Genomic DNA, 230123 nt, shown 5'->3' with positions numbered 1-230123 from the left:
AACTCAGCCCTTCAGCTGTTACGGAACTACAAGTCCCACAATGCCTTTATGAGTCATGACTGTGGCTGTCAGACTCCTGCAACGCATTGTGGGACTTGTAGTTCTTTAACAGCTAGAGGGCCAAGTTTGCCCATGCCTGAGATAGCAGATGCAGAGAGGAGTTAGTTTTGGAATAGGAGACAGTGAAAGAGCGTCCAGACAGGTAAGAGCGAATCCAAATATGTGGTAGGTCAGGGGTTCTCAAACTGGGTGGCGCAGCACCCTGGTGTGCCTTGAGCACCTCTCAGGGGTGCCTCAGCATGCATCCCCATCCTTTGTATAATGCCATCAGGTAATGCAACCGGACATTGATATACAATGCAGCTGCATTACCTGCCAGTTAACCTTTTGTCTCGTTACTAACTGCAGTCCCCATGTGGGGAAATGTCTATGTGCTCTACAAGGATGACTCTTTATCCCTATGTGCATTCAGGAGGACTGCATAATTGGGGGGGAGGGGGTGTCACTGACTATTAGGAGGGGGGGGGGGTTGCTGCCGAGGGGGGGGGGGGGGCAGTCATTGACTACCTGGAGGGAGGATGCTGCCTAATAATCATCACTAGATACATGGAAGGGGTGCTACTTAAGAGTCATAACGGTATTGGTAGTTGCTTTTGCTGAGTGGTGCTTTAAAAAAATATCAAACCCATCAAGGACGCCCTCACCCAAAAAAGTTTGAGAACCACTGCGCTAGGCCCTTGACACCCAGTTACGAGAGTGTCTGGAGAAGCAGAGAGTGATCAACAGTGGCATGGCATGGAAGTGGCATGGAACGCATGGAGGTATGTCTGTGTTCTTGCTTTCCGCTGCTGCCACCTATTAATACTGGAGGGAAGTGCTGAGGGGAGAGCCCAAGGTGAGTGAGGGGGGGAAGTGGCCACCTCCCTGCCAATGTAGATGGCCAATGCTCTCCCCTCATGCTGCGACCCCTCCTGCCCCCCAAAACGGCCCTGGGTGGGCCCCAAAGGGACCTGGGCCCCCACACGGCTGCATGGCTTGCAGCCCCTAATGTTACGCCACTGCCTGCAACTTAGACTGTGTTTTAGATTTTGGCCCCTTACATGAATAAGTTTGACAGCAATGGTCTACTCTAAACCATATGCTGTAATGGCAGCCTCAACTTTAGAGGTAAATCCCACACTGACCATCCAAGTATCCACTATTACCAGCAAACAATCTCGCTGCATAGTGACTTGTTTCCAGGCAATGGGATATTCCTCCAAGTTGGCGAATCTCTTATGCAAGTCACAAGATGACAGGCTCCCCATTCACAAAGAAAAGGAGCAGAATGACACCTGTGGCTACGTTGTAGTGTATTGTAGCTACTAAGGTTAGGTTATAGATAGATGTCGGTAAATCCTGCAGTTGAACCCCAGGCTCACAAGGTAAAATGAGAGACCAGGGCCATATACAATTACATTTTTCACCTGATAATTTTCATCTTCTCTTTAAAACTTTACACATTTTAAAATTGACAAAGTACCCAAAGGTTGGTGAAAAGGTACTATCAAATTTATTTTGAGTATTTTCTTGCTTGCTGGTGGCTTAAAAGGCATTTTATGACAAGTTGTGAAAATATCACCTTGGAGAAAACTAAGGGGAAAAAGTGAATTGCATATGGGCCCAGGAGCCTGATGGTGCAGTATTGTTTAGTGTAGAACTGGTGAATAAGTATTGTAGAAATTATGTTCACAAAGGTGGGTTGCAGAACCCTGCGGAAAATAAGCTGTCCTCACTCAGTTTTCTAAGCAAAGCCGGATCCTTGGTGGTCGCTCTCTCGGGGGTCTTTCAAGTTTTAAGCCTCATCTACACGGGTAGATGAGGCTGCGATCCGGCGGCTCGATTAGCCGCCGGATTGCCTCTTCTGCATCCCCGCGCGTGCCCGCCACGTCCCCGCTCGCCGCGCGTGCGCCGGATTTAATTCCCCGCTCGTCCCCGCCGGCGCCGCTTATCTTCCGCTCGATTCCCTGCCATTGTCCCCTCGCGGGGAACGAGCAGGGAATCGGCGGTGGGGAGATTCGTCCTGTCGGATCTTATCATTCGAGCCGAATCAGCGGCTCGATTGATAAGGAACATCACCGCCGCATCTACGCGTGTAGATGCGGCTTAAAACTAGAAAGCTATTCCTCCTATAGAGGTCTATGGTAACTAATACTGGGGTGGAGGCACCCAGTATCTCAATAGTCCTTACTAGGATAATCTATTATTGGTGACTGAAAACAAAAATATAGAGAGGTACGGACTTCCCTGGAAGATTTCATACCAGATTAGCTGGAAATTTACAATGGGCAATCATTAACTAAACCTTTTCTAAATGAATATTGTAAAAAATGAGCAAATGTGTTTATTAACTTATATTTAGTAACGTTCCTCTTCAAATGATACTATAGCGCTCCTAAATTTTAAAAACGAGGGCAGGCATGTGTAGCAGGCAGTCCTCATACATACCGACTGCTCCCCCCGGTCTTCTCCACCCCCCTCAGTTACCATGTAAAGGTCGCCTGAAGCTACTTCCGGGTCGGCCAGGGTCGGTGAGCAATGCACAGGGGCTGCCTGGTGATGCGCGTCCTTGATTGCGCTCCCGTGGTCGGGAGTGCTCTGCGCATGCTCACTACGTAGTCATGACCAGAGTGCTGAGGTATCCATTTAAGAACAAGTTTCTCATAAAATGTTAAATGGACGCATATAATATGTATATTTATTCCACAGTAAAATGCACTGTAAATTACTTTGTTACTTACAGTAGTAAAAATCTGACGGAGCTGCTTGTACATGAGTGTCTCCGTCTTATTGCCAATGCATGGGCAGCCACACTGCAGGAAGAGGAGCTGTGCGGCCCCAATATGATTAGCCACAATGCTTTGGTGCTAATCTTCCCGGGGTCCATGCTTAGCATGGATGGCATCAGAATACAGAGGGAAGCCTCAACAGAATCCTGAGGCTTCACTCTCTTTAGATAAATATCTTACACTGATACATCTGGTGTGGGAGTGTCCAGTAATATCAAGTTTTTGGGATGGAGTGTTGGAATGTATTGGAAGATTGGGTGAGGAATGTGGCGATTGGGATCCAGCGAAAGTGTTGTTGCATGAGATGCCAGTTTCCATTAGTAGATATAAGAAATCGCTTGCTATTCAGCTATTCGTAGCTGCTAAAAGTTTAATTCCTGTTAAGTGGAGATGCCAGGATTTTCCTACTTGCAAAGATTGGATTGGTAGAGGTAATATGGTTAAGAGTATGGAGAATCAGATTGCTCTACAGCAGGATAGAATGGAGGTCTTTAATAATAAATGGGAAAAGTGGAATTTTGTTTCAAGACACGGTGGCATATGGGGACATGGTAGAGATGTAGGGGAGGAGCCTCTTATTGAAAGCAGTAAGGATTATCTGAAGTAATTTGTAGAATACTTTTTTTTGCATGCTATGTTATGGGTTGGACATGGTGAGGATTACATTGTTTGGATTGGGAGGAGCAGGAGGGAGAGGATTGTTTTCATTTGGTTGAAGTTGTTTTGCATTATGTTTTCTGGGGTTAATATGTGAATACTAAAGAAATGGGGGAAGAGAGTATTGTTCTTTGTTGGATCTTGATGTTGTTCATAGAAGTGGTCTCTTTTCCTCAATAAATTATATTACAAAAAAAAAATAAAAAATAAAAATGAATAAATATCTCATTTTGTACCCAAGCTTCGGCTCGGGTACACTTTAAGGCTGCTTTCACAGTGGGACGTTAAAGTCCCACGTTACAGCAGCCAGTAACGCAGCCCAACTCACAGCAATTAAAAATCATTGAGCGGTTCAGTGCCCACATTGCGTTCGAGTAGAACGCAGCATGTTAAATGAAAGTGCAGCATGCTGTGCGTTATACTCGTATGTTGCTGCGTTAGACTGTTTGCACATGCTCAGTAATGTCTTTTTTTTTTTTTACCACATGGCTAAGTAATATTCACTGCACTGTGGTGTTAACTTCCTGGAGCGGCCGCTTTGTGCTACGATTGGCTGGCGGGACCACGTGATGCGGAGTGTTCCGATCAGGTGGTCTCCAGTCTTTTGATGCATGCGCCTTTTTCGTTCTATCAGTATATAATGAAAACGGCGCACCAAGAGCCGCATAACGTGGCTCAATCTGACGTCCAACTTCAAGACCACCATGCGTTGCGTTAGAGGCATGTTATGCGACCTTAACGTCCCCTAAAACGCAACGTCTTGGTGGGAAAGAGCCCTTAAGAACAATGGAAGTGAGAGGTATACGGAGGCTGCCATCTTTATCTTCTAATATACAATGCCAGTTGCCTGACTTTTGTGCTGATGCTCTGCCTCTAATACTTTAAATCACTGGCCCAGAATGAGCAATGCTGACCTGATGCTCTGACACCACTGGCTGCATGCTTGTTGTGTGTGCCTCAACAATGAGCCCTTCTTTTCCACGGACTGCTGATAGGCAGTGAAATGCCTCTCAAACGCTCACAACTGCCTGGTAACTGCTCACTGCTGCCTGGTATCTGCTCACTGCTGCCTAGTAACTGCTTGCTGAGCACACAGTTCAACTGTCCGTGGAAAAGAGGCTTAACTAAAGCCACAGCATGACAGCCAGAAATCTGGCATTGTTTATAGGGGAATGAAGATGGCAGCCTCCATATCCCTCTCACTTCAGGCTTCCTTCAGTTTTCTTTGGATACACCATGTCCTGGATTCATGATTTCCTGGTTGAATCTATTGTGCATATGTGTGCAGTGTATAGGAAGATGAATTCCTTCTCTGATCAGATTCAGATCTGTTTATACATTGGGTGGCAATGTGAACTAGTGATGGGAATTCCGGCTCTTCTCAGAGAATCTGCTCTTCTGAATCGGCTCCCATTAAAGAGCCAGCTCTTACGGCTCTCAATCGGCTCTTCATTAAATATCACTAGACACCACTCCGAATCGGAGTAAAAGCCCCGCCCTGTCTCCATGACTGCTTATCTGACTGGGGCAATCCCTCCCGGCTACTGCTCTGCTCCCTCCATACATCCGCCCCATACACTCCTACAAGCTGAAAGAGGAGGACTACATCTCCCAGCATGCCTCAACGCCCTTTATCACAGAGCAAAGCATAGCTGTGTGGGGCGGCTGAGGCATCGGCTCTTTTTCAACTGAGAACCGGCTCTTGTCGTTCGCAGCAAAGAGCCGGCTCGTTCGCGAACGACCCATCACTAATGTGAACCTGTATGGCCACTTAAACAGTAGGAGCTGATCGGAACATATGTAATATATCACATTGGTTTATATAGCAGTCCAGCTTGTGAACACTGCTTCTTCATTTTAATATTAGTACACAATAGTCATGTTCCATTTTAGATTGCAGTAAATTTGACAAAGCCACCAGTAAATTTGACAGAGCCACCATCAGAAATTTTGGGGCACCTCATACATCATCAGGCCTGGGCCCTCCTTCCCAGGGCCACCCACAGGCTGCTGTGCCCACCCACCAGCCACCAATGTGCCCATGCACGAAGCGCTGAAAAATGTGCATGGCTCCAACACCGAAGAAAACAGGTAGGCATTGATAGGTGGTGCCAGCCCAGTATAGGTAGCCAGGTACAGGTGGTGCATAGGAAGTCAGGCATAGGTGCCATCAGTATAGGAAGTCAGCTGTAGCGTATGGCGTCTCACTCACCAGTTCCCCGCATTCCAGCACTAACGTCACTCTTCTCTCTCCGCTGTTCCCTGCCTCTGCTCCATCTGAAGTTAGAGCAGGACTACAAAAAATGGTTGCTGATGTCTGCATTTGTGGACATTGGCAGCCATTTTCTTGTAGCCCTGCTCTAACTACATACAGAGCTGAGGCGGGGAGAGAGGAGTGACATCAGTGCTGGAACGCAGTGTGCTGGTGAGTGAGCCGCGGCCAGCATGGGGCCCAGCAGAGTGTGAGGCTCCAAGCAGCCATGTGCTTTGCTTAGCTGGCGGTGGCCCTCACACTAGTGTCAGTTGTCCCCCCTGATGGCAGACCTGAAATTTGACATGCATATACTGTATATAGAGCACCTGTCATGATATATGTTGTTCTGTCAGTTGTTTTTCTGTGAAGCTCCAATAATCAAGAGAATTCAGCCAATCAATTCACTAAGAATCAGTGACTTCACTGATCCCATCAGATGCATTTTAATAAACCATTTTCTCATCAGGTTACAATTCATAAATAGTTCACTGATACAGTTTATTCCACATCGTTTGACCATTAAAGTCTACTTCTCCCAAGGAAAATGTTTGTAGTAACATCTTGCAAAACAACTCTGTTGGACTTTCCAAGCTCCGGATGCTTGCATTATGAAGAATCACCAATAGAGGGAGCTGCTCTGCTGTATAGCGGAAAATACTTTTCAAAGAACAATTGCATAAGTCTTTATGGCAAATGAAGTAACAGTAAGTTGAATAGGAAAAAGTGAAATGTTGAATTAGTATATAAAGCAAAAAGGAGGCAACAATGGATTCCAGATTGTCTGAGTAAATTGAAAGCATAGATTAAAAACATGTACATTTCACCCATTGAAAACCAGTACATTGCAGATGAGACAACAGACACAAATCAGTCAATCCCAAAGCAAATGTCGAGAGCAGCCTAGAAAATGATACACGTCCTAAATCAAATGACTTCTTAGCTGCAAGCAACAGTGCTAGGTACAGTAAATAGGTCCTGTAGGATGCATGATTTGAGTCACATATTTTAAATACAGCAGATCACACAGGCAGGAAGCCAGCTGCTACAATTTATAGAAATCAGTGCATTATGGCAGAATATGCTGGTGTACAAGTGAATTCACTGTATTCGGTATTGCCAATAGCCAGAGACAAGCTAACCTTGTACGTAACTGTACGATAAGCATTTGAAACCAGTAAGGGATCAAAAGCATTTAAAGCATATCTGTATTGAAAGTGTCAGATATTTACCTATGGAGAGGGAAGGCTCTGCATCTTATTGAGCCGTCCCCTCTCTGTCCCCCCATTCCAGTGCTGTCCCCCGATAAAAGTTACACTGCCTCCGTAAGCCCTCAGAAGGGTTTGTGAGCACTAGTGTCCCCAACGATGGGTGGCTCCGTACTGCGCATGCGTGAGCGCACTTGCACAGTATAGAGCTGCCTGTCCTAGGGAGCACTCAGGGACACGAGTACTTCCGAAAGCTCAATAGCCCCCAGATCTTTTACTCTCCATAGGTAAGTGTCTGACTTTTTTTTCTTCTCACTTTCCTTTCACATTGAAGGACTGATCACCTGGACATTCTTAGTGCCGTTTCTTCAGTGCTTTGAACCTCCCAACTTGTTTTTTCACTATAGCAGATACACGCCCTTCCTATTTCTGTTTAATAATGTTAACATTTGTATAGCGTCTGTCTGTTGTCGGTCTCAAAGCATTTGAGAGCCGCACTAAAGCTGGCCACTAACGGTCCAATTTCTAGTGAAAAAACGTTTGAGCGATCAGAAATTCTGATCGGATTGGTTGTAAATAATCTCCATTGGTGGACACAATCGATTATGAACGAGTGAAAAAAATGTCGCCCGAATGAATTTTCGTCGAACGAAAATTTGGATTTTCTTGGTGGTCGTGATAGATAGGAAGCAATGATTGGTTAGTTGATGGTGTAGTGAACGATTTTTCGTCCGATCAGAATTTATGATCGCTCGAACGATTTTTCGCTAGAAATTGGACTGTTAGTGGCCACCTTAAGGGTGCGCTCAGCAGGCCACACTGAAGAGTTATAGTCTTGTCCAAGGTCTCCTGTGTCAAAGTGGTGTTTTTTTTACCAGTACCCTATCTTTCAATCCTTGAGGTTTTCAGATTTATACTGCCATACCTACTTTGACCACATACAGGTCTAGTGTGGGCAGTCCAAAACTCAAAAAGAAAGACTATAACAACCAGGAAATGCAGAGATCTGGTCTGACAGGTGAGTATCTGTCACTGCTGACAACTTATGGCAGTGCTGCTGTGTACTGGGGTGTACTTTGCAATTTTGAACTCAGATCTATTTAAAGCCTGAATACCTTTTCTTTTAGCTTTATTTACAGTAGGAAAGGCAAAGAACCGTTGTGACTACGACCTGTATCCACAATGGAGTATATTTCTATCACTACTTGTCTCAAGCGCACCCAGGAATGTCTCTACTTGGCAAATCACTGACAAGTACTCAAGAAACATTATCTTCAAAGAGGAAGTAGGAAGCAATACAAAACTGCACACGGTGCAAACGCTTTCTAGATTTGTCAAAAACCTTAACAAAATTCTCAGAAAAGTTTGTCTTTAAACAATACAGACAACATAGGAAATTGATTTTCTAACCTGTAGGATCAGTCAGACTTGTATACAGTATGTGTCTGTAGCTTTCTGGTCTATTGGTAGAACAGGTGATTTGGTAATAATTAGCAATACTAGACAATAGCAAGAACTTGTCTTTGGTAGCCAATCTGTAGACCTGCTGGCAGAATGTAGTTTGGAGTGTAGGAAATACATATCTGCAATCCCATGCACATGTTGTGCAGATGGTGCGGCACACTTCTTTAGTATTTTACATATCTGCAATTGGACAAAGAGAACAGTGAAAACTGACTGTATAAGGCTCAGTTCCCACTTGCTGCTAAAACATACGCATATGGTAAACATACTCTTATGGTGCTAATGTAGCCATCTGGACTCAAACCCAACGAGTGCTCTCCTGAACTAGGAGTATGGAAGGAGCCATTACTGACTTAACTTTGAAAAATACTACTACCCTAGCTTTTGTGGCCATTCCTGCCTCTAATACTTCTGAATCAACGACCGAGAGTCAGTATGCAGATCAGTTGTTTTGACTCCACTGGCTTCCTGCTTGTTCCAGATGTGGGACTGTGATCCAACTATAGTTAAAGGAACACTATTGATTAACCAGTCTTTTATCCTGGGTTTGAGAGGGTTCCTGAAGTGCTGGTAAATAATGATGTATACATTTCACTTGCTTATCTCTTGTTTACTGTATCAAATTCCAACTAGTGAACATCAGGGGAGGAGGGATTGCCTCACACTACATCTGTTAACCCTGTGTGTGAGAATACTCTCACTAGCTGAACTGCAGCTGCTTGTGTCTGCAGGAAAGCAGAGGAAATGTATCTTGTTATAAACATTTGTAATTGTGTGTGAAACCTGACACAGCAGCTTTTCATACTTGTTTTTTTTGCTTTCATAGAAAAATACTCTGTAGTCTGATATGCAAAGAACAACACTGGCTGTCGAAGCAGACACTCCTTTTGTAAATGTTTCACTCCAATCCTACACACAATGAAATAAAGCTTTTGCTTCTAATATTTAACATGAAACCAGGGCCGGATTTGTACTTTCCAGCGCCCTAGGCCGGCTGTCACCAACCCCCCCCCCCCCCCCCATTCTGTCCAACTCTGACTAGTTTGAACGGCCCCCCTCTGTTTTGCTGCTTTGCCCCGTTCAACAAAGAAGCAGTGCATGCTCTGTTCACTCCATGTCAGTTTGCACTCCTGTCTGTATGCACAGCAGGCGAGTGTTCTGGGCTTGCATACTTCAGAAATGATGCTCATGTATGAGCAGCACTTGACAAGTATGCATACCCATAACACTCCCTTGGCTCCTGTGCACATGCATACAGGAGGGCAAAATCACAAGGAGCCCCAGTGGACAGCGCTGCTTCTTTGTCCTCTGTGCTACTTGCTGCCATCAGAGCCACAAATAGGGGACAGTGTAGCACAATGCAGAGAAGCCCATCCAAACCAGAGAACAGGTAAGTAGAAGGATTCGACACTACACACACTGGCATACATGTAGTGTAATGCTAGGTACACATGATGCAATTTACTGTCAAGTCGATTGATTCCATCATGTCTGATCTAATTTCAATTTTTCGATCAATTTGCTTTTCACTTCTATGAAAAATCATTCAGAAAATTGATTGGAAAGCAGATCGGACATGTTGGAAATAGTCGATCTGACAGTAAAGCTGTCAGAAAATTGCATTGTGTGTACCCAGCATAAGCTCAGGTGTACTTTACACAGTGACAATTTAGCACTTAAGACAGATTTTAAAATCAGTCAGCAGGAAGTTTTGTAACAGAATAACACTTTTTATTGGCTAACCAAAAGAAAAACAGTGAGCCTTTGGTTAATGAGCCGTCTTCAGACTGTGTTACTGTATACAAGATGTTAGGCACACAGCTATATAAACAGTCAGCAGGAGATGCATTGATTGTTTTGTAAATATATATAAATGTAACAGTTGTCATTCTGTTTCAAAACATCCTGCTTTCACTGATGGTCAACACAGTACTTTGCTGGCAAAAAAAGCCAGGAAAGAGTTAAACTGTAGAAAGAATGTTGTTGGCATTCTCTAGGAGGAAAAAAAAAGCCATAAATTCAACAGATCTGAGGTCTTTAACAGCACTGACCTACTAGTAATAAACTAACATCAGTCAGGGAGGGGGAGAGCTGCTAATTTCTGCCCGTGTATGCGTGCTGCATGAGAAAAACTAATCGGAACTCAAGAGTTCTGCTACTTGAGACCATATATTTTTCTTCTCACAGCAGATTGTTTGTCCCCTCTCATCATACAGGTAACAGCAGATGCTGACTGCCATAACACACACTTTGCACAAGTAAGAGAGATGCAGGGATCTCTGGAATTTAGGCAGACCAGAGCAAAGCAGGAGTGGTGATTTACTTTGACATGTGACCTTTTATCTCTCCAAGTCCTGCACCCTGCTAATTTTTATCGCCCTAGGCCATGGCCTCTGTGACCTTGCCAGAAATCCGGGCCTGCATGAAACGTAGGAAAATGTTTACAGAGCTACTTAGACATTTTTTTGTACATTGTCATTTTAGAACACTTGGGCATTGATAGAGTTCCGCAACTGGCATATTTTAAAACACATTTTAAAACTAATTTTTTCAATTCAGTTTTCCTTTAAGGGACACCTGAAGTGAGTGGGATATGGAGGCTTCCAAAGATATTTACTATTAAACAATACCAGTTTCCTGGCCGTCTTGCTGAGCCTCTGCCTCTAATACTTTTAGCCACAGACCCTGAACAAGCATACACATTAGATGTTTCTGACAAAAATCTGACAAGATCGGCTGCAAGCTTGTTTCAGGTGTGCGATTCGGACCCCACTGATGCCAGAAGTGCATCAACAGGACTGCCAGGCAACTAGTACTGTTCAAAAGTAAATAAATATGGCACCCTCCATAAACTTTTAGTTGTCCTTTAAAGGAACCTTGTGAGAACCTCAAAGGAAGGCGTCTTCTATGGCATCTGTGGTCTATCAGCATTATAAGGTCATCTTTATTACAATGTAACTAGCATACAGCTAAGCAATTTGAGGTAGGCTACTTCTCAGCATCTTGAAAGATACTCTATTTTAAGACTCATTCCCCTCAGGACTGTATGCAAATATATATTCTAAACATTTCAACAGGCAGAGGGGATATCAGTGCTAACCTTGTAACAGATGCTTGTATCTTGGATGAAATGCTCAACCTTGGACTATGGTGTTCTCCCCATGGGTGGTGGTACCAGATGTTCCACCCAGCTGATTTCAGAGAGCAGGTGGCTGTCACATGGCCAAGAAATTCTGCTGCCTTCCTTCTTCCAGGAATTGGGTCAGCTAAGGACAAGGAACCTAATTTGCTAAGGTTGTTCAGATCTTCAGATCATAAATAATACAGTACAGCTGGTCAGGATTTTTTAAAATGTATCTGTTGGGTAGTGAGGTTTGCAAAGTTCCCATGAATTATAATGCTCAGCCACCATCCGGTGGCAGTCACCCATCCAATGATTCACCTTTGACCAACTCTAACTGTGTTCTGATATGACTGAGGTGAGCAATGAAAACGTTAGTCATCCAACAATTTACAGTAAGTGCAGGCCAGGTTTTCAAGAAATGATCACTGATGATCCTAGGCCTGGGAAAACCTTACTGAACCAGGCCCAAAGTACGAGTCCAGTTTCTGGTTATCTGACTGCCACTACTGGAGTGCAGACGGAACCTTAAAAGGGACACAAGCAGATAATGCTATGACCCATTGAACAAGAAATACAGAAACACCAGTGATTCATAAACTAGTTCCAACACTTTACCTATATGCAGGTAAAATGGTCTAAGCCAACCAATGGTAGGTAAGAGGTGATTATTTTAAAGGGCACAGGGAGTCAAGAGAGACCCAAAGGCTCACAGGGCTGTGGAGTCGGAGTTGGAGTCAGGGCAATTTTGGGCACCCGGAGTCGGAGTCGTGGTTTCATAAACTGAGGAGTCGGAGTCGGATGATTTTTGTACAAAATCCACAGCCCTGTTAAATATTAGACTAAGGAGTCGGAGTCGAGGTCATTTTGGTTACCCGGAGTCGGAGTCGTGGTTTCATAAAGTGAGGAGTCGGAGTTGGAGTCGGAAGATCTCTGTACCGACTCCACAGCCCTGAAGGCTCATGTAGGATTTGACTTTGAAAGTGTTAGGTTGGATCACACTGGATTTAAGTAGGTAATTGATAAATGGACATGTAAGGTTACCTCATCTGGCCTTGAAGTCTCTATCTCTCATTCTTGGGTGACAATCTTCAAGCACAACATTACTGCCCATGGGCTCCTTCAAGTATAGCCCAACACCTAATATACTGTACACAGCCTTGTCCATCTATTTCTGATGTGATCCTCCTTCTCTACCTCCCTTCAGTGTAAACTCCCTTTCTATTCAAATGCGGATATCCTTTGCACCTTGTGCCATAAATGGCATTCAACCCTGTGATGTTCTTAAACTTTTTTCCAAGTTGTCAAGCCATCCAGGAGCCCTCCTTTTCAGTAGAAGACTCATACTTTCCTCTTTTACCTCTGATCCATCCATCCCTGACTACTGCACCTACCTTGGAAAGGCAAGAAGGGCAGTGGGGACTACCGCTGGAAAGTCTAAAACCTGATGTATGTGCAGCTATTGTTGTCTCAGGCTGGACAGCACTGGAGAACATAAATAAGGCCCAAGGAGTCCTAACATGCCTGATCTGAGCTCTTCATTAAAGGCAGATCAAATAAGACAATGGATTAAGTTCAAAAGAGGTGGCATCACTTTAAGGTTCCATAGAGTAAATGCATGGTAATATTTAATTAATAATGTAGGCAAAATGTAGAGGTCACCAATTTACAGCAAAAACGGAAAAAGTTCCGCACAAAATCTTGTGTTCAATCGAGTCCCAACTTAAATTTTATTACTTGAATTCCCTTCCTGTTTTCTGTTTTTGTTTAGCTTTTAGGTTTTGATCGACCGGTGTCTTTTCTAATCAATTAATTTCTGCTATTGCTGTATCAAGTGTTGTTTGTATCCTTTTCATATGCGTTAATTTGGTTTTAATTAAGGGGAATACTATTGATTCCTTCCTTCCGTAGCCACACCTACCGCCACTCTTGAGTGTGAACCAGAAAAAAGAGTGTGATTGGATTCACCTGTGTTGGGGGTGGGTTTTAGACTTTATATTCACTGTGTCTTTTTAACATGAACTTGTGCTATGATTAAGGACCTGTGAGTCCAAAACATGTCAGCTCCATGACTGTATGGCTTTTTACCTGTATCAAAGTTGGGACTCGATTGAACACAAGATTTTGTGCTGAACTTTTTCCGTTTTTGCTGCATGTTTGGGTCAAGTCACCTGGTTCCAGCACCATCTTGATGTCCGGGGTGTAGCAGAATTCACCCACTTGCCACCAATTTACAGCAGTCTGGAAAATAAATGATAACTGCACTGACAGCAGAACTAATGTCTGGCATACATGCAATTTAAAATGTGCCTCCTATTTATTGACAGTATTCAAACTACCCTTCACTAAAAGAAAAGTAATCTATGTAAAAAAAAAATCCTCCCCCTGTTTACATTCAGTTAGTACTTGAAGCAGCCATCTTACACAATAATGTAGTATCCAGTTCAATCAGTAAGCACCACACTGCTATTTTTAGACTGCACAGCTCCTGCTCAACTTTCTATCTTTGTCTTTGCACAGAAGTGCACTCAAGCCTTATCTCATGCATTCAGAGATAAAAGACCAAATTGTGCAGCTGAACGGCATAGCTCTGTGACCGATATGTCTGCAGGAAAAAGATTAAGTAGACCTAGTAACCATTTCATGTACTTTTCTTTTTAAAATAATTAACTTAATATAGTGTGCCTAATCTATTGGAGCAGAGGGGACATTTTGAATGTAATTTTGCTTTGAGGAGCGTTCCGGTACACATGATGGTAAAAAAGGATTTGCCAGAGACAATAGACCTTGTGTCATGGATGATGAAAATGTATCCTTACAACAATCACAGTCTTTTTTTACATTCAAGTCTGAACTAAAAAAGTGTAAACTTAGATCTGATTGGGTGTTATAGGTCTAGATACTTATTATATTTGACAGCTTTCTACTGTAGCATTATCTCTCCAGACTGAACCAATTCTCTCCATACAGCAGTTACGGTTTGCATTTTCTGATTACATTATAAAAAAACCTGCTATTCAGCAAAAACTCCCTACATTTTAATGGACAGAGAACTATATGGCCTTGTCAAACCATGTTTAACAAGAACATGTTTCTATGTCTGACTTAGTGCGCTGCACACAGCAAGTAAACTGCTAAATAAATTAATAAGAACATGATACATTCATTTATGTACTTTTCACATGAGCCAAATATTTTTGCTTTTGTTTATTTATGACTGTAGTGAAACGCCACAATGTCTTCACAGATATCCAGGATCCTATCAGAGAGAATTTCCCCCATCCAGCATTACATGTGTGCACCAGAATTCATGGAGAAGCATGTAATCACGTGACTTCTTTTTAAGGCTCTGGATTTGCTGGTCATGATCATGTGGTGAAGCAGGAAGTGATCACAGCAAATCAGAGTCGTACAAATACCTTGCACAAACCTATCAGGTTTTCTACTTGAGTTATGAAACACAAGAACAATACTACTGCTCGGAGCAGTTAATTGAAGCGCAAGTTGAAATGGGCGCCGCTATTCCGCCAATGTATTTATCGGCTACATCGCTCTCTCATGGCGCAGACTGCATGATATGGGCGCAGTAAACGGCTATGCTGTGCGTATGCCGCTCAAACTCAAAGGAACTTCTCTCCTGCAGCAGGGCATTTAGCGGCTATATTCTCCGCTGTCATCAGACTAAAAAAAACAGCTATATAAAGAAAGCGGCTATAAGTAGTGACTATTATGCGGCTGATGCTATTCTCCACTATCATAAGGATGTATAGCTATTATGCAAGCGGCTATATAATAATCGTAAAATAACAATGCTATGCACCAGCCCACTCCAATTAGCTGCCTGGGGAACACAAAAGCTCAGCCCTGCACTTCAGGTTAAACAACAGTTCAAAGGCTGGCTGGTTCAAGCTGAGCCTCGGAGGGCTGCTGATAGCGGAGCCGTAGTGTCCGCTATCACTCCTGCTTGCAGCTCGTTAAGCACATTATGTAGTGTGTATATCACTTATGTGTTTACTATTAGCTACAACTTCAAGCAGGAGTGATAGCTAGACCCTGACGGGCTCGGCTATCAGCAGCCCACCGAACTCACTCCGCTTGAACCAGCCAGCCTTTTGGTGCCTGCTGTAACCGCTATTATTCTCCTCTAATTTTAAAAGCACACTAAATTGACTGTCTGGCTAACTTTTCCCTTACAACATTGTGATAACCATTATTAATCTTCTCTATTACCAAAAGCACAGTAATAACAGATATTATTGTCCTAACCGCTAGTATCCACCTCTATTTCTAATGCCCACTGTTACAACACACAAGTATATATCACTTACTATTCCTGCCATTCCTATAATACTATTCCTGCCATTATTATAATACTATTCCAGCCATTCCTATAATACTATTCCAGCCATTCCTATAATACTATTCCAGTCATTCGTATAACCGCTATTAATTATTGGAAATATTGGAAATAATTTCTGAACAATATACACTGCGCACTATTTATAGTTACTGCTTTAAGCATATACGGCATACCCATAGTTCACATTTCACAATCCTTAATTAGTGCCAAGAATAGTCACTGAACACACAGCACAAGTATTTCATTAGCGACTAGAACCCTGAAATCCTTAATTACCGGCAATTGTTACTGATCATCATCCACATTACAAGATCCTTAAATAGCCATAAATTCCCACTATTGCGGCAAATATATGGGATGGAACTACAGCATCCTATTTATTGTGCATACATTATGCATTCCATACTGCTGCTTGCTCGTAAGTTACACTGTTACACTGCTTTGGACAAAGTATGCCAAGTGACACCTGCAGCAAACATATTACATTTAATTACAGGTGATTGTACACAACTGGTAACATTGTAAAAATATAGCACACTATTTATGGTGGCCACTTATTGCTTCCCCATGTGGTACACTACAAAATCCTTAGTGGCAAATCCTTAATTATTAACTTTAATTCTAAATCATTCATTACCGGCAATTATAAAGCACACTATATACAGTATATAATTAATGTACAGGACACTATTCAACGTTCTTCCTCCAGCACTATCCACATTCCTTTTTGCAGTATTCTGCCTCTCCTCTGCCGCTATATAATCCCGACTCTGTAGGTAGAAGCCCTGATTATCCCCTGGCTGGAAAACACACACAGTGTACAGAGGGGTGAGAGCAGAGTACCCTCACCTTATTGCAGCATGTCACTTTTACATCACAAGATAAAAGCTGTCTTCAGGATCATCACAAAGCTTATGCAAACAAGCCTTAATGGGCTATTTGTTTTTGTTTTTTTAATGTAAACTACCATAAGATAACCAGCATATACAACTACAAAGCAACTGTGTGGCTTTTGAAAACAGGTTTGTATTGAAATCAACATAAAATGTAGCGAGTTAATGTGCTCACGGAGGCTCTCAGCAGCTAAGCTCAGCTCTCAGCTCTCCACAAGGCCAGGCAAACCCCTGCACTTTATATGGTGGGATTCATGGAGTGGAAGATTGTTATGTAGAGGGGGCCTGTGACAGAATTTACAACCCCTATTAGAGGCCTGTTAATTAGTTAGCCTGTAAAGACTAAAGGGGGGGGGGGGGGCTAAATAAATAAACATCAGTGTATACAATTGCATTTTATGGCTGAGAATCCGAGTTTAATAACATGCAGTAGTTCTTAGAATGAATGTCTGATACCGTCCAATAGTCAGACACCGGTGGAATACAGCAACATACAGGATCCAGAACTTATATAGGGGTTTGTAAAAGTGTGATCTTTTAATCATCTCTGATCTTCCTGCATGATTCACATTGATATATATTTACATTTAACCCTACACGAATATCCCGTGTATAATTATGTTCTCATCACTCAGATATACAACGTGAACACAGACCTGTATACATTACTTTTCCATATAATATATACAGATCTACTGTATATGCAGGCTTGTAGACACTGCTGTCCTGTACATTATCATCAAAGCCTGCGGGACAGATGTAGGGATTGTCTCCTGATATTGCCCGTTTCCTCAGCAGAGTCGGCATGTGAGGTATATAGATAGGTAGGTGCACCATCGTAATAGAGGGGGAGGGGCCGCAGGGAGGGCAGCCGACCTCTCCCTTCCTATATTGCGGCTATATGTGTATATTTAGCGTCGGAAACATTAATAGGTTATCTCGCTGTAATGGAGGGGGTGAGCCACAGAGAGGGCAGCCCGATCTCTCCCTCCCCTTCTCTCCCCGCGCCGCCCTCTCTGCTCCGTTCTAGGACTCCCAGTAATGCGCACCGACACAGGGAAGCGAAGTAAATACCTACCTCACCTCCAATTGCCGCTCACTCGCCGCCGGTCTGCTCCTCTCTGCATAGCCGCTGCTGTGTACAGCGGCTATGCAGAGAGGAGCAGACCGGCGGCGAGTGAGCGGCAATTGGAGGTGAGGTAGGTATTTACTTCGCTTCCCTGTGTCGGTGCGCATTACTGGGAGTCCTAGAACGGAGCAGGGAGGGCGGCGCGGGGAGAGAAGGGGAGGGAGAGATCGGGCTGCCCTCTCTGTGGCTCACCCCCTCCATTACAGCGAGATAACCTATTAATGTTTCCGACGCTAAATATACACATATAGCCGCAATATAGGAAGGGAGAGGTCGGCTGCCCTCCCTGCGGCTGCTGCTCAGGCTCCTTTCTCCATTACAGCACATAACCGATACATATAGCGGCTATAGCCGCTACATAACAAGCACGATAATCGCGCCCAATTCAACAAGCGGCTAATTCAAATGTACGCACTACTGCTTCCTCTAGTATGCTTGTAAACAATCCAAGCTTGACATATCACCTGAGCTTTTGGTGTAATTTTCACTTCATGGACTAGCTGAAAGTTTATTCAGAAAAAAACGAGCAGCATCATCAACACCTTGTATGTTCTCCATATTAATATATTGTGATTACATATGAGCAGGTCCAGAATCGTGGCCCTTCGGTGGAGATCAGAGCCAATGTCGTAAAGACCCAGCATACCTTCATACCTTTTTTGGGAAGTGTTCTGCCTTAAATGCGTGAAGTCTCCAAAGCTTAGATAAGTGAATGATTTTGCATCAAATAATCTTGTAGTCCACACTTAGACTGGTGGACAACACAACCTATCAGTAGCCATTCTTTTCAAGTACTTAGAATGTACAGTATTAAGAAGAATACTGAAGTAAAGGTATGGAAAGCAAAGAGTTAAAACAAATATATAATAAAGATAAAAAAGAAACAACCTAAGGTTGAGATGAAGGATCCGTCCTCACGCTTGCTGGTGCTGGTAAACTTGTTCCATGACAATTTACTGTTTGTCTCTTGCATTGAATAATGATTTATATAAGAGCTTAAGATATTTTAATACCAGGCACAACACGGCAGGACAAGATTGTTCATCTCCATAAATAAGGCACCTCAATTTCTAAGGATTCAAACACAAACCAGACTAAACACAAATTCAGACAGAGAAGGAAAAAAAAAACGAAATCAAAGGTTATTAATGCATTAATCCATTCAGGCCACCAGTGATAGTTTAAGGGAAAGTGTGTGGGCAGATGCTGTGTGTCCTGACCGTAGCACCCATCTAAATGTGGAAGCTACCATTCTATGGGGCCGATTCATGAAGCTACGCTGCTCCATGACTAGCAGTGCAACCTAAATTCAAGGCTGCACACTACACTCGCTCTTGCAGCGTAGTGTGCCTACCTTAGTTATGCGCGTTGCTAGGTAAGAATCGCGAGTCTTTAAATGCCGGCCGCTGCTTTGAAATATTGCGACCGTGATACTTCACTAGAGCAGCCATTACTATGTTAATTAACATAATTAATTACATAGTAACTTAAATTAACATAGGCTGCTCTAGTGAATTATAGTGGTCGTGATACTTCAAAGCAGCGGCCGGCATTTAAAGAAACGCACGTTACTAAGGATGGCTCGCTATGCTGCAAGTGCGAGCGTAGTGTGCATCCCTGGAATTAGGTCGTGATGCTGATCATGGAGCTCGCGCAGCTGTAACAGCACAACTTCATGAATAAACCCCCAAGACTTCTAGATGCGCACACTCACCATGAATGGTGACATGCAAGTGCCATATCTAGCACTGCTTCCACAATGTAGGAAATAACCACCTCCAAAGCTGGAAGAAAGCTGTAACTGTACCAAGTAGCATCCACCCAAACAGGTTCACTTTCATTCTTATAGGAAGAAAGATCGACACCTACAGATAGCGTCTAGCATGAGGCAGATAGAGACGGGATTCATAAGCACTTGCTTATCACCAGGTGGCACATTGGTTGCATGTCCAGATGCTTTCCCACTCAACATTTGAATGTTGCCTCCATGAACTTTATTGAATACCAAATTGGTAAACCTATATTTTGATGACTGCACCCTAGTAATGTTTGATTCTATATATGAAATTAGTCAAATCTGTACAGCAAGTAACAAAGAAGGGATTAATGCATTAACAGGAAGTGCATTGCAAGCGCAGGGGCAGTTCTAACAAGCAAAGCATAAACTATATTGATCATATTCTATGGATATTGTTTTCCAGCTTTGGCAGGAAATGGTGCCGAGCCAAATGGATCTGCATTTGAGATGTCTGAAGTTCTGTAAGTCACTGGGTTGATGGGAACTGATCCAGCTACAGTGGCTTTTGCAACATGAGATACCACTTTATAAGCAGCGATAGGCTGCGCCTCTATAGGCTGCAGATCTTGAGGGTTGTAGTGACGGGAATACTTGGACAAAGATTGAGGGCGGAATGGCTTTGTAACCACAGTTCCGAAAACAGTCTCCTGGACCCCATCCTGGCTGGGGATACTGTGATTCTCTGAATTGTGTGGGTCCTTGGAAGCATTTATATAAAGAGAGGCTTCGGTTGCCTCAGTGCTTCTGCTGGAATGTGCATAGAGGTTTCCAGTAGTGTATGAGGTCTTCATGGAAGTTCCTCCAATTATTGAGTCTGTGTTTCGGAATGTGGAATTACTCGCTGATGCCACATCGAGCCCTATGAGAGATGTGTGAGTTTGAGATGAGGCTATTGGAGCTGTCTCTTCAACGCTTATTTTCCTTGTGAAAGGTGCTCTGAGGAACACATCAGGTTCTTCTACCTGGTTCATAGCGGTGGGCTTGGCCACAAATGGTGCCTTGGTGAATATATCAGAATCATCCTGAAATACCTTGGAGCTCCTGAACGGAGCTGTGGCAAATACATCTACTTCTTCATTAAGGTTAATTCTGTCTGTAACTGTATATACATGGGTCACTTCACTGGGCTGAGTAGCTTCTGCCTCTTTCACCTTTTTAGAATTTTCTTCTTCATCTGATTCCATTAGAAGGGGCCTTGATCCACTGCAATCTAATAGGTCTGGCTCATGATCAGTGCCTTCTCCTTCACTGCTATGAAAGGAGCTGCAGCTAGAAGGACCTTTTGATGGGCAGTCAGCCTTCAGCTCTAAAATACTAGCGTTATCGGTAGACAGAGTAGTTACTTCTGCACCAGGAGGTTTGAGGTTTCCATCATTGCCCACTGGAAAAGAATGAGGACCAAGAAGTAAATCTAGAAAAAAACAAGATAGAGTTCTTTTAATTTTTACAATATTTATAGTGTCAAAAGAAATGCATACATACTTTTATAAAAAGCATAAAAATAAAGGCATAATCTGCCATTGTAAACCTAATTGTGTTATTTTTGAGGAGCTTTCTAAACCTGTCAAAGTCTTTCCTGACCAGCATTGTAATCTTGTTGTAAGTCAAGCCTAGGCAATGCAAACATCCATTCTGAAGATCCAGTTTGCCGAAACCACATAAAAATTAAAGTGAGATAGGAAATGGGTAAGAGTTTAGGTCAGTTTTTATGTTAATAATCCTAGTTCCAGCATCAGAAATACTTCCTACATCTGTATATAGCTGTATATTAGTATGTAATCCCACTAACCCAGGTGATGTTTAGCCTAGGCTAATTCGCTATGCTGAATTCTCCTCCCAGATAATTCTGGGAGACAAGTTGTTATTTCTACGGACTTCAGAACACATAGTAAAAAAACATTCTGCAGTGATGTACCTACCAGCAGTAAAGCTGACGCCACATGTGATACATTTAAGAATGTAAATCGAGGAGAGGTAAGATTTTACAATAGGCACACATTGACTAAATCATTTATACAATTTTAAAAAATAAGCATTTTGTTCATTAAACAATATTTGGAAACGTTCCTCTTTAACTGTCCCTTAGAGGGGCTCACAGTCTAATCTTTACAGTGGTCATATATTCAGAAAAGTGAGTCTAAGGCCTGTTTTATGGGGTGAGACAGTTTACTTATCTGTAAGCTTTTCGTATGTGGGAGGAAACCCAAATGTCCAGAGTAAACCCATGCAAACACAGGAGGAACATACATGCGGGGTCCTGGCCCAAATCTGAAATAGGGACCCAGTGCTGCAAGATGAGAGTGCTATTCACTATGCCACCTAACCAGCACTGAATAGTTACTAAAATAGTATCTTTCCAGGCATCTGCATTGTGTAAGTGCATTGCTATATAAATGTTTACATTTCATACATAGTTCTGTGTTGTGCCATATAAATGTCAGATAGCTTTTGGGACAGGTTTGGAGGCTGTCCAAAGATGATCATCCCTGAACCTCCCTTCGCTGCTGCCCAGGAGAAAGTGATACTAGGATTTTTAAAGTACATGAAGTACATACAAAAAAAGTAAATTTTTTCCCAGAGTAAAATTAGCTATAAATTACTTTTCTCTTGTGTGGGGTTTTGGTTATTTTCAAAAGAACTTGGTGAATGGCAGTTGCTCTCTCTAAATGCCAGACTAGTGTGCAAACAGGTGGTGGTAAGGGCAGAATGCATCTTTGTATAGATCCTTTCCAGTGAGTGCTTTTGTAAAGAATACATAAAACAATGAGAATCCCCCATGAAGAGATGGACTAGTCAAAAACCTGTCAGTTCCATAAGATTTCTAGATTCCTACTAACTACTGTAAGTGACAGCAACATAGGAGAAAAGTAATTTATAGTTCATTTTGCTCTGGAAGAAACATTCTTCTATCTGTATTTGTTTATATGTATTTTAAATATTAATTTTTTTTTGCAATAGTGGTCCTTTAATAATATACTCTGAGCTTAGTACAATGTACAGATACAGTATATAGATGTATTGGTAGGTAGAGTAGAATTTAACAGACATGGAATACATTTCCACCGTTGGTTAGCTTATGTGGTTACTGCAGTAAACATAACTAAAATCAGTTTTTAGACTTTTAGAGGGTTTTTTTTTTAGCCAATACCACTTTATATCAACCTATGTACCATGTTTTTATGCATAGGCAGTGGTTGGCTAAAACATGATGGAGTTTTCTTCCTGGATGAAGAAAACTCGTCCACCATCCAGGATATTAACCACTTCACCACTGAGGGGTTTTACCCCTTGAACACCAGAGCAATTTTCACCTTTCAGCGCTCCATCCATTCATTAGTCTATAACTTTATTATTACCTATCGCAATTAAATGAACTATATCTTGTTTTTTCGCCACCAATTAGGCTTTCTTTAGGTTGGACATTATGCCAAGAATTATTTTATTCTAAATGTGTTTTAATGGGAAAATAGGAAAAAATGTGGGAAAAAAATATTATTTTTCAGTTTTCGGCCATTATAGTTTTTACATAATGCATGCTACTGTAGTTAAAACCCATGAAATGTATTTGCCCATTTGTCCCGGTTATAAAACCGTTTAAATTATGTCCCTATCACAATGTTTGGCGCCAATATTTTATTTGGAAATAAATGTGCATTTTTTTCAGTTTTGCGTTCATCCCTAATTACAAGCCCATAGTTTATAAAGTAACAGTGTTATACCCTCTTGACATAAATATTTAAAAAGTTCAGTCCCTAAGGTAACTACTTATGTTTTTTTTATTGTATTTTTGTTTTGTTTTTTAAATTACAAAAAAAATAAAAATAAAATAAAATTGGGGAGTGTGGGAGGTAATGAGTTAATTTATTGTGTAATCCAATGTAATTGTATGTGTAAAAGGCTTTAGGGTGTAGTTTACTATTTGGCCACATGATGGCCACAGTGAGTCTGTTTACATGCGACCTGTAAGCGTCCGGAAGGACGCTTACAGGAAGCAGTAGGAGGCTGGGAGAATCACAATGATCGCGCTGTTTCTAATAGAAGCAGCAGATCATTGCGGAGGCTTAGCGGAAGGTACGGATTTCTCCGTCCCTGGGGGTGAAAGGATGGAAAAAGGGACGGAGAAATTCGTACAGCCGGGGGTAAAGTGGTTAATGATCTATAAGCGCTTGTTGTGTGTTATCCCACAGATGGTTTTTAAAGTGATTTGGGTCATGTTACACTTACCAAAACATATGTCAGGCTGTTTGTATAATAATTTGTGTGAAGAGATTATTATAGTTTACTTAAAGCGGATCCGAGATGAAAAACAAGTAACTTGTCAATATATCTTATCTAAAGTTTAGATAGTTTACTCAGCAAATCTAGATGAAAACATCTTCAACAGTTTATGATTATTTAGTCCTGTAATACGAGGGCAGCCATGTTCTGTTTGTCACATTACACACAGGCAAGCTGATAGCATCTCCAGCCCTCAGCCTGTGAAAACTCCACTCCCCCCTTCTCTCTCCTCCCCTATGCTTCTGAAATCTTTGGCTTCGCCTCCACCTGCCCAGACTGAGCTCCCATAAGCCCTTGCTACTAAGGCTGAGAGTGCCAAGGCTTTCTGGAGAAGCTGTGGGGAGGCTCGTTTAGTTTATAGGGAATTAGAGTATTAAAACAAAACAAAAGTATTTGGCTTGAGGAATGCCCTATAAACTATGTGAAAGGAACACAATTAAGCAATGAGTAAAAGTTTATCTTGGATCCACTTTAAATGAAATTGCATTCAAACTCCTTATCAGGTGCCCTTTAAAAAAATCTGGTGCCGGGCTGTCATATGGTCTTTAGTCTGAGCAGTATGTGGCTCAAAGGGGTATGAATTAGTATGCCACCAAGGAGCTGAGCATGGGTGAGCCGAATAATGGTGCATTCCTCTGCTGCATTCCTCTGGCTCCAAATGCATGTCATGTGATTGGCAGGAAATGTGGAAGCATCTGCTGCGCTCCTCTGCTATGTGGGGAAAGGGTGTGTCTGTGTGCGAGAGTTGTGTATCTGTGTTTTACCACAAGAGGGGGGTTGGATCCCAGGAGGGAACCCCATGATAATTTCTCTGGCGGGTCAAGAGGGTTGTTGCCCATCTCACCTTCCCCCCCCCCTTTTCAAACTGTCAATAGTTCAACCAGAAACACTGTCACCAGTGTGCTCCTATGGATAGGAAGACCGGGTGCTGACATTCTTTTTTGGCTTACAGTGTTGCGCATTTGAAGCTCTGAAGGGCCACATAAAATGGCGAGGACCATATTCGGCCCACGGCCTTGAGTTTGACACCTGTGCTCTAGGGGGCTCAAAAACACAATGCAATTACGAATCAATGGGAAACAAGACCAAACGCTTTTTTGCTCAGTAGCAGAAAAAAACGGTTGGCCATTGTGAAACGAGCCGCCAGCAGCAGGCCGTGTGAAACTGCACCAAAGTTTGCAACAACTAAGATGTAGGGTTAGTGGTTTTTTCAATTTGTTTCAATAGCATAAGTTATTATACAGCGCCTTCTTCCACAGCGCTCTACGTGGTGTACTGTATAGGTTATGTCACTAATTGTCCCTTAAAGCCCAATCTACACGATACGATTCTTTGTACGATTCGATTACGATTCTATTTACGATTCGATTAAATCCGACTTGTCTGATCGGGATTCGATTCGATTCAGTTCGATTTGCAATTCAAAACAATGGCAAATCGAATTGCATCGAATCAAATCCCGATCGGACATGTCGGATTTAATCGAATCGTGTAGATTGGACTTTAGTCACCCTTGTGTTAAGGTAACATGAAGCTTGAAGATCTACATATATACACCAAGCAGTGTGGCACTCTCACGGTTAAGGGGCCCATACACCCCTTAACCGTGCAGGACGCCAGATCAGCGTTTAAATACGGTATCCCTCTCCTCTCCTTCCAAAGCGGGGTGACGCCCGCGGAGCTTGCATACTGTCTTGAAGGGACCTCTTCTCATTTACAGCTGCACTGTCTCAGCCTCCTTGGTCTTCCAGGGCTAAGTATCCTTTTATGGCACTTTCTTTCACTCTATGCACTTTAACTATAGGCTGCTCCCAGGGTTATTGATATAGCAGCCCTTGCTGGTTTGCACAAACTTCAGGTATTGCTTTATAATTTTTTGCACTTGTTATTTACACTATTGTATGTGGATATATATGTGTATTTATATGTTTTCTTGCTGAACCCGGGTTCAACCTTGCGTGTGCTCTGGTTAGATGCACACTTAGGCGATCATATAGGCAACATTTGTGCCATATCTGTGACTATATTCATATGGTGGATTGCACCCTTGATTGATTTAAAGACATGATTGTATGCAGCTGTTACCATTTTGGACCATATGGTCGGTTTTAATTGTTTTTATCTTTTTTGAAACTCAAAGATGTCATATTTTGTATCAATGCTATATATTTTTTGAATAAATGTTACTATTTCATTAGAGTGGTGCTATTTTTATGGGTTTTCTGTCCTTGAACTTTGTGTATGTTTTCTGAGCCCTTGCACACTCCTATCAACATAGTCTAGTGTTGCGGACACACTGTTACTCTATATTAAAAGATCTCCTGGTTAAACTCCTCAGGTTTCACAGTTTCATATTCTCATTAACCCACAATTTTGATCACAAACATATGGAAATGCTTTGGTGCTAAAGATAAACAAAATACACCTCTTGCGGTTTGCCTCTTTGGTCAAAAGTCTATTCACAGGAAGAAATAAAATGTATTGCATCCCTTTTCATGGATCAGCTCATTTGGGTTGTGGGACCAGCACCCACAACATCAATGTAAATGATGTGGACTATTAGCTATTACATAGGGTTCATAGGGCTATTACATATGGTTCACTTACTCTTGCCAATCGGTTATTTGTGGATGTTTGGCTAATGCAGCACTCACTGCAGTTGTTCAGGTTTGCTTTTTTTTTTTTGGGGGGGGGGTGTTAGTATTGGGCACTAATGCTGTAAACACATGGTGCTTTCCCGCACTCGATGCACCACTCGATTCAATTCGCAGCCGCTCGATTATTTCCGACATGTCCGATTCGTGATTCGATGGATCATTAGGCCGATTTGGCATACTTTACATGACAATCGACCTAACAATCATCGAAATGTGCTCGGAAATAATCGAGCGTCTGGGAATAGAGCGGCTCATCGAGTGCGGGAACGTACCGTGTGTATCCAGCATAAGAAGGTGGTTAGCATTAGACACTAATGCTGAGCATACATGGTTAGTTTTATGCGCCGGATCGAGCCGCCGGTGCCTGGATCGATCCCCGCTCGGCCCCTCCTTATCTTCCGCTCGTTTACTTCCCATTGTCCGCCCGCGGGTATCGAGCGCCTCGCTGATCGGACCTGTCGGAAATTATCAATCGAGCCATCAGCGCCTTGATTGAAAAGAAAAAAATGCCGTGTATGCCTAGCATAAGAGGGGAGGTTAGTGTTTTAGGTTTTAGGAGAACGTAATCAGGCGGCGTTCATATTTAAACCTTCAGAGCTTCAGACTACAGTACTTTTTTTTGTTGTGGTTTCTTAGGAAACTCGGCATTACACTTTAAATGCGATCTAACAGAAGTGGAATCCCTTACACATCTTTTATATACATGATAAAAGGATTTTAGCAAATGTAACTGAACCTGAAGCCTAGCCACAAATTGGGCCAATTTTGTGAGGATGTAAAGAACCATTGATTGTTAACAGTCACTTAAAAGTTGATCCTTTACAAATTAATATAGATATATATATATTTTTAAATACAAACTTTTATCATTTTTTATTTCACATCTGCAGGTAGAAGTAGTAACACTGGATTTCCTGCCAATCCAATAAAAAAATATGCTGCCCATATCATACCTCGTGTGCCCAGCGGACGTCACTATTTTGTAGGGAGATCATTCCATTACTAGAACTATACTATCGAGCTTATAACTGCTGGGGAAAAAAAATTCTGTCAAATTTCTAAACGACATGCGATTGGCCCTCACTGCTAGAACAGGGAAATGTGAATCCTCAGCACTCCATTGCACACGGAACTTGTAGAACAAAGATGACCGTTTACATACATGCATTTCATCTGAAACCGTTTCTGGAATACCACTTTTTATCTAAGTTCCTGCCTATAATGGTAACTGAAAGAGGAACTTTAACCCAGGATTGAACGTCATCCCAGTAACCTAACATTCCGCAGAGATCAACCGGCAGGACTAAAGATGTCGCCACCTGGGATACATTTCAGAATGTAAATTGGGATAAGTAAAGATTTTCCAATGGTTAAAAACTGGGTAAATGATTTATACCATTAAGTGAATATTGGGGAAAAAATAAGCAATTTTATTAATTACGTTATTTTACTATAGTTCCTTTTTAATGTCAATGCAGTCTACTATGCGACAATAACAAATTATAGTAGATAATAGGAGGAGTGAATAAGTTAGTGTATAAGTTGTGCCACAGAGCATTCAGTGTTAACCTAGGCTTAAGCCCTGTATACATGCTTAAATGAACAGTTTGGTGCAATCTCAGCCAAAAAAATCTAGTGTGTGCACAGGTGTCCCAAGGGTCGATAGCCTCCCTGGCGGAATGGACAAGCCTGACTCATCAAGGGAAAAATAACTGAAACCGGTATGGATGAGTCGTACAGGGCAGGGTTCCTTTTTTTCCACATGCATTTGTCACATTAAAATTTGCATTTGTATACGAATTTTTTCTATGCTCAAGACAGAGAAATTCACACACGGACATTAATTTTTATGCAAAAAATGCAATGTATGCAAGAAAATGTACACTTTAAGCCAAAAAGCTGAAGAGTGGGGAAATTGTAGACTTGGCAGAAAGGTTAAATTAAATTCATTTTTTGACATGATTTTGTGTCTGAAACTTTTATTAAATTCAAAATAGATAGATACTTGACACAGTTTGGTAAGTTACGGGCAAAAATTTCATGAAAATTAATTGAACCACTTTTTGCACAGAAATCCAGCAGAAATTGAACGCCGGAGAGGTTAAAGACTTTTAAGCTACGGTGACAACCAAGCATATTGTTCCCCTCCTTACCCTGCCCACCAGAAACTGCTTCAGCATGTGACACCCCAATTTACCCCATATTGACAGTATGCTTTACCGAAAGATGCGTCTGAGCTTGTATCCCAGTTCCCTACAAGGGTCAGTTATAATGCGTGTGTACACACCGTAATTCCATCAGGTTGGTTAAAGAGAAGGTTAGATGTCTTAGGGAACCTTAAAGAAACCTTTGCCAATATTACATTGTGAAGAAAAAAAATATTCTTATTCAATGCCCAATCAAAGAAAACTTTACTTCTCCATTTAATGACAAACATCTTGAGGTGTCATTGGATAACTTGAAGAAACCTTCAGATAAACATCAATGATAGAAACTGGAGTCCAGGAACCATTCTTTAAAATACTTTAATTCACAGAAATAGATTGGATTCTACTATACAATCAGGAAATGTGCAGGTTGTAAACGCCATATGGTTTTCTCTCTACTTTTTCTGTTTTGTTTTTTTTAACCCTTTTTGGAAAACTTGGGATAAAACTGGAGAATCAGGAGCATGGACTAAAATAACAAATATATTTATATATTTATATATACACAAGTCAAAGTTCTACCAACCACTTCACTAGAGGGTTTTTTTCTACAGTAATGATAAATGTTCTCCAGAGGAAAACACCATTTTTTTTTCTTTTTAGATACAATACAGAAGAATAAAGTTCGATGTATTGGACACAGGTAGAAATCTGTAATACAGAGGAGAACCCCACAAACTTCGAAGGCTTGAAGTACTATTTACAGATAGCAAAACCCAGTACATGGCAGAGAGAGGTTTCAGCAAACATACAGAGGCCGCACCAAACTTGGTGGGTCGTTTACAGATAAAGCCAAAACTCTCTTGGACATCTACACAAACAAAGAATACGCTGATGTCGCAAGACACGCACACACACCCACACACATACGCACAGATACATATTTAAATACTTTTCATAGTAAAAACAAAATAGAGGAAATTCAGGTCACACAAGTATTCTCCATGCAGAGCAGAATAGTCCACCACCGAGGATCTGAAACAAAATGGTGGAATCCAGGTGTGATATTTTGTAACGGTTCTGCGATGTTAGAAGACATCACGTGTCTGAGCCTCTACTTGGTACTTGTTGAAAACAGACTCACAATTTTGTAAAATGTTTGATTATTCTTTGAAGGAAATCTGCACTGAACACGCATGGCAGAAAAACTCTACTTAGATAACTTGGTTTTGAAAGAGATTTAATTCCCTCGAGAGCCTACACTGTTTAATAGGACATGCTGGCTATACTTAAGCCATGGACCACAGTGCTAGGATTGGAGAAAAAGCAAAACAAACCAATGGCAAAAGCAAAATAGAGTTTTCACTCTTAAGGCCCATACACACGTTGGATTTTTCCGAACGACGGGTTGTTTGAACGTCCCGTCGTTCAGTCGTCGGCACGCTAAATCGGGCGTGTGTACAGACTGTCGTTCAGGTGATCAGACTGGTCTTGAGCGATACGCCCGAACGGCCAGTCTTATCACCTGAACGACGGGACGTTCAAACGACCCGTTGTTCGGAAAAATCCGACATGTGTATGGGCCTTTAGGGTTGAAGAAAACCACTTCTTCATTAGCGTTTGCACAATTGCAGTCCCAATTTCTTGCAGGAATGCTTGTGATCTCAAATTAGCTCCAGCCTTATGGTCCTTTCACTCTACGTTCATTGCAGTGACACAAACAATATAACCGCAACACAATGGAATTATATTCCAATGGTACTTCCACATCATGTGGTTCCAGTGCAACAATTTACATCAGAGTCACGAGAAGCATGCTGTGTGTTACCAGCTGACTCACAATAATGGTTGTGGTGCAAACACAAGTCAATGGACTGTATGCTGCACAACATGCGTCCCAATAAGACGTTGACCGTTTTTCATCACCATTGCGTTGTGATCCTATTTTTCAGAATGCGCAACAACGATTATGGTGTGAAAGTACCCTCAGCAAATCCAAAGTAGGGTGCTATATTTTTACATGCAAAAATTCTGCAGGCAGCTTCGGTCCAGTTATTTTTTTTGTTAGAGAGTAGTAAAATATTCTTGTGAATTAACTTAGACTAACAGAACTTATTGCTATTCTTTTCATCGCTTAATTTGATTAAAACACATAAAAAATATGGTTAAAAAAATTGCAAGGGACACACAAGACTGGTTGTACTATTGCTCACAATAAAAAAGGGGAGGGGGGCAAGGGGCACCATAGTAATTTAGTGTTAATTCACATGGGCGGTTTAAAGTAGTGCTCATTGAACTTTTCAACCATTCACTGAGTGTATCTCAACCGCACAGTGCCAAGAAATGAACTAAACTGGATGGCTCAGAACACAGTTTGATGGTCAACTGAAAGTGCAGTCTTGGTTCATGTCACACCTGGTCATCAGTTGGGTTTCAGTCACAATATGTTTTGATAAGAATGCCCACACCACTACTGTAAAGTGCAAGCAAGTGTCCACCAAAGACAGTAATTACACAACCCCATCCACTGCGAGTGTAAAGTAGCTCTTCAGGTACCTTAGTACTTTAGTAACTAAAACCGTACCTCAAAAATTGCAGTTTAATGTCATATGTGCATGGTCCTTAGCAAAAGCCTCTGCTCAAGTCTGTTTAGGACCTGCTTTTAACCTCCTTAGCAGTAATACCGTGCTTGGGACGGATCATCTGCAACTCAGAGCAGTAATCCCGTGCCTGAAGGAGTTCTATGCAGGAGCTGCTGCAGATCTCTCTGTAGTATGTTTTTTTTTTCTTGTTTTTAGGGTCTAAAAGCTTGTGAAATAGTTGCACGGCTTTTAGACCCTAAATACAGAAATAATCATAACGGCAGGGAGGTTAAGACACTGGTTGTCCATGCTATTCTTAAAATACAAGAAAGCCTCAGATTGTTCAGTGAGGGTGCACAATAAGCTTGCAGGAATTGTAATGCAATTTCAAGTGCACTTATCACAGTCAGTTAAATCCGAGCATACGAAGAAGAAATATCTAAAGAGAGTTTATTTGTGGTGAAAACGTCATGCCAAAAATGTTTCAAGTAATTTAAGAATCCGACCTTTTTTTTTTCTGGTTTCTCCCGATTTCCTACAACTCCCCTAATACGCCCTGTTTTAACTTTAGTGTGATGGGTTGCTTCACTGACCATTATTTTCTCTGCACCAGATTTCAGAAGATTTGGAAGAGAACGTTTACATACTTCTTTATCATAGAATTATTGCTTGTGTTTGACAGGTCCGACTTAAATGAAATTTATTTCAACCACTTTTCACACTGATCTTTAGTCTCACGTTGGAAGAGAATCACAGGTGAGACATTTATATTTTCGCTCTGCTGGCTGAAGACGTAGTTCTCCATGATATGTTATCTATTTACTTCCATACGTAGAATTTAGAGCTACGTATATCATATGTAAATGTCATTCAACACGCCTTGCAAAGCTGTATCATCAACGATTTGTAGCCTTCAGCATGATTGTGAATACACATCACTTAAAAGGGACACTGTAGGGGGGTCAGGGGAAAATTAGTTGAAGTTACCCGGGGCTTGTAATGGTCCCCCGCAGGCATCCTGTGCCCGCGCAGCCACTCACCGATGCTCCGGCCCCGCCTCCGGTTAACTTCTGGAATTTCAGACTTTAAAGTCTGAAAACCACTGCGCCTGCGTTGCCGTGTCCTCGCTTTCCCTGATGTCACCAGGAGCGCACGGTGCAGGCACAGACCATACTGGGCCTGCGCAGTACACTCCTGGTGCCATCAGTGGGAGTGAGGACATGGAAACGCAGGCGCAGTGGTTTTCAGACTTTAAAGTCTGAAATTCCAGAAGTGAACCAGAGGCGGGGCCGGAGCATTGGTGAGAGGCTGCGCGGGCACAGGATGTCTGCGGGGGACCATTAGAAGCCCCGGGTAACTTCAACTCATTTTCCCCTGACCCCCCTACAGTGTCCCTTTAAAAGTGAAATACGTGTGTTTGCTTCAGACGGCCATTGTCCACCACAGCTGAGATAGGTTGGGTGCCTCATTATGATAAGCCACGTTGGGCCTGATCCAATTAATTTTTCCTCATAAGTTTTCTCCTAGATCAGAGTTTCTCAAACCTGTCCTCGTGACTCCCCAACTGTGCATGTTCTGCAGGCAGCCTCAACTATGTACAGGTGGGATAATTAGTGTCTCAGCTAGGTGGATTCCATGTATCCGAGACACTAATATCCTACCTATGCATAGGTGAGTTTTCCTAAATTTTTTGTAAATTTTTCACATTCTAAATAAAATGCCTTTTGAAGGGAACCTGGAGTGAGAGGGACATGGAGGCTGCCATATTTATTTACTTTTAAACAATACCCAGTTGCCAGGCTGTCCTGTTGATCCTCTGCCTCTAATACTTTTAGCCATAGACCCTGAACAAGCATGCAGATCAGATGTTTCAGACACACATTTGACAAGGTTAGCTGCATGCTTGTTTCAGGTGTGTGATTCAGACACTACTGCAGCCAAAGAGATCAGTAGGACTGCCAAGGAAGTGGGATTATCTGAAAGGAAATAAATATGGCAGCCTCTGTTTACCTCTCAATCCAGGTTCCCTTTATGCCTTCAGCAAGCAAGAAAATACTCTGAATAATTTTGACAGTACTTTTATCACCTACTTCTTGGTACTGTTTTCAATTGCAGAGTGAAAAGGTTATTTTAACCACTTCGGGACCGGGGTGTAAAATTAAGGGTTTCCCCATTGTAGATAGCCAGGCATAGGTATCGCGGGTGTAGATAGCAAGGCTTAGGTGTCCCCAGTATAGGTAGCCAGAAATGACTCACCTCCCTTGATTCCAGTGAGGAGCAGCTCTCCCCGCCTCCTCTCTTCCTGCCATCCAGCCTCGCACTGCTCCTAAGTTCCAGGTCCTGGCTTGATGACCTCATCAAGACGGGACCCGACACTACAGGCAGTGTGAGGCTGGATGCCGGGCAGAGCAGAGGGGAAGTGCCAATTGCTAGAGGAACATCAGGAGAGGTGAGGTGATCCTCTTCTTCCACTGTTCACTGCCTAGTCATCACCACGATCGGCAGCAATTGTAGTGATCACATGATCAGGAGCCAATCGCCATGGCTCCTGATCATTGAGGGGAGATGTCAGCTGTCATATGACAGCTAAATCTCCCTATTTGGCTGCGGGAAGCAGACCAAGGGACGTTACAGTTATGTCCATTTAGCGGCACAGCACGCAAATGTAAAATCCTTGATCCCAAAGGGGTTAAAACAGAAGGTTTTCTCTTAGAAGAAAAGTTAGAACAGGTGAATTGGATCAGGCCCATAGAATGAAGTACTGTTTCTAGATGAGCAGTAGAGGAAATGCAACACTGCCAACAATCAACATGCAGTGCTTTTAGGGCTAGGTGACTCAATAAAAATTTGCAACAGGAGGGAAAGAATAGTAGATTTTTCTTCATAAAGGTGCATACTTTAACCATGAATAGAAAGGTCACAAAAATGGTCACGTGGTCCATAAGCCATCATTTGACTGTCATTGTGGAAAGAGTCTATGATACAGAAGCACAAGTAAGGCAGCACAGACACGAGTCTATTAAAATTGCAGAAACCTTCTGACTTCTCTGTTCAGATAGATCCTGTGTTTGGAATGGGGTATCGTTCATACACTTCAGCCATATAGTATGGTCACTGATACAGCAAAGAGATTCCATAGACCTAAAGCATTACAGTTTTCAAGATACATAGGCAACACAATGCTCTGGATTGACGAGCAATAAATCAACAAATGAGACTTATAAAATTATGGCTTAATAAAAACAGAGGAACCAACCAATCAGGTATTAGCTTTAGTGCATTGACGTACAATTCTGTGCACAGAGTTAAAACCAAACCTATGGGAAGAAAACATACTCACCCCCATGGATTCTTCCTCTGGTCCTCAAGCCACCTCTTTCTTTGTTTGAACCCCTAGTCTCTGCAGACACCGCTTTCTCCCTGCTAAAGATCTTCAGGCTTTCACTTCCAGGATGCCCAGTTCCCCTTGCCACCACCTGCACTATGGGCTGGTAACACGCGCTACATTGACTGACTGGACAGGTATCCAATAACAAGTGAGGTGGAAACTGCAGGGTGGACAGACCTGAAGACTTTGCCACTTGTGTGAGGGTGATGGCAGTGCCAAGGCAGGAAAGGGTTTCCAAACAAACAAGAGGGGGATCAGGGAACAGAAAGAACCCCACTGGCGAGGTAAGGGTAATGTTCTCCATGCACACATTATTGGCAGACGTGGCTGGGCAGGGCCATCACCTGCAGAGTTTAGGCTAACTTGTATATGCCCCTTTAGTCACAAACATTTCAGTAACCCTCACTACAGTGTGATAAGATGATGGCAATGCGAGGGTGGTAAATCCTAACCACTTAATAGCAGACATTAAGTAGGCAATGCTTAACTAACCCAGTCTGGGTTTGCTGGATCACTTTAAGATATATTCCCATAAGAGACACTTCAAGATCTCTGGAGATACATTTGTAAATTAAGTCTTTAGCCTTATTAATTGCTTAACTTTTTTCTTCCCATATTTGTCGTAAATAAAATGACCCTTCAGCTAATTAGCTTAGGGGTTATTATCCCTAATTGTATTGTTTGGGTCAGGGACATGCTGCTTCATTATGTTGCCAGAGGGAGTATTCTTTCTAATTCAGTTGTTTGGGGGACATGCTGCCTAATTGTTGCCTGTCCTGTTTAACTAGGCCTTGCTCAGACAGACGTGCATGGATTGCGTGCATGGAGAGAAAATACAGCTACTGTACAAAGTGAACAAAAAAGTTCATGTTCACCTTAATCCACTGTGAATCTGCAAAATGGTCTTCATTACACAGTCTAAACTTATCACATACCAAAGATGTACCTTTCATTTTAATATCAGTTGCCAGTGCCAAGATATCCATAGAGAAGTCATCTGCTATGTCAAACCAAAAGTGTCTAACCAATCAAAAATTGCATTTGAGATAAAGGTCCCATCCCTTTCCCCTGGATGGCTGCTCATTTGGTCATGCGATTCCACTCAAACCTGTAAGTAAACAAGTTTTCCTCACGGCAGAGTTTAAGGTCAGGTTTGCTTTAATCCACAGGGAAGAAGTCCTTCAAGGGAACACATATTTTGGGGGGCAATTTTTTTTATTTACTTCATTATAAATGTTTAGAAACATTTGTCTTATATTAGGTTTTAATTTGTTGTAAAACCCATTTTTTTTTAAATAAAATTGCAAGGAGCCAGGTTCTGCGAGCAAAACACACACAGTGCTTATCAGCCTACACTAAAGTAACCAGGATTAGATTTGGAATCCATTGCTCTGAAAAGGGTTCATTTTCTGTCTGTCCGTGCTGTAGGAGTCACTTAGCAGTCTGTGAAATCTGATCTGAGAGCAGCAAGCTTTAAAACTGTGTCATGACAGTTTGTAGCGCCATCTGCTGGCTCCGAATAGAAAACAGAAATATGCACAAGTAATAGTTCATACTTTCCCAGTTTCGAAAAAAGACCTAAACATAAATAAATATTTTTTAAAAAACTATAAATTCTACTTCATTGACTCGCTACATCAACACAAACCACACCTCCAGCCAGATGTTCGACAATCCCCTCTCAGAAGGCACCTTCATTTGACAAATCATCAACAGACACAATCTCCACTCTGAAACACGCTGGCCCACGCAGGCTCTTTTATCAGAGATGTGTTGATTAGAGGAAGGTGAACATTATTTAAGCTCTTTATAATCACACCGCATAGGCAATGATGATATAGAATGATTCGAGGTAGAAAAAAAAATCTATTTGCCATAAAAGGAAATAAATAGAGCCAATAGGAGATCACATAATAAAGACCTCTGTGTCCCAACTTACCCATTATAGTAACTGAGAAACGTATCAGAGGAATATCTGTTTACACCTTAAATCTCTAAAATGTCATGTGACCAATACACCAGGGAAGATAAGATACGGGGTTAAGAGTCCCTTTAAGAGATTGTGAACAATACTCTTGATATCATGAATGCTTTATCTTTGTTTGCCAACATTAAATTCTTTCACCAGCTTTAGGGGGTACAGCAATAACACATAAAACAGAGCATTAGTATTTACACATGGAAAGCATATTGGGATTCCTTTGTCTCCCCACCAGTCACACAGTCTCTTATTCTGCACAGTCCTTTCACAACACAGGTCTCTCTGTCCCTTAGGATGGAAGAAGCCTGATGAGACGAGAAATGCGCCAAGGATATGTATTCAGAGTCAGCCAGAGGCTCCGTAGCAGGTCCACACTATACTGATGTGCACAGAAAGGTCAAAATAAAAATAAAGAGATGTACATATATTTTTATCTAGCTATCTATCTATATATATATATTTATATATGATGTAGGGTTTCTCCTCTGTAGTGCGGAGGATTTTGTTAGCATGTGTGCAGTTTACAAGTCTATGAGTTGATCCACCAGTAGAAGAGACCTGGACATGTTTGGTAGGCTGGACTCAGAGTTCCCACTGCTGTTATTAGAGTGAGGACCTGGAAAGTGGGGGAGAGACAGCAGTTCAGTATGTTGTTGAAAACAGAAACAGAGCAGAAAGGCAGAGGAACAGGAATACTAAAAAAAAAAAAGCAAAGTGTAAATGTTAGCCATTGTACTCAAAGGCTAAGTCCATCCTAAACTGATATTTTGGTACTGGGTGAATGATGACATGGCCAAGTGGTACTTTTTCACAACCAATAGATTGAGTCAGTTCTCCCTCTGCAAGATTCCTTTGTACATAGATTAGCATAGTGGGTGGAGTCTGACTGTTCTGCTCAACCCAAAGAAGATCATAAAAAGGTCATGGTCGTAGGACCAAGAGGAGGTTCCAATGGATATATCTTGATGCCAGATTCCCAGTGAGATCTAAAATCCTGGTATGTGTTGTAGCACATAACCATCTACCCATTACCAAAATATCAGTTTCAGTTGTCCATAGCCTTTAAATGTTATCATTGCGGAGGCATGCGCTACTATACAGTGCATTCTGGCATGCTGGGGATAAAGCATAATTCCTTTACAATAAACAAAAGCTTTTTACAAATTAGACAAGTAGACGATCACATTAGCCAGACACAGAGTATCTTTATCTGATACAGGGAACTGTTTCTCTACAATAAAAGCTGCAAATAAACGCACCTGTGAATAGCTGGAAAATTAATGATACAAGATTCATGTAGGGCATAAGTCAAGAACCAATTTGCTTAAAGAAGAACCAAGGTTAAAGAAAGCAGCCCAGCTTCTAGCAGAGTTCCTGTACTTGCATTTTTGAATGAGGTAGTAAGTTGGCAATGTGAATAGCACACATGTCACAGTACCAGGTTCAAATCACACTTGAAACCATACCTATAGGGGGTATGTGCATTATCCCCGTTTGTTTTTTCTGGGAATCTCAATTTCCTTCCACATTCCAAAAATGTACTGATAAGTTAAGTGGTTTTTCACCAAAACAGGCCTTAGGCGATGGTAGAGACACTGGACTATGACTGTGGCGAATTTACATTGAGAACTTGACCATGGACTCTATAAAGCACTGTGGAAGAGCTCTATACTATATAAATGCATAATAAATTGCTGACCTTTTCAAAAAATAACAAGAGGTTTGATATATCCAAGGTGGAAAAACTAGGTTGTGGAGAACCAAAGTGCTCCAATCCCTTATGAAATGGGTTGTTTAGAAGTATATAAGAGGCAGAATGTATTAAAACAGCACTTTTAATAGCATTGCACAAAAGCATAGGACAAACTAACACTGCTGAAACATTATCATAAATATATAGTTTAAATATAAAAAGATGAAAACCCACTGACCATTGGCCGTTACCATAAATAGCACACAAAACAAAGTGTCCAAAGTCAAATATAGCAGGCATACCATGGTGCTTTTTCACTAATGTGTTTAATGGCTCGAGGGAACTTCATCAGAAACTAAAATACAGTCTGAAAGAACCGTTATTAGGTAAACATCAAATGCTGAATCAGACCCAACCAACTCGGTATAACTTGTCAATTAGGACCAATCATGATGCTGAGGGACATCAAGAACTATCTGGATTTAGATGAGTGTCTTGATATCCTTGTAGCGTGCGATAATTAAAGTGTGGACAGTGGAATTCTAACCTAATTAGTGGTTCTGCTGGACTGTACATTTTAGCCTCTGAAGAAGCAACCTTGGGTCATGAAACAGGTCAGCCAAAGAAGACTAGAATGTGCTTACTATAATAGATATAAGAAGTTTATGGTAATGTCTGATGGACAGAGTATTTATTTACTTTATTTTTTCATGATTTTCAAGTATTACATTTTTTAGGCATATTACTAATAAGTGACATTTTGGTCCTCCACAGCTGGATTTTAAGTTCCTTCACTTCAGAAATGATGTGCTGTAAACAATCATAGTCTATTCCAATTGGATTGTTCTCCGATTTAATAAATAAAAGTTGCACTGGTATTTAGCACAAAGCTGATTGCTGACACTGTTGGTGTTTGCATACTACTGCAATCATACAAATAACATTACATTAGCATTTACCCATCATCACTATGGTCTACTGTGTCCCAGGCAAGGGGTGATAATGTTTGCTACTTAAAGCGGATCCGAGATGAAAAACTAACTATAACAAGTAACTTGTCTATAGACCTTATCTAAAGTTTAGATAGTTTACACAGCAAATCTAGCTGCAAACAGCTTTAACAGTTTATGATTATTTATCCCTGTGATCCGAGGGCAGCCATGTTCTGTTTGCCACATTGTCACAGGCTGAGGGCTGGAGATGCTATCAGCTTGCCTGTGTGTAAATTCAGCCCCCTCTCCTCCTCCCCTCTGCCTCTGAAATCAATGGCTAGTAACCACCTCCTCCTCCTGCCCAGACTGAACTCCCATAAGCCCTTGCTACAGTGCCAATGCACAAAAGGAGATGTGGGTGAGGCTTGTTTAGTTAATAGGGAATTAGGGTATTAAAACAAAACAAAAAAAGTATTTGGCTTGAGGAATGCCCTATAAACTATATGAAAGGAACACAATTATGCAATGAGTAAAAGTTTATCTCGGATCCACTTTAAAAGGAGATGGTTTCAGGTTTGAGGGATTGTTTAGCTTTTCCTCTGTTGTCCCAAAAAAAAAAGAAAAAAAAAAGGGGGGGACATTTTGGCCTTAACTTCCACGGCTCCCATATGTGCTAAGAACGTGAGTGTAGCAGCCTTTTCACCAGTTCAAGCTTAACCTTAGTAAGTGTTCAAAATGATTTTGGTGTTTTAAATATTGTTACTGATATCACACTGAAGAATGCCGGGCTGTTTTCTTTAATTGACACTAGCTCTGTTGAATTATCATTACGTTCTGCTTTAAATAGTATGTACAAATAAAGATATGAGGAAATACATTATTAATTGGCGTGAATACGCTACTCCTTTCATGATGCTTAAGATGGGGTTGGATCAGATCAAGACCTTTCTCTGCATTGCCAGTGCTGTATAATACTTCTAAGCATAAGCAAGTGCATGTTACATTTTCCATGTATGCTTCAAATTGTTAGGTTGCAGATACCCATGCTATCACATTTATGCACGTAAGTTTGTAAATGGAAGTCAAGTGACAGCCTTGTGCATGTATTACTGCAGCAGCCAACTGCATTACGAACAAGACCTATATTCGGCCAATGAATTCACAAATAACCTGTGACATCACTTGGCAGCATTGTCATGAACATGAGCTAAGATTATTAAAAAACAGCAAGTGTAAAGAAAGTTGTTTAGTTTTTTTAACGGACCACTATAACAAAAAAAAAGTAAGCCGTTAAAACCTGACAGAGCCGGGAGGTTTTGTACTAGTCAATCTCCTCATGGAGGTTTCTCTGGGTTTTCAAATGCCTTTCCTGAACGGCAGATGCTAAGTCTAAATGCCAAAATAGTAAGAAACAAGCCAGCCTTCCTACTCACTTGCACACTTCTTTCAGTTAGACTTAGCCATTCAGGAATTCATTAGTGCCATTCAGGAAACGCTTTAGAAAACTGAGAAAACCCTGAAAATCCCCCATGAAAAGATGAATTAGTCCAAAACCTGTCGGTTCTGTCAGATTTTAAGGTACCGTTTACACTTTTTTTCTTCTCCATAGCAGTGCATTATGAAAACTCTTTCAGTTAAAATGCGTATAGTGTAAACTGAGCAATAGGAAAACATGGGCATTACTTTCAAAATCAGTTGTCCTTTCAGTTAAAACTCAAAGCAACTGATTAATTGTAAGCAGGGCCTAACTGGTTACCTGTCTTTGTAGTGGTGGTCCTTTAAATATATACATTTTGTAGCAATACATCTCTTCCAGGCAGGAATTTGAGGAAGAAGTTGTAGTGTGCATCTTTCATTCACATTCATGCCCTAATACTCTGCCGAAGGCTGTGACATATCAGTGACGTTCCATGAGGTTAGTAGATCGGAGATGGATGACAGAACTTTGTTCAAGTAGGCAAGCCTTTCAGTTTATGTAAGCTGTAGGTATGCTACACAAGAGCTGAACAAAAATGCATGACAAAACTCTGCTGATAATGTTTAACCCTCTAAGATGCCAGAAATGGCAAGAGGATACTTAGGTTAGAAGCAAGGTTGGCTTCAGGTCATGTTGTTTACCCACTGATGACTTCCCTCTTCTTACCTTGGGAATTTTTGGATACCAGTACAGGAATAGGATCAAACTCATCATCAGCTGTTTTTTCTGTATCATCCGGGATATCAAAGCCCGTTAGGAGGTTAGTATCGTCTGCAGCGTGCGGAGGAGAAAGAGAGAAGCGGGAAGCTCAGATAGCGAAAAAGAGAAGCCGGTTAGCAAATTTATTGAAAGCCAAGCAAGGGAGAGGTTTCCAGGAACACACAGGATGTGAGTACAATGGCCAAAAACAACATGCTTTATGGAAGACAATTAACTACCAGGACTTTCATTCTTATGGACACGAGGGCAAGGACTACACATTTCTTAGCTTATGCGTGGGTTGAGATACAGAAGGGTATGGAGTCTCCTGGAGGACAGTTTCTCAAGTGTCACATATCTATCATGTTGCGTGTGGTCTGGTATTAGTCATGGAGAGAATCCGAAGACATAACAACAAAAGTTGTTGAGGTGATACCTTTAATGACTAACTGTAGAAGATTTCTCTGCAAGCTTTTGAAACTAATTTTCTTCCTCAGGCATGTTTCGGAAGTTGATCAGAACCATACAAAAACAAGGACTTTGTATGGTTCTGATCCAGTTCTGGAACATGCCTGAAGAAGAAACTTAAAGTTTCAAAAGCTTGCAGAGAAATCTTCTACAGTTAGTCATTAAAGGTATCACCTAAACAACTTTTGTTGTTATGTCTTCGGATATGTATCATGAAGTCTGCAGTTGAAACGTCAGTGCCAGAGTTCCAAGTTCTCCAGTTTGCCTCGACTATCCCTGCTGGATTTTCACTTATAATAGATTATGAAGAATGCAGCAGAATTAGTGACGCTATGGCATATAAATGCACTTGTGTGAATGCCAGTGTAGGGATTTCACATTTGGAGACTCCAGGTGTTATCAGAAGCCTGAGGGTGAACCAGTCTAAAAGCATCTCCAAACCATTGGAATGTGTCTTAATGAAAGGAATCTGTAAAGAAAGCTTTTACATCTACTTATACAATTTCAAACAAAACAGAAAAGGGTTTGCGACAAGAAAAGATTGACCTATATGTGTGTTCCCTAGTACTAACTCATCTGCTAGAGTAACCCCTGGATACAAACATGTAGTCTGTGAGAATTGTTGTGACATGGAACATGGGCATCCACAATACCGCACAGACTGGAATAATCTATACAACGTCCAAGCTCTACAGTGGTCTGCAGTTCACAGCATTGTTTTTTTTTTCGTAGCAGGTCACTTTGAACATGGACTGAAGTGGGATTGTCAGACGTAAATTCAAATTCCATTTACCCACTGCTCTGTATTTATTATGTAGTCTACAACATGACCCTGCATTGCAAGCATTCCAATATAATCATAAATGTGTCTGCTGTAATGAATCATCCCAGTCAGCCTGGCTCTAGTCTATGCTGTGCTCTCATGCGTTTACAAAGCAAGCTAGATGGGGAAGATCTGTGTCCCCCACATAGCTTGTGGCAATCTGCAAACAGGACTTCTTATGCTTTTCTGTTAACAATGGCTTTCCTCTTGCCACTCTTCCATAAAGGCCAACTTTGTGCAGTGCATGACTAATAGTTGTCCTATGGACAGATTCCCCCACCTGAGCTGTAGATCTCTGCAGCTCGTCCAGAGTCAACATGGGCCTCTTGACTGCATTTCTGATCAGCGCTCTACTTGTTCGGCCTGTGAGTTTAGGTGATCGGCCTTGTCTTGGTAGGTTTACAGTTGTGCCATACTCCTTCCATTTCTGAATGGTCGCTTGAACAGTGCTCTGTGGGATGTTCAAGGCTTTGGAAATCTTTTTTGTAGCCTAAGCCTGCTTTAAATTTCTCAATAACTTTATCCCGGACCTGTCTAGTCATGGTGTTGTTGCTCCCAATATTCTCTTAGACAACCTCTGAGGCCGTCACAGAGTAGCTGTATTCGTACTGACATTAGATTACACACAGTTGCACTCTATTTAGTCATTAGCACTCATCAGGCAATGTCTATGGGCAACTGACTGCACTCAGACCAAAGGCAGGTATTTATTTGTAAAAAATGTTTGGATTCATGTATGATTTTCGTTCCACTTCTCACGTGTACACTACTTTGTATTGGCCTTTCACATGGAATTCCAATAAAATTGATTCAGATTTGTGGCAGTAATATGACAAAATGTGGAAAACTTCAAGGGGGCAGAATACTTTTGCAAAGCACTGTATATGTGTGTTTTTTTTCCTGGGATAGTATGGCTGTCTATGCTACCTTAAGAAGTCCATATATGAAAAAGTGAAGGGTGGATTTACTCAACACCCAATCTTAATTTACAGCACACAAACAGGAAAACAGTATATCCTCATATGAAAAGCCTCTTTAATATTGTTGCTTGCCAACACTACTCTTTTCCATTCAACAACTTACATAAAGTGGATAAATGTTGCACCATTTGATGTACTCACCACAAACCTAGCTCTGCAGCTCTGGACTTATTTCCTTTTAGTGATTTTGTCTGGAGAGCTGCATTATTATTTGCTGTATTGCCCTTCAATAACCACTACAATACCATAATCTCTAAGAAGTTTTACAGCAACGGGCCATTTTGCCAGGTAATCCACACAAGTGACTTTGCAAGGATAATGGATTGGCTTTTTAAACAGACCCCTTAAAGGTGGCCATGCACTAGGTGACTTGGCGGCTGATCGACCACCCGATTCAATTATTATAATCAAATCAGATGAAAATCGCTGCCGCCAAGAGCATTGACGATGCGACCAACCAAGGTGACACTAAAGGTTGAAGTGTTCCCGAGCTGATGCTCAGCTACAAAATAAGATACAGAGAGGGAAGCCTCAGGATCCTATTGAGGCTCCCCTCTATATTCTAATGTCCCCGGTTGCCAAGCACAGCCCCCAGAAGATTAGAGACAAGACATTTTCACTAATCATACTGGGGCTGCACAGCTCCTCTTCCTATAGCGTGGCCGCCCAGTAGCCACACGAGCCCGCATGTGAGGTAAACCGGAGCAAATCCATGCTACTGTGCATGCGCAGCTACGTTCGTAACAGAGGATGAGCCCAGCCCCGATCTGAGGGGGGGACTGGGGGAGCAGCGCTCAGTGACAGGGGACATCAAAATACAGAGGGAAATTTTAATAGGATCCTGAAGGCTTCCCATCTCTTCAGGTAAGCATCTCATTTTGATCCCGAGCTTCAGCTTGGTATCGCTTTGATATCAGCCTGTGCTCCCCCTGCACCAGTAATGGTAAAATTGCCATGCGCTCCCAGCACAAAGCAACTGTCAGACTTTAGTGCATCAGGCCAAGTCACACAAAATATCCATTACAAATCAGTTGCTACATTAGCTGCAATTCATCTGTGATGACCATACTCCTGTGAGTCAATGTAGAACAATGACAGATGAAGCAGTCCTTGGGAAACCCAAAGTACGTAGCAAAGAAAAATGTACATTTCCTCTTTTGGAAGAACCTAGCTTAGTCAGTTTATCAGCTCTGACTTGAGGAACCAGCTATCCACAGCTGTTCAGGATCAGCAATAGCGATTGAGGACGTTAGCGGTAGGAATGATAATGAAAAGTAGGTGATCTATTATACTTGACAAGAATCTATTCTTTTTGTTCTTGCAAGTTTATGAATACATGAATGAGCCGTAGCCTCATCTGCACTCTAAAGTCTGCCTTCAGTAACATCACCCACGCTCAACAGACTTCCAAGCAGCTTCTGTAAGCGTTCCTTTACAAACTGATATATAGACTGGAAGAAGGAACATTACTCATCTATGTGATCTGTCTGCTAATGCCTGCAACCACTGCTATCATTGCTCCTTTCTGCAGCATCCTATACACAGCAAGACAGCATGAATGCAAACTGTCCTACAATGCAGTCTGCAGATATGATTAACATGCACAGCACACAGAGAGCACTGTACCAGATCTGTCACTGCTTACATCAATGGGAAGAGCCACTATGTGCTAGAATTTTAAACAATGGCAGATGCACACAAAAGTCTTGTACTATTGAACAAAGCATGTGCTTGAAAGCCTAGCCAAATCCAAAATTGAAAACAACTAATTCTGAAAGCAATCTTCTTGATTAGTGTACGTTTTCAATATTGCCTATGGAAATAAACTTTGCAAACTGAAAAAGCCTATGTGTAGCTGTGCCGAAATATCCTTAGAGGCGTAAAGTGGTATTATACTACCAAAACTAAAATTTCAGTAACTAGTTACATAAAAGAAAAATTGAAAGCATTCCCACATATTCCATGTGTGTAAAAAAAAAAAACAAATCCCTTTATTTTCACTGCAGAGAGCAAGAGAAGTTTGCTCATCTCTTCCCATCGGCAAAGGCAAACTCAATCAGTGCCAGATAAAGCTCTCTAAGGAATGTGTCTTCATTCTGCTCCCCTCCCTCTGCTAAACAGACACTGCCCTGGCAACAGTAGAATCACTTCAACAGAAAAGGAGGTGGGCAGAGTGAAGACACATGCCTAAGAGAGCGTCAGCCGGGCAATGATTACTATTGCCTATGACCAGAGATAAGCCATCTTGTACTGCTCTCTAAAGTGAAAATAAAGGGTCAACTTAAAAAAATAAAAAATCAGCTATGAATTCCTTGCACCTCCAGCATTGTAAATCGATACCTAGCTAAACCTCACCCACTGTTGAAAATTTCTGATAAGTGGGTTCCTTATTATTATTACATACAATGGTACAAAGGATGAAAGACGTAACATCACCATCTTGCAAACGTAAATGCAGGCAATTTTTCTGCATTTTTTTGTGCATTTGCGATTCTGGGAGAGCAATCTTGGAACCCGTGGCTTTTAGATAGATGGGGAAGAGGCCACATTACCTAATAAGGGAATAGGTAAATCACCCCCATCAGTAGGACACCACAGTACAATAGGACACACAAATACTGACCAATACATGAAGCTGGTGAAAAACGGCAATAAAGAACCGGAAACCAAACAAGAATTTCCAGCTCAGTTAACCAAAGTGTGACATTGGGAGGATAACAGACACACACAGAAACACAGTCACCACAAAGGATCATACTGCCGGTCACACTGTGCACAAATATGACATTCAAACCAATGTATGACTGGGAGCGGTAAAGCCAAACCGCACTTAAGGGAAATGTGTATATTTTTCGTGTTATTTCTCTATTAGTATCAAAATAATTTTCTAACGTGGGTGAATTTGACAATTGGTTGAAGCGTTAACAACTAATTAAAAGGAAAGGTTTTTTTGTTTGTTTTTTAAAACACAGAAAGCTCTTGAGACATGAAAAGCATTCCTTGGTGGCCTTTTTTCAAATTTACTTTTTGGCTTGGTTGTTGACTTTTTTTTTTTTAAAGAAATGTTTCTTATATTCAGGGCAACCTGTTTTCAATCTATTTCTAATGTGTAATCTCTTCTAATAATCTAGGTATACAGTATAAGAAATTGTATTAGGCTACGCTCATGTTTCCGTAAAGCGATTCTTTTCGGTGATAATAGAACATTGATTATCCTCCATAAAGTGCTTGCTCTAGATATAAAAGATTATTAGTTGAAACTGCCAAACAGCAACTTATTTGTCTTTCCTCGCTGTAGGGAAGTGGAGTATTACAATTGATTTTGTGAAATTATGATGACTGTATTATTTAGCTTGCTTCATTTTGCTGCAAATATTCAATAAAAAAAAACACTTTTTTTATTGAACACACAAAAAAAGAAAAAAAAAAAAGGGAAAAGAAAAGCAAATAGGTCACACTGCATCTGTAGTGACTAGTTTACTACAGATAAAGGTAGCAGGATTCTGCACACCAACACCTAAGGCCCCATTCACACTAGAGCGTTTTGCTGGCGATTTCGGCAAAACGCTCAAGCGCTAGCGCTTTTAAAATCGCCGGCGTTTAATACAAATTGCCAAACGTGGGAAAATCGCTGCAGTGTCCAGTGATTTTTTCCGTGTGAAATTGCAGAAAAATCACTCCCGCAAGTTTTGCGCTTTCAAGTGTGAATGGGGCCTAAGTGTGGGGCAGTGCTTCAAGGTTATTAACAAGCCAACCCCGCCATTGCCACATTATATCTAGCCCTCATCAAAATTGTCATCCTAACATTCAAATCTCTACACAACCTAGGCCCTGGATTGTTCCAACTGCATCACACCTCCCACAACCTCAGATAAACAGGATCTAATAACTTAACCACCACCACCCCCCCCCCCCCCCCCCCCCCAAAGTCCATCTCAAAACCTTTGGAGTCAGCGCCCTCTGTCATGCTGGCCCAAACCTTTGGGATGCTGTGCCACACCCAATCAAGACAGCTCCAACCCTGGAGGCATTTCAATCGAAACTGAAAAGCCACCTGTTAAGTCAGGCATTTATGATCACATAACTTTTTTCCCCGTAACACAACTCAAACAGCAACTATGTATTGATCTAAGCACTTTGGGTCCTATGGAGTGTACCGTGTAGGCAATAAACTGCATGAAGCAGAATTGCCTGCGTAAAGTTTTACTGCACAATGAGTAGAGCGTAATGCATTGCATGTAATGTACTGCCACTTTCTCCACACATCATGCGCTAAAAGTTTATGCATGTCATTCTGGGTAAAGTGGAGCTTTAAAGTGTAACTGTCGGGCATAAAATCAAAAATTAATTATTTTTATCTGGTAAACAAGTAATAAAGATGCTAACCAGGCAATCCAAAAGGTAAAATCTCTATTACTTTTCATGTTGATAAATGATCAAAAAGGAAGTTGCAGGGCATGCAGGGTTGTCCTTTTTTGCTTCTGTACATTAGTCAAGTCTGAGGGGAAGCAAAGAAGAAAAAAAAGACAACCCAGCATGCCCTGCAACTTCCTTTGTGCGGCAACGTACCAAATAAGAGTCGGGTAAACTGGGGAATGATCATTTATAAACAAGAAAAGTAATAGAGATTTTAACTTTTGGATTGCCTGGTTAGCATCCTTATTACTTGTTTACCAAATACAATTAAAGAATTGATTGTTGATTTTATGCCCAACAGTTATACTTTAAGGGAAACAAAATAAATTAATACATTGCAAAGTGAGAAGTTAAAAAAAAAGAAGAGAGATCAAGAAATGATTGATATACACCATGTAATTTGTCCATATTGTTTGATCCACAATCAGTCTGCACATAATCATCTTTACTACTGGCAGTCATAAAAAACAGCACCAACTGCTATCATCTACACACCCCAACAACTTGATAGGCTAAAAGGTTGCTTTTTTTTCGCCGCCCCGACACGGTCCCCTTATGTCAATGTACCCGGTGCCCCGGGTAAAAGTGAATAAATGACCTCGCCGCAGCCTCCACTTGTCACCGCTGGCTTCCGGGATTCCTCCTCTGCATACACGAGCGCCCCCCGTGTGGTTTGCTAGTAAGGGCGCACGTGTGTGACGTCACAAGCGTGCCCTAAATCCACATGTACTGAGAGGAGAATGCGCCTGGAGTGGCAGAGGGACAAGTGATGGCCGTGGACAGGTAATGTATACACTTTACACAGGACAACATTGACATTAAGGGGGACAGTATCAGGGGTTTTGTTGCATTCGATCGTTGGGAAATTGCACGCCGTTACCACCGCACACCCGATCGAGCAAGATCTTGTAGCATGCGCGATAGAGAATGCGACCACTTTTCGTCCCGAAATTGGTCGCATTGTCAGGCATGCGCTTGGCGGCATCGATTTACATCCAATTCGGTTATAATAATCAAATTGGATGGTCGATCGGCTGCCAAGTTGCCTGATGTATGGCCACGTTTAGTTTACTACAGAAGCACAGCAAGATGTTCCTATAGGTAAAGGGAAGGATGGACAGTTTCTCAACAACTAAAAGACCAGCTGAGATACTTATGACTGGTGATGATGAAGGGATGGCAAAGACCCAAACCTGCTGTATAGAAAACAGGGCACAGCAGCAGGCTCTACAACACTCTGATATTCTTGGAACTGAGTTATGTAAAGCAAAGCAAATCGCAATCATGTGTCCGTCCTCATGGCTATATCTCAACAGCACAGATCATATGATTATCAGGATGTATGTCATCTATAGGCTAGAGCTGGCCAAATAAATGCTATTCATTTAAGGTTTATGCAGCTCAGACCTAGACTAATTAAAATCATCCACTTGATGTGGACAAGGAACCCTGGTTGAGAAAGCCTGATGCAGATCATGTGTTCTGACTTCGTAATATGCATACCTGTTCAAGGTGAATGGCTCAAAAATGTTTCTAGACAGAGAATATGCTGTTACAGCTGTGAAACTGTGACTTTCCAAAGGAGTTTAACAGTAGCAACCTTCATATTGCGTAAAACCCATGCAAACCAAAAATGTATTTTCCAGTTAGTCTTCCAGGATCTGCTGGGAGGGAGCTTGGTTGTGATTGGCATTACACCCAAAGCCCTACTGGGCAGTAGTTTTTATTACATCCAAAGCCCTACTTTATATCAAGCATGGTTTCCATGCAATGCACTGACAAAGGACAAACAACTATGTAATGTCTCCTGAAGAATGCAAATTGGAGACTGGTGATGGTAAGGTCTAGGTCCTAGACCTAGACCTATTGGGGACATATCTGCTAACGATTTGTGCATATTAGGGTCATATCTGTTTTATAATGGCTTTGCGGCTCCCAGTTTTTATTCTCTTTTCGGAAACGGGTCCAAGTGGCTCTTTGATTCTTAAAGGTTGCAGACCCCTGGTCTAGGAGAACTCATGGAGAAGCATGTAATCTGATCAACTGTTAGATTTGCAAAGCTCTGATTTACTGTGATCACATCCTGCTTTAGCATGTGATCATGACTAGCATATAAGAGACTTACATATATATCACCTTACCAAACTGATCACATGCGTCTCCCTGAGCAGGGGCAAATCCAGGATTTCCAAGGGGGGGGGTTCCTGAAAGTGGCGTGTGGGCGTGGCCAAAATATGGTGTGGGTGGAGCCAAATACTAGCAGTTTCTAGGCTAAATTGCACCCAGGGTTAGGGCGTAAAATGCGCCCCCAACGTGGAGACAGGTATAGGTGCCCGCAGTATAGGTAGCAGTATAGGTAGCCAGCTATAGGTCCCCCCCCCAGTATAGGTAGCCCATATAGTTGCCCCCAGTATAGGTTAGATAGGTATATGCCCCCCAGTATAGGTTAGATAGGTATATGCCCCCCAGTATAGGTTAGATAGGTATATGCCCCCCAGGATAGGTTAGATAGGTATATGCCCCCCAGTATAGATTAGATAGGTATATGTCCCCCAGTATAGGTTAGATAGGTATATGCCCCCCAGGATAGGTTAGATAGGTATATGCCCCCCAGGATAGATTAGATAGGTATATGTCCCCCAGTATAGGTTAGATAGGTATATGCCCCCCAGTATAGGTTAGATAGGTATATGCCCCCCAGTATAGGTTAGATAGGTATATGCCCCCCAGTATAGGTTAGATAGGTATATGCCCCCCAGTATAGGTTAGATAGGTATATGCCCCCCAGTATAGGTTAGATAGGTATATGCCCCCCAGTATAGGTTAGATAGGTATATGCCCCCCAGTATAGGTTAGATAGGTATATGTCCCCCAGTATAGGTTAGATAGGTATATGCCCCCCAGTATAGGTTAGATAGGTATATGCCCCCCAGGATAGATTAGATAGGTATATGCCCCCCAGTATAGGTTAGATAGGTATATGCCCCCCAGGATAGGTTAGATAGGTATATGCCCCCCAGGATAGATTAGATAGGTATATGTCCCCCAGTATAGGTTAGATAGGTATATGCCCCCCAGTATAGGTTAGATAGGTATATGCCCCCCAGTATAGGTTAGATAGGTATATGCCCCCCAGTATAGGTTAGATAGGTATATGCCCCCCAGTATAGGTTAGATAGGTATATGTCCCCCAGTATAGGTTAGATAGGTATATGCCCCCCAGTATAGGTTAGATAGGTATATGCCCCCCAGGATAGATTAGATAGGTATATGCCCCCCAGTATAGGTTAGATAGGTATATGCCCCCCAGGATAGGTTAGATAGGTATATGCCCCCCAGAATAGATTAGATAGGTATATGTCCCCCAGTATAGATTAGATAGGTATATGTCCCCCAGTATAGGTTAGATAGGTATATGCCCCCCAGTATAGGTTAGATAGGTATATGCCCCCCAGTATAGGTTAGATAGGTATATGCCCCCCAGTATAGGTTAGATAGGTATATGTCCCCCAGTATAGGTTAGATAGGTATATGTCCCCCAGTATAGGTTAGATAGGTATATGTCCCCCAGTATAGGTTAGATAGGTATATGTCCCCCAGTATAGGTTAGATAGGTATATGCCCCCCAGTATAGGTTAGATAGGTATATGCCCCCCAGGATAGATTAGATAGGTATATGCCCCCCAAAATAGGTTAGATAGGTATATGCCCCCCAGTATAGGTTAGATAGGTATATGCCCCCCAGTATAGGTTAGATAGGTATATGCCCCCCCAGTATAGGTTAGATAGGTATATGCCCCCCAGTATAGGTTAGATAGGTATATGCCCCCCAGGATAGATTAGATAGGTATATGTCCCCCAGTATACGTTAGATAGGTGAAGGAAGGTGCCCCTGTGTGGGGAGAAGATTGCCCGGGGGAGAAAAGACAGAATAAAATGATGGAGGCGCCAGCCGCGCCAATAAGGGATGCGGGAGCCGGCTTTATTCCTCGCTCCCTCCCTCCCTCTGAATGCCCCCACCTGCGGTGAATGTGTGCCCGGCTCCCCCATGAGTGTGTGCGCAGTGGAGCGGTAGGTCCTCTTACCGCAGATCAGGCGCACCAGCAAGTCTCTCTGCTTCCTGTGACGTCATGGTAAACAGGAAGCATGAGACTCCAGTTGCTGGTGCGCCTGATCTGTGGTAAGAGGACCTACCGCTCCGCTGCGCACACACTCATGGGGGAGCCGGGCACACATTCACCGCAGGTGGGGGCATTCAGAGGGAGGGAGGGAGCGAGGAATAAAGCCGGCTCCCGCATCCCTTATTGGCGCGGCTGGCGCCTCCATCATTTTATTCTGTCTTCTCTCCCCAGCCGGCCGGGCCATGCGGCAGCCCCACTTCCAGGCTCGGTGCAGGGGGGGTGTTCTAGACACCCAGAACAACCCCTTCCGTGCGCCACTGCTGAGTTCTCCTAGACATGACCATCACTAATGGAGACAACTTTGGTCCAATTCCAAGCTGCATTTAATTTGCATGTATTTTGGAATTATAAGCATCTCATTGGCAATCTATAACGTCGTTCTGGATGCACAGCTGGCCACACAAATAAATTCTTTGCATGGCCATGCTCATTGTCCTATTAGAAATTATCCCCAAGGTTTCTGGATTTATGATGGAACTGCTACATGCAGCATTTCTACTGCAAAGGTAAATAAACACTGCACGGACTCTTGCACAGCACACAATTAAAAGTTTTCATTCCACATATGAATTCTGTAGAAATCAACTGCACTGAGCTATGATTATTTCGCTACATCAGAGTGTAATTCTATGTAGGAGTGCCTTATCAGAAGGTGAGACTCACAGCACCTGTACAGGAAGACAGATGCTTTAACACTTTCTGTGCTGAAAGATAACTCTGTTAAATCTTCAGGGTTTTGTTTAGGAATTCCGAGAATTGTAATAACAGGTTTTTTGCCCTAGTGGTTATCATGCTATGCCTTATCTTTTAGAGCAGACAGAAAGTTCTGAGTTTAGAACCACTATAAGAACATAATGCTATATATTCTCATTTAATCCCGCTTTTTATGGGCATAAGTGTTTTGGTTAAATAGTCACTTTAAGAAAAGCATAAAAGCAAGTTTGTGGCCCACACACTGTTTTTGGAAGAGTTGACTCACTGAGCAGGTCACATGACATACGAGTAACGAGACAGTACACCCCGCCAGACAGCTTGGAAGATGAAATGAAGGCGGTACAAAGTTTCATCACAGATATACCACAGACAATGCTTTGCTTTACCTGCAGATGTTGGAGCAGACAGGGAGACTGGTGCAAACTCATCGAGGAGGTCAGCCGCAGGGTTAGACAGAATAGAGTAGTCAAGCAGAGAGTCCTCCCCAGTAAGGGAGTCTGGAGATCCCAATGTGCAGCATTAAAAAGATGGCACTCTGTTAGTAATGAAAACAAGACATCTCTCTGTACAATCCCTATAGGCTTCATACACATGCTAGACCGTGGTCATCAGAAACAAAAGATAAACGACGGGTCGGCCGAGAAAGTTTAAAAAAAAAAAAAAAACCCAAGGTGTCCTGATGATAGTAAAAGACAGAGATTATAGTCCATGTAGAAAGATTAGTTCTGGTGGATCAGTTTGGACGATAATCAGTACCAAGTCGTTTGTACCACATGATAAACAATCGATCCATTGAAAGTACTTACGGGTGAAGAATTTCACACTTCCAGGAACGATCTGATCGGCAAACAGTCCTCGTGCCGACACTGCATGCAAATGCGGACGTCCGCTCGCTGCTAATCGTCGGAGATCGTTTGTTTTCTGATGACTACAGTATATCGTCTGTACGGAAGCTTAGCTCTCAGGATGTGCTGCAAAACGTGGTGCAGACATGTGAAATCTGTCCCACAAGGCACACCACAGAGATAGTCAATTAGAGGCTAAAGATTTTAAATGGTGCTAATATATTGTTGATTTTATGCTTATTTATACAGCTCGGAACTGGCCCAATCACAATCACCAGGTACTGCATTTAAAGAGAATCTGTTACAACCCCATTTCTCGCACCTGCGCAGTAGAGCAGACCCGATTGGGCTTGGCCATTTCTGCCTGACCCCGATTAGAAAGCTGCTACTGCGCCTGATTGCACCAGATAAATATTTATGTCCCGGTGTTTGGGGGCTGCCAGCGCTGGATCTTGGAGGGCGAAGAGGACGGGGGAAGCCTCATTAGAATACAGAGGCTTTGCCCTCCCAAGGTTAAGTATTCCCCGAGGGGTTACAGAGTTTCTTTAATTTGCCAATTCCAAGCTGCCTAAATATTCATAAAATTTACATCATAGTTGCATCAGTTGAAAATTATTACCATCTCATTGACTATCTCTAATCACAAACCTGGTGCAATATGCATCTAATTTACCATTTAGAGGGGACAGTCTGATTCTCCGTCACCAATCACAGCACAAGAAGCAGCCGTGCTCGTGGACACTTCTTATTTTTGTGCCGGTTTCGGTTTGAATTGCTGTGAGACTATTGATATAGATAGCGAGTCAAACAAAATCCATAAAGCCATTAATGGATAAGCATCAGCTCTACTACAAAAACATGCATGATCTATCTAGCTGAAACGCGCCTCTAATACGCAATCCCTGGCTCGGCAGCACACATCTGATAGACCAAAGCTGCAAAGAAGCTCTACAGAGATCAGTTTGTGTTCCCAATTTATTAGCTGACCTTTTTTGTTTTAAGATTAGAAAACTTTTGGGAGATCCAAAGTGATGGAAAGGAACATCTGGGTTCTCAGTAAAATCATACGCCGACACTCTTCAAGCAAAATAAAAGGGTAGAGGACCTGCTCACCAACTCACAGCGGATGGCTGAGGCTAGGAACACACTAGGCAGAAACACTAGCGTTTTCACTGCTAATGAAAGTCCATGGGCCGAGTGTAAAAATGAGCTATGCAAAATGTATGTTTTACAATCCACATTTTTGAAAAACCTCAACTCGCTGCATAATTTTCAAAAACGCATGTAAAACACACATGATGTATCACAATGGAGATGCAGAGGAATGGGTTTTTACATTTTTTTTTTTTTTTAAATATATGGTACTGTATTTTACTCCATTGATTAATGGTTCTGATCCAGTTCTGTACAATGCCTGAAGAAGACATTTAACATTTCAAAAAGCTTGCAATAAACCATAAACAGTTAGACATTTGAGGTATTACCGGAATTAATGCTTACAATAACGCACAAAAAAAAAATATCAAAAATGAAAACGTGAAACGCAATTGAAAACCCATACAAAAACGCACCAAAAGCAGAGCAAAAAATAAAATCACACAGGGCAGAAATGACTGTACTGTCTAGTGGGCTCCCAGCCTGAAATCAAAAAGGCTATTTTGCTCAAGTTTTTCATGGATGATAAATCCATGACTGCTACAGTATGGTTCTCATAAAATCATGAGGAAAATTAGTGTGATTGACCTGCAATAGTATTTTCCAAAGCAAAGGCTGGGGATCACTCGCAGATCATGATCTCTACACACTGATACAGGTAAAAAGAACTCTGCACTTCATTTAGGTCTGGAACACACTAGAGTGCTTTTAGCCATGTTTTTGTATCAACGACACTCGCAGTCGATTCCTAAAAATGTTTTGCCAATGAATTTCAAAGGTGGGGAACACACTAATTGCAATCGCAAGACATGCAACATTTTGGGTGCTTTAATGCAAAATACACAAGTGGGGCAAAACCATTTAAAAATTAAAAATAATGTTTAAAAAAAAAAACCTCACTGGGTGCCCCGATGTCTGGCTTCTGTCTGCAGCCACAACCCTAGCAGAAGAAGTCACAGGTGCTTCAACGGTTGGAGATAGAGAAGCACCTACGACTTTTTCTGATAAGGAGGCGGGGCTATGGGCAGAAGCCGACATCTGGACACCCAGTGAGTATATGAAAACTTTATTTACACAGGCAAATTGCTAATCAGAAGCGCTGTACAGTTAATTGTACAACACTGCAAAACGTTAACTGGAATTGCTCTAGTAATCACTGCACACAGCGCTTGAATGATTTGTAAGCACTGCAACTGTTTAAAGGAGAATCCTCAAAGTTTTATGAGGCGTAAAACAGGAAATTTATTGAAATGAGTGATCGTTAAAAAAAATGTCTTTCAGAGGATATCACCTGCTAACCTTATGCAAATTCTTCAGACTCTGACTCCAGTAGGCATTCTGACTAATGCCTTGGCATTAGAGAGTTATCCAGAGAAGTGAATTGCTTGGTAATGGAGTCACCATTTAGATTAGATCTAGGTACCATTCAATTTCCCGTCAGACCGATGGGTCGAACCAATAATTTCTCAATCAATAACAGGATAATTTTCAGATCACTACTGCCCAAAATTGATCCAGTTATGGATCAGGAGCCGATTAGACATGTTGGAAATTATTGGTTTCGACCCATCGATCTGATAGGAAATTGAATGGAGTGTACATGGCATTACATAGATGCAAATCCACGTTGTTCATTGTTACACACTTAATACCCAAATTAAAGCACCTTTACCATAACAAACACAACATCTACATATGAACTCCGCAACCACCAGTACAGTAAGGAATTCTTTTAAGCGGTTTCATTCTACAATCAGACCAGCCTACCAACAAACCTTTACCAAAATGTACTTACCTGAACAATTTACTGAAAATACACCATATATCTGTTGATCATGTTATTATACAAATGTAGTAAGGTTGTGCAATAGGATGGGATTGTCTACAACAGGGGTGTTCAAACTTTTTGGACCAAGGGCCACACCACCGGTCTTGAGATCAATAGGGGGCTGAACCAACGAAATGAAACAATTTTTTTCTAAATGTCCCTAGGTAGAGTATGCCTATTATAGTTTTGTCAAATGAAACATTTCCATGGGAAATAAATTATATACCATGTGTTCTGTCAGCATGTCCCTTTCAGTGTGCAGATGCGGCTGCTACTACCATTGGGGCATTTGCTAATGAGCGTCTGCTACTGTGCAAGGAGTACTGCCTGATCTGACTTGCTGACCATTCCATTCACTTTTCAATGTTGAGCCACCGCTTTGTACAATATCTGGAAACACCCGCGAACGCATCCTTGTCATCTGAGCGCATACTGCGCTAGATTACACCACAGGTGAAGTACGCATCCTGTAACATGGTCACTTGCCCACGCAGAACCACCAATGGGTTGGCGATCTTTACGGGTGGGCCAGCGGGACACCAAGGAGGACAAGAACTGCAGCGAGATACCAAAATGAATTCTAGGGGCTAAAAGCTCCAGGTAAGTAAAAATAGATTAAGCTGTTCACCTCGGGAGTCATTTAAGCTTTTCAATAAGACTTCTTGTATCTTAGTGTTGACCACAGCTTAGAGGGAAGGAGCATTGTCACTAATGGCCTGAAGATCCTAAACAAGAGCAGCCTGCAGATCCTGAACCCTGGGATCAGAGGCAGCAGCCACTGAATGTACAGATCACCATATAGAAAAGCCCACCACCAACCTGTGCGATTAGATGCAATGGAGTCGGCCTGGGATGAGAGGCGCTGGGGCATAGGAGGCTCCAGCCCCGGAATGAGGCTCTCCACCACAGGCTCTGCTTTTCCTACCACAGCAAAGAAGAGGGATTTCACAGGAAGGTGGAAGAGGAAGAAAAAAAAGAAACAGAAGATATAAGAAAAGCTCAGAACATTTACCAGGAATATAATTAACGATGTTAGCGGGCCATAAACAGTCGCCTGTCCTCCCTCATCACTGAGACCCGCTTCAAACCTCTCCCAAACCAGACTGCAGAGTACATGTTGTCTACGTGTGTTGTCTTCTCCTTGCAAAAAAGATATTAAGCATGACTGTCCATCAATGTCTGGTTCCAATGCCTGAGAGAGTTCCTAGATAGTTCCTATGTGGGCCCAACAACTACAAGCAATGCGGAGACTGGTCACATCAATCACTCACATCACCTCAGCTATTCATACATCTTATGATTTGATCGTTTGACAACCTGGTCCTTTTGACAATGCAAACAATACATTATCTTACACCAGCAGTATTTGGCTGAATTTCCGAGTACGTATTGCAGCGGTCGCATCAGTTGGGCGCCGGGTGAGCCCTCCGTCATAAATGCCTAATTCTAATGTCCACAATAGGGAAATGGTGTGCTATGCTGCTATGCTGTATGTTAAAGAGACACTGAAGCGAGAATAACTCTCGCTTCTTGTCTCATAGTCAGCAGGAGAATGTGTGCCCCTGCTAAAACGCCGCTATCCCGCGGCTAAACGAGGGTCCCTGACCCCCCCCAAGCCCCCCCTGCAAAATCTACGACCAACTTGGTCGTAGATTTTGCTGCTGTTGAGGCAGGGCTAACGGCTGCAGCCCTACCTCACAGCGCGTCTATCAGCGGCGCATCGCCTCCTCTTCCCCGCCCCTCTCAGTGAAGGAAGACTGAGAGGGGCGGGGGAGAGGCGGAGATACGCGCTGACAGACGCGCAAGAGGCAGGGCTGCGACGGTTAGCCCTGCCCCATGCGGAAGAGATCCCCCGCTGCTCAGGGGGGATTTCGGGGGGTAAGGGACCCCCGTTTAGCCGCGGGATAGCGGCGTTTTAGCAGGCACACGTGCCCCTGCTGACTATGAGGTCTGAAGCGAGATTTATTCTCGCTTCAGACTCTCTTTAGTGCAGTAAACATAAAATAACATTTGGAGTTTATATTACCTTCTACATATGCTTTACACATACCTCCCACCTTTTTGAGATAAGAAAGAGGGACACTTAAGCCACACCCCTGCCACAACCCTAATCACGCATACCATAAAGATTTCATAAGAAAAATATGTTATTTTCTAATTCAAACCACACTGGTTCTTTCTATCCTGGTTCATATTCTTCCTGAAAGAGGGACAAATGAGGAAGAAAGAGGGACAGGGTTCCCAAAGAGGGACTGTCCCTCCAAAAAAAGGACAGTTGGGAGATATGACTTTACTACACTTGTCGCTTCTTAATACTAAAAGAAGGCACTTGCAGATCAATTTCCTACTGATAAAATATCAATCGAGGGGGTCCTAAACCTTTACCAGATTTTCCACAAAAATTATACATTTTTATCAAATCTAGCAACTAATTCCCTAAATCCTCTGTGATCGAATCTGATCAAAGAGGGATCTATTGGCTGCCTACACTGCAAACAGATTTTTAATTGATTTCACTTGGAAATCTATTTACAATCTGTGGAGCTGCCGCTGCCCCCAGCATACATTACCTGATCCGGCCAGTGTGAGTCCCCCGGTCTCCGCTGTCTCTTCTCCGCTCTGGGCTTCAGCTTCACTTTTCTTCCTGTCGGGGGAAGTTTAAACAGTAGAGGGCGCTCTACTGTTTAAACTTCCCCTGATAGGAAGTAAGTAAAGCCAGCCGGAGCCCAGCGCGGAGAAGGGACAGCGGGGACACGCGCTGGCGGAGCAGGTAATGTATTGTCACTAGTGTGACATTCGAATGCCGCTATCGACGAAAATTTTCCACACGAACGGATCGACCAATTTCAGACGGAAATCGATCGGTCAGCATTTGCTTATCGATTTCACAGCAGATTCGATCCCAGTGATCGAATCTGCTGTCTATCGGCAGGAAAATGAGTGAGTGTATGGGCACCTTTACAACTATCAAACACTTTCCCAGCAGAAAATAGTTTTTTAGAGCAGGACAGATATAAGAAGGGTCAATAGTTGATAGATTTGAGCGCTGGCATACTTCAACGAATGTGTCATTGAGCAAAAAAAACAATAAAACAGTAAAAACTTAAAAAGTAGATTTAAATATAAAATAAAACTGTGGAATATCTTAAAAAAAAAAAGTCATTTTTTAGGAGGAGGACGATCAATACAATTGTTTATTTCATTAGTTTATGTTCACCTCGGGTGTCCTAGTTGACATACTGTAATGTAGCAAGCAGAAAGAGGCAAGATGCTTCAATAGAACAATGATTGCTGGTTACATTTTTAAAAATGAGAGCAAAACAGACCCCCCAGTGTCTGTGTGAGTGGAGAGCCCCCCAGGTGTGCAATGTGTAGGTGAAGGGTCCACCTTTCTGTCACTGCTAATACAGACTACTGACCCCACCCCCCAGCATTTACCATTCAGTGCTTCGGATGTGCTCCCAAAGGGGTCAGCCAGCGGCACAAGGTGAGGAAGCAGAAGCTGGGGCTCCGGAGATTTGAGACCCTCGATCAGTTTCTCTGGGTCGGCAAAAGGAGGAGATAAAAGGAAGGGAAAATATAAAAGAGCAGGACAGCAAAACATAGGAAATAACAGGCAAGACAGAGCATTCAAGTGGACCTGAACTCTCGCACAGGACAGAAGGAAACAGTGAGAACTGCACCTTGTATGTATTAAGAGAGTTTAGCCTGTCTCATATGTGACTAATAACTGCTGTAATTTGCTCTCTCAGCTGTGTCAGCACAGGAATCTAGGAAGCCTGACAGATCAGCTAATTTGTAAACACAGGATGTTAACCCTATGTCTGCTTCCATGAAAGCAGGAAGTAGATACAGCTGATAAAAATCCTGCAATAAATCTGCATGAACAAGGAAATGTTTTAAGGTTTAAAAGGTTATTATGCAGTTGCTTATCTTTTTGAGCAGAGAGGAAGTTCTGAGTTCAGGTCCACTTTAAACAGAGGGGGAGAGCAGCACCGCGGGCATCATTTATGGACACTTGTTTCAGGGGTCATTCTATAGTGACCCACAACCACCAATCAGGTTCCAACATATTCCTGGGCATGTATGAATCAGGCTGATGAAACACAAAACAGACTGTCCTTATGGAAGACCATGGGGAAGCTCAATCAGATGCTAATCATTACGGGATGATGCAAATTGTATGCAATTTTTTGTAGCTTGGAATTGGACCAATCAAATGCTGCGGCTACCACATGTATTTCCAAGCTGCATAACATTTACATAGTATGCATTTCATCGACCATTGAGAAAAATATTATTATAAAGTGCAGCAGTTCCCTCAAAAATCAATCTAAACATTGCAGAGCACTGAACCAATGAATACTGTACATTACCAACATCAACCCTTCAGAACTGAGATGTGATTTCCCATTGCAATTTTACTTTAGAAGAATATATATATATATATATATATATATATATATATATATATATATATATATATATATATATATATATATATATATATATATATATATATATATATATATCATATTCTGGCGTATAAGACAAGCTTTTAACCCTTGAAAAGTCAGGGGTCGTCTTATCCGCCGGGTGTCTTTGATGCCAGGTGATACACGATGCTGATATGCGATGATCGGACGGGACATGATGATGTTTACGCGGTGTGCATATGGGAGAGCTCATCGCTCACGCTGCAAGGTCTGGGACACCCAGGGTATGGAAGACAGAGATCGCACTGTGCCCATAAAACACGCCTTTTCAACCTGTCTGACCCGCCCTTTCCTGTTACCTCTCAGATCTTGTTGCTGAGTACTGTAGTGAAGCGGCACAGGCAAGGCCAGACGGGGGAAAGAGGCGTGTTTTATGGACACAGCGCAACCTATTCTTCCATACCACTATGATAGACAGGGAGAACTGACCAATCCGCTTATGGAGAGGGAGAGTTTACCAATCCAACCAGTCAATCGCCTATACCGTATACTGTCATATGCTGGGTACCACACACAGTACAGCACCCATATCTGTTCATACATAGCACCAGTATAGGATTTTTCTTTCATTTTTTATTTGAAGTGTGTTGGTAGTCTTATACGGCAAGTATATCCAAAACTCTATATTTTAACTGGAAAAGTTGGGGGGTCGTCTTGTACGCCAGAATATACAGTATATAAAGATTTTTGATCTGAGTGTTCTAATTATTTCAATAATGGATACAGGTTGCACTGTCAATGGCTGTATGCTGTATTCAGAGAAAGGTGTATTTTAAATGGTACAGAATAATTTGTAATGTATAGCTGAGAAACAGAAGGAAAAGAAATCTATGCAGCAATGTGAAGAGGTTGCCTCAGACAAAATGTTTTTTCTCATGGTTGTGTTTTACCTGGAACATCAGAGAGAGGGAGAGGTAAGAAGGGGTCAGGCGTTTTGTGCAGCGGAGGGCTGGGCTCCTGCCCCTCTACAGGCTTCTCCGCAGCTGGCCAGCACACAAAACAAGCAGACAGGAAACAGGAAAGAGAGACAAGTGAGAAAAAGAGATGTGAAGCTGCAGACACATACAGAGCCTCCAAGATCTAATCCACAGCATTAGAATTGATTCTACTGGCAGCATGCAGAGATTTAATTAAGTGGCTCAGTGGGCCTCTCTTACAGCACTCCAGACTTTCAGAAATAACTGAATATGACACTTTTACTCTCAGTGTGTAAATCCAGCTATTCCTCTGCCAGTTTCTGCACAGCATTGCATTAATTTACCGCTCTTCCTGCTGTTTATTTCTGCACTTAAAGGATGGCCACACTTTTAAATCCTTCACAGAAAACATTAACCTAGTCCCTGACCAATAATAATTACTTTTATCAACATTATTCATTTATACGGAGCTCACACACTTTTTTTTTGTAGTGCTTTTTGGAGCAAAGTGAAGAACTGCCATTAACTGTATCTGAGAGTAGCTCGTCATTGAATGTCCCTAGCATAGTCTAGGACAAACTGGGGGGGGGGGGGGGGGGGGAGCCAATGAATGTACCAGTATGTATTTGGGGTGTGAACAACCAAAGAAAATACACTGGACCATGTGCTGAAAAAAGTCAGAAGAGACTCGCATTTTTGTATTTCGGTTCATTTTGTGACAGGCTCCCTTTAATTTAACTCTGCTCATAGACATGAAAACCCAGCATGGCAGACAAAGCAGCCAGATGGACAAAGAAATACCTCTATTATAACTTATAAAGCATGATTTAGCTTAAGTTTATCACCTGCTCCAGTGGAAAATAGAGATGGCCCAAAGGCATCAGCTTGAGACACAGCAGGGGGTGCTGGGAAGCCTACCAAGAGGTTCTCTGCGGAGTTGCTAAGTTGCTCTGATGGTTTACCTGACAAGAAGAGAAAATGTAATGAGATAATACAGCTGAATCAAACTTGATTACCACAACAGGAGATCTAAGGAGGGAAAAAATACTTTAGGCCCGGTTCACTTGCATTGCAGTCGCAAACGGATCCGTGAAAACTGATCTAATCATCAGTTGATCGGATCAGTTTTCACTCCGTTGCTACTCCGTTCCGTTTCTAGATATACAATGTGTTTGCCATATAAAAACCAAAATTAATTTGCATGCTTTTTTTTTTTTCCCTTACAATTTGGGCTGCTACTGCGTGTACATGTACGCATGTTAGCATTTGTGCTCGAATTTTGCGACTGTGCACATTTTATTGCGTTTTCTTTTAATGTGCTTCCATTAAATAAAATGCAAACACAAAAAAGCATGCACTGGAATTGCATTTGAAAAACGCCACACTGCACATGTGGAAGCCCTAAAGTGGTCCTTTTATGGGAAAACGCACACCCCTGTGAAGTGCAAAATGCATGCGTTTTTCAAAAGGCAAAAAACCGCATTAGTGGGAACAAGCTCTAATATAAGTTTACTTACAGTGAAGGATAATGATTTAGGCTACACGAGATAAAAGTACCGTAGAACTCCAAAGAACACCTTTTCTTGACTTTCTGTCAGTAACTTAATAGCAGAAATTGGTACTAATTGTGTACTGTGAACATTTCTGTACCCTAAACCAGTGTTTCTCAACATTTTATTGGTATGTACCCCTTTTAAAACCCTGTACTCACCAAGTACCCCCTAGCATAGTAAACATTATCACACATACCACTTGACAAATATATATTTAATTGTAGTAAATGATAATTGGTTCTAAACAAAGTCCAAGCATTTACTATTGCTTTTAATTATCTCAAATACTAATTTGGTGTTGTTTAAATAAGATTTATAATTTTCTAAAAAAACTCTGCATTTGTTATTCTTGGTTAAATATATCAAGCCTGAGTACCCCCTGGTACTATCAGGAGTACCCCCTGGGGTACGCGTACCACACTTTGAGAACCTAGGCCCTAAACTACCCACAAACATGAAACTGTAGTTTAAGACTCTAACCCTTCACCACTGTAGCATGTGCAGCTTAACACGTTAGCAGTTCCAGAGGAATTATCTCGTTTGAGTTAAATGCACTGCTACTGACCTCAGGCGGCAGAACTTGTGCTGTAAATTCTAGGAATGCTTTCATGTCTCTATGCTAGCAGAGGATATGGAAACTGACAGCAGAAGTAATCTGTATTTAGCTCACACTGCCCCCTAGTGACAAGTGGCCATAAATACACATTTCAGCAGCGCTCGCAAGCCTCTAAATAAATTGGCTGCTAAAGGGTTAAAAATGAAAAAAAAATGTTTTTTTGTTTTCTGTAGTTCCTCTTTAATGTACACCTGAAATGGTTTTAAATAAAAAAAAAAAAGTTACATATTTACCTAGGTAGTGGGAGGCATCTGGATGGTCGAGAAGCTTTACAGATTACACTTCAATATTTTAGGAAAGGGGGGTCCATCCAAACATATTCAACTCGCGCCAGTTTCTTCTGAATGCGGATGCATTCCAACTGGGCATGTGCGAGTAAGATCCACACATGTCCAGCAGAAACAAGCACTTGTGCACAGAGGAATAAAGCCATACACATGTGGCTTCGTTCTACTGGGTAGGCCTGAACGATTTTAGGAAAAAATTGAATTGAGCGATTTCTGTCTGAAATTGCGATTTCGATTCAATTCACGATTTCCTTCAAATCAAGCTTTGTTCCGCCTCTGTGCCTATTTGTTCCCCCCCTCCTTTCTCCCTGTCTCTTTTTGTGCCCCCTTTGCCTCTTTATGCCTCCTCTGGGTCTCTCTCTTGCCCCCTTTGTGTCTCTGTTCCCACTCTGTTTCTCTCTGTGCCCCCTATGTGTCTCTCTTTGTGCCCGCTCTGTGCCTCCTTTTTCCCAAAAGCTGCACCAGTTCTGGGCATAGCTTCCAGCACGAGTCCAGAGATGCCCATCTAGCCACTTCACCTTCTGCAGGCTCTAATGCTCGGAATACTTCCTGTATGTCATGTGACATACAGGAACCTGGAGTTTTGCCAAGCACAAGAGTCGGCAGACGGCGATAGAGGACGGCCAGCGTTGGACTCATGCGGAAGGTATGTCCAACGCTGTGGGCCGCACGTGCTGGGACCTCTGGGAAGTTTGAAGCCACTACTTCAAACTTCCCTATGTGGAAATGATGTGGTCGCGATAATTGCCGCTTTGACGATTCTGAAATTGTGACCTTGGTGATCACGATTTCGGTTTAAATTCGATGTATCTTTTCCTGCACATGCCCAGTTGAGATGCACTCTACCAATGCAGGGAGTACAACCATGAGACAGTTATTCAAGAGTTATCCTACGTTAAGAACAGACAGAAGTTCGGTGAATCAATTGGTGGTTCACAAATGCGTCTGGGTTGTAATCCAAATCAACCACTTCAGGGGCCAACAACTTTATGTGTAGCCCCAAAGAATAATCCGTGACATTTCAATCCTACACCATAACACCCAGAAGGAATCTGACTCCCTCTGTGCTATGACCTCTGTTAGATAGGCCACTATTTAACAGAGGTCCACTATCCTTCAGGTCAGAGGGATTTTAAATCCACTATAGCAGGTCCACTACCCTTCTTCTGGTCAGAGGGATTGAAAATCAATCTCATACAAGACAAGCTCACCACAGCGTGATACCATACAAACAATACATACAATCAAGTCTATTTTGAAATTCTGCTCACATGTCATCAGAGTATAATCAAGCATATAGTTTTAGTATAAACACGCATATAGCTTTAATAACGTGTTTTTCTAGTGCACCTCCTGATTTAAGCACGTGGTTCACATCCGTCTCACTCCACGTGTATTCCCTTGTGCCAAGGAGAACCTTATTACACTGGCAAGACTCAAATAAGTTTAGAGGGAATGGAGGGGTGTAAGAGGATCCAGAAAGTGTCTGGACCATCCAGAGGCTTCCATTACCTAGGTAAGTATCTGACTTTCTTACTTAAAGAGGAACTCCAGTGAAAATAATGTAATAAAAAAGTGCTTCATTTTTACAATAATTATGTATAAATGATTTAGTCAGTGTTGGCCCATTGTAAAAGCTTTTAAATCCCCAATTTATATTCTGACATTTATCACATGGTGATATTTTTACTGCTGGCAAGCGATGTAGCTGCTGCTTGCTGTTTTGGCAGTTGGAAACCGCTGTAAACCGATATTTCCCACAATGCAGCAAGGTTCACAGACAGGAAACTGCCAAGGGTACGTACTCAGAGTTTCTTGTGGGAGGGGTTTCACCACATTATCAGCCATACAGCGCCCCCTGATGGTCTGTTTGTGAAAAGGAATAGATTTCTCATGTAAAAGGGGGTATCAGCTATTGATTGGGATAAAGTTCAATTCTTGGTCGGAGTTTCTCTTTAAAGCCACTTTAGGTTGTACTTTAAGAACAGTAGCCGCTTTACCCACCAATGCTTGAAAGTGGAACTGAACTCTTGCACAGGACAGAAGGGAAACAGAGAGAAATACACCCTGTATGTATTTAGAGAGTTTAGCCTGTTTAATTCCCCCTCATCTATGACTAAGCACAGTGTAATTTGATCTCTCAGCAGCGTCAGCTGCCTGTCACAGCAGAGCCGTTAGTTTATAAATACAGATGTCTGCTTCCATGAAATCAGGAACACACTGCAGATTTATTGCAGGATGTGCATCAGCTATAACAAAGAAATGTTTTTCTTTAAAGGTTATTATGCTGTTGCTTATCTTTGAGATATAAAAGGAAGTTCCGAGTTCAGGTCCGCTTTAAGGGTAACATTAATAGCGCATGTGTGCAAGGCTTGTCACTAGAGCCTCTGGATTTCTCTACAAATTGCTAGCAAAGGGCAATCTGGCTATGCAGGGCTTGTACCACTGAGGTTGGCTGTATAATGTTAGTGTGCAAATTCTGAAGCCTCTACAGCTGTAAAACCTGCTGCCTATGTGACAGGGTACTAATATAGTCCAGAGAATAACAGCTTCTTCTCAGCGCTGACACACATCGCCAAACTCAGAGAGGAAATACATACATAGCATATTAGACAGTGTTGTTTGTTCCATTGCAAAGGAGAGCATTGCGTGAAACCTCATTTTCCAGTAACTCCAACATGTGATCATCACCCCGACTGGCTTACAAAAATCCTGTTAACCATTTGCTGGTCTAAAAAGAATTCCACTAAGAATAAAACAGCACAGTAACATCTACATACATGAGCATGCCCAGCAGTGAATTCCTATTCTCCATATCCTGTTCTTTGGACTACTCTTTGCACTTCCTGTTACTAAAGGTACACACATCTGGTTAAAGAGAAACGTTAACCCATAATTGAACTTCATCCTAATCAATAGCCGAAACCCCCTTGCTCACATTTTTTTTTTTTTTTTTTTTTTTTAACCTTTTCTCAAATAGATCATCAGAAATATCTGTATGGCTGAGATTGTGGTGAAACCCCTCCCACAGTGTGATGTCATGACCATGGCCCTGACAGTTTACGGTCATTGCATTGTGGGAAATAAAGGCCGTTTCCAACTCCCACTCAAGCCGAATTTCCCTCTGTGCGTAGAACTGTGCGTAAAACATTCTACAGAAGTAATGCTGCCACCTGTGATACATTTTAGAATGTAAATCAGGCACAGGAAAGATTTTACAATGGGAAGACACTGAGGAAAGAATTTATAAATCAAAAAAAAAAAATGTTATCCATTATGTTATTTTCACTATAGTTCCTCTGCAACAGATTCCGGACAGCAGTGATTGAAACCTACAACCTGTTTGTGTCCTGTAATTCCTGCCAGGGCATGGATTTCAATGACTCTCGCCACACGGAAGCATCGCTCTTGCCATTCCTGCCCCTCTTATCACTGCAGCCCGCTCGTTCTGCTATCATGCTGACAAGTGCAGCACCGTTTTTCGGTCAGGAGCTGATTTCATTGCCTCCTTCCCCCGTGATCTCTGTGAGCCATACTCTCGCTCACACTGACCCCACCACGGAAAATAATGATTCGAGGCTCAGCTTCATGAGATAGTTACAAATCTAGTTCAGGGTTGGGGTCCAGTAATATAAACACACCACAGCCAAGAGCAAAGAGGACTATGTGGAAAAATGGAGGAGTGAAATAAAACAGTCACAAAAGCTAACCATATACCAGTCCCTACAGAGAGAATATAAAATGGCCCCATACCTGGAAAATCTCCATAACTCCCAAGAGAGGACAATCCTGAGCATCTACAGACTGAGTGCTCACTCAATCGAGTCTGGGAGACCCAGACAGGACATACAAACCCAGGGAGGAGAGGAGGAGAGACTATGCCAACACTGTGAGCAGAAGACCCTTGAGGATGAGAATCACTTTCTGCTGCCCCAAATATACTGTAACCAGGGACACTTACTTTAAAGGGGCACTACAGCGAAAAACTGTAAAATTTAAAATATGTGTAAACATATATAAATAAGAAGTACATTTTCTCCAGAGTAAAATGAGCCATAAATTACTTTTCTCCTATGTTGCTTCACTGACAGTAGGCAGTAGAAATCTGACAGAAGCTACAGGATTTGGACTAGTCCATCTCTTCATAAGGGATTCTCAGCAAGGCTTTTATTCTTTATAAAGATATTCCCTAAAAAGGACTTTAAACAATGATGCTGGCCAGCTTCTCTGTTCCCTACACAGTTTTTTGGCAGTTGGACAGAGCAACTGCCATTTACTAAGTGCTTTTGAAAATAAATATATCCCTGAGAATCCTCTATAAAGAGATGGACTAGTCCAAAACCTGTCACTTCTGTCAGATTTCTACTACCTACTGTAAGTGACAGCAACATAGGAGAAAAGTAATTTATGGCTCATTTTACTCTGGAAAAAATGTACTTCTTATTTGTATATGTTTGCACATATTTTAAATTTTACAGTTTTTCACTCTAGTGCCCCTTTAAGAAATTGATGGAACGATTCCCATACTTTCTCACATTAGAGGATGAGAAAAATCTTAGTGGGAGAAGAGGAATCCACAGTGACAATTGCTGCACGCTATTTCACAGCTTGCCCCAGACCGAGAGATGCATAACGGAACTGTAAACCGAAAAATGTCCACAGACTTGCTTAGCCATTGTCCCCCTACCCTACCCTCTTCCATGTCAGCCATTCCCCCTTGCTTTGGCAATGCCTGTATGAATCTTGGTCATGCCAATAAAGCTATCTTTGATTTGATATTCACACTGATATCCATGGCTGTGTAGCTAGGCCACTAACTGGCAGCCAGACAGACCACAGTAATGTAGCAATAAGGGATGCAGAAGCTGCAGCCACACCTGGGCCCTGAACCAGAGGGGCCTACCTAAAGCTCTCTCTCTCTACCACTGTATTAGCTTTTCACTGATGCTGCTTTGGCAATTATCACCTTAATATGTGTTTTTTAGTAGTGGCAGTCAAACGGTTCCTCTCCCACACTATGACAAGTCCCGAGAATGCAGGTCTTTGTGTTCCATATCATAAGGTTATTATATATAAGGAACTTGGGTGTGGACAATAGTTTTGCACTGGGGCCACGGCGCACAAACATTACAAAAGGTTGTAATAAACAGGTCTGTGTATGAAGCAAGACTGAATATCTGTGCTTTCCTTACGAGGACGAATGGGCTTCTCACATCACTTCAGGATATAGGAGAGATATTTAAACTAAGGGCTGATTCCCAGATCACATTTCAATACAGACAAGCACACCAAAGAAAATGTATAATAAAATTCTTCTTACTCTCTCCCAGCTTAGCAAAGTCCTTATTGAGAAGTTCCTCTGCAGTGAGTTTGGAGAAGTTATCATCATCAAAAGGGTTCCAGCCAGGAGGCTCTGGTGGATTGTGGACATTCTGCTGGGAGGTCCTCGGTGACCCCGAGGGAGTTGTGGTAGCGGACCTTTAGTGGAGACACAAAATTACATCCTGAATACAGTAAAAACTATAAACACAAATAAGTACAGAGTTAACATTACATAATACTTCATAAAGGCCTGTTCACACAGTGAAGTGTGTGGCAGGATGTGGAATTTAAAGTTTTTCTCAAATTCTGTCTTCCCATTGGATTCAATGCATTCCACCTTACATCCCAAACTGCACCAATTATTTCTATGCCGTGAGGAACTGATTATTGAGGTCACATAACTGGGATTCAGCAGTCTATCTATAGGGATGATAAACAAATGATGATGCTTTGTTGTTGTGGTGTTATTCTGTGGAAGAGGCCATCCTGCAGTCTCACACAGCCCTTTCATATTGAAGTCTGCTTACGTTTTAAATGGCAAGAATACCCAGATGTAAAAACAAAACAAAACCCAGATGTAAAAACAAAACAGCTAGAAATACATTCCTGACTTGGATTAACAATGGTCAAGATCAGTGGCGGTGCTTCCATATGGGCAAAGGGGGCAATTGCCCCAGGGCCCCAGCACCAAGAGGGGCCCCAATGTGTCCCCATCCCCCTAAATTATATTTCCTCTGAGGCAGAGGTCACTCCAGCCCCCCTCCATGTGCGCTCCTGACCTCCCTTCCCCAGTACCACTCGCAGTGTTACAGAGCCGATAGGAGACATGCAGCAGCACACACTAACCTGCTCCGAATAATAGGTGATACAGGTCCGTCGGTCTCCACGGTAGTGTTGCTGCTGTGCACTTCCTGCTTCTGCTTTTGGGCTCTAGTGCCCGATGTAAAGCAGAAAGTGGAGAACAGAAACACTACCAAGGAGACCAATGGACCTGTATCGCCTTTAATTCGGAGCAGGTTAGTGTGTGCTGATGTGGGTCTCCCATTGGCTCTGTAACACTCTGGTTCTGGTGGGGGTGGGGGGCGCATATACTTATACTGTGAGGATGGGGAGACATTAGGGAACATGTGGCTGGCTATCATAGTGGGGGGAGGGGGGACATAATGGGCCCATATGGCTATCATAGTGGGGGGGGGGACATTAGGGGGCACAAATGGCTATAATACTGGGTGGGGGGTCATTAGAGGTGCATATGGCTATAATTCTGTGGGGAGGGGTGGTTATTAGGGGCAAATATAGGTATAAAACTGGTAGGGGGTAATTAGGGGTGCATTTGGCTATAATACTTAGGGGACGGGGGCCAGTGTTACAATAGGTGCTACCTGGGCAATTGCTCCAAAGCCCCTAAGTGCTGCTGGGCCCTGCTAGGTCTCCTCCTGACTTGCCTCAGGGCCCGGGGGGGGGGGGGATTTGTTGCCAGGGGTAGGCGCTGGGGGGGGGGGGGCAGGTTACTTTTTCCCTGGGCCCCATTGTAGCTAGAAGCGGCCCTGGTCAAGATCCTGTGCAGAAGTTAGAACCACTCCCTGTTTACACCTAAAAAGTGTACCTGAGGCGGATTCTAGGTGGAGGTGGGGGGGGGGGGCAAATGGGACATAGAGCCATGTTCCATGACATGTCTCTGTGTCCTCCTGGTGCCGCTTTCTGTCCCTATTCCCCGCGCGCGCTCTGTGCTACACCAATGCCTCCCCCCCCTCCCTCCACCAATGAGCCTGTTGGCAGCATAATAGCTGAGTAAGGGGGCGTCCTTTGCCAGAGAGAATCTTCTGCATAACACCCCCTTCCCTGCCCTTCTGTGCCCCTTCCCCATTTCTCTGTGCTCTCTGCTGCAAATTCTACATCAACAACCTTGCCAGTAAGCTATCCCCAGTTTATACAACTATAGCGTTGTGACTCAGGGGTCATGGTCATTTTCTTTTTCCCAAAAACAAAACTATTAAAAAAAAAAAAAAAAAAAGATGCAGGAGCAGCGGGGAAGGCTGGGAAGATACACTACCTGATTTGACTATCACCCACGGGTCCGTCGTTGCCTCCCACTGGGAGGTGTTTCCGTCGACAGTAGCGCTCAGGAACAGGCTTATCAGTCCGCCGACAGCACGTACACACGCGCTACTGTCGGCTGAAACACCGCCCAGCGGGAGGCAAAGACGCACCCGTCATTGCCTCCCGTAGGACATGTGTACGGGCCTTTAGGCTCTCACAACTTTTCTTGTGAATCACCTAAAAAAATCTCTTGCTATTGTTCAAGCAGCTGGTAAGACTGATAAGAAGTCTATCCAAATGTTGAATTGACGTCTTATCAGTCTTATCAGCTGCTTGAACAATAGCAAGAGATTTTTTTTAAGCGTTTCACAAGAAAAGTTGTGAGAGCCTTATGCTGGGAATACACCATACAATTTTCTGTTAAGGGGCCCATACAACTAACGATTTTCCCGGCGATATACAGCAGATTCAATCACTGTGATCGAATCTGCTGTGAAATCGTTGCGCAAACGCTGACAGAACGATCGATTTCCGTCCGAAATCAATCGTTCCAGTCGATTCCCGTTGATCCGTCCGTGTGGACGATCTTGCTTAATCGCCGGCGGGTCGGGAGTGCGTCGATAGCGGCGTTCGAATGTCCGACGACCGATGCTAGCGGCAATACATTAACTGATCCGGCTGGCGCGTATCCCCGGTCTCCGCTGTCTTCTTCTCCGCGCTGGGCTCCGAGTCCAGCAGGCTTCACTGAACCTCCTGTCCCGGCAGGAAGTTTAAACAGTAGAGCGCCCTTTACTGTTTAAACTTCCCCGCAGGAAGTTCAGTGAAGCCAGCCGGACTTGGAGGCCAGCGCGGAGAAGAAGACAGCGGAGACCGGGCATACGCGCCGGCGGAGAAGGTAATGTATGCGGGGGGGGGGGGGGGGGGGGGGCGCGCGTTTTCAGCTTCACAGACTGTGATCGGTTTCATGCTGAAATCGATTCACAATCTGTTTGCAGTAAAGGCAGCCATACGATCCCTCTCTGATCAGATGCGATAGAGAACGACGGATCCGTCAGACCCTCCCGACAGTAGTGCGTGTACAGTCTGTCAGACAGGCTGATAAGGCTGTTTCTGAATGATCCGCTCAGCGGATTGTTCAGAAACAGCCTTATCAGTCTGCAGACAGACTGTACACACGCACTACTGTCCGGAGAACGCCCGCCCAACGGGAGGGTCTGACGGATCTTTCGTTCTCTATAGTAGTGCGTTGCTCAGGGGATCAAGTCCCAATCCCATCAGGTGAACAATGCCTGTTTTGTGATAATGCAATCGTTTCAGACAACAAGTTTAAAAAAAGAAAAAACTGTACACAAGATAAAAATGCTGTGAATTCTGTCTATTTTGTTCATAGTGCGGACATCAGCAGCAAGAAGGCAGCTTCCATGAATGCATAAAAAGAATGAGTTATTTACATATAACATTTTGTGCATTTCTGTGGAACAACTTCAGTTAGCAGTGTTTGTGAGATAATTCGCGGTGGCCTAAATACTGATGGTCAATAAAGACAGGAGAGTATGTCACTGTGTGAGGCCAGATACATAGAAGCATTTCTGTCTACTCACTTTGATTTATTTAGGTTGGCCTCAGCGGCAGCCGCCTGGAGCAGTTGGGTAGATTTACTAGCGGGAACACCAAAGACTGCACTGTGTGTGACGTCACTGAGGATCCTCCTGTGGCCGCCTCGCTGGGTCTTTGGAGAGGAAGGAGGAGTAAAGGACCCCAGCTTAGGCCCAGCACTCTGCTGTGTTGTTGCTGGCTGTGGTTTCTGCAAGGTCCTTGGTGGAGCCTGAATCTGTAAATAAATAGACAGCAAAATGTTACCTGCTGTCAGCAGCAGAGAGATGAACACAGAGAAGAAGCTTGATCAAGATCAGCCTATTCAAAAAATATGTTCATGTTCATTTAATTACGGAAAAAAGCTTACCGTAAACAGACTTTTAAAAGATAAAGCTAATATATTTTAACTTACTTAAAAAAGTTTCTGTTCTGGGACTTCTAGTTTAGAGAATCGTCTCCCAGTCTTAAAGGACACCTGAAGTGAGGGATATGGAGGCCATCATACTTATTTCCTTTGAAACAATGCCAGTTTCCTGGCTGTCCTGCTGATCCTCTGCCTCTAATACTTTTATGTCTTGTACACACGATAAAAATTTCAGGCAGATTTCCTGCCAGATCGATTATTGTCAATATGTTCGATCTGATGTTGATTGATTTTCCGTTCACTTCTATGGAAAATCAATCTAAATGAGATCGGATATGTTGAAAATTGTGTGTACTAGGCATTAGCCATAGACACTGAACAAGCATATGCAGATCATTTGTTCTTACATTGTTATCAGATCTGATGAGATTAGCTGCATGCTTGTTTCTGGTGTTATTCAGACACTACTGCAGCCAAATAGATCAGCAGGGCTGCCTGGCAACTTATATTGTTTAGAATGAATAGTGCAGCCTCCATATTCTTCTCACTTCAGTTGTCCTTTAAAGAGAACCCGAGGTGGGGTTCTAAGAATGATATCCGCACACAGAGGCTGAGTCTGCCTATACAGCCCAGCCTCTGTTGCTATGTAGTGTCCCCCCAGGCCCCCCTGCGCTCTGCTATGCCCCCATAAATCACAGCCGTGCTGTCGACACGCAGCGGGCTGTGTTTACCTATGTAGTGTCACTCTCGCCGTTCCCCCCGCCTCCTCCTGCATAGCTCGGGTCTCCGCCCGCATCCCTTCCCTCCCCGCTGATTGGAGGGAAGGGACGCGGGCCAGAGCTATGCAGGAGGCGAGGGGAGCGGCGAGAGTGACATTACATAGGTAAACAAAGACGGCTGCAACATGCTGCGTGTCGACAGCGCGGCTGTGATTTATGGGGGCATAGCAGAGCGCAGGGGGGGCCTGGGGGGACACTACATAGCAACAGACGCTGGGCTGTATAGGCAGACCCAGCCTCTGTGTGCAGATATTCTTAGAACCCCACCTCGGGTTCTCTTTAAGGTAGCCATACATCTACTGGCTGATCGACCAAGCATGTAATCGGGTCCGCGACAAGCAGCAATGGCGTTCGATATCGCGATGACCACGAACAGGAAAGACCCCTGCCCACCCCCAAGTGTAAGTGCCCCCTCGAGCCTGCGAGGTATAAATTCTCGCCTTTCCCACTGCTGTGACTCCTGGACTCCTCCGCCGTCACCCCTGTGTCTGCAGTCGCACAGAGTGCCACATGGAGCGCATCACACACGCGTGGACAAGGGACAATTTAGGGACAATTTACACCACATGGGCACAGAGGGGACATTTACATCTTGTGGGGCCGCCAGGCCAGCGGCATATGCACATTACTAGGCCGATTCCTGATAGACTTATCGGCCTGTGGTGTATGGGCAGACAACAGATCTCTCTCTCCGATCTCTTGGTCGATCGGTCCATACATCGCTAGATGTACAGGCACTTTTTGACCTCAATTCGGGCAGCAGCTTAAAGAGAACCCAAGATGGTTATTTTATATCTTAAGAGAACACAGAGGCATGTTCTGTGCATAATTACATGCCTCTGTCTCTCTGTATCGCCGCCTCTAGTTCCCCACGGGGTCTGCTGTGCCCCTCTGTAAAAAGCGCCAGGCTAGGGACAATCTCCTTGTCACTAGCCTTCTATTTGCCTGCAGCCTGTCAATTGCGCACTCCCGCCTCTGTCCCTGCCGCTGCCTGCCTTCGTGAGCTTCCTCCAATCGGAAGCTAAGCTGCGACCCAGGAAGTACCTCCTATGTCGTGGCTTAGCTTCCGATTGGAGGAAGCTCACAGAGGCGGGCAGCGGCGGGGACAGAGGTGTGGGAGTGCGCAATTATTGACATGCAGAAGGTAAATAGAAGGCTAGTGACAAGGAGATTGTCCCTAGCCTGGCGCTTTTTACGTGGGGAACTAGAGGCGGCGATACAGAGAGACAGAGGCATGTAATTATGCACAGAACATGCCTCTGTGTTCTCTTAAGATATAAAATAACCATAAGAACATTCACTATACAGCACCGTGTTCTCTTCTATTGGGGGGGGGCAGAGCCATTGCCATCTTCAAAGCAAGTTCCTATAGGGACCACAGGCAATCAAGTGAAAGAAGGATTCATCCTGTTGGGAACTCTGAAGATGAGGCCAGTGATGTTTGAGGACAGAAGAAAATCTAAAGCGTGAATGTATCTTCAGGTTTACTTTCATGCTACTCAAAGATATAAGCACTTGCTGCCAGTCATCTACTGTCTAATGCTGGGAATACACGGTTCGTTTTTGCCTTCGTTTAAACCTTCGTTTCGATTGTGCCTTTTGTCCTTTTCGATCCCGAAATAATCAGTCATACGGTTAATATCACCACCCACGGTTTAGTTTTTTTTTCCGATTCTGATGGTTTCGTTTTTCCAATGATCGAAGGCTGCAAAGAAACGAAACGAAAATCCCTTTTTACAGGGACGGACTAGCATAAACGAATGTATAATCGATCTGAACAGCCATCAAGCCTACCAATGGCTCGATTAGATGGATAAAGAGAGATAATATCAAACATGTTCGATCACTAGTCGTTCGTTTTTGGGGTCTATTAATCGAAACTATAATGAGATTATGACTATTTTCACATACGTTTTCAACACTCGATTCGTTTACCGAACGAATCGAAGGTTTAAACGAAGGCAAAAACGAACCGTGTATTCCCAGCATAACACATGCAGGTTAAAGTACTGAAGATAAGGTGAAACCAACAAGCAGTTTAATCATTTAGCAGCATGAGATAAAAAGAACATTGTGGTGAATTCAGGCCCTGTCCTGGATTTAGGAATAGATCTCCCTGAACAATGACCTGGTGAGACAGCGCCTAATCTACAGACACCTGATCTCATTTTCCATTTATAATTTATACCCAGCTTTAGAGAAACCTGGAATTGACCAATGCTGATTGACCTCCTGTTAATGTCATTGTAATGGAGATCCTCTGGTCTTAATTGTCTCTGAAACACTTTACCAAAAGCACAGAAAAGCTATCAGAGGAAAAAAAACAAAACATAAAAATACATGCTTTTCTCTGTGCATTTTGGGGTTGGTCTGGTGCTAAACTTGCCCTGTGACCTAAAGTATATGGGTAATTTCTGACTCGTCTTGCTGATTGATGTCGCACATGTGGTAATTATCATTATTGATTTATAAAGCGCAAACATATTTTGTGGCGCTGTACAAAGTAAGAAACAAACATGGGGTTCATAATAATACAGACAATGGTATACACCAATATACAAAATACAGAGTTGGCACACAATACAGAATTGGTACAGTAATTACAGTGACTTAAATAACATGATGAATAAAATGTGTACAAAATTCCAAGTGACAAAAGGGTGAGAGAGTGCTGCCCCTGCAAGCTTCTAATCTAAAAAAAATGGGGGGGGGGGGGGACAAGAGGAGAGGGAGTATACATTAATCATACCTAGAGGCAGTGTGTTTTTAGGTTATCTAGTAAGGAGTGCAACGTGGCCTTAGGTCAAAGAGGGAACTGGCCTAAGGTAGAGCATATGCTTGTCGGAAAAAGTGAGTTTTGAGGGAGCGTTCAAAGATGTCAAAGGTGGTAGAGCGAAGGAGGTGTTGTGGGAGGGCATTCCAGAGGAGGGGCGAAGCACGTGCGAAATCTTGTATATATGAATGCGAGGAAGTACCGTAGTTCTAGATGAGGACAAAATAAAGTATTGTGCTTCTTCTGAGATTGCGATTGGGTTGGTATCTGGAAATCAAGAGATGTACAGGGGAGAGGGATTGCAGAGAGCTTTGTAGGTTAGGGTCAACAGTTTGAATTGGATCCTCTGGTAAATTGATAGCCAATGAAGAGCTTGACAGAGGGGGTCAGCAGAGCAAGAGCGAGAAGAACGATGAATGAGACCAACAGCCAAGTTCACTACAGACTGGAGCAGTGCCAGTCAGTTAGTAGTCCACAAAATAGTAGGTTACAATAGTCCAGATATTATAAGAGCATGTACTAACATTTTAGTAGTGTCCTGATTGACAGAAGGGTCGGATGCGAGATATGTTTTTGAGTTAGAAACAACAGGAGCTGGTTAGGAAGTGAATGTGAGGAATAAGAGTGAGAGAAGAGTCAACCATTACCCCTAAGCACTGTGCTTTGGGAACTGAAGTTATGGGAGAGTCATTAATATGTATTGGTATACTAGGCAGAGAAGTGGACAGAGATGGTGGAAATAGGATAATGGTAATAACAATTGTCTGTATGGAAGGGTGAAAAATAGACACCCCTTCCCACCCTGATGTCCAGGCAAGAAGACTCTCTGGGGGAAAACAAGCTCTCTGATGGTCCTTATTACTGACTCCTGGGAAGCATTAGAAGAAATGATCGTAAAATAACATCCAAACACGTTGGCCATATAGTGCAAACTGCACTGGAGTAGACACTGATGTTTACTCCAGTAGACATCAGCAGACTGCATTGAACAAATTAATGTATGGATTGACCGAATTCATGAGCTATGAAGATGCACATGCAGGAACTCAAAGAAGTCAACTTGTTTAACTGAATCAATCTGTTAGCCCCACTCACCCCCTGATCCTGGGCTGCAGACCCCAGTACAGCAGCTGGCACAGGAACAGGCTGTGGCTGAGCAGGTAAATGAGTTGGCATGGCAGCCTGCTGAACCACTTTCTGCTGCATTGCAGCCTGCTGGGCCATGAGTTGCTGCTGCTGCAGATAGTAGGCTTGCATCATTTGCTGCTGCTGCATGGCTTGTATCTGTGGGGAAAAAACAGCAACATGATCTGAATTAATCACAGTGATTATAAACAGCACAGATATAGTGCACTGACCACAGCAATTATCCCCCTATTATCCATTAGGAGACTTTGTACTTTAGTATCGTTCTAGCCCAAGTCCTGGTCAATGCTAAATTAAAAGGTTTGTTAGTGTACTGGCGACCGTCATTCCATTTCAGGGGAAGAGCAGCTTTATTAAGCGCTTTAAGGCGGAGGGAAAGATGACACGCTGATTTCCGTGTTACAATGACATCCTGTTCTCAGATAAGACTAATGATGTGCTGCTTAGAGTGCATCCAGCAATTTACAGGCCTCAAAAGAATGAAAAAAATTGCTACCAATCCAATAAATCCCAGGCAGATATGATCCTAATGACTGCGAAAGTCACAAGACCATCCTGATGACGGACTGTGGATGATACAAAAACCCTAGTGGCTCTGGTCTTCAGTGACTTAACTGGTTCCTGCACTACATCTCTGCATTGTGAGACAAAACACACAATCTGATCAATTCATACAACCACAACATGATATATATATATATATACACAGTATATATAATAAATATGACACACACACACAGTAAAACCCCCATTATCTGGCACCAAGGGGATTGTCTGGAGCTGGATAAGGGTAGTTTCTGGTTGCTTGAGAGTCAGTGTTAAAACTAGGCCTAGCTACAAAACAGTTCTATACTCCACACTGTACACTTACCATAAACGCTGTATTAATGTTCAGACTTAAATGTTTCAGACTTAATATAACAGAGGTTTATTACTGCATACATAAGTGTAAAAGTAGATCTATGGACCCTGCAAGGACAGGATTTTTTTCCGGTTGCTGCCTCGAGGCTTCGGCATAACTGAGTTCTGGATAAGACGTGTGTGTGTGTGTGTGTGTGTGTGTGTGTGTGTGTGTGTGTGTGTGTGTGTGTGTGTGTGTGTGTGTGTGTGTGGTGTGTGTGTGTGTGGTGTGTGTGGTGTGTGTGTGTGTGTGTGTGTGTGTGTGTGTGTGTGTGTTGTGTGTGTGGTGTGTGTGGTGTGTGTGTGTGTGGTGTGTGTGTGTGGTGTGTGTGTGTGGTGTGTGTGTGTGGTGTGTGTGTGTGTGGTGTGGTGTGTGTGTGGTGTGTGTGGTGTGGTGTGTGTGTGGTGTGTGTGGTGTGGTGTGTGTGTGGTGTGTGTGTGTGTGTCTACTTTTCTCACACAGGCATTCCTACAGCAAGTTCTCAACCCGTTAATTTAGGGAAACACAATGGTGTCTCGTCAGCCATTAGGGCCCATTCACACTCAAAAGCGCTTATCGTTACCATTTTGCATGGGCGATTTTACCGCGATTGGCGCGGTAAAATCACTGTATACTCTAGTGATTCTGAGCGATCGCGATCAGCACTTGTTGTTCAAGCACTGTATCGCGATCGGTGGAGAATCGCAGCAAAATACTGCATGACCCACATTTTGCGAATGCCGTTAATCGCAAAACGCATGTGGTCGACAGCAATCGCAGCATTGAGATTGCTGCCATTAGGTTACTAAAGCGCCAGCGCTTCGGCGATTAGCAGGAATCACCCGCTAATCACCCACATGAGAACGGACCCTTACATTTTTAAGTTTTCTTCTATGGATAGATTTACTGGTGTAGGCGACAGAGCCAGAAGTCTGCTGCCAAATGTCAGTTTGGGTGGGCTGATGTCTTCATAAGTTATAAAGTACATACAGATAATGTATCCATTGATTACGTTTATTCTGTAAATACTGGAGCTTAACCACTTCCCAACTGAGGGGTTTTACCCCTAGACCACCAGAGCAATTTTCACCTTTCAGCGCTCCTTCCATTCATTCGTCTATAACTTTATCATTACTTATCACAATGAAATAAACTATATGTTGTTTTTTTCGCCACCAATTAGGCTTTCTTTAGGTGGGACACTATGCCAAGAATTTTTTTATTTTAAATGTGTTTTAATGGGAAAATAGGAAAAAATGTGGGGAAAAAAATTATTTCTCAGTTTTCGGCCATTATAGTTTTTAAATAATGCATGCTACTGTAATTAAAACCCATTAAATGTATTTGCCCATTTGTCCGGTTATAAAACCGTTTAAATTATGTGCCTATCACAATGTTTGGCGCCAATATTTTAAATTGGAAATAAAGGTGCATTTTTTTCAGTTTTGCGTCCATCCCTAATTACAAGCCCATACTTTATAAAGTAACAGTGTTATTTCCTCTTGACATAAATATTTAAAAAGTTCAGTCCCTAAGGTAACTATTTATGTATTTTTTTTTTTAATTGTAATTTTTTTTTTTTAATTACAAAAAAAAAATATTGGGGAGTGTGGGAGGTAAGGAGTTATTTTTTTGTGTAAAACTAATTTATCTGTATGTGAAAAATGCTTTAGGGTGTAGTTTTACTATTTGGCCACAAGATGGCAACATTAACTTTTTGTTTAATGCGACCTGCAAGCGTCCGGACGCTTGCAGGAAGTACTAAGAGGCTGGGAAAGTTGTTTTTTTGCTTTTCGGAGAAGCAGCAGATCATTGCGGGGCTTAGATCAACGAACGGGAATGGATTTTCACGTTCATTGATCTCCGGGCGAGCGGCCGGCGGCGTGTTTACGAGCGGGAGTGCGCGCTAGAGCGAGCGGGAGCGCGAAAAGTACGGATTTCTCCATCCCTGGTGGTAAAAGGATGGAAAAAGGGACGGAGAAATCCGTACGCGTGGGGGTAAAGTGGTTAATGCTCACCTGTTGGGCCTGCAGCATCTGTTGCTGATACAATGCGGCAGCCTGTTGCTGCTGAAGAAGTTGTTGCTGCTTCAGGTACATCTGTTGTTGTTGCTGTTGCTGCTGCTGTGGAAGAGGTGCAGGTTGTGCAGCCTGTGTCACCGGGGTCTGCAAGGCAGCTGCAGGTTGAGCTGTGGTGGTCACTGTTGTGGTGGGCTGAGCTGGAGGTTGGGCAGGCTTCGGTTGCTGCTGTGGCTGAGTCACTGGCTTTACAGCAGGCTGCACGGCAGCAGGGGCTGTGGGCTGAATGTTTCCAGCTGCAACTAAACAAAGAAGACATAGTATAAAACCAAGACATCTATATTCACTGACTGGTTTGTTTCAAGATCATTGTAGTGGTTATTGCACTCTTGGTTGCAGTGCTGAAGTATTCCTGAAGTGAAAATAAATTGACGAGATAAGCAATGGTATCTCAAATACTAATCCTTAATAAGACTGTCCTGGAATCCCTTAGTCGTAAAGTGGATCCGAGATGAACTTTTACTCATTGCATAATTGTGTTCCTTTCATATAGTTTATGGGGCATTCATCAAGCCAAATACTTTTTTTTGTTTGTTTTAATACTCCGATTCCCTATAAACTAAACAAGCCTCGCCCACAGCTTCTCCAGAGAGCCTTGGCACTCTGAGCCTTAGTAGCAAGGGCTTATGGGAGCTCAGTCTAGGCAGGAAGATGAGGAGGAGGTTACTAGCCAGGAATTTCAGAGGCAGAGGGGAGGAGGGAGGAGGAAGTTTTCACAGGTTGAGGGGCTGGAGATACAGATCAGCTTGCCTGTGTATAATGTGACAAACAGAACATGGCTGCCCTCATTGTATCACAGGAATAAATAATTATAAACTGTTGAAGTGGTTTGCAGCTAGAATTGCTGTGTAAACTATCTAAACTTTAGATAAGATATATAGACAAGTTACTTTTATAATTTGTTTTATATCTCGGATTCGCTTTAAGGTGGCCATACATCTATATGAGGGTAGGCGTCGGTAACCAGGGCTGTGGAGTCTGAGTCGAGGAGTTGGAGCAATTTTTGGGTACCTGGAGTTGGTGGATTCATAAAACAAGGAGTCGGATGATTTTTGTACCAACGTCACAGCTCTGGTAAGTATTAGACTAAGGAGTCGAAATCAAGAAGTCGGAGCAATTTTGTTACCTGGAGTTGGAGGTTTCATAAACTGAGGAGTCGGAAACCAATGATTTTTGTACCGACTCCACAGCCATGTTGGAAACAATGCAATAGGTGTCCAGCCTTCCACCTTTATACAAACGTAATAGGAACTTTAAATTATATCTGACTGAGCTCTGTTGTCAAAATGTGCATTTGATTCACTAACTGCCAGTAACCCTTTGTGCGCAAACTACTTGTGCCATGTGAGTAGTTAAAGTTGTGGAAGTAGCGCAACCCAACATGGTAGCACATACGTTGCTACATTAACATGTGTTACATATTTGCATAATGCACCTTTCTGCAGCAAAACAGTCAATACCTGAGTACCGTAGCTTGCGCCAATTGCCCACCCCACTACTCACTTGGTGCAAGTTCCAATAAACTCACTGTGTACTATCTGCACAAAGCACATTTACCGGCAGTTAGCGAATCTACCCCCTTTATGTGCTCTGAAACCCTCTGTAGTATGGTGAGGCTACCCTTGTATGTACAAGACAAGACAACAGTTATATTGCGCTATTCTCCTGACAGACTCAAAGCCACTACCTCGCCATCAGTTGGCAGTATAAATTTTAAGGAGTATAGCCCAAGGACTCCTTTCTGAATAGGCAACCCTGGTCTGGTTGAACCCTGGTCTCCTGAGTCAGAGGCAGAGCCCATAACCATTACACTATCCAACCACTGTATAATGTAATAATTAGAGAGAGATCCTTTTTAAACCATAGGAAAGAGATCTTTTTAAGCATAGGCGTTTGAACAATTAAGACATAGTGTAACAAGGGCATACCAGGTGTAGCAGGAGTGGGCTGAACGGTGGGCCTTTTCCGTGGAGTTAGAGCCGGCTGAATTGGAAGTATCCCCGGGTTTGGCTGAGTTTGGCCAGCTTTTGGTCTCTGCCGCGGTGCGATGGAGGTTTCAGTTGTTGGGACTGGATCAGTGAGCCTGTAAAATAGAATATCACATTATCTCTGTCATTACAAGGCAACCATAATAGTTTAGTGCAAAGAAAATAGTACAAGGTTTCTTCCATGAAAGCCAATGTCCAAGGAGAGCTCAACCAATGCACGGAATTAGAGTATAGTCAAATAGATCCAACAGCCTGCAGCACAAGAGACACTTACCTGGCTTTAGGTTGGGTTTTCTTAGCAGCAGCCTCCCCCGCTTTCACTGGTTCCGGCAGTTTTGCTGGGATAACAGATTCCTAGGAAAGGAGACCACGGAAATATCAACATCTCATTCACTAATGTTCGTTTGTATTAAGATAATTTCTCAACTCCCATCAATTATCTCAAAAGCTGCCATATCATTCTATAGGGTGCTTACAGACCGAGACGTAGCTAACAGCACAGTACACTACATAGGAATTGCATTGCTTAGTTTCATGGCATAGTTATATAGTTATTTGGGTGAAAAAATACATACGTCCATCAAGTTCAACCAAAAAATAACGTACAACACCAGCCTGCACCCTCACATATCTCAGTTGATCCAAAGGAAGGTCCTTACAAGGCATGGTCCAATTAGCCCCAAAAGGGAAAAATATTCCTTCCCGACTTCAGGTGCCAACCAGAAAAAATAAACACAATGGGAAGTTACCCAGTAATCATAGCCATGGATGTCTTTCAACGCAAGGAAAGCATCCAAGGCCCCCTTTAAGCAGATATAGAATTTGCCATAACTATTTCCTGTGGTAATACATGGCACATTTTAATCACTCTTACCGTAAAGAACCCTTTCCCAAATAAATGGGTAAATCGTTTTTCCTCCATGCGCAGATCATGTCTCCTAGTTCTTTGCACAAGCCTAGGGACAAAAGGCTAATTTGCCAAGCTTTATATTGCCCTTTGATGTATTTATACATGGTAATTGGATCTCCTCTAAGGCTTCTTTTCCCCAGACTAAATAAGCCCAGTTTGTCTAACCTTTCCTAGTAATTGAGACCTTCCATCCCTCTAATCAACATTGTTGCGCGTCTCTGCACCTAAAACTGCTATATTCTTCCTGTAATACGGTGCCCAGAACTGAATTCCATGTTCCAGATGCAGCCTTACTAGAGAGTTAGGGGCAGTATTATGCTAGCATATTTGCTGCATTCACGACAGTGAGGTAAATGATGGGACTGTGTACAGGTCCTACCTCCTACTATTACCAACTGTATAAAACAATTAGTAAAAATTATTTGTAATTAGGGGACTGTCAGTATAGGCAAAATTAAACTAGAATCTAGAATGCCATCATTAGCAGCACAGAGTTTTACATACAGAACAGTCCGCCAATCAAAAATTTGCGGGGAAAAAAGGAAATGGATGCATATGCTTTAACTGTAGAATGACTAATTCCTCATCAGACTCCCTGCATAGAATACTGGTAAGGTGATGGCTATAACCAACAGTCCATGTTTGAGATAGACCACACTAGCTTTTACTGTAATGAACTGCAAAGGATTTGGTGCAGTGTTTAACCTAACTGAAAATAACGGAAAGGAAGCACTGGTTTGGGTTAGGCACACAGAATAGAAAGGTAAGGGCCCTTTTACACTTAATCAGTTGCTCTCAGTTAAAACGGAAAGAAAAAACGGATTTTCAAAGTAATGCCCATGTTTTCCTATGGCACCTTTCACACTTAAAGGGAACCTGTACTGAGTAAAATTATTTAAAATAAACACATGAGGTAACGTCAAATGAACATTACATAGTTACCTCACCGTCAGTTCCTCTCAGAAGCTCACCATTTTCTTCTGACAATGATCCCTTCCAGTTCTGACAACATTTTGTCAGAACTGAAATATATCAGTTGCTGTCAGTTATTTATCAGTTGCTGTCCGTTATAGCTGAGAGGACAACTGATGTGCCAAGTAATGTCTAGGTTTCCCTATGGCTCAAGTGGGTGATATTACAGTTTAACAGTGTGCTGACCAGAAAGCGGTTATGGGGTAATGGCCATTTTCAAAATGGAGGATGGAGAATTCCCTTGATCACAGTGGACCAACAAGACGCGGGAGAGGAGAAAGAGATTGAGGAGTAGATTACACGGGAGGTAAGTATGACTTGTGTATATTTATCTTGACTTTTAATTTTCAGTTCAGGTTTTCTTTAATAGCACTGCTATGGAAAAAACGCGTACCAACGCACACTAACGCATACCAACTAATTAACAAGCTGACATATCATTACGTTCCAGCAGGTGTGTTTAGCCTTCAGGGACAACAAAGGATGATTTGCATACAGTATTCAGCAGTGATGCATTGTGGGAGACATCATAGGCTCACACCAATCTGAATAATTGCAAATACCTTCTGTTTTAAAGGGAACCTAAACTGAGAGGGATAGGGATGTTTCCTTTTAAACAATACCAGTTGCCTGGCAGTCCTGCTGATCTCTATGGCTGCAGTAGTGGCTGAATCACACACCTGAAACAAGCATGCAGCTAATCCAGTCGGACTTCAGCCAGAGCACCTGATCTGCATGCTTGTTCAGGGGCTGTAGCTACAAGTATTAGAGGCACAGGATCAGCAAGAGAATCAGGCAGCTGGTATTTTAAAAGGAAAATCCATATACTTCTCAGTTTAGGTTCCCTTTAAGAAGGCAATCTTTAGTTTTGCATAACATTTTAGTAAGAGGGCTTTTTGGTCCTTTTTAGCCCCTACACACTCCTAGGAGTTCTGGATCACTGCGAGCATGCTGGGTAATCTGTAACAGAGGGGATGCTGATACACAGATGAAATGCATGAATTATGAGTATTCTGGTTTGGTGCTGCTTCAAAGTATTGTAGAAAGGATGCATAAGTGCCAGATTGTGCCACCTGACCACATATAAAGAGCCAAATACTGTCACTTACATGTACATTGGGGACAGGACACTCCCTCTTTGCTAGCTTAAAGGCAAAGTAGGAGACTTGGTAGATATCAGGCCTCTTGTCTGGATCTGGTTCCAGCATGTACCCTGGGAGAAAGAGACAAACAGAAACAGGATGAAACATTCACATTTCATGCAGTTTCCAGGATTCTTCTGCCTCTACTTCTAGCCATCACTGCATGAAACAATAAACGCCATTACATTTGAGTTTATTAAAATAAGAACTAAATTCCATTTTGGTAAAGTGCGTCCAAATATTGCAAAGACATTAAAGCAAACTTTAAGTGAAAATAAACGTATGAGATGATGAATTGTATGTGTAGAACCGCTAATAAATAGAACATTGGCAGCAATGAAAAGTCTTATATTGTTTCTAGTGCAGGAAGAGTTAAAGGATACCACAACTGAAATGTGACATAATGAGATAGACATGTGTATGTACAGTACCTAGCACACAAATAACTATGCTGTGTTTCTTTTTTTCTTTCTCTGCCTGAAAGAGTTAAATATCAGGTATGTAAGTGGCTGACTCAGTCCTGACTCAGACAGGAAGTGACTACAGTGTGACCCTCACTGATAAGAAATTCCAACTATAAAACACTTTCCTAGCAGAAAATGGCTTCTGAGAGCAAGAAAGAGGTAAAAAAGGGGAATTTCTTATCAGTGAGGGTCACACTGTGACAGAGAAAGAAAAAAAGGAACACAGCATAGTTATTTGTGTGCTAGGCACTGTACATACACATGTCTATCTCATTATGTCACATTTCAGTTGTGGTATCCTTTAAAAAAAAAAAAAAAAACTTCAGTTATCTATGCAAAAGAGCTTCTCTGAGCTATTCCACACACTGGGTCAAATACAGTCCTGTTTTCTGATGCACTTTAACAGCCAATTTACAGTGAGAGACAGCTTGAGATAAGGTTTTACTGCAGGAAAGATCAAAGGGTCTTTATTTCTGCTTTGTTTTATAGCTTAAAAGACTGTGGTTTTTAAACTGCAAATGTAAAAAAACAAAAAAAAAAAAACCTTTGTAATTGATAATACAAATATGTGATTCTTTTCTTTGTCGTTAATGCTTATTCATTCTCCATACTATACATTCAATTCATTATATCATAAGTTTTTTCTCCACTTCAGGTTTGATTTACGGTGTCTTTTATTGTTGCTCCCCAAAAATATAATGCCCAGCAAAAGCAAGCTCAGGATGTTTCCCAATACACACAGGCAGCCTCTGAGGACTCGCCAAGCTCTGCTCTGCTGTCACATAGAGCTTTTGTTTTCTTGCATAAAACTATACACAGCTGGTTGACCTGTGCTATTACTGACACCTCCCCCTCAGCCACAAAGAGGCAGCCACTAAGACTGAGGGCAATTACTTACGGATAAGGCAGTGCATGTCATAGGAGTACCGGGAGTTGTCTGGAATGGTGAAATTCCCATCACAGATAGACACCTGACTCTCTCCAAAGGGCAGAGTAAAGAAACACACCTTGTACAGCAGACATCCCAGAGCCTGGTAGAGACAAGAGAGAAGACTGGACAGTTACAGGAGCACCGATATAGAAAAGCATGTAATGCTGGGTACAAAGACGTATATGAGGCCTATGTATAAAAATCATATTTTTAAAATGCTATCTGATTAGTTTGTGATTAGTCCAATGATAGGGATTCATTAACTGTACAAACTGTATAAAAACTTTTTGAAGGCATGGCAAAATAAGCTGCATTATGATTTCATGCGTAGCTTCACATCACAAGCCACTCACAAAACAGCCAAATACCCCATGGAAGGTGACATGTGACATGCTGAGATAGACATGTGTATGTACAGTGCCAAGCACACAAATAACTAGGCTGTATTGCTTTTTTTTTCTTTCTCTGCCTGAAATAGTTAAATATCAGGTATGCAAGTGACAGTTTCTATCCGGGTCGGACTGGGTCAGACTATAGCATAACCCTCACTGATAAGTAATTACAGCCATAAAACACTTTCCTGTTAGTAAATTGCTTGAGAGAGCAGAAAAGAGATAAAAACAGTAAATAATTCATAGATTTGAGCCCTGGCATACTTCAATGAAGGTGTCATTGAGCAGAGACAATGAAACAGAAAAAAACTTAAAAACTAGATTTAATATAAAATAAAATTGTGGGATATCTTAAAAAGTTATTTTTAGGAGACTGAGGATAGATTCAATTGTTTTTCTCGTCAGTTTATTTTCACCTCAGATGTCCTTTAATGCACACTAAGCAAGGTCAGATTTATACTTTGAGTGCTCCTAGGCCAACATTCTGGTTGCCACCCTTCCATGTGCAGCAGTGTCCTTTTCCCTGTGCAGCCCCCCTCATCCATATGAATCATCTATGCACAGCAGCCTCTCTCTTATGTACAGCTCCCTTGTGCAGCAGCTCCCCTCTTCTATGTGTTTTGCCCCATTTGCATCTTCTCTTTTCAATTTGCAGCCTCCTCCTCCATATGCAGCACCCCCTCTTCAGTATGCAACCGCCCCCTCGGGCTGCGGTCACCCACGGCCTGGGCCTTTGTGGCCTTCCCAGAAATCCTGCCCTGGCACAAAGCTTATATTCACTGAACAGTACTCTTTGAAGGCGATGCCATAAAACCACTGTAAAGGTAGGGCAGGCATTCAGTAACAATGTGCTTGTGGTCTTATCATGCATGCCCTTGTATGGGGTGACCCATAATAATCTACACCCTCCTGAATTAGAATGCTTGGATGGCAGGAACCTTAAAATATCTCTGTGTTATTGTACAATGCAGATATATAAAGGTTCAGCCAGGAATTACAGACTTCATTACTAATGTGACCCCACATCAGTGACATTTATTAGAATATTGCTGAACTGCAGTAGAACATTTTTGGGAAAACGGGACTGAACTGCTCTGAAATGAATAATGGAGATTTTATTGAGGCATTAAAAAGTAAATTGGTTTAAATGAGAACACGTCTATTATTTATAGCTAGTCTGAAGTTGTTCAGAATTCAGTATAACTATCCAGCTTTAGCTATCCCTCACCTTCTCAATAAAGAGCCAGTAAACCTCAAACACAAGCAACTTATTCTCAAGGACATATACAAAAAAAAAAAGCTAAGACACTTCTTCTAACAGTGGAATACCTGTCCTAGGTCTGCAGCAGCCTATGGAGAAAGCAGAGGTGGCAGCTACAGTGATTTAACATCTGCAGACTTGCCACTCAAGCAACTAAGCAACATAACCTCCTTAAAGCATTAACAGAATACCTAAGCAGCTCAGGGTGACCCAAAACTACTAGAAAGTATAGGAAACTAAAAGAGACTACAAAGCCCTCCTACTAAAAAGCAACGCTCAGTGAAATTTGCCTTGTTAAAACAGAGGGTATTTGCAATAATTCAGCTTAAAGAGAACCCGAGGTGGGTTTGAAGAATATGATCTGCATACAGAGGCTGGATCTGCCTATACAGCCCAGCCTCTGTTGCTATCCCAAACCCCACTAAGGTCCCCCTGCACTCTGCAATCCCTCATAAATCACAGGCACGCTGCTGACAAACAGCTTGTCAGAGCTGGCTGTGTTTATCTCTATAGTGTCAGTCTGCTGCTCTTCCCGCCTCCTGCAGAACTCCAGTCCTCGCCTGCATCCCTTCCCTCCCTGCTGATTGGAGGGAAGGGACGGGGGCAGGGACCGGAGCTATGCAGGAGGCGGGGGAGCAGCGGAGACTGACACTATAGAGATTTGTTAGTTGTATCTATGTTCCCCTTGTCGTCTTATTGTGCTTTGTAAAGCGCTGCGGAATATGTTGGCGCTATATAAAAAAAAAATAATAATAATAATACAGATGTAAACACAGCCTCAAAGCACGGCTGTGATTTATGAGGGATTGCAGAGTGCAGGGGGACCTTAGTGGGGTTTCGGATAGCAACAGAGGCTGGGCTGTATAGGCAGATCCAGACTCTGTATGCAGATAACATTCTTTAAACACACCTCGGGTTCTCTTTAAAGTAAATGACTGTAGTTTCCCACAATGCATCACTACTGAATATGAAAATTACCTCTTTATAGCCCTGATGCCAGGCTAACATCCAGAAACACTGGTGTATAGCAAGCCTATAGCTTTAAATTTTAGAGAGCCCCACCAACCCCACATGCAGACAGCCTGTTTCGGACTGTTGGTACTCATCAGTGCATGGCAGAGATTGATATGGCTCTATGGGATGGGGGCTTGGACCAGTATAATAGAGTACCCAAGCAGCTCGGGGTGACCCAAAACTACTAGGAAAGTATAGGGGACTAGATCACCCTGTGCTGCTTTTACTATTTTACTGGTCCATGCCCTATCCCATAGAGCCATATTAATCCCTGCCATGTGCTGATGAGGACCAGATGGTCTGAAACAGGCCCTCTGCACGTTGGGGTGATGTAGCTCTGTACATTTTATATGTATAAGCTATAGGCTTGCTATACACCAGCAGTTCTGGATTTAGGCCTGGCTTCAGGGATATAAAGAGATAATTTACATATTCAGTGGTGATGGATTGTGGGAGACCACAGTTGCCCACACAAATCCCTTCAGTTTTGTAGCATTAAGTGAAACATACTAAGGTAGATTTATACATTCTATTAATACGGGCCGATCTGACCATTAAAGTGTAACTGGCTTTTACCACTTTATGAGCCATCAGCTGAATTCTGAATTATTCACCAGTGCAAATCGTGTTTACTCTGTACTCGATGCAATGTTTCTGTAGAAAAAAAACTCTACATAAATCTCAGTAGGAACTCTTCTAGCTTCTACCACCAAAAATGTATTCAGAAATTCCTGGTACAACTAGAAAAACAGGATTTGTTGGTTCTTGGCAGAAACAATGTTTTGTTACTGGGGGACAAAAAAAGTACACAGTGGCCGCGATCGGCTGAACACATAAAAGGCATGCATGCAAGTGTCTGCTGGAGGATATGGTTCTGCTAAGCCGCAGGAGTCTCAGCAAAAATAACAATTTCTAAAAACTGGAAGAAACACATTTAGGTTCCTTTTACACTGGTGCGGTGTGTGTCTCGTTGCAGTACTCTCTCCTACCGCAGTTTGTTGCAATGGCCATTAGAGGCGGAGGCAGGAAGTTTGGGCGCATGAAACAGGTGGACAAAAAGGGCGCCGCCATTCACTCCCATAATAAATATCGTTTAATGGGCGCCCAACAGGAAAAAAGGGCGCCAGAGAAAAATAATGTTTTACAAGCGGCGCCCGGAGACTTTTAATGTTTTATAACTGCTTCTCATGATTACACATTATTTAATGATTTATAATTTTTTAAACGAAAAACAGCACAATATTTTTTTAAAACTTTATTAATGCTTATCACAGGGGGGTCTTAGGTTTAGGCAGCACCAGGGGGTATTAGGTTTAGGCAGCACCAGGGGGGTCTTAGGTTTAGGCAGCACCAGGAGGGTCTTAGGTTTAGGCAGCACCAGGGGGGTCTTAGGTTTAGGCAGCACCAGGGGGGTCTTAGGTTTAGGCAGCACCAGGGGGGTCTTAGGTTTAGGCAGCACCAGGGGGGTCTTAGGTTTAGGCAGCACCAGGGGGGTCTTAGGTTTAGGCAGCACCAGGGGGGTCTTAGGTTTAGGCAGCACCAGGGGGGCCTTAGGTTTAGGCAGCATCAGGGGGGCCTTAGGTTTAGGCAGCATCAGGGGGGCCTTAGGTTTAGGCAGCATCAGGGGGGCCTTAGGTTTAGGCAGCATCAGGGGGGCCTTAGGTTTAGGCAGCATCAGGGGGGCCTTAGGTTTAGGCAGCATCAGGGGGGCCTTAGGTTTAGGCAGCATCAGGGGGGTCTTAGGTTTAGGCACCACCAGGTATGTCTTAGGTTTAGGCACCACCAGGGAGGTCTTAGGTTTAGGCACCACCAGGGAGGTCTTAGGTTTAGGCACCACCAGGGAGGTCTTAGGTTTAGGCACCACCAGGGGGGGGGGGGGGGGGTCTCAGGTTTAGGCACCACCAGGGGGGTCTTAGGTTTAGGCAGCACCAGCGGGATCTTAGGTTTAGGCACCACCAGGGGGATCTTAGGTTTAGGCAGTACCAGGGGGGGGTCTTAGGTTTAGGCACCACCAGGGGGGTCTTAGGTTTAGGCACCACCAGAGGGGTCTAGGGGTTAGGGGTAGGTACAGGCAGGGTGAGAGTAGGGTTAGGTATAGTTTTAGTAAAATTCATATTAATCTTTTATAAAACGTTATTATACATTTCACTTTTTAAACAGGAAAGATTAACGTTCTTACAATTGCCGATTTCATACACATTATTTAATGATTTATAACTTTATAAAACATTATTTTTAAACGAAATATAGTACAATTTTTTTTAAACGTTATTCATGCTTATTGCTTAAAACCCTGCGCCCTTTTTTCCCGACACCCTTTTTTAACATACGCATTAGAGGCAAGGGAACATGACACACTCCGTGCAATGTGGTGCCACAGAGGTCTTCCAGTTAACAGAGGCTGCAATGCAATAAAGGGTGACTTCTGCTGCAATCCCAGAAGTGCGCAGGAAGTTCAGGCAGCCGCTGCTCCCACGCCGCCCCACAGCCTTATATGCGAGTATATACAGTATATTGAAGTATAAAGCTTGTTACACACCGTAGACTTGTGTTGCCCTAAACAATTGTGTATAATTGTTTCAGGTGACTGATCTCTGAACAAACACTGATGGTCTCTCCTGCGTAGCCTCTTCTGCTCCAGGGAGAGAGGAGAGGGGAGAAAAAGCAGCAGCGAGCTGCAGCAGGACGTTAGGAGACACCTGTACACGGACTGCATGGTCACCTGAAACAATCATGAACCATTGTTTTGAAAGACGAAAGTCTAAAGCACACACGTTAGCCAGTTCATGGCCAAGAAAGCCTCTACCGAGAATAAGGCATGCGTATAGCAACACCTGGTACCCCCTAAACACCTTCCAACCCGATACCCCCCCCCCCTTGCATCGGCAAGAGATCCAACTTATGGATTATCTAGACGGAGCACAGACCGAACCTTTCATATCTTTTCTTGTGTCCATTGTTCTTCTACTCACCCTGCCCACCATCATGAGATGCGCCGTCAGCCCCTCTCCACCCTCTATAGCAACAGAACGCATTGCAAGCAATGTATTTGTGCAGAATTTCTTCATTAATCCGTTGCCAAAGGGATTAATTCACAATCCCTGTGGGTGAAAGTACTCATGCATGTGTACAAGACTTAAAGGACACCTGAAGTGAGAGGGATATGGGGGCTGTCATATTTATTTCCTTTTAAAGTGGACCTGAACTCAGAAAGTCCTCTCTGCTCTTATGCTTCAGGAGGTGGTTGCCGTATACTTGCAGTGGTTTATAAGTGTTTGATAAGTGGCTGCAAAAGAGTTTTCAAAGTGGCTTGGCAAATCTTCCACCTTCTTATGATGAGCAGATGGCAAATTAGCGCACAGACAGCTGAACCATGTAGTTTTCCACCTGTCAGTTATCAGTCATTACTGAGCCAAAAGTTTAGTACATGATATTTAAAGTAATCCTATCACTTCCTTTACCTAAGTAAAGAAAGCTCCGCTTTCACTGAAAATTGCTACGAGTGCAAAGCTCCACAAGACAATTTTTAGGAATAACTGCATTTTGGATTGTATGTTCGTAGCCTAAGAAATGACAGTAGCTGGAATTTCTCCTTTGCAGGCCTGGAATCTTATGGAGAATGGACTGCTAGAAACGTCCCATCAATTTGCAGCAGTAACTAGCTGCCCAGAACAGGAAGTTGTTATTCAATTGCCACATCTGGATCCATCCCACAATAGGCAGCAATGTTGGCCACTTCAATAACACAGTCTGTAAAGAATCCCATGGTATGTATGTGATAAGCTAAGCTAGACTGAAGGCATTGCCTCAGGATGCATAATGCATTACATAGATGTGTTACTTATTGCCTTTGTGCAATGCTGAAGGCATTACATAAATGCACTTCTTATTTTAAAGGACATCCGAGGTGAAAATAAACTAATGCGAAAAACAATTGTATCTATCCTCCTCCTAAAAATCACTTTTTTACATCTCCCACAGTTTTATTTTATATTTAAATGTAGTTTTTATGTTTTTACACGTTCATTGTCTCTGCTCAATGACACATTCATTGAAGTAGGTCACAGCTCAAATCTATGAATGATTGACCCTTTTTATCTCTTTCCTGCTCTCAGAAGCCATTTGCTAATTACTAATCAGAGAGGGTTATGCTATAGTCTGACCCAGTCTGACCCCGTCCCGACCTGGACAGAAACTGTCACTTGCATACCTGATGTTTAACTCTTTCAGGCAGAGAAAGAAAAAAAATGAACACAGCCTAGGTATTTATGTGCTTGGCACTGTACATACACATGTATATCACATCATGTCACATGTCACCTCGGTTGTCCTTGAAAGAACAGAAGTCATTAAAATGCAGAGTGAGTAAGTTCCCGTAGGTTAGTACAGCAAGATTTACAATCTACCTCAGCCTTTTTTTCAGATCCTGTACTGGTTCATGCCTTAGGCCTTGTTCACACTATATGCGTTGCTGTGCACAATGCGTATGGTATGACGACACGCAGGAACTTCAGAACTGCAGACTGCACTGTCTCTGCTACGTAGCAGTGCGATGTGCTATTGCACTGCTGCATGCATTTTTCGGCACAGTGCTGTGCTGCAGTGAATGGTATCAGCAGAGCAGCGCACAGCGTTGTGATCGCGCGGTCATTTGCATTTTACACACTTGCCGGCGTTTTGGCCTGCATCAGAGATTTGAAAAATGCTCTTTCATTCATTTGAATGAGAACTGCAGAAAAATCACAGCATGATCTTTCACAACCGCAGCAAAATCATTTGTGGCAATTTTGCCGCGATTTGGAAAAATCGCAGTCATTTTGTCGCATTTCTCTTTCAAGTGAATGAATGAGCATTTTTCAAAACTCAAATGCTGTGCAAAACGCTGGTCAAAGTCTTGGCAAGTGTGCCTCAGCCCGGTTTCAGCGCGACATGGGTGGCTCCTACACAATGAATCTGACAGGAAATCGTGTGCATCGTGCAATAAAGTGCTCCTGGGTGCGTTACATTGGAATGTGTATCGTACACAATATGTGGTGCTTCATAGCTAACATCACATCACGTAGTGTGAAAGGACCCTAATGCTGGTTGCACACAATTCAATTCCCACCTCCGATCGACGGGTAATGTGACAGGAAGTTGCACCTTGTGTACATGTCCAAATGGTTCCTTGATAACAGGATTTTCACATGATAACTTCTGCAAATCTATGTTGTTATCAAACGAAAGCAGTTTGGTTATCGTTCTATTTCCATCAGTCGGATGGGGAATTGCATCATGTGCATTTGGCATAAGGCTCATGTGATAAAACCAAATCTGCTGCTATCTTATGTCACAGCAACATGAACTCAACATATTGGCTCCACTTTTGTAGGGATTCTACAACTATTCATAAAGAGTAAATACTAGTTTTAGTTTGTGTTTCACTGAAGTGTTTTAACACAAAATCCACAAGTCACTCACCTTTGCAGTGTGCTCACCCTACAGCATATATGTGGTAATATACATACTGCTACTCGCTTTAAAGATTTGCCACCTGGTGAAGGTGACTGGCAAAATACACAGTTAATAATAATCAAATTATAGCCACATCATTTGTGTCCTAGGATTGAGAAGTTAAGCTCAGCTTCACCTCCTACCACACACTGGGGTATCCCTAGTAATTACCACTATCACTATAAGGGGGTTCCCTGAACCACCCTTCCCCCAACCCCTATTATCTTTCCTGAGACAAAGGGCCAATTGTGGAGTGCGGACCCTCAGAAAAGAGAGTGACCCAAGTCCGAGCAGTATACCCGAAACAGTAGGGGCTGTAAAAACCTTACCCCAAAGCTCAGACACCGGATGCCTGATATCAGCAACCAGTGATTGTGAGTACCCTACGATATAAAGTATCTGGTAAAGGCTGGTACACACATCCAACAAAAGCACACGACCAACCCGATGACATGGCCAACTACACAACAACACATTGGCACAACATGTATATCCACATGGCCAAACCAACTAAACGACCAACTCATTTACATTATGTGCACGCAAGTGGAAGGACTTGCATGCGCATAATGTACACACGTGGCCAACTGCTCGATATCAGCCCAACAGTCGTGTGAGTTGATTCACCTGTTGGAACGGGCAAACCGCCTGTTATCAGTCGCTTGTCTGGTGGTTTGTCATGCATACACACGCCCAACAGACCAAGTTTGGACAATAGCTGGACGAAAAATTTGCACGTGTGTTCAAGCGTTTGATCAGAAGATACTTCATTGGGTCGAACTCCCTAGATATCGATCTCCTTTGTCTTTTCCCTTTAGCTCAACTTCTCTCATCCATCCAAATCATCACTTGATACAGACTTAAGCTTACAGTTTTAGTGTGCTTTAAGGCGCGTACACACGCCGTATTGTTACAAACAACGGTCCATCAGACCCTCCCGTTAGGCGGTTGTTCTGACAGTAGTACCTGAGTACAGGCTGTTGGCAGACTGATAAGACTGTTTTTGACTGATCCGCCCTGCAATGGGTTACTCCAGTGCTCTTTGCTATGTTTAACAATGCAGATATAGGTAGTAATGAGAGAAGAAGAGGAGGAGATAACTAACCCAGATGTCCGCCTTGGTAGAGATAACTTTGCCACTGTATAAATTCACCATCTCGGGAGCCCGGTAGGAAAGTGTAGTATACCTAAAATAAAAAAAGATACAGTTATAATAAAGGCAGCAAACAAAAACTGTTATTGATATCTAAACTCAAATCAGCTAAAATACACTACTACGCGTATAAGGTTTTTCTTATTTTTTCAAAATCCCCACTTGTAAAGATGATAGAAGCAATAATGTATTTTTGTTTCAAAACAAACCTGAACTGAAAATAAACTTATGAGCTAATCAATTGTGTTTTAGGAATGGTAAATGGAATATGAGTGACTGCTTTCTAAACAGTAGCCATAATAGTCTGATGTAAAAATCTGCTTTATTCAGCTTCAAAACAAGCAGAAGTCTTGACCTTTTACGCTTTTCAGCTATAAAATGTAATCAGCATTGTTTCTTCAGTCAGATAAAAGGGTTCTGGCTTCTATTAACATTTCAGGATAGCTGTATTTGACAAGCTGTTTGACTGCCTCACAATGCAGGAAAATAGAAAGGGACTTCACACAACTTCATTGTAGGACTAGTACTATATGTACTGTACCCAAGTTTACTTAATTATGGGGTTGATTCTCTAAACAGCATTATAGTATAGTATTACCGTGCTCACAGCCGCACTATGTTAACGTAGTAGCAGCCACGGTAGTGTACTATCGCGGTGGTGCTACATGCTAGCGCGTGACAATTACGATTAGCTTGCGCAAGTTAAGAATGCATTCTATGCAGAGAGGACCGCGCATAGCGTGCACATGCTAATTTGAAGTCACCCTGTCAATACGCAATACATTTACCGGCCTTTAATGAATCAAGGTCAATGTCCTTCTTAGCTGTTATGCTGGAGATACAAACGCATACTCCATACATTGTCTATGAAGTGTGTAGTGGAAGCACAGTGACAACAGGGTGTCAGCCATTCTAGGGACAAGCACAGCAAACAGGACATACACGCACACAATTTAAAGTAATAGAAAGGATTTACAGCTGAAGGATATAAAAAGCAAGAACTACTACCGAGTATATGAATGCTACACATATCCTGGAATGACTCTGCTGGAAATTGTTACCAGCAGTGGGATCATCACAAGCAGAACTTAAAACATGGGAAAGTTTCACTGGAGCGACATTTGCCGTAAACTCCTCAAATGATGAAAATCTGGCAAGTAAAACTCTTATTCCACAGATGTTCCACTGACTGAACTGCCCAGATGTTCCGCAGTTTACCTCTATGCTGCTTATCTAATTGGCAACAAAGCCACCTGCTTTCAACACCACACAAATAATACAGCTGATAATGAGGCCTGTAAAACGTTGGCCTCTGTATAGCCAGAGGGCCTCTATTTGCAGCTGGTCAGACAGGGGGAATTATGGGCAGTCTGGAAACAGATGTTCCTTCACATTAATGGGTGAACAATGGTGACTTCTCCCGCCCAGGTTAGCAAAACACCAGGCAGCTAGCAGGACGACGCCTTGTGTTGAAAGATTTTGCATGAAAACAGCATCTCTTTTAAATTCAAAAAGTAAAATTGTGTTTTGGGAGTGAAGCGAATAATATCCACAAGTAATTTATTTAGCAGAGATGAATATTTAACCAGGAATGCTAAAAGTTGACCACACAGCTGTGCAGCTCCAGGTGCTTAGATTACACTGTGCAGCATTGTGCACTGTTCTGCTTCATCATTAAAGTGACACTGAAGCGAGAAAAAAAAAAAAAAAAAAAAAAAAACTTATGATATAATGATTTGTATGTGTAGTACGGATAATTAATAGTACATTCGTAGCAAAGAAAATAGTCTTATTTTTATTCTTTTCAGCTATATAGTGTTTTTTATAACATTGCATCATTCTCTAATATTTGCAGTTTACTCATTACACTCCGCATTCTAAATGATTTCACAGAGCAGGCTAGTGAACTTTTGAACTTTCCTCTGCAGAAAAACAAAATACAGTGACAGACACTTGAGATAATAAGCTTCAGAAGACAGAGCTCTATCAAAGTCTGAGAGATCAGTGAAGCTCTTTTGCATAGATAACTGGAGTTTCTTAACTCTTCCTGTACTGGAAACAATATTAGACTTATGTCTCTGTTGCTAATGTTTTATTTCTTAGCTGTACTACACATGCAAATCATTATATCAGAAGTTTATTTTCACTTCAGATTCCCTTTAAAGTGGACCTGTCCTGAGGGGAAAAACAAACAAATAAACAGGGGGGTGGGGCAGGGAAGGTGGGTAATAATGGGCACACAATGTTGTACTGCATCGAGCAGAACTACACTTGCATAATTGGATTGTGGTGTAGGAACTGATCACCATCTGATCAAATCCAAAGATGGATTAAGATGTAATGGGGCCCGAGACAAGGTAATAGATTTGGGGCCCCCTTGTGGTCCGTTTGGTAAGCTGAAGTGGAAAGAGGTCAGAGAAGTGGCAGGTGACACCCTTGACACCCACTAGGCCCCAAGCACCTGCCTAGGTTGCCTGGTGGATAATCCTGCTCTGATCGAATCCCATTCAGACAGAGATCGATCAGTGTGGCGTATCAGGCTATGACTATATGGCTAGCTTTTAAAGGACCACTATCCTTGTAAATTTAGCTTTTAAAAGGACCACCATCCTTTTAAAATGTAAAATGTATGTTGTAAAAAAAAATATGAAATATCTGACAGGGTTTGGACTAATCCATCTCCTCAAAGAATTCTCAGGGTTTTCCTTATTTTCAAATGCACGTACTACCGTAACTGCCAAAATAGTGTGCAAGCAAGTAGGGAGGATTGCCGACATCTTTGCATAGATCCTTTCTACAGAGTGCTTTTGTAAAGAATAAAGGAAATACTGAGAACCTCCCAAGAAGAAATGGACTAGTACAAAATCTGTGAGATCGGCTAGATTTTTACTGCCTACTGTAAGTGACAGCAACATAGGATAAAAGTAATTTATAGCGCATTTCACTATGGGAGAAATGTATTGTACATCCTTTTACATAATTTTACATTTTAAAATTTTTCATGATAGTGGTCCTTTAACCCCCCCCCCCCCCCCCCCCGTGTGCTCTCCCGCTGCCGGCCGTTAGCCCAGTCATCAATGGAAGGGATTATAAATCCCTTTCACTGATCGCCCCCCCCCCCCCGGAGAAAAGCCGACAGCGTCTCTTCAGCCGCTGCGGCTTTTCTGAGTTCAAAAAGTTCCCCGTTTTCATACTTCTTCCTGGGAGCGAGATCGATCGCTCCCAGGACTTTTTGACTGTGGCCATCTTGTGGCCAAATAACAAACTACACCAAAAAACACTCTGTATTGAATAAATACATTTTTAAACATTTAAAATCCCCTGTTTACCTCCCACACCAAAAAACACCCACATACAAGTTTTAATAAAAAATAAAATAAAAAATTACAATATTAAAAAAAACAAAAAACACATAAATAGTTACCTAAGGGTCTGAACTTTTTAAATCTTCATGTCAAAGGAGTATATCAATATGATTTATTAAATTATGGGCTTCTAAATAGTGATGAACGCAAATTGAAAAAATGCACCTTTATTTCCAAATTAAATATCGCCGCCATACATTGTGATAGGGACATAATTTAAATGGTGTAATAAGCGGGACAAATTGGTAAATAAAGTACATAGGTTTAAAATATGGTAACATGTATTAATTTCAAACTATAATGGCCAAAAGCTGAGCAATGATTTTTTTCCATTTCTTTCTTAATATTCCTGTTAAAATGGATTTAGAATAAATTAATCGGAAAAAACAAGATATAGATCAATTAATTGTGATGAGTAGTGCTAAAGTTATTGGCAAATGAATGGGAGGTGAAAGTTGCTCAGATGTAAAAAAAATCTCAACCCTGTAGGCTGAAGTGGTTAAGGTTTCAAAAATTGCTGGTAACACTAACGGTTGCCGACCTTTTCACCTAACCCCATGTCTCGATAATCAACCCTCTTTTTAACATCTAACCCTAACTGTCATTATTGGTGGTCCAATACCAAATCTTGCACCAAACTGACATGTGGTGCCAGATTTCTGCACAAAATTTACCCTAAAACAACCTTCTGCAATGCAGTCCAGGAAAAAAGAGAAAATCACCATCTTTGCTAAACTTTCCCTCAATTGTGACCGTCACCCTATGCCTAGCTACACATGTGACAAAAAAAGGCTTTGACTGACTCAGGAGGAGAGGAGGAGGAAGAGAGCAAGGGTTGTGAAGTACGGATTCACGGGCGGAAAACCACCATCTGCGCAATCATACATAAATGCGCACAAGATATGAGTTGGAGCGCCCCTTTAATCCATTAGCCTGGCTTTTAGAAAGCAGTGCTCCTTTCAGCCCAGACCTCTGCACTGGGGGATGTGAGTGTTTGTTTGTGCTTCCTGAGAGAAGAAATAAACCCTCAAAAACCAGATCCACTCCACATTCTTTGTCCCCACTTAGTAGACCCACAAACAGCTAGGCCAGACACCGGTCGTAAAGTCAGTAAGTGATCAAATTCCTGCATGTAGCCTGACCAGAATTGCAGAAATTACTTTAATTTATCTTGGGATAAAAGAATAGTTATTTACTAAATTAATCAATGTTCCCTAGATGCCAGGCATGTCAAAATTATCAGATATGTCTTAAACCCGAGCTGGATGTATTTGGACCACCAAGCGTCGGTTTACCACCTTCTATGCCTATGATATGATTTTATCTGAAAGTGAACCATTGTAATATACCTGAGTTTCCTGGAGTCTGATTAAATCAGAGAATGTTAGGAAGGCACCTATACCATTTTCTCCAAGTTCTTATCAACTGTTGCCGAGATATGACCATTTCAGGTATATCATATTCTTTTCTGCCTGTCATGACAAAGGGGGTGGAGAAAGATCATGTGGCAGACACAGCCTATCTCCAACCACCAGTGGAGAAAGGGTTTAAAAAAAAAACCTGTTGGACACAGGCAGGGGGAGAAATTCATACTGCAGCCATCCATATACCATCACGGATTGGCTATGTTATCAACGGACTTCTATCCACAGAACTTTCCACAATTGTAGACTTATTATCGCAAAGGACATACGGTAACTTGACCAATTGCTCAGACTGTAATTAGTTATTATTTTCCAGTTTAATCCTTATTACTGTATCAATTTGTTTCAATTGTTATATTTAGTTCTGCATTATTTCTTTAACTAAACAATTAAAAAAATTTCATCTAAGTGCTATTCTGAAAATATCTGCAAAGAGTTCACGTTTCCTGACAGACGTTACCATAACCGGTTTGATATTAATATCGTTATTTTTCTATCTCTAGAAAGGTTGTGAATTAACCCTTTTTTTCCTACAGGATTTAGCTAGAGGTTAGACTTAGCATATTTGCAAGGTTTATGATGGATTGGTGGCAGCGACCTGGTCTCTATACGAGATCACAGATTGTATCGATTGTACATACAATCGAAATTGGACTATGTGTGGACTCACCAACCAATCCAAAAGGTTACTTTTTCCTGCAGTGCTGACTGCCTTCAGGGCCTGAGGCTGAATAGTAAACTGCGGCAAAGGGAACAGGAATTGGAGCGTGACTGCGCATATGTCACAAGGGTGAACCTGGAAAACGGGAGGCAATGAGATGAGGCACTTCTGAATTACTGCACTTTTTCCCTTTTCCAAAACCTGCAAGTAGTAAATGTCTAAAAACAAATATCTTATTTTTCAGAATAGAAGACACACTTTTTCTCCCCAAAACAACAACAACCGCACCAGGTTTAGTATATTCCTTTTCCCCGTTTTTTTGTCCTCTAAACCTGGGTGTGTCTCATAGTCCAGAGCATCTTATATCCCAAAGAATATGGTAAATTAATGCATTTTGTGATAGTGAATACATTAATTTATCACATGTACCTGAAGTTTGGACGTGAATGTATTGTAAGGCTATTTGTAGGATACGTTTAATGATCTTTTCATAAAAAAATGCCGTCGTGTGCTGATCTTTACATGGATTTGTTCAGGTTTCCTCTCGCAGGGCTGTGCCAACAGCCTCTATGGTTTCCATCCTTTAATTTATTTCCAGTGTCTTTATGTCCTTCTCTCCTATTAAATGTTATTAGATTGCTATTAATAAAGAACGCTCGCTCTTGTTTCGCCAAGATTTTAGTGCAAGAATCTCCCTGAACTTAATCACTGACAGTCTTTCATATATCAGCCCGCAAACCCAGAGAGTCATCCGATCATTTTGCTTTAAGTTTTCTGAGTTAAGTGACCATTATACAGCAGATATATAATTTGTTATGTGAACAGTGCTGAGAATGGGATTATGGGCCACATAAACAGCAAGATGTAGTGTAAGCAAAAGCCAAAAACCAATACAGGAAGATGGATGATGCAAGAGGCTTACTGTGCTCAATAAAACCATGCAAAATATAACAATTGTGTTGTACTTGTACATATTCATTTAGCACCCGCCATCAGTCCAATGGCATTTTCTCCTCCCATCGGAAGCTGAGTATCAACTATGCAGCAAAGTCTCACTGGCTCCAGGTTTCAGCTGTCAGCATCCAAAAACCCCTCCCACCTCCCCACATCACCTAACTTCCCCTTCTCACATGCCACACACTAACCAAAATAAGGGTGGATATGTGTAAAGCTGTTAGCACTGAAACTGAATAGACACCTTTTAAAGCCAACAACCCCAAGTAGTCATGTGACTGGCTATCAGCCTATCAGAGGAAATACATTGTTATGAAGAAGAAAAAGAAAAATCCCTTCACAACTGGCGTTGCAATGCAGTCATCAAATTCTTCTTTAATAGGTTCACCAGCCTTAGATTGAAACGGACATGACTCCAACTTCTGTTTGACTGCCCTGTCCCTTTAAAGCGGGATTGTCACCATAAAAATCACATTTCAACAGCAACCAGTCTAAAGATGCTAATCCTGTATTCAAATCTTTGTCTGCTGTTATGGTTTGGAGTTATCACATACCTTAGGCGCACTGGCCCTCTGGTTGCCATTGCCATCGGCTAGCAAAACATTTGCATGCTGGGGGGTCTTTTTATCGATAATATATTCCTCCTCTTCCCTTTATTTCCCCTCCTTCTAATGAAATAAGACAGTGCCCTTCCTAGTATAGACCTCAGTGGGAGTGTCTGAAGACTCTGGGAGGAGGCGGGTAACGAATACACAATTAGCAAGAGGAGAAAAAAAAGAGCGAGGGAGGAAATTATGTCAGGATTGGCTTCATTCAAAGGTAAACAAAACGGAAACTGTCTAGAAGGATTCTCTGCTGTTCCTTTATAAAATTCACAGGAACCATAACGTGGACAGTGCAATACATCTGTAATGTAAGTAGAACTAGTATTTATCTACTTATATATGTGTGTTTTTTTATTTCTAGGTTAGCACGGGTGTCACTTGTTCTTTAAAGATAACCCGTTGTGAGAGTAATATGGAAGCTGCCATATTTATTTTCTTTCACACAATACCAGTTGCCTGGCTGTCCCCCTGATCCTGTCTCTCTAATACTTTGAGCCATAGACCCTGAACAAGGATACATATAAGGTGTTCTGACTCAAGTGTGACTAAATCCAACAACTTGTTTCAGGGTTGTGACTAGGACACTACTGGTGCCAGAAGATCAAAAGGACTGCCAGGTAACTGGTATTATTTAAAAGGAAAAAGTTATGGCAGCCCCCATATCACTCACCTCAGGTTACCTTAAAATGTTTCAACAGGAGCATCCCAGGACGCGAGGAAGTCCAGTGAAAAGAAATTCTGCTGTACATTGTGTGAATATTTTTGGTTTGTACATTCTACCCTAAAGGAGGATCAGCTATTTGAAGAGCAGCTGGATTTGAGAAGTGTGTTCCCATTTAAATGAACCACATCTATGAAGAACAAATGATGTCATTTTGTGCATACTTTTTAATCTCATCCTCCACAGCGCTGACTCCTTCAGTTTGGGGATTCTGACATTTGTTTGTTGCGCTTCCAAAGTCACACAGGACGTAGTGACCGCGGTCATGGAGAAGTATGTTTTCAACCTGCAATTACAAAGAAAAAGCTTGAAATGACCACAAATACAGATAAAATTATGGTAATGAGCTATAAACAAAACAATGTAAACAATATCGTTTTGCATTCTGCCCGATTTTGATGCTGCTCGCCAAAAGTTAACTTTGGGCCCCCTGCTCACCTGAAAACTTCTACTATTTTAATTTCAGTGCAATCTGGTCGTCCAAGTGCTGTTTTATACGTCTTACCTTCAATTCCCAAAAGACTGCCTTTGGCACCATGCAATTTCCACCAGCCACATTTCCCATCCCCAACATTTGGCACATGTATTGTTGAAAGAAAAAAAGGCACAACGCAAAAAGGCACACAGTTTATCATCCATATAAACCGATCCATCTAGACGATAATTGGTGTTAGTCGGTTGAAAATACATGTATTGGACAATGACAAGGCCGTAAGACAGCATATGCATGTGAGTGTGTGAAGAGTTAAGTAATTGCCTGTGTCACATGTAAAGCTCTAGAGGCCAAACACTAGAGGTACATAAGGTACATGCTATGGTGCCTCTAGTGTTTATCACGTGGCACAGGTGCCCAAGGAGAGAAGACCCAGGGAGGAGCGCCCAGCGGTGGAGAGAAGACACAGGGAGGAGCGCCCAGCAGTGGAGGGAAGGCACAGGGAGTAGCGCCCAGTGGTGGAGGGAAGGCACAGGGAGGAGCGCCCAGCGGTGGAGAGAAGACACAGGGAGGAGTGCTCAGCGGTGGAGAGAAGACACAGGGAGGAGCGCCCAGCGGTGGAGAGAAGACACAGGGAGGAATGCTCAGCGGTGGGGGGGAAGACACAGGGAGGAGTGCCCAACAGTAGAGAGAAGACACAGGGAGGAGCGCCCAGCGGTGGAGGGAAGGCACAGGGAGAAGCGCCCAGTGGTGGAGGGAAGGCACAGGGAGGAGCGCCCAGTGGTGGAGGGAAGGCACAGGGAGGAGCGCCCAGTGGTGGAGGGAAGGCACAGGGAGGAGCGCCCAGTGGTGGAGAGAAGACACAGGGAGTAGCGCCCAGTGGTGGGGGGAAGACACAGGGAGGAATGCTCAGCGGTGGGGGGGGGGGGGGGGGGGAGACACAGGGAGGAGTGCCCAGCAGTGGAGAGAAGACACAGGGAGGTATGCTCAGCGGTGTGTAGGGGGGGGGGGGGGGGAGGAGGAGACACAGGGAGGAGTGCTCAGCGATGGAGAGAAGACACAGGGAGGAGTGCCCAGCAGTGGAGAGAAGACACAGGGAGGAGCGCCCGGCGGTAGGGGGAAGACACAGGGAGGAGCGCCCAGCGGTAGGGGGAAGACACAGGAAGGAGCGCCCAGCGGTAGGGGGAAGACACAGGGATGAGTGCTCAGCGGTGGAGAGAAGACACAGGGAGGAGTGCCCAGCGGTGGGGGGAAGACACAGGGAGGAGCGCCCAGCGGTAGGGGGAAGACACAGGGAGGAGCGCCCAGCGGTAGGGGGAAGACACAGGAAGGAGCGCCCAGCGGTAGGGGGAAGACACAGGGATGAGTGCTCAGCGGTGGAGAGAAGACACAGGGAGGAGTGCTCAGCGATGGAGAGAAGACACAGGGAGGAGTGCCCAGCGGTGGGGGGGAAGACACAGGGAGGAGTGCTTAGTGGTGGAGAGAAGACACGTGCCAGCAAACAGGTAAGTTTCGCTGCCTACACTCTGGATGGCCCAGGAAGGATGGGAGGGATGGGGGACACATAGATGGGGGAGAGCCTAGCAGGCTTGGCTCAGGCAGTAGCATTTGCAAATCATACTTTAAAAATAATAATAAGATTTACCGTCTCAAAGTCAAATCAAACCACACACATAAGACTGGTCTGGGATACCCCATTATTGCAACATCAGCAGTACTATAGAGTACAGAGCACCATATTTTCTGTGATATTGCTTATATAGCATGAAATGGACTATTCCAGGTATGCTGAGCCTTAATCTGTTGTGTATGGCTTGACCATGTCTATGGCCACCCTCCTCGATTATACACCACAAAAGGATGACCAAATCATAAATGCAGGCCATAAACCAGCTGATGCTGCCACCTAGCATGATTGTCATGATAACCAGCCAATGGCAGAAGGGAGTTCAGAAAACTTAGCACAGAGAATAAACAGGCTGAGTTTCTATGTCTGGTATGGGAAATATGGATTTTTCTCTTACGGATTGCATCATGTGATACTAAGCCATGAGCTACCGGTAAATTCCAGTGTCTATCAAGATGACATCAGAAGATCTACAATGAGGAGAATGTAAAACTAATTACTGTTGCTACACAGCCCATGTAATTCTCTCATCTCATCTGGATAGTCATCGTGTTAGAATGACAACGCATTGCATAACACAGAAGAATTCAGAGATTAACAGGGCCAAAGCAAATACTAATACAGAATGTTATCCGGGTTATGCTGCTTTTATGAATTGTCATAGCTGTGGAGTGGATACCTTATCAATACTCTAATAAAAGGCAAATGCGTCAAGTATCCTAACTATGCAAGCTATGTTTGTTTTTTGTTTTTTAATAGCAATGTAAAAATCTTTTATAATGTACATTAAGCGGTTAGATCTGCTGACTGCGGTGACGCCCATCACGGAGGATGTTGGCAAGGAGCAATCTGCCTCTACTTGCTCCAGTCGCCATGGTGTTCTGACCCAAAATGGCTTCAATACACTAAAGGTGCCCATACATCAAGCGATGTATGGGCAGATCGACCAAGAGACAGCTCTCTCTCTGATCAAATCTGATTGGGGAGAGATCTCTTGGCTGTGTGCGTAAACAGCAGGCCGATTCGCGATCAATTTCATCAAGAAATCTCTCAGGAATCGGCCTCATGATGCCGCCTCTGGCATTGTCCCCCCAAACGTTAATGTGCCTCCACAGTGCCCCTGCAATCAAATCAAACACACGACACAGAACATTTATATTTTCTCCTGGCGGACTCAAAGCGCCAGAGCTGCAGCCACTAGCATGCGCTCTATAGGCAGTAGCAGTGTTAGGAAGACTTGCCCAAGGTCTCCTACTGAATAGGTGCTGGCTTACTGATCAGGCAGAGGCGAGATTGGAACCCAGGTCTCTTGTGTCAGAGGCAGAGCCCTTAACCATCACACTATCCAGCCACCTGTTCCAGCAGCCGCGACTGTCCAGCCGCACGTGGCACTTATGATGTCATACACGCGGTTGGCGGTGCTCAGGAGAAGCAGCAAATGAGATTAGGACCAGCTGGACCATTGTGGCAGCTAAAGTGGGGGAGATTTGAATACATGGGCAGATTTACATTTGGGGGGACAACAGCCAATGGCCGGGGGTCTGTCGTGTTGTTGCGATATCACAGGTTGTTATCGCCACGCACCCAATTGACCATGTCAGACCGAGATAGCTCCAGCATGCTCGGCCGATACATTTCACCGGTTTCAGCTTGAAATCAGTCGAAATATCAATCGGGCTTGCTTGTTGCAGGGCCCATTTTCATCCGATTCGATAAAATTATCAAGATGGATAGTCGATAAGGCCGCAAAATCAATAGATGCAAGGCCCCATTAAGATTAAGTAAGGTAAAGGTTCAGTAAAATACCGCATTTGGTGTTTTTAAAGACTTTTTCTCCCCTAATTTACACATGTGGTAATAGTTCAGTAATTTACAGAAAAACGGCATGAAATAATTCACTAAACATTTTTACCTCATATAGTCTTCCATTAGCTAGTTTAAGGAATCGTATTTCATTTGGTATTTTATGGATAATTGCAGTACAGGGAAAATGAATGATAGATATGACACAGATAGCATTGTTTTTATTATTATGCTGACATGTGAAGTATAAAGCCCAAGCTACATACAATTAACATACAAATTGCATCAGCTCAAAACAATTAGCAAAACAAATCTTATTAACCATTTTTTATTGCTAAATAATATTGTGAAATTAGGGAAATATGTTTTTATTATTATGAATTATTGAATTGGTTTTCACCTTTCTCTGCTCTGTTTCCTTCCTTTTGTAAGCTTACCGAATGGCTGTTTGTTAGTCACCGACAGCTCCAGACTGGAGATAAATACAGAACATCTCACTCGTTTTACCACATGCTCTAATCTTTGTGAATTGACATTTATTGAGATATTTACCTCACAAGTCGGTAATTTACCTCACAAGTAAGGATTTTTAGTTTCCAGTGCGATAACAGTCATAGTGAATTGACATTTAAGAAAAAGTTCGGTAAAATAAGCTTCAGTTTTTCTGCATTACCAAACACAATAATGCTTTCTAATTTATTTCAATTCATATATTTTAAAGTGGTCTGAAACTCCGACATAACATTCAATAAAAAGGTGTTTTCCTACTTTTTATTACTCATACAGTTATCATATTTGCTTTTGTGCATAAGTAATATTGTCTGTTTACACATTACAAGTTTCCAAAGTGTAGTTCATCTTGTCCTGAAACCCCCCATTGCATTTTATTCAAACTGCTTTTTATTATATATTAACATCTTCTAATTAGTTGGTCTGAGCGGTTTGTGTGCTTGAAGTACAGAGAGCTCCTTTTCACTTATTACACTGTATGTACACACATGTATCAACATTGGAATGCAAACAACGATACGGTTATCTCCAGTTTGGATGCGGATTTGAAGCTGAATAGCAAAGTAGAAATGCTGACTTTCGGACCACTTTAAAGCCTATAAACATGGATACTTGGTCAGCTGACCTGGCTGAGGTTAAACTGTTCAGTGAGCATTGGTGGCAATTGGGTAGTGGCTATGTAGGTAGCACTCTCACCTTGCAGCGCTACAGGGATTGAATGGTTGGTATTAGAACACAGAATCACATGGAAAATATGCTTCATTGAACATTCAGACCAACTGTTCAGAGACAGTCACGTTATGTGCAGTAATACACCTATACCAGTGTTCAAAAGCCCCATTCACTTGTATTGAAAAGTGAAGAGCTAGCCCAAAAGTGCAAAACAGATAAAAGATGTATTTGAATCACACCATATTATTTTCCACTGTTTTCCATGTAGCATGTGGGTAGTGGGTATTAAACTAGTGATCCCAGTAAAAAGTAATAATTTCAAAAGTGGAGGGAGGCAATCATGTGATGTAAAGCCAGAAGTTCAGGAGGAAAAACCTGGCAGTCTGCTCCAGTGGACAACTCAGCCAGTGCTGGAGTCTCTTTTCCTTGTCTGGTCAGGGATGCTAACACAGACCTGCATACTTCGAGTGACTTAAGTACCATGTATTGTTCAATGGAGAGGAGAGAGGGTTCTTGCTATACATAAATACAATGGCAATTAGCCATACTCATCATCAACTGCAGTTCTATGAAAAGAGTAAGCCGCTCAAAATGGAGCAACTGTCACCACATCAGATGATAAACAACAGGTCTGAGGGACAGTAATTTAGTGTGTATAGGAGGCTTATTCCCTGAAATCCAAAATATCGGTAGAACTGGTTGTCCCCAAGTTTCTGCTCTGTTACAACCAACAGTATAATTTACAGAGTAAACATGGGCCTCTTTGCAGCAGCAAACATAAGTGGTCTGACAATCATGGGATGGGCAGGGAGTGGTTTGGGGAATATGTCCATGTCCTCTGCAGCTCAACAGCCTGTTATTCCATTTTCAGAAAGGTTCAGCTACTGGGTCAGTCTGGCTCGGGTTGGGCGGAGATCTTTACGCCATAGACAAAGAGAGGACTGTGAAGATTCCTTTGTCTACTGCGAAAAGCACATTTACCACCGTGGCTCTAGGGCAGTTGAAATACAAGTCAGGGAATGGGAAGTCGATTAACCCAAACAGATCATGGAAAACTGAAAAAAGCTCTGAGGTTAGGTGTGCAGGTAAGCTAGGGTTGTGGAAAATGCTGCGTTTTTGCCGCTAAAGGCCTGTACACACTGCTGCGCTTTTAAATAGCATGCGATTTTAAAATCGCAAGCCTTCATGAGAATAGGAAAAGCGCATCGCAGCAGTGTGTACAGGTCTTCACGATTTTCATTATTTTTCAGAAGACCTTGCGATGAAAAAACGCATGCGATTTGAAAAGCGCAGCAGTGTGGAAAAACACATATGCATTAGTTTTCAAAAACGCTGGTTTTGTTGCAAAATAGGCAAAAACGCACATAACGAAAGTCAATGGAAATGCAATGGTATGCGTTTTTCATGCGTTTTTGTAAAAAAAAAATAAAAAAATATTGTTTTCCGATGTATTTCTCCGCTTCCTGTTGTCTTCCTAGTTATATGCATAAAACACAATTGCAAAACGCATGAAAAACGCACACAAAACGCATATGAGTTTTGTATATGCAGACCCCAAATGCATTAAAACACACGCAAAATGCTTGAAAAACGCATCTGCCGTAAAAAAAAGCACTAACGCAAACACACCAAAAACACAGTAAAACCGCACACAAAAAACGCACATGACTTAAAACGCAGCCTTTCATGTTACGTGCACCTACCCTGACTGATAGAAGTAGAGTGACTCAATGCGAATGAGAAGATTGAGTGAGCTGGGATGGGTGGTTCAGAGGAGGCAACTAAATAAAATAAAGTGTGGACAGAATTTCCTACCTCCACCCACCACACACTGTACAGGGCAGAAAGAGGCGCACACGTTATCAGCTGCTTCACCTAGTGGTCCTGAGTCACCCTGAGCTGCTTGGGTATTCTGTTGTAGTGATGTTAGAGCAATAATTGATTCATATTGAAACAAATTTGCTGGAACGTTAGGATGCTGTTTTTTAGTGAATGATTTCTATTGGCTCTACTGAGCTTCAGCACCACATATCTCACTTTCTGCTTGACTCATTCTAATTAATTTATGGATAGATTTAAAATGTTTTCATTTTCTTGTTCTTCAATAAAAATAAGAAACAAAGACAACACACCCTTCAAGCCTTTGCTCCTAATATTGCTGAGAATGGCTCAGTACGTAAATACAGGGACACCACCATTTAAAGAATACCGACCCAAGTGTTTCATATTTGCGGTTGGATTGGAAAGGAGGGGGGAAGAAAGTGGATTGGAAACGCTGCAAGAGGAGGGCAAAAATCAAAGCATAGCCTCCAACTGTCCCTATGAACAATATGAAAGAAACTGAGCCAGGATAGAAAGGACCGGTGTGGTTTGAGTTATAAAAAACATATTTTTCCTATGAAATTTTTATGGTTTGTGTGACAAGGGGTGTGTCAGAGGCATGATTAGGGGTGTGGAAGAGGTGTGTCTTAGGTGTCCCTTTTTCTTATCTCAAAAAGTTGGGAGGTATGTCAAAGTACCCTTGTTCATGGTCATGGATACAGTGCTCATCCCCCCCCCCCCCCCCCCCCCCCCCCATGTCCAGAAGGAGATAGGGATATTTACCTCACATATTCAGAAGTAAGTCAGATAGGGGTGAACTACGGAATGCATAGGAGAGTGGCTTGGGAACAATTATGCATTGGATAATAGTTCCCAAAATTGGGTAACTCTCTTTCAAAAGGTTAAAAGGTTAGGGCACGGCCACAAGAGACAACCCAAATGTGGCCTTCCTGTATGACATGTATTGCAATACGTGGAGCCTACATTTTTTTTTTTATGTTGATAGTTTAGTTGGCTTTCAGTTTCATTTCATCTTTTCACTACTGTTACGCGAGCTAGTGAATCACTAAGCACAATTGGGGAAAGAGGCACCCTGGTTGGATAAAAGCATCTAAAAACAGCTTAAAAACGACAAATAATATGAGGTAGCTTACCACAATGACGAAATCTCTGTAATTAAATAAAAGATTTTTTTATTTAGCACAGGCAACGCGTTTCGCTGGTCTGAGCTCGCTTCCTCAGGCCAATAACAGTGCCAAATGAAGAAAGTCCGCATGGCTCTTCTGATTCACCGACATATTGCACTACTGGGCTCCCGCTCTTGTGTCTCCTGTGTCTTTTCTTTAGGGTGTTGACAAACCCTGACCACAGTTCCTACTAGTGAATCACTAATTCACCTAATGAGGCCTCTGCACGCTACATGCGGTAATAGCAGCGTAGCGTGCATTACCTATCAGCGGGCGATGCCTTAATTGGCCGTGCGGTAGTGACGGGCCGGCCACTACTACATTAATGAACATAGTAGCAGCCACGCTAGTGAAGTATCGCAGTAGTTATGCGTCACTCCAGTGCGGCCAATTTAGGCATTGGCGGCTGCTAGGTAACACGCTACACTTCCACTAGCATGTGTAGCATGCAGGGAGCCCTCATTAAGTCACAGTGATTCACTAGTGAGCGTAGCAGTAGCTTACTCGTGTTGTTACGCTGCGCTATCGTTGGTGAATCAAGCCCTAAGTGCCTTATTTTGTTTCCCTGCGGTCCTGCATAGGTCACATGCTGCCTGGCCTCAGAGTGCTTGCCTTTACACTCTCATTTTCAAAGGACAATTGTAATGAGAGGGATATGTAGGCTGACATATTTATTTACTTTCAAACAATACCAGTTGCCTGCAGCCCTGCTGGTCTATTTGGCGGCAGTACTGTCTGAATAACACCAGGAACAAGCATGCAGATAATCTTGTCCGATCTGCTGCATGCTTGTTCAGGGTCTAGAGCTAAAAGTATTAGAGGGTCAGCAGAATAGCCAGGCAACTGGTAATGTTTAAAAGGAAGAAAAAATAACGCAGCCTCCATATCCATCTCCTTACATTGTCCTTTGAAAGAAAGTTAAAAATAAGTCACTCTTTTTTTCATTTTGAACAAGAGCGCCTTTCAGGTCTAGGACCAATTAATCATTTAAAAGAAAAGAATATCAGGCCAATAAAAAGGGTGCTTTTATACATGTCTCGAAAAGCAAGGCATCTACATTTTCTGCTGTTTGCTATACCATTGCACACTCAGGAGGAGGAGAAACTAGCAGTGCACTTCTCTGACCCTGAACCATTCCATGGGAGCAAAGCAGCAAATCGGGGTCAGGCATGCCAAGAAAGCATCCTTATGACCAAAACTTTCAGGGGTTAATGATTACAATTTCTACAATAATAAATAGTATATTGGATTTCAGCCTGAGCACATGGAAAGCATTTACTTCCTATTTCTGTAATTGGAAGTACACTTCAAAAAGTGGTTCAGTCTTGGGAATTTATAGCTAGGGAATATTTGCTTTTATTTACCAACGACAACAGAAAAAGCCCCAGGCTTCAGTAGGAGAGAAACACAGTGCCTTCCATATGCCTGTGCAGCTCCCATCCTCCCAGCATGCTCCAGGCTGCAAACGGCAGCTTGTGACGATGAAGGTGCTCTGTGCAAGCAGACATGCTTCTCTCATTCACAAATACTCCAGTACAGAGCGAAGTATAATTCTGGTTTTAAAGGGAATTGTGAATTTTTAACATTACTGCAAAATGTATACACAACCCCACTATGGCAAAGTTTCCCACCAGACACATACCCCAGCCTCGGGTATGTGTGGCCGCTCGCGCCCCGCCTGTCTCCCTCCCAGCTACGTGTATAGTAAGAGCAGGGCTACAAGACAATGGCTGCCGATGTCCACAAATGCGGACAACGGCGGCCATTTTTAGTAGCCCTGTTCTAACTATACACAGAGCAGAGGCTGAGAATCGGGGAGGAAGACAGCGCTGGAATGCATGGAGCTGGTGAGTAAACTGCCGCCAGCACGTTACTGGGGGCACCTATAGCTGGCTACCTATACTGGGGGCACCTACACAGTGGGGGGCACCTATGCTTGGCTACCTATACTGATTCACCTATACCTGACTTCTTATACTGGGGGCACCTATACCTGGCTACCTACCTACACTGAGTCTAAAAGCATTTGTTTGGAGAGAGGGGGGAGCACTGCGGCTATAACGGTGCGGTGCAAATTGTCGGTGCTGTGCGATCATTCCAAACTGGGGTGCCCCAACTGTCCCACTGATGACATAGATGTGATGTTCCTTGTTAACCGATGTTGTTCTAAGTTTATTAACTCGGCTATAAACTTCCTCCCAGTGACTGGCTTTTTACTGCCTTTACAATTACAGGTACTGACCCTGCTGTTTTCTCCCCATGCAACGTCCATTCAGCGGAATAGAAGGCCATTTACCAGCTGCTTAACGGATAATGTAGTCTTATTTACCAGACCACAAAAGCTTCCCTAATTGCATCATGAGCAATTAGTGCAGCTCTTCCAGACTCGTTCCAGTTATAAAGTGCTGATATACAAACACCTCACAACAGAGCGCAGGCCTACCACTGAAATGAGAAATGCATTCCCAGTCCTGAATATAGGGGTAAACCAGGAAGTGCTTGCCTGCCAGTCGGCTACCCTGACCTGTGCTCACACACTGGGGTCCACAGGTCTTAAGTGGAACTCCACATTCCGTACAGGAGACATATCACCGCCAGCACAAGTCTTTGGCCATTATTTGGTAATTCTGTTGAAGATTTGCTTATTGGGATTCAAATCCTTGCACAATCTGGGCCCTGGATACCTGAAGGACTTTTTGAAATTGCATCACACTCCCACAATCTTAGATCAAAAGGATCTAATAACTTGATCACCCCCAGGTCCACCGCAAAATCTTTAGAGACAGAGCCTTCTGTTATGCTGCCCCTACACTTTGGAACTCCCTGCCACACCCAATCAGAACAGCTCCATCCCTGGAAGCATTTAAGTCCAAACTGAAAAGCCACCTGGTTAGCATGGCATTTATGAACACCGATATCCACTAACACAGTCAAGCTTGCAACCCTGTATTGATCTGAGACAAATCTATGCACTTTGATTCCTTTGGGAGAAAAGGGCTTCACAAATTTTAATGTATTGTGTTATTTTATAAAAATTATCTTTCCAAAATGATCTTTTCCACCCCCACCCCCACATTAAATCAGAACATTTTCATGCTCTGTGTACCCAGCAGTACCCCAATAACTCACATTTTCCATTAATTTAAATATCATCGTTGAGCACCAGTAAGACAAGTTGGGTTATTGGAGGATCGGTGACAGGTGATCAGCTATAATGCAACTAAGCAGCAAGAGGTAAGTCAGGCGTCGGTTATTGGAAGAGGTCAGAGGCTCGATAGTAGGCAATCGGCTATATTAACATTGAGTGCCAGGGGGCAAGTTGTGTGTGGGATAATTGGAGGAGCATCGGAGGATCAGTAATAGTTGTTTGGCTATAATATATGTGCCGGGGAGGGGGGGGGGGGGGGGTAGTTAGGTTCTCAGAGGAGCAGTGAAAGGCGATCGCAGACAGGTAAGTTAGGCGCGGGGAATCAGAGAAGCATTGGAGGGTCGGTAATAATAAATGATCATCTATAATATAGCTGAGCGCCGGGGGGGTCATTGATGTGCTGGGTTATCAGCAGAGAAGCAGGGGGGCAGGTTTACAGTAGGTAAGGGAGTTTAGTGTTAGGCACCGATAGATGGGAGGTTAGTGTTAGATAGAGGAGGGTTAGTGTGAGAATTAGATTACAGTGGGGGATAGTAGAAGATCTGTATGATTACCCATATTCTACTATCAGGAATCAGGGAAGTAGAAGATCAGTAAAGTTACTGATATTCGGCTATCAGGATTATCATGCCTCCATTTTTCCCCAGGCACCCCCTTATCAAAAGGACGCCTTCCGATGGTGCTGGACATTTTTAAATCTGCTCTTAAAGGGAACTTCAGCCTGAACAAACATACTGTCATCAAGTTACATTAGTTATGTTAATTAGAATAGATGGGTAATATAATCTCTTACTCACCCTGTTTTAAAAGAACAGGCAAATGTTTGTGATCCATGGGGGCTGCCATCTCTGTCATGGGGGCAGCCATCTTTTTTGGTTGAAAGGAGGTGACAAGGAGCATGAGACACAGTTCCAACTGTCCTGTATCCTGATAACCCCTCCCAGCTGCACACGCTAGGCTTCAAATCTCAAATTCAAAATGTAAAAAAAAAAAAAAAAATTGCACCAAAAACAGCAGAAACGAGAACAACAAAATCAGAAATCCCATCATGCTTTGCACAGCATCAGGGGAAAAAAAGCCCGTGCAGTTTTCTTCTGTGCAGCTAAAAATGAGGCTTGTATAAGGGAAACAAAGTTCTGATGCTGTGAAACTGTTAAAGAAACACAAAGCCTTTTCAGTGCTGCTGAGTTGATTTTTAATCCGGAGGTTCACTTTAAAGATTCAATCTCTTGTCATTAGCGGTGCGCGGCGCCAAACATCGTTCCTGTAATTGCATGCCTGTATCCACGTCACGAGAGCGTGGAAACGATTGCTCATCACAAAAAAAAAAATCGCAGTGAAAATCCCGAAGTAGGTATGGGCCTTTAGAGGAAATCCAATTATCTGTATGTTTTTGCCTCTGATACATTAAGCCATAGACCCTGAACAAGCATGCAGATTAAAGCGGAATATAACCCTGCATTTCAACTTTGCTCTAAAACATTATTTACAGCATATTATATGCAAAAAGCATTTTTTTTTGTAGTAGACCAGCATTGGAAGGGTTAAACACAAAGGTTTTAAGTCCCGTGCAGACGTTCAGATAGTTACATTCTATTTAGTTAGATGTATCTATTGACAAACAGTTACACACTCTTTGGCTGTCCTCCAAGCTCCTTCTCAGTGAGAGAGATGAGTCACAATAAACACTTATTTGTAAACAAAAAGTATCTAACTGAAGTTCGGATGCGTCTGCAAAAATCTCCAGGGACTTTAAAGCCCTGTGTAACCCTTCCAATGCTGGTCTAGTAAAAAAAAAAATGCTGGTTGCATATAATATACTGTAAATAATGTTTTAGAGCAAAGTTGAAATGCAGGGTTATATTCCGCTTTAAGGTGCTCTGATTGAAGTCTGCATGGATTAAACACATGCTTGATTCAGGTGTGCGATTCAGACACTACTGCAGCCAAAGAGATCAGCAGACCAACCAGAGAACTGGCATTGTTTAAAATGAAATAAATATGGCCGCCTACCTAGCTCTCTAACTTCAGGTTCCCTTTAAAGTGAACCTCCGGACTAAAAATCAACTCAGCAGCACTGAAAAGGCTTTGTGTTTCTTTAACAGTTTCACAGCATCAGAACTTTGTTTCCCTTATACAAGCCTCATTTTTAGCTGCACAGAAGAAAACTGCCCGGGCTTTTTTTCCCCTGATGCTGTGCAAAGCATGATGGGATTTCTGATTTTGTTGTTCTCGTTCTGCTGTTTTGGTGCAATTTTTTTTTTTTTTTACAGTTTGAATTTGAGATTTGAAGCCTAGCGTGTGCAGCTGGGAGGGGTTATCAGGACACAGGACAGTTGGAACTGTGTCTCATGCTCCTTGTCACCTCCTTTCAACCAAAAAGATGGCTGCCCCCATGACAAAGATGGCTGCCCCCATGGATCACAAACATTTGCCTGTTCTTTTAAAACAGGGTGAGTAAGAGATTATATTACCCATCTATTCTAATTAACATAACTAATGTAACTTGATGACAGTATGTTTGTTTAGGCTGAAGTTCCCCTTTAAGATCCCCGATGACTCTCACGCAAAGTAAAACGATCGCTTGACTTCTCCGTTCGCACCCGTTGTGTGCTGTTGAGTGTTCCCATGGGTGGAAAGATGGATCGGGGAACCTTGTATGTCGGAAGGCGTCGCTGTTTGGCTCCCCGATCCATCTTCAGGAGAGTATTGAGGTTTAGGTACACAGTCAATATTTCGCCCGTTGGGGATCAGGACCTGATCCCCTTGGGAGAGGACATTGCTGGGGCGGGCTGCACACATGCATGTCAGCTGTGTAGCGGACAACATGCTTTGTTGCTGTGTGTGTGTGTGTGTGTGTGTGTGTGTGTGTGTTGGGGGGGGGGGGGGGGGGTTAAGTGAGTGAGCCACACAAGGGAACAAACAATAGGATCGGCATCGTGGGGGGTTGAGTAGATCTGTCCACTGGATCGCTCGCGGGATGGGGGTCACCGGCTACTGTACACACACCTGATTGTCGGCTGGGGTGGTCGTTATCAGGCGTGTGTATGAGGCTTAAATTGGCCCTAGACTATAATGGACATATGACTATGGTAGGGATTAGATTGTGAGCTCCTCTGAGGGACCATTAGTTACAAGACAATATACTCTGTAAAGCAATAATACAATGGGCAAGGCTACAAAGGATCAGCAGAGCAGCCAGGCAATTTGCCATATTTATTTCTTTTTTAACTATGCAGCCTCCATATCCCTCTCACGTTAGCTGTCCGTTACATAACGGTAGTATACAGTTTTGTGTTCCTAAGTTGTGAAGCGCAGTGAGAATGTGTGTCTCAATGTAGGCCCTGTTAGAAGGAAATTCATTTGTCAATGTTTGTAATGAGTATTCTAAATTTCTATTTATAAAAGGTAAATATTTCTCACTTTGGAGCCAGAAAATCTAATTACTAATTGATTAAACATCGACATGAAGTGAGCTTAAAAATCAAGAAGAGGCTGTTAGCTATGTTGCCCTCCAGTGTCTCTTTCCCTCTGCAGAATGTTCCGATTCTATGTCCCCAGGTACCTCTAATGATATTGATTTGTTTATGTCTGTTGGGTGATGTGTCGCAAGCGTTTATAATTAGGTGACAGTTGGCTGCCAACAACAGGCACTTATCAAACCACAATGGTTCAAAGCAAACGTCACACCAGACCTGGGTACACGACAACCCGAGCCGGCAGAGATGCTGAAGCCACAGACAAAATTAGCTTCTGGGCTTTTTATCTTTTGAACATAGGCAGTGGCACATCTGAAGCAAAGCATAAAATCCATCACCTCAGTAACAGGCAAACATTTGATCCATCACAACTCCTCATCTTTCTTGAAAGAAGCTGAAAGACTCTGTATAGTAGTTTCTTGAAAAGGTACATTCTGATCAGTCTTGCAGGACCCCTATGAAAATACATACACAGCCTGCATAGAGAAAGCCTATGTTTAGGGCAAGTTGGGATCATGGTAGGCTGGAGTTGTTTAAATGATGAAAATGGATTTTGGAAGTACCGTAATACTAAAATGCACTGTGCCATGACAGCAGCAGTCTATCAATACTCTGCAGGAGAGGATACAGACAGAACGCAACACTGCAAAAACAAAGTGTCAATGAAAAGGTCCCGCTCGCACCTAGACATGAAGATATTAAGACACAGAACATCTATAGCATGCTTTTCTCCTGGTGGACTCAAAGCGCCAGAGCTGCAGCCACTGCAACACTCTCTATAGGCAGTAGCAGTGTTAGAGAGTCTTGCCCAAGGTCTCCTACTGAATAGGTGCTGGCTTACTGACCAGGAAGAGTCAAATTCGAACCCAGGTCTCCCGTGTCAGAGGCAGAGCCCTTAACCAGTATACTATCCAGCCACTGGGCTTTGGGAGTTATGCCAAACTAGGTCTTAGGATCCCTGCACACTGCAAATCCGTTTTGCGATTCCGATTCAGTTTCCGATTTGCAATTCCGATTTTCCCTGAATGCTATCAACAGAAAAACAGAGGAAAAAACGCAGCATGCAGTAACGATTAAAAATTGCAATCAGAATAGGATGTAAAAACCGATTAAAAATCTGAATCGCATGCAGTGCGCAGGGAGCCTTATACTTGCCTTGACCAGCCACTTTTAATTAAAATGCATTTGGCATAAAGTAACAAATAAGGGTAAAGCTGCATACTGTGCAACCTCTGCATCTTAAATGCTGTGTATTGTTACAGAGCCTCCCCACCTGCCCCAGCTTTACATATCAGGCAGTACACCTCTGCAGAAGTCAGAAAATGGTCAGATGGCGCATTAAAGTGGAACAAAAACTCATAACTTTCTCTCTGCTCTAACCGATTAGCCACAGTATGAAAAAAATCTTTATTACAATTTAAAGTGAACCTCCAAACTAAAAATCTACTCAGCAGCACTGAAAAGGCTTGGTGTTTCTTTAACAGTTTCACAGTGACAGCATCAGAACTTTGCTTTTCTTACCCAAGCCTCATTTTTAGCTGCACAGAAGCTAAGCTCCGCCCCATCAAAAAAAAAAATCTGCCCAGGCATTTTCCCCTGATGCTGACGGGTCCTCTCAGGGAAGTGCTTTAATTTGCATTTAAATTATAGATTAGGACTAGTACATGATTTGCATCTGATTTGCATTCAAGGCATGTATTTAGCCCTTGTGGGGCTCTAAATGCCTTTGTTGGTCTACAATTCAGTTGCAGCCTAAGAGTGTTTCATTTGTTGTCTGTTTGACTGAAAGGGTTAAGCCTTAGTGCTTACTGCTAGTGGAGAGCTGCCTTAGCAGAACTCCTGCAGTCTATTCACAGCTGCTGAAAGAACTAAATAAGACACTTTGATCTGGTTGAACAAACACAGAACGCGGAGCAGTTAATTTCTTCTGCAACTATGTGGGGGGGGGGGGACTTTTAATTGTGTGCTGTGCAATTGGAGCAGCAGTTGGGGACAGAGTACCACACTCAGAAATCTTATAAACTTATGGAATGGACAACGATGGTATGAAAAGTATTAAATCTACAGGGTATGCAGCTCTACCCCTCATATTATCCATTTGCTGAAAGATTTATTTTAAAGGTAAACTTAAAGAGCTTAGGTTGGCTTTAGGTATTTTGCACACAGGCAGCTGGCAGGGACGTATCCACCAGCTGGCAGCTGCTTCCCTGGATCTTCCAGGCACTTGCACACAGCTGAAAACATTCGGCACAGGCAGTGGGGAGGCGCATATCACCTGTATGTACACCCGAGCAGGTGTCAGCCGCATGCAACTCACATGCACCAGTTTCCAGCTGCGCAGTACCCATACTGTATGTCCACTGAATATAAATATGCATCAGAATGCTGCCATTCGGTTGCATTACATGGCAACGGGATAGCACTCATTCCCTGGCAGATCGGCAGATAAACCGCAAAGCAATCATGCAGTAATATAATAAAAAAATGTGTAAACCATTTTATGGCCAGCTGCTTCCAGGATATACATATGCTGGTTTGTTAATTAGTTAGAGGCTAGGGTCCCTTCCAAAAGGATGGCCTCACCGTGGTGGAAGGGTCCAGTACGGAATACTTTACATGCAAACTGTGTTGGAAGGTAACATCCTCCATTAATGTTAATTTGGTGCATCTGTGTTGAATGCAATCGTTCTCCTCGCTGTTCAACCAAATGTAAGTTACACATTTTTTTGCTTAGCTGCTCCCAAGGTTTTAAATTTAGGTTAGGTCACTTGCCCGGAGGTTTGCCTCACCGTGGCGCAAGTGTCTAGTATAATATACTTTGCATGCAAACCATATTGGAAGCTAAAGTTCCTCCTAGTTTAATAAATGTTAGCACTTGTCTTGGATGCAGGGCATGCATTTTTCAGTCTAGCAGAGGCGGTGTATGCCTGTGCGATTAACCATTCAATTGCAGCATGTGTTTAGGGACGCGCAGCCTTTCCCCCCACCTTTTCTTAACTTTGTAACTATGTAACTGTCAGGTTAGCTGCTCCCAGCCTCTCCTCCTGAGTTTCCTGTTTGCATAATAAGTAGTAGCAGATTTGCACATGATTTGCATCTGAATTGAATGCAAAGTGTGCAGAAAATCTATTTAGGTGCTGCACACTGAGCTGGTGGTCATTTCGGATGCAGCCTTAGTGGTATGCGCTGGCGTTCTCCTCGCAAGTTGTGTAACCTGCCTATAATTAGGCCCTGCACATCCATGCTGATAGTCAAGTGAGATGCAGCGTGCTTTGGGAAGCGCTGCCACTTCTACCTGCTAGCATGCAGTTCAGCCATACATAGCACAGAGGCCTCAGTAAAGGTGCTTATTAATCGTATAACCTCCGATCGATCACATCAGGTGCTATTAATGGTGGCGGGTTGAGAAAGAACGATCGGTCTGTTGAACCAAATTTCAGAATGACTGAATTGCTTATTTTCCCCTCCGTTGATTGGATCAGATGGTGGATCGTTCAGGAAATTGGATTGCTAATTGGCACCTTTAGGCCCAACATCAACCTATCAAGTTCAGTAACAGCCTCCATTCCACAATCATCTTGCATTATTCAGACTGCTGTGTACCTCTTGTAGGTGACATGTGATTGGCTGCTATAGCCTTCTCCACTTTACACATCACCACATCTCCATGCACTGACATGTTAAATACATTTTCATGACCCACTTGTGTCAGCAATAAAAAGAAATTAAATCCTTATAACGGCTTCATATTGACTCAGCCAGGAAGCAGTTTGCAAAGTGTCAGAACGGTTGTTGCTATCACATTTCAAACACGCAGAAAGCCAATCCCAGCCTGTAGCACTTACAGAGAGCAAAGGATTAATGTATTAATCCACCGCAGATGTGACCTGTTAATCTCTTACAGAGATGACAGTGTTCAGGGGTTTAGAAGCAGTAAATAAAGGGAATTAAGACTGTAAAATATGGTGGCTAGATACTGACTGGCTAAAGGAATTTACCAGGGAAAAATACCAAGACAGGCAAACAAATACATATAGGGGCTCAGTTATAATGAAAGAAAATTAAAAACATTTCAAACTACATGGATACATAAATACAGTAACCACTTCTTGCCATGCGCTGGTTTACCCTTACCGCCAAGAGCAATTTTCACCACTGCTCCAATTCATTTAGCAACTACTTTATAACTACTTATCACACCTAAATGATCTATAGGATTTTTTACAGTATTTTTCCTGGTTGTCTCAACATTAAAAATTATGCTTATAGTAAAATGTAAAGCAACAATATTTTATTTGAAAATAAAGGTGTATTCTTTCTGTCTTATAACGAGAAAATGGAAAAACAATCGAGAGCCCCCGATAGTGTATTATTGGAGATAAGTGGTTATAGTGAAATAATAAAGGTTATACTCACAAGTATGGGTTGCCGGGATTAGGCAACCACTTGTATCACAGACGGGGAGATTAGACCTGTCCCCGCTCAGGTTAAGAAGTCGCTCTCTGTGCAGAAAAAAGAGGGGTGTCCACACCCATCCACCAGGTGGATAATCACGTTATAGAAAAACCAGAGGCGCCAATAGGATAAAAATAGTGCCAATTTAAAACCATAAAATTGTGGGTGGCAATGGTGGAATTGCCCACCCTACAAACAACGAAGACCAATTTGTATGGTGAAACAAATTTAATCAATTTAGTACTCCTAATAACAAAACAGTTATTTTTGTTATTAGGAGTACTAAATTGATTAAATTTGTTTCACCATACAAATTGGTCTTCGTTGTTTGTAGGGTGGGCAATTCCACCATTGCCACCCACAATTTTATGGTTTTAAATTGGCACTATTTTTATCCTATTGGCGCCTCTGGTTTTTCTATAACGTGATTATCTTTCTGTCTTATGTTTTTTTATTCTCCCATTGTACTCCATCAATAAATACAAAAAACAAAAACAAAAAAAGTTCCTAAGGTAACAATGTATGTATTCTCTTTTGAATTCCGTGACTTTGTTTTTTTTTTTTTTACAAGCGTCTTATTTTGGTAACTATGGGAGGGAATAGAATACAATACAATACAATACAATAACATTTCTATAGCGCTTTTCTCCCATAGGAAATAGTAAGGGTTACATGTTTTATATATAACATTTGTAAAAGGTACTAAAGCCTCTCTCCAGCAGCTCCTGCCACCTCAGAACCCAGATCTGAGGTAAAAGATCTGATGTAAGAGAGACTCTGTAACTTTATGGTAATTTTTTTTAAGAATGAACATTGTTACTGGCTGCAACAATGTTCACTCATTACAAACACCCTAAGGGCTGGTTCACACAGGCGTCTGCCCCGCGTTTACTGCTGGTGTTCGGGACTTGGCGTGAAACACTCCTATTCAAGTGAATGCGAGCGTTTGTACCAGGCTTCTACTGGCATTTACGCGAACGCAGGGATCAAATCCTGATTTTCCTTGGCGTTCGAGGCGACCCTGGACGCTACATGTAGCATCCTGGGGCCATTAAATGCCGCGCGTAATGTCCACCTATAGGGAAGAAAACCGCAGACCGCAACCGAAAGCCACGGAAAGCCGCTGAAAGCCTGAGCATGCCAAACGCAACGCTGCTGAAAGCTGGGCAGACACCTGTGTAAACCAGCCCTTAGAGTGTTTGTAATGAGTGAACATTGTTGCAGCCAGCAACAAAATTACCATAAAGTTACAAAGTCTCTCTTACAACAGATCTGTTCTTCCCCATAGGTGGACATTACCCGCGACGATTAACCGCCCCAGGACGCTACATGTAGCGTCCAGGGTCACCTCAAAAGCAAGGGAAAATCGGGATCCGAACGTTGCATTCGCGTAAACGCTGTTAGAATCCTGGTACAAATGCTCTCATTCCCTTGAATGGGAGCGTTTAACACCAAGTCCCGAACACCGGCGGTAAACGCAGGGCAGACGCCTGTGTGAACCAGCCCTTACTTTGGCTCAGGGAACACGTTCCCGTTTACCAATCACAGACGCCGTGTGTAAGCCTGACAGGAGTGCAACATGGGAGCATGTGTGCACATAATCTGTAACAGTCTGTATGCATGTTCAATTATTGTGGCTCTGTACAATTAACAAGCTGACACATTACATTCCAGTGGTTCTGGAGGTGTGGTTAGCTTACAGAGACAACAAAGGATGATTTGCATTTTCAGCAGTGATGCATTGTGGGACACCTCAGATCTCACTACAACCTGACTAATCGCAAATACCTTCTGTTTTAAGAAGGTAAAGTTTTGTTTTGCAGATAAGGCAGACACATAGAATGTTCATATGCTCCTAGTTTGCAGGAAGAGGTTACAAAAATCAGCCTCTCAGCAAAGATGTTAAAGTAAACCTCCGGACTAAAAATCTAATCAGCAGAACTGAAAAGGCTTGGTGTTTCTTTAACAGTTTCACAGCATCAGAACTTTGTTTTTCTTATCAAAGCATAATTTTTAGCTGCATTTTTAGCTAAGCTCCACCCATCAAAGAAAACTGCCTGGGCTTTTCCCCCCTGATGCTGTGCAAAGCATGATGGGATTTCCAATGTTGTTATTCACGTTGCCTAGCAACTGGGAGGGTTGATCAGCACACAGGACAGTTGGAACTGTGTCTCATGCTCCCTGTCACTTCCTTTCAACCAAAAAGATGGCTGCCCTCATGAAATCAAACATTTGCCTGTTCTTTTAAAACAGGGTGGGTAAGAGATTATATTACCTACCTAATTAACATAACTAATGTAACTTAACGACCGTATGTTTGTTTAGGCTTAAGCTCCTCTTTGAAGCGGAACCATCGCGAAAATTGTAAACATTAAAAACACATACAAATAAGAAGTACATTTCTCGCAGATTAAAATGAGTCATAAATTACTTTTCTGCTTTATTGCTGTCACTTACAGTAGGTAGTAGAAATCTGACATTACCGACACATTATGGGCTAGTCCATCTGTCTATAGGGGATTCTCAGCGTGGCCTTTATTCTTTATAAAGACATTCCCTGAAAATAATTAATACAAAGATGCTGGCCAGCCTTCCTGCTCGCTGCACACTATTTTGGCAGTTGGATGGAGGAACTGCCATTCTCTAAGTGCTTTTAACAATAAGGAAAACCCTGAGAACCCCCCTATGAGAAGATGGGCTAGTCCAAAATCTGTCGATAATGTCATATTTCTACTACTTACTGTAAGTGACAGCAACATAGGAGAAAAGAATTTTATAGCTTATTTTATTCTGGGAGAAATGTACTTCTTATATGTATGCGTTTTAAATTTTATGATTTTTGCGACCGTTCCTCTTTAAGTTAAGGATGCTGAATGGGAACTTCAAAGAATAGGAACCTCTAGTCATTCTACATTGAAACTGCTGACACTTTTATGTAAACAACTTAATGTTTGATTCTTTTCTGAACTGCTACAGGGATCCAGAGAACCCAATACCAGTTTAAAATACAAGCCGTAAAAAGGGGCTGCCTAGCAGCAGCAAGTGGCAGACCTTTGCAGCTGCTCTTTAATAGTACAACTTTTTCTTCTTAAAACAGAAGACGCTTGCCTTTATATGAACACAAACTAATAGTCGTCAAGTCTATTCTTCAGGGTGGAATTTGCAAATCCAGAACTGCTGTTCTATAGCACATCTATAGCCTGTTAATTTTGACAGCATCATAAAATCCTAAGACCATACAACAGACTATTTAGTCAGTGTTTGCCCCTTGTAAAATCTTTCCTCGTCCCGATTTCCAATTCTGATATGTATCACAGGTGGCTACATCTGTACTGCTAGCAGGTGCATTGCAGAGGAATGATTGTGTGGAATAGAAAAAACACCTGGTCTCCCAGCGTGCACTGGGAGAATCAGGGCGTGTAGCCAATCAGCCTAGGCAGGGTGGGCGGGGCCAGACACTAATACACGTAATATATAGATATAGAAAGTTTTTCTGATACTGAAACCAGGATATTTACCATAAAAGTGGATATCCTGAATAATGTACTGCATTTGACTACTGTACAGTATATGACATTACAGATCCTCTTTAAAGGCGAACAAAACAGTTATCTATATGCTCCTTCAGTGCTGTACATATAGGTAGGTCCCTGGTGAGCTGGGCGCATAGCCCAATGACGGCTCACGCTGCTGCTGCTCAAATCCCCAGCGGTGTTCAAAATTATTCCCCCTCTGAGTCATCGCAACTCGGAGAGAGAGAGTCAAGTCGGGGTCCGGCAATCACCGGGACCCCAAATTACCTTTACGCGCCCTGTAGCATTGGTGCTATAGTGGCGCCTAGTTTTGCTCGTCAAGCCCCAAGACAACCTGCTGCACTCTAGAGTACTTCTTTAATGGCCATAAATCACCCTTGATTCATATACATCCTGAACAAGGTTGGTGTGCTCTAGTCTCTTGCAATGTTATATTCCATTATATTCTGATATTAAGCAGATTTTCATTTGTCGGTTGGTGAGGTTATAAATACATCCAGGCGGCAGACTCCCATATAAAAATGTTCCAGCAGACCATAAGACAGCTATGCAACACCTACCAATCTCCAGCTGCTGTTATAATGTTACACAGTGCAACTGCTAATAGTATGTTCCACTAGCAACAACTTGCAGCTGCAGAGACTTGTGTTTGAGCAAGCTCTATATCTCTGCTGCAAAGCCTCTTGTATGGCATCTCCATGGTCAAACAACAAAAACATATTGCCATATTTATAAACTCTCCCAGACTCATGCATTACCTTGAGATCCCGGTGGATAATGGGAGTTTTGCATTGATGGAGGCGGGCCACTGCTTCACAGGTGTCACAGAAGATCTGCAGGACTTCACTTTCAGTAAACCCTGTTTGCAAACGTTGGTTCATTAGATTTACCACCTGACCTCCTGCCAAAGACAAATGCATTGATCAGGACTTGTTTTAACCAAACAAAGCAATAAAGATCAGAGCATACACTCAAAGATACAGAAAAAGCAGAGATCCGCAGACTGCAGTGGAGCAAAAGATCTGGTAATCTTTATTAGAAAAATCCACACGTAAAGACAAAAAACATCCATAGGTACAGACTGACGCATATTGGGCTTCAAGTTGTGCCCTTAGTCACTTATGTGTCACCCATGCCCTTCGTCATAGTCACATTGGTGACTATGACTAAGGGCACAACTTGAAGCCCAATATGCGTCAGTCTGTACCTGTGGATGTTTTTTGTCTTCACGTGTGGGATTTTTCTAATAAAGATTACAGGATCTTTTACTCAACTGCAGTCTGCGGATCTCCTGTTTTCCTGCATATTCATGGCTTGGCTGACCTGATCCTGCACCAGTGGGTACGAGTACTTGTTGGGTTTAAGAGCGTCTGGACTTTTCCATTGCCAAATAAAGATACAATGAAAAAAAAAATAAACTTATTGCAGTTTCATCCATTGTCAAATTCTGAGCCCATGCGTACTCCAATCAGCTGACTGGAGATTGTGATAAAACCACTCAGCTGCTGCCATATGGCAAGGCCACATGGCCTATCTAGAGGGGCGCAGGCATGGCTCATGCCATGGGCGCCAAAACACACGGGCGTCATACCTGCCCCTGTGCTGTGCCACCATGCCTCCCCGTCACTCGGACCTCAGATCTGATTCTGTTATCTGGGGAACATGGCTACTTTATGTATACGGGATGCACTTGGCTACTGTATTGTCAGTGTTTGTTATAGGCGCTTTATTACCTAGGTATGCCCCTGCCTGGGGATCTCTTGTCAGTGAGGCAGTCACCGTACACATTGTTTTTATCTTTTTCCCCTCCTTAATAATTCATTGTTTAGAAATTATGAAATTTTAATCATAGCCTGAAATAGTTCATAGTTGTCTCTGCATAATGAAAGTTGAGGCTGTGGTTGAAGTAGCGCTTGGTAGATTTTGTACCAAGTCAGTCAAATGATTCTCAGACCAGCTTAAATGATGTGTCTTCCTGGAGTGCCTCAAATCATAAGCACCGATCAATTAAAGCCTCGTTCACACTTAACGCGTTGCTGTCTGCATTTCAGCAACGCATATTGTCTGTGATACTCAAGGACATTAGAAGAGTAATGTTTTCTGATGCACCTTGATCACATTTGCACATTGCGGTAGTACGCAATTTCATAATAGACTGTTGCATGCACTTCTCTGAGTTGCACTCAGAAACACATTGCAATAGAAGTCAATGGGCTCTATTCTCAAAGACTTCCCGCATGCGGTAAAGTACATGCGGGAAGTTTGCGACCAAAACACCGTCAAGTTGACATTCTCAAAATGTTCCGCATGTTTTTTCCACATGCGGGAAAAGTGCGGGATTCATGCGGAAAAATTTCTGCAAAAGTCGGTATTTTCCGCAATAAAAAAATCAATTCTTAAAAAATGTTCAGGCGCATCATTTTGTCGTTATTTACCGATTTTTTATCACCTAGTAGGTGATATATTCCGCATCCCATTGACTTTAATGGAGTCTGGAGGCTGTGCTTGCTGGACTTTAATTTTTTTTTTTTAAACACTTTTTCATGCGACCTTTTTACCACATGATTCCCGCATGAATAATGGCTGTTTCCGCATCTTTTTTCCCGCATGCGGCAAACATGCGGAAAATGTTAGTGAATGCTGAAAAAATGCGGAGTTTACCGCTGGCGGAAATATAGCAGTAAAATTTTGCGGTGTTTTGTCATCTTTGTGAATAGAGCCCATTGAGTTGGTTTAAAAATCGCATTGCAATTTCATTTTGCGTGCATTCGAGACTCTTGGGTATTGAACTGTGTATGCCAGCTTTCTTCTATATCCATTCAATGTCAGATCTGAATATTGATCTGATCAAATAGGATCTAAAGCAGGGTTTCTCAACCAGGGTTCCTAGAGGACTCTGCAGGGGTTCCCTGGCATTTTCCGCCATCGTGGGGGAAGTATAATAGAGCACATTATAATAGGGGGTACTGTAAAAAGAAGCAGTAAATTGGGGATCAGAATAATCATGAGCACAGTATAATGAGTGGCAGTGTAATAGGAGTTAGTGAAATTTACAGCCTCACCTACTTTAAAAGACCATGTCTCCGGAAAAATAAATGCGGGGGTTCCTCGAGATTAAAAAATTGTTTGCAGGGGTTCCTTGAGACCGAAAAGTTATTTGCAGGGTTCCTCCAGGGCAGGGGTAGGCAACCCGCGGCTCCAGAGCCGCATGCGGCTCTTTTTCACCTTTGCCGCGGCTCTGGTAGTGTGTTTCAGTGGCTGCGGCGCGCGTGTGAGGTGTGCTGCCGCTGGCCGGCAGCCTATCAGAGAGGCCGCCGGACCGGTGCAGTGCAGGACCTCGGGCGCCCATTTTCCCGTAGCCCTGCAGTGTAATGCAGGCAGGACGTGACGTTGGGAAGGAAGAGGATCGTGGGAGTTGCGTGCCACAAGGAGGTCGGGACCGAAGGTCGGGACAGGAGGAGATCGTGACAGGTCTTCTGACTAAGTAAGTAAATGGGTTTTTCTTATCTGCTGAAGGATTGTGCATATTGGGGTCAGATCTGCTAAAGGATTGTGCATATTGGGGTCATATCTGCTAACAATTTGTGCATATTGGGGTCATATCTGCTAACAATTTGTGCATATTGTGGTCATATCTGCTAACGATTTGTGCATATTGGGGTCATATCTGCTAACAATTTGTGCATATTGGGGTCATATCTGCTAACAATTTGTGCATATTGGGGTCATATCTGATCCTGTATATAGCATTAAGGGAAGAAACAATATATGCAGTGTTAGATTTGTTTTATAATGGTTTTGCGGCTCCCAGTTTTTTTCTCTTTTCGGAAACGGGTCCAAGTGGCTCTTTATGTCTTAAAGGTTGCAGACCCCTGCTCCAGGGTAAAAAGGTTGAGAAAGGCTGATCTAAAGTGTACAAAACTTCAAGGACATCAGAGTTTAAAACATTGGCCACAAAAAAAAAAAAAAAAACTCCCACAATCAGTCCCAGACCAGGCCCCAGCCACAAGTAGTTAGCAACCCTCGAACCAAATATCCATCACCTGCACGTGCAGTTTACTCTTGAATGCAGCACAGATCTATTAGCACCTGTGAGCTCTTGCATGGTGATCAGGAAGGCGCCAGGAGCGGTGTCCAAGAGTGAACTTCACATGCGTGGGTGAGGAATATCCAGCTCAGAGGTGGCAAACAACTTGGGGTGGGGGCTTAGTCCGGGACTCTATGCAAGGAAATGGAGGCTGATCGGGGAAGTGTGTGGGGGGGGGGGGGGGGCTACTTAAAGTTATGTATAGACTCTTTTTGGCCACAGTTTCCAACTCGGAAGTCCTTAAAGAAGCATATAGATACAGTCATGGCTGAAATTGTTGGCACCCAAATCCCAGACATTTTTCCAGAAAATCAAGTATTTCCCACAGAAACGTATTGCAGTAACACATGTTTTGCTATACACGTTTATTTCTTTTGTGTGTATTGGAAAAAAAACTAAAAAAAGAAGGAAAAAAAGCAAATTGGACATAATGGCACACAAGATTCCAAAAATGGGCTGGATAAAATTATTAGCACACTTAACTTAATATTTGATTGCAGACCCTTCGGAAAAAAATAACTAAAAAGCCGTCGCTTCCTATAACCATCAATAAGCTTACGCCACATTTTCGCAGGGGGGCCCAGTGATTTCTAGTTACGTCTCTAATTTAACCTCCACCATATGTCACTGTAGGCACGGTGTTCTTTTCTTTGTAGGCCTCATTCCGTATTCGGTAAACAGTAGGATTATGTGCTTTACAGAAGGCTCTATCTTGGTCTTCTCTGTCCACAAGATGTTTTCCCAGAAGGACTTTGGCTTACTCAAGTACATTTTGGCAAACTGTAGTCTTGCTTTTTTATGTCTGTGTATCAGCAGTGGAGTCCTCCTGGATCTCCTGCCATACTGTTTCATTTAATTTAAATGTCAACGGATAGTTTGCGTTGACACTGATGCTCCCTGAGCCTGCAGGACAGCTTGAATTTCTTTGGAACTTGTTGGGGCTGCTTATCCACCATCTGGACTATCCTGCGTTGCAACCTTTTATCAATTTTTCTCTTCATTCCACGCCCAGGGAGATTGGCTATAGTGCCATGGGTTGCAAACTCCTTGATAATGTAGCACACTGTGGACAAAGACAAATCTAGATCTCTGGAGATGGACTTGTAACCTTGAGATTGCTGATATTTTTCCACAATTTTGGTTCTCAAGTCCTCAAACCGTTCTCTTTTCCTCTTTCTGAAGTCCATGCTTAGTGTGGCACATACAGACACACAATGCAAAGACTAAGGGCTGGTGCACACCGAGCGGCTTTTTGGATCCGCTTGGTCAATGTATCTCAATGGGGTGGTTCACACCAGAGCGGGAGGCGTTTTGCTGAAACGCATACTCCTGGGGTGAGGCATTTTTTGGATTGCGGATGCGTTTCTGCCTCAATGTTAAGTATAGGAAAAACGCAAACCGCTCTGAAAAACGCCTGTTCAGAGCGGTTTTGCCGGCGTTTTTGTCACAGAAGCTGTTCCGTAACAGCTTTACTGTAACAATATACGAAATCTACTACACCAAAAACGCTACACAAAACCGCAAAACGCTAGCTGAAACGCTACAGAAAAATAAGAAAAAGCGTTTCAAAATCTGCTAGCATTTTGCGGATCTGCTAGCGGTTTTTGGTGTGCACCAGGCCTCAGTGAACATCTCTCCTTTTTATCTGCTTTCAGGTGTGATTTTTTAATTGCCCACACCTGTTACTTGCCCCAGGTGAAACAATCTTCTTTATCCACAATTTTGAAAGGGTGCTAATAATTTTGTCCAGCCCATTTTTAGAGTTTTGTGTGACATTATGTCCAATTTGCTTTTATTTCCTCCCCTTTTTTTGTTTTGTTCCAAAACACACAAACATAATAAACATGTGCATAGCAAAACATGTGTTACTGCAATTTCTGGGGTGCCAAAAATGTCAGCCATGACGGTATATCTTGTTGAAATGCTTTTACTGTGGAGGTAGCATCCAGCAACATGGCAATAGATGAAGAGTAATGCTGCAGGTCTCACCTCTACAAAAGTCCATGAGAATGAGCACCTCCCACACATCTCCGCTGCTCATAGAATTAATACTGGAATCTATGTAGCCAACAATGTTCTTGTGTCCAGAGAGATCCCTCTGTGAAGGACAGACAAGGAAGTCATGTAAGCACAGAGAAGACTATTCTTATGACAAATGTAACAAGAAAACAATGCTAATCATACATTACGATTTACTTATGAGAGTAGTGATACATTGAAGTAATACATTTTACAAAGTGGTTGTACAAGGGATGGCAGTGGCATTATCCAACTTATGATCAATACAGACGAGTAGAAGATTGATCAGGGAATGGTAATGAATGCACCACACAGCAACTGCTATTTGTCAGTTCTGATCCCACTTAACTCAGCCATACTGCTGCTTGCTCTGGTAGTTTTCTTCCATTGTCCCTCTGCAAGACTCTGCAAGATACTGTATATCGCCATTACCAAATATATTGTCACTCAATACGCTCCCAATCAATAAATTGTTCAAAATCAATAGAAAGTTTGTTGAGTGTTGATTTGCTTTAAAATTGATCCCTGCTTACAGACCAATTACTGTAAAAAATTACATTTTAATTTAAAAAAAAAAAAAAAAAAAAAAAAGAGAAAGAAAGAAAAATAAGAGCATTTAAAATTAATAAAATTTAAAAAAACAACAACAACAAAAAAAAAAAACACATATCGCAGCAGCAATCAGATGCCACCAACAGAAAGCTCTGTTGGTGGCAAGAATCATGTGTGTTAAGTTGTATGGCTGTGCAGCACACAGTTAAAGCTGCAGTGTACTACATAGTAAAAAATGGCCTGGTCACTAGGGGGGGTGTGAGCCTGTGGTCCTCAAGAGGTTAATACAGATATTTTACAATCCTTCTTTACACTTTAATAGTAGAACATCTGTAAATTTACCGATATTCGATGATTGGCTCTCCAAAGATGTAGATCCTCTAGATCAACAGGGATATGTGAGGGAGCAGGCTGGTGTTATGTTTTCTGGTTGAACTTGATGGACGTACAGTATGTCTTTTTTACAGGGCTGTAGAGTCAGCACAAAAATCTTTCGACTCCAACTCAGACTCCTCAGTTTATGAAATCACCGACTCCAACTCCGAGTCCGGGTACCCAAAATGGATCAGACTCCTCGACTCTGAATCCTTACCAGGGCTTTAGATTTTGTACAAAAATCATCCGACTCCTCAGTTTATGAAATCACCGACTCCACAGCCCTGATTTTTTCAACCCAAATAACTATGCGACAATGAAGAGATCTTGTCAATGCGGACAGAGAACACAGTAAAACACCCCAAAAATTCGACACTTTATTTCTACAACTAAAAAGTTTCCTACTATTGGTAGGTAACCATTTTGTTGGCTTCACGGTCGCACTCCCGTGGACAAGAGTATTTTGCGCAGGCACAGATGCATCATAGTTGGCACCTGCTACGAAGGGGACCCCAGGTAACTGGCTTGGAGAAGAGTTGTGGCGAGGGACACATAGGCTTCTAGGGGCTGGAGGCAGCCCCAGGTAAGTAAATCTGTTATTAGCTTATGCACCTCATGTATGTATACTTTATCTAACTTTTGTTTGTTAATTACCTCAGTAGCGGCAAGCCTCTGGGAAGGTTGCCGGCTCCGCTTACAGGGCACCATTCCAGTGCAGGGTCCTTCTATACCCATTTAACTCATGCCAGTCATATAAATTTCTTGTGGTTTCAAGTGTGGCCGCGAAGAAGTGCATTCAGACTGGGAATGCACGAGTAAGGTCTGCGCATGCCCAACAGAAGGCAGCGGCCACGCATGTGTAAGTCTGGATGCCCAGAAGTGTGGCCAGCAGATGAAGTGGGCTCTATGCTGGACCGGTGGACTCTACTAGAATCAAGGGAAGTTCTGGAGTATTCTGAGGCTTTTGACTACTGAGGTAAGTAACTTTTGTTTTCTAAATCCCCTCACCTGAAGGGAGGATATGGAGGGCTGACCTACTTATTTAATTTTAACAATGCCAGTTGCCTGGCCGTCCTGTTGATCTTTTCCTCCTCTAATACTTTTAGCCAAAGATCCTCAACAAGCATATGCAGATTAGGTGTTTCTGACTGAAGTCTGACTGGATTAGCCACATGCTTGTTTCAGGTGTGTGATTTAGACACTAATGCAGCCAAAGAGGTCATCAGGACTGCCAGGCAACTAGTATTGTTTAAAAGGAACTAAATATGGCAGCCTCCATATCCCCCTCACTTCAGGTTTCCTTTAAGCTAAAGCCTAACATTATGGTCCTAAAATCCCCCTAAACTACTTGCCGCGTGTGAGGATATGTTCTTTATCCTTACGGAAGACACATGCGATAATCTCATGAGGCAATATTACCATGTATATAGTATATAGTAAGATGGCGCCGGGTGCGGATGCCACGGCCACAGGGCTCCGGCCTTTTTTCTGTCTTCTTCCTTAATTCCTCCCTACCGCTCTCACCAGCAACCTCCATCTGCCTGGGTGAGATGCAGGGACCACAGGAGTGTGCGGCAGGCTACCATCGGCTGCCCGGGCTGCTCTGCCGCGAGGGACCGACTACAGGGGAGCACACCAGCTCGCAAGCACGCAGACCTGGGTGAGAGGAGGGACGCGCGCTGACTCCACCGGCTCGGCCTCCGCATTCCGCTGGCTGCTTCCTCCACCACTGTCCCGGTCTGCAGCGGGCTGCCTGCCAGCCTGAAAACATCAGAGCCGAACGCCACTGTCCCTCACGTGACCATCCCCCACGTGCTTGCCAGCCTGAAATCATCAGTGACCGCGGGACCAGGCACTGCAGGGCTCTTTGCCGCTGAGGAGATGCCCTCCTCCCCATGCTGCTGCTCGCCAGGCCAGAGGAATTCCTGCACCAACGTCACTCCTGCACCGTCGGCTGCTGCCACCCACGTGGTCCGAACCTCAGCATTGGGATCTCCGCCGCCGCCAGGGTTTTTTGGAGCCAATGGAGCACACGCAGGATGCCTCAATCCTCAGACCATCGCAACGAAGGAGAGATGGGCAGCCCAGTTTTTTTCTGCAGGGCAGATCACAAGGACTCTAGTACAACACCGCTACTGCCCAGGTGAGCCCCCCATGCTGGCTGCTCTCTCTGTCCTCTGGGCAAGCTGAACTTGCTGGCGACCTCCGGGCCCCTCAGCTGCCATTCCCTGCTCCACCACGCTGTTCCCCGCTCCACCAAATCGTCCCGGGCTGCATGGCCCTATGCATGGCCCTTTCCAACCATCACTGCCCAAGGGGCCTCACTCTCACTTTCATTGTTCTTCTTCCTTATTCTCTCTCTAGCTATCCCTTCTCTCATTCTCTATCCCCCCCCCAGCTTTCTCTCTACTTTTTGTGGACAATTGGTAGCACCTGTCTAGTTGGGAGCGTGTCGCTGTGTAGCGTCCAGTGCCAAAAATGGCAGTGCTCATATCAGCTCTCAGGCTGCTCCTCCAGTCCCACTCTTTTCTGTTCCTGCTATCAGTGTATGTCCTGCTATGTTTGTATTACGTTAATTGTACGTGTATGCTGTAATGCTCTCTGTTTTTGCTTTTGTTTTGCTTTTATTGTTTATACGTATGTACCATGCTTAACTGTATACGACGCTCTGCTTATATGTACGCACAAACTGTAATGTTGTCCTATGTATGCTTGTCCCATGTCTTCGTATGTACCATGCTTAACCGTGCTATTTTCTTGTTTTTCATCAACGACCCTGTATGCGCCAAAATCAATTCTGGGTACAATCCACCGTTGTACTTGGCAAAATAAATTCTGATTCTGACAGAACTTTTACACACAATCTATTTTATAACCTTCTACAAGTTTATACGAGGCTGTAACAGACTGAAATTAACTGAATAGATTCTGACATGTTTCCATTACTTTCAGCCTCACACAACGTAGTGAATAATGTGAAGTATGAGAATGAGTCCGGCTGCTTACTATCCCAACAGAATCATCCGGAATGCATATACATGTGGATATATATTATACATGTGGATGAGACTTCCTAGAAAGTCCATATCAGATTGCAGAGTGTGTGGCCAGAAGTACAATGATGGAAACCACACCTGCTGCTTGCTTAACCACTTGCCGACCGCCCACAGCCCATGGGCGGCGGCAAAGTGGATGCCTTAAGGACCGCAATACGCCTTAGGGCGTTGCGTCCTTTTCCTATGCCGGGGGAGCGATCGCGTCATTGATGACGCGCGCTTCCCCCGGCAACTGGCTCCGCCCACCCGCCGTAACATCCCGCCGGCCATACGGAAGCGCCGGCGGGATGTTAACCCCGCGATCGCCGCTACAAAGTGTATAATACACTTTGTAATGTATACAAAGTGTATTATACAGGCTGCCTCCTGCCCTGGTGGTCCCAGTGTCGGAGGGACCACCAGGGCAGGCTGCAGCCACCCTAGTCTGCACCCAAACACACTGATCTGCCCCCCCCCGCCCACTGATCGCCCACAGCAACAAAACACGCTCAAATTGCCCTCTGACCCCCCCTTATCAATTTGCCAGTGCATTAATTACATCTGTTCTTCCCTGTAATAACCCACTGATCACCTGTCAATCACCTGCCAATCACCTATCACCCATCAATCACCCCCTGTCACCCCCTGTCACTGCCACCCATCAATCAGCCCCTAACCTGCCCCTTGCGGGCAATTTGATCACCCACCCACACCAATAGATCGCCCGCAGATCCGACATCAGATCACCTCCCAAATCCATTGTTTACATCTATTCTCTCCTCTAAACACCCACTAATTACCCATCAATCACCCCCTATCACCACCTGTCACTTTTACCTATCAGATCAGACCCTAATCTGCCCCTTGCGGGCACCCAATCACCCGCCAACACGCTCAGATTGCCCTCTGACCCCCCCTTATCAATTCGCCACTGCATTAATTACATCTGTTCTTCCCTGTAATAACCCACTGATCACCTGTCAATCACCTGCCAATCACCTATCACCCATCAATCACCCCCTGTCACTGCCACCCATCAATCAGCCCCTAACCTGCCCCTTGCGGGCAATCTGATCACCCACCCACACCATCCGATCGCCTGCAGACCCGCAGTCAGATCACCTCCCAAGTGCATTGCATCTGTTCTCTCCTCTAAACACCCACTAATTACCCATCAATCACCCCCTGTCACTGCTACCCATCAGATTAGACCCCCATCTGCCCCTAGGGCACCCAATCACCCGCCCACACCCTCAGACCCCAGCCCTGATCGCCTCGCCATTGCATTACTTGCATCTATTCCCCCCACTAATCACACCTTGAGACACCCATCAATCACCTCCTGTCACTACCTGTCACCCCCTAGCACACCTACCCATCAGATCAGGCCCTAATTTGCCCCGTGTGGGCTCCTGATCACTCGGCCAAACCCTCAGATCCCCCTCAGACCCCCTTCCGATCACCTCCCCAGTGCATTGAGTGCATCTATTTTCCCCTCTAATCACCCCCTGAGACACCCATCAATCACCTCCTGTCACCCCCCTAGCACTCCTATCCATCAGATCAGGCCCAATACAACCTGTCATCTAAAAGGCCACCCTGCTTATGACCGGTTCCACAAAATTCGGCCCCTCATAGACCACCTGTCATCAAAATTTGCAGATGCTTATACCCCTGAACAGTCATTTTGAGACATTTGGTTTCCAGACTACTCACGGTTTTGGGCCCGTAAAATGCCAGGGCGGTATAGGAACCCCACAAGTGACCCCATTTTAGAAAAAAGACACCCCAAGGTATTCTGTTAGGTGTATGACGAGTTCATAGAAGATTTTATTTTTTGTCAAAAGTTAGCGGAAATTGATTTTTATTGGGTTTTTTTCACAAAGTGTCATTTTTCACTAACTTGTGACTAAAAATAAAATCTTCGATGACCTCGCCATACACCTAATGGAATACCTTGGGGTGTCTTCTTTCTAAAATGGGGTCACTTGTGGGGTTCCTATACTGCCCTGGCATTTTAGGGGCCCTAAACCGTGAGGAGTAGTCTAGAAAACAAATGCCTCAAAATGACCTGTGAATAGGACGTTGGGCCCCTTAGCGCACCTAGGCTGCAAAAAAAGTGTCACACATGTGGTATCGCCGTACTCAGGAGAAGTAGTATAATGTGTTTTGGGGTGTATTTTTACACATACCCATGCTGGGTGGGAGAAATCTCTCTGTAAATGGACAATTGTGTGTAAAAAAAAAAATCAAACAATTGTCATGTACAGAGATATTTCTACCACCCAGCATGGATATGTGTAAAAATACACCACAAAACACATTATACTACTTCTCCTGAGTACGGCGGTACCACATGTGTGGCACTTTTTTACACCCTAAGTGCGCTAAGGGGCCCAAAGTCCAATCAGTACCTTTAGGATTTCACAGGTCATTTTGCGACATTTAGTTTCAAGACTACTCCTCGCGGTTTAGGGCCCCTAAAATGCCAGGGCAGTATAGGAACCCCACAAATGACCCCATTCTAGAAAGGAGACACCCAAAGGTATTCCGTTAGGAGTATGGTGAGTTCATAGAAGATTTTATTTTTTGTCACAAGTTAGCGGAATATGACACTTTGTGAAGAAAAACAATTCAAATCAATTTCCGCTAACTTGTGGCAAAAAATAAAATCTTCTATGAACTCACCATACTCCTAACGGAATACCTTGGGGTGTCTTCTTTGTAAAATGGGGTCATTAGTGGGGTTCCTATACTGCCCTGGCATTTTAGGGGCCCTAAACCGTGAGGAGTAGTCTTGAAACAAAAATGACCTGTGAAATCCTAAAGGTACTCATTGGACTTTGGGCCCTTTAGCGCAGTTAGGGTGCAAAAAAGTGCCACACATGTGGTATTGCCGTACTCGGGAGAAGTAGTATAATGTGTTTTGGGGTGTATTTTTACACATACCCATGCTGGGTGGGAGAAATACCTCTGTAAATGACAATCTTGATTTTTTTACACACAATTGTCCATTTACAGAGTTATTTCTCCCACCCAGCATGGGTATGTGTAAAAATACACCCCAAAACACATTGTACTACTTCTCCCGAGTACGGCGATACCACATGTGTGGCACTTTTTTGCACCCTAACTGCGCTAAAGGGCCCAAAGTCCAATGAGTACCTTTAGGATTTCACAGGTCATTTTGAGAAATTTCGTTTCAAGACTACTCCTCACGGTTTAGGTCCCCTTAAATGCCAGGGCAGTATAGGAACCCCACAAATGACCCTAATTTTAGAAAGAAGACACCCCAAGGTATTCCGTTAGTAGTATGGCGAGTTCATAGAAGATTTTATTTTTTGTCACAAGTTAGCGGAAATTGATTTTAATTGTGTTTTTTCACAAAGTGTCATTTTCCGCTAACTTTTGACAAAAAATAAAATCTTCTATGAACTCACCATACTCCTAACGGAATACCTTGGGGTGTCTTCTTTCTAAAATGGGGTCATTTGTGGGGTTCCTATACTGCCCTGGCATTTTAGGGGCCCTAAACCGCGAGGAGTAGTCTTGAAACGAAATTTCTCAAAATGACCTGTGAAATCCTAAAGGTACTCATTGGACTTTGGGCCCTTTAGCGCAGTTAGGGTGCAAAAAAGTGCCACACATGTGGTATTGCCGTACTCAGGAGAAGTAGTATAATGTGTTTTGTGGTGTATTTTTACACATACCCATGCTGAGTGGGAGAAAGATCTCTGTAAATGAACAATTGTGTGTAAAAAAAATTAACAAATTGTCATTTACAGAGACATTTCTCCCACCCAGCATGGGTATGTGTAAAAATACACCCCAAAACACATTATACTACTTCTCCTGAGTACGGCAATACCACATGTGTGGCACTTTTTTGCAGCCTAACTGCGCTAAGGGGTCCAAAGTCCAATGAGCACCTTTAGGCTTTACAGGGGTGCTTACAATTTAGCACCCCCCAAAATGTCAGGACAGTAAACACACCCCACAAATGACCCCATTTTGGAAAGTAGACCCTTCAAGGTATTCAGAGAGGGGCATGGTGAGTCCGTGGCAGATTTCATTTTTTTTTGTCGCAAGTTAGAAGAAATGGAAACTTTTTTTTTTTTTTTTTTTTCTCACAAAGTGTCATTTTCCGCTTACTTGTGACAAAAAATAATATCTTCTATGAACTCACTATGCCTCTCAGTGAATACTTTGGGATGTCTTCTTTCCAAAAAGGGGTCATTTGGGGGGTATTTATACTATCCTGGAATTCTAGCCCCTCATGAAACATGACAGGGGGTCAGAAAAGTCAGAGATGCTTGAAAATGGGAAAATTCACTTTTTGCACCATAGTTTGTAAACGCTATAACTTTTACCCAAACCAATAAATATACACTGAATGGGTTTTTTTTTATCAAAAACATGTTTGTCCACATTTTTCGCGCTGCATGTATACAGAAATTTTACTTTATTTGAAAAATGTCAGCACAGAAAGTTAAAAAAATCATTTTTTTGCCAAAATTCATGTCTTTTTTGATGAATATAATAAAAAGTAAAAATCGCAGGAGCAATCAAATAGCACCAAAAGAAAGCTTTATTAGTGACAAGAAAAGGAGCCAAAATTCATTTAGGTGGTAGGTTGTATGAGCGAGCAATAAACCGTGAAAGCTGCAGTGGTCTGAATGGAAAAAAAGTGGCCGGTCCTTAAGGGGTAGAAAGCCCTAGGTCCTCAAGTGGTTAAAGTGAACCAGAGACGAAGCACCCTTGTGTATTTTACCATAGAAATCAGTGGGAACATTAGAGAAAACATTTACCATGCTCTCTGTTCCATCCTCACTGCTAAAAGTGTCTGTTATCTAGCTGAGATAAGAATCCCGGACTGAGCATTGATTCTGGCTTTGCTATAATGACTCAGCTATAATGATTCCTGAGCAAAGCCAGCAGGGGGCAGGCTTGGACTTGAAGACAGCAAAGAACACAGTCTCAGCTATAATTATTCTGTAGCAAAGCCAGACCGACTGCTTAGTCGGGATTCTTATCTTAGAGGTGATAACAGGCAAATTAAACAGAGAACAATGTAACAAAGAGCAGATTAGGTGTTTACTGTCATGTTCCCACTGATTTATAAGGTAAAATACATGAGGTTGCTTCATCTCTGGTTCTCTTTAAGCTTGTCAGGGCCCTTTTACACTTAATCAGTTGCTCTTAGTTAAAACGGAAAGAAAACTGATTTTCAAAGAAAGTAATGCCCATGTTTTCCTATGGTACCTTTCCCACTTAACGTGTTTTAACTGAAATATTCTTCCCAATGCACTGCTATGGAAATGCACTGCTTGGCAAATGTGACAAACATGGCGTTACTAACTAAACATTGCTATTCAGCTGCATGTAATTGCACCCAAACGGTGCTTGTGGCCGGCAGCTGTCCGAGGCCTTAAAGGACATACAAGGTGAAAGGGAACAGCAATCGTTACTCAGCTGGTGCTTCTTCCTGCCCCTAGATGTCTTCAGAGTCCCTCGCCGCAGCTCCAGTGGTCCCAGCTGTCCCGCTGGCAGACCGTGAAGCTCGGCGAATAGTCGTCAGGTCGGCATTTCACCGCATGTGCAGGCGCACATGGACGGCCGTGCGCCCATTTCATCGAGTGTGTACTACGCAAACTAGCAGGCGAGGCCGTGCACGCCCGCACATTCACAGAAGCGCCAACCCACCAACAGGTCATCGAGATTCACGGGTGGCCAGCAGGGCAGCACGGAGCCCCGGAGCTGTGGCAAGGTACTCAGAAGACATCTAGGGGCTGGAAGAAGTACCAGGTAAGTAACAATTGCTGACCCTTTTCACCAACTTCATGTCCTTTAAGAGGCATTTATTTGCTTCCTAACCCTGTCCTCAAGGCCCACCAACAGCACATTTTGCAAAAAAAAACAAAAAAAACACAAAAATACACAAGTGAGGCAATTAGTGTCTCACCAGAGCTGATTAAGTACCTTGGTAGATCTCCACAAAACATCCATTGCTGTTGGTACTTGAGGACAAGGTTGGAAAGCCCTACTCTTGGAGTCTTCTGCACCAATGTATACATCAGATCTAATTCTCTTACCATGATTTGTATCTCCCTCTTGCAGACCTGGAGGTCATGTTCATTATTCACATACATGCGCTTCAGAGCACGTCGCATCCCGTTGCTGGTGTGCACCAGGAAGACCAACGCAAATCCTCCTGCAAAGACAACAAAAAAGTATAGTTAGCCACAGACACAACGCCCCAAGATAACAACCCTATAATATTAATGAATACAGTCTGCAAGGCTGCTATACTGGCTTCCTGCAATCTCTGCATCTATTATCGGCCCGCAATGTTTTTCCATCACCTGGGGCCTGATCTATTCTGGAATGGATGCAGGAAGTGAGAACCACTTTGTTCGGAGCCTCTCTCCTCTGAAAGTTATTTTTATAACAGCCAGCATACATCTTGATAAGGTGCGGACAATGAGATTAAAAGGAACAGATGGAATTCCGCCGTACAGCTACACGGCTAACACGTTATTAAACTATTTTATTTATGACTAAGCCAGACAGAGATCCATCAGCTTCAAATGTATACAATTCTTCAAAGGCCCCTACTGTGGTTATGCACTCGCCATAAACATCCCTATATGACGAAACTGCAATGGTTCTCCCGGAGGCTCATTAAAATCTGTTCAGCCGCAGAGTATTCGCTATAAGGCTCTGGTGTGATGGGAAGATTGTGTAGACACAGTGTGGGTCATATATAAAAACGTCACAACCACTGAAAAACCCCATCCATTCATTTTAAAGAGAATCTGTATTGTTAAAATCGCACAAAAGTAATCATACCAGTGCGTTAGGGGACATCTCCTATTACCCTCTATCACAATTTCGCTGCTCACCGCCGCATTAAAAGTGGTTAAAAACAGTTTTAAAAAGTTTGTTTGTAAACAAACAAAATGGCCACCAAAACAGGAAGTAGGGTGATGTACAGTATGTCCACACATAGAAAATACATCCATACACAAGCAGGCTGTATACAGCCTTCCTTTTTAATCTCAAGAGATCATTTGTGTGTTTCTTTCCCCCTGCATCTCTCATGCACTGAAGTGTCAGGCTGTTTCTTCCTGCAGAGTGCAGACAGCTCTGCCTGTATGTAATTCCTCAGTATGTGAAAGCCCAGCCAGCTCAGAGGAGTATTTATTCAGCTTGTAAAAGATAATAGAGCAGAGAGAAGCTGCACTAATCTAAATAACACAGGCAGTGTGCAGAGAGGAGCCTGGAGGGGGGAAATGCATCACAGAACCACAACACTGAAGAACTTGACAGCCTTCCAGACACAGGCTGACAAGTCTGACGAGAGAGATAAGTTGATTTATTACAGAGATGGTGATAGTAGAACGTGCTGCAGTAAGCCAGAGCACATTAGAATAGAGTTTGGAACTTGTAGGATGGAAGAAAACCGGATGAAATTTTTGTTACGGAGTCTCTTTAATAAATTGGCATTGTTACGATCACTGGAAGCAAAACACATACCGTAACTTGCTTTTTAAAAGACAAGCTAAAAAAAAAAAAAAAGAAAACAACAACTCTTCTGAGACGCTCGTTCCATGCAATAATCTAGTATGCAGTATATACCAGGGCTGTGGAGTCGGTACAAAAATCCGACTCCTCAGTTTAGGATTCCACCGACTCCGACTCCTCTAATTTGCATATTACAATCTTGTTGATTTGAAAGTATGTAACATGAAATTCGTCTCTTAACTGCCAACGCTTAGGAATTTCAAAAGACAACTGAAGTGAGATGGATATGGAGACTGCCATATGTATTCCCTTTAGTCATAGACTAAAACTAGTCCTTGGTAAGAGTACTTGTAAAAGGTACAGGCCGGAACAAAGAACATCTATCAGGCCCTAGGCAATGTAACTGTGGGTACATGTAAGAGTGATGTGCAGGTACTCTGCAGGGGAATAAGGAGATTCTTCCTCTATTACACATTCTTCATGTACAATCTGAACCAGGTTTATGGGTGATAGACAACACCTCTGTTCAATATGCACAACATTCTCAGAGGATTCCCTGCAGCTCTGTGGGGAGTGCATATGTATAGTACTACTGTGTAACAAAGTAAACCTGAGACAGATAACATTAAAGTTGTATACATACCTGGGGCTTCCTCCAGCCCCCTTCAGGCTAATCAGTCCCTCGCTGTCCTCCTCTGCCACCTGGATCTTCTGCTATGAGTCCAGGTACTTGAGCCAGTCTTGCTTAGTTTGCATGCACACACTCCGCCGCTGGGAGCGTACACCTGCGCAGCACTATTGAGCAGGTGCAGAACGCTCCTGGCTGTAGGAGCGGCACGTGGCCGGACAGCGCTGACTGGCTGAAATACCGGGACTCATAGCAGAAGATCAAGGTGGCGGAGAGGGACAGCGAGGGACTGATTAGCCTGAAGGGGGCTGGAAGAAGCCCCAGGTATGTATAAAAAAAACCTTTTCTTTTCATCCGTCTCAGGTTCCCTTTAATTCATAGCCACCAAACCAAATTTTAACATATCAAGTGATTTGATTTCATGAGCAAAGGGAGTGCATACATTTGCATAAATCAAAATCAACGCAGAATTATTTCCATCTCATTGACCATCTCTATTAGTGACACGGCTACACATCAGGCTCTATACTTACAGCATAGATGTTATTTAGTACATATGTTACGGCCAGAACCCGAAGTGTGGCCACTTCACGTTCTGGCCGGCAACTTCGGGTTCTGGCCGGTCAATGTGCGAATTGGCCGCTGCGCTGCGGCCAATGTTAGAAATGGAATGTTTCCTTCTGAAGATTAATGTGTTTTCTGGCCGTCTCTGGCCAAATGTAGCAAAACTTACTTAATTTAATGAAATGAAGCCGGCGGCAATTAACGGATGAAGCCGCCGGCTTCAGCTATCTCTCCTCCCCCTGCCTCTCTCTCTCCTATGGGCGCTGCAGGAGGGGGGGGGGGGACACACGAGTCGTTCTTGGCTGCAGGGAAGCAGAGCGGGGAGGCTCTGCAGGAACGGCAGGATTGCCTGCCGCGACGAACGACTCTGGGGGACACATGTCCCCCCCCCCCCATCCTCACGGCTGCTAGTATTGGGGAGGAGAGGAGGCAGGGGGGAGGAGAGAGAACGGAAGCTGCCGGCTTCATTTCATTAAATTAAGTACGTTTTGCTACATTTGGCCAGAGACGGCCAGAAAACACATTAATCTAAACAGGGAAACATTCCATTTCTAACATTGGCCGCAGCCCTGCGGCCAGTTCGCACATTGACCGGCCAGAACCCGAAGTGGCCGGCCAGAACCCGAAGTGGCCACACTTAGGGTTCTGGCCGTAACATATATAAGAGATTTCTGTGTACACATCATATATACGGTCACAATCAGATGTGTATATCTGACTTTAAAAATATGGGGACTGCTTTATTGAAGCAGCACAAGTAACTAATTTTGATGGGTTTATTTCATTTTTGTGGACTAAGCACAGCTATTACTGTATGTATAAATTATTTATGATGACTATTATCTGAGAAATAGAACATTTTATCATATTTTCTATTTTAATTACAGTTTAAATTCATTAGGAGTCGGAGTATTTTTTCCCCGACTCTGACTCCAGGCACCCAAAATTGCCCTGACTCCGACTCCACAGCCCTGGTATATACAGGTGTCCCATGACGTAATTTATAGTGTTGACTTTTGAATTTGGCAATGTGTGGTTCTGAACCCGAACATGCCCATTCAGCACCATTTCAGTACGGAACAGCTTGGAAGGGGGAAGTTTCGAAGATAAGTGAAAAACATCTGTCCTGCTGTGGTGTGCTAAATGCCGATGTTCCGGTTCCAAACCATGCATTGCCGAATCCAAACATCAACACTACAATATTCAAGACAAGACACATCTATATTGCCTTTTTCTCTTGGAGGACTCAAAGTGCTAGAGCTGAAGCCAATAGGGCACGCTCTACCGGCAGTAGCAGTGTTAGGGAGTCTTGCCCAAGGTCTCCTCATTGAATAAGTGCTGGCTTACGGAATAGGAAGAGCCGAGATTCAAATCCTGGTCTCCTCTGTAAGAGGCAGAGACCTTAACCCAGGTGTCCCCAAACTTTTACGGTCAAGGGCCGGATCAACCTACTTCAGACTGCTGGGGGGCCGGAGTATACATAAAATGTTGCTGAAAAACATTACATTGAATCTAGGTATTGATTCACCCCAATCATGCACAGAGGAGAGCTCCCAGCAGCAGCCATTCAGTCATGCGGTGCTCAAAGAAACTCTTTGTGCATCAGACAGTAAAGCATACTTAGGTGACAACCTGCCTTCCAGTTGGACAGCAGTGTCACTTAATGCAGAATTGGATGCCAGCGAATTACTGCTCACTGGCTTCTACACTATGTGGTGCCAGTCCGGCTATTCTATATGTGGGCCGCTGATATTTAAAAGTGCAGTGGGCCACATCTTTAAGTTATACATTTTGTGTTTGGGGGCCAGTGAAAAAGCCTCAGGGGTCCGCATTCAGCCTGCGGGCCGCAGTTTGAGGACCACTGCCTTATGCTGGGAATACACGTTTCGTTTTTGCCTTCGTTTTAGCCTTCGTTTCGATTGTGCCTTTTGTCCTTTTCGATCCCGAAATAATCGATCGTACGGTTAATATCACCACCCACTGTTTCGGGGTTTTTTTCCGATTCTGATGGTTTCGTTTTTCCAATGATCGAAGGCTGCAAAGAAACGAAACGTAGTACAGGGACGGACGGCATAAACGAATATATAATCGATCTGAACAGCCATCAAGCCTACCAATGGTTCGATTAGATGGATAAAGAGAGATAATATCAAACATGTTCGATCACTAGTCGTTCGTTTTCGGGGTCTATTAATTGAAACTATAATGAGATTATGACTATTTTCACATACGTTTTCAACACTCGATTCGTTTACCAAACGAATCGAAGGCTAAAACGAAGGCAAAAACGAAACGTGTATTCCCAGCATTAACCAGTACACTATTCCACCAATTACATGGCACGCTGGATCTGTAATTGACATAGACAGAGGAATGACAAACAAGTGCACCATATTCTCATTTACCCCACCAGCCACAAGACGCTCACTCGTGCACAGCCCTGTTGTCTCTTCTCCCCTCGCCGATGAGTTTTCACCTATAACTGAGAATTGAGTTTGTCCAGCACTTGTGCACAACAGTGTCACTGTAACAATTGAGCAATGGTTCACAAGGGGTGACACAGCATGAGTGCGAGCCTTAAAGAGACACTGAAGCGAAAAAAAAAAATATGATATAGTGAATTGGTTGTGTACTATGAATAATTACTAGACGATTAGCAGCAAAGAAAATATTCTCATACTTTTATTTTCAGGTATATAGTGTTTTTTCTAACAATGCACCATTCTATAATATGTGCAGATTACACAACACTCAGCATTCAAAATGATTCTTTCAGAGCAGTCTGTGAAGTAATGACCTCTCCTCTAGCAGAGGAAAAGTAAATAGTCCAGGAACAGTTGAGATAATAAAAGTCAGATAACAGCCCTCCCCACGACTAACTTAGTCAGAGAGATTAAAGAGAACCAGAGATGAAGCACCCTCTTGTATTTTACCTTATAAATCAGTGGGAACATGACAGTAAACACCTAATCTGCCCTTTGTTTCATTGTTCTCTGTGTAATCTGACTGTTATCACCTCTGATAAGAACCCCCGACTGAGAAGTCAGGCTGCTCCGTCTAGCTTTGCTACAGAAAGATTATAGCTAAGTCTGTCTTCTGTGGTGTTATTTCAAGCCCAAGCCTGCCCCCTTGTGGCTTTGCTATAATGACTCAGCAATAATCATTCCCAGCAAAGCCAGATTTAATTGCTCAGTCTGGGATTCTTGTGACTGCTGATAACAGACACTTTTAGCAGTGAGGGTGAAACAGAGAGCATGGTAAGTGTTTTCTCTAATGTTCTTACTGATATATATGGTAAAATACATGAGGGGGCTTCGTCTCTGGTTCCCTTTAATGGCTTGTTTGCATAACAACTGGAGTTTCTCAACTCTTCCTGTACTGGAAACAATTACACTGATGTATCTGATCTTAATGTTTTATTTCATAGCTGTGCTACACATACAAATCATAATATCATTTTTTTTTTCGCTTCAGTGTCTCTCTAACCCTAGGCAAAGCTACCCAGGAGAAGCACAGTGGTACGTTCATGCTGAATTCACATAACTCTGTGTGTTGCCTGTTCCTCTACCTGTTTCCTCTGGTCCCCGTATTCGTTCCTTGAAAAATTTGACTTTTGGCTAAAGCCAAACTTTAAGAAAAGCTTGCGGTAATGTTCCCTCCTATCCCTCTCCCATTCCCTCCTCTTCCCCGCCCATTAACCACTTGAGGACCCACCCTTTACCCCCCCTTAACGACCAGCGTTGTTGTTGCTGATCTGTGCTGGGTGGGCTCTCCAGCCCCCAGCACAGATCAGCGTGCAGGCAGAGCGACCAGATCGCCCCCCTTTTTTTCCCCACTAGGGGGATGATGTGCTGGGGGGGTCTGATCGCTCCTGCCTGCGGGTGTTGCGGGGGGGGGCACCTCAAAGCCCCCCTCCGCGGCGAAATCCTCCCCCTCCCTCTCCTACCTGGCCCCCCTGGTGTTCCGGGCTGCACAGGACGCTATCCGTCCTGTGCAGCCAGTGACGGGACGTCCCCTGTCACATGGCGGCGATCCCCGGCCGCTGATTGGCCGGGGATCGCCGATCTGCCTTACGGCGCTGCTGCGCAGCAGCGCCGTACAAATGTAAACAAAGCGGATTATTTCCGCTTGTGTTTACATTAAGCCTGCGAGCCGCCATCGGCGGCCCGCAGGCTATTCACGGAGCCCCCCGCCGTGAATTGACAGGAAGCAGCCGCTCGCACGAGCGGCTGCTTCCTGATTAATCAGCCTGCAGCTGGCGACGCAATACTGCGTCGCTGGTCCTGCAGCTGCCACTTTGCCGACGCGCGTTATGAGTGCGCGGTCGGCAAGTGGTTAAGGGGAGGGGGGAAATCGATGGGAAAAGGATGCTGGCTGTAGGAAACAAATGTGGCAAGCCTGCCTCTTCCGGTCTTAAATATGTTTAGAAGCCTCCATCTCTGGAACAGCAGGCTGCAGGAGGATCTGGGAAACCTGTGAACAAATAGCGTGAGGCTTCTTACTATTGAGGTACCTACAGCAAGACTCCTAGTTTGCAGCATGGGCAGGGATTGCCTGATGCCGGATACATGTGCTTGCAGGTTTCTTGAGCAGCCGGGCCGAAAAAGCACCCCCCCCCCCAGCTGAAAATACTTACCGAGCCTCCAGGTGCCATCTTCTACCCTTCCCGTAGCTCCTGATGGCTTTCCGAAGTCCTCTGTGTACGGCTCCCAGCACGTCACCTGACCCATGCACCTGGGAGCCATGCATGGACACCGGAAAGCCGAAGGGAGCTGCAGGAAGGGTAGAAGACTGCGTCTGGAGGCTCGGTTAGTATTTTCTCCCCTGCAAACCCCCCAAAGCACTGTCCCTGTTATCCCCCTCAGGCATACCGGTTAGCTGAGACTTCCAGTTGCCCGAGTTCCAGATAATGAGGACTTTGCTGTATTTTGTTTTTTTATTTCATTTTTACTTCAGGTATGCTTTAAATGCAATCCGTCGTCATAAGCAGACTCACTTCCTTTGTGATTCCTGAGGCCCACACATGTAAGCAGGGTGGACACAAACACAATTATTCTGGCTGTCTGCTTTAGAACAGCTAATTTGAATACTAGCTGCCTCACAGCTTCAGAAACGGAGGATGAATTAATCACAGGTCATTACAAGTGAAAGCCGCAGCTCTTCCTTAGAAATCAGAGCACAGAGAATGTTGAGACTACCGTCTTCCTCAACACAAACCTACTATTACTAGTCATACTAATCCAAGCTCCTGTCTTCATTTCTAATTAGGTAGTCTATCCATTTGTTGTTTGCCTAATAAACAGTATCCACCTGTTTAATCTAGTAATGTTTATAACATAGGCTTGTCACACACAATAGGAATATCCAACAAGGAGCCGTGAGTGTTGGGCCCTCTCCAGCCTGGCTTCCACTATCAGCATTCCACAGAAACAGTCCTCACTAAAGGTGCAAATGACCTGTTCATTGCAAAATCCAAAGGCCTATATTCTGTACTAATACTCCTCTACCTTCGACACTGTTGATCTTTCTCTGCTTCTCCAGACCCTCTCGTTACTGGGGATCAATGGCCTAGCGCATTCCTGGATCCAATCTTACCTGTCTGGACGTTCCTTCAATCTCCTACTCCAATACCAACTCCTCTTCACGTCCACTGTCTGTTGGGTGTGCCACAAAGCTCTGCCCTTGGACTGCTTCCCCATTTACCCTCATGACCTGGGACAATTAATAAGCTCTTTTGGTTTTCAATATCATCTCTATGCTCTCCAACAATGGAAATTCTGGTACTGACAGTCTTTAGCTATCCTAACTTCCATTACCCATATTGGGCCTAAATTCTTAATAGTCCCTAGTCTATGATTAACCCTTCTATGGTTCGAGAGCCAACTTGACCCTCCTTGTTTTCTACAGGTAGTTTTCTAGGTCAGTTATTGTCATCATTGAGTTGTCTCTCTTTTCTCCCTAGCTTTAAATGCTAACCTCGAGATTTTCTCTTGCTTCTGTATCCACATTATTGTAAGTGTATTTTGTCTGTAGACTTTCTTACAATTGTCGATCATGGACCATAAACACTTTCTTGACTTACCAACAAACTTGCATTAGTATTCAATTACTTTTGCCTTTTATATGTATGCTAGGTATCTTGCTTTAGGCCCAGTGCACACCAAAAACCTCTAGCAGATCTGCAAAAACGCTAGAGGTTTTTGAAGCAGATTTTCAGAGCAATTTTAGGCATGTTTAGAGAGGTGTTATAAACATGCCTAGTGTTTTTGGAGCGTTTTTTTTGTAGCAGATTTCATATATTGTTACAGTAAAACGGTTACTGAACAGCTACTGTAACAAAAATGCCTGGAAATCCGCTCTGATCTAGCATTTTTCAGAGCGGTTTGATCCGTTTTGATCTAGCGTTTTTCAAAGCAGTTTGAGCTTTTCCTATACTTTACATTGAGGCAGAAACCGCAAAAATGCTGCAGGCGCCACGTTTGTGGATTGCTAAAAACCTCAAACCACTGGTGTGCACCATTCCATTGAGATACATTAGCCAAGCGTTTTCACAGGCGGCAGCGGTTTTGAAAAAACGCTACCAAAACGCTTGGTGTGCGCCAGGCCTTATTCTGGAAAATGTAGATCTGGACTGATCTGTGTGTTAGAGCCCTAAGTATGTCAGAAAAGGAGTGGTACACATGCAACATTCACAATTGGCACAATTGAAAATTTTGAGACCTTGTAGCAATTTTACCAGAGCCATACCATTCACAAGGACCAGATTCCCTGTTTAATAAAGGACTTCATAATTGGACTGCAATCAGGCTATTATGGGATTGGTGAGTCCTGTTGCTAGAGGCGGTTCTATTGCACACTACTTTCTGCATTCCCCGGCTTTGCTGCAACTCCTCATTTCCTGCTTGGCGATGCAAGTCACAAACATGCAGACTGTTTAATGCAGGGCTGTGGAGTCGGTACAAAAATCTTCCGACTCCAACTCCTCAGTTTCTGAAACCACGACTCCGAGTACCCAAAATGGCTCAGACTCAGACTCGTTAGTCGGCTGTGGATTTTGTACAAAAATCATCCGACTCCGACTCCTGACTCCGACTCCTCAGTTTATGAAATCAACAACTCTGACTCCAACTCTGACTCCGGGTACCCAAAATTGCCTCGACTCCGACTCCACAGCCCTGGTTTAATGCTTTCTTCATTATGAGAGCTGGCTTCAGTTGATCTTGCTATTAACTTGTGCCATTATGGACTTGAAGTATACAGCATTTGAACAGAAGTTTAAGGAACTACATCTAACGGTATATTGGTAAAAGGCATTGTTCCATAGCTATATAGCCCTCAGAGGGAATATCTTTTGCATTCAACACCTGGAAACTTGCTAATCTCAAGGAGATCCCCACTGTATGCATGGAAGAGTGTGCTGTATGGTGTACTAGGGTTATAGCTAACTTATATGGCATGTGTTTTGGCTGGCAGGCGAAGTTCGCATAGGTTTGTTTTTAAATTTGCATTTTGTGCCATTTTGTGTCAATAAAGTATTCATTTTTACGTTTTTTTCATGTTCACCCTTGTAGCTTGAAACGTATGTAGACTTAAAAGGACAATTGTAGCAAGAGTAATATGGAGACTGCCATATTTATTTCCTGTTAAGCAATACTACTTGCCTGGTCATCCTGCTAATCCCTTGCCTCTAATGCTGGGCATACACGGTGGGTTTATGCGCCGGAATCGAGCCGCTGGCTCGATGCCGGTGCGTCCCCCTCATTCGCGTAGATAGATTCCCGCTCGTCCCCGCGGGCACTTCTTTATCAGCCGCTCGTTTCTTCCATTGTCCGCCCGTGGGGATCAAGCACAGAATCAATCCGGTTGGATATTATCAATTGAGCCATTAGCGGCTCGATTGATTATAACAATCTAGCCGTGTATGCCCAGCATAATACTTTTAGCCATAGACCCTGAACAAGCATGCAGCAGATCAGACGTTTCTGACATTATTGTCAGATTTGAAAAAAGATTAGCTGCATGTTTGTTTCTGGTGTAATTCAGACACTATTTCAGCTAAATAGATCAGCTGAACCCAAACCTTCGGGAGCAAGGACATGGCGTCACAGGGCTTTCAACCTGCGCAGGCGTACGTGTGACCATGCACATGCAGCCATGCGGACTTCTTCTCCCGGGTCCAAGCTGCCGACCCAGAGGAGGGTTGGAGCCTGGTCCGGACACTTTTGCAAGCACTTGGACGAAGATGAGGGGGAAAAGGAGAACACAGACCACATCCCAGGAGATTTATGCATCTAAATAAGTGATTACTTTTTTTTTTTTTTTTAAAGGCAGTCACTTTGGATATCCTTTCAGTGTCTCAGAGTTAAAATACATAACCTATCGACCTTTCCCAATTTCTTCCCTGCCCTCAGAAGTTGTATTCTGACAGGAAATCTTTTATGGCTGCAATTTGCCTATCAGTGAGGTAAACTATATTATCAACAAAAGTAGACAAGACAGAGGCTGTCACTTGCATGCCTGAAAATTAACGGTTTAAAAAAAAAAAAACAGCCTGGTTATTATGTTTTGCGCTGTACATACACATGTTTATCTCATCAGGACATATGCTGCCTCGGGTACACTTTAAGCATGAGATCTAAAGAATTCTCAACTCTCATAGTCACATGTTATGCTATAGCTCGTCCTAGAGAAGTACATGGAAAGTTTTATAAAGCCAAAACTGCTCCCAGCTATAGACAAGCACATCCGTATTCGGGTGTCAGTGATCTGTGAGCGTTACACTGAGCAAATGCCACTTCATCTGGCACAGTACAAAGTAGCAATAATTAGGCTTGTCATTTTTTGGCTTGTGAAGTTCTGGGGGGAAAAAAAAGGACTTTGAAACCTGTGAGCGATTAAAAAATATCATCTACTAAAAGCTATGAGTCAGGGCAGGCGGAAACTGCAGTAGAAGGCTTTGGGAATCCTGCCAGGCATTTTTTATTGTAAGATGAGGAATTGGTGAATTTAGCAGAGCTAAAGTGACACAGCATGACTCAGAGGACACTTGTAAACCTGCAATTATGGCGACACTGAACCAACACGGCGGGCAGAAACAGGTGACATCATGCACCTGGCCCCTTCACCCATATTTTCATATGACTGTGCAGAAAGCAAACAGGAGTATATATTCTGAGGTAAAATCTAAGTCCAGCTGTAGGCAAACATGAGACAAGTCAACTCAATATGCTCCTTTATCAAAATAGTATTACTGTAGAATCATAGCAGGGTTTGCCCTCATGAGGAAACGTGAGAACCCCTCTGTCAGTGGTTTATAATGTGCTTCTTTTTACCAGCATTCAAACATACAAAATAGCTGTGCTCATCCTACTCAGACCATATATAGGGAAAAGGGCAGAGAAAAGGGAGATGCATTACTGTAAGTGCAAGCTCTCAGTGTAAGGGTTAAAGCGAACCCTTACCTGGGGCTTCTCCAAGCCCCCTGCAGCCATCCTGTCCCTCGCCAGTTCTCAAAGATCCTCCGGTCCCATGCCGTGGCTCCTTTTCTTCACCGCCAACGTACAAGTCGATAGCCACAGCCACTGACGCTCCCGTGGTTAGGAGCATCCTGCACAGGCACAGTATGAGAAAACCTCTACTGCACCTGCGCTGGACGCTCCCGGCGCAATGGACAGCGACTGAACAAAGAGATACGAATCATTTTGTACCGGCACAAGACAGGACGGCTGCAGGGGGCTGGGAGAAGCCCCAGGTAAGTGGAACTCTTTTAAAAAAAAAACGTATTTTGGATTCGCTTTAATACGGATTTGCATTTGATTTGGCCACATCCCTTTGCAACTCCAGCTATAGTGAAAAAGTGGATGGGCATACTTAATTCAAAGACCCAGGAGCAGTGGTCAGTGGGCATGCTGGCAGCCAATTGTAGCCTGCTCGCTATCTGTGCACTACTATAGGCCTGCATTGATTACCTCAAAAGCACCAGCCAGTGAGACCTTTCTGTGTAAGCTGCTGCCTGATTACTGAGGGAATTTCCTGTCAGCGGTGACTTGCTTGTGCATGGCTGCAACACTACAGTATCATCCAGGCTGCATAGAAATGTGGACCGGAGGAGCACACTAAAGGCTCATACACACCTCAGACTATAGTCTTTGGAAAATAAAAGATCACAGACCAATCTTACCACCCTTCATGTAGTATGAGAGCCATACCTTCACAGTCTATTCTATTTCCCATTTTCTATGGAGCTGAACTCCCCATCAGACAGAAATCTTTGCAAGATGCTGCACACACAGATGCTGTACAGACACAAAAGATCAGTATCTGCAAAAGATCTGTTCCTGCCACAGATCCGTTCCTGCAAATTGCATTCATAGTCTATGACCGTGATGGCTAACCTTGGCACTCCAGCTGTGGTGGAACTACAAGTCCCATTAGGCATTGCAATTCTCTGACAGCTCTAAGCATAACTCGGGGAGGCAGAGGCATGATGGGATTTGTAGTTTTGTCACAGCTGGAGTGCCAAGGTTAGCCACCACTGGTCTATGAGATCTGCAGATCATCATACACACCTTGTTTAACAGACATTCATCTGCAGATCAGACAATCATCTGCAGATCTGAAAATCCATCCTGGTGGATCTGATCTGCAGATGAATGTCAGTTAACCTCCTTGCCGGTCTAAAAAATCCGGCAAGGAGGCAGCGCCGCACTTTTTTTTTTTTTTTTTTTTAAATCATGTAGCGAGCCCAGGGCTCGCTACATGATAGCCGCTAAGCGGCGGCATCCCCCCACCCACTCCGATCGCCTTCGGCGATCAGAGTATGCAGGGAATCCCGTTGAGAACGGGATTTCCTGCAGGGCTTCCCCGGTCGCCATGGCGACCGGGCGGGATGACGTCACCGACGTCATAGACGTCGTGACGTCAGAGGGAACTCCGATCCGCCCCTTAGCGCTGCCTGGCACTGATTGGCCAGGCTGCGCAGGGGTCTGGGGCGGGGGGGGGGGCGGCTCGGCGGGTAGCGGCGAATCGGCGGCGATCGCGACCTACACGCAGCTAGCAAAGTGCTAGCTGCGTGTAGGGAAAAAAAATTATGCAAATCGGCCCAGCGGGGCCTGAGATATCCTCCTGCGCAGGTTACCCCGAGCTGAGCTCGGGATAACCGGCAAGGAGGTTAAACAAGGTGTGTATGATGATCTGCAGATATCATAGACTATGAATGCATTTTGCAGGGACGGATCTTTTGCAGGGACGGATCTTTTGCAGGAACAGATCTTTTGCAGATACTGATCTTTTGAATGTCTACAGCATCTTTGTGTGCAGCATCTTGCAAAGATTTCTGCCTGATGGGGAGTTCAGCTCCATAGAATAGACCAGGCATGGGCAAACTCGGCCCTCCAGCTGTTATGGAACTACAAGTCCCACAATGCATTTGCCTTTATGAGTCATGACTGGCTGTCAGACTCCTGCAATGCATTGTGGGACTTGTAGTTCCTTAACAGCTGGAGGGCCAAGTTTGCCCATGCCTGGAATAGACTGTAGGTATGGCTCTCGTACTACATGGAAGGGGGTAAAATTGGTCTGTGATCTTTCATTTTCCAAAGACTATGGTCTGATGTGTGTATGAGCCTTTAATCTGTGCCTGCCTTAACTGGTGAGATCTATTGTATGCTTCTTACGCAAAACGTTGTGTGATTATTGCATGCAAAGCCCTGCATATTGAGCATTGTGCATTTTGATCTACCTTACTATAAACACTGTCTGTGATTGCTTGCTGAAGCACTGAAAAGAAAAAAAATGACTCCCAAGTATTGACGGAATTAAGATAAAGTACTATAGTATACTTAGTGTGCTCGAGTATGACCATTTCTGATATAGTGAACTACTTTGCCTAGTCCCTAGGTCCCTATAAGATTTTTATAATGGGATTCTACTGTATTATTACAGCTCAAGACAAAAAAAAGGTTCTGGTTCCCCATCCCTTAACCTCCCTGGCGTTAACCCCGACCTACACTCGGGGTAGCCGCTGCAGAGGATTTCTCTGCCCCTGGAGGGATTTTTTTTTAAATTAAATTTGCTTTAGCCTTTGTAGCTAGCACTTCGCTAGCTACCATTGTCCCCCAAGTCCCTCCACTCTTTTTTGATTGCCCCCGATCGTCACTGTTATACTCTTCTCCAATCAGCTTCATGCTTTGCTATGGGGAGGAATGTGATTGCGCATTACATCATGTGGTCGATGACGTCAGACGTCTTGTCCGATCAGCAACGACTGAAGCTCATTGGGGAGGCTGCGGCTCTGGCGGGATCAGAAGGGTGCGGGGGACAATGGTAGCTAGCCTAGTGCTAGCTACAAAGGCTAAAGCAAATTTAATTCAAAAAATCCCTCAGCCTCAGAAACTGCGTACCACCAGGGAGGTTAAAGGACTTCCGAAGCCATATAGAAAATCTATCACCATGGGCTTCCTCCAGTCCCTTAAAGCAGCCCCCGCAATGATAGCGACCCGCCGACGGGGTTGTCTCTTTTGTGCCTGCACTCATGCCCGCACGTCCACGTCATCTGGCGCGCACTGTGCCATAGTTGTGCGCAGATGTAGGACGCACCAGATGACGAGGACATGGCTCGGAAAACCAGGGCCCCCCCAGACGCCATCATTGTGGGCGGGCAGCGGGGACACGGAGGAGGACCAGGGCTGTGGCAAGGCACTGAGACGGCCTTGAGGGGCTGGAGGAAGCCCCAGTAGAGTACAAAACAGATTTCCTATTTGGCCTCGGAAGTCCTTTAAAGTGGACCTGAACTCTAATGCTTGGAATACACGGGTCGATCCGGCGGCCGATTAGCCACCGGATCGACTCCCGCCGCGTCCCCGCTCGTCTGCGCGTATTGATTACCGCTCGTCCCCGCCGGCGCTCCTTATCAGCTGCTCGATTCCCTGCCATTGTCCGCCGGCGGGGATCGAGCACCATGATCGGACCAGCTGAATATTGTCAACTGGCCGGATCAGCTGCTCGATACACGGTACAGAAACGTACCATGTATCCCCAGCATTATACAGAGAAATGCACCCTGTATTCCCCCTCATATGTAACTGATCACAAATGTAATTTGATCTCTAAGCCATGTCAGCTGGCTACCTCGACAAAGCAGCTAATTTGTAAACACAGGATGTTAACCCTCTGTCTTCTTCCATGAAAGCAGGAATTAGAAACACTGCAGATCTATTGCAGAATTGATATCAGCTCTAACAAAAAAAAGTGCATTCCTTTAAAGGTTATTATGCTGTTGCTTATCTTTTGGAGGAGAAGAGAGGAAGTTCTGAGTTCAGGTCCACTTTAAAGAACACCTGTACTGAGAGGTATATGGATATATTTCCTTTTAAACAAAAGCAGTTGCCTGGCATGCGTTGATCCTTGGCTGCAGTAGTATCTAAATCGCACACCTAAAATAAGCATGTAGCTAATCCAGTCAGACTTCAGTCAGAAACATCTTATCTCCATGCTAGTTCAGGGTCTATGGCTAAAAGTAAGTAAGTGTGTGTGAGCGTGCGTGCGTCCATATCGGAGCCTACATTGTAAATATAGTACTTTAAAGTCAGGGCTTGAGTAGATGACAACATGACTGCCTCTGAGCATAAATCAGTGCGCCATCACCACATAGCCTGCTAAGTAACACCTACCCGAATATGCCTCGATGGTTCCAGAAGGCAAACACAATGTGATCAGAACATGCTGGGACAAACAAGCTCAGCTGCCATGTGAATCACTAAGTAAAGATCTGCAGGCAAGACGACAGTCATATGTTCTGATCAGTCCATGACATGAAAGGTGTGATATCTAAGTACACAGAGAAAGGCTGCGGTCACATGTCACTTGTGACTCTGGGCTCGTAGCTTCTTTGTCAGCCATAGAATATTCCGAGCCTGCCCTGAAAGTGCCAAAGGGGAGAAACTCACAAACTATTGCAGACTGGGATTCTTTTTCCAAAATGAGAACTTCAGTTCATAAAACACAGTTTTGGCTTAATTACTAATACATGATGGAAAGGCTAAGAGGTCTTTCACACTGGTGCAGTACGTGGGTCATTTTACCGCACCTCACCGATATGCCAATGAGGGTGCTTTCAAACAGCGTGCGGTGCCCCATTAGTTGCCAATCTACCGCGAGCGCATACCTACATTGCCACGCAACCTCTGCGATGACGGCAAGTGCATGTCTCTTCCTGCTTGGCCGGTGGCCAGACAGGGAACGTCAGCGGTGCTATGATGCGGTGTTCCCTGAAGGCCTGTTTTTGATGATGCAATGCGGTGCATCACCAACGCTGGCTTGCAGTGTGAACCCGGCCTGAATGTGAGCAGGTAAAATACGGATATTCCACAGGGTTTCTAACAGACTGTAATATGGGAAAATCCAAAGAGCTCGTGCCAAGTTTACCGTTACCTACAGTGATAAGGTGGTGTGCAATTAGCGCGACCTGCGTTACCTAGGTTGCTGGGGTAACCGGCGCTATGCTACTTGCGCAGCATGTGTTACTCCAACACGTTACCAAGGTGATGTAGGTTGTAATGTGCGCTACCTTGTCGCTGTAAGCAAGGGTAAAACTACAGCAAATAGACTGCCAATATAAGACCACAAATCAAATCAGTGACATATAAAGTGCAAGTCAAACGGATTTCACCCACACAACCACTGGTGTCTGGACCCACAGACAAAGCACACAAAAACAATCAGTAATCCATACATTATGAATAAGAATAAAATATATCATATAAGTTACATAAGATGCCCTATGCAGTGAATCTAAAGAGCTTAATAATTACTAGAGAGACTCCTAATGTCTGGTAGCACACAGCAAGACCGAATACAAAAGGAAAAATATGTAATCTTCCATTAACAGGACCTTCCATAAACAACTGGTGAGGACTGAAAGTGACCCAGAGATCACAAATTACAAAGCTTTTTATTTACCCAGGTTTTCCTCCAGCCCCATAAGCATGGATGAGTCCCTAGCCATCCTCCTGTTGCCCTCTGTTCAGTAGTAATGAGCCCCACTAACTGGCTCAGTTGGCTCCAGTGTGAGTCAGCCGGGGTCTTCTGCGCATGTGTGGAGCCGAATACCGAAGCGGATTACTGCTAAACAGAGGACCGCAGGAGGACGGGAGGGACACTTCCATGCTTATGAGGCTGGAGGAAGACCCGGGTAAGTAGAAAAAACCCACTTTTGGTCTAAACAATAGGCTAAAGCTAAGACCCGCCGATAACCCGACCCCTCCAATGTGCTGCCATACTCACCCATGCAGAGTGCACATTGGGGTGTGCAGAGTACTTATCTCCCTAATGACCCGTGCAGCTTCTGATCTGGCCATTAGAGCTTTAGGCTCAGTGTCATGTGATCGCAGTGAGCTTGGAGCTATAGCGGCCAGTTCAGCACAGGACACTAGAGGATGCAAGCCGGAGCGAGAACAGGTAGCTACAGTAAATATGCTATAGCACAATCCATTGCATACTCCACATACAGGGCTTCCTCCCTTTACACCTAAAATGTAGGTGTCAGAAAGGCAGCCTAATCACAGTACTATACGGTATGTGCTTATTATGGATGGAACAGAGAACCAAAATGACTACCAATAAGTGTGAGTAGCCCACCCAGAACACCGAAATGTCCCACTATATATACTGAAACAACTTACAGGGTATAAAGGGTCTACAGCTTACACCTTGGTGCCAGACACCACAGGGCACCTTCACAGGTCTTGTGGAGACCTTATCTTGATGGGTCAGAGCTGTTCTGGGAGCACGAATGGCGACCTGCACAGTATTAGGGAAGCATTTTTGGACTGGACTTCATTTGCTATAAAGTGCAAAAGTTTGCAACCACTGCTGGGTCATCACAAATAAAATTGGGGGCTGCAGAAAAAGGAGGACAGAATTTATTTTAAAAAAAATAATTGCTGTGGGTGATGTGCGTGATGTAATATTTATGGAGCTTTCAACAAACCCTCTTTGTTCTGATATGATCCTGGAGGGGGTTATAAACAAATGCCCTTGTAAGAGCAAACCATTCTGAAAAAAAGTTTGTACGAGTTTGCTGGGTCACTAAGGTTTACCAGTGTTCTCCAACCTTAGTGTATCAGGCCTGATCTGCCCTGCATCCTCTGTAGGTTTCTTGCCAATGCCAAATTTTGTAAACTGGAAAAAAAACAGAGGAGGCGTCCTTCATGGTCATCACATTCCAGCATCTTTGTCAGGTTTGAAGATGTAAAAGCACTGAATGACTGTCGTGCAGAGTCTACATTTTTCCACTTTGCATACTTCTTTAGTGTTGAAAAGAGAAAAAGACGTCAAGCTGAGAAGTCAAACAACGAAAGCAGCAGAGTCATCTGCCGTGAAGAGCAGCAATGCCACATAATAGTGTCAAATGCACCCTTATATAAAAGTGTGGTCATGTTTATTCAACTGCTGTGCCAGTCCTCCAGGTAGAGGAAAAGCTAGCAGTTAGGTTTCCCTGAGATTTTAACCAACCTTTGCAGACCCCATTTCTGCTCAGTTGAGTGAGGTGCTATTTACAGAGTAGCACAGATAGGACTTTAAATGCTGACCACTAACCATACAATCTCCATTGTACCATCTTACCAATTCCAAGGCGTTTGATAGTTTAACCACTTTTCATCCAGACCTTGTTTTCGCCTTATGGACCTTATCTTTGGCTATGTTCCTGTCAATTTATGGTGCGGATATTGGATTCTGAAATAAAGCTACAGTGTGCATTTTTCAATTTTTTTTGCATTTTTTTATGGTAAATATCAATGTTGTTGGCTCAAGGAACATATATTCCTTTTCACCAATAACTGCTGCAGCAGATCGTGCCAGAGGTTTGCACAGGAGCAAGTCCAATCGTGCTCAGCTGTGCTTCAGCTACAAGGACGTAGATATACTGTAGTCGTGGATAAAGTGGTAAAACAACCTGTTCAGATTATTCTAAATGTGTTTGTCCTTATACTACACAGATGTGGTACATTTGTGCAATCAAGATAGGACTTTTAGTGGCCAGCTTAAAACACACCTGTGTCATTGGTATATCTGGATATTCACCAGAAATGTCAAAGAAAAGTTGTTTTGGTAATATCTTTAATGACTAACTGTACAAGATTTTTTTTGTTTTGCAAGATTTCAAAACTTTCATTTTCTCTTTTTTAGGCATGTTACAGAACTGATCAGAACCATACCAATCATGTGCAGTTAGTCATTAGAGGTAACACCTAAACAACTTTTGTTGTTATGTCTTCGGATTCTCTTAATGACAAACACCGGACCACACACACAACTGGCCAAAAGGTGTCTCAGATCTTCGAGCCCTAGTTCCTTCACAGAATCCTTTTTTTTGTCGCCATGCTCCCATCCATGTGGGAGTCCATCCATACTGGGCATGAGCAAGTCCCGCGCAAGCCCATAAGAATAAAGCACTCGCGCATGGAGAAAAAACGCTGTACATGAGCAGCTTCATTCTACTAGGTATGCACATACCTTACTTGTGCATGTGGATGAGCTTGTATTCAGTGGGAGCGCTACCAGAAGAAACGTATTCAACAGGCTCTAGTCAAATATGCTTGGAGGTACGTCTATAGGAACAGTCTGCGGGAGAAGGATTCGAGAAGGAAGTTGGACTATTTAGCTATTTAGAGGCTTTCTACATCTGAGGTAAGTATTTTACTTTTTTTTTTTAAATGTTTGCTTCAGGTACACTTCAAGACTACAGCCCTCACCCCAAGTTTTACTTTACAAGTACATTACAGTTATATTTGAAATCCTCACATTAAATGTGTGATTTTCTAGAGCTGTGTAGGCATTCAACTGCAAAGTTTGTCTTTATCGGTCTATAAAGTGAGTCGGGGCACCTCTCCTGAGAATCTAGCATGTGTACAGCGACCCCCAAGCTTCGCCAAGAGATCAGCAGAGGAAGATGGTCTCAGCTGAGCTCACGGTCCTCCTCCTTACCCTTCCCATTCTGTGACACTGCATCGTGCATTAAGCCATCCCCCCCCCCCCCCCCCCAGCAAGAAAAAAAACTTAATTAGCCTAGTCTATACAATAATCTACCCCAAACTGAGACCGAGTTCTAATCCCCGTGGTTGAAAGTAATTTTGTGTTTAAGCTCCCTGATCAGCTGATGCCAAATAAATCTCTAGTAAACTACCTGTTCAGCCTATCTACTGGCCATTCTCCGAACTGGAACTGGCGACCGATAGGGTTATGACATGCAAGTCTCTCAGAGAAATTTAGTCTGTGCTGTCCACCTTGCAGTCTAACCCATGGGATGATGCAATCTGAATAGCAGCAGCAACTTATTCCACAGAACCTGAAATTCTGTCCCTGTACCTTGTTGCTTCTGGTTCTGTAATCAAAATTGTCAAGAGAGGATTTTTAGTTCTTAAAGCCCCATATCACACAAAAAGGTATGCTACGCTATTAGATGATATATTTAGCTGCGTGCCTAAAAATGAACTTTAAAATGGCAAATTATGTAGAGCGGCAGGAGGCTCTGCAAATTTAGCACAAGCAAAGGCAGGAGACGTTGTCAATCATTCTGTTCAGGACATGTATGTGAAGAAAGGGATACTTGTTTTGCAGTCAAAAAGTAACCCCACTTTCACTCCAAGCTACTGCCAATGTGTAGAGCTTTGTATGCTAGTGTGAGAAGTTGGGTAATTGGTAACCAAATGGAGAGATTGGCAGAGAAGGGCACTATTGCCGGTATTCATACAGATGCCAACGGCGATTCCAGAAGATGTTTGTTTTCTCGGTGGATTGGAGGCAGGGGGTGAGGCTACTTGGTTGGGCGTCAGTTAAGGTTAGGCTTCAGGAGGGGGTTAAGGTTAAAGAAAAACTCAGACTAAGAATTGAACTTTATCCCAATCAGTAGCCGATACCCCCTTTTACATGAGAAATCTATTCCTTTTCACAAACAGACCATCAGGGGGCACTGTATGACTGATAATGTGATGAAAGCCCTCCCACAAGTTACTCTGAGGACCGTGGTACTCCTCCCAGTTTCCTGTATGTGAACCTTGTTGCATTGTGGGAAATAGCTGTTTACAGATGTTTCCAACTGCCAAAAAAGCATGCAGCAGCTACATCACCTGCCAACAGTAAAAATGTCACCATGTAATAAATGTCAGAATGTAAATTAGGGATTTATAAGATTTTACAATGGGCAAACACTGACGAAATCATTTATACATAATTATTGTAAAAATGAAGCACTTTTTGTTGCCCATGCAACAGAAGCTTAAAGCTATGATAATATGCTGAACTAGTGTCGCCTTTTAGGATTGGCATGCCGAATCCTTAAGCAACCTCAGGTGACCTCTGTACAAATACCAGATTTTCGACCAAGATGGCCCGAACAGCCCCTCGGACAAGTTTAGTCTCGCGTGTGTACATAGCTTAAAAGACGGATTGTTAAAGAGAAGCACAAACACTCCTTTACACATACAACTGAATACAAACTCCTACACAGGGGGAAAAAAAAGCATTAATTGCACACCTAAATGTATAAGGCTCGCATGCATAACCTTCGGGTGTGTACAAACACAGATAACCAAATACTGGAATAGCACGTTCCGAGAGGAATCGGTTTCACAAGAGATCTCCAAACTTGTTCTGTAAGAACAGCCAGGAATTCTCAGCAGGTAATTGATGGTTATACAGATTGTGAAAGCAGCCTATCTGGACCAAAGACTGAGGTCAAGTGAGTCTTCCTGAGTGGCACCATTCTTTCTATGACAGAAATCCACAATATCAAGGCTCTAGTCTTCCTTCAGAATTGGAGGTTAAATTAGCAAAAGCAGGAGAGAGTCAGTCAGTCACATCCCAGCTGTGAAATAAAGCAAAGCTTCTCTCTGGTCGCTGTGTATAACGTTTCCACATATAGTCACATGTTTTGGGATAAATCAGCCCCAGTGTACTTTTGCGGGAGATTTGTGTACAATTATTCAAGTAAAAACTGCACTCGAATACTTGCATCCTGCCTCAGTTACAAAAGTCCTGGAGGCACCTCGGAGGAGCGAAAGGTTCATAGTTGGGGTCCCTCGGCTCTGCCCCCCCCCCCCCACACACACACAATTGCAGGCGCTGCTCCCCTCTAGTTACGCAGGGGGGCCCAGAGCTATGCCCCCCCCCCCCACTATTTATCTTCCCTTCCTCTGATACGGGGGACTATACGTCAGATCAGTATATTTGTGGCTACACTTGTTATGGGTGTGAAGATCATGATGGCCTAGGAGAAAAAAAGGGAAGGGCGGGGAAGTGAACATTGGGCGGACCCATCAAAGTTTTGTTGGGGGGGCATGAATTGTAGTTACTCCATTGCTCATAGGTTTTTGGTGCTGCATTTGAAGGGAACAAAAGTCCAACGCAAGCTGCCTTTTAGGTGCTTTTTAAAAAATACATTATTTTGTCATTTTCAGCCTACTCATTAAGTGGATTTATATAGCGCCAACATATTATGCAGCGCTGTACAATACATAGGATTACAGACAATGATAACGGGGGTGACCGACAGCACAGTACAGGTAATAGACAATAGATACAACAATACAGGTGATAGGCAATAAGATACACAACACAATACAGGTAGTAATACAATGCCAGATCATACACTGGAGTGGTAGTGCTAATAATATAAGCTCACATTATTCTGGGTAGAGTGCACAGTCAAGTATGATACACAAGGGGAGGGGGCCCTGCCAAAGGCTTACAATCTAGAGGGAGGGATGGTGATATGAAAGGAGAAGTTCTCGGCAGAGAGTGTTAGGGGCAGCGTTGAGGGGAGGTAGGCCTCCTTGAAGAAGTACGTTTTGAGTTCTTTTTTTAAAGGTGTTGAAGGAGAGGGCAAACCTGATGGGCAGTGGGAGAGAGTTCCACAGGATGGGAGTAGCTCTAATGCACAAGCGGCTTTCAGGGCCCTTTCACACTGGGACGGTGCAGTAATCTTACAGCACCCCACCACAGGGAAATGAAAGTCAATGGGTTGTATGCGTCGCGCATGCACAGAAGTGTATTTTTCACAATCAGCCACAGGAAGTGAGCGCAACTTTCTGGTTGGCCGGCTGCCAGATGGGGATTACTGCGTACTAAAGTTGTTTATCCCTGGAGGCCTATTTTTGGTGGTGCGTGCCGCACCACGGCCGCCAATCCGCAATGTGAAACCGACCTCAAGGGTCCCAGTGCTGGTTTGCCTCTGCTGAGGAAGATGGGGGGGAAGACTCTTTAGGATCCAGAAGCTTCCCCCACCCGAGGTAAGTACCCCCTAGGGGCACTTTTTCCCTTCTGAGCCACTTTCATGCTGTAAATCAATTACATAAAAATCTATTCTTTTGATCTGAATGACCTTGTTGAAAATGCAATCGTTTGTTAAAAATCACACGGCTAATGGGAACCTTTAAGCTGGAATCCAACAGCTAGCTCTAGCAATGGCTCCTTCCACATTCCTATTACATCAGATTTCCTTGAAGGCATATACCTCAACTGAATGGAGGGTGGTGTCATAGTTTTCTACCTACAACAGCAGTAAAGGAAATCCCTGCTATGCTAGCATAAGGCAATGAAAGGAAAGCTGCACTTAGTACAGAGAGTTCTGTGGCAGAAGAACTCTCCAATCATTCCCACAAGGCCCAGCTCTGCATATGGGAGTCAGTCCTCACACCGCTGGCTGGCACAGACTTCAGACGGTTGTCAGCTGTGCAAAGCATGATCTACCAAGCCAGACCAGCACAAGAACACGTACCCTGTCTCAGCCGAGCGTGGCTTATCTCTAAGGAAAGGCGCGGAGGAGAGGGGCAGCGCTGTAGGGAAACAGAGTACTGATTGCCCATCAGCTTCATAATCTCCCAAACAGGGTCTGCCCCTGAGGACAGCAATCATCTGATGTGTTCATGTAGCTTTAGGACTGTCTTTCCACATGCTGAATATCTATAGTAATATGGATAAGCACAATCCTGCAGTATTAAAATATTCATGCTTTATTTTCATCCAATAATCACTGTCAAGGATTACAGTGTTGAAATATCATTACGGCACCACTATGCACTTCAATGCAGCTTCAATGCTGATATTTGCAGAAGAGTTTCAGGATTACTCCCAGCAGCGCTGAAAACTCAACCTAACCCTGCAACATCAAAATGATAGCAGAAATAGGCTAAAGCTGACCTCTACTCACCCTCCTCACTTCTGCCCTTTGTTGGCAAATAAGTATAAATAATACTTGCCTGATCAAAGACAAAAAAGACAAGACAAATAACATTTATATCGCGCTTTTCTCCTGGCGGACTCAAAGCGCCAGAGCTGCAGCCACAAGGACGCGCTCTACAGGCAGTAGCAGTGTTAGGGAGACTTGCCTAAGGTCTCCTACCGAATAGGTGCTGGCTTACTGAACAGGCAGAACCGAGATTCGACCCCTGGTCTCCTGTGTCAGAGGCAGAGCCCTTAACCATTACACTATCCAGCCAATCAAAGAGACTTTCCACCATGGCTACATGGAGCAACACTAGAGGATGCTCAAATACAGCCTTTACGGTTACTCCAGGAAGAGGAGGGCAGGCATTGTCTTTAAGGCAACAATCTAGGCTAACTGCTTATTAAACTAAGCTAGAGGCCTTCCTACCACCCACAGGAGCATCAATAGACATGTAAAGGTTTTGTTAAATAGCAGTGGTCACAACTGACCAACCTCCCCCCCAAATGGTTGAAAATCCTTGGACCTCTGCCACCACCTTCCCAATCTGGACATTGAAGTGGAGCAGGTTTGGTACGGCCGAGTTGCCATTGACTGCCTTCCCAAACTGGATATGGAAGGTCATACCGGATTTGCCATGGACCACCTTCCAAAAGCTGGTATTGTGATTTTAAAAGCACTTACATTCATTTGAATGGACAGCGCTTCAACGACTAACATGCCAACTGCCACATTTAACCAAAACTAAATTTCACAATAAGAGGCTGGTTCATGAGAAATGCTCCCGTTGGTTTGTTTTATCACAGACAAATAATGTCCTGCTACTTCGTAGAGTAACATCTGATACAGTTTATTGTCGAGTTGCATTTAGAGCCCTAGTGGGACAGAATGTAGCCGCGAATGCCACTGACTCCAGAAGCTGCATCCAGCATCCGGGATAGCTTGGTCAACAGCATCGTGTCAGCATTCAATGACAAACGACATGAAATAAATGCGCTTGTTCATCATTCTGAATCACAACGCAGTGGATCCCTAGCGTTAGGGATAGTCTCCCTCCCTCCATTCACCCCTATCCCCAGACATAGGCAAACAAGTCCCTTCAATATTAGTTATTAGGACTTATGGAGTCCATTATTATTTCCTTACATATACCCCAGATTTTCTTATGGATAGCATTATGAAGGGATCTTGTGACAGGAGGTGGTGGAGAGCCGAGTGAATTTGACTGTGTACATGAAAAAAATATACAAAACACAGAGTGGGGACACCAAGAGCCAAATATAGTGTAGTATGTACTGGTAGTTGAATTGAAGTATGATAGAGTAATAAGCTATACTCACAAAGCAAGGTTACCTCCAAGGCAACCACTGTATAGGCAGGTGGGGAGATTAGACCTGACCCCACTCAGGATTAAGAAGTCGCTCTCTGTAGATAAGGAAAAAAGGGGTAACACCTCTCCACCAGGGGTGGACTTGATATAACATAGTATATCATAGTATAGTAACAAGTTTATTTACATACTCCGGGGGACAATGCAACGTGCCTGGCTCTTCTACTGACCACATATGCTATTGCTCCGTTATTGCCTGATGAAGCAGAGTCAAACCTGTGAAACGCGTTGCATTGTCCCCCGAAGTATGTAAATAAACTTGTATTTGACAAATACATTGGCAATTTTTGTGTCTGCTTGGAAGAGGTAAGTCGACCACTGCCTCCTCAGGTTTTAAACTTTTTAGATTATTTTATCCTTTTGGCGCCTCTGTATCCATACTACGCTATGAAAAAATATCCGTAGTCTGATCATCAGCCAGTGCAGTCCATACACTTATGAGGTCCCTGCGTGTCACAACATATACGCATTTCCGAATTGCCCATGGCAATACGCATAGAGTGAACAAGGCCCCATGCAGTGTATAAGTGTGCCCAGACAGTCCAGTCTATGCAGTGCGTGATGTACCAGCGTACCAGACACTGATGTACTCACTGTAGGACCTTGATAGCTCCAATCCCATACTGGAGAGGTGTAGCTGATGCACACCACCAGGCAGGTACACCACTCCTGCCGCACACTGTGTGCTGACGTTAAGTAAATGGAACACACGTTTGAGCCAGTGGTTGCACCTCCTTCTCTGAACCAGTCATTCACACACAGACCGAGACGCTAAAATCAGCGAATCAATACAACTGTATATCGAGGCCTTCAAGTGCCCAGAAAACATAACAAAAAACATAACAACCATATAGGTATTTGTACTCAAGGCGAAAGTTTCTATAATTTAAGTGTATCTTGCTTTAGAGGACTGACTCATATCACAGGAAAAGAAGGCGCAAATTCTGGTTCATAAACTAGGGATGCCCCCATCCCTTTCCTCCAATCAGCAGGGAGGGAAGGGATGCAGGCGGGGACTGGAGTTCTGCAGGAGGCAGGGAGAGCAGCAGACTGACACTATAGAGATAAACACAGCCAGCTCTGACAAGCTGTTTGTCAGCAGCGTGGCTGTGATTTATGAGGGATTGCAGAGTGCAGGGGGACCTTAGGGGGGTTTGGGATAGCAACAGAGGCTGGGCTGTATAGGCAGATCCAGCCTCTGTATGCAGATAATATTCTTTAAACACACCTCGGGTTCTCTTTAAGGAACCTCTGCATTGTCCTCAAGGAACCTTGGGGTAGTGATGACAAGAACTGTTCGCTGGCGAACAGTCCCTCTGTAGTGACCTTGGGGCTAGTTCCGGGTCAGCAAGGTCTGTCAGCAGTGCGCAGGTGTTGGCCTGGGGGGGCGTGTCCTTGATCACACACCTGCAGCTGGGAGTGCTCTGCGCATGACTTTATGCGGAGCGCCAGGCCAGTGTCTGCGCACTACTGATGGACCTCGTTGACCTGGAAGTACCCCCGAGGTCACTACACAGGGACAGTTGTGTGTATTTGAATCTAAAATATATGAAAGTCTAATGTTTATCAGTACATTACAGAAAACAATGAACTTTATCACAATATGCTAATTTTTTGAGAAGATCCTGTATACTTCTGTTTTAGCCTATGTTTCGCATAAAGTGACCATCACGTTTATGGCTACTAGACCTCCATTTCCTAACCCAGATGGATTAAGTTACGTAAAGAACCAAAAAGAAGAGATCATCTGTATGGGCCATAATACTAACTCCACTAAGCACAAATGAAGCTTTATGAACAAAATCTTTATTCTAAACACTGAGACACAAAAAGATAAAATGTTTTTATCTTTTTGTGTCTCAGTGTTTACAATAAAGATTTTGTTCATGAAGCTTCATTTGTGCTTAGTGGAGTTTGTATTATGGCCCATACAGATGATCTCTTTTTGGTTCTATGCAGTCTATTTGCATCTGATGGGGCACTTATCATGGTGTTTTATATCTAATTTAGACTCAGGTACTGTTGTGAGGATTAAATTACGTAACACATCACCAACCCACAAGACAACACAGTATGCTTCACCCCTCTTCAAATGAGCTAAATCTTTGGTCAAAAGGCTGTTTTTGTTTATGTTTTAATGTCATTTGCACTCATATGTACTGCACCTTAGCACTACTGCACTTCCCCTGACGGAGCCACTATTGTGTGTGTGTGTGTGTTTTATGAAAGCACCGACTATTGCTCCAACTCCTTAGTCTAATTTTTACAAAAGCTATGGATTTGGTTTAAAAATCATTCGACTCCGACTCCTCGCTTTATTGAGACCCCAGACTCCGACTCCAGGTACCCAAAATTTTTCCGACTCTGACGCCACAGGCCTGGACTGCACACATACCGTAGATCATGCTACATGTGCAGGACGCATGGGTATTCACCAGTATGCCTGCTCGCAAAACAGCCAAGGAAATAACCATTCACAGATCATTTCCATTCAATCTGCAGCATAAATCCCTTCCAATCAGCAGACAACCCAGTCTGATAGGCTCAGTCATCGGGTGGGAGGAAATATCGGCTTGTGTATACGAGCTCTTAGTGGTAATAGAACGTATATAGCGTATATAAACTTAACTTGGTACAGCACAAAAAGGATATTTTAGCAATCAGTTATGAACGCATGCTGTAATTTACATTGGTTAATTATATTAAAACTATCCATGCAGATAATTATTGCTTAAAAATAGAATCCAGCAATGAATCAACATGGCTCATTTGGAGTAAGTGGCCTGAAGCGCTGATATATGTTCAGGCACTAAATGCAGAAGTTCTTTATGCACTTCACGATTTTGTCAGGAAGCGTCTGAGCAAACAAAGCCTGGGCCGCTTTTAACCGATGCCTTAAAAATGAAACCCGGTCATGAAATAGGAAGAGACACGCCCAACCTGTGGCATAATCAGAAGCCAGAGGCTTCACAGCGCAAGATTTAAGGGGAACACCACTTTTATTAAAACATGGATAATAAAAACAGCAATGCTGCGGCTGCAGAAATCATATTGTAAGTTAAAGGGGCTTCATTTTCTCATTGAGGCCCCTTTTACACTTGCAGGTTAAACCTGCGTTGTGTTACCCTATTTTACCACAAGGGCCGCAAAAGCCATGAAAGTCCAAGGAGACTTGCACACTTATTGTGGTGTGCCGGAAGTATCCAAGCCGATACAAAGGCAGCAGTGCGTTACCGCAAGCACCAGACCTAACATACGGTGCTTAAAGGGAACCTAAACGGAGAAGGATATGGATTTTTCCTTTTAAAATAATACCAGTTGCCTGAATCGCCTGCTGATCCTGTGTCTCTAATACTTTTAGCCACAGCCCCTGAACAAGCATGCAGATCAGGTGCTCTGACTGAAGTCAGACTGGATTAGCTGCATGCTTGTTTCAGGGTGTGATTCAGCCACTATTGCAGTCACAAAGATCAGCTGGACTGCCAGGCAACTGGTATTGTTTACAGGAAACAGCCATATCACTCTCAGTTAAGGTTCCCTTTAAGGTAAGGGAAGTCTATGGGCGAAGCAGGAGGTGTAAACGACAGAGCGCGGCGTCACAGAGAGCATGTGCAGACTGACGGGAGTCACAATGACGTACTTGCTTCCCAGCAGGCCATACGTCACTGAGTGGGCGGCGCTAAGCATATGACCCTGTTGGCGCACTCTGCCACAGGGTCATATGAGTGAGTGTTTTTTTGCGCTGCAATGTGGCACAGATTGTCAAATTGTATTCAACCAGAATAAATTGTGTAGAAAAATTCAGTTCATACCAAACTTTATTCGTTGTTTGTATAAACAACAAAAGGATGAAATTATGAAAGAGTGTGTATACATATATAATGAAATGATGAAAAGGGTAAGTTATGGAATGTAGTGTGAAAAGAATATACAGTATATGGAATTGTGTGTAGAATTATAATATGTAACTATTGTACTTGGTTAATTTATGTAATTAATAAACAGAAATTAAGTGTTTGTAGCAAAATAGAGTGTTCAGCTGTAAGTACCAATATGGTGTTCAGCTGTAATTGTAATGCTCAACAGCAAATGATAATCGCATAAGATATTGATAGATGTACAAAGATGAAAAATGGGGATAAATGTCACAGTGGTATATGTAGCTCTATGAAAATGCAAAATGATCATTGAGGTTGCCATACAGGCGTGTTTTTTAACCAACCAACGTTTTCAGCGTTTATGTTTTTTCTGGGTCTGCGGCTTTTGTTTTTGAAAAGCTTTACGCATAACACAGAACTGCACAAAAGCAGGGTGAATGGAATACCCATAAATGCTTGGGGTCTTATTTGGAAGGAAAAAAAAAACAACTATTTTTTTCTTCATGTTTGTCTTCTAAAATATAGGCCCAAATCCATCCATTAACGATTGCCATGGAAACAACTGAGGAGACATCATCACCACATCAGAGGCAACAGGAAGGAAGTTCACGCACTCAGGCTTGTAAAGGGTAACGGAATACTTCTAACGTACTCAGATCATCACTACAATACATGGGTTACAAAGTAGATTAAACAAGATTTCATTATATTCATAGATTCATGTGTAAATGTTTCAGCAGATCAACATATGGGAGACAGTAGAAGAAATATATATTTTTATACACACACAGCTGTGTGATGGTCGTTAGGAAATCAAACGGCATTGTCGCCGCGCACCTGACTGAGCCCTTGCAACCAAGATTTTCCAGCATGCCCAATTGACCCTTCCAAAATCGATTGAAAGATCGATCGGGTGGCCATGTTACAGTTTATATATGTGGAATCGGTACATATATAAAAAAAAAAAAAAAACGTGGCAGCCACCATATGCTTTTCAGTTCAGGCGTCCTTTAACCCCCTTGGCGTTCTGATTCTTTCCGGATTTTAGGCTCTAAAAGCGGTGCAATTTTTTTGCACCCTTTCAGACCCTAAAACCTGGAAAAAAAATCATGCTGCCAGGGAGATCTGCAGCAGCCCAGCAATCACTCACCTCCCTGGCCCTAGCGCTGCAGTTAAGCCTCCATCCTCCGGGTGGCGCTGCAACTCTACAGTGAGATTGCTGGCTGTCGTCATGGCGACAGCCAACGATTTCACCAGCAGGAAGTAGAGCCCCGGAGGAGAGGAAGAAGAATGCTAGCCGACGTCGGGATCCCCGGGAGGTGTGCAGAAACGCTCCCGCATTGCTCTGCATTCAGCCTCCGGTGGATACCCCGAGCAGAGGTCGGGATCAACGCTCTTAGCTGCGGTTTTCCACCCCGACCCTAGATCGGGATAACCGCCAAGGAGGTTAAGCAGCAACTGTTCTACAATTCAGTCTTAAAGTGGATCTGAACTATTGCAGGACACAAGGAAAACACAGAAAAATCCAACTTGTGTGTATTTAGAGAGAAGAGCCTGTCTAATGCCCCCCCTCATCTTCAAGTAATCACAAGTGTAATTTGAACTCACCTATGTAAACACAGGAGGTTAACCCTTTCTCTGCTTCCATAAAACCAGGAAGTAGACGCACAGCAGATTTTTTTGCAGGAGTTCTGAAAGCTATAACAAGGAAACTTTTCTTTGAGGCCCTGTTCACAGTGGTCAGTTGCGTTGCAGAATAATTGTGCAAGCCAACTCGCTGCCTATTCAATTCTATGGGGCTGTTCACAGTACTGCATTGTAAATGCTCACATAATTCTTACTCACTGCATGCAGGCTTTGTATTAACGTATATGGGCCTGACTCATCAAGCTGCGCTGCTGCTAATCCACGCTTTACATAGTAGTGCTACATAGGCACATGCCTCCCCTAGTTACGCGCATTGCTTCCTTAGCAACGCGCATAACTCTCAATGTGGGCGGTCCTGTGGAGTATCGCTTCACTAACAGCCACTACAATGACAATTAACATATTAATTGACATAGTAGCGGCTGTTAGTGAAGTGTCGCGGTAGTGATACTTCACAGGACCGCCCGCATTGAAAGTTATAAGCACAGCTTGATGAATCAGGCCCTAATGTCCAGTCTCCACTGCAGTTCACAGTCATAACACGTGCGTCATGCAACTGACCACTGCGGACCTAGCCTTTAGGTTATCATGCTGTTGCTTATGATTTGGATTAGAGAGGAAGTTCTGAGTTCAGGTGCGTACACACCTTTGATAGATGTTGCCCGTCGGTCATTGGGACCCAATCCCCTTGGGCGACATCGCTGGGCCGGGCTGCAAAGACATGAGTCAGCTGTGTAGCTGATGATGCATATTGTTGTTATGCAGAGGGATGGTGGTGAGGCACATGCGTGACGTGCGGCGGGCAGGGGAGCGGTGTGGACAAAGGAATCAGCCATCACTGTTAGTAGGTTGATCCATTGGGCAGATCATTAGCGTGCCGGGGGAGGGGGGGGGGGGGGGGGGGGGAGTACACACACCTGATTATCAGGTCGTTATGCAGTCATCAGCCAACTCAGCCGACTTTAGTCAAGCATGTGTACAAGGCTATAGGAGGGGAAAAAACATGTGTCATCAATTCAACAGCTTCCAATCAGCTGTATTCATTTCCATAGCCGGTCGGAATGTCATTGGCTCTGCAGGTGTCATTACAGTTCTCAGTAGCACTGCTTTTCTTTTCAACCTAATGAATGGACTGGTTACAAGGTCAGGTTTTGTTTCCTTTTTCATGTAAAGCATACCTAAGGTAACCTGTGTAAACACACTGAGAAGCAGCCTGCCAGAGCTAACCGATTAGCTTCACTGCTGCCACTGGATGACATTTATAGTGAACTGTACTACAGCCTTGACCTACCCGCTAAGGTAACGCGCTCCAGGCCTTTATGGCAGAAGTCATTTTCTATCAAATCAAGTGCTAAGAGAAAGAATCATGAGAAACTGGCCTCAGTGTGAATGAATACATACCGGTTTCAGTCTGCACCATATTGAACGAAAATGATCGAATTAAGCACATAAAAGCCAATCGGAAGTTCCTATTTCAGCGATCACACAAAATATGCTGAAGAGAGCAGGAATTTATAAGCACAAGTTCCTCTAAATGCATGACCTCCAATCCAAACACACGTATTGTGCACACACATGCGTACACATAGGCAGACTTGGTCAACAAAGTTCCCTGGAACAGCAGGGATACTCATGTCAAGGACAGTCGCGACTGGCGAACAGTCCCTGTGTAGTGACCTCGGGGGTACTTCCAGGTCAACGAGGTCCATTAGTAGTGCGCAGACCCTGGCCTGGCGCTCTGCATAAAGTAATGCGGAAAGCACTCTGTGGTGATATATTGGGGTGCTGATGCTGTTAAGGATAATACAGTAATATATTTTCATTTTTCCATTTTTATGTCTGCTGTGTACTACTGTATCATATGGGATTGTATGTCAGCCAGTCTTTTGGAAGGTGTCACCGGGATAATGTCTGTATGTAGATTAAATTTGCATTGAAGGCAGAGATCAAGGGAACTGCCATTGTCTTCATTGAATAGACCAGTCACCTTCAATAGGCAAAGGAACCTGGACAGTAATTAGGAACAGTCTACCTAGCCTCTAATTAGGAGATGGCTATTCAGGCCAATACTGTCAACAATGTGTTTGTCACCTGTAACGTGGACTAGGGAAGTCTTTTCATGTATGTACTAAAATACACTTTAACCTGGGGGAAATTGGAGGTTAAGGAAGTCTTTTGTTGTGTGTGGGCTATAGTACATTTTTCACATGTGGATGTTAGATCTCTGGAAAGCAAATTATGTCTGAGGATGTAAAAACCGGGGACAGATACCTGAAATCAGTCCTCTTCTGACGGTAGCTGCAGCTGAACTCCCAGCCCAAGCTAAGGGGCTCCTGGTCAAGCCAGAGCTGTGTCCGTCCACAAAAGTCCAAGGTTCTTCTATCTGGATCCCTGTACTTTGGTAAGCAAATCGCTTGGTGTGCATCTTTGTAAACTCTTAATTTTGTAACCTTTTATTTTGTTTTTTGTAATCTTTTGTATATATCCTGTTCTGCATTGTTCCACTTTTTTCCTGGAATATTAAATTATTATTTAATAAGCTTGACTTCTGCTGTACTAAACTAACACTCATAGCCTAGAGGAGACTGCAGTGTAGCTGTGTATAACTCCATGCCTAATTGTATGCTTGAGCAACACTACCATATGAAATTGTAATTGCATTGTGTGTATGGGGCACTTCTGCGCTCGACAGCCGAGTGGGAAGTCTAACAGTATTGTTCGGAACGACTGTTAGTGGTTTTGCTTCACTACAGTGTAAGATTGCAACTGTGTGTGTGTGTGTGTGTGTGCGTGGCGTTCTCGTATTCGGCCTAAGCGCAAAGCTGACCCAAATACAAAAACGCAGATTGCGTATTGAGCACTCGACAGCTGAGTGAACGTGTCTAGCAAACCGCTAGTGGTGGCAGTAAGGAGCTTTTGAGGGGTTCCAGCCTTGTTTGTAGCTCGAATAAGGCTGCTCCCCGCTTGATCTGGTCAAACCCGCAGTCGGGAACCGTATACGCAGGCGTGCCGCGGGCCTTTTCCTGACACACTCCCAGCTGCAGGTGTGTGATCAAGGACACACTCCCCCAGGCCAACACCTGCGCACTGCTGACGGACCTTGCTGACCCGGAACTAGCCCCAAGGTCACTACAGAGGGACTGTTCGCCAGCGAACAGTTCTAGCCATCACTACCCCAAGGTTCCTTGAGGACAATGCAGAGATTCCTTAACATTTTTACTTCCGGTGAGACTGGCCTCAGTTGGAGAGGTAAAAACGGTACCTCACTGGGTCATCTATTAAAAAAAATGGCTAAATTAGGGGTCACTATAATAAGGAGCAAAACTAATTATAAACAGTATGTTAGTGAGGCTGAAGCAGTATAATTAAGAGCCTAATTATAGGGGAGCATTGTAATTGTGGGAGTTATAATTAGAAACACTAACACTGGCTACTGCAATAGTGAGTACTACAGAGAATGGACATGGAATGGGGGCTACACAAGTAGGCTGTCACTGCCTGTCAGCTGCTTTCCTGCACCGGCCAGGTGCTTGTTAGCACTCTGTAGATGTGGTGGACAGGCGGTCCCCATGAAGTTACATCTGAGCGAGGGCACAGACGTGCTTAGACGTGTCCCGGTACTCTGTTGCCGGGTAACTTCACTGCATGTCATGCACTGACACTCATGTTGTTACAAATGCTGCCATTTGGCTGCATTTTAATTGCACCCAAATGGAGCTCGTAAGCTGGAGATAGGACTCTGAACTGCTTGGAAAGTGCGCAGTTCAGCCTCCCGTCTGAAAGAGGCCTGACTGCGCTGTAGGCTGCAGTCTTCTCAAGCTGGCCACTAACGGTCCAATTTCTAGCAAAAAATCGTTCGAGCGATCAGAAATTCTGATCGGATTGGTTGTAAATAAACTCCATTGGTGGACACAATCGATTATGAACGAGTGAACAAAATGTCGAACGAAAATTTGGATTTTCTTGGTGGCTGTGATAGATAGGAAGCAATGATTGGTTAGTTGATGGTGTAGTGAACGATTTTTCGTCCGATCAGAATTTCTGATCGCTCGAACGATTTTTTGCTAGAAATTGGACCGTTAGTGGCCAGCTTCAGGCAGACTGCACCAGCCCCTTTCCAATCTGAGTGATGATTATGCAATCCAGTCAACAGAACAGCCACACCTACAGGGCCTGAAATCAGACTCACAGCAGCTTCTGGTCACATGATCAAGATTTCAAAGCAGGATTTTAGAAGAAGGCGTTTTAACACACATACATGTATGGGCTGATTACTACGTTTTAGATGGTGTTTTTAGATCTGTGTCAGGAGATGGGTATTAATGCAAGAGATAAGAGCATCAGAGACATCCCCTATGCAAGCTGCACATAGAGAGATATATGCAGTCTGAAAATAGCAATGCAGTGCTTAGAGATAGGAACTGGATATTATGCAAGATGAACTATATTTTATAGGATGGCAGCTTCCACACTGGCTGAATGTGACTGGAGAAAGGGAGAGGGAGGGATTAAGTTTTCTACACAGATGGCATTACCTTTGGGACAAAGATATGTTGGATATCTAATAAGGTACTGGAAGACAGGTTTTTGACTTACTTTTGACTGTAGTTCAGCTTTAAAGGACCTCTGTCGCGAAAATCTTAAAATTTAAAATACATGTAAACACATACAAATACGAATCATGTTTATCCCAGAGTAAAATGAGCCATAAATTACTTTTCTCCTATGTTGTTGTCACTTACAGTAGTTAGAAATCTGACAGAACTGACAGGTTTTGGGCTAGTCCATCTCTCCATAGGGGATTCTCATCTTGGCCTTGATTCTTTATAAAGACACTCCTTGAAGATTTATTTAAAAAAAAAAAAAAAAAAAAAAAAAAAAAAAAAAAAAATGCTGGTCAGCCTTCCTGCACACTTTTTTTGCAATTCGCTAATTGCTTTCGAAAATAAAGAAAACCCTGAGAAACCCTCATGAGGAGATGAGCAAGTCCAAAATAACTGTTGGTTATGTCAGATTTCTACTACTTGATGTTAGTGACAGCATCATAGGAGAACAGTAATTTATGGCTCATTTAACTCTGGAAGAAACATACTACTTACCAGTATCTGTATAGGTTTACATACTGTACATTTTACATTTTTAAGATTTTCGCGACAGTGGTCCTTTAAGTCTCTGCCTAGAAAATGCCTTATTAACCGTGTTTACAGTAAAGAAAAATCTTTTTCTCTTCTAATAAGAGTGGAAATGTTATTTATATGTGATTATAAATACAGATTTTATTTTCTCTCCTTTTTACGTTAAAACCGCCGCCTTGTTTGGCTGTTGCCCTGGACCCCCATACAGCACCTTTGCAGTTGCTCCACAGTTGGACCTCCTGTGTATGTGCTTCTGCTATCCACTCATAGGCCTCGATTCTCAAAGCATTCCCGCATGCGGAAATGCTGAAAACAGCTCACTTTACCGACCACATAGCAAAATCTGTATTCATAAAGGCCTTTTCCGCATGAGAAGCCGACATTCCTGAGAAGAGCGATAAATCACCGCCTTGCGCGGTGATTATCTTAACAAATGTCAATTCATAAAGATTAGAGGAAGCGGTATGCAGACGGGGATTACCGCTACCTCTGATGTGGCGAGAAGCATGCGGAATACATTGCAGCGAATGGGACAGACCTCCACAGCAGCAGAGAGAACATCGCACGGAGGGACTCGGCCAGCTTCTCCTGTTTCCGCATGCCTACCGACAGCCTAACGCTAGCCTACAGCGGAAGATCTCCGCACTCCTATCACAACTAGAAACATTTTTATGAATGACCACCAAGAAGGCTGAAATACCAACAGCGGTGTTTCCCCGCACGGATTTACCTTACCGACAGCACTTTTATGAATCGAGGCCATAGTTTCATTCATTTAGTTAGTTAAAGTGAACCTCCAGACTAAAAATCAACTCAGCAGCACTGAAAAGGCTTGGTGTTTTTTTTTTAACAGCTTCACAGCATCAGAACTTTGTTTTCCTTATCCAAGTCTCATTTTTTGTTGTACAAAAGCTAAGCTCCGCCCCATCAAAGAAAACTGCCCGGGCATTTTTCCCCTGATGCTGTGCAAAGCATGATGGGATTTCTGATGATGTTGTTCTCATTGCCTAGCAACTGGGAGGGGTGATCAGGACACAGGACAGTTGGAACTATCTCATGCTCCCTGTCTCCGCCTTTCAACCAAAAAGATGGCTGCCCCCATGAAATCACAAACATTTGCCTGTTCTTGAAACCAACTTCTACGCTTAATTTTTTTCAGCGTTTTTATAAATTGTAATGAATACATTTTTTTCCTCTGTAAAAGTTTTCATGCTGTTGCTAATCTTTTACAGCAGAGAGGAAAATCTGAGTTTAATTCCTACAATTGTAAATTCCTCCTGTCGGATGCAAAGCACGTGTGAGGCAGCCACAAGAGCGCACTCAGTAGCAGTGTTAGGGAGACTTGCCCAAGGAACCCCTTACTGAATAGGTGCTGGCTTACTGAACAGGAAGAGCAGAGATATGAACCCAGGTCTCCTGTGTCAGAGACAGATCCCTTAACCAGTACACTATCCAGACACTTAAAGGGAACACTTTAAGCAGCCTTCCTCAATATGTGTGCAAGTATATGCCCAAACAAAGGGGACTTGTACGGACATAATAGGGGTGCACTTGACAAACTGTTTTCAATAAAGGGGTGAATACTCTTGTATTGAGAAGCCGTGACCTAAGCTATTCCTCTCAATCCTATCTTTCACCCCCAACCTTGGGTCTGGCACTCACCATTTATTATTAAACATTTATTTCTAAAGCAGCTCCATATTATGCAGTGCTGCGCATTAAATTAGGAGTGGGGTGTACATTACTAGCTTGATATGAGCAATGGCTGAAATGCTTGCTAGACACTCCCTCTGACCACACTGAACAAGGAACCACTAACAGCAGCTCCATATTTATAAAGTTTGGCATTCTCGTGATTCAGGTAGCCAAGTCTTCAACTTATTTAAATAAGGCTCAGCTGCAGCTCAAGTTTCTAGATTTTAGTAGCTAAATCAAGTAACTTCCTTCCCTACGTTGTAGCATGAATAATTTATCCATGTTACATCATTAACTTTTCAGTTATCCGAGCACCAGTGTCCACAGTCGCTGCCTTAATTCTTCTGAATGAATTCATTCGATGGTTTCTTGGGGCCAGTGTGGCTGGGAAGTGGTTAAAGGCGTTTGTGTGGGCCGGCGTTCGGGACTGTGACTCTGCTATATTCTAGAATAGGAGGGATAGCTGAACCAGAGTAGGAAAATAGCTGGGTATCCCATGGGCATTTTATAATGAAGCTTTGCAGACCAGCATCAGCCGTACAAACACGCTGAGCCAGCAGGTTTAGACTGGAGGGAGTGAGAGGAGAAATGGAGAAACATGAGTAAGGTAAAGCGTACATGTGATGGGAAAAGACAAGCAGACCGGAGAACAGGGGAAGAGGGCTCACCACACTGGTGCTAATAAAATAAATGACCGTGAAACAAGAAACTTTATTACTACAGAGACATCATGAGGGCATGTGTATTCTCTGTACTCTCTGTTAAAGACACATTAAACAGAAGTACTGTATATGCAAATCCCACAGGGCTTAGGAAGAAGTACTCTGCTAACCACTATTTGAACCCAAAAATAGCACTTAATATTGCCCAATGCCATCACAGAAAAATTAACTAGTATACATTTTACCCCTTCTAGGATACAAATGCAACATTACAGTGTTTGGTAGATTCAACAGAGTACATAACACCCATACATTCTCATCTTCAATCAGGAGTTTCAACGTGGAAAAGGAGTAAAGGGTGCAGGAGCCCTTGAGGAAAAAATGGTGCCGCCATAGACACCCATTATTAAAGCCACGATTTGCGGCAAAGAAGGGAAATTTGGGTGTCCAGAGGCACCTGATAAAATTGCGGGTCCTGAGCTTCCCGATGTGCAAATTGCAGCATTATATAGCGGTTCTGCAGCGGGGGAGTAGGTTAAGGATAGGAGGGGGGGTGGTTAAGTGTTAGGCATAGGTAGAGGAAGGGTGATAGACACTGAAATGGGGGGGGGGGGGGGCGGTTAAGGGGCATCGGTAGAGGGAGGTCTTAGAGTAAGGCATCGGGTAAAGAGTAAGGTTAGGTTAAACACAAAGTAAAATATCGGCAAAGATTACCAATATTTTACTACTGGAAATACGTGGTAGAATATTGGTAATTTTACCCATATTCTACAAGAAGCAATCCCCTGTGTCCTTTTTTCCAGGGCTGTGGAGTCTGAGTTGGAGTCGCAGGAGTTGGAGCAATTTTGGCTACCTGGAGGCGCAGTTGGAGTCGGTGGATTCATAAACTGAGTTGAAGTTGGAGTCGGATGATTTTTGGACCAACTTCACAGCCCTGCTTTTTTCCAGGCACCTTTCTTACATGAATGGGTTTTAACTGCCACATAACTGTTCTCAGGCACTTGCCTTGCATGTCTGTGAAGCTGAGAAGTGTCTAATGAGGTCACATCTTTTCCCAAACTTACTTGGCTGATGTAGCAATACTACATCATGAAAGGCTTAAATATTTGAAGCAAGAAAGGTGTTTAAAATTATAATACAGGTGTGTCTAAATACTTGTGACAAATTTTGGTCCTACTATAGTGTGATTCCAAACTTTCTACTATACTATAACATTCTTCCATTGGCATTCAGATGCTCCACAGGTAAACGAGTTCTAACATTTGAAAGACTTTCAAATTACAGTGGAGTCTTCCATTCAAATACGTGTAAAGGAAGAATTTGCTCCAATTCTTAATGATTGAATGGACTGCAATGGAATGCAACCCTTTCTTCTGCCTCTTCATACTGGCAAATTATGTCCGCGGACCTTCTTGGTCACTGGGCCATCCCACTTGCAGCAAGAATTTCAGTCAGCCAGTAGGCCACGCTGCAGGAGATATTGTGAGGATGTTTCTTCACAGTGTAGCACTCCAGACTTAGGGCTATGGAGTCTGTACAAAAAGCATCCGACTCCTCAGTTTATGAAACCACCGACTCCATGTACCCAAAATTGCTCCAACTGCTAAACTCCGACTCCTTAGTCTAATACTTACCAGGGCTGTGGAGTTGGTACAAAAATCATCCGACGACTCAGGTTATGAAACCTCCGACTCCAGGAACCCAAAATGGCTCAGACTCCTCGACTCCAATTCCACAGCCCTGACTCCAGCATAGAACTCTGGTAACAACATTTTGGGAGGGTATGTGGTTTGTGAAGATTTATGGGGTGAGGTGGGAACTACAAAAAATAAAACAAAAAGGTAAGAATCATACTATAGTAGCGCCCAAATGTTTAATCTGCACTCCTGGAGCATGATAAATACACTACTACTTGCAAAACCATATGGATGAAACCATTTGGGGGCAAAGAGATTAGAAGAGTATCTAATAAAAGTGCATTTCATTTCATTTCTATAAGAAGTGGATATCAATTAGAATGTAGCACCAGTTTACTAGGAACTATAAAAAAATAATAATATTAGTTCCTCATACCTAAGCAATGTCTCAGCCGTCACATGCAGCCTCACAGTTACATGACAGGACAGGTCACTGTGCCCTGCAAGATCGGCACTATCCTATCCAGAAATAGTCCACAATGGTAGAAACTGAAGTAAGCATTCCTACAACCTGACTGGCTGCGATAAGAACGCTCCGGCATTACAGCCCATAAACTGCTGAAGTTACATTTCACTTAAATGGAGGTTTCTTCAATTGGACCTGAACTCTTGCGCAGGACAGAAGGAAAACAGAGAGTAATGCACCCTGCGTGTTTTCAGCGAGAAGAGCTTGCCTAATTTCCCCTCATCTTCAATTAATCACAAGTGTAATTTGATCTCTCAGCTAGGCAGTCCTTGGCAGACACAGCTAATATGTTAAAAAAGCATGTTAAAGTGGACCTGAACTCTTGCACAGGACAGAAGGAAAACATCTAGAAATGCACTCTGCATGCGTTTAGAGAATTTAGCCTGTCCAATTCCCCCTCATCTGTGACTACCATCTTTCCCCTTATTTTCAGGGGATGTCTTATATTTCTATTAGGAAGAGTCTCTCAGCAGAACATTTCCTGTTCCTTTGTACTGTAATGTTCATGGATTTGAAAGTATGCTACTGACTGTACTGATCAGGCACCTGCCCTGTCATGCCTGCACACAGCTGATAACCTTGCTGTGTGCTGGGATGACAGGATCAGTGCCCGATTGGCACTGTACCACTGTGTCACTGCTTACTGGCTGCGTCTTCCTCCTCTAACTTCCGCTAGGGCTTATTTTTGGGGTAGGGCTTATATTTCAAGCACGCTCAAAATTCCAGCAAGGGCTTATTTTCAGGGTAGGTCTTATTTTCAACGAAAGAGGGTAAGCACAAGTTGTAATTTGATCCCTCAGATCAGGAATTTCCTCTGCAACAGCAAAGATCAACAATATTTCTGCTTCCATGAAAGCAGGAAGTAGATACACATCCTGCAATAAATCTGAAGTTTTTCCTTAAATCTTATGTTGCATCTGTTTTGAATGCAAGTTGTGTAATCTGTCTGTGTGTGGGCTCTGCACATTTATGCAGCCAGTCAATTTGGGGGCATCCTGCGTTATTTGTATTGCACATGCTCAGTAATGTTTGTTTTTCTTTTAAATGTAACGCATCGTTCCATCACTGTGCAACGAAAACGGTGCACCAAGAGACGCATAAAGAAAACGTCCAAGTTAAAGTCTACATGCGTTGCGTTAGGGCCACGTTGTGCGACCTTAACGTTGTACTGATACGCAACGTCCTACTGTGAGAGAGGCCTACAGGTTATTATGCTGTGCTTATGTTTTAGTAAAAAAAAAAAAAAAAAAAAAAAAAAAAAAACAGAGCACCAGGTAGACACTAGTACATTGGACCACAAAGATCAGCACACGCCATTAAATGCAAATCTTCTTGCTCTTTTATTATTGTTTTAAACAGTGTTTGGATATCAATTGCAATACAAGAGCAAGAAGATTTGCATTTAATAGAGTGTGCTGATCTTTGTAGTTCAATGTGCTTATCTTTTAGAGCAGAGAGGAAGTTCTGAGTTCAAGTCCGCTTTCAGTGCAGTACAAGAAGGAATGTGACAATGCATAATACAGAGCAACCAGAGCTGCCAATCAAACAGCCCGGACCCAATTCTGCAGCATGCGAGAGCCAATGACAGCCCCCATCACACAGATATTTACCTCAATGACAGATTCAGAATGAAGGGTAGATGGACTAGTAAAAAGATTCAATCAGTCCTAAATCCAACTACAGTGCATTACTGATGACTCCCAAAGACATCCGAGAGCTCTTTTGTTGTGTATTAGTAATAAACCCTCCTCCACTGCTACAATCTGTATAATGTGTAAACAGCACATCAGCTGTAATGTCTCTACATTTCTAAAAGAGGCCATACACTGATCAATTCGTCTCTGATCTGAATCTGATCAGAGTGGGATCAAATCCACCCATACACAGCACACAGATGTTCAATAGATTTCACCATTGTACCGTTCAATATATGGGTCGTCGGTCTACTGGCATGTCCAATCGTTCAATTTAAATTGTTGCTACAAACTGATCAAAAATACAATAGATGCAGATAACCAGAAAATTCGATCACACTGATTGAATTTGCTAGTAAAAATAGATACAAGTATGACTTGCTTTAGTGAAGGCTTAAAGGGCCAGTTCAGAAAGACTGCTCCTGGCAATAGACCCCAACATTTAATGTTAGGGATCCATCGTGTTGTAACAGACGAATGGAAGCCTTCATCTCATATTGCTTACTGTCACTTGTTCAAGCGTCGTGGTCAATCAAGACATGTGCAGGGCTGTGGAGTCGTAGTGGAGTTGGAGACGTTTTGGGTACCTGGAGTCAGAGGTTTCATAAAACTGAGGAGTCGGATGATTTTTGTACCAGCTTCACAGCCCTGGGAAGTACTGGACTAAGGACTCAGAGTTGGAGAAAATGTGGGTACCTGGAGTCAGTCGGTGGTTTCATAAACGCTTCCATTCGGTTCCTTTATATTGCAACCAGGAGGTGCTTACTCCCAGCAACTGCACAAGTCTGAAAGAGGCTTGTAAGAAATGATGACCACAAATACCGCAGCATCTGAAAGCTCATGCCTAAATTCTAGAAGGTGGTAGTGAAAATGAGGAGAAGCAAGGCCAGCTTTCTGCCGCATGTGCACAACTAGGCCAGACAGGCCCTGACGATGGAAGGGCTGTTCTCAGTGAAACAGGTGAGAGGCTTGGAACACAAACGTGCTCTTTTATTTGGATGGATTAAAGGAGGTGAGATGTTATAAACGTTCGCTTATTTCTTTTTACTAGTTACTTGTAAAATCAGTAACCTTTAGGTAAAATATTACACCACATTCTCGAGGAGATAGCTTAAACCAGAAAACGTCTGGCCCTGCTATTCAAGCAACAGGTGGACTGAAGACTGCCAGCCACGTGTTTGTTACCTCACGCTCCACTCACATTTATTGATTTAGGTATGGTCTCATGTACAGGAAATGCATGGACCGTTCTGTGCGGCCAGTTGCAATGTATCAACATCAATGTAAAACTAGTGAAAATGTATGGAATTCAAAAAACAAAGAAATTGAAGAACCATGAAAAAAGCCATTGTCCAAACCCTTCTATAAGGCTTTGTTCACATCTAAAATCAAAAATCGCTGACAGCCACGTTGATTCCCCCACCCCCCTTTCCCCCGGCGCTTACCTGCGCGCTACAATTTTCTGTAAATCGCTTTTCAAAGTGCTTTTGCAGAGAGATTTCTTTTTACACTTCCTGACTCAAATCAGGAAGTTAACTCTTTGACCCGGAAAATAATACAATGTATTTATTCTTAAAAGAGCCCGCTGCAACAGCGATTTTGTGAGTTTTTTCCTATACCTTCCATTGTAGCAAAATCCCCCCAAAATGGTACAGGCAGCGCTTTGGTCAGCGGAAAGCTGACAAAATGCGCAGATATGAACAGTCCCATAAGGATTCATTGCACAAGCACTTTTAAGGCGATTTACAAAATCGCCGGCACTTTAAAAATAGCAAAAACGCCCTAGGTGTGAACAAGCCCTCAAGGGCTACTTACCTAGCTGATCCTCTGCTGTTTGGGCTATCTAGGAGTCGCTGGCGATTCCAAAAGCGCTGGTCTATTGAAAGCCAATTGCAGTGATTCCTCAAGAGCAATTGTGATTTGCCACAATTGCAATCACGGTGCTTGTATCATTTCCGGAGCAATTTCATTCAGGGAATTCAGGGGCCAAAATCGCATTTCCAGAAATCACTTTGTTTTTAGTAGCAAAATCGGTAGTGTTTTTGAGTACGATTTGCTATCTCCAGTGGGCCTTCTTTGTTAGGCCTACCAACTCTGTTGTTTTGGCTGTTTGCTGTCAAGAGTACACTTAGCAATAAGCATGCAGCCAGTGTGATTAGACCACATCCAAAATGATGTGCTTTACAGCCAGGGAACTCAAAACGATCATGTGACTAAACAAATGTTTTCATTCACGTAAAATTACGTTTGCTTCCAACTGGGATCATGCAAATTAACACATGCAAGTACACACTTATTAGAAGTTTTTGTGTGCATCATGCATAAAACCTACACACACAGTTTAACCACTTCCAAAACCAGCTAGTTGAAATCTACACCCTGTTTGGGTTCTGTTATCCCTGCCAGGGCATAGATTTTAAATTCCACGCTGCACTCTCCCATCACTGCAGGCCACTTGCTCTGCCATCGCTATGACAGCACGACTCCGTGAGTCAGTCGGGAGCCGATTTCATTGGCTACTGACCCTGTGAGCCAATCAGTTGGCTTCAACGATGGGTGAGTGGCACAGTGGGTCTGTGCAAAGTGAAGTCCTTAAGGGGTCAGAGATTACTGGTACTCAAGTTGTTAATCAGTGAATTGAAGCCTATGTGACTGATCATATGTACCACTGGCAGACCTGTGTGTATGTAAAATCTCAAATATAGCATCTGGTCTGAGTTTGATGAATGTTTTGTTTCATTTTCTACTGCAATTGAGCATTTGTGGGATGAAGAGATTTAAAATCCTATAGTTTCTGTAGAAAGAGAAGCCACACCTATTCTGCAAGTGGAACCAGTATGGAGAGTATAGCCTGTCTGCTCACTAACAGACAATACAATAGAGATACAAAGCAGTTCTGCCTAAAGGGTAAAACAAATAAGGAAGGATCATCAAGACAATGTACTCAAAACAAATTCCATCAATACTGAATGCTTTGCCAGTGACCTTGTGCATATATATGATACACTATGAATGTATGTATGTATGTATGTATGTATGTATGTATGACTGGTTAAGGAACTACCACATAGAGCCACATTAATCCATGCCATGCACTGACGAGGACCAACAAGTCTGAGTGCCCATTCACACTAGGGCGATTATTCCCGCTAATCGCCATTTGTAACCCTATGAAAGTGATCTCATTGCCGCGATTGCCACCGATTGAGGACGTTTCGCGATTAACAGCAATCACAAAACTTGTTACCTGCAGCATTTTCTCACGATTATAGAGCGATCATGATACGGTGCTTGTAAAAGCACACTGATCGCGATTGCTCTGAGTGGCGAGAGTGTACAGAGATAAAACCGTTTTGCGACTCACAGTTGTGAATGTGCCCTGAAACAGTCTGTATGCATGTGGGATTATTGTGGGTCTGTACAATTAACAAGCTGACACATCATTGCATTACAGCAGGTCTGGAAGTGTGGTTAGCTTGCAAGGACAACAAAAGGATGATTTGCACATTCTGCAGTGAGGCATTGTGGGACAATGCATATGCTCACTCCAACCTGAATAATCGCAAATATCTTCTGTTTTAAGAAGGCACATTTCTGTTTTGTATAGAGTATACATAATATGTAAATCATTACATTTTAGGCAGAACCCCAACGTTTTTTAGAAATTGGGGAGTACATCTCAAATGACATATGGATTCCACCAAAATATCATTCAGAGGCAGCCACAAGCCAAAGAAAACACTTCTTGTAATGATAAATAATGTTAGACTGTGTTTTGGCACAAAAACAATCAAATAAATACGTTCTTATAGCGGTATGGCTCATTGACCTTCACACTAAGGATATTATATTAAAGAAAGGTGATACTTTGTGGCATGGCAGATATTTCCCTCTGTGGTGCGATTCTGCTGACACTGTCTATGTACATGAAAGGAATTTCTGGGACACAGGGAGGTGAAGGGTATTCACCTCAAGCACTCGCTTCACTCGTTTCCGGGTACCAATCCAACCACAATCTCCGATCAACACACGACCTTCCTTTGTCCTCCTCTAAAATCACCTCCTAGCATTCACGTATATAAGATTGGTCACATGCTTCACCCCTCTTCTGGAATCCCCTTACACAACAGATCAGTCACTCTCCAACCTTAGATATCTTTAAAACGCTCAGTCAAAACTCACTTTTCCGACAAGCATAAACTCTACTTTGGGCCATTTCCCCTTTGGCCTCTGGTCAAGTTGTACGCCTTTCTAGAAAACCTAAGAACACAGTGCCTCTACGTATGTATATTGTATACTATTGTATACTACCCACCCCCACCCTCATGAGTTTACAATAAGGGCCCTTTCCCACTGCATGTATTTCCATTTTTAAAAACGCATGCATTTGGCCAACTGCAGTGGATCAGGTAATTTCAGCCCAGCACTGCGCCTATCATTTGGACGCTGCCATAGGCCGTAATGAGAATAACGGCTACGGCAGCGATCAGTGACTAATTTGGGCGCCAGTGCAGTGTTCTCCCCAGGCTCTTTTAACCGGGTGCTCCACCCAGCTAGTTTTGGTGCGCACCCGGCTATCATCCGCTCACCTCCTCCTATGCTGTAAGCAGAGCTGCGCACAGAAGCACTGGCCCTGCATTCTCTCATCTTGCTACTATTTCATGCCACCCGGCTGTAAACAAATTTCTGCGGAGAGCACTGCAGTGATTGTCGGATATTTTTATTTATTTATTTTTTTTAATCATGAAAAGGTAGCGTTACAAATGAATCGCCTGATCAAACTGGCCACACGCTCCTCTGTGAATTCTCCTCAAGGTGAATTTCAGTACATTGTAGATTCACACTGAAGGCATCCAAACTATGAATTAACACATGTGGAAGTATAGTACATAACCTTTTGTTTTGATTACTGCTTAGCACACTCTTGGCATTCCCTTGATGAGCTTCAAGAGGTAGTCACCTGAAATGGTTTTCACTTCACAGGTGTGCCCTGTCAGGTTTAATAAGTGGGATTTCTTGCCTTATAAATGGTGTTGGGACCATCAGTTGCGTTGTGCAGAAGTCAGGTGGATACACAGCTGATAGTCCTACTGAATAGACTGTTAGAATTTGTATTATGGCAAGAAAAAAGGAGCTAAGTAAGGCCTCCTTTCCACGAACTGTTGAGCTGTGTGCTCACCAAACAGTTACCAGGCAGCAGTAAGCAGTTATCATGCAGCAACAAGCAGTTACCAGACAGAAGTGAGCAGTTGAAAGAGTTTGAGAGGCATTTCACTGCCTATCAACAGTTCATGGAAAGGAGGCCTAAAGAAAAACGAGTGGCCATCATGAAGGTCAGTCAGTCTGAAAAATTGGGAAAACTTTGAAAGTGTCCCCAAGTGTAATCTCAAAAACCATCAAACGCTACAAAGAAACTGGCTCACATGCGGACCGCCCAGGAAAGGAAGACCAAGAGTCACCTCTGCTGTGGAGGATAAGTTCATCTGAGTCACCAGCCTCAGAAATCGCAGCTCAGATTAGAGACCAGGCCAATGCCACACAGAGTTCTAGCAGCAGACACATCTCTAGAACAACTATTAGGAGGAGACTGTGTGAATCAGGCTTTCATGGTAGAATACAGTATCTGCTAGGAAACCACTGCTAAGAACAGGCAACAAGCAGAAGAGACTTGTTTGGGCTAAAGAGCACAAGGAATGGACATTAGACCTGTGGAAAGCTGTGCTTTGGTCTGATGAGTCCAAATTGGAGATTTTTGGTTCCAACCACCGTGTCTTTGTGCGACGTAGAAAAGTTGAACGGATGGTCTCTACATGCCTGGTTCCCACCGTGAAGCATGGAGGAGGAGGTGTGATGGTGTGGGGGTGCTTTGCTGGTGACACTGTTGGCGATTTATTCAAAATTGAAGGCATACTGAACCAGCATGGCTACCACAGCATCTTGCAGCAGCATGCTATTCCATCCGGTTTGCATTTAGTTGGACCATCATTTATTTTTCAACAGGACAATGACCCCAAACACACCTCCAGGCTGTGTAAGGGCTATTTGACCAGGAAGGAGAGTGATGGGGTGCTGCGCCAGATGACCTGGCCTCCATAGTCACCAGACCTGAACACAATCGAGATGGTTTGGGGTGAGCTGGACCGCAGAGTGAAGGCAAAAGGGCCAACAAGTGCTAAGCCTCTCTGGGAACGCCTTCAAGACTGTTGGAAGACCATTTCAGGCGACTACCTCTTGAAGCTCATCAAGGGAATGCCAAGAGTGTGCAAAGCAGTAATCAAAAGCAAAAGGTGGCTACTTTGAAGAACCTAGAATATGACATATTTTCAGTCGTTTCACACTTTTCGGTTATGTACTATACTTCCACATGTGTTAATTCATAGCTTGGATGCCTTCAGTGTGAATCTACAATGTTCATAGTCATGAAAATAAAGAAAACTCTTTGCATGAGAAGGTGTGTCCAAACTTTTGGCCTTTTTGGTCTGATAGAGATATAGATAGATAGATAGATAGATAGAGATAGATATCCATATCCTAGTGGATCCATTCCAGCCATTAATGTTTACATGAGATCTTGAATAGATACAGTGCCAGGTACCCAAAAATTGCTACAACTCCACAGGGCTATGGAGCGGCTACAGAAATCATCCGACTCCAACTCCACAGCCCTGTACATATGGCCAGGATGCCCCCGGCTGAGGCTCCTGCACATAGCCATGGGGAATGCGCACAAAGAGGGAGCGCGGTGAATGGGGGGCATAGCTCCAAGGCAGAGGGAATTCTGGCACAACTAAAGGGCCAACTGTATATGGGGACAGTAAAGTATCCTCAAATATAACCATTTCGGATGTCCTGCTTTAGTTCAGGTGTGCTTTAAACAAAGTACAGATGTTTTCTAAAAGTCATTGTGTATCAGCGATTCCCGATGAACTAATGACATTTGCGAACAGTTAAACAAACAGTGATTCTGTACATACTGTAATGACCTGGTACACAGTACGGAGTATGGAGAAACAGATGGGGACGTTCATTCAAAGTCCATACAGAGAAGCTGTGGGTCATTTGTGTTCTAACCATATACAGTGCTGCCCATAATTATTAATACTCCTGGCAAATTTTGACTTAAAGTTACTTTTATTCAACCAGAAAGTAATTTTTTGACAGGAAATGACATAGGTGTCTCTCAAAAGATAGTAAGACCGTGTACAAGAAGCATTATTGTGGGAAAAAAAAAAACCTTACTCAGCTTTTATTTACATTTGAGCAAAAAATGTCCAGTCCAAAATTATTGATAACCTTCACAAACTGTCAGTGTCTGTGGGAAAATCCAAAGTTCTATACCATTCCAAATAGTCCAAGCGGTTCTAAAGCATCCTAATTACACTGATTAATTGGGAACAGCTGATTTAATCAAATCAAGAGGTGAAAAACAGCAGCTCTCTGCAGTTGGTTTGTGGACAGTCATGGCTAAGACAAAGGAGCTCAGTGAGGACCTGTGGCAGCGCATTGTGGCTGCTCACAAGTCAGGAAAGGGCTACAAGGCCATTTCTAAAGGTTTTCAAGTTCCAGTGGCTACAATGCAAAGTATTATTAAAAAATACAAGATGTTCTGCACTGTGGAAAATCTCAGAGGACGTGGTTGGAAGCCAAAAGTGACACCTGTGCTGGCCAGGAGGATAGTGAGAGAGGTGAAAAAAGAATCCAAGAATCACCAGGCCATCCTGTTGAATCTGGGCTCTGCTGGTGGCAATGTCTCAAGGAAGACAATCCAACGGTCACTGCACACTGCTGGGTTCCACAGATGCAGACCAAGGAGGATGTCACTTCTTCAGATAAGGTACACAAAAGCTTGCTTGCCCTTTGCAAGTGCTCATCTGGGCAAATAAGAATTATGATCTTCTGTGTTATGGTCAGATGAAACAAAACTTGAATTGTTTGGTCACAATGATGTTTCCTTCATTTGGCATAAAAAAAAAAAAACTTTCAACCCAAAGAATCAACATCCCCACCGTCAAACATGGTGGTGGGAACCTATTGCTTTGGGGGTGTTTTTCAGCCAATGGACCAGGGAACTTAATCACAGTAAATTGCACCATGAAAAAAGAGCAATACATGAGGATTCTCAATGACAACATGAGGCAGTCTGCAGAGAAACTTGGCCTTGGCCACCAGTGGACATTTCAGCATGACTATGACCCAAAACACACAGCAAAAGTGGTGAAGAAATGATTAGCAGACAACAACATTAATGTTTTGGAGTGTCCTAGTCAGAGTCCTGACTTGAATCCAAATGAGAACCTCTGGAGGGAACGAAAGATCAAGGTGATGGCAAGAAGACCCTCCAACCTGAAAGATTTGGAGCTCAGTATTGAAGATGAATGGGCAAAAATCAGGGATGCTCTTAAATTCGAATTCGGATGAAATTTGAATAGGGTTATTCGAATTTCATCCTGCTAATTACTGCAGCTGTGCAGGTGGCCGAGGGACGGGGTTAATCTTAACCATCGGGCGTCTTCTTGCTCCGTCCCTCGGCGCCTCCCACGCTGCGTTCCAATCCGGCGGTCATGTGATTACATACACTTCCTCCTTCCGGGTTGAAGGAGGAAGTGTATAGTCACGTGACGCCGGAATGAAACGCAGCGTGGGAGGCGTCGAGGGACGGAGCAAGAAGACGCCTGATGGGTAAGATTAACCCCCCCTCGGCCACCCGCACAGCTGCAGTAATTAGCAGGATGAAATTCTAATAACCCTATTCAAATTTCATCCGAATTTGAGAGCATCCCTGGCAAAAATACCTGTGAAAACATGCAAAAAGCTGGCCTGCAATTATAGGAAGTGTTTGATTGCTGTAATAGCCAATAAAGGCTTTTCTATGGATTATGGAGAAGGGTATAAATAATTTTGGACTGGACACTTTTTTTGCTCAAATGTAAATAAAAGCTGAGAATGTTTTTTCCCTCAATATGTACATCGTCTTATCTTTTGTGCCAGAATTCCCTCTGCCTTGGAGCTATGCCCCCCATTCGCCGCGCTCCCTCTTATGCGCACTCCCCATGACTATGTGCAGGAGCCTCAGCCGGGGGCATCCTGGCCATATGCACAGGGCTGTGGAGTTGGAGTCAGATGATTTTTGTAGCCACTCCATAGTACTGTGGAGTCGTGGAGTTGGAGCAATTTTGGGTACCTGTAGTCAGAGTCTGAGGTTTCATAACCTGATGAGTCGATGATTTTTGTACAGACTCCACAGTCCTGCATGCGCAGTTACAAATGTTTCCAAACCCTGCATCCCCAGTACACTTCAGTCTGCAGCTGCAGTACACTATGAAGGAGGGTGCACAGAGTGGACAAAGCATGCGCCCACCTCTAACTGAGTCTAGTCTAGTAGACCTATGCATTGGCAAACATCTATGTCAACCATGCCTTGAAACTGCCCTGCTCAAATGGCACTGATTATTGAGAACCACAAAATATCATCCATACAATATACTGGTTAAAAACTTGTTTTTTTTTTTATGAGGTACACTGAGTGTTTTCTATACAAGAGACAATTGGAGAAAACAGGGTGATGAAACATTGGCTGCTATTAGGTGGATAAAGTTTACAACCTTTCAGCAACCCTCAATTTGATCCAATATGACCCAGGAGAGTCAGTAGATGATATCTAATACATTTAAAGAGAACCCGAGGTGTGTTTAAAGAATGTTATCTGCATACAGAGGCTGGATCTGCCTATACAGCCCAGCCTCTGTTGCTATCCCAAACCCCCCTAAGGTCCCCCTGCACTCTGCAATCCCTCATAAATCACAGCCGTGCTGTGAGGCTGTGTTTACATCTGTAGTGTCAGTCTCAGCTGCTCCCCCGCCTCCTGCATAGCTCCAGTCCCTGCCCCCGTCCCTTCCCTCCAATCAGCAGGGAGGGAAGGGATGCAGGCGGGGACTGGAGTTCTGCAGGAGGCGGGGAGAGCAGCAGACTGACACTATAGAGATAAATACAGCCAGCTCTGACAAGCTGTTTGTCAGCAGCGTGGCTGTGATTTATGAGGGATTGCAGAGTGCAGGGGGACCTTAGGGGGGTTTGGGATAGCAACAGAGGCTGGGCTGTATAGGCAGATTCAGCCTCTGTATGCAGATAATATTCTTCAAACCCACCTCGGGTTCTCTTTAAGCCAGGTTTATATTAAAAAACAAAAAAACACCTTATGTTCTCCACAAATAGTCAGTAGAAAAGGCCCATTGTATTTTAAATCACTTTATTCACCACCAGGGTCCATTAAAGCGGACTTGAACTTAGAACTTCCTCTCTGCTCTAAAAAGATAAGTACCAGCATAATAACCCTTAGGCCCTGTTCATACTGTCAGCGTTTACAGAACTCATAGAAATTCAAAGAAACAAGTTGAAAAACGCATGCGTTTTTCTTGCGTTCAAATGCGTTTTCTATTGCGTTTTGCACACACGTCACACAGGAAACTGAAAAGAATTATGGTAAACGCAGAGGAAAACGTACGCTAAAAACGCAATAGTACGCATTTTTGATGCGCATCTATAGACTTTCATCTGTGACGCACAGATCTGCGTGCAGCAATGCTGATGAGAAACGTATGCGTCTCATACGCATACATGTGAAGGAGGATATTAGAAAACATTGGTAACCGTTTCTATGCGCAAAATCTGCCCGTATGCGTTCTGTAAAAATGGCTAGGAACGCACATAGTCTGAACGGGGCCTTAAAGTGAGCCTCCAGACTAAAAATCTACTCAGCAGCACTGAAAAGGCTTGGTGTTTATCAGAACTTTGTTTTTCTTACACAAGCCTAATTTTTAGCTGCACAGAAGAAAACTGCCCAGGCATTTTCCCCCTGATGCTGTGCAAAGCATGATGGGATTTTTGATGATGATGTTCTCGGTCTGCTGTTTTGATGCAATTTTTTGTTTTCAATTTTGAATTTGAGATTTGAAGCCTAGCTCGAGCAACTGGGAGGGGGTGATCAGGACACAGGACAGTTGGAACTGTGTCTCATGCTACCCGTCACCTCCTTTCAACCAAAAATATGGCTGCCCCATGAAATCAAACATTTGCCTGTTCTTTTAAAACAGGGTGGGTAAGAGATTATATTACCTATCCATTTTAGTTAACATAACTAATGTAACTATGTTTGTTGCTGATATAAATGCTGCAATAAACCTGTAGTACGTCTACTTCCTGCTTTCATGGAAGCAGATAGTGTTAACATCTTGTGTTTACAAAATTAGCTGCTCTGCTGTGGCAGAGGCTACTCCTGCGCCGACACAGCTGAGAGATCAAATTAGGGTGGTGATTAGACACAGTGAGGGGGAATTAGACAGGTTAAACTCTCTAAATACATACAGGGTGCATTTCTCTCCGTTTTCCTCCTGTCCTGAGCAAGAGTTCAGGTCCACTTGAGGGCTGGAACCCAATAGAGCAATTTTTTGAGCGTTTAGGGAGCGCTTTGAATCGCTAGCGCTTTCCCTAAACGCTCTGCCAATGTACATAAATGTAACAAATTCCACAGTTGCGATTGCGATTAGCAAAATCACAATCGCAGGACATGCAGCATTTTAAAAAGCGTTTGTGCTTCAATGTAACGTACTGAAGCGCTGGCAAATCGCTCATGAATCGCTACACATAGCAATTTGAGTGCGATTGCAAACTGTAAATAAAATGATGATACATTGAAAGGACCAATCAGAATTAAAATCACTAATCGCAAATCGCTACACAATTGCTGGCAAAAAGCTTACACTTTTTAAAATCGATCCCAAGAGCGCCAGAAAACGCTCATGAAATCACTTTCAAATTGCTTATTAAAAACGCTAGCGATTGTGCTAGCGATTTGTAGTGGGTTCCAGGCCTGAAAGTAACTTCAATGGATTGCATTGGTGCCCTTTTCCCAGTGGAGAAACTGTTGCTTTCACAGCGTGATATTAAAGTCGCACGTTAGAAAAATGTTTCAACTCAGACAGCAATACTAAGGGCCTGTTCATACTTGCTGCGTTTGTAGAACGCGTATAAATTCAAAGAAACGCAAGTTGAAAAACGCATGCGTTTTTCTTGCGTTTGAATGCGTTTTCTATTGCGCTTTGCACAAACACGTGACCCAGGGGAAAAAAAAGAATTATGGTAACCGCAGAGGAAAACGGACGCTAAAAACGCAATAGTACGCGTTTTTGATACGCGTCCATAGACTTTCATTGCGTCCGTTTCTATGCGTATCGCACAGAACTGCGTGCAGCAATGCGGATGAGAAACGTATGCGTCTCATACGCATACATGTGAACTAGCCCATTCAAAAGCATTAGGAGCCGTTTCTATGCGTTTTTTGTTCCAGTACGCGTTCCCTGAAAACGGCTAGGAACGCATATAGTGTGAACAGGCCCTAAGTCTATGCGACATTCACAGTGCACACGTTGCATTTGTGTGTGTCGTTATTAGAAAGTGCTGCATGCTGTGCGTTTAGCAACGAATCTGCTGCGTTATTTGTGTTGCACATGCTCAGTAATTGTAATGCATGCGCCGTTTTCGTTCCATCACTGAGCGACGACAACGGCGCACCAAGAGACGCATAAAGAAAACGTCCAAGTTAAAGTCTATATGCATTGCGTTAGGGCCATGTTGTGCAACCTTAACGTCGCACTGAAACGCAACATCCTACTGTTAAAGAGGCCTTACTGCTGGGAAAAAAAATGGCCATGAGATCTTCAGAGGTGGTACATAGGGTGATGAGATCTCCATAAGTGGGTCATGTGATCTCCAGATGTAGTACACAGGGTCATGGGATGCTCATAGTACAAATGTAAATAAACAAAAGAGAAGGAGGAACGTGTCAAAAAAATAAATAAATAAATAAATAAAAAAAATGCAGCCGGCCCAAGGTTTCTCCTCAATGCCTCCTGGGAAGTGCAGTCCAGATAAAACAGAAAGGACCGGCACCGCTGTCTTGTATCAAAGCTCTTTTAATAGCACCAAAGTGGCAGCCGTGACAGACTGCTGTTTCGGTTTACATCTGTAGGCTGCTTTCACAGTAAGACGTTACAGGCGCACATTAGTGCAGCATGTAATGTAGCCCAACTCACAGCAATGAAAACTAAATGGGCTGTTCACAGTGCCCACGTTGCGTTAAATTGTAACGCAGCACGTTTAAACAAAGTGCTGCATGCTGTACGGTATACGTGGCTAAGCCGCGTTAGACTGTTTGCACATGCTCAGTAATGTTGGAGGAGGAGGTCTCCCCTCCTCCTCCACGGCCAGCCACATGGCTAATTAATATTCACTGCACTGTGTGACGTGCAGTGTTTACTTCCACCTTCCACGTGATGCCGCGTGCGTCCAAAAGTACGTATCACGGTCGCATGAAGAGCCGCATAACGCGGCTCAATCTGACGTCCAACTTGAACCCCACTAAGCGTTGCGTTAGGGGCATGTTATGTGACCTCAACGTGGCATCTAACGCAACGTCTTAGTGGGAAAGAAGCCTTATCCAGAGTACAAATGTAAACACACAGGGCTCAGCCACTGTAGCAGGCATATGCAGTGTGTTCTGTAATGGAAGCATTATCACAGGCAGTGGAACAGGCAAATGTTTTCCCACCAGTCCTTCCTCAAGCGCCCCACATGCTGAACAATAACATAGAAAACAGTTATATGCAAAAGAACAAACCCACAAGAGGGAGGCCACAGTCTTAAAAAAAAATGGCATCACACAGTTATCCAATTTAAGACGACAACAATGGGGACCAGGGTTTCAGTGGCCTACAAACAGAATCATTCTTTGTATTGCACAGATAAGGAATAGAGATGGTCTGAGGCCCGGCGATTTTTGCCGGCGCTTTGCAGAAGTGATTTTTAAAATCACTGAACACTGCGGAAATTTTGCCGCGATCGTGTTTAGCGCTTCTATAGCACTGAAACGCGATCGCCAGGAAATCGCCTGAAAATTGTGCAGGCGACGCATTTGCGTGTCGCGTTTTTGGCTGTTTTGAGGCGATTTGCGTCGGTTAGCGCAATTCGCCCAAGTAAGAACAGGCCCATAGGGTTTCATTACACTAGCACTTTAAAAAAGCTCTATCGTTTGAGCGTTTTGCCAAAATCACGGCAAAACGCTCTAGTGTGTGTGAATGGGTCTTGAGAGGCTAATAATTCCAGCTTGCTTGCAAATGTCATGCAAGTGGTATGGACTTTGGAAATGGGAAAAAAAAACAACAGAAAGTGCTATATTATATTAACTGCATACAATTACCATTAAATCTGCATGGAAGCCAGGATTATTTGCATCTCATTGACTATCTCTATTCTGTAAGGATTACATTCGATGTACACACAGGATTTTAGTCCATGCCTTCATCCAGCAAAATATTTATCAGGAAAAGGAAAAGGGTTTGCAGTCTCCCCTCGTTCCATTTGTATAAAAATATAGCTGCTGAGGTTTAAAGTCTTTATGTTGCTTTTAGGTTCATTCCAATGTGACCTTTTGTGATGTCTGCCATACATAAGGAATCCTGAACGCCCATTTGATAAAATAGATCACTAGCTTTCTCTCATAAGTAGCATGAGAGGCACTAGTCTAGTTGAGAAGACCCACGGAAGCTTCCTGCTCACAATAACCTGTACATGACTATTAGCTTGTAAGAAATAGGAAACACTATCCACTCCACCAACCGAATTGGTATAGTAAAAGTTGAGCAAGCTGCGGCGGTAGTTGAAGCAAGGGGTTCTGGCGTGCAATTTAAAGAAAATCTGCAGGAAAAAAACCCTCCTAGGGGCTGGTGCACACCAGAGCGGTTCTGAAGCGTTTTTTAAAATGCTTGCAGGGCGAAAACCGCTTGGCTAATGAAAGTGAATGGGATGGTGCACACCAGAGCGGTTAGTTTTTTCCACAAACGCAAACTCAGGGGCTGCAGCATTTTTTAGATTTCTGAGGTGTTTCTGCCTCAATGTTAAAGTATAGGAAAGTGGAAAACAGCTCTGAAAAACGCTAGATCAGAGCGATTTCCCAGGTGTTTTTGTTAAAGAAGCCATTCAGTAACAGCTTTTACTGTAACAAGATTTGTAATCTGCTACACAAAAACGCTCTAAAAAATGCTAGGCATGTTTAGAAAACGTCTCACAGTAGTAGCTTTCTGTTGGGGCGCAGGCGTAAATAGCCAAACTTGATGGGGTCTGCGCTACTGCGCAGGCGAATCGAGCCTCCGCAGTAGAGCTGACCCGATCTGGCTTGGTTATTCCCCCTGAGCACCGTTAGAAAGTCAACACTGCGCCTGCGCTGGAACTGAGGAAGGTAAAAATTGCAGGCATCCTTGTCGGCTGTGGTTTGGGGGCTTCCAGCGCTGGATTGACAGAACGGAGGACTGGGAAGCCCCATTAGGATCCAGAGGCTTCCCCCTCAAGGCAAGTATCTCCAGGAGGGTTTTTTTTCTTAGAATTTACTTTTAAGCTTTCGTGCTTCTCCCTGGGTCCTCTATTTCTTACAAACTAGTGGACACAACCAGATTGCTGCGAGAAGGAAACAGCTATTGGTCCATGAGGTTTCCCGCTAGGTCCCCTCAACTAGACTAGCCCTGCCTGAGACCCAGAAGACAACTAATAAATGTGGTTTTCCTGACTAGTACAATGAGAGTTTTGGCAGATGTAACATGGGACAGTAACATTTTGGGGTATAGAGAAACAAGTGCTTACACTTCCTACTTGATATTTCATGTCCAGCGTTAGAAAACCCTTGATTGATTAAAGGCTCATACACACATCAGACTATGGTCTTTGGAAAATGAAAGATCACAGACCAATCTTACCACCCTTCCAGGTAATATGAGAGCCATACTCTACACAGTCTTTTCTATGGAGCTTAACTCCACATCAGAAAAAAATCTTTGCAAGATGCTGCACACACAGATGCTGTACAGACACAAAAGATCAGTATCTGCAAAAGATCCGTTCCTGCCAAAAATCCATTCCTGCAAATTGCAATGATAGTCTATGAGATCTGCAGATCATCATACACACATGATTTAACTGACATTCATCTGCAGATCAAGCAATCATCCGCAGATCTGAAAATCCATCCTGGTGGATCTGATCTGCAGATGAATGTCAGTTAAATCATGTGTGTATGATGATCTGCAGATCTCATAGACTATCATTGCAATTTGCAGGAATGGATTTTTGGCAGGAACAGATCTTTTGCAGATACTGATCTTTTGTGTCTGTACAGCATCTGTGTGTGCAGCATCTTGCAAAGATTTTTTTTCTGATGTGGAGTTCAGCTCCATAGAAAAGACTGTGAAGGTGTGGCTCTCATACTACATGAAGGGTGGTAAGATTGGTCTGTGATCTTTCATTTTCAAAAGACTATGGTCTGATGTGTGTATGTGGCCTAAGATGCTCCCTCTCTGGGTTTCTGCACACATCAGCAATCACAGGAACGCTAATTCACTGAATTCTCAGTAGCCTTTGCTATGGTCTGACATGTCCTCAAAGAGGATCGCAAACTTTTTTCACCTAATAGCGGCAAATTCATAAATCCAGGCAAGGTTGCCAGGTCTGAAGGACAATTGATCTTCAGCCCATGGAAGCCTTGGAAACCTAGGCCCATAGTGTTTTATTTGAAGTATTAAGCCTAGTACACACTAGCAATTTTGATTGGCCAATGATTGGTCAATTTTACCACCTCCATGTAGTATGAGGGCCAAACAGATTTTCAATTCTATGCAGATTATATAGGTAAATGGTCATACCACATGGAGGTGGTAAAATTGACCAATGATTGGCCTATCAAAATTGCTAGTGTGTACTAGGCTTTACTGTTCCATTCTAAACAGCAAAGCATTGTACAATTTCCAGGTAAAGAACCCACGTGTGTATGGCATATGATGTGTCACCGAGTCATTGAGATGCTGATCATGTTTGGCATAGACACAAAGTCATGTAAAAAAATAAATAAAATAATAATATATGTACAGCAGACGGTTTTTGATTACTCAAAGATGTCAATTTAGAAGAAGAAACAAAAATGTATATAAATAACCAAGGTGGAAACTAGAGTATTTTTTGAAAAAGACCTTTAACATGCATGTGCTTTCTGTCCTGGAAACTGCATTCTATTTACAAATGGGCCTGTTATTGACCCTAATAGAGTAAATCATTTCACCTAGTATGTAGGCATTTCCATTACTGTCATAGACAAACACATTTAGAACAAAAACATGTTATTTAGCAAGTCAGTTCCTAGTAGGCGTTTAAGGATAATTTAGTGGTATATAGAGATACTTACCTACATATAATTTGACAGCAAAGCATGACATTCATTCATTAAAATCATTAGTTCATTTATCAGTCACACAATATTATATTAATGTCTCATATCCATTACATTCTAACCAGATCCCAAAATATGTCTACTATCCAGTGTTCCTTTTTTTGCCCTTGAAACATTTAACCCCTCTGACTTCAATCCCTCTGCACCATCGCTGGTCAGGAGATATAGAATACAGACATATTTGGTTTATAAATCAATACCTTCAGCTAGAACCTCGTCCACAGTGACTTGGTGCCTTCCAATGGTGAAGACTCTGCCAATATACCCTGTGCCCAGGCCACTGGACAATCCACCTCCAACTCCAGACCCAGATCCACCCAGTTCACGGCGGGAGTCGAAAAACTTCTTCATCTTCTGGACCCTCCGGAGGCTTGGACAGGAGAAATAATCCTCTTTCCTAGGTCAGGCGAATTATTTCATTCAACTGGTTTCGCACCCTGTGAGCAATTCTCTATAAATAAGTTCCTCTCCCCAAAAAAAAAAAAAAATGAGTGATCCCAGGGGAGGATGCCCCAGTGAAAGCAAACAAGAAGAGAAAAAAAAATCTATGTTTATCTACAGTTTAGGGAAACAGCCCTAAAGAGAACAGAAATGCTTGGTTAGCATTTCTCAGTGCATCTGAGATGGAGGTAAGGTGTGAAACTGGAATCCCCCATGAATGGCTACACAGATGGGTGCTGATGGTGCTCCCCAAAGACATGCATCACAAGAAAGCCCCTAGTAAGGTGCAGCCAGCGGGGAATGGAGGTGATGGCTAGCGGGCAGATCCATGGAGAATTAGAATGGATACACAGGAGATGTGCACAGGGACAGCACAGCAGCAGCTGATAACTGGGTCTTAACCAGGAAATGAACCTTCACAGGAAATGACTTAGATTTTCAGCAATCCTGCCCCCTCCTCCCTGTGCTAGTGCTGCTGATCGGCGGATGGAGGGCTGATCGGAGGGTCAGACGGGCGCCCCGGCCAGAGATGCGCCTTCTCTGTGCAACAGAGCCCTGTCAGTGCGAGGATGTGCGCACAGCATGAGCAGCAGGGGGAAACACATTACGCTGCTGCCTCGCCACTGACTGTGACCTGGCCCGCACTGCATGCTGGATACTGTAGTCTCAATTCAGCGCTGCTTTATGAGGCGTGCATGCGTACAAACTACAACTCCCGGGGGGCTCCGCTAGCTGGTTAAGCCATCTGCCTGTCCTTCTGTAGCTGCTCCATAGCGCTGTGTGCAATTACCTGAGCCCTATGTAGATGACCTACATAGTGTCTGTGTGTGTGAGCACTGACCTTTCCCATCTGTACAGGGGAGATCTCTGAGTGATTCTTGTCCTTCTCTTCTAGGATTAGGCCGCTGCAGAAGGAGTAGCACTATCTAGCTATGTACTCATTATTCTCTATATATCATTTAATAAGCATTTATTTATGATAATGTTTACAGCGCTTTACAAAGTACACTAATATTACTATCAATTGAAGTCACAATCTACTAATATCCCTATAATAAACGACATCCTTGTACATATGCTAGAGCAACTTCTGCTGAGATGGCTGATTTGGGGGGCTCTGACAAGAATCTTGCATGAGTACAGGCAAGAAATCAGGAGCAGGGCTGGATTTACCATTTTATGGCACTGTAGGCTTGTGCCTACAGGTGCTGGATGGTGGAAAGGCAGCTCCCTCCCCTCCACCAGTGCCTCCCTCCCTCCTTCTCTATGCAGAGTCCAGAGCAGAGCATAAATGAGAAGTTATTCACCCAGCTCTCAGCATTCCACTAACGAGATCTTTCTTCAGTCGGGGGCACCACTAGCTACTTAATGTGAACCTAAAGTCTGGCCAAAAAAATGAGATTAACTCACCTGGGGCTTCCCTCAGCCCCCTGCAGCCGATCGGTGCCCTCGCAGCCCTGCTCCGATGGTCCAGGACCCGCCGGCGAACACTTCCGGTTTGGCCGTCACCGGCCGACAGGCATGGGTACGCGAGTGATTGTTCGCGTTCCCAGCCTGTATATCACCCCCTATGCTGCTATTGCGACCTCCTGGCCGCAATAGCAGCATAGTGGGCGACATACAGGCTGGGAACGCGAAGAATCACTCACGTACCCATGCCTGTCGGCCGGTGACGGCCAAACCGGAAGTGTTCGCCGGCGGGTCCTGGACCATCGGAGCGGGGCTGCGAGGGCACCGATCGGCTGCAGGGGGCTGAGGGAAGCCCCAGGTGAGTTAATCTCATTTTTTTGGCCAGACTTTAGGTTCACTTTAATACTGAGGGACACCAGTAGCTACATATGATGGGCAAGGAAATTAAGGGAGAAGTGACAGCTGGGTCAGCAGGCATACTTACGGTGCAGTTCAGCGGCGGTTTGTAGATTCATGGAGGGTACCATACAATAGAGGTCATTTGTGTAAGTGAGCCAGGGCAGCAGAGTATTAGGTCACGTCATAGGACACTAGTACTGATGCTGGAATTTCTCCTGAAAAGACCAACAAACAAATGTCTTAGCTGAGAAAAAAACTACAATCTGTATGTAGATTGAGAAAAGGAGCATCGTCACCAGCAGCAACAGTAGATGTAGGTAGTTAGGAGCAGGTAGTGTAGATGAGAGAAAATGTGCCCTTCAGTAAAACAATCTTGATATAGATAGATAGATAGATAGATAGATAGATAGATAGATAGATAGATAGATAGATAGATAAACTAAATGTCCTGCTGCTTTCCTTATCATCCCTGTGCAGATGTGTTCAGCACTTCCGCAAAGACTGATGATCATTTTAACTAGTTTGCAAATTCTCAAAGAGACAGATAATAATTGCATTGATGGTCAGGGTGCACTTGTGGATAGGGAACACATCCTGTTTTATCAGAAATATGCGTTTACACTGTCAATCGGAACACAACGCACAAGGACTGGCCTGCACATGTAAAATCCAGACTTACTCCATTTTTCTACAACTGTATTGCAACCCAAATTGGACAAAATGGAAGCCACGGTGTCCGTTCCCACTAGGCTGATCGCTGCATGTAAACCGACAACTCACCTGTTCCGTGAATTCTGTTCTGTCGCCGCTGCCATCCCCAGTTGCCAGTGTAAGATTGGAGTACCTGGCCCTAGCTTGCCTGATGTGATATAAATTAGCTGTCAGTCACTTTGTAAGAAATGCAATGAAAGTATTGTAGATCAAGCACAAGAAAAGAAATACAAGTATCCCCCGACTTGCGAACACCCAACTTACGAATGACCCACCGATGCGAGCAGCCTGAAAATGTGAAATTTGATTCTGTGGGAAGAAGTGACTTTTTTTTTCTTATTTTCAAAAAGTCCTTGTAATTTTTGAGATCTATTTTAAAAAAAATTACAAAATATGTTTTTTAAAGCAGTAAAAAAAATTATATTTTGTTTCAGTACACTAAGTGCACAGGGGGACAGAGGTGACACAGAGGGGGACATGGGCGGCGCTACACTGGGAATCACTGATTTGTGCCTCAACATTCATCCCCATCCTTTGTTTATTCTTATACGATAATGCAACTGCATGTTGATATACAATAGGTGGGTCAGTGACCACTTTGAGGGGGGTAGCTGCCTAATGGGGGTCACTGACTCCATGAAGGGGGAATGTAGCCTTATAAGCATCATTAGCTGCTTGGAGGGAGGTGTGTGTCACTGACTACTTGGGGGGGGGGGGGGGGGAGGGGGGTGATGCCTATTAAAATTCATAACAGCATTTAGGGTTTTTTATGCTCATGGGGTGCCTTGAAGAAATTTCAAAGCCATCAAGGCGTCCTCACCCAAAAAAAGTTTGCGAACCACTGCTTATCTATTTGCCATAAATACCTCACAATCCTTGCAAGATCCCTTGTAATTAATGTATCTAGATCATACTTATATATGCAAAATAAATCTCTACCACCTTCTGATTGTATGTTCTAACATTGTCTGTCAGTCAACAGGAATAGAGTCTGAAGAAGGCTTAAGGTGGCCATACATCAGGCGACTTGGCGGCCGATCGACCATCCAATTCGTTTATTATAATCAAATTGGATGAAAGTCGGTGCCACCAAGTGCATGCCTGACCAACAAAGCGAGCAATTTCGGGACGGAAATCAGTCATATTATCGATACCACATGCTGCAAGATGTCGAGCCAAAGTTGGTTGGTCGGGTGAGCGGGAACGGCGTGCAATTTCCCGATGATCGACGAAACCATCCACTGCCTCGCCGCTGTGCCCCCCTAATGTCAATGTCCCCCCTAATGCCCACCATGCCAAAGTGTATACATTACCAGTCTGCGGCCTCCGCTTGTCCCCTGCTGCTCTGGGCGCATTCTCTTCTTCCACATACATGCACCCCCCATGTGGTTCCCTGGTAAGGGCACGCGCCATTACTAGGAAACCATGTGGGTCGCGTGTGTATGCAGAAGAGGAGAATGTGCCCGGAGCAGCGGGGGACAATCAGAGGCCGCGGACAGGTAATGTATACACTTTGGCACGGCGGGCATTAGGGGGGCACATCGGCGAGGCAGCGCACAGGGCCGATTCCGGAACGATTTCAGCATGAAATTGATTGGGAATCAGTCTGTGGTGTATGGGCAGCTGACAGATTTCTCTCGAATCAGATTCGATAAGAGAGATTTGTTTCTTGGTCAAATCTGCCCATACATCGCTAGATGTCCGGCTATCTTTACTGTTTTTCTTTTAAATTAGCCAATAAACTAGAGCTTATGCTCCAGCAATGCTTAGTTACTAACATAAGGAGTTGCACAAACAGTGTTTCTCTCCCTTCTGCCTCTTCCCCCTCCCCTTGCTTGCAGTCGTAAGACACAGGCTGGGGGCTGGAATGATTTGTCTGTGATCTGTCCACACAGGAACAGCTTGCTAGCAAATAAAGATTAAAGCATGCCAGCGAAGTAAACAATTTTATCACGTGACTGAGTTTAGCAAAAAATATTTAAAGCTCACCATATAAACATTGATTTTGATCACCCAAATGGGCCCCACCAGCCAGCCATCGTGCCCCCCCAAAAAATTGAAGCTGGAGCCGCTACTGCACAGGGGGCATAGGGGAGGGACAGAGATAGCACAGTATTTCTATTGGTGGACAGATTCAGGTAAAGAACAATGTCCCTGTCTCGTTCATTAGCTGGGGTCTACAAGGTCTTATCTTCCATCCACAGTAAATACAACATATTCTACCGACCTCAGGCCTTTGTGGTAAACCCCCTAGTTTATGCAAATTCATGCAGCTTGAAAAAGACCCAATAGAAAACCGCAGTGGCTGCATTTGATTGGACCATTTTCAATCTTTTTGCCTCATAGTGTGAACTGGCCCTTATCCTTTTTGTGAGAACTTAAAACAGTTCAACTGAGTTTCTAAGAGCCCCATAATGGGGCTAAGGCTTTGAGGAATGCAGATGGATTGCCCAGTGCATCCCTTTAAAGGAATACTGTAGGGGGAAAAAGTGTTGAACTTACCTGGGGCTTCTACTGGTCCCCCACAGACATCCTGTGCCCGAGCAGCCACTCACTGATGCCCCTGTCCCCGCCTCCGGTTCACTTCTGGAATTTCTGACTTTATAGTCGGAAAACCACTTCGCCTGGCTGGCCATGTCCCCGCTCCCACTGACGTCACAAGGAGTGTATTCCGCAGGCCCAGGACAGTCTGCGCCTGTGCAGTATGCTCCTGGTGATGTCAGCAGGAGCAAGGACACGGCCGTGCAGGCGCAGTGGTTTTCCGACTTTAAAGTCGGAAATTCCAGAAGTGAACCAGAGGCGGGTACAGGGGCATTAGTGAGTGGCTGCGCGGGCACAGGAGGTCTGTGGGGGACCATTAGGAGCCCCAGGTAAGTTGAACACTTTTTCCCCCTACCCCCCTACAGTATTCCTTTAAGCCATAAGTTCCTCTCCTGGCTGCTGCTTTATACTAAGCGTCATGATGATAGTGGGCTTCTCCTTGTAGTCCCATGCAAACAGAAGCATCAGATTCCTCAGACTGAGGATGTGTGAGAATCGTATAGAAACACTGTTTCCTGGTGTGTCGGCTACATGAAGAGTGATCTTCCCATACTACAGGGCTTCCTGTGTTGTCCTCTTGTAGCTGTGTGTGACCACGCTACTGGCATGTAGGATGTATCCCCTACAGGAAGTGTGGTGCCTCTTTACCCACTGCTGCTGAATACTAATGACAAGCAGAATATATTCCAAATTGTACTATTATAGAGCTCTTCTAAATGGTGCTTTAAAGGAAAATTCCTATCATTTAGAGAAACTGTATGTAACCTCGGTTTTGTCACGTTGCGTGCATTTGTGCCTTGGCCTTTCTAGGCCAGGACAGATCACACTCTAGGGCTGAAAACACAGGATAGAGACACTGAGCTATAGTAAGCCTTTGGCTTGCCAGTGTCAGATGGGTACCTGGCCCTAGCTTGCCTGATGTGATAAAATAACTGAGTGTCAGTAAGTTTGTAAGAAATGCAATGAAACTATTGTAGATCAAGCACAAAAAAAAAAGAAATACAGGTAGTCCCCAACTTACGAACGACTCGACTTACAAACGACCCAACGATAGGAACGGCCTGAAAATGTGAAATTTGATTATGTAGGAACAAGCAAAAACATTGGGTTTTTTTTCAAAAAGACCTCGTAATGTTTTGGGACAATCTGTTTTAAAAAAATGCAAAGAAAAATGGTAAAACCCGGTAAAATGTAATTGTGTTTGTTTATTTTGGGTCAGCAGAGTGGGACACTGGAGGCAAGAGGGGGGGGGGGGGGGGGGGGCATAGAAGAGGGATAGAGATAGCACAGTATTTCTATTTGTGGACAGATTCCTGTTAAGAACAATTCTACAGTCCCTGTCTCGTTTTTTAACTGGGGACTGCCTGGTTTTATCTTCCATACACATTAAATACACATTATTCTACAATGCCAGACCTCAGGCCCCTGTGATAAACCCACTTGTTTATGCAAATTCCTGCAGCTTTAAAAAGATCCAGTTAAAAACCGCAGTGGCTGCATTTGATTGGACCATTTTAAGCCACAATAACTTGTAAATAACTACTATAAAATCTGAATCAACTCTGCTTCTCATTGACCAAATCTTCTCCTGACTAGTGTAGATGGGGGCGGTGAGGACACCTTCTGTTCAGATAGCAAACTGCAGTTTACACCATTCACTACACAAAGGTATACAAGATGAAAGGACACCTAAAGTGAGATGGAGACTGCAATTTTTATTTCCTTAAAGTTTCCTGGCAGCCCTGCAGATCCTCTGCCTCTAATACTTTTAGCCAGTGGTCCTCAAACGAATGCCCGCTGGCCGAATGCGCCAACCCCAAAGGCTTTTTCTTACCGCCCCCCCCCCACTCACAAAATGTATTACTTATAGATGCAGACAGCTGCATCTTTAAATATTGGCAGCCCACATATAGAATAGCAGTGCTGGCACCACCCTTTCACAGGGAAGCCAGAAAGCAGTAATTCACTGTATTCCAATTGGGCGGCAGGTTTACGCTTTTTTGTCGGAAAGACTTCTTCGGATTGTGCTGCAAGCTTTAGGTGACATTATGGCTCACATATGACTTGCTATGTTAGGCTCACAATATCTGCACTTGCTGTGTTGGTGGCATAATAACTGTACTTGCTGAGTTGGGGGGCATACTATCTGCACATTTAAAAATGGTCTGGCTAAATGGGCTGCACATGTTATTAGGAGCTGTCTACAATACCTAGCTAGGTACAATGTTATGTTTTTCTGCATCATTTTATGTATACTCCGGCCCCCCAGCAGTCTGAAGTATGTTGACCTGGTCCTTGACCAGAAAAGTTTGGGGACCCTTGCTTTTATCCATAGACCCTGAACAAGCATATGCAGATCAGGTGTTTCTGGCATTATTGTCAGGTATGACAAGCTTAGCTGCATGCTTGTTTCTGGCGTAATTCAAACACTACTGCAGCCAAATAGCTCAGCAGTGATGCCAGGCAACTGGTATATTTTAAAAGAAAATAAATATGGCAGCCTCCATATACTTCTCACTTCAGTTCTCCTTTAAGTAGCTACATTTTCGCGATAACGCCATCATGTATAGCCACAAGCAACGATCGCAACCATCATGTCAGATCACTGAACAAGCGATTGTTCAGATTCCCATAGACTCACATGCAAATGACCACAATCATTTAAAATCTCATTCGTGCCCATTGTTTGTTCTTGTGGTACGCGATTGTGGGAGATTGATCGGGGAATGCTCTTTCGCCGTCACCATGGATTCCCTGATCCATCTTCCAGTGAGAACATAGCTTGAGGGCCCATTCACACTTGAAATTGGCAGAAGAGTAGTGCACAGCACCGCGATCAGTGCAGTAAAATAACTGTACACTCTCACGATTCCTGACAATCTGCGCTTTTATAAGCATTGTATCATGAATGCTCCAGAGGCAACACATTTTGCGATTGCCGTTAATCGCCAAACACCTGTGATCAGCGGCAATCGCGGCAGTGAGATCACTGCCATATGATTACAATTGCGCTAATCGCCCTAGTGTGAATGGGCCCTTAGAGGAAGAGGCAGTGAGATTCCACTGCGTCCTTCAACTTTCAGATCACCAGACTCATAAAACTAAGCAGACAGCTGAAACAATTGCCACTTTTCTATCAGGGCTGTGGAGTCGGAGTTGGAGCAATATTTGGGTACCCGGTACAGTGGTTTCATAAACGGAGGAGTCGGATAATTTTTGCACCCACTCCATAGCTCTGCAAGGGCTATGGAGTGGAGTCAGAGTCAAGGAGTCGAAGCAATTTTGGGTACTCGGAGTCAGTGATTTTTGTACTGCCTCCACAGCCCTGTTTTCTATGACCCGCAGCTTCAGCTGACATTCAGGCAACAATGGATAACAGTCGTAGTAGTTGTTTCGTATATAGCCCTGTTCACCAGTTTGCTAGCTGCTACAGATCCTCACTGTAAGAAGTAGTTTTATGTGTTTGCAATGCAAGGCGACAGGCCATGTACCATTGCTAATTTCTGGAGATAAGTAACGGCCATGGTTGGCAATTTGTTACTCAATTCAATTGAGCTGAGTTGTGGATTGCCATATTAGGTTGTTTATGGCACAGCAATCAACACACTGATCAGATTATGACAAGCAAAGAACAAGTTCTGACATAAGGTCATTATGCTGAACAGAATTTGTTTATCCTAAAAGAACAGACTGAAACTGTTGGCTAAAACATGAAAAAGAGATGACATGTAGTTAAAATATTGTTGGAGACTATTTAGAAGAATATTAAAAGTCTTCAATACTATGGGCTTGATTCACAAAAGGGTGCTAACACAGTTAGCACACCTAAAAGCTTTAGACATGCAAAATAGGGTGCTAAGTAGTTTGCACGTCCAAAGCAGTTACTGATCGCGCGTTAAGTTGGTGCGCGCGTAACGTCGCACCGGTGCGCGCGAAACGTCGCACCATTCTCATGTAAAATAGCTTTTCTATTTTGCTTGCGAACGGTGCAACGTTTCGCGCGCACTGTGCAGCGCTAACCTTTGCGCACGCAAACGCTTGCGCGCATATTAGCGCATGGAGCACCCGTTTTCGCGTCCTAAGTGCCTTTTCACTGGTGTGCTAACACTTAGCACCCTTTAGTGAATCGAGGCCTATGTCATTTGTGGTTGGAGCTACTAAGAAACTAGTGAAAAATAAATGTAAAAAAGGTAAAATGTAGTCAGGATTTAATTTAGGAGGTTTACAACCTTAAAGTGTACCCAAAGGGAAAATGTAAAATGTTATACTTCCATGTTATATGAGGTCTCCAGATGCGTACATGGCAGTACGCCGCCTGGTCATTTTGGCGCAGGGTGAGCCGAATGACGGCTCATCCTGCTGCCGCACAAATTCGGGGGGTGGGGGGGTGTTATTATTATTATTTATTATTATTATTTATTGTATTTATAAAGCGCCAACATATTATGCAGCGCTGGACATTAATTTAGGTTACAGACAATATTTAGGGGTGACAAACAGCTATATGACAATACAGGAATACAAGAAAACCAGCAGCACAGTAATGCTTAGTCAGTCACTGGATGGAGCATGGAGATTAGGCAAGTTAGGTTCACTCAGATGCATAGCAAGGGTGCACAGTAATGGAGGTGCATGATCAGGTAGGACACAAAAGGAGGAGGACCCTGCCCAAAGGCTTACAATCTAGAGGGAGAGGTAGGGACACGAAAGACAGAGAACCAGAGTTCAGCTGTGGGTTTAGAGCAATTGTGAGGGGTGGTAGGCCAGAGTGAAAAGGTGAGTTTTGAGGGCCTTCTTGAAGGTGTTGAAGGAGGGGGCTGCCCTAATGGGTGGAGGTAGGGAGTTCCATAGTGTTGAAGCGGCTCTTGAGAAGTCTTGGAGGCGTGCATGGGACTGGGTGATGCGGGGGACGGTCAGGCGAAGTTCATTGGAGGAGCGGAGTGAGCGGCTTGATGTGTATCTCTGAGTAAGATCAGAAATGTAGGTTGGACAGGTTTTGTGGATGGTATTGTAGGTCAGACACAATATCTTGAATCTGATTCTGGACTGGATAGGAAGCCATTGGAGGGTTTCACGGAGGGGAGCCGCCCTGGTGGAGCGTTGGGAGGAGTGGATAATTCTGGCTGCCGCATTTATGATGGACTGCAGTGGGGCTCTTCGGGTCATAGGGAGACCAGACAGAAGGGCATTGCAGTAGGCAAGGTAGGAAATTATGAGGGCGTGGATGAGGAGTTTGGTGGTGGCAGGGGTCAGGAAAGGGCGAATCTTACAGATGTTACGAAGGTGGAAGTTGCAGGACTTTGTGAGGTTTTGGATGTGGGGAGTGAAAGAGAGTGCGGAGTCCAGGGTGACACCCAGACAGCGGGCTTGAGAGGTAGGGTGAATGGTAGTGTGGTTAACAGTGACCTGCACATCTGGGATGTCCAGGGATGACCGGGGTGGGAAGATCATAAATTCTGTTTTGTCTAGATTTAGTTTCAGGAACCTAGCGGACATCCAGGAGGAGATGGCTGATAGACAGGAGGAGACCTTGTCCATGGTAGTGGTGGATATGTCAGGGGTGTGGAGGTAGATTTGAGTGTCATCTGCATACAGATGATAGTTAAAACCCATGGAGGAGATAACCTTGCCAATGGAGGATGTGTATAGGGAGAACAGTAGGGGGCCAAGGACCGAGCCTTGGGGGACTCCCACTGAGAGGTGGTTGGGGGTGGAAGAGGACTCATTGAAGGAGGCCGTGAAGGAGCGGTTGGAGTGGTAGGATGAAATCCAGGTCAGGGCGAGATCGTGAATGCCCATGGATTGGAGGGACTGGAGGAGTAGGGGATGATCTACTGTATCAAAAGCTGCTGAAAGGTCAAGGAGGAGGAGAATGAAGTATTTACCATCAGCTTTAGCTAAGGCAAGGTAATTGACCACTTTGGTGAGAGCCGTTTCGGTTGAGTGGGCAGGCCGAAATCCAGATTGCAGTGGGTCTAGTAGTGAGTTGGCATTGAGGTACTGGGTCAAGCGTTTGTGAACCAGACGCTCAAGGAGTTTTGAGGTGAAGGGGAGGAGGGAGATCGGGCGGTAGTTGGAGGGTAGCGAGGGGTCGAGGGAGGATTTTTTGAGCAGGGGCAGTACTGTGGCCTGCTTGAAGGGGAAGGTGCCTGTGGATAGGGAGAGGTTAAACAGGGTAGTGAGGACTGGGGCCAGATCCGTGAAGTGAGGCTGAAGTAGATCAGAAGGGATAGGGTCAAGGGGAGAGGTAGTGGTATGGGAAGTCTGCAGTAGGTGGTTGACTTCCTCAGTGGTAGTAGGAGTGAAGGAGGTGAGGGGAGGATAGGGTGGAGGAGGAGTTGGTTGTGAGTGGGTGGGAGGTGAAGATTAAAGATTGGATATTTCCTGACGGATGGAGACTATTTTGTTGGTGAATTGGGTGGCTAAATCTGTGGCAGAGAGGGAAGAAACGGAAGGTGGGGGGTGGGTTTAAGCAGGGAGTTGAAGGTGCCAAAAAGACGCTGGGGATTGGAAGCTTGTGCTCCGATGAGCTTAGTAAAGTATTCCTGCTTCGCATGAGCAAGGGCAGTGTGGAACTGCAGCAGGTTAGTCTTGTACTGTAAGAAATCATGGTTTAGTCGAGTTTTCCTAAATTTTCGTTCAGTGGCACGTGTTAATTACTATTCCCCCTCTGAGTCATAGCAACTCTGACTCGACTTACAAACTTACTGACGGAGAAGTAATTTGGGGTCCAGCAATCACTACTGCTATAGCCATGCCAATATTTCGGCACTACGCAGCGCATGGCAGGTGCCAAAAAGCCCTGCCTCACTCCAGACACCTCCAGGCTCTTTACTGTGCCCAGCCTCCCATTCATAGCTCCGACTGCTCCTAGTAGCCTCATGTAATGTAAAGCCCACTCTTATTAAGAACATTTATGTCTCGCGACCCAAAATAGTTCTAATAGAATTTTAGTACACTAATCTATGGGCCCTTAAAGCACACCTGAAATGACTGAAAAAAGTTAGATAATAAACTCGAGTAGGTAGTATCGGTATTAGCGGTATGCTGCATCAGCTGGGCACCGGCATGAACTGCTACGAGTAAAATATCGGCTCACCGGCATCTATTCTAAGGTGGCTAACCTCAACCCCCCTGGGAGGTCCTTAACCTTAACCCCCCCCACACACACACACACACGCATGTTTTGCAGGCAACCTCACCTATGCACAGATGTGGTAATTACTGTCTCAGCTAAGTGGATTCCTTGTATCTGAGGCACTAATTACCTCACCTGTACATAGGTCAGGCTGCCTGCAAAACATGCACCGTTGGGGAGTCATGAGGACAGGTTTGATAAACACTGATCTAGATTATCCAGAGGCTTTCTGGCTCTTCCCATAGCCCACAGTTCCAACGCAGAGTCCCTCTATACCCATTTAGCAAAAGTGTGTTGAATAGATCTCTTCTAAAAAAAGGTGGCCGTGGATGAGCGCATCCAGACTGGGTATGCTCAAGTAAAATACGCGCATGCCTATTTGAAGCATTCAGGAAAAAAACAGCGCATGAGCAGCTTTATTTTACTGGGCATGCACTGACCATAGGTCCAGAGATTTCCATCTTCCAATAGCCACCGTCCCAGTGGAGGGTCCCTTTGTACCTATATGATGCCCACCAGTTGAATAGTTTACTTCTGGCTGTACCCCTGGCCATGGACAAGTGCATTTGGACTGGGCATGTGCAAGTAATGTCTGTGCATGCCCAGTAGACCATTGCTTTTCTGCACAAAGAAAAAAAAAAGCTATGCAAGTAAGGCTTCATTCTTCAGATCATGTAAAGGTCTCCCAAAATGCTCTGAGAGTAGAATTCCACATAGCTAATCAGCCTAAGCTAAACATCACAGGGAGAGGAGGGCTACATTCAGTGCACAGGAATATATAGCTATAGGAAGTGTATTCTGATGCTAAAACCAGGAAAATTACTGTAAAAGTGGGTATCCTAAATCATTTACTGCCTTGTACTATATTACACTACAGTGGCAGCTGATAGAGGCTGGTGGTACCCTCTTTCCCTGAAATTAAGACATCCCCTGAAAGTAAGCTCTAGCAGGAATTTCAAGCATGCTTCAAATATAAGCCCTACCCTGAAAGTAAGCTTTAGCGGCAGTAAGGGGGAAAAAATATGGCAACTTGTGTTTCTACTGGATCATATACAGGACCATGGCAATGCAGTGATTGGCCCAATAACAGAGCCATGGTCCCACCTGCAAGACCATCGGCTCCAGTAGAAACACAAGTTGCAGTAATTCTTCCTCATAGGCTGTAGATCGGAGACCAGAGATGGCCCGAACCTCCGATTTTCGGTTCGCAAACCGGGTTCGCGAACTATCGCGGAAGGTTCGCGCGAACTTTGGCGAACCGCAAGAGACTTCAATGGGGAGGCGAACTTTGAAAACTAGAAACATTTAAGCTGGCCAGAAAAGTGATGAAAAAGATGTTTCAAGGGGTCTAACACCTGGAGGGGGGCATGGATGAGTGGGATAGATGCCAAAAGTCCCGGGGAAAAATCTGGATTTGACGCAAAGTAGCGTTTTATAGGCAGAAATCACATTGAATGCTAAATTACAGGCCTAAAGTGCTTTAAAACACCTTGCATGTGTATACATCAATCAGGGAGTGTAATTAGTGTACTGCTTCACACTGACACACCAAACTCACTGTGTAACACACCGCAAACAGCTGTTTGTGTAGTGACGGCCTTGCTGGACTGGTGCGCAACATGACGAGATTGCTCTTCCTCACTGAGTGATGTCAGGTAATGTCTGACTGCCTTATCAACTTTCCATGGTTCTTTCTCTACCATTGGTAAAGCTTACATCTATTTTTTTTTACATTACATTTTCTGCTTGCGGTACAGTACCTGCAACGAGAATCTATTATGGAGGGCAAGTCTGCCATTGTGACCACGGGTAATGGCCGGGGAATCCTCCGGACCGGAATAGAACCAGGATTCCCCGGCCATTACCCGTGGTCACAATGGCAGACTTGCCCTCCATAATAGATTCTCGTTGCAGGTACTGTACCGCAAGCAGAAAATGTAATGTAAAAAAAAAAAAGTTGGAGCCTAAGAAACGGCTACTACCACACACATCCAAGGAAGGCAGCAGGCATGGCATGCATGTCCCGAGGTAGTGACCAAACATAACAATACAGGAGGAGGACTTTCGAGGCCCTGCTGTGTATGTGAAATGAATCAACTTGAAATCCTTTAACAAGAATCTGTTCTGGAGGGCAAGTCTGATGGTGCCTTCACTGCGATTCACCAGGTTGGTCTCCTCGTCAAGGAGGCGAGAATCTTTTATGGAGGACAAGTCTGCCATTGTGAGTGACCACAGGTAATGGGTGGGGAATCCTGGTTCTATTCCGGTCCGGAGTTGGAGCCTAGGAAACGGCTACCACCAAACACATCCAAGGAAGGCAGCAGGCATGGCATGCATGTCCCGAGATAGTGACCAAAAATAACAATACAGGAGGAGGACTTTCGAGGCCCTGCTGTGTATGTGAAATGAATCAACTTTAAATCCTTTAACGAGAATCTGTTATGGCGGACAATGATGACACCACTTGCCTTTCACGAGAATCTGTTCTAAGGGCAAGTCTGCCATTGTGACCAGTGGGTATGGCTGGGGAATCAGGGTTTGATTCCGTCCGAAGTGGGAGCCTGAGACCCATGCTGTATAAGTAATGTACCTGCCCTGACTGTGCTTTGCAAACCAGCCATCTGTGGTCAGATTGACCCTTGACCCAGCGGAAGACAAACCAATTCGAACGCATTTGCCAAGAATGTGTTATGGAGGGCAAGTCTGCCATTCATTCAACTGTGTAAAACTTTTGATGGTACTTTCTCAGTACCATGGTGACTGACCAGGGGTAATGGCCGGGGAATCCTGGTTCGATTCCGGTCTGGAGTGGGAGCCTAAGAAATGGCTACCACCACCACACATCCAAGGAAGGCAGCAGACACGCTGTGGGCAAAGCAGCAGGAACGGCTACCACCACAAATCCAAGGAAGGCAGCAGGCATGGCATGCATGTCCCGAGGTAGTGACCAAAAATAACAATACAGGAGGACTTTCGAGGGCTTGCTGTATTTGAAATGAATTAACTTTAAATCCTTTAACGAGAATCTGTTATGGCGGACATTGATGACACCACTTGGCACAACAGCTAGGTATATGCAGTGATGAGGTGAGTTCACTGAACACAAAAGGTAGGTAAGTATATGCAGTGATGGGGAGGGTTCACTCGACACAACAGCTAGGTATATGCAGTGATGAGGTGGGTTCACTGAACAAAACAGCTAGGTATATGCAGTGATGAGGTGGGTTCACTCAACACAAAAGGTAGGTATATGCAGTGATGAAGTGTGTTCACTCAGCACAACAGCTAGGTATATGCAGCGATGAGGTGGGTTGACTAAACAAAACAGCTAGGTGTATGCTGTGTTGAGGTGGGTTCACTTAACAAAAAGCTAGGTATATGCAGTGATGAGGTGGGTTCACTCAATACAAAAGGTAGTGACCAAAAATAACAATACAGGAGGAGGACTTTCGAGGCCTTGCTGTATTTGAAATGAATTAACTTTAAATCCTTTAACGAGAATCTGTTATGGCGGACAATGATGACACCACTTGCCACAACAGCTAGGCATATGCAGTGATGAGGTGGGTTCACTGAACACAAAAGGTAGGTAAGTATATGCAATGATGAGGTGGGTTCACTGAACACAACAGCTAGGTGTATGCTGTGATGAGATGGGTTCACTTAACACAAAAGCTAGGTATATGCAGTGATGAGGTGGGTTCACTCAACACAAAAGGTAGTGACCAAAAATAACAATACAGGAGGAGGACTTTCGAGGCCTTGCTATATTTGAAATGAATTAACTTTAAATCCTTTAACGAGAATCTGTTATGGCGGACAATGATGACACCACTTGCCACAACAGCTAGGCATATGCAGTGATGAGGTGGGTTCACTGAACACAAAAGGTAGGTAAGTATATGCAGTGATGAGGTGGGTTCACTGAACACAACAGCTAGGTATATGCAGTGATGAGATGGGTTCACTCAACAAAACAGCTTGGTATATGCAGTGATGAGGTGGGTTCACTCAACACAAAAGGTAGATAAGTATATGCAGTGATGAGGTGGGTTCACTGAACATAACAGCTAGGTAAGTATATGCAGTGATGAGGTGGTTTCACTTAACACAACAGCTAGGTATATGCAGTGATGAGGTGGGTTCACTGAACACAAATGGTAGGTATATGCAGTGATGAGGTGGGTTCACTCAGCACAACAGCTAGGTATATGCAGTGATGAGGTGGGTTCACTCAACACAAAAGGAAGGTATATGCAGTGATGAGGTGGGTTCACTCAGCACAACAGCTAGGTATATGCAGTGATGAGGTGGGTTCACTCAACACAAAAGGAAGGTATATGCACTGATGAGGTGGGTTCACTCAACTAGAGTGACCATATTTTTGTGGGTCCAACCTGGGACGGGGAGGGGGGGGTGGGGAGGACTGAGCGCGCAGCGGCGAAGACTGGGGGGGCGCGCGCCGCGCCGGAAAAATGGGCGTGGTCATGACATTTTATGGGCGGAGCTAACGTAATGATGTAACAGCGAGGCATAAGAAAGCAGTGTTTACGCCATGATGTGGACAAACGAGACTTTGCATCATGGGTGTGCAGAAACTGTGTGATGCTAATAGTATACCGTAACCACAAAGCAGCAAACATAGCCATCTATGACCATTAAATAATAAATGTAGTAACAGTTACCCCGGACACCAGAAAATAAACGCAATAGGCAACATGTCAGCACAAAATAACCGCAATGCGGGCAACATGTCAGTACAAAATAAACGCAATGCGGGCAACATGTCGGTACAAAATAAACGCAATGCGGGCAAACATTTCACCAGAAAAGAAACGCACTGCGGGCAAACATTTCGCTAGAAAAGAAACGCACTGCGGGCAAACATTTCGCTAGAAAAGAAACAATGCGGGCAAACATTTCACCAGAAAAGAAACGCACTGCGTGCAAACATTTCGCTAGAAAAGAAACAGTGCGGGCAAACATTTCACCAGAAAAGAAACGCAATGCGGGCAAACATTTCGCTAGAAAAGAAACGCACTGCGGGCAAACATTTCGCTAGAAAAGAAACAATGCGGGCAAACATTTCACCAGAAAAGAAACGCAATGCGGGCAAACATTTCGCTAGAAAAGAAACGCACTGCGGGCAAACATTTCACTAGAAAAGAAACAATGCGGGCAAACATTTCGCTAGAAAAGAAACGCAATGCGGGCAAACATTTTGCTAGAAAAGAAACAATGCGGGCAAACATTTCGCTAGAAAAGAAACGCAATGCGGGCAAACATTTCGCTAGAAAAGAAACAATGCGGGCAAACATTTCACCTGGAAAAGAAACCTAATGCGGGCAAACATTTCACCTGGAAAAGAAACAATGCGGGCAAACATTTCACCTGGAAAAGAAACCTAATGCGGGCAAACATTTCACCTGGAAAAGAAAGCAATGATTTACTCACCTGGCAGAAGTGTCCGGCCTCTGGCGCGCTGCTCCGTCCCGGGACCGTCTTGTTCCTCCTGCTCTTCTCTCCCGCGCTGACAGGGCTACGGCAAGATGGCGCCCGACGCCCTGTACTAGAGACACAAATAGGTCTCCAGTACAGGGCTTCGGCAGCCATCTTGCCGTAGCCCTGCTCGCCTGCCGGTGTCGGAAACAGACACCGGAAGAGGAGGCTGGAGCGGGGCTGCAGGCAATGAACTGGCACGGCGTCTATAGACGCCGCTGCCAGTTCATTGAGGAGAGAGTGGCCAGAGTCCCGAGGCCGGGACGTCCCGCTGCTGAAAGCGGGACGTTTCCCGGGACCTCATTAAGCCTGGGACAGCGGACCCCGAATCCGGGACGTGTCCCGGGCAATCCGGGACGTCTGGTCACTCTAACTCAACACAAAAGGTAGGTATATGCAGTGATGAGGTGGGTTCACTCAACTCAACAGCTTGGTATATGCAGTAATAGTTATTACAATGTGCAGCTGCCTATCACACACACAGGTAGTCACTGAATGTGCTGGGCCGGGCAGTGGCACACACACAGTATGAATAACAAAAGAGATGGTTGTTGCCATAAATACGGATATATTGGTGGAACTGTACCCTCAAGTAACAGAGGAAAAAACAAAATTGTGTGGATTTAATAGGCCCAGACCCAGCCATCTATAGGTTTTTTTTCTTCGGATTTTTTGTTTTTTTGGGGGGGGGGACTGCAGCCCCATATAAACTTTCCCAGGGTCAGTTTGGCTCATTAATTTAGTGAAGAAAAAGTTTTTATGTATATTATTGTCAGGGCCGGATTTAGGCCTAGGCCATGGCCTAGGGCACCACAGGAGGAAGGGCACCAAAGCAGCAGACTAAACTGGTGCAGCATTTGCAAGCTTGCAAATCCTGCCTGACCTCGGTACTCTGCTGCTACCCACCTGTGCAGCAGCCACCTTGCTGTCTGTGCACATTTGCATTGCGGCCAAAGGCAATGGACATGTGCAGCAGTGGAGACGGAAAGGTAGAGGAAGCTTCTGCACTGGAGACGAGTGGAGAAATGAGTGACACTAATGGCTGCTGCGGTGTGAAGGCGAGCCGGCTACCTATACTGAAAGGGGTGGAGGAGGGATTAAGGGAGTCATCTGGCTACCTATACTGGAGGGAAAGGGGGGGAGGAGTAATCTGGCTACCTATACTAGAGGGGGGTAATCTGGTTGCCTATACTAGAGGGAAGGGGGGAGGGGTCATCTCACTACCTATACTGAAGGGGGGCGGCTGGTGACAGTGGCCTAGGGCGGTAAAGAGTACAAATCCGGCCCTGAATATTGTATTTGTGAAGTATGTTTATGAAAGGTTTTCTATACTGATTCACATGCACCCAAGAATCAATTTCTCATATATATATATATATATATATATATATATATATATATATATATATATATATATACACATGAATAACAAAAGCTGTCTATGCAACACAAGTGTCAGTTAGATCAGTGGGACACAGAAAAGAAACAGATCATAAGAACAAGATTAGCTCTCAAAAGAGCTGTTGTGGGGTCCTATTATAGCAATAAGAATCAGCCAGGAGCAAGCTAACAAGCCAAGAGCCTAACACATTTTTCCCTAGGAGAAACAGTCTGCAGCAGCTTGCCCTTCTCTCACTACTCTCACTATAGCAGGTACACGAGTGAGTGTAATGGCCGGCGCTTCCTGCCTTATATAAGGGGGGGAGTGGCTCCAGGAACGAGTGTAGCCTGATTGGCTACAATGTGCCTGCTGACTGTGATGTAGAGGGTCAAAGTTGACCCTAATGGCGCACTATGAGGCGAATTGAACTTCCGGGACAGTTCGCGATCGCATGCGAACGCCAACCACCTAAAGTTTGCCTGGGACCGTTCGCCGGCAAACCGTTCGGGCCATCTCTATCTATGAGTGGACTAGCTGTGTGAGGCTACAATCATTGTGTTCTGCCTCAGGGATCTGAGATCAGAGATGTCTCTTTACCCAGAGATACAGCTGAGAAGCATGTCTGTATAGCACTCCTGCCCCAAGTGTGGCCCTAACAATCAATGCGGGATCACTAAGGGCAACAGTTACTGTGTGTGTGTGTGCATCTTTATTGAGGGTCTGTGGGAAAGAGTGAGCGCTTGAAGCAGTAAAAAAGGGCGCATGCGGCAAGTGGACTAATTGGGCGGTGCCATGGATGCCAATGTAAAATATTGGTATTTTAGTGCTGGAGCAGAAATTTAGCTGCCCAGAAAATAGTGGGCGCTGGTACTTTTTTTTTTCTGGACGTGAGCGCCGGGGGGAGAGGGTGTTCCTGTTTAGGATAAGGGCCCATTTCCACTAGCCACGGATGATCACATTGCACAGCAGGGCCGCTAGTAGAAATGAGCTCTTAGGTAGCTAGTGTGCATGGGGTTTTAGGCAGATACAGTAGTTTGTGTGTGTGGCATGGGGTGGTTCAGGGGTTAATGGTTAGGCATTAGGTAGGTAGTTTGTAAGGGGGTGTTAAGGGTTAGGCGTTAGGCAGCTAGTTTGTGGGGGGAGGTTTAGGGTGAGACGTTAGGTGGGCAGTTTGTGAGGGGGGGTTAAGGGTTAGGCATTAGGTAGCTAGTGTGTGTGGGCAGGGGGGAGGGGTTAAGGGTTAGGTGTCAGGTAGTTAGTTTGTGGGGAGGGGTTAAGGGTTAGGCGTTAGGTAGCTAGTGTGCCCGGGGGGGGGCTTTGGTGCTAGGTAGCTAGTTTGTGCAGTAGGGGTTTAAAGGGGTTCTTTCACGAAAAAAGTAGGCAGTTAAAAAATGTGACAGATGACAGGTTTTGAGCCAGTCCATCTTTTTAAAGGGGATTCTCAGGGCTTTCTTTGTTTTCAACAGCATTTCCTGAACAGCAGTTTAACTGCCAAAATAGCAAGATACCAGCCGGCCTCCCTAATCACTTGCACACTATTATGTCAGTTAGATTTTGCAACTGCTGTTCAGGAAATGCTGTGGAAAACAAAGAAAGCCCTGAGAATCCCCCTTAAAAAGATGGACTGGCCCAAAATCCTTCATCTGTCACATTTTTTAACTGCCTACTTTTTTCACGAAAGAACTCCTTTAAGAGTTAGGCGCTTGGGGAGAAGGGTCCTGTGTGAAAGCAGGGTTAGGTTTGACCATAGTAAAATATTGGTGTTTAATACCAATATTTTACACTTTTCAAGTAAAATATTGGTATTTAATACTTTAACTATCAGCATTACGGGGCGCCCAAATTTCCAGGTGCCTTTATTGGACGGCTGGTTTGAGGATGCTGGGCTGGTTTGAGGGTGCTGTGGAGTTAGTGAGAACCAAGGGGGGGTTGCTAAGGGGCTCGAGGGGGGGGGAGGGGGATTGAGGGTATTGAGAATGCAGGGGCATGAATGGACAGAGAGAGGGGCTTATTGATGGTCTGAGAGGGGAGTGAGTGATGCTACTGAGGATGTTGGGGGTAAATGAGGAAAAAGAGAGGGGCTTACTGAAGGTGGGGTGGAGAGAGAGTGAGGCTACTGAGGACGCGGGGGATTGATGTCCCCCATCAAGGTATCAGGGAGCTCTCACAGGGCAAGGTTGGAAAAGTCTCCCCTTCCCCCTGCAAAATTCGGCTAAGTAGCCCCCTGCTAAGTAGCCCCTATGTATTAAGTAACAGCCTTCTGATGTTTAAACGTTTATAAACTGTGTGTTCAAACAGCTTGTCAGTAAACAGGAATAGAGTCTGAAGAAGGCTTATTAGCTGAAAGCTTAGCTATAAAATGGTATTATTCTGATTCCTAGTTTAACTGCTGGGCTAACATAGCACAATACTCTATTACTACAAAATAAGAGTCAATTTTATTGAGTACTTGAAACTAAAAATCTGAATTTTACAGTAATAGTAAAGTTATGGTAATGAGGGTTTTACAATAAATACAGCTCTGGATGTCTCACTAACATTGCATGCAGTAGAGGGGCCGTTTCTAGGCAAAAGGTGAGTGCGTATAAATCTTTCATCTCCCCAGACTCCAGAACACCACTACAATGTGGTAACTAAATGTACCCCCAGTATTAGGTACAGGGACAGATTTACCATAAGGCACTGTAGGCACGTGCCTACAGGCACCTGATGATGGAAAGGCGGCTCATTCCCCTCTATGAGCGCCTCCCTCCCTCCTTCCCTATGCAGAGTCCTGATGAGAGTGTAAATGAGAGGTTACTCACCCTGCATTCAAGCATTCCACTAGCTGCTTAATACTGTGGTTCATCCAGCTTCCTAATACTTGGATGTACCTCTAGCTACTTAATAGGGTACTTCTGTCTACCTAATACTAAGGGGCACCTGTAGCTACCTATGATAAGGGAGAGGTGAAAGCTGGTCAGACAGCACACTTGCAGTGCGGTTTGGTGGGGTTCGTAGGTTTATGGAGGGTGAAGTCTAAGGTGTAAGGACATCTGTGCCTATAGGCTGCTGAGAGATAAATTCGGGCCTGATTAGCTACACCAGTATAGTTAGCCAGATATAGCCCCCTAGCATATGGTGGCCAGATGTAGCCCCAGCATAGGTAGTCAGATACGGGCCCCAGTATTACATAGCCAAAGGTAAAGATAACTTCATTTGTTTTTCTACTACTTTTTAAGCGGCTACCGTATTTTTCAGACTATAAGTCGCTCCAGACCCTAAGATGCACCTAGGTTTAGAGGAGAAAAATCAGGGGGAAACAAAATATATACTAAACCTGGTGCATCCATGGTGAAGGGGCATCTTGTGGATTATGCCCTCTTTGTACCTCATGTTCCCTTGTACCTCTTGTGTCTCCCTGTGTCCTCCTCTGTCCCCCTTTGTGTCCTCCTGTTTCCCCCGTGTGCCCCCCTCTGTCCTCCTTGTGTCCTCCTCTATGCCCCTTTGTGTCCCCCTTGTGTCCTCCTCTATGCCCCTTTGTGTCCCCCTGTGTCCTCTGCTGTCCCCCTGTGTCCTCCTCTATCCCCCTTGTGTCCTCCTGTTTCCCCCATGTGCCCCCCTCTGTCCTCCTTGTGTCCTCCTCTATGCCCCCTTGTGTCCTCCTCTATGCCCCTTTGTGTCCCCCTGTGTCCTCTGCTGTCCCCCTGTGTCCTCCTCTGCATGGGCACAGTACAGGGCGTCCCCGACATTGCGGCGGGTTAGAGGTTCTTATTGGCAGGCATTCACAAGTCAGGAGCATTTAGACTATAAGACACAGTGACTTTTTCCCCCCACTTTTGGGGGAGAAAAAGTGAGTCTTAGGGCCGTTTTCCACTACCCTGCGATTTGCGATTGATTCTGATTGCAAAACGCAGGGTACATTAAACTAAAGGAAACGGCAGCAGCAATTTCCATTAGTGCGATCCAATTGCGATTTTGGTCTAAGCGCAATCGTCGTCCTGCCGCGTTTTGGATGCGATCGAGCTCTACTATACTGAATATAGTAGCTCAATCGAAATCGCATAGTGGAAATTGAAACGCGATTGCGATTGATATCGCGATCGCATTTCATAGTGGAAAAGAGCCCTTAGGGCCCTTTCCCACTAGCAATAACAATCGCTGAACGCCAACGATTGTGATTTTTTTCATTAATTTAGTTAAGCAATTGCGATTTTACATACGCAATGCACTTGTATTGCAAAATCGCTCTCAGAAGCACTCCAGAAAGTGAATGCACTTTGTAAAAAATCAAATTGCGGTAGTGGAAAATACCTACCGTGATTCCTATGTTAAAAATGCAACTCTAGTGATTTAACCACTTGAGGACCTAGGGCTTTCTACCCCTTAAGGACCGGCCACTTTTTTTCCATTCAGACCACTGCAGCTTTCACGGTTTATTGCTCGCTCATACAACCTACCACCTAAATGAATTTTGGCTCCTTTTCTTGTCACTAATAAAGCTTTCTTTTGGTGCTATTTGATTGCTCCTGCGATTTTTACTTTTTATTATATTCATCAAAAAAGACATGAATTTTGGCAAAAAAATGATTTTTTTAACTTTCTGTGCTGACATTTTTCAAATAAAGTAAAATTTCTGTATACATGCAGCGCGAAAAATGTGGACAAACATGTTTTTGATTTAAAAAAAAACCCATTCAGTGTATATTTATTGGTTTGGGTAAAAGTTATAGCGTTTACAAACTATGGTGCAAAAAGTGAATTTTCCCATTTTCAAGCATCTATGACTTTTCTGACCCCCTGTCATGTTTCATGAGGGGCTAGAATTCCAGGATAGTATAAATACCCCCCAAATGACCCCATTTTGGAAAGAAGACATCCCAAAGTATTCACTGAGAGGCATAGTGAGTTCATAGAAGATATTATTTTTTGTCACAAGTAAGCGGAAAATGACACTTTGTGACAAAAAAAAAAAAAGTTTCCATTTCTTCTAACTTGCGACAAAAAAATTAAATCTGCCACGGACTCACCATGCCCCTCTCTGAATACCTTGAAGGGTCTACTTTCCAAAATGGGGTCATTTGTGGGGTGTGTTTACTGTCCTGACATTTTGGGGGGTGCTAAATTGTAAGCACCCCTGTAAAGCCTAAAGGTGCTCATTGGACTTTGGACTCCTTAGCGCAGTTAGGCTGCAAAAAAGTGCCACACATGTGGTATTGCCGTACTCAGGAGAAGTAGTATAATGTGTTTTGGGGTGTATTTTTACACATACCCATGCTGGGTGGGAGAAATATCTCTGTAAATGACAATTTGTTAATTTTTTTTACACACAATTGTCCATTTACAGAGATCTTTCTCCCAATCAGCATGGGTATGTGTAAAAATACACCCCAAAACACATTATACTACTTCTCCTGAGTACGGTGATACCACATGTGTGGCACTTTTTTGCACCCTAACTGCGCTAAAGGGCCCAAAGTCCAATGAGTACCTTTAGGATTTCACAGGTCATTTTGAGAAATTTCGTTTCAAGACTACTCCTCACGGTTTAGGGCCCCTAAAATGCCAGGGCAGTATAGGAACCCCACAAATGACCCCATTCTAGAAAGAAGACACCCAAAGGTATTCCGTTAGGAGTATGGGGAGTTCATAGAAGATTTTATTTTTTGTCACAAGTTAGCGGAAAATGACACTTTGTGAAAAAACACAATTAAAATCAATTTCCGCTAACTTGTGACAAAAAATAAAATCTTCTATGAACTCGCCATACTACTAACGGAATACCTTGGGGTGTCTTCTTTCTAAAATGGGGTCATTTGTGGGGTTCCTATACTGCCCTGGCATTTTAGGGGCCCTAAACCGTGAGGAGTAGTCTTGAAACGAAATTTCTCAAAATGACCTGTGAAATCCTAAAGGTACTCATTGGACTTTGGGCCCTTTAGCGCAGTTAGGGTGCAAAAAAGTGCCACACATGTGGTATCGCCGTACTCGGGAGAAGTAGTACAATGTGTTTTGGGGTGTATTTTTACACATACCCATGCTGGGTGGGAGAAATACCTCTGTAAATGACAATCTTTTGATTTTTTTACACACAATTGTCCATTTACAGCGGT

General features: G+C 43.6%; 1 protein-coding gene and 1 long non-coding RNA gene across 12 annotated transcripts; one reads left to right on the top strand and one right to left on the bottom strand.

The window, feature by feature from the left end:
• Positions 1-18454: 18454 nt before the first annotated feature.
• On the bottom strand, positions 18455-205583 carry AAK1 (AP2 associated kinase 1). Of its 11 annotated transcripts, XM_068274799.1 has the most exons (21): positions 204712-205583; positions 144079-144197; positions 133995-134103; positions 128677-128819; positions 105415-105536; positions 97473-97554; positions 88175-88307; positions 86780-86883; positions 84063-84142; positions 83729-83883; positions 81741-82042; positions 78792-78980; positions 73786-74015; positions 70143-70300; positions 63212-63328; positions 62340-62432; positions 60392-60493; positions 57773-57874; positions 53512-53622; positions 41511-41615; positions 36837-37358 (listed from the first exon to the last, which is right to left on the bottom strand). In XM_068274799.1, exons 1-21 carry the CDS (start codon positions 204860-204862, stop codon positions 37264-37266), a joined length of 2802 nt encoding a protein of 933 aa, XP_068130900.1. In that variant the 5' UTR covers positions 204863-205583; the 3' UTR covers positions 36837-37263. The 11 variants fall into 11 exon arrangements, with proteins under 11 accessions (XP_068130893.1, XP_068130896.1, XP_068130895.1 ...); XM_068274792.1 differs by lacking the exons at positions 36837-37358; positions 41511-41615 and adding an exon at positions 18455-21120; XM_068274795.1 differs by lacking the exons at positions 36837-37358; positions 41511-41615; positions 204712-205583 and adding exons at positions 18455-21120; positions 160871-161086.
• Positions 160933-174901, top strand: LOC137562951 (uncharacterized). The gene is made up of 3 exons (XR_011030224.1): positions 160933-161050; positions 163890-164390; positions 174718-174901. It is a non-coding gene; the product is annotated as an uncharacterized lncRNA (long non-coding RNA).
• Positions 205584-230123: the final 24540 nt, after the last annotated feature.

This window comes from Hyperolius riggenbachi, chromosome 3 (assembly GCF_040937935.1).
Source record: "Hyperolius riggenbachi isolate aHypRig1 chromosome 3, aHypRig1.pri, whole genome shotgun sequence".
Taxonomy (NCBI): domain Eukaryota; kingdom Metazoa; phylum Chordata; class Amphibia; order Anura; family Hyperoliidae; genus Hyperolius; species Hyperolius riggenbachi.
This window is presented reverse-complemented; position numbering and strand designations above follow the sequence as displayed.

Bases quoted from the DNA above. Each gene is read 5' to 3' on its own strand.
- AAK1 (XM_068274792.1), bottom strand. From the start codon at position 204,862: ATGAAGAAGTTTTTCGACTCCCGCCGTGAACTGGGTGGATCTGGGTCT. The intron at 144,198-204,711 runs GTATTGATTTAT...TTGTCTTTGCAG, and splicing joins GGACGAGGTTCTAGCTGAAG to GAGGATTTGCGTTGGTCTTC. The intron at 84,143-86,779 runs GTAAGTGACAGT...CTCCTTTCCTAG, and splicing joins GTCCTGTCCCCAATGTACAT to GAATCTGTTATCCCAGCAAA.